General features: G+C 43.3%; 3 protein-coding genes and 2 long non-coding RNA genes across 8 annotated transcripts; 2 read left to right on the top strand and 3 right to left on the bottom strand.

Moving 5' to 3' along the window:
- Nucleotides 1–95665: 95665 nt before the first annotated feature.
- CDC42SE2 (CDC42 small effector 2) lies at nucleotides 95666–202833 on the bottom strand. 4 transcript variants are annotated; one of them, XM_082191690.1, is made up of 5 exons: nucleotides 202711–202833; nucleotides 130464–130767; nucleotides 104154–104255; nucleotides 99347–99463; nucleotides 95666–98077 (listed from the first exon to the last, which is right to left on the bottom strand). In XM_082191690.1, the coding sequence occupies exons 2-4, from the start codon at nucleotides 130515–130517 to the stop codon at nucleotides 99365–99367; spliced, it is 255 nt and encodes an 84-aa protein (XP_082047816.1). In that variant the 5' UTR covers nucleotides 130518–130767; nucleotides 202711–202833; the 3' UTR covers nucleotides 95666–98077; nucleotides 99347–99364. The 4 variants fall into 4 exon arrangements, with proteins under 4 accessions (XP_082047816.1, XP_082047817.1, XP_082047815.1 ...); XM_082191691.1 differs by lacking the exon at nucleotides 202711–202833 and adding an exon at nucleotides 166000–166091; XM_082191689.1 differs by lacking the exon at nucleotides 202711–202833 and adding an exon at nucleotides 166004–166091.
- Nucleotides 189818–192426, top strand: LOC309514507. Its single transcript, XR_014212021.1, has 2 exons — nucleotides 189818–191414; nucleotides 191972–192426. It is a non-coding gene; the product is annotated as an uncharacterized lncRNA (long non-coding RNA).
- Nucleotides 202834–232665: 29832 nt separating the features above from the next.
- LOC309514525 lies at nucleotides 232666–236395 on the bottom strand. The gene is made up of 2 exons (XR_014212044.1): nucleotides 236240–236395; nucleotides 232666–232901 (listed from the first exon to the last, which is right to left on the bottom strand). It is a non-coding gene; the product is annotated as an uncharacterized lncRNA (long non-coding RNA).
- An 11694-nt stretch (nucleotides 236396–248089) lies between these two features.
- Nucleotides 248090–262630, bottom strand: LYRM7 (LYR motif containing 7). Its single transcript, XM_082191687.1, has 5 exons — nucleotides 262476–262630; nucleotides 258746–258818; nucleotides 255322–255392; nucleotides 253735–253816; nucleotides 248090–248195 (listed from the first exon to the last, which is right to left on the bottom strand). Exons 1-5 carry the CDS (start codon nucleotides 262488–262490, stop codon nucleotides 248125–248127), a joined length of 312 nt encoding a protein of 103 aa, XP_082047813.1. The 5' UTR covers nucleotides 262491–262630; the 3' UTR covers nucleotides 248090–248124.
- A 1175-nt stretch (nucleotides 262631–263805) lies between these two features.
- Nucleotides 263806–275599, top strand: HINT1 (histidine triad nucleotide binding protein 1). Its single transcript, XM_082191526.1, has 3 exons — nucleotides 263806–263970; nucleotides 267030–267134; nucleotides 275267–275599. The coding sequence occupies exons 1-3, from the start codon at nucleotides 263860–263862 to the stop codon at nucleotides 275429–275431; spliced, it is 381 nt and encodes a 126-aa protein (XP_082047652.1). The 5' UTR covers nucleotides 263806–263859; the 3' UTR covers nucleotides 275432–275599.
- The last annotated feature ends 12759 nt before the right edge of the window (nucleotides 275600–288358 follow it).

The following is a 288358-nucleotide window of genomic DNA, read 5'->3' as shown; positions in this document are numbered from 1 at the left end:
AGCATTTGCAACGAGCTGGCACCATTTTTGAGTGAATTGCCAAAAGTCAGATTTTTGCTGAAATTGTGACCCCGGGGCTTAGGGATTTTTTCAAAAAAATATTCTCCGCCGCTTAAATTGTTGAGGGCTGATTTCTTGTCCTGTGATAAAATGCCTTCTGTTTCCTTCGCCAAACCTTTCAGGGGACCATTTGCAACCGGTTGGCACCATTTTTGAGTGAATTGCCAAAAGTCAGATTTTTGCTGAAATTGTGACCCCGGGGCTTAGGGATTTTTTCAAAAAAATATTTTCCGCCAGTTAGGTTGTTGAGGGCTGATCTCTTGTCCTGTGATAAAAAGCCTTCTGTTTCCATCGCCAAACCTTTCAGGGGAGCATTTGCAACTGGTTGGCACCATTTTTGAGTGAATTGCCAAAAGTCAGATTTTTGCTGAAATTGTGACCCCGGGGCTTAAGGATTTTTTCAAAATAATATTTTCCACAGGTTAGGTTTTCGAGGGCTGATTTTTTGTCCTGTGATAAAAAGCCTTCTGTTTCCATCGCCAAAGCTTTCAGGGGAGCCTTTGCAACCTGCTAACACCATTTTTGAGTGAATTGCCAAAAGTCAGATTATTGCTGAAATTGTGACCCCGGGGCTTAGGGATTTTTTCAAAAAAATATTTTCCGCCAGTTAGGTTGTTGAGGGCTGATCTCTTGTCCTGTGATAAAATGCCTTCTGTTTCCTTCGCCAAACCTTTCAGGGGAGCATTTGCAACCGGTTGGCACCATTTTTGAGTGAATTGCCAAAAGTCAGATTTTTGCTGAAATTGTGACTCCGGGGCTTAGGGATGTTTTCAAAAAAATATTTTCCGCCGGTTAAGTTGTTGAGGGCTGATTTCTTGTCCTGTGATAAAAAGCCTTCTGTTTCCATCGCGAAACATTTCAGGGGAGTATTTTCAACCGGTTGGCACCATTTTTGAGTGAATTGCCAAAAGTCAGATTTTTGCTGAAATTGTGACCCCGGGGCTTAGGGATTTTTTCAAATAAATTTTTTCCACCGGTTAAGTTGTTGAGGGCTGATTTCTTGTCCTGTGATAAAAAACCTTCTGTTTCGACTGGCAAACCTTTCAGGGGAGCATTTGCAACGAGCTGGCACCATTTTTGAGTGAATTGCCAAAAGTCAGATTTTTGCTGAAATTGTGACCCCGGGGCTTAGGGATTTTTTCAAAAAAATATTTTCCGCCGGTTAAGTTGTTGAGGGCTGATTTCTTGTCCTGTGATAAAAAGCCTTCTGTTTCCATCGTCAAAGCTTTCAGGGGAGCATTTGCAACCGGTTGGCACCATTTTTGAGTGAATTGCCAAAAGTCAGATTTTTGCTGAAATTGTGACCCCGGGGCTTAGGGATTTTTTCAAAAAAATATTTTCCGCCAGTTAGGTTGTTGAGGGCTGATCTCTTGTCCTGTGATAAAAAGCCTTCTGTTTCCATCGCCAAACCTTTCAGGGGAGCATTTGCAACTGGTTGGCACCATTTTTGAGTGAATTGCCAAAAGTCAGATTTTTGCTGAAATTGTGACCCCGGGGGCTTAGGGATTTTTTCAAAAAAATATTTTCCGCCGGTTAAGTTGTTGAGGGCTGATTTCTTGTCATGTGATAAAAAGCCTTCTGTTTCGACTGCCAAACCTTTCAGGGCAGCATTTGCAACCGGTTGGCACCATTTTTGAGTGAATTGCCAAAAGTCAGATTTTTGCTGAAATTGTGACCCCGGGGCTTAGGGATTTTTTTCAAAAAAATATTTTCCGCCGGTTAAGTTGTTGAGGGGTGATTTCTTGTCCTGTGATAAAAAGCCTTCTGTTTCCATCGCCAAACCTTTCAGGGGAGTATTTTTAACCGGTTGGCACCATTTTTGAGTGAATTGCCAAAAGTCAGTTTTTTGCTGAAATTGTGACCCCGGGGCTTAGGGATTTTTTCAAATAAATTTTTTCCACCGGTTAAGTTGTTGAGGGCTGATTTCTTGTCCTGTGATAAAAAGCCTTCTGTTTCGACTGGCAAACCTTTCAGGGGAGCATTTGCAACGAGCTGGCACCATTTTTGAGTGAATTGCCAAAAGTCAGATTTTTGCTGAAATTGTGACCCCGGGGCTTAGGGATTTTTTCAAAAAAATATTCTCCGCCGCTTAAATTGTTGAGGGCTGATTTCTTGTCCTGTGATAAAATGCCTTCTGTTTCCTTCGCCAAACCTTTCAGGGGACCATTTGCAACCGGTTGGCACCATTTTTGAGTGAATTGCCAAAAGTCAGATTTTTGCTGAAATTGTGACCCCGGGGCTTAGGGATTTTTTCAAAAAAATATTTTCCGCCAGTTAGGTTGTTGAGGGCTGATCTCTTGTCCTGTGATAAAAAGCCTTCTGTTTCCATCGCCAAACCTTTCAGGGGAGCATTTGCAACTGGTTGGCACCATTTTTGAGTGAATTGCCAAAAGTCAGATTTTTGCTGAAATTGTGACCCCGGGGCTTAAGGATTTTTTCAAAATAATATTTTCCACAGGTTAGGTTTTCGAGGGCTGATTTTTTGTCCTGTGATAAAAAGCCTTCTGTTTCCATCGCCAAAGCTTTCAGGGGAGCCTTTGCAACCTGCTAACACCATTTTTGAGTGAATTTCCAAAAGTCAGATTATTGCTGAAATTGTGACCCCGGGGCTTAGGGATTTTTTCAAAAAAATATTTTCCGCCAGTTAGGTTGTTGAGGGCTGATCTCTTGTCCTGTGATAAAATGCCTTCTGTTTCCTTCGCCAAACCTTTCAGGGGAGCATTTGCAACCGGTTGGCACCATTTTTGAGTGAATTGCCAAAAGTCAGATTTTTGCTGAAATTGTGACTCCGGGGCTTAGGGATGTTTTCAAAAAAATATTTTCCGCCGGTTAAGTTGTTGAGGGCTGATTTCTTGTCCTGTGATAAAAAGCCTTCTGTTTCCATCGCGAAACATTTCAGGGGAGTATTTTCAACCGGTTGGCACCATTTTTGAGTGAATTGCCAAAAGTCAGATTTTTGCTGAAATTGTGACCCCGGGGCTTAGGGATTTTTTCAAATAAATTTTTTCCACCGGTTAAGTTGTTGAGGGCTGATTTCTTGTCCTGTGATAAAAAGCCTTCTGTTTCGACTGGCAAACCTTTCAGGGGAGCATTTGCAACGAGCTGGCACCATTTTTGAGTGAATTGCCAAAAGTCAGATTTTTGCTGAAATTGTGACCCCGGGGCTTAGGGATTTTTTCAAAAAAATATTCTCCGCCGCTTAAGTTGTTGAGGGCTGATTTCTTGTCCTGTGATAAAATGCCTTCTGTTTCCTTCGCCAAACCTTTCAGGGGAGCATTTGCAACCGGTTGGCACCATTTTTGAGTGAATTGCCAAAAGTCAGATTTTTGCTGAAATTGTGACCCCGGGGCTTAGGGATTTTTTCAAAAAAATATTTTCCGCCGGTTAAGTTGTTGAGGGCTGATTTCTTGTCCTGTGATAAAAAGCCTTCTGTTTCCATCGTCAAAGCTTTCAGGGGAGCATTTGCAACCGGTTGGCACCATTTTTGAGTGAATTGCCAAAAGTCAGATTTTTGCTGAAATTGTGACCCCGGGGCTTAGGGATTTTTTCAAAAAAATATTTTCCGCCGGTTAAGTTGTTGAGGGCTGATTTCTTGTCCTGTGATAAAAAGCCTTCTGTTTCCTTCGCCAAACCTTTCAGGGGAGTATTTTCAACCGGTTGGCACCATTTTTGAGTGAATTGCCAAAAGTCAGATTTTTGCTGAAATTGTGACCCCGGGGCTTAGGGATTTTTTTTGAAAAAAATATTTTCCGCCGGTTAAGTTGTTGAGGGCTGATTTCTTGTCCTGTGATAAAAAGCCTTCTGTTTCGACTGCCAAACCTTTCAGGGGAGCATTTGCAACGTGCTGGCACCATTTTTGAGTGAATTGCCAAAAGTCAGATTTTTGCTGAAATTGTGACCCCGGGGCTTAGGGATTTTTTCAAAAAAATATTTTCCGCCGGTTAAGTTGTTGAGGGCTGATTTCTTGTCCTGTGATAAAATGCCTTCTGTTTCCTTCGCCAAACCTTTCAGGGGACCATTTGCAACCGGTTGGCACCATTTTTGAGTGAATTGCCAAAAGTCAGATTTTTGCTGAAATTGTGACCCCGGGGCTTAGGGATTTTTTCAAAAAAATATTTTCCGCCAGTTAGGTTGTTGAGGGCTGATCTCTTGTCCTGTGATAAAAAGCCTTCTGTTTCCATCGCCAAACCTTTCAGGGGAGCATTTGCAACTGGTTGGCACCATTTTTGAGTGAATTGCCAAAAGTCAGATTTTTGCTGAAATTGTGACCCCGGGGCTTAAGGATTTTTTCAAAATAATATTTTCCACAGGTTAGGTTTTCGAGGGCTGATTTTTTGTCCTGTGATAAAAAGCCTTCTGTTTCCATCGCCAAAGCTTTCAGGGGAGCCTTTGCAACCTGCTAACACCATTTTTGAGTGAATTGCCAAAAGTCAGATTATTGCTGAAATTGTGACCCCGGGGCTTAGGGATTTTTTCAAAAAAATATTTTCCGCCAGTTAGGTTGTTGAGGGCTGATCTCTTGTCCTGTGATAAAATGCCTTCTGTTTCCTTCGCCAAACCTTTCAGGGGAGCATTTGCAACCGGTTGGCACCATTTTTGAGTGAATTGCCAAAAGTCAGATTTTTGCTGAAATTGTGACTCCGGGGCTTAGGGATGTTTTCAAAAAAATATTTTCCGCCGGTTAAGTTGTTGAGGGCTGATTTCTTGTCCTGTGATAAAAAGCCTTCTGTTTCCATCGCGAAACATTTCAGGGGAGTATTTTCAACCGGTTGGCACCATTTTTGAGTGAATTGCCAAAAGTCAGATTTTTGCTGAAATTGTGACCCCGGGGCTTAGGGATTTTTTCAAATAAATTTTTTCCACCGGTTAAGTTGTTGAGGGCTGATTTCTTGTCCTGTGATAAAAAGCCTTCTGTTTCGACTGGCAAACCTTTCAGGGGAGCATTTGCAACGAGCTGGCACCATTTTTGAGTGAATTGCCAAAAGTCAGATTTTTGCTGAAATTGTGACCCCGGGGCTTAGGGATTTTTTCAAAAAAATATTCTCCGCCGCTTAAGTTGTTGAGGGCTGATTTCTTGTCCTGTGATAAAATGCCTTCTGTTTCCTTCGCCAAACCTTTCAGGGGAGCATTTGCAACCGGTTGGCACCATTTTTGAGTGAATTGCCAAAAGTCAGATTTTTGCTGAAATTGTGACCCCGGGGCTTAGGGATTTTTTCAAAAAAATATTTTCCGCCGGTTAAGTTGTTGAGGGCTGATTTCTTGTCCTGTGATAAAAAGCCTTCTGTTTCCATCGTCAAAGCTTTCAGGGGAGCATTTGCAACCGGTTGGCACCATTTTTGAGTGAATTGCCAAAAGTCAGATTTTTGCTGAAATTGTGACCCCGGGGCTTAGGGATTTTTTCAAAAAAATATTTTCCGCCGGTTAAGTTGTTGAGGGCTGATTTCTTGTCCTGTGATAAAAAGCCTTCTGTTTCCTTCGCCAAACCTTTCAGGGGAGTATTTTCAACCGGTTGGCACCATTTTTGAGTGAATTGCCAAAAGTCAGATTTTTGCTGAAATTGTGACCCCGGGGCTTAGGGATTTTTTTTGAAAAAAATATTTTCCGCCGGTTAAGTTGTTGAGGGCTGATTTCTTGTCCTGTGATAAAAAGCCTTCTGTTTCGACTGCCAAACCTTTCAGGGGAGCATTTGCAACGTGCTGGCACCATTTTTGAGTGAATTGCCAAAAGTCAGATTTTTGCTGAAATTGTGACCCCGGGGCTTAGGGATTCTTTCAAAAAAATATTTTCCGCCGGTTAAGTTGTTGACGGCTGATTTCTTGTCCTGTGATAAAAAGCCTTCTGTTTCCATCGCCAAACATTTCCGGGTAGCATTTGCAACCGGTTGGCACGATTTTTGAGTGAATTGCCAAAAGTCAGATTTTTGCTGAAATTGTGACCCCGGGGCTTAGGGATTTTTTCAAAAAAATATTTTCCGCCGGTTAAGTTGTTGAGGGCTGATTTCTTGTCCTGTGATAAAAAGCCTTCTGTTTCCATCGTCAAAGCTTTCAGGGGAGCATTTGCAACGTGCTGGCACCATTTTTGAGTGAATTGCCAAAAGTCAGATTTTTGCTGAAATTGTGACCCCGGGGCTTAGGGATTTTTTCAAAAAAATATTTTCCGCCGGTTAAGTTGTTGACGGCTGATTTCTTGTCCTGTGATAAAAAGCCTTCTGTTTCCATCGCCAAACATTTCCGGGTAGCATTTGCAACTGGTTGGCACCATTTTTGAGTGAATTGCCAAAAGTCAGATTTTTGCTGAAATTGTGACCCCGGGGCTTAGGGATTTTTTCAAATAAATTTTTTCCGCCGGTTAAGTTGTTGGGGGCTGATTTCCTGTCCTGCGATAAAAAGCCTTCTGTTTCCATCGTCAAAGCTTTCAGGGGAGCATTTGCAACCGGTTGGCACCATTTTTGAGTGAATTGCCAAAAGTCAGATTTTTGCTGAAATTGTGACCCCGGGGCTTAGGGATTTTTTCAAAAAAATATTTTCCGCCAGTTAGGTTGTTGAGGGCTGATCTCTTGTCATGTGATAAAAAGCCTTCTGTTTCGACTGCCAAACCTTTCAGGGCAGCATTTGCAACCGGTTGGCACCATTTTTGAGTGAATTGCCAAAAGTCAGATTTTTGCTGAAATTGTGACCCCGGGGCTTAGGGATTTTTTCAAAAAAATATATTCCGCCGGTTAAGTTGTTGAGGGCTGATTTCTTGTCCTGTGATAAAAAGCCTTCTGTATCCATCGTCAAAGCTTTCAGCGGAGCATTTGCCACCGGTTGGCACCATTTTTGAGTGAATTGCCAAAAGTCAGATTTTTCCTAAAATTGTGACCCCTGGGCTTAGGGATTTTTTCAAAACAATATTTTCCGCCGGTTAAGTTGTTGAGGGCTGATTTCTTGTCCTGTGATAAAAAGCCTTCTGTTTCCATCGCCATACCTTTCAGGGGAGTAATTTCAACCGGTTGGCACCATTTTTGAGTGAATTGCCAAAAGTCAGATTTTTGCTGAAATTGTGACCCCGGGGCTTAGGGATTTTTTCAAAAAAATATTTTCCGCCGGTTAAGTTGTTGAGGGCTGATTTCTTGTCCTGTGATAAAAAGCCTTCTGTTTCGACTGCCAAACCTTTCAGAGGAGCATTTGCAACCGGTTGGCACCATTTTTGAGTGAATTGCCAAAAGTCAGATTTTTGCTGAAATTGTGACCCCGGGGCTTAAGGATTTTTTCAAAATAATATTTTCCACAGGTTAGGTTTTCGAGGGCTGATTTTTTGTCCTGTGATAAAAAGCCTTCTGTTTCCATCGCCAAAGCTTTCAGGGGAGCCTTTGCAACCTGCTAGCACCATTTTTGAGTGAATTGCCAAAAGTCAGATTATTGCTGAAATTGTGACCCTTAGGGATTTTTTCAAAAAAATATTTTCCGCTGGTTAAGTTGTTGAGGGCTGATTTCTTGTCATGTGATAAAAAGCCTTCTGTTTCGACTGCCAAACCTTTCAGGCGATCATTTCCAAGCTTCTGGCACCATTTTTGAGTGAATTGCCAAAAGTCAGATTTTTGCTGAAATTGTGACCCCGGGGCTTAGGGATTTTTACAAAAAAATATTTTCCGCCGGTTAAGTTGCTGAGGGCTGATTTCTTGTCCTGTGATAAAAAGCCTTCTGTTTCGACTGCCAAACCTTTCATGGGAGCATTTGCAACCGGTTGGCACCATTTTTGAGTGAATTACCAAAAGTCAGATTTTTGCTGAAATTGTGACCCCGGGGCTTAAGGATTTTTTCAAAATAATATTTTCCACAGGTTAGGTTTTCGAGGGCTGATTTTTTGTCCTGTGATAAAAAGCCTTCTGTTTCCATCGCCAAAGCTTTCAGGGGAGCCTTTGCAACCTGCTAGCACCATTTTTGAGTGAATTGCCAAAAGTCAGATTATTGCTGAAATTGTGACCCCGGGGCTTAGGGATTTTTTCAAAAAAATATTTTCCGCCGGTTAAGTTGTTGAGGGCTGATTTCTTGTCATGTGATAAAAAGCCTTCTGTTTCGACTGCTAAACCTTTCAGGGCAGCATTTGCAACCGGTTGGCACCATTTTTGAGTGAATTGCCAAAAGTCAGATTTTTGCTGAAATTGTGACCCCGGGGCTTAGGGATTTTTTCAAAAAAATATTTTCCGCCGGTTAAGTTGTTGAGGGGTGATTTCTTGTCCTGTGATAAAAAGCCTTCTGTTTCCATCGCCAAACCTTTCAGGGGAGCATTTTCAACCGGTTGGCACCATTTTTGAGTGAATTGCCAAAAGTCAGATTTTTGCTGAAATTGTGACCCCGGGGCTTAGGGATTTTTTCAAATAAATTTTTTCCACCGGTTAAGTTGTTGAGGGCTGATTTCTTGTCCTGTGATAAAAAACCTTCTGTTTCCTTCGCCAAACCTTTCAGGGGAGTATTTTCAACCGGTTGGCACCATTTTTGAGTGAATTGCCAAAAGTCAGATTTTTGCTGAAATTGTGACCCCTGGGCTTAGGGATTTTTTCAAAAAAATATTTTCCGCCGGTTAAGTTGTTGAGGGGTGATTTCTTGTCCTGTGATAAAAAGCCTTCTGTTTCCATCGCCAAACCTTTCAGGGGAGTATTTTCAACCGGTTGGCACCATTTTTGAGTGAATTGCCAAAAGTCAGATTTTTGCTGAAATTGTGACCCCGGGGCTTAGGGATTTTTTCAAATAAATTTTTTCCACCGGTTAAGTTGTTGAGGGCTGATTTCTTGTCCTGTGATAAAAAGCCTTCTGTTTCGACTGGCAAACCTTTCAGGGGAGCATTTGCAACGAGCTGGCACCATTTTTGAGTGTATTGCCAAAAGTCAGATTTTTGCTGAAATTGTGACCCCGGGGCTTAGGGATTTTTTCAAAAAAATATTCTCCGCCGCTTAAGTTGTTGAGGGCTGATTTCTTGTCCTGTGATAAAATGCCTTCTGTTTCCTTCGCCAAACCTTTCAGGGGAGCATTTGCAACCGGTTGGCACCATTTTTGAGTGAATTGCCAAAAGTCAGATTTTTGCTGAAATTGTGACCCCGGGGCTTAGGGATTTTTTCAAAAAAATATTTTCCGCCGGTTAAGCTGTTGAGGGCTGATTTCTTGTCCTGTGATAAAAAGCCTTCTGTTTCCATCGTCAAAGCTTTCAGGGGAGCATTTGCAACCGGTTGGCACCATTTTTGAGTGAATTGCCAAAAGTCAGATTTTTGCTGAAATTGTGACCCCGGGGCTTAGGGATTTTTTCAAAAAAATATTTTCCGCCGGTTAAGTTGTTGAGGGCTGATTTCTTGTCCTGTGATAAAAAGCCTTCTGTTTCCTTCGCCAAACCTTTCAGGGGAGTATTTTCAACCGGTTGGCACCATTTTTGAGTGAATTGCCAAAAGTCAGATTTTTGCTGAAATTGTGACCCCTGGGCTTAGGGATTTTTTTTTGAAAAAAATATTTTCCGCCGGTTAAGTTGTTGAGGGCTGATTTGATGTCCTGTGATAAAAAGCCTTCTGTTTCCATCGTCAAAGCTTTCAGGGGAGCATTTGCAACCGGTTGGCACCATTTTTGAGTGAATTGCCAAAAGTCAGATTTTTGCTGAAATTGTGACCCCGGGGCTTAGGGATTTTTTCAAAAAAATATTTTCCGCCGGTTAAGTTGTTGAGGGCTGATTTCTTGTCCTGTGATAAAAAGCCTTCTGTTTCCTTCGCCAAACCTTTCAGGGGAGTATTTTCAACCGGTTGGCACCATTTTTGAGTGAATTGCCAAAAGTCAGATTTTTGCTGAAATTGTGACCCCTGGGCTTAGGGATTTTTTTTTGAAAAAAATATTTTCCGCCGGTTAAGTTGTTGAGGGCTGATTTGATGTCCTGTGATAAAAAGCCTTCTGTTTCCATCGTCAAAGCTTTCAGGGGAGCATTTGCAACCGGTTGGCACCATTTTTGAGTGAATTGCCAAAAGTCAGATTTTTGCTGAAATTGTGACCCCGGGGCTTAGGGATTTTTTCAAAAAAATATTTTCCGCCGGTTAAGTTGTTGAGGGCTGATTTCTTGTCCTGTGATAAAAAGCCTTCTGTTTCGACTGCCAAACTTTTCAGGGGAGCATTTGCAACGTGCTGGCACCATTTTTGAGTGAATTGCCAAAAGTCAGATTTTTGCTGAAATTGTGACCCCGGGGCTTAGGGATTTTTTCAAAAAAATATTTTCCGCCGGTTAAGTTGTTGACGGCTGATTTCTTGTCCTGTGATAAAAAGCCTTCTGTTTCCATCGCCAAACATTTCCGGGTAGCATTTGCAACCGGTTGGCACCATTTTTGAGTGAATTGCCAAAAGTCAGATTTTTGCTGAAATTGTGACCCCGGGGCTTAGGGATTTTTTCAAAAAAATATTTTCCGCCGGTTAAGTTGTTGAGGGCTGATTTGATGTCCTGTGATAAAAAGCCTTCTGTTTCCATCGTCAAAGCTTTCAGGGGAGCATTTGCAACCGGTTGGCACCATTTTTGAGTGAATTGCCAAAAGTCAGATTTTTGCTGAAATTGTGACCCCGGGGCTTAGGGATTTTTTCAAAAAAATATTTTCCGCCGGTTAAGTTGTTGAGGGCTGATTTCTTGTCCTGTGATAAAAAGCCTTCTGTTTCGACTGCCAAACTTTTCAGGGGAGCATTTGCAACGTGCTGGCACCATTTTTGAGTGAATTGCCAAAAGTCAGATTTTTGCTGAAATTGTGACCCCGGGGCTTAGGGATTTTTTTTGAAAAAAATATTTTCCGCCGGTTAAGTTGTTGAGGGCTGATTTCTTGTCCTGTGATAAAAAGCCTTCTGTTTCGACTGCCAAACCTTTCAGGGGAGCATTTGCAACGTGCTGGCACCATTTTTGAGTGAATTGCCAAAAGTCAGATTTTTGCTGAAATTGTGACCCCGGGGCTTAGGGATTCTTTCAAAAAAATATTTTCCGCCGGTTAAGTTGTTGACGGCTGATTTCTTGTCCTGTGATAAAAAGCCTTCTGTTTCCATCGCCAAACATTTCCGGGTAGCATTTGCAACCGGTTGGCACGATTTTTGAGTGAATTGCCAAAAGTCAGATTTTTGCTGAAATTGTGACCCCGGGGCTTAGGGATTTTTTCAAAAAAATATTTTCCGCCGGTTAAGTTGTTGAGGGCTGATTTCTTGTCCTGTGATAAAAAGCCTTCTGTTTCCATCGTCAAAGCTTTCAGGGGAGCATTTGCAACGTGCTGGCACCATTTTTGAGTGAATTGCCAAAAGTCAGATTTTTGCTGAAATTGTGACCCCGGGGCTTAGGGATTTTTTCAAAAAAATATTTTCCGCCGGTTAAGTTGTTGACGGCTGATTTCTTGTCCTGTGATAAAAAGCCTTCTGTTTCCATCGCCAAACATTTCCGGGTAGCATTTGCAACTGGTTGGCACCATTTTTGAGTGAATTGCCAAAAGTCAGATTTTTGCTGAAATTGTGACCCCGGGGCTTAGGGATTTTTTCAAATAAATTTTTTCCGCCGGTTAAGTTGTTGGGGGCTGATTTCCTGTCCTGCGATAAAAAGCCTTCTGTTTCCATCGTCAAAGCTTTCAGGGGAGCATTTGCAACCGGTTGGCACCATTTTTGAGTGAATTGCCAAAAGTCAGATTTTTGCTGAAATTGTGACCCCGGGGCTTAGGGATTTTTTCAAAAAAATATTTTCCGCCAGTTAGGTTGTTGAGGGCTGATCTCTTGTCATGTGATAAAAAGCCTTCTGTTTCGACTGCCAAACCTTTCAGGGCAGCATTTGCAACCGGTTGGCACCATTTTTGAGTGAATTGCCAAAAGTCAGATTTTTGCTGAAATTGTGACCCCGGGGCTTAGGGATTTTTTCAAAAAAATATATTCCGCCGGTTAAGTTGTTGAGGGCTGATTTCTTGTCCTGTGATAAAAAGCCTTCTGTATCCATCGTCAAAGCTTTCAGCGGAGCATTTGCCACCGGTTGGCACCATTTTTGAGTGAATTGCCAAAAGTCAGATTTTTCCTAAAATTGTGACCCCTGGGCTTAGGGATTTTTTCAAAACAATATTTTCCGCCGGTTAAGTTGTTGAGGGCTGATTTCTTGTCCTGTGATAAAAAGCCTTCTGTTTCCATCGCCATACCTTTCAGGGGAGTAATTTCAACCGGTTGGCACCATTTTTGAGTGAATTGCCAAAAGTCAGATTTTTGCTGAAATTGTGACCCCGGGGCTTAGGGATTTTTTCAAAAAAATATTTTCCGCCGGTTAAGTTGTTGAGGGCTGATTTCTTGTCCTGTGATAAAAAGCCTTCTGTTTCGACTGCCAAACCTTTCAGAGGAGCATTTGCAACCGGTTGGCACCATTTTTGAGTGAATTGCCAAAAGTCAGATTTTTGCTGAAATTGTGACCCCGGGGCTTAAGGATTTTTTCAAAATAATATTTTCCACAGGTTAGGTTTTCGAGGGCTGATTTTTTGTCCTGTGATAAAAAGCCTTCTGTTTCCATCGCCAAAGCTTTCAGGGGAGCCTTTGCAACCTGCTAGCACCATTTTTGAGTGAATTGCCAAAAGTCAGATTATTGCTGAAATTGTGACCCTTAGGGATTTTTTCAAAAAAATATTTTCCGCTGGTTAAGTTGTTGAGGGCTGATTTCTTGTCATGTGATAAAAAGCCTTCTGTTTCGACTGCCAAACCTTTCAGGCGATCATTTCCAAGCTTCTGGCACCATTTTTGAGTGAATTGCCAAAAGTCAGATTTTTGCTGAAATTGTGACCCCGGGGCTTAGGGATTTTTACAAAAAAATATTTTCCGCCGGTTAAGTTGCTGAGGGCTGATTTCTTGTCCTGTGATAAAAAGCCTTCTGTTTCGACTGCCAAACCTTTCATGGGAGCATTTGCAACCGGTTGGCACCATTTTTGAGTGAATTACCAAAAGTCAGATTTTTGCTGAAATTGTGACCCCGGGGCTTAAGGATTTTTTCAAAATAATATTTTCCACAGGTTAGGTTTTCGAGGGCTGATTTTTTGTCCTGTGATAAAAAGCCTTCTGTTTCCATCGCCAAAGCTTTCAGGGGAGCCTTTGCAACCTGCTAGCACCATTTTTGAGTGAATTGCCAAAAGTCAGATTATTGCTGAAATTGTGACCCCGGGGCTTAGGGATTTTTTCAAAAAAATATTTTCCGCCGGTTAAGTTGTTGAGGGCTGATTTCTTGTCATGTGATAAAAAGCCTTCTGTTTCGACTGCTAAACCTTTCAGGGCAGCATTTGCAACCGGTTGGCACCATTTTTGAGTGAATTGCCAAAAGTCAGATTTTTGCTGAAATTGTGACCCCGGGGCTTAGGGATTTTTTCAAAAAAATATTTTCCGCCGGTTAAGTTGTTGAGGGGTGATTTCTTGTCCTGTGATAAAAAGCCTTCTGTTTCCATCGCCAAACCTTTCAGGGGAGCATTTTCAACCGGTTGGCACCATTTTTGAGTGAATTGCCAAAAGTCAGATTTTTGCTGAAATTGTGACCCCGGGGCTTAGGGATTTTTTCAAATAAATTTTTTCCACCGGTTAAGTTGTTGAGGGCTGATTTCTTGTCCTGTGATAAAAAACCTTCTGTTTCCTTCGCCAAACCTTTCAGGGGAGTATTTTCAACCGGTTGGCACCATTTTTGAGTGAATTGCCAAAAGTCAGATTTTTGCTGAAATTGTGACCCCTGGGCTTAGGGATTTTTTCAAAAAAATATTTTCCGCCGGTTAAGTTGTTGAGGGCTGATTTGATGTCCTGTGATAAAAAGCCTTCTGTTTCCATCGTCAAAGCTTTCAGGGGAGCATTTGCAACCGGTTGGCACCATTTTTGAGTGAATTGCCAAAAGTCAGATTTTTGCTGAAATTGTGACCCCGGGGCTTAGGGATTTTTTCAAATAAATTTTTTCCACCGGTTAAGTTGTTGAGGGCTGATTTCTTGTCCTGTGATAAAAAGCCTTCTGTTTCGACTGGCAAACCTTTCAGGGGAGCATTTGCAACGAGCTGGCACCATTTTTGAGTGTATTGCCAAAAGTCAGATTTTTGCTGAAATTGTGACCCCGGGGCTTAGGGATTTTTTCAAAAAAATATTCTCCGCCGCTTAAGTTGTTGAGGGCTGATTTCTTGTCCTGTGATAAAATGCCTTCTGTTTCCTTCGCCAAACCTTTCAGGGGAGCATTTGCAACCGGTTGGCACCATTTTTGAGTGAATTGCCAAAAGTCAGATTTTTGCTGAAATTGTGACCCCGGGGCTTAGGGATTTTTTCAAAAAAATATTTTCCGCCGGTTAAGCTGTTGAGGGCTGATTTCTTGTCCTGTGATAAAAAGCCTTCTGTTTCCATCGTCAAAGCTTTCAGGGGAGCATTTGCAACCGGTTGGCACCATTTTTGAGTGAATTGCCAAAAGTCAGATTTTTGCTGAAATTGTGACCCCGGGGCTTAGGGATTTTTTCAAAAAAATATTTTCCGCCGGTTAAGTTGTTGAGGGCTGATTTCTTGTCCTGTGATAAAAAGCCTTCTGTTTCCTTCGCCAAACCTTTCAGGGGAGTATTTTCAACCGGTTGGCACCATTTTTGAGTGAATTGCCAAAAGTCAGATTTTTGCTGAAATTGTGACCCCTGGGCTTAGGGATTTTTTTTTGAAAAAAATATTTTCCGCCGGTTAAGTTGTTGAGGGCTGATTTGATGTCCTGTGATAAAAAGCCTTCTGTTTCCATCGTCAAAGCTTTCAGGGGAGCATTTGCAACCGGTTGGCACCATTTTTGAGTGAATTGCCAAAAGTCAGATTTTTGCTGAAATTGTGACCCCGGGGCTTAGGGATTTTTTCAAAAAAATATTTTCCGCCGGTTAAGTTGTTGAGGGCTGATTTCTTGTCCTGTGATAAAAAGCCTTCTGTTTCGACTGCCAAACTTTTCAGGGGAGCATTTGCAACGTGCTGGCACCATTTTTGAGTGAATTGCCAAAAGTCAGATTTTTGCTGAAATTGTGACCCCGGGGCTTAGGGATTTTTTCAAAAAAATATTTTCCGCCGGTTAAGTTGTTGACGGCTGATTTCTTGTCCTGTGATAAAAAGCCTTCTGTTTCCATCGCCAAACATTTCCGGGTAGCATTTGCAACCGGTTGGCACCATTTTTGAGTGAATTGCCAAAAGTCAGATTTTTGCTGAAATTGTGACCCCGGGGCTTAGGGATTTTTTCAAAAAAATATTTTCCGCCGGTTAAGTTGTTGAGGGCTGATTTGATGTCCTGTGATAAAAAGCCTTCTGTTTCCATCGTCAAAGCTTTCAGGGGAGCATTTGCAACCGGTTGGCACCATTTTTGAGTGAATTGCCAAAAGTCAGATTTTTGCTGAAATTGTGACCCCGGGGCTTAGGGATTTTTTCAAAAAAATATTTTCCGCCGGTTAAGTTGTTGAGGGCTGATTTCTTGTCCTGTGATAAAAAGCCTTCTGTTTCGACTGCCAAACTTTTCAGGGGAGCATTTGCAACGTGCTGGCACCATTTTTGAGTGAATTGCCAAAAGTCAGATTTTTGCTGAAATTGTGACCCCGGGGCTTAGGGATTTTTTTTGAAAAAAATATTTTCCGCCGGTTAAGTTGTAGAGGGCTGATTTCTTGTCCTGTGATAAAAAGCCTTCTGTTTCGACTGCCAAACCTTTCAGGGGAGCATTTGCAACGTGCTGGCACCATTTTTGAGTGAATTGCCAAAAGTCAGATTTTTGCTGAAATGGTGACCCCGGGGCTTAGGGATTTTTACAAAAAAATATTTTCCGCCGGTTAAGTTGTTGAGGGCTGATTTCTTGTCCTGTGATAAAAAGCCTTCTGTTTCGACTGCCAAACCTTTCATGGGAGCATTTGCAACCGGTTGGCACCATTTTTGAGTGAATTACCAAAAGTCAGATTTTTGCTGAAATTGTGACCCCGGGGCTTAAGGATTTTTTCAAAATAATATTTTCCACAGGTTAGGTTTTCGAGGGCTGATTTTTTGTCCTGTGATAAAAAGCCTTCTGTTTCCATCGCCAAAGCTTTCAGGGGAGCCTTTGCAACCTGCTAGCACCATTTTTGAGTGAATTGCCAAAAGTCAGATTATTGCTGAAATTGTGACCCCGGGGCTTAGGGATTTTTTCAAAAAAATATTTTCCGCCGGTTAAGTTGTTGAGGGCTGATTTCTTGTCATGTGATAAAAAGCCTTCTCTTTCGACTGCTAAACCTTTCAGGGCAGCATTTGCAACCGGTTGGCACCATTTTTGAGTGAATTGCCAAAAGTCAGATTTTTGCTGAAATTGTGACCCCGGGGCTTAGGGATTTTTTCAAAAAAATATTTTCCGCCGGTTAAGTTGTTGAGGGGTGATTTCTTGTCCTGTGATAAAAAGCCTTCTGTTTCCATCGCCAAACCTTTCAGGGGAGTATTTTCAACCGGTTGGCACCATTTTTGAGTGAATTGCCAAAAGTCAGATTTTTGCTGAAATTGTGACCCCGGGGCTTAGGGATTTTTTCAAATAAATTTTTTCCACCGGTTAAGTTGTTGAGGGCTGATTTCTTGTCCTGTGATAAAAAGCCTTCTGTTTCGACTGGCAAACCTTTCAGGGGAGCATTTGCAACGAGCTGGCACCATTTTTGAGTGAATTGCCAAAAGTCAGATTTTTGCTGAAATTGTGACCCCGGGGCTTAGGGATTTTTTCAAAAAAATATTCTCCGCCGCTTAAGTTGTTGAGGGCTGATTTCTTGTCCTGTGATAAAATGCCTTCTGTTTCCTTCGCCAAACCTTTCAGGGGAGCATTTGCAACCGGTTGGCACCATTTTTGAGTGAATTGCCAAAAGTCAGATTTTTGCTGAAATTGTGACCCCGGGGCTTAGGGATTTTTTCAAAAAAATATTTTCCGCCGGTTAAGTTGTTGAGGGCTGATTTCTTGTCCTGTGATAAAAAGCCTTCTGTTTCCATCGTCAAAGCTTTCAGGGGAGCATTTGCAACCGGTTGGCACCATTTTTGAGTGAATTGCCAAAAGTCAGATTTTTGCTGAAATTGTGACCCCGGGGCTTAGGGATTTTTTCAAATAAATATTTTCCTCCGGTTAAGTTGTTGAGGGCTGATTTCTTGTCCTGTGATAAAAAGCCTTCTGTTTCCTTCGCCAAACCTTTCAGGGGAGTATTTTCAACCGGTTGGCACCATTTTTGAGTGAATTGCCAAAAGTCAGATTTTTGCTGAAATTGTGACCCCTGGGCTTAGGGATTTTTTCAAAAAAATATTTTCCGCCGGTTAAGTTGTTGAGGGCTGATTTCTTGTCCTGTGATAAAAAGCCTTCTGTTTCGACTGGCAAACCTTTCAGGGGAGCATTTGCAACGAGCTGGCACCATTTTTGAGTGAATTGCCAAAAGTCAGATTTTTGCTGAAATTGTGACCCCGGGGCTTAGGGATTTTTTCAAAAAAATATTCTCCGCCGCTTAAATTGTTGAGGGCTGATTTCTTGTCCTGTGATAAAATGCCTTCTGTTTCCTTCGCCAAACCTTTCAGGGGAGCATTTGCAACCGGTTGGCACCATTTTTGAGTGAATTGCCAAAAGTCAGATTTTTGCTGAAATTGTGACTCCGGGGCTTAGGGATGTTTTCAAAAAAATATTTTACGCCGGTTAAGTTGTTGAGGGCTGATTTCTTGTCCTGTGATAAAAAGCCTTCTGTTTCCATCGCGAAACCTTTCAGGGGAGTATTTTCAACCGGTTGGCACCATTTTTGAGTGAATTGCCAAAAGTCAGATTTTTGCTGAAATTGTGACCCCGGGGCTTAGGGATTTTTTCAAAAAAATATTCTCCGCCGCTTAAGTTGTTGAGGGCTGATTTCTTGTCCTGTGATAAAATGCCTTCTGTTTCCTTCGCCAAACCTTTCAGGGGAGCATTTGCAACCGGTTGGCACCATTTTTGAGTGAATTGCCAAAAGTCAGATTTTTGCTGAAATTGTGACCCCGGGGCTTAGGGATTTTTTCAAAAAAATATTTTCCGCCGGTTAAGTTGTTGATGGCTGATTTCTTGTCCTGTGATAAAAAGCCTTCTGTTTCCATCGTCAAAGCTTTCAGGGGAGCATTTGCAACCGGTTGGCACCATTTTTGAGTGAATTGCCAAAAGTCAGATTTTTGCTGAAATTGTGACCCCGGGGCTTAGGGATTTTTTCAAAAAAATATTTTCCGCCGGTTAAGTTGTTGAGGGCTGATTTCTTGTCCTGTGATAAAAAGCCTTCTGTTTCCTTCGCCAAACCTTTCAGGGGAGTATTTTCAACCGGTTGGCACCATTTTTGAGTGAATTGCCAAAAGTCAGATTTTTGCTGAAATTGTGACCCCTGGGCTTAGGGATTTTTTTTTGAAAAAAATATTTTCCGCCGGTTAAGTTGTTGAGGGCTGATTTCTTGTCCTGTGATAAAAAGCCTTCTGTTTCGACTGCCAAACTTTTCAGGGGAGCATTTGCAACGTGCTGGCACCATTTTTGAGTGAATTGCCAAAAGTCAGATTTTTGCTGAAATTGTGACCCCGGGGCTTAGGGATTTTTTCAAAAAAATATTTTCCGCCGGTTAAGTTGTTGACGGCTGATTTCTTGTCCTGTGATAAAAAGCCTTCTGTTTCCATCGCCAAACATTTCCGGGTAGCATTTGCAACCGGTTGGCACCATTTTTGAGTGAATTGCCAAAAGTCAGATTTTTGCTGAAATTGTGACCCCGGGGCTTAGGGATTTTTTCAAAAAAATATTTTCCGCCGGTTAAGTTGTTGAGGGCTGATTTGATGTCCTGTGATAAAAAGCATTCTGTTTCCATCGTCAAAGCTTTCAGGGGAGCATTTGCAACCGGTTGGCACCATTTTTGAGTGAATTGCCAAAAGTCAGATTTTTGCTGAAATTGTGACCCCGGGGCTTAGGGATTTTTTCAAAAAAATATTTTCCGCCGGTTAAGTTGTTGAGGGCTGATTTCTTGTCCTGTGATAAAAAGCCTTCTGTTTCCTTCGCCAAACCTTTCAGGGGAGTATTTTCAACCGGTTGGCACCATTTTTGAGTGAATTGCCAAAAGTCAGATTTTTGCTGAAATTGTGACCCCGGGGCTTAGGGATTTTTTTTGAAAAAAATATTTTCCGCCGGTTAAGTTGTAGAGGGCTGATTTCTTGTCCTGTGATAAAAAGCCTTCTGTTTCGACTGCCAAACCTTTCAGGGGAGCATTTGCAACGTTCTGGCACCATTTTTGAGTGAATTGCCAAAAGTCAGATTTTTGCTGAAATTGTGACCCCGGGGCTTAGGGATTTTTTCAAAAAAATATTTTCCGCCGGTTAAGTTGTTGACGGCTGATTTCTTGTCCTGTGATAAAAAGCCTTCTGTTTCCATCGCCAAACATTTCCGGGTAGCATTTGCAACTGGTTGGCACCATTTTTGAGTGAATTGCCAAAAGTCAGATTTTTGCTGAAATTGTGACCCCGGGGCTTAGGGATTTTTTCAAATAAATTTTTTCCGCCGGTTAAGTTGTTGGGGGCTGATTTCCTGTCCTGCGATAAAAAGCCTTCTGTTTCCATCGTCAAAGCTTTCAGGGGAGCATTTGCAACCGGTTGGCACCATTTTTGAGTGAATTGCCAAAAGTCAGATTTGTGCTGAAATTGTGACCCCGGGGCTTAGGGATTTTTTCAAAAAAATATTTTCCGCCAGTTAGGTTGTTGAGGGCTGATCTCTTGTCCTGTGATAAAAAGCCTTCTGTTTCCATCGCCAAACCTTTCAGGGGAGCATTTGCAACCGGTTGGCACCATTTTTGAGTGAATTGCCAAAAGTCAGATTTTTGCTGAAATTGTGACCCCGGGGGCTTAGGGATTTTTTCAAAAAAATATTTTCCGCCGGTTAAGTTGTTGAGGGCTGATTTCTTGTCATGTGATAAAAAGCCTTCTGTTTCGACTGCCAAACCTTTCAGGGCAGCATTTGCAACCGGTTGGCACCATTTTTGAGTGAATTGCCAAAAGTCAGATTTTTGCTGAAATTGTGACCCCGGGGCTTAGGGATTTTTTCAAAAAAATATTTTCCGCCGGTTAAGTTGTTGAGGGCTGATTTCTTGTCCTGTGATAAAAAGCCTTCTGTTTCCATCGCCAAACCTTTCAGGGGAGCATTTGCAACCGGTTGGCACCATTTTTGAGTGAATTGCCAAAAGTCAGATTTTTGCTGAAATTGTGACCCCGGGGCTTAGGGATTTTTTCAAAACAATATTTTCCGCAGGTTAGGTTTTCGAGGGCTGATTTCTTGTCCTGTGATAAAAAGCCTTCTGTTTCGACTGCCAAACCTTTCAGCGGAGCCTTTGCAACCTGCTAGCACCATTTTTGAGTGAATTGCCAAAAGTCAGATTTTTGCTGAAATTGTGACCCCGGGGCTTAGGGATTTTTTCAAAAAAAAAATATTCCGCCGGTTAAGTTGTTGAGGGCTGATTTCTTGTCCTGTGATAAAAAGCTTTCTGTTTCCATCGTCAAAGCTTTCAGCGGAGCATTTGCCACCGGTTGGCACCATTTTTGAGTGAATTGCCAAAAGTCAGATTTTTCCTGAAATTGTGACCCCTGGGCTTAGGGATTTTTTCAAAACAATATTTTCCGCCGGTTAAGTTGTTGAGGGCTGATTTCTTGTCCTGTGATAAAAAGCCTTCTGTTTCCATCGCCATACCTTTCAGGGGAGTAATTTCAACCGTTTGGCACCATTTTTGAGTGAATTGCCAAAAGTCACATTTTTGCTGAAATTGTGACCCCGGGGCTTAGGGATTTTTTCAAAAAAATATTTTCCGCCGGTTAAGTTGTTGAGGGCTGATTTCTTGTCCTGTGATAAAAAGCCTTCTGTTTCGACTGCCAAACCTTTCAGAGGAGCATTTGCAACCGGTTGGCACCATTTTTGAGTGAATTGCCAAAAGTCAGATTTTTGCTGAAATTGTGACCCCGGGGCTTAGGGATTTTTACAAAAAAATATTTTCCGCCGGTTAAGTTGTTGAGGGCTAATTTCTTGTCCTGTGATAAAAAGCCTTCTGTTTCGACTGCCAAACCTTTCATGGGAGCATTTGCAACCGGTTGGCACCATTTTTGAGTGAATTGCCAAAAGTCAGATTTTTGCTGAAATTGTGACCCCGGGGCTTAAGGATTTTTTCAAAATAATATTTTCCACAGGTTAGGTTTTCGAGGGCTGATTTTTTTGTCCTGTGATAAAAAGCCTTCTGTTTCCATCGCCAAAGCTTTCAGGGGAGTATTTTCAACCGGTTGGCACCATTTTTGAGTGAATTGCCAAAAGTCAGATTTTTGCTGAAATTGTGACCCCGGGGCTTAGGGATTTTTTCAAAAAAATATTTTCCACCGGTTAAGTTGTTGAGGGCTGATTTCTTGTCCTGTGATAAAAAGCCTTCTGTTTCGACTGGCAAACCTTTCAGGGGAGCATTTGCAACGAGCTGGCACCATTTTTGAGTGAATTGCCAAAAGTCAGATTTTTGCTGAAATTGTGACCCCGGGGCTTAGGGATTTTTTCAAAAAAATATTCTCCGCCGCTTAAGTTGTTGAGGGCTGATTTCTTGTCCTGTGATAAAAAGCCTTCTGTTTCCATCGTCAAAGCTTTCAGGGGAGCATTTGCAACCGGTTGGCACCATTTTTGAGTGAATTGCCAAAAGTCAGATTTTTGCTGAAATTGTGACCCCGGGGCTTAGGGATGTTTTCAAAAAAATATTTTCCGCCGGTTAAGTTGTTGAGGGCTGATTTCTTGTCCTGTGATAAAAAGCCTTCTGTTTCCTTCGCCAAACCTTTCAGGGGAGTGTTTTCAACCGGTTGGCACCATTTTTGAGTGAATTGCCAAAAGTCAGATTTTTGCTGAAATTGTGACCCCGGGGCTTAGGGATTTTTTTTGAAAAAAATATTTTCCGCCGGTTAAGTTGTTGAGGGCTGATTTCTTGTCCTGTGATAAAAAGCCTTCTGTTTCGACTGCCAAACCTTTCAGGGGAGCATTTGCAACGTGCTGGCACCATTTTTGAGTGAATTGCCAAAAGTCAGATTTTTGCTGAAATTGTGACCCCGGGGCTTAGGGATTTTTTCAAAAAAATATTTTCCGCCGGTTAAGTTGTTGAGGGCTGATTTCTTGTCCTGTGATAAAAAGCCTTCTGTTTCCATCGCCAAACATTTCCGGGTAGCATTTGCAACCGGTTGGCACCATTTTTGAGTGAATTGCCAAAAGTCAGATTTTTGCTGAAATTGTGACCCCGGGGCTTAGGGATTTTTTCAAAAAAATATTTTCCGCCGGTTAAGTTGTTGAGGGCTGATTTCTTGTCCTGTGATAAAAAGCCTTCTGTTTCCTTCGCCAAACCTTTCAGGGGAGTATTTTCAACCGGTTGGCACCATTTTTGAGTGAATTGCCAAAAGTCAGATTTTTGCTGAAATTGTGACCCCGGGGCTTAGGGATTTTTTTTGAAAAAAATATTTTCCGCCGGTTAAGTTGTTGAGGGCTGATTTCTTGTCCTGTGATAAAAAGCCTTCTGTTTCGACTGCCAAACCTTTCAGGGGAGCATTTGCAACGTGCTGGCACCATTTTTGAGTGAATTACCAAAAGTCAGATTTTTGCTGAAATTGTGACCCCGGGGCTTAGGGATTTTTTCAAAAAAATATTTTCCGCCGGTTAAGTTGTTGAGGGCTGATTTCTTGTCCTGTGATAAAAAGCCTTCTGTTTCCATCGCCATACCTTTCAGGGGAGTAATTTCAACCGTTTGGCACCATTTTTGAGTGAATTGCCAAAAGTCAGATTTTTGCTGAAATTGTGACCCCGGGGCTTAGGGATTTTTTCAAATAAATTTTTTCCGCCGGTTAAGTTGTTGGGGGCTGATTTCCTGTCCTGCGATAAAAAGCCTTCTGTTTCCATCGTCAAAGCTTTCAGGGGAGCATTTGCAACCGGTTGGCACCATTTTTGAGTGAATTGCCAAAAGTCAGATTTTTGCTGAAATTGTGACCCCGGGGCTTAGGGATTTTTTCAAAAAAATATTTTCCGCCGGTTAAGTTGTTGAGGGCTGATTTTTTGTCCTGTGATAAAAAGCTTTCTGTTTCCATCGTCAAAGCTTTCAGCGGAGCATTTGCAACCGTTTGGCACCATTTTTGAGTGAATTGCCAAAAGTCAGATTTTTGCTGAAATTGTGACCCCGGGGCTTAGGGATTTTTTTAAAAAAATATTTTCCGCCGGTTAAGTTGTTGAGGGCTGATTTCTTGTCATGTGATAAAAAGCCTTCTGTTTCCATCGCCAAACCTTTCAGGGGAGCATTTGCAACCGGTTGGCACCATTTTTGAGTGAATTGCCAAAAGTCAGATTTTTGCTGAAATTGTGACCCCGGGGCTTAGGGATTTTTTCAAAACAATATTTTCCGCAGGTTAGGTTTTCGAGGGCTGATTTCTTGTCCTGTGATAAAAAGCCTTCTGTTTCGACTGCCAAACCTTTCAGCGGAGCCTTTGCAACCTGCTAGCACCATTTTTGAGTGAATTGCCAAAAGTCAGATTTTTGCTGAAATTGTGACCCCGGGGCTTAGGGATTTTTTCAAAAAAATTTATTCCGCCGGTTAAGTTGTTGAGGGCTGATTTCTTGTCCTGTGATAAAAAGCCTTCTGTTTCCATCGTCAAAGCTTTCAGCGGAGCATTTGCCACCGGTTGGCACCATTTTTGAGTGAATTGCCAAAAGTCAGATTTTTCCTGAAATTGTGACCCCTGGGCTTAGGGATTTTTTCAAAACAATATTTTCCGCCAGTTAAGTTGTTGAGGGCTGATTTCTTGTCCTGTGATATAAAGCCTTCTGTTTCCATCGCCATACCTTTCAGGGGAGTAATTTCAACCGGTTGGCACCATTTTTGAGTGAATTGCCAAAAGTCAGATTTTTGCTGAAATTGTGACCCCGGGGCTTAGGGATTTTTTCAAAAAAATATTTTCCGCCGGTTAAGTTGTTGAGGGCTGATTTCTTGTCCTGTGATAAAAAGCCTTCTGTTTCGACTGCCAAACCTTTCATGGGAGCATTTGCAACCGGTTGGCACCATTTTTGAGTGAATTGCCAAAAGTCAGATTTTTGCTGAAATTGTGACCCCGGGGCTTAAGGATTTTTTCAAAATAATATTTTCCACAGGTTAGGTTTTCGAGGGCTGATTTTTTGTCCTGTGATAAAAAGCCTTCTGTTTCCATCGCCAAAGCTTTCAGGGGAGCCTTTGCAACCTGCTAGCACCATTTTTGAGTGAATTGCCAAAAGTCAGATTATTGCTGAAATTGTGACCCCGGGGCTTAGGGATTTTTTCAAAAAAATATTTTCCGCCGGTTAAGTTGTTGAGGGCTGATTTCTTGTCCTATGACAAAAAGGCTTCTGTTTCGACTGCCAAACCTTTCAGGGGAGCATTTGCAACGTGCTCGCACCATTTTTGAGTGAATTGCCAAAAGTCAGATTTTTGCTGAAATTGTGACCCCGGGGCTTAGGGATTTTTTCAAAAAAATATTTTCCGCCGGTTAAGTTGTTGAGGGGTGATTTCTTGTCCTGTGATAAAAAGCCTTCTGTTTCCATCGCCAAACCTTTCAGGGGAGCATTTGCAACCGGTTGGCACCATTTTTGAGTGAATTGCCAAAAGTCGGATTTTTGCTGAAATTGTGACCCCGGGGCTTAGGGATTTTTTCAAAAAAATATTTTCCGCCGGTTAAGGTGTTGAGGGCTGATTCCTTGTCCTGTGATAAAAAGCCTTCTGTTTCCATCGCCAAAGCTTTCAGGGGAGCATTTGCAACCGGTTGGGACCATTTTTGAGTGAATTGCCAAGTCAGATTTTTGCTGAAATTGTGACCCCGGGGCTTAGGGATTTTTTCAAAACAATATTTTCCGCAGGTTAGGTTTTCGAGGGCTGATTTCTTGTCCTGTGATAAAAAGCCTTCTGTTTTGACTGCCAAACCTTTCAGGGGAGCCTTTGCAACCTGCTAGCACCATTTTTGAGTGAATTGCCAAAAGTCAGATTTTTGCTGATATTGTGACCCCGGGGCTTAGGGATTTTTTCAAAAAAATATATTCCGCCGGTTAAGTTGTTGAGGGCTGATTTCTTGTCCTGTGATAAAAAGCCTTCTGTTTCCATCATCAAAGCTTTCAGCGGAGCATTTGCCACCGATTGGCACCATTTTTGAGTGAATTGCCAAAAGTCAGATTTTTCCTGAAATTGTGACCCCTGGGCTTAGGGATTTTTTCAAAACAATATTTTCCGCCGGTTAAGTTGTTGAGGGCTGATTTCTTGTCCTGTGATAAAAAGCCTTCTGTTTCCATCGCCAAACCTTTCAGGGGAACCTTTGCAACCTGCTAGCACCATTTTTGAGTGAATTGCCAAAAGTCAGATTTTTGCTGAAATTGTGACCCCGGGGCTTAGGGATTTTTTCAAATAAATTTTTTCCGCCGGTTAAGTTGTTGAGGGCTGATTTCCTGTCCTGCGATAAAAAGCCTTCTGTTTCCATCGTCAAAGCTTTCAGGGGAGCATTTGCAACCGGTTGGCACCATATTTGAGTGAATTGCCAAAAGTCAGATTTTTGCTGAAATTGTGACCCCGGGGCTTAGGGATTTTTACAAAAAAAAATTTTCCGCCGGTTAAGTTGTTGAGGGCTGATTTCTTGTCCTGTGATAAAAAGCCTTCTGTTTCGACTGCCAAATCTTTCATGGGAGCATTTGCAACCGGTTGGCAACATTTTTGAGTGAATTGCCAAAAGTCAGATTTTTGCTGAAATTGTGACCCCGGGGCTTAAGGATTTTTTCAAAATAATATTTTCCACAGGTTAGGTTTTCGAGGGCTGATTTTTTGTCCTGTGATAAAAAGCCTTCTGTTTCCATCGCCAAAGCTTTCAGGGGAGCCTTTGCAACCTGCTAGCACCATTTTTGAGTGAATTGCCAAAAGTCAGATTATTGCTCAAATTGTGACCCCAGGGCTTAGGGATTTTTTTCAAAAAAATATTTTCCGCCGGTTAAGTTGTTGAGGGGTGATTTCTTGTCCTGTGATAAAAAGCCTTCTGTTTCGACTGCCAAATCTTTCATGGGAGCATTTGCAACCGGTTGGCACCATTTTTGAGTGAATTGCCAAAAGTCAGATTTTTGCTGAAATTGTGACCCCGGGGTTTAAGGATTTTTTCAAAATAATATTTTCCACAGGTTAGGTTTTCGAGGGCTGATTTTTTGTCCTGTGATAAAAAGCCTTCTGTTTCCATCGCCAAAGCTTTCAGGGGAGCCTTTGCAACCTGCTAACACCATTTTTGAGTGAATTGCCAAAAGTCAGATTATTGCTGAAATTGTGACCCCGGGGCTTAGGGATTTTTTCAAAAAAAATATTTTCCGCCAGTTAAGTTGTTGAGGGCTGATTTCTTGTCCTGTGATAAAAAGACTTCTGTTTCCTTCGCCAAACCTTTCAGGGGAGCATTTGCAACCGGTTGGCACCATTTTTGAGTGAATTGCCAAAAGTCAGATTTTTGCTGAAATTGTGACCCCGGGGCTTAGGGATTTTTTCAAAACAATATTTTCCGCAGGTTAGGTTTTCGAGGGCTGATTTCTTGTCCTGTGATAAAAAGCCTTCTGTTTTGACTGCCAAACCTTTCAGGGGAGCCTTTGCAACCTGCTAGCACCATTTTTGAGTGAATTGCCAAAAGTCAGATTTTTGCTGATATTGTGACCCCGGGGCTTAGGGATTTTTTCAAAAAAATATATTCCGCCGGTTAAGTTGTTGAGGGCTGATTTCTTGTCCTGTGATAAAAAGCCTTCTGTTTCCATCGTCAAAGCTTTCAGCGGAGCATTTGCCACCGGTTGGCACCATTTTTGAGTGAATTGCCAAAAGTCAGATTTTTCCTGAAATTGTGACCCCTGGGCTTAGGGATTTTTTCAAAACAATATTTTCCGCCAGTTAAGTTGTTGAGGGCTGATTTCTTGTCCTGTGATAAAAAGCCTTCTGTTTCCATCGCCATACCTTTCAGGGGAGTAATTTCAACCGGTTGGCACCATTTTTGAGTGAATTGCCAAAAGTCAGATTTTTGCTGAAATTGTGACCCCAGGGCTTAGGGATTTTTTCAAAAAAATATTTTCCGCCGGTTAAGTTGTTGAGGGCTGATTTCTTGTCCTGTGATAAAAAGCCTTCTGTTTCGACTGCCAAACCTTTCATGGGAGCATTTGCAACCGGTTGGCACCATTTTTGAGTGAATTGCCAAAAGTCAGATTTTTGCTGAAATTGTGACCCCGGGGCTTAAGGATTTTTTCAAAATAATATTTTCCACAGGTTAGGTTTTCGAGGGCTGATTTTTTGTCCTGTGATAAAAAGCCTTCTGTTTCCATCGCCAAAGCTTTCAGGGGAGCCTTTGCAACCTGCTAGCACCATTTTTGAGTGAATTGCCAAAAGTCAGATTATTGCTGAAATTGTGACCCCGGGGCTTAGGGATTTTTTCAAAAAAATATTTTCCGCCGGTTAAGTTGTTGAGGGCTGATTTCTTGTCCTATGACAAAAAGGCTTCTGTTTCGACTGCCAAACCTTTCAGGGGAGCATTTGCAACGTGCTCGCACCATATTTGAGTGAATTGCCAAAAGTCAGATTTTTGCTGAAATTGTGACCCCGGGGCTTAGGGATTTTTTCAAAAAAATATTTTCCGCCGGTTAAGTTGTTGAGGGGTGATTTCTTGTCCTGTGATAAAAAGCCTTCTGTTTCGACTGCCAAACCTTTCATGGGAACCTTTGCAACCTGCTAGCACCATTTTTGAGTGAATTGCCAAAAGTCAGATTTTTGCTGAAATTGTGACCCCGGGGCTTAGGGATTTTTTCAAATAAATTTTTTCCGCCGGTTAAGTTGTTGAGGGCTGATTTCCTGTCCTGCGATAAAAAGCCTTCTGTTTCCATCGTCAAAGCTTTCAGGGGAGCATTTGCAACCGGTTGGCACCATATTTGAGTGAATTGCCAAAAGTCAGATTTTTGCTGAAATTGTGACCCCGGGGCTTAGGGATTTTTACAAAAAAAAATTTTCCGCCGGTTAAGTTGTTGAGGGCTGATTTCTTGTCCTGTGATAAAAAGCCTTCTGTTTCGACTGCCAAATCTTTCATGGGAGCATTTGCAACCGGTTGGCAACATTTTTGAGTGAATTGCCAAAAGTCAGATTTTTGCTGAAATTGTGACCCCGGGGCTTAAGGATTTTTTCAAAATAATATTTTCCACAGGTTAGGTTTTCGAGGGCTGATTTTTTGTCCTGTGATAAAAAGCCTTCTGTTTCCATCGACAAAGCTTTCAGGGGAGCCTTTGCAACCTGCTAGCACCATTTTTGAGTGAATTGCCAAAAGTCAGATTATTGCTCAAATTGTGACCCCAGGGCTTAGGGATTTTTTCAAAAAAATATTTTCCGCCGGTTAAGTTGTTGAGGGCTGATTTCTTGTCCTGTGATAAAAAGCCTTCTGTTTCGACTGCCAAATCTTTCATGGGAGCATTTGCAACCGGTTGGCACCATTTTTGAGTGAATTGCCAAAAGTCAGATTTTTGCTGAAATTGTGACCCCGGGGTTTAAGGATTTTTTCAAAATAATATTTTCCACAGGTTAGGTTTTCGAGGGCTGATTTTTTGTCCTGTGATAAAAAGCCTTCTGTTTCCATCGCCAAAGCTTTCAGGGGAGCCTTTTCAACCTGCTAACACCATTTTTGAGTGAATTGCCAAAAGTCAGATTATTGCTGAAATTGTGACCCCGGGGTTTAGGGATTTTTTCAAAAAAAATATTTTCCGCCAGTTAAGTTGTTGAGGGCTGATTTCTTGTCCTGTGATAAAAAGACTTCTGTTTCCTTCGCCAAACCTTTCAGGGGAGCATTTGCAACCGGTTGGCACCATTTTTGAGTGAATTGCCAAAAGTCAGATTTTTGCTGAAATTGTGACCCCGGGGCTTAGGGATTTTTTCAAAAAAATATTTTCCGCCGGTTAAGTTGTTGAGGGCTGATTTCTTGTCCTATGACAAAAAGGCTTCTGTTTCGACTGCCAAACCTTTCAGGGGAGCATTTTCAACGTGCTGGCACCATTTTTGCGTGAATTGCCAAAAGTCAGATTTTTGCTGAAATTGTGACCCCGGGGCTTAGGGATTTTTTCAAAAAAATATTTTCCGCCGGTTAAGTTGTTGAGGGCTGATTCCTTGTCCTGTGATAAAAAGCCTTCTGTTTCCATCGCCAAAGCTTTCAGGGGAGCATTTGCAACCGGTTGGGACCATTTTTGAGTGAATTGCCAGAAGTCAGATTTTTGCTGAAATTGTGACCCCGGGGCTTAGGGATTTTTTCAAAAAAATATTTTCCGCAGGTTAGGTTTTCGAGGGCTGATTTCTTGTCCTGTGATAAAAAGCCTTCTGTTTCGACTGCCAAACCTTTCATGGGAGCATTTGCAACCGGTTGGCACCATTTTTGAGTGAATTGCCAAAAGTCAGATTTTTGCTGAAATTGTGACCCCGGGGGCTTAGGGATTTTTTCAAAAAAATATTTTCCGCCGGTTAAGTTGTTGAGGGCTGATTTCTTGTCATGTGATAAAAAGCCTTCTGTTTCGACTGCCAAACCTTTCAGGGGAGCCTTTGCAACCGGTTGGCACCATTTTTGAGTGAATTGCCAAAAGTCAGATTTTTGCTGAAATTGTGACCCCGGGGCTTAGGGATTTTTTCAAAAAAATATTTTCCGCCGGTTAAGTTGTTGAGGGCTGATTTCTTGTCCTGTGATAAAAAGCCTTCTGTTTCCATCGCCAAACCTTTCAGGGGAGCATTTGCAACCGGTTGGCACCATTTTTGAGTGAATTGCCAAAAGTCAGATTTTTGCTGAAATTGTGACCCCGGGGCTTAGGGATTTTTTCAAAAAAATATATTCCGCCGGTTAAGTTGTTGAGGGCTGATTTCTTGTCCTGTGATAAAAAGCCTTCTGTTTCCATCGTCAAAGCTTTCAGCGGAGCATTTGCCACCGGTTGGCACCATTTTTGAGTGAATTGCCAAAAGTCAGATTTTTCCTGAAATTGTGACCCCTGGGCTTAGGGATTTTTTCAAAACAATATTTTCCGCCGGTTAAGTTGTTGAGGGCTGATTTCTTGTCCTGTGATAAAAAGCCTTCTGTTTCCATCGCCAAACCTTTCAGGGGAGTAATTTCAACCGGTTGGGACCATTTTTGAGTGAATTGCCAAAAGTCAGATTTTTGCTGAAATTGTGACCCCGGGGCTTAGGGATTTTTTCAAAATAATATTTTCCGCCGGTTAAGTTGTTGAGGGCTGATTTCTTGTCCTGTGATAAAAAGCCTTCTGTTTCGACTGCCAAATCTTTCATGGGAGCATTTGCAACCGGTTGGCACCATTTTTGAGTGAATTGCCAAAAGTCAGATTTTTGCTGAAATTGTGACCCCGGGGTTTAAGGATTTTTTCAAAATAATATTTTCCACAGGTTAGGTTTTCGAGGGCTGATTTTTTGTCCTGTGATAAAAAGCCTTCTGTTTCCATCGCCAAAGCTTTCAGGGGAGCCTTTGCAACCTGCTAACACCATTTTTGAGTGAATTGCCAAAAGTCAGATTATTGCTGAAATTGTGACCTCGGGGCTTAGGGATTTTTTCAAAAAAAATATTTTCCGCCAGTTAAGTTGTTGAGGGCTGATTTCTTGTCCTGTGATAAAAAGACTTCTGTTTCCTTCGCCAAACCTTTCAGGGGAGCATTTGCAACCGGTTGGCACCATTTTTGAGTGAATTGCCAAAAGTCAGATTTTTACTGAAATTGTGACCCCGGGGCTTAGGGATTTTTTCAAAACAATATTTTCCGCCGGTTAAGTTGTTGAGGGCTGATTTCTTGTCCTGTGATAAAAAGCCTTCTGTTTCCATCGCCAAACATTTCAGGGGAGTAATTTCAACCGGTTGGCACCATTTTTGAGTGAATTGCCAAAAGTCAGATTTTTGCTGAAATTGTGACCCCGGGGTTTAGGGATTTTTTCAAAAAAATATTTTCCGCCGGTTAAGTTGTTGAGGGCTGATTTCTTGTCCTATGACAAAAAGGCTTCTGTTTCGACTGCCAAACCTTTCAGGGGAGCATTTTCAACGTGCTGGCACCATTTTTGAGTGAATTGCCAAAAGTCAGATTTTTGCTGAAATTGTGACTCCGGGGCTTAGGGATTTTTTCAAAAAAATATTTTCCGCCGGTTAAGTTGTTGAGGGCTGATTCCTTGTCCTGTGATAAAAAGCCTTCTGTTTCCATCGCCAAAGCTTTCAGTGGAGCATTTGCAACCGGTTGGGACCATTTTTGAGTGAATTGCCAGAAGTCAGATTTTTGCTGAAATTGTGACCCCGGGGCTTAGGGATTTTTTCAAAAAAATATTTTCCACAGGTTAGGTTTTCGAGGGCTGATTTCTTGTCCTGTGATAAAAAGCCTTCTGTTTCGACTGCCAAACCTTTCACGGGAGCCTTTGCAACCTGCTAGCACCATTTTTGAGTGAATTGCCAAATGTCAGATTTTTGCTGAAATTGTGACCCCGGGGCTTAGGGATTTTTTCAAAAAAATATTTTCCGCCGGTTAAGTTGTTGAGGGCTGATTTCTTGTCCTGTGATAAAAAGACTTCTGTTTCCTTCGCCAAACCTTTCAGGGGAGCATTTGCAACCGGTTGGCACCATTTTTGAGTGAATTGCCAAAAGTCAGATTTTTGCTGAAATTGTGACCCCTGGGCTTAGGGATTTTTTCAAAAAAATATTTTCCGCCGGTTAAGTTGTTGAGGGCTGATTTCTTGTCCTATGACAAAAAGGCTTCTGTTTCGACTGCCAAACCTTTCAGGGGAGCATTTTCAACGTGCTGGCACCATTTTTGCGTGAATTGCCAAAAGTCAGATTTTTGCTGAAATTGTGACCCCGGGGCTTAGGGATTTTTTCAAAAAAATATTTTCCGCCGGTTAAGTTGTTGAGGGCTGATTCCTTGTCCTGTGATAAAAAGCCTTCTGTTTCCATCGCCAAAGCTTTCAGGGGAGCATTTGCAACCGGTTGGGACCATTTTTGAGTGAATTGCCAGAAGTCAGATTTTTGCTGAAATTGTGACCCCGGGGCTTAGGGATTTTTTCAAAAAAATATTTTCCGCAGGTTAGGTTTTCGAGGGCTGATTTCTTGTCCTGTGATAAAAAGCCTTCTGTTTCGACTGCCAAACCTTTCATGGGAGCATTTGCAACCGGTTGGCACCATTTTTGAGTGAATTGCCAAAAGTCAGATTTTTGCTGAAATTGTGACCCCGGGGGCTTAGGGATTTTTTCAAAAAAATATTTTCCGCCGGTTAAGTTGTTGAGGGCTGATTTCTTGTCATGTGATAAAAAGCCTTCTGTTTCGACTGCCAAACCTTTCAGGGGAGCCTTTGCAACCGGTTGGCACCATTTTTGAGTGAATTGCCAAAAGTCAGATTTTTGCTGAAATTGTGACCCCGGGGCTTAGGGATTTTTTCAAAAAAATATTTTCCGCCGGTTAAGTTGTTGAGGGCTGATTTCTTGTCCTGTGATAAAAAGCCTTCTGTTTCCATCGCCAAACCTTTCAGGGGAGCATTTGCAACCGGTTGGCACCATTTTTGAGTGAATTGCCAAAAGTCAGATTTTTGCTGAAATTGTGACCCCGGGGCTTAGGGATTTTTTCAAAAAAATATATTCCGCCGGTTAAGTTGTTGAGGGCTGATTTCTTGTCCTGTGATAAAAAGCCTTCTGTTTCCATCGTCAAAGCTTTCAGCGGAGCATTTGCCACCGGTTGGCACCATTTTTGAGTGAATTGCCAAAAGTCAGATTTTTCCTGAAATTGTGACCCCTGGGCTTAGGGATTTTTTCAAAACAATATTTTCCGCCGGTTAAGTTGTTGAGGGCTGATTTCTTGTCCTGTGATAAAAAGCCTTCTGTTTCCATCGCCAAACCTTTCAGGGGAGTAATTTCAACCGGTTGGCACCATTTTTGAGTGAATTGCCAAAAGTCAGATTTTTGCTGAAATTGTGACCCCGGGGCTTAGGGATTTTTTCAAAATAATATTTTCCGCCGGTTAAGTTGTTGAGGGCTGATTTCTTGTCCTGTGATAAAAAGCCTTCTGTTTCGACTGCCAAATCTTTCATGGGAGCATTTGCAACCGGTTGGCACCATTTTTGAGTGAATTGCCAAAAGTCAGATTTTTGCTGAAATTGTGACCCCGGGGTTTAAGGATTTTTTCAAAATAATATTTTCCACAGGTTAGGTTTTCGAGGGCTGATTTTTTGTCCTGTGATAAAAAGCCTTCTGTTTCCATCGCCAAAGCTTTCAGGGGAGCCTTTGCAACCTGCTAACACCATTTTTGAGTGAATTGCCAAAAGTCAGATTATTGCTGAAATTGTGACCTCGGGGCTTAGGGATTTTTTCAAAAAAAATATTTTCCGCCAGTTAAGTTGTTGAGGGCTGATTTCTTGTCCTGTGATAAAAAGACTTCTGTTTCCTTCGCCAAACCTTTCAGGGGAGCATTTGCAACCGGTTGGCACCATTTTTGAGTGAATTGCCAAAAGTCAGATTTTTACTGAAATTGTGACCCCGGGGCTTAGGGATTTTTTCAAAACAATATTTTCCGCCGGTTAAGTTGTTGAGGGCTGATTTCTTGTCCTGTGATAAAAAGCCTTCTGTTTCCATCGCCAAACCTTTCAGGGGAGTAATTTCAACCGGTTGGCACCATTTTTGAGTGAATTGCCAAAAGTCAGATTTTTGCTGAAATTGTGACCCCGGGGTTTAGGGATTTTTTCAAAAAAATATTTTCCGCCGGTTAAGTTGTTGAGGGCTGATTTCTTGTCCTATGACAAAAAGGCTTCTGTTTCGACTGCCAAACCTTTCAGGGGAGCATTTTCAACGTGCTGGCACCATTTTTGAGTGAATTGCCAAAAGTCAGATTTTTGCTGAAATTGTGACTCCGGGGCTTAGGGATTTTTTCAAAAAAGTATTTTCCGCCGGTTAAGTTGTTGAGGGCTGATTCCTTGTCCTGTGATAAAAAGCCTTCTGTTTCCATCGCCAAAGCTTTCAGTGGAGCATTTGCAACCGGTTGGGACCATTTTTGAGTGAATTGCCAGAAGTCAGATTTTTGCTGAAATTGTGACCCCGGGGCTTAGGGATTTTTTCAAAAAAATATTTTCCACAGGTTAGGTTTTCGAGGGCTGATTTTTTGTCCTGTGATAAAAAGCCTTCTGTTTCCATCGCCAAAGCTTTCAGGGGAGCCTTTGCAACCTGCTAGCACCATTTTTGAGTGAATTGCCAAAAGTCAGATTTTTGCTGAAATTGTGACCCCGGGGCTTAGGGATTTTTTCAAAAAAATATTTTCCGCCGGTTAAGTTGTTGAGGGCTGATTTCTTGTCCTGTGATAAAAAGCCTTCTGTTTCCATCGCCAAACCTTTCAGGGGAGTAATTTCAACCGGTTGGCACCATTTTTGAGGGAATTGCCAAAAGTCAGATTTTTGCTGAAATTGTGACCCCGGGGCTTAGGGATTTTTTCAAAAAAATATTTTCCGCCGGTTAAGTTGTTGAGGGCTGATTTCTTGTCCTGTGATAAAAAGCCTTCTGTTTCGACTGCCAAATCTTTCATGGGAGCATTTGCAACCGGTTGGCACCATTTTAGAGTGAATTGCCAAAAGTCAGATTTTTGCTGAAATTGTGACCCCGGGGCTTAAGGATTGTTTCAAAAAAATATTTTCCGCCGGTTAGGTTTTCGAGGGCTGATTTTTTGTCCTGTGATAAAAAGCCTTCTGTTTCCATCGCCAAAGCTTTCAGGGGAGCCTTTGCAACCTGCTAACACCATTTTTGAGTGAATTGCCAAAAGTCAGATTATTGCTGAAATTGTGACCCCGGGGCTTAGGGATTTTTTCAAAATAATATTTTCCGCCAGTTAGGCTGTTGAGGGCTGATCTCTTGTCCTGTGATAAAAAGCCTTCTGTTTCGACTGCCAAATCTTTCATGGGAGCATTTGCAACCGGTTGGCACCATTTTAGAGTGAATTGCCAAAAGTCAGATTTTTGCTGAAATTGTGACCCCGGGGCTTAAGGATTTTTTCAAAATAATATTTTCCACAGGTTAGGTTTTCGAGGGCTGATTTTTTGTCCTGTGATAAAAAGCCTTCTGTTTCCATCGCCAAAGCTTTCAGGGGAGCCTTTGCAACCTGCTAACACCATTTTTGAGTGAATTGCCAAAAGTCAGATTATTGCTGAAATTGTGACCCCGGGGCTTAGGGATTTTTTCAAAAAAATATTTTCCGCCAGTTAGGTTGTTGAGGGCTGATCTCTTGTCCTGTGATAAAAAGCCTTCTGTTTCCATCGCCAAACCTTTCAGGGGAGCATTTGCAACCGGTTGGCACCATTTTTGAGTGAATTGCCAAAAGTCAGATTTTTGCTGAAATTGTGACCCCGGGGGCTTAGGGATTGTTTCAAAAAAATATTTTCCGCCGGTTAAGTTGTTGAGGGCTGATTTCTTGTCATGTGATAAAAAGCCTTCTGTTTCGACTGCCAAACCTTTCAGGGCAGCATTTGCAACCTGTTGGCACCATTTTTGAGTGAATTGCCAAAAGTCAGATTTTTGCTGAAATTGTGACCCCGGGGCTTAGGGATTTTTTCAAAAAAATATTTTCCGCCGGTTAAGTTGTTGAGGGGTGATTTCTTGTCCTGTGATAAAAAGCCTTCTGTTTCCATCGCCAAACCTTTCAGGGGAGCATTTGCAACCGGTTGGCACCATTTTTGAGTGAATTGCCAAAAGTCAGATTTTTGCTGAAATTGTGACCCCGGGGCTTAGGGATTTTTTCAAAACAATATTTTCCGCAGGTTAGGTTTTCGAGGGCTGATTTCTTGTCCTGTGATAAAAAGCCTTCTGTTTCCATCGCCATACCTTTCAGGGGAGTAATTTCAACCGGTTGGCACCATTTTTGAGTGAATTGCCAAAAGTCAGATTTTTGCTGAAATTGTGACCCCGTGGCTTAGGGATTTTTTCAAAAAAATATTTTCCGCCGGTTAAGTTGTTGAGGGCTGATTTCTTGTCCTGTGATAAAAAGCCTTCTGTTTCGACTGCCAAACCTTTCATGGGAGCATTTGCAACCGGTTGGCACCATTTTTGAGTGAATTGCCAAAAGTCAGATTTTTGCTGAAATTGTGACCCCGGGGCTTAAGGATTTTTTCAAAATAATATTTTCCACAGGTTAGGTTTTCGAGGGCTGATTTTTTGTCCTGTGATAAAAAGCCTTCTGTTTCCATCGCCAAAGCTTTCAGGGGAGCCTTTGCAACCTGCTAGCACCATTTTTGAGTGAATTGCCAAAAGTCAGATTATTGCTGAAATTGTGACCCCGGGGCTTAGGGATTTTTTCAAAAAAATATTTTCTGCCGGTTAAGTTTTTGAGGGCTGATTTCTTGTCCTGTGATAAAAAGCCTTCTGTTTCCATCGCCAAACCTTTCAGGGGAGCATTTGCAACCGGTTGGCACCATTTTTGAGTGAATTGCCAAAAGTCAGATTTTTGCTGAAATTGTGACCCCGGGGGCTTAGGGATTTTTTCAAAAAAATATTTTCCGCCGGTTAAGTTGTTGAGGGCTGATTTCTTGTCATGTGATAAAAAGCTTTCTGTTTCCATCGTCAAAGCTTTCAGCGGAGCATTTGCAACCGGTTGGCACCATTTTTGAGTGAATTGCCAAAAGTCAGATTTTTGCTGAAATTGTGACCCCGGGGCTTAGGGATTTTTTCAAAAAAATATTTTCCGCCGTTAAGTTGTTGAGGGCTGATTTCTTGTCCTATGACAAAAAGGCTTCTGTTTCGACTGCCAAACCTTTCAGGGGAGCATTTGCAACGTGCTCGCACCATTTTTGAGTGAATTGCCAAAAGTCAGATTTTTGCTGAAATTGTGACCCCGGGGCTTAGGGATTTTTTCAAAAAAATATTTTCCGCCGGTTAAGTTGTTGAGGGGTGATTTCTTGTCCTGTGATAAAAAGCCTTCTGTTTCCATCGCCAAACCTTTCAGGGGAGCATTTGCAACCGTTGGCACCATTTTTGAGTGAATTGCCAAAAGTCGGATTTTTGCTGAAATTGTGACCCCGGGGCTTAGGGATTTTTTCAAAAAAATATTTTCCGCCGGTTAAGGTGTTGAGGGCTGATTCCTTGTCCTCTGATAAAAAGCCTTCTGTTTCCATCGCCAAAGCTTTCAGGGGAGCATTTGCAACCGGTTGGGACCATTTTTGAGTGAATTGCCAAAAGTCAGATTTTTGCTGAAATTGTGACCCCGGGGCTTAGGGATTTTTTCAAAACAATATTTTCCGCAGGTTAGGTTTTCGAGGGCTGATTTCTTGTCCTGTGATAAAAAGCCTTCTGTTTTGACTGCCAAACCTTTCAGGGGAGCCTTTGCAACCTGCTAGCACCATTTTTGAGTGAATTGCCAAAAGTCAGATTTTTGCTGATATTGTGACCCCGGGGCTTAGGGATTTTTTCAAAAAAATATATTCCGCCGGTTAAGTTGTTGAGGGCTGATTTCTTGTCCTGTGATAAAAAGCCTTCTGTTTCAACTGCCAAACCTTTCACGGGAGCCTTTGCAACCTGCTAGCACCATTTTTGAGTGAATTGCCAAAAGTCAGATTTTTGCTGAAATTGTGACCCCGGGGCTTAGGGATTTTTTCAAAAAAATATTTTCCGCCGGTTAAGTTGTTGAGGGCTGATTTCTTGTCCTGTGATAAAAAGCCTTCTGTTTCGACTGCCAAACCTTTCACGGGAGCCTTTGCAACCTGCTAGCACCATTTTTGAGTGAATTGCCAAAAGTCAGATTTTTGCTGAAATTGTGACTCCGGGGCTTAGGGATTTTTTCAAAAAAATATTTTCCGCCGGTTAAGTTGTTGAGGGCTGATTTTTTTGTCCTGTGATAAAAAACCTTATGTTTCCATCGCCAAAGCTTTCAGGGGACCTTTGCAACCTGCTAGCACCATTTTTGAGTGAATTGCCAAAAGTCAGATTTTTGCTGAAATTGTGACCCCGGGTTAGGGATATTTCCCAAAAAATATTTTCCGCCGGTTAAGTTGTTGAGGGCTGATTTCTTGTCCTGTGATAAAAAGCCTTCTGTTTCCATCGCCAAACCTTTCAGGGGAGTAATTTCAACCGGTTGGCACCATTTTTGAGTGAATTGCCAAAAGTCAGATTTTTGCTGAAATTGTGACCCCGGGACTTAGGGATTTTTTCAAAAAAATATTTTCCGCCGGTTAAGTTGTTGAGGGCTGATTTCTTGTCCTGTGATAAAAAGCTTTCTGTTTCCATCGTCAAAGCTTTCAGCGGAGCATTTGCAGCCGGTTGGCACCATTTTTGAGTGAATTGCCAAAAGTCAGATTTTTGCTGAAATTGTGACCCCGGGGCTTAGGGATTTTTTCAAAATAATATTTTCCGCCGGTTAAGTTGTTGAGGGCTGATTTCTTGTCCTGTGATAAAAAGCCTTCTGTTTCGACTGCCAAATCTTTCATGGGAGCATTTGCAACCGGTTGGCACCATTTTTGAGTGAATTGCCAAAAGTCAGATTTTTGCTGAAATTGTGACCCCGGGGCTTAAGGATTTTTTCAAAATAATATTTTCCACAGGTTAGGTTTTCGAGGGCTGATTTTTTGTCCTGTGATAAAAAGCCTTCTGTTTCCATCGCCAAAGCTTTCAGGGGAGCCTTTGCAAGCTTCTGGCACCATTTTTGAGTGAATTGCCAAAAGTCAGATTATTGCTGAAATTGTGACCCTGGGGCTTAGGGATTTTTTCAAAAAAATATTTTCCGCCGGTTAAGTTGTTGAGGGCTGATTTCTTGTCCTATGACAAAAAGGCTTCTGTTTCGACTGCCAAACATTTCAGGGGAGCATTTTCAACGTGCTGGCACCATTTTTGAGTGAATTGCCAAAAGTCAGATTTTTGCTGAAATTGTGACCCCGGGGCTTAGGGATTTTTTCAAAAAAATATTTTCCGCCGGTTAAGTTGTTGAGGGCTGATTCCTTGTCCTGTGATAAAAAGGCTTCTGTTTCCATCGCCAAAGCTTTCAGGGGAGCATTTGCAACCGGTTGGGACCATTTTTGAGTGAATTGCCAAAAGTCAGATTTTTCCTGAAATTGTGACCCCTGGGCTTAGGGATTTTTTCAAAACAATATTTTCCGCCGGTTAAGTTGTTGAGGGCTGATTTCTTGTCCTGTGATAAAAAGCCTTCTGTTTCCATCGCCATACCTTTCAGGGGAGTAATTTCAACCGGTTGGCACCATTTTTGAGTGAATTGCCAAAAGTCAGATTTTTGCTGAAATTGTAACCCCGTGGCTTAGGGATTTTTTCAAAAAAATATTTTCCGCCGGTTAGGTTTTCGAGGGCTGATTTTTTGTCCTGTGATAAAAAGCCTTCTGTTTCGACTGCCAAACCTTTCACGGGAGCCTTTGCAACCTGCTAGCACCATTTTTGAGTGAATTGCCAAAAGTCAGATTTTTGCTGAAATTGTGACCCCGGGGCTTAGGGATTTTTTCAAAACAATATTTTCCGCAGGTTAGGTTTTCGAGGGCTGATTTCTTGTCCTGTGATAAAAAGCCTTCTGTTTTGACTGCCAAACCTTTCAGGGGAGCCTTTGCAACCTGCTAGCACCATTTTTGAGTGAATTGCCAAAAGTCAGATTTTTGCTGATATTGTGACCCCGGGGCTTAGGGATTTTTTCAAAAAAATATATTCCGCCGGTTAAGTTGTTGAGGGCTGATTTCTTGTCCTGTGATAAAAAGCCTTCTGTTTCCATCGCCATACCTTTCAGGGGAGTAATTTCAACCGGTTGGCACCATTTTTGAGTGAATTGCCAAAAGTCAGATTTTTGCTGAAATTGTGACCCCGGGGCTTAAGGATTGTTTCAAAAAAATATTTTCCGCCGGTTAGGTTTTCGAGGGCTGATTTTTTGTCCTGTGATAAAAAGCCTTCTGTTTCCATCGCCAAAGCTTTCAGGGGAGCCTTTGCAACCTGCTAACACCATTTTTGAGTGAATTGCCAAAAGTCAGATTATTGCTGAAATTGTGACCCCGGGGCTTAGGGATTTTTTCAAAATAATATTTTCCGCCAGTTAGGCTGTTGAGGGCTGATCTCTTGTCCTGTGATAAAAAGCCTTCTGTTTCGACTGCCAAATCTTTCATGGGAGCATTTGCAACCGGTTGGCACCATTTTAGAGTGAATTGCCAAAAGTCAGATTTTTGCTGAAATTGTGACCCCGGGGCTTAAGGATTTTTTCAAAATAATATTTTCCACAGGTTAGGTTTTCGAGGGCTGATTTTTTGTCCTGTGATAAAAAGCCTTCTGTTTCCATCGCCAAAGCTTTCAGGGGAGCCTTTGCAACCTGCTAACACCATTTTTGAGTGAATTGCCAAAAGTCAGATTATTGCTGAAATTGTGACCCCGGGGCTTAGGGATTTTTTCAAAAAAATATTTTCCGCCAGTTAGGTTGTTGAGGGCTGATCTCTTGTCCTGTGATAAAAAGCCTTCTGTTTCCATCGCCAAACCTTTCAGGGGAGCATTTGCAACCGGTTGGCACCATTTTTGAGTGAATTGCCAAAAGTCAGATTTTTGCTGAAATTGTGACCCCGGGGGCTTAGGGATTGTTTCAAAAAAATATTTTCCGCCGTTAAGTTGTTGAGGGCTGATTTCTTGTCATGTGATAAAAAGCCTTCTGTTTCGACTGCCAAACCTTTCAGGGCAGCATTTGCAACCTGTTGGCACCATTTTTGAGTGAATTGCCAAAAGTCAGATTTTTGCTGAAATTGTGACCCCGGGGCTTAGGGATTTTTTCAAAAAAATATTTTCCGCCGGTTAAGTTGTTGAGGGGTGATTTCTTGTCCTGTGATAAAAAGCCTTCTGTTTCCATCGCCAAACCTTTCAGGGGAGCATTTGCAACCGGTTGGCACCATTTTTGAGTGAATTGCCAAAAGTCAGATTTTTGCTGAAATTGTGACCCCGGGGCTTAGGGATTTTTTCAAAACAATATTTTCCGCAGGTTAGGTTTTCGAGGGCTGATTTCTTGTCCTGTGATAAAAAGCCTTCTGTTTCGACTGCCAAACCTTTCAGCGGAGCCTTTGCAACCTGCTAGCACCATTTTTGAGTGAATTGCCAAAAGTCAGATTTTTGCTGAAATTGTGACCCCGGGGCTTAGGGATTTTCTCAAAAAAATATATTCCGCCGGTTAAGTTGTTGAGGGCTGATTTCTTGTCCTGTGATAAAAAGCCTTCTGTTTCCATCGTCAAAGCTTTCAGCGGAGCATTTGCCACCGGGTGGCACCATTTTTGAGTGAATTGCCAAAAGTCAGATTTTTCCTGAAATTGTGACCCCTGGGCTTAGGGATTTTTTCAAAACAATATTTTCCGCCGGTTAAGTTGTTGAGGGCTGATTTCTTGTCCTGTGATAAAAAGCCTTCTGTTTCCATCGCCATACCTTTCAGGGGAGTAATTTCAACCGGTTGGCACCATTTTTGAGTGAATTGCCAAAAGTCAGATTTTTGCTGAAATTGTGACCCCGTGGCTTAGGGATTTTTTCAAAAAAATATTTTCCGCCGGTTAAGTTGTTGAGGGCTGATTTCTTGTCCTGTGATAAAAAGCCTTCTGTTTCGACTGCCAAACCTTTCATGGGAGCATTTGCAACCGGTTGGCACCATTTTTGAGTGAATTGCCAAAAGTCAGATTTTTGCTGAAATTGTGACCCCGGGGCTTAAGGATTTTTTCAAAATAATATTTTCCACAGGTTAGGTTTTCGAGGGCTGATTTTTTGTCCTGTGATAAAAAGCCTTCTGTTTCCATCGCCAAAGCTTTCAGGGGAGCCTTTGCAACCTGCTAGCACCATTTTTGAGTGAATTGCCAAAAGTCAGATTATTGCTGAAATTGTGACCCCGGGGCTTAGGGATTTTTTCAAAAAAATATTTTCTGCCGGTTAAGTTTTTGAGGGCTGATTTCTTGTCCTGTGATAAAAAGCCTTCTGTTTCCATCGCCACACCTTTCAGGGGAGCATTTGCAACCGGTTGGCACCATCTTTGAGTGAATTGCAAAAAGTCAGATTTTTGCTGAAATTGTGACCCCGGGGGCTTAGGGATTGTTTCAAAAAAATATTTTCCGCCGGTTAAGTTGTTGAGGGCTGATTTCTTGTCATGTGATAAAAAGCTTTCTGTTTCCATCGTCAAAGCTTTCAGCGGAGCATTTGCAACCGGTTGGCACCATTTTTGAGTGAATTGCCAAAAGTCAGATTTTTGCTGAAATTGTGACCCCGGGGCTTAGGGATTTTTTCAAAAAAATATTTTCCGCCGGTTAAGTTGTTGAGGGCTGATTTCTTGTCCTATGATAAAAAGCCTTCTGTTTCGACTGCCAAACCTTTCAGGGGAGCATTTGCAACGTGCTCGCACCATTTTTGAGTGAATTGCCAAAAGTCAGATTTTTGCTGAAATTGTGACCCCGGGGCTTAGGGATTTTTTCAAAAAAATATTTTCCGCCGGTTAAGTTGTTGAGGGGTGATTTCTTGTCCTGTGATAAAAAGCCTTCTGTTTCCATCGCCAAACCTTTCAGGGGAGCATTTGCAACCGTTGGCACCATTTTTGAGTGAATTGCCAAAAGTCGGATTTTTGCTGAAATGGTGACCCCGGGGCTTAGGGATTTTTTCAAAAAAATATTTTCCGCCGGTTAAGGTGTTGAGGGCTGATTCCTTGTCCTCTGATAAAAAGCCTTCTGTTTCCATCGCCAAAGCTTTCAGGGGAGCATTTGCAACCGGTTGGGACCATTTTTGAGTGAATTGCCAAAAGTCAGATTTTTGCTGAAATTGTGACCCCGGGGCTTAGGGATTTTTTCAAAACAATATTTTCCGCAGGTTAGGTTTTCGAGGGCTGATTTCTTGTCCTGTGATAAAAAGCCTTCTGTTTTGACTGCCAAACCTTTCAGGGGAGCCTTTGCAACCTGCTAGCACCATTTTTGAGTGAATTGCCAAAAGTCAGATTTTTGCTGATATTGTGACCCCGGGGCTTAGGGATTTTTTCAAAAAAATATATTCCGCCGGTTAAGTTGTTGAGGGCTGATTTCTTGTCCTGTGATAAAAAGCCTTCTGTTTCGACTGCCAAACCTTTCACGGGAGCCTTTGCAACCTGCTAGCACCATTTTTGAGTGAATTGCCAAAAGTCAGATTTTTGCTGAAATTGTGACCCCGGGGCTTAGGGATTTTTTCAAAAAAATATTTTCCGCCGGTTAAGTTGTTGAGGGCTGATTTCTTGTCCTGTGATAAAAAGCCTTCTGTTTCGACTGCCAAACCTTTCACGGGAGCCTTTGCAACCTGCTAGCACCATTTTTGAGTGAATTGCCAAAAGTCAGATTTTTGCTGAAATTGTGACTCCGGGGCTTAGGGATTTTTTCAAAAAAATATTTTCCGCCGGTTAAGTTGTTGAGGGCTGATTTTTTTGTCCTGTGATAAAAAACCTTATGTTTCCATCGCCAAAGCTTTCAGGGGACCTTTGCAACCTGCTAGCACCATTTTTGAGTGAATTGCCAAAAGTCAGATTTTTGCTGAAATTGTGACCCCGGGGTTAGGGATATTTCCCAAAAAATATTTTCCGCCGGTTAAGTTGTTGAGGGCTGATTTCTTGTCCTGTGATAAAAAGCCTTCTGTTTCCATCGCCAAACCTTTCAGGGGAGTAATTTCAACCGGTTGGCACCATTTTTGAGTGAATTGCCAAAAGTCAGATTTTTGCTGAAATTGTGACCCCGGGGCTTAGGGATTTTTTCAAAAAAATATTTTCCGCCGGTTAAGTTGTTGAGGGCTGATTTCTTGTCCTGTGATAAAAAGCTTTCTGTTTCCATCGTCAAAGCTTTCAGCGGAGCATTTGCAGCCGGTTGGCACCATTTTTGAGTGAATTGCCAAAAGTCAGATTTTTGCTGAAATTGTGACCCCGGGGCTTAGGGATTTTTTCAAAATAATATTTTCCGCCGGTTAAGTTGTTGAGGGCTGATTTCTTGTCCTGTGATAAAAAGCCTTCTGTTTCGACTGCCAAATCTTTCATGGGAGCATTTGCAACCGGTTGGCACCATTTTTGAGTGAATTGCCAAAAGTCAGATTTTTGCTGAAATTGTGACCCCGGGGCTTAAGGATTTTTTCAAAATAATATTTTCCACAGGTTAGGTTTTCGAGGGCTGATTTTTTGTCCTGTGATAAAAAGCCTTCTGTTTCCATCGCCAAAGCTTTCAGGGGAGCCTTTGCAACCTGCTAGCACCATTTTTGAGTGAATTGCCAAAAGTCAGATTTTTCCTGAAATTGTGACCCCTGGGCTTAGGGATTTTTTCAAAACAATATTTTCCGCCGGTTAAGTTGTTGAGGGCTGATTTCTTGTCCTGTGATAAAAAGCCTTCTGTTTCCATCGCCATACCTTTCAGGGGAGTAATTTCAACCGGTTGGCACCATTTTTGAGTGAATTGCCAAAAGTCAGATTTTTGCTGAAATTGTAACCCCGTGGCTTAGGGATTTTTTCAAAAAAATATTTTCCGCAGGTTAGGTTTTCGAGGGCTGATTTCTTGTCCTGTGATAAAAAGCCTTCTGTTTCGACTGCCAAACCTTTCACGGGAGCCTTTGCAACCTGCTAGCACCATTTTTGAGTGAATTGCCAAAAGTCAGATTTTTGCTGAAATTGTGACCCCGGGGCTTAGGGATTTTTTCAAAACAATATTTTCCGCAGGTTAGGTTTTCGAGGGCTGATTTCTTGTCCTGTGATAAAAAGCCTTCTGTTTTGACTGCCAAACCTTTCAGGGGAGCCTTTGCAACCTGCTAGCACCATTTTTGAGTGAATTGCCAAAAGTCAGATTTTTGCTGATATTGTGACCCCGGGGCTTAGGGATTTTTTCAAAAAAATATATTCCGCCGGTTAAGTTGTTGAGGGCTGATTTCTTGTCCTGTGATAAAAAGCCTTCTGTTTCGACTGCCAAACCTTTCACGGGAGCCTTTGCAACCTGCTAGCACCATTTTTGAGTGAATTGCCAAAAGTCAGATTTTTGCTGAAATTGTGACCCCGGGGCTTAGGGATTTTTTCAAAAAAATATTTTCCGCCGGTTAAGTTGTTGAGGGCTGATTTCTTGTCCTGTGATAAAAAGCCTTCTGTTTCGACTGCCAAACCTTTCACGGGAGCCTTTGCAACCTGCTAGCACCATTTTTGAGTGAATTGCCAAAAGTCAGATTTTTGCTGAAATTGTGACCCCGGGGCTTAGGGATTTTTTCAAAAAAATATTTTCCGCCGGTTAAGTTGTTGAGGGCTGATTTTTTTGTCCTGTGATAAAAAACCTTATGTTTCCATCGCCAAAGCTTTCAGGGGACCTTTGCAACCTGCTAGCACCATTTTTGAGTGAATTGCCAAAAGTCAGATTTTTGCTGAAATGGTGACCCCGGGGTTAGGGATATTTCCCAAAAAATATATTCCGCCGGTTAAGTTGTTGAGGGCTGATTTCTTGTCCTGTGATAAAAAGCCTTCTGTTTCCATCGCCAAACCTTTCAGGGGAGTAATCTCAACCGGTTGGCACCATTTTTGAGTGAATTGCCAAAAGTCAGATTTTTGCTGAAATTGTGACCCCGGGGCTTAGGGATTTTTTCAAAAAAATATTTTCCGCCGGTTAAGTTGTTGAGGGCTGATTTCTTGTCCTGTGATAAAAAGCTTTCTGTTTCCATCGTCAAAGCTTTCAGCGGAGCATTTGCAGCCGGTTGGCACCATTTTTGAGTGAATTGCCAAAAGTCAGATTTTTGCTGAAATTGTGACCCCGGGGCTTAGGGATTTTTTCAAAATAATATTTTCCGCCGGTTAAGTTGTTGAGGGCTGATTTCTTGTCCTGTGATAAAAAGCCTTCTGTTTCGACTGCCAAATCTTTCATGGGAGCATTTGCAACCGGTTGGCACCATTTTTGAGTGAATTGCCAAAAGTCAGATTTTTGCTGAAATTGTGACCCCGGGGCTTAAGGATTTTTTCAAAATAATATTTTCCACAGGTTAGGTTTTCGAGGGCTGATTTTTTGTCCTGTGATAAAAAGCCTTCTGTTTCCATCGCCAAAGCTTTCAGGGGAGCCTTTGCAAGCTTCTGGCACCATTTTTGAGTGAATTGCCAAAAGTCAGATTATTGCTGAAATTGTGACCCCGGGGCCTAGGGATTTTTTCAAAAAAATATTTTCCGCCGGTTAAGTTGTTGAGGGCTGATTTCTTGTCCTATGACAAAAAGGCTTCTGTTTCGACTGCCAAACATTTCAGGGGAGCATTTTCAACGTGCTGGCACCATTTTTGAGTGAATTGCCAAAAGTCAGATTTTTGCTGAAATTGTGACCCCGGGGCCTAGGGATTTTTTCAAAAAAATATTTTCCGCCGGTTAAGTTGTTGAGGGCTGATTCCTTGTCCTGTGATAAAAAGGCTTCTGTTTCCATCGCCAAAGCTTTCAGGGGAGCATTTGCAACCGGTTGGGACCATTTTTGAGTGAATTGCCAAAAGTCAGATTTTTCCTGAAATTGTGACCCCTGGGCTTAGGGATTTTTTCAAAAAAATATTTTCCGCAGGTTAGGTTTTCGAGGGCTGATTTCTTGTCCTGTGATAAAAAGCCTTCTGTTTCGACTGCCAAACCTTTCACGGGAGCCTTTGCAACCTGCTAGCACCATTTTTGAGTGAATTGCCAAAAGTCAGATTTTTGCTGAAATTGTGACCCCGGGGCTTAGGGATTTTTTCAAAACAATATTTTCCGCAGGTTAGGTTTTCGAGGGCTGATTTCTTGTCCTGTGATAAAAAGCCTTCTGTTTTGACTGCCAAACCTTTCAGGGGAGCCTTTGCAACCTGCTAGCACCATTTTTGAGTGAATTGCCAAAAGTCAGATTTTTGCTGATATTGTGACCCCGGGGCTTAGGGATTTTTTCAAAAAAAAATATTCCGCCGGTTAAGTTTTTGAGGGCTGATTTCTTGTCCTGTGATAAAAAGCCTTCTGTTTCGACTGCCAAACCTTTCACGGGAGCCTTTGCAACCTGCTAGCACCATTTTTGAGTGAATTGCCAAAAGTCAGATTTTTGCTGAAATTGTGACCCCGGGGCTTAGGGATTTTTTCAAAAAAATATTTTCCGCCGGTTAAGTTGTTGAGGGCTGATTTCTTGTCCTGTGATAAAAAGCCTTCTGTTTCGACTGCCAAACCTTTCACGGGAGCCTTTGCAACCTGCTAGCACCATTTTTGAGTGAATTGCCAAAAGTCAGATTTTTGCTGAAATTGTGACCCCGGGGCTTAGGGATTTTTTCAAAAAAATATTTTCCGCCGGTTAAGTTGTTGAGGGCTGATTTTTTTGTCCTGTGATAAAAAACCTTATGTTTCCATCGCCAAAGCTTTCAGGGGACCTTTGCAACCTGCTAGCACCATTTTTGAGTGAATTGCCAAAAGTCAGATTTTTGCTGAAATGGTGACCCCGGGGTTAGGGATATTTCCCAAAAAATATATTCCGCCGGTTAAGTTGTTGAGGGCTGATTTCTTGTCCTGTGATAAAAAGCCTTCTGTTTCCATCGCCAAACCTTTCAGGGGAGTAATTTCAACCGGTTGGCACCATTTTTGAGTGAATTGCCAAAAGTCAGATTTTTGCTGAAATTGTGACCCCGGGGCTTAGGGATTTTTTCAAAAAAATATTTTCCGCCGGTTAAGTTGTTGAGGGCTGATTTCTTGTCCTGTGATAAAAAGCTTTCTGTTTCCATCGTCAAAGCTTTCAGCGGAGCATTTGCAGCCGGTTGGCACCATTTTTGAGTGAATTGCCAAAAGTCAGATTTTTGCTGAAATTGTGACCCCGGGGCTTAGGGATTTTTTCAAAATAATATTTTCCGCCGGTTAAGTTGTTGAGGGCTGATTTCTTGTCCTGTGATAAAAAGCCTTCTGTTTCGACTGCCAAATCTTTCATGGGAGCATTTGCAACCGGTTGGCACCATTTTTGAGTGAATTGCCAAAAGTCAGATTTTTGCTGAAATTGTGACCCCGGGGCTTAAGGATTTTTTCAAAATAATATTTTCCACAGGTTAGGTTTTCGAGGGCTGATTTTTTGTCCTGTGATAAAAAGCCTTCTGTTTCCATCGCCAAAGCTTTCAGGGGAGCCTTTGCAAGCTTCTGGCACCATTTTTGAGTGAATTGCCAAAAGTCAGATTATTGCTGAAATTGTGACCCCGGGGCTTAGGGATTTTTTCAAAAAAATATTTTCCGCCGGTTAAGTTGTTGAGGGCTGATTTCTTGTCCTATGACAAAAAGGCTTCTGTTTCGACTGCCAAACATTTCAGGGGAGCATTTTCAACGTGCTGGCACCATTTTTGAGTGAATTGCCAAAAGTCAGATTTTTGCTGAAATTGTGACCCCGGGGCCTAGGGATTTTTTCAAAAAAATATTTTCCGCCGGTTAAGTTGTTGAGGGCTGATTCCTTGTCCTGTGATAAAAAGGCTTCTGTTTCCATCGCCAAAGCTTTCAGGGGAGCATTTGCAACCGGTTGGGACCATTTTTGAGTGAATTGCCAAAAGTCAGATTTTTCCTGAAATTGTGACCCCTGGGCTTAGGGATTTTTTCAAAACAATATTTTCCGCCGGTTAAGTTGTTGAGGGCTGATTTCTTGTCCTGTGATAAAAAGCCTTCTGTTTCCATCGCCATACCTTTCAGGGGAGTAATTTCAACCGGTTGGCACCATTTTTGAGTGAATTGCCAAAAGTCAGATTTTTGCTGAAATTGTAACCCCGTGGCTTAGGGATTTTTTCAAAAAAATATTTTCCGCAGGTTAGGTTTTCGAGGGCTGATTTCTTGTCCTGTGATAAAAAGCCTTCTGTTTCGACTGCCAAACCTTTCACGGGAGCCTTTGCAACCTGCTAGCACCATTTTTGAGTGAATTGCCAAAAGTCAGATTTTTGCTGAAATTGTGACCCCGGGGCTTAGGGATTTTTTCAAAACAATATTTTCCGCAGGTTAGGTTTTCGAGGGCTGATTTCTTGTCCTGTGATAAAAAGCCTTCTGTTTTGACTGCCAAACCTTTCAGGGGAGCCTTTGCAACCTGCTAGCACCATTTTTGAGTGAATTGCCAAAAGTCAGATTTTTGCTGATATTGTGACCCCGGGGCTTAGGGATTTTTTCAAAAAAATATATTCCGCCGGTTAAGTTGTTGAGGGCTGATTTCTTGTCCTGTGATAAAAAGCCTTCTGTTTCGACTGCCAAACCTTTCACGGGAGCCTTTGCAACCTGCTAGCACCATTTTTGAGTGAATTGCCAAAAGTCAGATTTTTGCTGAAATTGTGACCCCGGGGCTTAGGGATTTTTTCAAAAAAATATTTTCCACCGGTTAAGTTGTTGAGGGCTGATTTCTTGTCCTGTGATAAAAAGCCTTCTGTTTCGACTGCCAAACCTTTCACGGGAGCCTTTGCAACCTGCTAGCACCATTTTTGAGTGAATTGCCAAAAGTCAGATTTTTGCTGAAATTGTGACCCCGGGGCTTAGGGATTTTTTCAAAAATATATTTTCCGCCGGTTAAGTTGTTGAGGGCTGATTTTTTTGTCCTGTGATAAAAAACCTTATGTTTCCATCGCCAAAGCTTTCAGGGGACCTTTGCAACCTGCTAGCACCATTTTTGAGTGAATTGCCAAAAGTCAGATTTTTGCTGAAATGGTGACCCCGGGGTTAGGGATATTTCCCAAAAAATATTTTCCGCCGGTTAAGTTGTTGAGGGCTGATTTCTTGTCCTGTGATAAAAAGCCTTCTGTTTCCATCGCCAAACCTTTCAGGGGAGTAATTTCAACCGGTTGGCACCATTTTTGAGTGAATTGCCAAAAGTCAGATTTTTGCTGAAATTGTGACCCCGGGGCTTAGGGATTTTTTCAAAATAATATTTTCCGCCGGTTAAGTTGTTGAGGGCTGATTTCTTGTCCTGTGATAAAAAGCCTTCTGTTTCGACTGCCAAATCTTTCATGGGAGCATTTGCAACCGGTTGGCACCATTTTTGAGTGAATTGCCAAAAGTCAGATTTTTGCTGAAATTGTGACCCCGGGGCTTAAGGATTTTTTCAAAATAATATTTTCCACAGGTTAGGTTTTCGAGGGCTGATTTTTTGTCCTGTGATAAAAAGCCTTCTGTTTCCATCGCCAAAGCTTTCAGGGGAGCCTTTGCAAGCTTCTGGCACCATTTTTGAGTGAATTGCCAAAAGTCAGATTATTGCTGAAATTGTGACCCCGGGGCTTAGGGATTTTTTCAAAAAAATATTTTCCGCCGGTTAAGTTGTTGAGGGCTGATTTCTTGTCCTATGACAAAAAGGCTTCTGTTTCGACTGCCAAATCTTTCATGGGAGCATTTGCAACCGGTTGGCACCATTTTTGAGTGAATTGCCAAAAGTCAGATTTTTGCTGAAATTGTGACCCCGGGGCTTAGGGATTTTTTCAAAAAAATATTTTCCGCCGGTTAAGTTGTTGAGGGCTGATTTCTTGTCCTGTGATAAAAAGCCTTCTGTTTCCATCGCCATACCTTTCAGGGGAGCATTTGCAACCGGTTGGGACCATTTTTGAGTGAATTGCCAAAAGTCAGATTTTTGCTGAAATTGTAACCCCGTGGCTTAGGGATTTTTTCAAAAAAATATTTTCCGCAGGTTAGGTTTTCGAGGGCTGATTTCTTGTCCTGTGATAAAAAGCCTTCTGTTTCGACTGCCAAACCTTTCACGGGAGCCTTTTCAACCTGCTAGCACCATTTTTGAGTGAATTGCCAAAAGTCAGATTTTTGCTGAAATTGTGACCCCGGGGCTTAGGGATTTTTTCAAAAAAATATTTTCCGCAGGTTAGGTTGTTGAGGGCTGATTTCTTGTCCTGTGATAAAAAGCCTTCTGTTTCCATCGCCAAAGCTTTCAGGGGAGCATTTTCAAGCTTTTGGCACCATTCTTGAGTGAATTGCCAAAAGTCAGATTTTTGCTGAAATTGTGACCCCGGGGCTTAGGGATTTTTTCAAAAAAATATTTTCCGCCGGTTAAGTTGTTGAGGGCTGATTTCTTGTCCTGTGATAAAAAGCCTTCTGTTTCGACTGCCAAACCTTTCACGGGAGCCTTTGCAACCTGCTAGCACCATTTTTGAGTGAATTGCCAAAAGTCAGATTTTTGCTGAAATTGTGACTCCGGGGCTTAGGGATTTTTTCAAAAAAATATTTTCCGCCGGTTAAGTTGTTGAGGGCTGATTTTTTTGTCCTGTGATAAAAAACCTTATGTTTCCATCGCCAAAGCTTTCAGGGGACCTTTGCAACCTGCTAGCACCATTTTTGAGTGAATTGCCAAAAGTCAGATTTTTGCTGAAATTGTGACCCCGGGGTTAGGGATATTTCCCAAAAAATATTTTCCGCCGGTTAAGTTGTTGAGGGCTGATTTCTTGTCCTGTGATAAAAAGCCTTCTGTTTCCATCGCCAAACCTTTCAGGGGAGTAATTTCAACCGGTTGGCACCATTTTTGAGTGAATTGCCAAAAGTCAGATTTTTGCTGAAATTGTGACCCCGGGACTTAGGGATTTTTTCAAAAAAATATTTTCCGCCGGTTAAGTTGTTGAGGGCTGATTTCTTGTCCTGTGATAAAAAGCTTTCTGTTTCCATCGTCAAAGCTTTCAGCGGAGCATTTGCAGCCGGTTGGCACCATTTTTGAGTGAATTGCCAAAAGTCAGATTTTTGCTGAAATTGTGACCCCGGGGCTTAGGGATTTTTTCAAAATAATATTTTCCGCCGGTTAAGTTGTTGAGGGCTGATTTCTTGTCCTGTGATAAAAAGCCTTCTGTTTCGACTGCCAAATCTTTCATGGGAGCATTTGCAACCGGTTGGCACCATTTTTGAGTGAATTGCCAAAAGTCAGATTTTTGCTGAAATTGTGACCCCGGGGCTTAAGGATTTTTTCAAAATAATATTTTCCACAGGTTAGGTTTTCGAGGGCTGATTTTTTGTCCTGTGATAAAAAGCCTTCTGTTTCCATCGCCAAAGCTTTCAGGGGAGCCTTTGCAAGCTTCTGGCACCATTTTTGAGTGAATTGCCAAAAGTCAGATTATTGCTGAAATTGTGACCCTGGGGCTTAGGGATTTTTTCAAAAAAATATTTTCCGCCGGTTAAGTTGTTGAGGGCTGATTTCTTGTCCTATGACAAAAAGGCTTCTGTTTCGACTGCCAAACATTTCAGGGGAGCATTTTCAACGTGCTGGCACCATTTTTGAGTGAATTGCCAAAAGTCAGATTTTTGCTGAAATTGTGACCCCGGGGCTTAGGGATTTTTTCAAAAAAATATTTTCCGCCGGTTAAGTTGTTGAGGGCTGATTCCTTGTCCTGTGATAAAAAGGCTTCTGTTTCCATCGCCAAAGCTTTCAGGGGAGCATTTGCAACCGGTTGGGACCATTTTTGAGTGAATTGCCAAAAGTCAGATTTTTCCTGAAATTGTGACCCCTGGGCTTAGGGATTTTTTCAAAACAATATTTTCCGCCGGTTAAGTTGTTGAGGGCTGATTTCTTGTCCTGTGATAAAAAGCCTTCTGTTTCCATCGCCATACCTTTCAGGGGAGTAATTTCAACCGGTTGGCACCATTTTTGAGTGAATTGCCAAAAGTCAGATTTTTGCTGAAATTGTAACCCCGTGGCTTAGGGATTTTTTCAAAAAAATATTTTCCGCAGGTTAGGTTTTCGAGGGCTGATTTCTTGTCCTGTGATAAAAAGCCTTCTGTTTCGACTGCCAAACCTTTCACGGGAGCCTTTGCAACCTGCTAGCACCATTTTTGAGTGAATTGCCAAAAGTCAGATTTTTGCTGAAATTGTGACCCCGGGGCTTAGGGATTTTTTCAAAACAATATTTTCCGCAGGTTAGGTTTTCGAGGGCTGATTTCTTGTCCTGTGATAAAAAGCCTTCTGTTTTGACTGCCAAACCTTTCAGGGGAGCCTTTGCAACCTGCTAGCACCATTTTTGAGTGAATTGCCAAAAGTCAGATTTTTGCTGATATTGTGACCCCGGGGCTTAGGGATTTTTTCAAAAAAATATATTCCGCCGGTTAAGTTGTTGAGGGCTGATTTCTTGTCCTGTGATAAAAAGCCTTCTGTTTCCATCGCCATACCTTTCAGGGGAGTAATTTCAACCGGTTGGCACCATTTTTGAGTGAATTGCCAAAAGTCAGATTTTTGCTGAAATTGTGACCCCGGGGCTTAAGGATTGTTTCAAAAAAATATTTTCCGCCGGTTAGGTTTTCGAGGGCTGATTTTTTGTCCTGTGATAAAAAGCCTTCTGTTTCCATCGCCAAAGCTTTCAGGGGAGCCTTTGCAACCTGCTAACACCATTTTTGAGTGAATTGCCAAAAGTCAGATTATTGCTGAAATTGTGACCCCGGGGCTTAGGGATTTTTTCAAAATAATATTTTCCGCCAGTTAGGCTGTTGAGGGCTGATCTCTTGTCCTGTGATAAAAAGCCTTCTGTTTCGACTGCCAAATCTTTCATGGGAGCATTTGCAACCGGTTGGCACCATTTTAGAGTGAATTGCCAAAAGTCAGATTTTTGCTGAAATTGTGACCCCGGGGCTTAAGGATTTTTTCAAAATAATATTTTCCACAGGTTAGGTTTTCGAGGGCTGATTTTTTGTCCTGTGATAAAAAGCCTTCTGTTTCCATCGCCAAAGCTTTCAGGGGAGCCTTTGCAACCTGCTAACACCATTTTTGAGTGAATTGCCAAAAGTCAGATTATTGCTGAAATTGTGACCCCGGGGCTTAGGGATTTTTTCAAAAAAATATTTTCCGCCAGTTAGGTTGTTGAGGGCTGATCTCTTGTCCTTTGATAAAAAGCCTTCTGTTTCCATCGCCAAACCTTTCAGGGGAGCATTTGCAACCGGTTGGCACCATTTTTGAGTGAATTGCCAAAAGTCAGATTTTTGCTGAAATTGTGACCCCGGGGGCTTAGGGATTGTTTCAAAAAAATATTTTCCGCCGGTTAAGTTGTTGAGGGCTGATTTCTTGTCATATGATAAAAAGCCTTCTGTTTCGACTGCCAAACCTTTCAGGGCAGCATTTGCAACCTGTTGGCACCATTTTTGAGTGAATTGCCAAAAGTCAGATTTTTGCTGAAATTGTGACCCCGGGGCTTAGGGATTTTTTCAAAAAAATATTTTCCGCCGGTTAAGTTGTTGAGGGGTGATTTCTTGTCCTGTGATAAAAAGCCTTCTGTTTCCATCGCCAAACCTTTCAGGGGAGCATTTGCAACCGGTTGGCACCATTTTTGAGTGAATTGCCAAAAGTCAGATTTTTGCTGAAATTGTGACCCCGGGGGCTTAGGGATTTTTTCAAAAAAATATTTTCCGCCGGTTAAGTTGTTGAGGGGTGATTTCTTGTCCTGTGATAAAAAGCCTTCTGTTTCCATCGCCAAACCTTTCAGGGGAGCATTTGCAACCGGTTGGCACCATTTTTGAGTGAATTGCCAAAAGTCAGATTTTTGCTGAAATTGTGACCCCGTGGCTTAGGGATTTTTTCAAAAAAATATTTTCCGCCGGTTAGGTTGTTGAGGGCTGATTTCTTGTCCTGTGATAAAAAGCCTTCTGTTTCGACTGCCAAACCTTTCATGGGAGCATTTGCAACCGGTTGGCACCATTTTTGAGTGAATTGCCAAAAGTCAGATTTTTGCTGAAATTGTGACCCCGGGGCTTAAGGATTTTTTCAAAATAATATTTTCCACAGGTTAGGTTTTCGAGGGCTGATTTTTTGTCCTGTGATAAAAAGCCTTCTGTTTCCATCGCCAAAGCTTTCAGGGGAGCCTTTGCAACCTGCTAGCACCATTTTTGAGTGAATTGCCAAAAGTCAGATTATTGCTGAAATTGTGACCCCGGGGCTTAGGGATTTTTTCAAAAAAATATTTTCTGCCGGTTAAGTTTTTGAGGGCTGATTTCTTGTCCTGTGATAAAAAGCCTTCTGTTTCCATCGCCAAACCTTTCAGGGGAGCATTTGCAACCGGTTGGCACCATTTTTGAGTGAATTGCCAAAAGTCAGATTTTTGCTGAAATTGTGACCCCGGGGGCTTAGGGATTGTTTCAAAAAAATATTTTCCGCCGGTTAAGGTGTTGAGGGCTGATTCCTTGTCCTCTGATAAAAAGCCTTCTGTTTCCATCGCCAAAGCTTTCAGGGGAGCATTTGCAACCGGTTGGGACCATTTTTGAGTGAATTGCCAAAAGTCAGATTTTTGCTGAAATTGTGACCCCGGGGCTTAGGGATTTTTTCAAAACAATATTTTCCGCAGGTTAGGTTTTCGAGGGCTGATTTCTTGTCCTGTGATAAAAAGCCTTCTGTTTTGACTGCCAAACCTTTCAGGGGAGCCTTTGCAACCTGCTAGCACCATTTTTGAGTGAATTGCCAAAAGTCAGATTTTTGCTGATATTGTGACCCCGGGGCTTAGGGATTTTTTCAAAAAAATATATTCCGCCGGTTAAGTTGTTGAGGGCTGATTTCTTGTCCTGTGATAAAAAGCCTTCTGTTTCGACTGCCAAACCTTTCACGGGAGCCTTTGCAACCTGCTAGCACCATTTTTGAGTGAATTGCCAAAAGTCAGATTTTTGCTGAAATTGTGACCCCGGGGCTTAGGGATTTTTTCAAAAAAATATTTTCCGCCGGTTAAGTTGTTGAGGGCTGATTTCTTGTCCTGTGATAAAAAGCCTTCTGTTTCGACTGCCAAACCTTTCACGGGAGCCTTTGCAACCTGCTAGCACCATTTTTGAGTGAATTGCCAAAAGTCAGATTTTTGCTGAAATTGTGACTCCGGGGCTTAGGGATTTTTTCAAAAAAATATTTTCCGCCGGTTAAGTTGTTGAGGGCTGATTTCTTGTCCTGTGATAAAAAGCCTTCTGTTTCCATCGCCAAAGCTTTCAGGAGAGCATTTTCAAGCTTCTGGCACCATTTTTGAGTGAATTGCCAAAAGTCAGATTTTTGCTGAAATTTGACCCCGGGGCTTAGGGATTTTTTCAAAAAAATATTTTCTGCCGGTTAAGTTCTTGAGGGCTGATTTCTTGTCCTGTGATAAAAAGCTTTCTGTTTTCATCGCCAAAGCTTTCAGGGTCGCATTTGCAACTGGTTGGCACCATTTTTGAGTGAACTGCCAAAAGTCAGATTTTTGCTGAAATTGTGACCCCGGGGCTTAGGGATTTTTTCAAAATAATATTTTCCGCCGGTTAAGTTGTTGAGGGCTGATTTCTTGTCCTGTGATAAAAAGCCTTATGTTTCCATCGCCAAAGCTTTCGGGGGAGCATTTGCAACCTGTTGGCACCATTTTTGAGTGAATTGCCAAAAGTCAGATTTTTGCTGAAATTGTGACCCCGGGGCTTAGGGATTTTTTCAAAAAAATATTTTCTGCCGGTTAAGTTGTTGAGGGCTGATTTCTTGTCCTGTGATAAAAAGCCTTCTGTTTCCATCGCCAAAGCTTTCAGGGGAGCATTTGCAACTGGTTGGCACCATTTTTGAGTGAATTGCCAACAGTCAGATTTTTGCTGAAATTGTGACCCCGGGGGCTTAGGGATTTTTTCAAAAAAATATTTTCCGCCGGTTAAGTTGTTGAGGGTTGATTTCTTGTCCTGTGATAAAAAGCCTTCTGTTTCCATCGCCAAAGCTTTCAGGAGAGCATTTTCAAGCTTTTGGCACCATTTTTGAGTGAATTGCCAAAAGTCAGATTTTTGCTGAAATTGTGACCCCGGGGCTTAGGGATTTTTTCAAAAAAATATGTTCCGCCGGTTAAGTTGTTGAGGGCTGATTTCTTGTCCTGTGATAAAAAGCCTTCTGTTTCCATCGCCAAAGCTTTCAGGGGATCATTTGCAACTGGTTGGCACCATTTTTGAGTGAATTGCCAAAAGTCAGATTTTTGCTGAAATTGTGACCGCGGAGCTTAGGGATTTTTTGAAAAAAAATATTTTCCGCCGGTTAAGTTGTTGAGGGCTGATTTCTTGTCCTGTGATAAAAAGCCTTCTGTTTCGACTGCCAAACCTTTCACGGGAGCCTTTGCAACCTGCTAGCACCATTTTTGAGTGAATTGCCAAAAGTCAGATTTTTGCTGAAATTGTGACCCCGGGGCTTAGGGATTTTTTCAAAAAAATATTTTCCGCCGGTTAAGTTGTTGAGGGCTGATTTTTTTGTCCTGTGATAAAAAGCCTTATGTTTCCATCGCCAAAGCTTTCAGGGGAGCCTTTGCAACCTGCTAGCACCATTTTTGAGTGAATTGCCAAAAGTCAGATTTTTGCTGAAATTGTGACCCCGGGGTTAGGGATTTTTCCCAAAAAATATTTTCCGCCGGTTAAGTTGTTGAGGGCTGATTTCTTGTCCTGTGATAAAAAGCCTTCTGTTTCCATCGCCAAACCTTTCAGGGGAGTAATTTCAACCGGTTGGCACCATTTTTGAGTGAATTGCCAAAAGTCAGATTTTTGCTGAAATTGTGACCCCGGGGCTTAGGGATTTTTTCAAAAAAATATTTTCCGCCGGTTAAGTTGTTGAGGGCTGATTTCTTGTCCTGTGATAAAAAGCTTTCTGTTTCCATCGTCAAAGCTTTCAGCGGAGCATTTGCAACCGGTTGGCACCATTTTTGAGTGAATTGCCAAAAGTCAGATTTTTGCTGAAATTGTGACCCCGGGGCTTAGGGATTTTTTCAAAATAATATTTTCCGCCGGTTAAGTTGTTGAGGGCTGATTTCTTGTCCTGTGATAAAAAGCTTCTGTTTCGACTGCCAAATCTTTCATGGGAGCATTTGCAACCGGTTGGCACCATTTTTGAGTGAATTGCCAAAAGTCAGATTTTTGCTGAAATTGTGACCCCGGGGCTTAAGGATTTTTTCAAAATAATATTTTCCACAGGTTAGGTTTTCGAGGGCTGATTTTTTGTCCTGTGATAAAAAGCCTTCTGTTTCCATCGCCAAAGCTTTCAGGGGAGCCTTTGCAACCTGCTAACACCATTTTTGAGTGAATTGCCAAAAGTCAGATTATTGCTGAAATTGTGACCCCGGGGCTTAGGGATTTTTTCAAAAAAATATTTTCCGCCGGTTAAGTTGTTGAGGGCTGATTTCTTGTCCTATGACAAAAAGGCTTCTGTTTCGACTGCCAAACCTTTCAGGGGAGCATTTTCAACGTGCTGGCACCATTTTTGAGTGAATTGCCAAAAGTCAGATTTTTGCTGAAATTGTGACCCCGGGGCTTAGGGATTTTTTCAAAAAAATATTTTCCGCCGGTTAAGTTGTTGAGGGCTGATTCCTTGTCCTGTGATAAAAAGGCTTCTGTTCCATCGCCAAAGCTTTCAGGGGAGCATTTGCAACCGGTTGGGACCATTTTTGAGTGAATTGCCAGAAGTCAGATTTTTGCTGAAATTGTGACCCCGGGGCTTAGGGATTCTTTCAAAAAAATATTTTCCTCTGGTTAGGTTTTCGAGGGCTGATTTCTTGTCCTGTGATAAAAAGCCTTCTGTTTGGACTGCCAAACCTTTCACGGGAGCCTTTGCAACCTGCTAGCACCATTTTTGAGTGAATTGCAAAAAGTCAGATTTTTGCTGAAATTGTGACCCCGGGGCTTAGGGATTCTTTCAAAAAAATATTTTCCGTCGGTTAAGTTGTTGAGGGCTGATTTTTTTGTCCTGTGATAAAAAGCCTTATGTTTCCATCGCCAAAGCTTTCAGGGGAGCCTTTGCAACCTGCTAGCACCATTTTTGAGTGAATTGCCAAAAGTCAGATTTTTGCTGAAATTGTGACCCCGGGGCTTAGGGATTTTTTCAAAAAAATATTTTCCGCCGGTTAAGTTGTTGAGGGCTGATTTCTTGACCTATGACAAAAAGGCTTCTGTTTCGACTGCCAAACCTTTCAGGGGAGCATTTGCAACGTGCTGGCACCATTTTTGAGTGAATTGCCAAAAGTCAGATTTTTGCTGAAATTGTGACCCCGGGGCTTAGGGATTTTTTCAAAAAAATATTTTCCGCCGGTTAAGTTGTTGAGGGCTGATTTTTTTGTCCTGTGATAAAAAGCCTTATGTTTCCATCGCCAAAGCTTTCAGGGGAGCCTTTGCAACCTGCTAGCACCATTTTTGAGTGAATTGCCAAAAGTCAGATTTTTGCTGAAATTGTGACCCCGGGGCTTAGGGATTTTTTCAAAAAAATATTTTCCGCCGGTTAAGTTGTTGAGGGCTGATTTCTTGACCTATGACAAAAAGGCTTCAGTTTCGACTGCCAAACCTTTCAGGGGAGCATTTGCAACGTGCTGGCACCATTTTTGAGTGAATTGCCAAAAGTCAGATTTTTGCTGAAATTGTGACCCCGGGGCTTAGGGATTTTTTCAAAAAAATATTTTCCGCCGGTTAAGTTGTTGAGGGCTGATTTCTTGTCCTGTGATAAAAAGCCTTCTGTTTCGACTGCCAAACCTTTCAGGGGAGCCTTTGCAACCTGCTAGCACCATTTTTGAGTGAATTTCCAAAAGTCAGATTTTTGCTGAAATTGTGACCCCGGGGCTTAGGGATTTTTTCAAAAAAATATTTTCTTCCGGTTAAGTTGTTGAGGGCTGATTTCTTGTCCTGTGATAAAAAGCCTTCTGTTTCGAGTGCCAAACCTTTCAGGGGAGCATTTGCAACCGGTTGGCACCATTTTTGAGTGAATTGCCAAAAGTCAGATTTTTGCTGAAATTGTGACCCCGGGGCTTAGGGATTTTTTCAAAAAAATATTTTCCGCCGGTTAAGTTCTTGAGGGCTGATTTCTTGTCCTGTGATAAAAGGCTTTCTGTTTTCATCGCCAAAGCTTTCAGGGTCGCATTTGCAACTGGTTGGCACAATTTTTGAGTGAACTGCCAAAAGTCAGATTTTTGCTGAAATTGTGACCCCGGGGCTTAGGGATTTTTTCAAAAAAATATTTTCCGCCGGTTAAGTTGTTGAGGGCTGATTTCTTGTCCTGTGATAAAAAGCCTTCTGTTTCCATCGCCAAAGCTTTCGGGGGAGCATTTTCAAGCTTCTGGCACCATTTTTGAGTGAATTGCCAAAAGTCAGATTTTTGCTGAAATTGTGACCCCGGGGCTTAGGGATTTTTTCAAAAAAATATTTTCTGCCGGTTAAGTTCTTGAGGGCTGATTTCTTGTCCTGTGATAAAAAGCTTTCTGTTTTCATCGCCAAAGCTTTCAGGGTCGCATTTGCAACTGGTTGGCACCATTTTTGAGTGAACTGCCAAAAGTCAGATTTTTGCTGAAATTGTGACCCCGGGGCTTAGGGATTTTTTCAAAATAATATTTTCCGCCGGTTAAGTTGTTGAGGGCTGATTTCTTGTCCTGTGATAAAAAGCCTTATGTTTCCATCGCCAAAGCTTTCGGGGGAGCATTTGCAACCTGTTGGCACCATTTTTGAGTGAATTGCCAAAAGTCAGATTTTTGCTGAAATTGTGACCCCGGGGCTTAGGGATTTTTTCAAAAAAATATTTTCCGCCGGTTAAGTTGTTGAGGGCTGATTTCTTGTCCTGTGATAAAAAGCCTTCTGTTTCCATCGCCAAAGCTTTCAGGGGAGCATTTGCAACTGGTTGGCACCATTTTTGAGTGAATTGCCAACAGTCAGATTTTTGCTGAAATTGTGACCCCGGGGCTTAGGGATTTTTTCAAAAAAATATTTTCCGCCGGTTAAGTTGTTGAGGGCTGATTTCTTGTCCTGTGATAAAAAGCCTTCTGTTTCCATCGTCAAAGCTTTCAGGAGAGCATTTTCAAGCTTTTGGCACCATTTTTGAGTGAATTGCCAAAAGTCAGATTTTTGCTGAAATTGTGACCCCGGGGCTTAGGGATTTTTTCAAAAAAATATTTTCCGCCGGTTAAGTTGTTGAGGGCTGATTTCTTGTCCTGTGATAAAAAGCCTTCTGTTTCCATCGCCAAAGCTTTCAGGGGAGCATTTGCAACTGGTTGGCACCATTTTTGAGTGAATTGCCAAAAGTCAGATTTTTGCTGAAATTGTGACCGCGGAGCTTAGGGATTTTTTCAAAAAAATATTTTCCGCCGGTTAAGTTGTTGAGGGCTGATTTCTTGTCCTGTGATAAAAAGCCTTCTGTTTCGACTGCCAAACCTTTCAGGGGAGCATTTGCAACCGGTTGGCATCATTTTTGAGTGAATTGCCAACAGTCAGATTTTTGCTGAAATTGTGACCCCGGGGCTAAGGGATTTTTTCAAAAAAAATATTTTCCTCCGGTTAAGTTGTTGAGGGCTGATTTCTTGTCCTGTGAAAAAAGGCTTATGTTTCGAGTGCCCAACCTTTCAGGGGAGCATTTGCAACCGGTTGGCACCATTTTTGAGTGAATTGCCAAAAGTCAGATTTTTGCTAAAATTGTGACCCCGGGGCTTAGGGATTTTTTCAAAAAAATATTTTCCGCCGGTTAAGTTCTTGAGGGCTGATTTCTTGTCCTGTGATAAAAAGCCTTCTGTTTCCATCGCCAAAGCTTTCAGGGGATCATTTGCAACTGGTTGGCACCATTTTTGAGTCAATTGCCAACAGTCAGATTTTTGCTGAAATTGTGACCCCGGGGCTTAGGGATTTTTTCAAAATAATATTTTCCGCCGGTTAAGTTGTTGAGGCCTGATTTCTTGTCCTGTGATAAAAAGCCTTCTGTTTCCATCGCCAAAGCTTTCAGGGGAGCATTTGCAACGTGCTGGCACCAATTTTGAGTGAATCGCCAAAAGTCAGATTTTTCCTGAAATTGTGACCCCGGGGCTTAGGGATTTTTTCAAAAAAATATTTTCCGCCGGTTAAGTTGTTGAGGGCTGATTTCTTGTCCTGTGATAAAAAGCCTTCTGTTTCCATCGCCAAAGCTTTCAGGGGAGCATTTGCAACCGGTTGGCACCATTTATGAGTGAATTGCCAACAGTCAGATTTTTGCTGAAATTCTGACCCCGGGGCTTAGGGATTTTTTCAAAAAAATATTTTCCGCCGGTTAAGTTGTTGAGGGCTGATTTCTTGTCCTGTGATAAAAAGCCTTCTGTTTCCATCGCCAAAGCTTTCAGGAGAGCATTTTCAAGCTTCTGGCACCATTTTTGAGTGGATTGCCAAAAGTCAGATTTTTGCTGAAATTGTGACCCCGGGGCTTAGGGATTTTTTCAAAATAATATTTTCCGCCGGTTAAGTTGTTGAGGGCTGATTTCTTGTCCTGTGATAAAAAGCCTTCTGTTTCCATTGCCAAAGCTTTCAGGGGAGCATTTGCAACTGGTTGGCACCATTTTTGAGTGAATTGCCAAAAGTCAGATTTTTGCTGAAATTGTGACCGCGGAGCTTAGGGATTTTTTCAAAAAAATATTTTCCGCCGGTTAAGTTGTTGAGGGCTGATTTCTTGTCCTGTGATAAAAAGCCTTCTGTTTCGACTGCCAAACCTTTCAGGGGAGCATTTGCAACCGGTTGGCATCATTTTTGAGTGAATTGCCAACAGTCAGATTTTTGCTGAAATTGTGACCCCGGGGCTTAGGGATTTTTTCAAAAAAATATTTTCCTCCGGTTAAGTTGTTGAGGGCTGATTTCTTGTCCTGTGAAAAAAGGCTTATGTTTCGAGTGCCCAACCTTTCAGGGGAGCATTTGCAAGCGGTTGGCACCATTTTTGAGTGAATTGCCAAAAGTCAGATTTTTGCTAAAATTGTGACCCCGGGGCTTAGGGATTTTTTCAAAGAAAAATTTCCGCCGGTTAAGTTCTTGAGGGCTGATTTCTTGTCCTGTGATAAAAAGCCTTCTGTTTCCATCGCCAAAGCTTTCAGGGGATCATTTGCAACTGGTTGGCACCATTTTTGAGTGAATTGCCAACAGTCAGATTTTTGCTGAAATTGTGACCCCGGGGCTTAGGGATTTTTTCAAAAAAATATTTTCCGCCGGTTAAGTTGTTGAGGCCTGATTTCTTGTCCTGTGATAAAAAGCCTTCTGTTTCCATCGCCAAAGCTTTCAGGGGAGCATTTGTATCGTGCTGGCACCAATTTTGAGTGAATCGCCAAAAGTCAGATTTTTGCTGAAATTGTGACCCCGGGGCTTAGGGATTTTTTCAAAAAAATATTTTCCGCAGGTTAGGTTTTCGAGGGTTAATTTCTTGTCCTGTGATAAAAAGCCTTCTGTTTCCATCGCCAAAGCTTTCAGGAGAGCATTTTCAAGCTTCTGGCACCATTTTTGAGTGAATTGCCAACAGTCAGATTTTTGCTGAAATTGTGACCCCGGGGCTTAGGGATTTTTTCAAAAAAATATTTTCCTCCGGTTAAGTTGTTGAGGGCTGATTTCTTGTCCTGTGAAAAAAGGCTTATGTTTCCATTGCCAAAGCTTTCAGGGGAGCATTTGCAACCGGTTGGCACCATTTTTGAGTGAATTGCCAAAAGTCAGATATTTGCTGAAATTGTGACCCCGGGGCTTAGGGATTTTTTCAAAAAAATATTTTCTTCCGGTTAAGTTGTTGAGGGCTGATTTCTTGTCCTGTGATAAAAAGCCTTCTGTTTCGAGTGCCCAACCTTTCAGGGGAGCATTTGCAACTGGTTGGCACCATTTTTGAGTGAATTGCCAAAAGTCAGATTTTTGCTAAAATTGTGACCCCGGGGCTTAGGGATTTTTTCAAAAAAATATTTTCCGCCGGTTAAGTTCTTGAGGGCTGATTTCTTGTCCTGTGATAAAAAGCCTTCTGTTTCCATCGCCAAAGCTTTCAGGGGATCATTTGCAACTGGTTGGCACCATTTTTGAGTCAATTGCCAACAGTCAGATTTTTGCTGAAATTGTGACCCCGGGGCTTAGGGATTTTTTCAAAAAAATATTTTCCGCCGGTTAAGTTGTTGAGGGCTGATTTCTTGTCCTGTGATAAAAAGCCTTCTGTTTCCATCGCCAAAGCTTTCAGGAGAGCATTTTCAAGCTTCTGGCACCATTTTTGAGTGAATTGCCAAAAGTCAGATTTTTGCTGAAATTGTGACCCCGGGGCTTAGGGATTTTTTCAAAAAAATATTTTCCGCCGGTTAAGTTGTTGAGGGCTGATTCCTTGTCCTGTGATAAAAAGCCTTCTGTTTCCATCGCTAAAGCTTTCAGGGGAGCATTTGCAACTGGTTGGCACCATTTTTGAGTGAATTGCCAAAAGTCAGATTTTTGCTGAAATTGTGACCGCGGAGCTTAGGGATTTTTTCAAAAAAAATATTTTCCGCCAGTTAAGTTGTTGAGGGATGATTTCTTGTCCTGTGATAAAAAGCCTTCTGTTTCGACTGCCAAAGCATTCAGGGGAGCATTTGCAACCGGTTGGCACCATTTTTGAGTGAATTGCCAAAAGTCAGATTTTTGCTGAAATTGTGACCCCGGGGATTAGGGATTTTTTCAAAAAAATATTTTCCGCCGGTTAAGTTGTTGAGGGCTGATTTCTTGTCCTGTGATAAAAAGCCTTCTTTTTCCATCGCCAAAGCTTTCAGGAGAGCATTTTCAAGCTTCTGGCACCATTTTTGAGTGAATTGCCAAAAGTCAGATTTTTGCTGAAATTGTGACCCCGGGGCTTAGGGATTTTTTCAAAAAAATATTTTCCGCCGGTTAAGTTGTTGAGGGCTGATTTCTTGTCCTGTGATAAAAAGCCTTCTGTTTCCATCGCCAAAGCTTTCAGGGGAGCATTTGCAACTGGTTGGCACCATTTTTGAGTGAATTGCCAAAAGTCAGATTTTTGCTGAAATTGTGACCGCGGAGCTTAGGGATTTTTTCAAAAAAATATTTTCCGCCAGTTAAGTTGTTGAGGGATGATTTCTTGTCCTGTGATAAAAAGCCTTCTGTTTCGACTGCCAAACCTTTCAGGGGAGCATTTGCAACCGGTTGGCATCATTTTTGAGTGAATAGCCAAAAGTCAGATTTTTGCTGAAATTGTGACCCCAGGGCTTAGGGATTTTTTCAAAAAAATATTTTCCGCCGGTTAAGTTGTTGAGGGCTGATTTCTTGTCCTGTGATAAAAAGCCTTCTGTTTCCATCGTCAAAGCTTTCAGCGGAGCATTTGCAACCGGTTGGCACCATTTTTGAGTGAATTGCCAAAAGTCAGATTTTTGCTGATATTGTGATCCCGGGGCTTAGGGATTTTTTCAAAAAAATATTTTCCGCCGGTTAACTTGTTGAGGGCTGATTTCTTGTCCTGTGATAAAAAGCCTTCTGTTTCCATCGCCAAACCTTTCAGGGGAGTATTTTCAACCGGTTGGCACCATTTTTGAGTGAATTGCCAAAAGTCAGATTTTTGCTGATATTGTGACCACGGGGCTTAGGGATTTTTTCAAAAAAATATTTTCCGCCGGTTAAGTTGTTGAGGGCTGATTTCTTGTCCCGTGACAAAAAGCCTTCTGTTTCGACTGCCAAACCTTTCAGGGGAGCATTTGCAACCGGTTGGCATCATTTTTGAGTGAATAGCCAAAAGTCAGATTTTTGCTGAAATTGTGACCCCAGGGCTTAGGGATTTTTTCAAAAAAATATTTTCCGCAGGTTAGGTTGTTGAGGGCTGATTTCTTGTCCTGTGATAAAAAGCCTTCTGTTTCGATCGCCAACGCTTTCAGGGGAGCCTTTGCAACCGGTTGGCACCCTTTTTGATTGAATTGCCAAAAGTCAGATTTTTGCTGAAATTGTGACCCCGGGGCTTAGGGATTTTTTCAAAAAAATATTTTCCGCAGGTTAGGTTGTTGAGGGCTGATTTCTTGTCCTGTGATAAAAAGCCTTCTGTTTCCATCGCCAAACCTTTCAGGGGAGAATTTGCAACCGGTTGGCACCATTTTTGAGTGCATTGCCAAAAGTCAGATTTTTGCTGAAATTGTGACCCCGGGGCTTAGGGATTTTTTCAAAAATATATTTTCCGCCGGTTAAGTTGTTGAGGGCTGATTTCTTGTCCTGTGATAAAAAGCCTTCTGTTTCGACTGCCAAACCTTTCAGGGGAGCATTTGCAACCGGTTGGCATCATTTTTGAGTGAATTGCCAAAAGTCAGATTTTTGCTGAAATTGTGACCCCGGGGCTTAGGGATTTTTTCAAAAAAATATTTTCCGCAGGTTAGGTTTTCGAGGGCTAATTTCTTGTCCTGTGATAAAAAGCCTTCTGTTTCGACTGCGAAACCTTTCAGGGGAGCATTTGCAACCGGTTGGCACCATTTTTGAGTGAATTGCCAAAAGTCACATTTTTGCTGAAATTGTGACCCCGGGGCTTAGGGATTTTTTCAAAAAAATATTTTCCGCCGGTTAAGTTGTTGAGGGCTGATTTCTTGTCCTGTGATAAAAAGCCTTCTGTTTCGACTGCCAAACCTTTCAGGGGAGCATTTGCAACGTGCTGGCCTCATTTTTGAGTGAATTGACAAAAGTCAGATTTTTGCTGAAATTGTGACCCCGGGGCTTAGGGATTTTTTCAAAAAAATATTTTCCGCCGGTTAAGTTGTTGAGGGCTGATTTCTTGTCCTGTGATAAAAAGCCTTCTGTTTCCATCGCCAAAGCATTCAGGGGATCATTTGCAACTGGTTGGCACCATTTTTGAGTGAATTGCCAAAAGTCAGATTTTTGCTGAAATTGTGACCCAGGGGCTTAGGGATTTTTTCAAAAAAATATTTTCCGGAGGTTAGCTTTTCGAGGGCTTATTTCTTGTCCTGTGATAAAAAGCCTTCTGTTTCCATCGCCAAACCTTTCAGGGGAGCATTTGCAACTGGTTGGCACCATTTTTGAGTGAACTGCCAAAAGTCAGATTTTTGCTGAAATTGTGACCCCGGGGCTTAGGGATTTTTTCAAAAAAATATTTTCCGCCGGTTAAGTTGTTGAGGGCTGATTTCTTGTCCTGTGATAAAAAGCCTTCTGTTTCGACTGCCAAACCTTTCAGGGGAGCATTTGCAACGTGCTGGCCTCATTTTTGAGTGAATTGCCAAAAGTCAGATTTTTGCTGAAATTGTGACCCCGGGGCTTAGGGATTTTTTCAAAAAAATATTTTCCGCCGGTTAAGTTGTTGAGGGCTGATTTCTTGTCCTGTGATAAAAAGCCTTCTGTTTCGACTGCCAAACCTTTCAGGGGAGCATTTGCAACGTGCTGGCCTCATTTTTGAGTGAATTGCCAAAAGTCAGATTTTTGCTGAAATTGTGACCCCGGGGCTTAGGGATTTTTTTTAAAAAAAAATAAATTCCGCCGGTAAAGTAGTTGAGGGCTGATTTCTTGTCCTGTGATAAAAAGCCTTCTGTTTCCATCGCCAAAGCATTCAGGGGAACATTTGCTACTGGTTGGCACCATTTTTGAGCGAACTGCCAAAAGTCAGATTTTTGCTGAAATTGTGACCCCGGGGCTTAGGGATTTTTTCAAAATAATATTTTCCGCCGGTTAAGTTGTTGAGGGCTGATTTCTTGTCCTGTGATAAAAAGCCTTCTGTTTCGACTGCCAAACCTTTCAGGGGAGCATTTGCAACTGGTTGGCACCATTTTTGAGTGAATTGCCAAAAGTCAGATTTATGCTGAAATTGTGACCCCGGGGCTTAGGGATTTTTTCAAAAAAATATTTTCCGCAGGTTAGGTTTTCGAGGGCTGATTTCTTGTCCTGTGATAAAAAGCCTTCTGTTTCCATCGCCAAAGCTTTCAGGGGAGCATGTGCAACGTGCTGGCCTCATTTTTGAGTCAATTGCCAAAAGTCAGATTTTTGCTGAAATTGAGACCCGGGGGCTTAGGGATTTTTTCAAAAAAATATTTTCCGCCGGTTAAGTTGTTGAGGGCTGATTTCTTGTCCTGTGATAAAAAGCCTTCTGTTTCCATCGCCAAAGCATTCAGGGGATCATTTGCAACTGGTTGGCACCTTTCAGGGGAGCATTTGCAACGTGCTGGCCTCATTTTTGAGTGAATTTTCCGCCGGTTAAGTTGTTGAGGGCTGATTTCTTGTCCTGTGATAAAAAGCCTTCTGTTTCGACTGCCAAAGCTTTCAGGGGAGCATTTGCAACCGGTTGGCACCATTTTTGAGTGAATTACCAAAAGTCAGATTTTTGCTGAAATTGTGACCCCGGGGCTTAGGGATTTTTTTTTTAAAAAAATAAATTCCGCCGGTTAAGTAGTTGAGGGCTGATTTCTTGTCCTGTGATAAAAAGCCTTCTGTTTTCATCGCCAAAGCATTCAGGGGAGCATTTGCAATCGGTTGGCACCATTTTTGAGTGAATTGCCAAAAGTCAGATTTTTGCTGAAATTGTGACCCCGGGGCTTAGGGATTTTTTCAAAAAAATATTTTCCGCAGGTTAGCTTTTCGAGGGCTGATTTCTTGTCCTGTGATAAAAAGCCTTCTGTTTCCATCGCCAAACCTTTCACGGGAGCATTAGCAACCGGTTGGCACCATTTTTGAGTGAATTGCCAAAAGTCAGATTTTTGCTGAAATTGTGACCCCGGGGCTTAGGGATTTTTTCAAAAAAATATTTTCCGCAGGTTAGCTTTTCGAGGGCTTATTTCTTGTCCTGTGATAAAAAGCCTTCTGTTTCCATCGCCAAACCTTTCAGTGGAGCCTTTGCAACTGGTTGGCACCATTTTTGAGTGAACTGCCAAAAGTCAGATTTTTGCTGAAATTGTGACCCCGGGGCTTAGGGATTTTTTCAAAAAAATATTTTCCGCCGGTTAAGTTGTTGAGGGCTGATTTCTTGTCCTGTGATAAAAAGCCTTCTGTTTCCATCCTCAAAGCTTTCAGGGGAGCATTTGCAACCGCTTGGCACCATTTTTGAGTGAATTGCCAAAAGTCAGATTTTTGCTGAAATTGTGACCCCGGGGCTTAGGGATTTTTTCAAAAAAATATTTTCCGCCGGTTAAGTTGTTGAGGGCTGATTTCTTGTCCTGTGATAGAAAGCCTTCTGTTTCCATCGCCAAAGGTTTCAGGGGAGCATTTGCAACTGGTTGGCACCATTTTTGAGTGAATTGCCAAAAGTCAGATTTTTGCTGAAATTGTGACCCCGGGGCTTAGGGATTTTTTCAAAAAAATATTTTCCGCAGGTTAGGTTTTCGAGGGCTAATTTCTTGTCCTGTGATAAAAAGCCTTCTGTTTCCATCGCCAACGCTTTCAGGGGCGCCTTTGCAACCGGTTGGCACCATTTTTGATTGAATTGCCAAAAGTCAGATATTTGCTGAAATTGTGCCCCCGGTGCTTAGGGATTTTTTCAAAAAAATATTTTCCGCAGGTTAGCTTTTCGAGGGCTTATTTCTTGTCCTGTGATAAAAAGCCTTCTGTTTCCATCGCCAAACCTTTCAGGGGAGCATTTTCAACGTGCTGGCACAAATTTTGAGTGAATTGCCAAAAGTCAGATTTTTGCTGAAATTGAGACCCCAGGGCTTAGGGATTTTTTCAAAAAAATATTTTCGGCCGGTTAAGTTGTTGAGGGCTGATTTCTTGTCCTGTGATAAAAAGCCTTCTGTTTCCATCGCCAAAGCTTTCAGGGGAGCATTTGCAACCGGTTGGCACCATTTTTGAGTGAATTGCCAAAAGTCAGATTTTTGCTGAAATTGTGACACCGGGGCTTAGGGATATTTTCAAAAAAATATTATCCGCCGTTTAAGTTTTCGAGGGTTGATTTCTTTTCCTGTGATAAAAAGCCTTCTGTTTCCATTACCAAAGATTTCAGGGGAGCATTTTCAAGCTTTCGGCACCATTTTTGAGTGAACTGCCAAAAGTCAGATTTTTGCTGAAATTGTGACCCCGGGGCTTAGGGATTTTTTCAAAAAAATATTTTCCGCCGGTTAAGTGGTTGAGGGCTGATTTCTTTCCTGTGATAAAAAGCCTTCTGTTTCGACTGCCAAACCTTTCAGGGGAGCATTTGCAACCGGTTGGCACCATTTTTGAGTGAATTGCCAAAAGTCAGATTTTTGCTGAATTGTGACCCCGGGGCTTATGGATATTTTCAAAAAAATATTATCCGCCGGTTAAGTTTTCAAGGGTTGATTTCTTGTCCTGTGATAAAAAGCTTTCTGTTTCCATCCCCAAACCTTTCAGGGGAGCATTTGCAACCGGTTGGCACCATTTTTGAGTGAATTGCCAAAAGTCAGATTTTTGCTGAAATTGTGACTCCGGGGATTAGGGATGTTTTCAAAAAAATCTTTTCCGCCGGTTAAGTTTTCTAGGGCTGATTTCTTGTCCTGTGATAAAAAGCCTTCTGTTTCCATCGCCAAAGCTTTCAGGGGAGCATTTGCAACCGGTTGGCACCATTTTTTAGTGAATTGCCAAAAGTCAGATTTTTGCTGAAATTGTGACCCCGGGGCTTACTGATTTTTTCAAAAAAATATTTTTTTGCCGGTTAAGTGGTTGAGGGCTGATTTCTTGTCCTGTGATAAAAAGACTTCTGTTTCCATCGCCAAAGCTTTCAGGGGAGCATTTGCAACCGGTTGGCACCATTTTTGAATGAACTGCCGAACGTCAGATTTTTTCAGAATTTTCGGCTTATGGATTTTTTCAAAAAAATCTTTTTCTGCCAGTTAAGTTTTTGAGGGCTGGTATCTTGTCCTGTGATAAAAAGCCTTTTGTTTTGACCGCCAAACCTTTCATGGGAGCCCTGTCGATATGAACCAACTCAAGCTCCCCCTGGTGTTTCCGTCGGGGTTGTGTCAAGGCCCTAGACCCAAGCCGGACTTCAGACTAGATCTACACCCCTGGATTCCTTTAACGGAATACCCTTAAGCATGGAGGGGCAGGTGATGACCACACCTCCCCCCCACAATGTCAAACAATGCTTAACCGCAACCCTAATAAAGTTGTGACGATTGCTATGAGGTAGGCGAAAACCAAGTGGCCAGTGGCAATTTGCAAAGTGGAAAAATTCCTACCAGGCCCCTCAGACAACTAAAGCAACCAACCGAAGTCCATAGCAAGGCCATTGCCTAACCTGCAAAATAGGGAGGAGGAGGGTGATTGAGGAAGTGAGCCAAAGAGGAAGTCCTCTGGCTCACTCCTCAGTTTAAACGGCTCTGGCCACGCCTCCCTGGCAAGTGTATTGGCTGGCTGGGCTCTGACGTGGCCGGGATTTCCCAGGCAATGAGGGACAAGGTCCCCACCCCTGGTGGGGTGTGGGTGGCCACGTGGTCCACCGCAACTCCTCCCCACTGGGAAGTGGAGCAGATTTACAGGAAATATATGCTTGATAGGAAGGACCATAGTTCCATACAACAAAGGTGCAGATGACTTGAGTCATCCCAACACGTCCATCAAATAACAGGATCACTTTACTCATATTTCGTATCTTTCATTCAGAGGGACCAATATAGTAGCCACTCTTCATACCAAACTACTGATGAATGGGAAACAAGGAAGTTACAGTCCAACATTACTTAGGTTTTCCCGTATAGTAGCCTTAAGGTGTGTACACTTGGTTTGAAGTCCAGATTCCTTTTCAGAATCACAGGGACAAGGCAGTTAATATCAGAATTGAGTTTTGCCTGTTTTGTTTTTGGCACATCATGGCACTTTTAGGTTTTGGATCTGGTAGATTCAGAGAGCTGAGAGTGATGGGACAAAAGTGTTAGAGCTGGTGTTTTATCCCTGCTGCCCCTTGGACTTGGAGTCAACTGTACTTTCATCTCATCTTGATTTGCCCTTCATGCAAACCAACTTCAGAGAACAGCTTGGAACCTCTATGACCTTCCTAGAATCTGACAGAAAGGACAAGTCGAGTTTTGTGTCATCGACGTTTGGATAGCAACACATCCTGAATCTCTAGGTGACCTTCCTCCGTGGCTTCATGTTGATGTTAAGCTGCACACTAGATAAAAAAGGAGTCTTGCAGAACCCTGAATGGCAAAGGCTCCAAGGAACAGCAATGGTTTTCCTTCTGGAATCTACCTCCCAGGAAGGAGTGGAAGGAGTGGAACGACGGCAAAACTGTGCCCATAGCTGCTCCCATTCCAGCAGGATGGCCCCCCACAGCTGAAACCATGGATAGTGCTATTGAAAGTCATCTTCTCAACAATTCAGTGAGGTGCGTCAGGCTAAGAGAAAGTGACTGGCCAGAGATCACCCAGTGAGCTCCATGGCTGAGTAGAGATTTGAACTGTGGTCTCCCAGGTCTAATCACTACACCACCTTGATTGATATGTTATGAACACTTTCATTTGGAAAAAAACCAGAATCCTTTCTCCTAGGTATCATGTCAGAGGAAATAAAAAGAACGGTCTGACCAATATTTATGTATGCAACTACGGCGGCAAGGTTATTGATTGCCAAAAACTGGAAAAGCAGCGGCGTCCCAACTAAAACAGGATCGTTAGCTAAAATGATGGACTGCTTCCATATTGCCGAACTAACAGGGAGGATAAGAGGAGATATGGTACAAAAAGTGAATAAGGAGTGGGCTATCTTTAAGGAATACATCCAAATTTATGTGGAAAAAGTAGAATTTCTGACAGATATTGAGTGAATCCAGAAAATGATTAGAGTGAAAGGAGAGTAAAGTCAAGATAGAAGAAGAGATGAAAGAAATAATGAAATACGTAAAAGGCGAAAGATTTATACGATCTGAAGAGAAACCAGAGTCATGAGAAATTGAGAACTGAAGTACGAGACTGGCTCCATTATTTTCAAATAATGGAGGTTTACAAACAAGACAGGAAAATTGGCTTCCAGGTGGAGAAATCAAAATTAGAAACAGAACTGTTAGAACCCAATGCTAAGAATTTGTCAAGAATGTATAACTTGTTGCTGAAATGGAATACACAAGATGAAACAGTTAAATCAGCTATGATTAAGTGGGCACAGGACATTGGTCATAACATTATGTTTGCTGACTGGGAACAGTTGTGGACCACAGGTATAAAATTTACGGCATGTAATGCCTTAAAGGAAAATATTATGAAAATGATCTATAGGTGGTACATGACCCCAGTCAAGCTAGCAAAAATCTACCATTTGCCTGACAATAAGTGTTGGAAGTGTAAAGAAACTGAAGGTACTTTCTACCACCTTTGGTGGACATGCCCGAGGATTAAGGCTTTGTGGGAAATGATATATAATGAAATGAAAAAGGTACTTAAATGTACTTTCCCTAAGAAACCAGAGGCCTTCCTCCTGGGCATTGTCGGCCAACTGGTGTCAAGGAAAGACAGAACATTCTTTATGTATGCTACTACAGCAGCAAGAATACTCATCGCAAAGCATTGGAAGACCCAAGATTTATCCACCCTGGAAGAATGGCAGATGAAAGTGATAGACTATATGACATTGGCTGAAATGACCGGCAGAATCCGTGATCAGGGGAAAGAGACGGCAGATGAAGATTGGAAGAAATTTAAAATCTATCTTAAGAAATATTGCAAAATTGATGAATGCTAAAATGTTGAGGTTTTTAGAAAGAAAAGGAGATTACAGCGACAAAAGATTAAGTAAAAGAAAAGAATAAATAAGGAACAAAGTTGATAAAATTAAGTTTAGGATTTGCTGAAATAATTTTGGAAATTGGGATGTAGAAAGGGGAGGTTTGGGGGAGTCGGAGGAAGTGAGGTTTATGAAAAAAGGATATGAAATTATACATGTTTGTTTGTTTCTTTATTTGTTTGTATTGTTTATAAAAAATTGTAAAACCAATAAAAAAATTTTTTTTAAAAAAGAAATAATGAAATACGTTTAAGCTAGTTGGAAAAATAAAGTAGCATAACGAGAACAGCTGGAAGTCTAGTCACTTGGTGGGTGTCCATGTGATGGTAGGTGTGTAGGTATGTTGATATGTATAGTATAAGGTAAAGGGACCCCTGACCATTAGGTCCAGTCGTGGCCGACTCTGGGATTGCGGCGCTCATCTCACTTTACCGGCCGAGGGAGCCGGCGTACAGCTTCCGGGTCATGTGGCCAGCATGACTAAGCAGCTTCTGGCGAACCAGAGCAGCGCACGGAAACGCCGTTTAGCTTCCCGCCGGAGTGGTACCTATTTATCTACTTGCACTTTGATGTGCTTTCGAACTGCTAGGTTGGCAGGAGCTGGGACCGAACAACGGGAGCTCACCCTGCTGCGGGGATTCGAACCGCTGACCATGCGATCGGCAAGTCCTAGGCACTGAGGTTTTACCCACAGCGCCACCCACGTCCCTTGCATGTATAGTATAGGTAGGTATTATATAGAGTAATGTAGGTATGTTTTATGTTATGAAAATAAGGTAGTGTGTTGTGTATGTGTATAGTGTAAATGTATATGTATGTGTTTTATATGTTAATAAAATTTAAATAAATAATAATAAAAAGATATGTCATGAACGCTGGACGGAGTCCACTTCTCATAGCTGCCCCAGCTACTGGCTGCAACCTGCAACGTGATTCATTTTGAGCAGCGGTCCTCCAGCGGAATTTCCATCCATTGTCAGGAATTTCTGCTAGTGGCACATGACAGAGGACATCCCTGATGGTGAACTGGGCCACCAATTGTGACCGGTGCCAAGAACAGTACAGGCTAACTCTGAGTCAGCCATCTGCAAAGTGATCGTTGTAATGAGCAATGATATTTCACTCCCAGACAGTCTTGTCATGGGCGTGACAAAGATTTAGCGCTGCTGTTTAGTGGCACTCAGTTACGCATGCCGAAGCAAATGGACTTCAATGGGGCCAAGCATATATCTGCAAAGCTCCGTTCTGGGTTCAGTTTCTTAGTGAGAAGAAACAGAGTCTGCAGGAATGTTTGGAACTGTGAGATAGCTGCCTATATTTATTATATAAAGATCCCTTTTGATCTTTCTCTCGGGCCCCATCATATGATCCAAACCAAAACCAGGTGGATTAATTTTTCAGTGTTTTCAGTCAAAACTTCAAGCACCTACACATATTTCATGCCCCTCCCCCTCCAAGCCTGCAGAAATATAAAATAAAGCATGTTGAATGCAGCAATATAGTACTGGAATGATGGTTCATGTAGGATTCTTCTGTTGCTGGCACATAAAAAGAGGCAGTAACCCCTTTGATGAACTTGACCTATTTGGCTGAACTGGTGAAGAACAAGGGAGTGTGCTCATGTGCTATTTTCGACTGTTATATTTCATTCCTTTCCTTGCATTCTTCACGGCTAAGCTCATTTGCATGAAAAATAAAAGGATTCTGGATTTTTTAAGTTCATTAGTCCCCACTGCTTATTCCGTCTAATCCCTTGTGAATATGATGCTGATGCCATTCAGCTTGAAAGGATTAGAATAACAGTAGCAATGAATTTCTAAGGAGACCCTTCCCTCTCCCCCCTTGATTTCCATTCCGAAAGCTCCCACAAAGGATGTACACACACACACACACACACACACACACACACACACACCCTGAGGGCCTAGAAATTGATAATATAGTATGTCAGCAGAAATTACTGGCGGAGAGAGAGAGAGAGAGAGAGAGAGAGAGAGAGAGAGAGAGAGATGTTTAAAGTTTCCCACTTGTACTGAAGCAGGAAAACAGCAGCTGTGAAATGCAAATTCACAGGAATGAATCAACACTTTTATAAAACATCTGATTTTATTTTGCAGCTTTCCGCTCCCAGCCCTTCCCTGGCCAAAAAAAAGAGGAAAAGTGTAGAAGCTTCTCCTTGTTTTCTCCACGCCTCTGTATCCTCGCTTGCTAACCTCGCTGATATAATCATGTTCTATTGTGAAGACTGTCTCATACGAAAGCTCAGGTTCCACTGTTTGCTAATATCTATCCTTTCTGTACCTTCCTCAGAATCAGGGAAGTTGGGAATACAGAATGCACTGGATGGAAGGAGGCAGAAGACAGTCAGATGGCTGCTAAAATGAGACGAAAGCTAATTGGGGATAACAAATATTTCTCATAAATATTCTTAAATGTTTCTTATACATCAAGGCTGAAGATACCTTCAGAACTAACATCTGGGCAGAATCGGGGATATTGTTTAGGACCAGTTCCCGCTTGCTTGAAATCTTACAACCGGGACAACTCATGGTCATTATGGTAGATGAAAAAGGTACTGCCACAATTGTAGAAATTATGTGAAGGGGCCAAAGGCCATATTTGGGGAAAGAGGTAGTTATTATGATTCTTTATTCCTTGTACCTCGCCCATCTGACTGGGTTAGGATCCTGATCTTATTTTAGGCAGGCTGAAAATGGCCTTCATAGACTGTGTCGCTTGCAATAATCTGCGACGTGTGAAGAATTCCGCATCATAGTTGACACCTGTCTGATCTGAAGTTTAAGTCTTAACTAAGCCAGAAGACTTTCAGTCAGATCAAGGGCAAGAGCGATGGCGTTCCCAGAACATGTGCAGACCAGCTCTTTGAAGTTTTAAAAAATTATCTTAACAGCAGTGTGTGGGAATGTTGGAAAAGAAGTGTTGACGGTCTCTCAACACCACCACCTCCCCACCTCCATTTGTATTCATGGCAGACTTCTTGATCAGAGGTCTTGCCACTGAAACAGCAGCTCAGGCTCAGTTAACTGCCTGGCCCCAAGCACATCATCTTGACCTTAGCTATCAACTCTGTGCATGCTCAATGACTGAACCCATTAAGCCTTTGCACACAAGTTCAAATAAAGGCAGCTATATTGATACAGTGGTGCCCTGCAAGACGAATGCCTCGCAAGACAAAAAACTCGCTAGACGAAAGGGTTTTTTGTTTTTTGAGCTGCTTCGCAAGACGATTTTCCCTATGGGCTTGCTTCACAAGACGGAAACGTCTTGCAAGTTTGTTTCCTTTTTCTTAACACCGTTAATACAGTTGCGACTTGACTTCGAGGAGCAACTCATAGAACGCGGTGTGGTAGCCTTTTTTGAGGTTTTTAAAGACTTTGGTGATTTTTGAAGCTTTTCCAAAACTTTCCCGACACCGTGCTTCGCAAGACGAAAAAAATCGCAAGACGACAAAACTCGCGGAACGAATTAATTTCGTCTTGCGAGGCACCACTGTATCCTGTTTTGTATCACAGATTTGGAGAAGTGCTCCTCCTGCCCCACTTTGCAGCATCTGGGCGGAAAATACATTATTATTATTATTAGTAGTAGTAGTAGTAGTATTTATACCCCACCCATCTGGCTGGGTTTCCCCAGCCACTCTGGGCGGCTCCCAACAGAATAATAATAATAATAATAATAATAATAATAATAATAATAATGTGATAAAACATCAAACATTAAAAACTTCCCTAAACAGGGTTGCCCTCCAATGTCTTCTAAAAGTCAGTTTATTTCCTTGACATCTGATGGGAGGGTGTTCCACAGGGTGGGTGCCACCACTGAGAAGGCCCTACAGCAATGCGTCATATTTGAGACTGCCTTGATCCAATGGCCAAGGAATTGCAACAGGTGGTTCACAAGTAACCTTGTGGATGGATTATTAACTGCTACCCACCATGTTGATTCTGTTTCACGGGTATTGAAAGATAGCCATTGGCTTCCAGTTTGTACGTGGGTGCCATTCAAAGGGCTGATTTGGACTTATAACACCCTAATATCTCGAGAATTTAACATCTCTACTTCAGATGTCTTCTAAAAGTCAGATAGTTGTTTATTTCCTTGACATCTGATGGCAGGGCATTCCACAGGGAGGGCCCCACTGCCGAGAAAGCCCTCTGTCTGGTTCCCTGTAACCTCACTTCTCGCAGTGAGGGAACCACTAGAAGGCCCTCGGAGCTGGACCTCAGTGTCTGGGCTGAACGGTGGGGGTGGAGACACTCCTTCAGGTATACTGGGATGAAGCCGTTTAGGGCTTTAAAGGTCAGCACCAACACTTTTAATTGTGCTTGGAAACGTACTGGGAGCCAATGTAGGTCTTTCAAGACCGGTGTTATGTGGTCTCAGCGGCCACTCCCAGTCACCAGTCCAGCTGCTGCATTCTGGATTAGTTGTAGTTTCAAGGTCACCTTCAAAGGTAGCCCCACACAGAGCACATTGCAGTAGTCCAAGCGAGAGATAGCCAGAGCATGCACCACTCAGTCCCTACTAATCTTCCCCAAATCATGTGGTTTTATCTGCCTGACCAAAACATTCCATTCTATTTCTTAGCATTATTCCCTAACATTGCTAGCCTAACATTATCAATTCAAATGTAAACCTCACTGAGTTTAATGGGACTTACTCCCAGATAAGCTTGCAACCTCGGGCTTTCTGCACAATTCCCAGTGTTATGCATGGAATGACACCTTGCGCTGTCTAAAACACATAAGCTTGTACAGGGACAAATGTCCCTATTAGGACGAAATGATGTTTCTAATTTCACACAATAATCTAGATGAGGTTTATGTGGCTTCCAGTAATCAGGTGATTCAACTCAGTGCTTTCCAAGTATTACGCCCCCTTTGGTCAACCCAGTTCTTTCATATAAAAATGAGGGTAGGCATTATTACAGCAAAGGATGAAATTTAAGTAGATAGACAATGTGCAAAATATTCCAATTTTTAGACTTTCCCTGCGACAGAAATGTGCTCTTCTTGATATATATACCCACTTAAAATCAGTTACCACAGAACAATTACATAAGGTAACAGGAGACAGACTAGACTAGACCATTAAAATATACTACTGAAATATGCTTCATTTTAATTCAAGTAGCGTTGCTCGAGGCAACCAATTTTGGATGCGAACTGATATGGTGAGAACACATTCTTACTGCAGATTAAAAATGAAATAACAGAGTTGGAATTGTGGTGTGTGTTTTTTTGGGGGGGCAGGGTAGATATAAGTGCCTTAAGTAGCTTCTCTGCGTATTCTAGAAATGGTAGCAATAGTCAAATAGTCAAAGGAAAGGGACGCAGGTGGCGCTGTGGTCTAAACCACAGAGCCTAGGGCTTGCTGATCAGAAGGTCGGTGGTTCGAATCCCTGTGACGGGGTGAGCTCCCATTGTTCGGTCCCAGCTCCTTCCCACCTAGCAGTTCGAAAGCACGTCAAGTGCAAGTAGATAAATAGGTACCACTCTGGCGGGAAGGTAAACGGCTTTTCTGTGCGCTACTCTGGTTCACCAGAAGCGGCTTAGTCATGCTGGCCACATGATCCAGAAGCTGTCTGCGGACAAACGCTGGCTCCCTTGACCTATAGAGCGAGATGAGTGCACAGCCTCAGAATCGTCCATGACTGGACCTAATGGTCAGGCAGTACCTTTGCCTTTACCTTTAGTCAAAGGAAAAGTTCAGAATTAACACCAGCCACTGTCCCTTTGAGCCAGTGTTGTGTAGTGGTTAAGAGTGGTAGATTCGTAATCTGGGGAACCGGGTTCGCTTCCCTGCCCCTCCACCTGCAGCTGCTGGGTGACCTTGGGTTAGTCACACTTCTCTGAAGTCTCTCAGCCCCATTCACCTCACAGAGTGTCTGTTGTCGGGGAGGAAGGGAAAGGAGAACGTTAGCCACTTTGACACTCCTTCGGGTAGTGATAAAGCGGGATATCAAAGCCAGACTCTTCTTCCCAACATAAGAATCTCTCCCAGTTTGTACAACCATTGTTTCTATAGTTTTAGGTCCCCTGGGCCATATATGCAAAAGCACTGCTTTTTTTTCTTTAAAAATATTTAGGGGTACTCTCATTTTGACTAAAGAAAATCACCATTTTATAGTTCAAATCGGGAAAAAGAAATACAGTAAATGGACAAAAGTACAAAGATTCACAAAATGTTTAGAGGTATGCATACCCCCGCGTCTCCCCAGAAAAAAAGCACTGTGCAAAAGTAACTGAAAAAAACCTGAGCCTTCTTAATATTACAACTCGAACACCGTGACACACAGCTATGCATAATTTTTTTTTGGGGGGAAGACCACCTGGGTTAAGCTAAATTGAGAAAATGTGATAGTTTGAAATTACATGGGGAGATGGGGAGTTCTGTAACAAAGTGTGGGTGTAGACTGGTGTAGATATATATTCAATGGCAATTTCTTTGCCTGGATTTCTCAGCAGTTTTAAATCTACCACAGCAGAGCTGCTCAAAGTACCTCCTTCAGGCTGCCCAGACAAACTAGGTTTTCTCTCTCCAGTGATACCTGATAGAGGTTGTCAGAAGTAGGCCAAGATTCACGAAAAGTAGGGCAGAATTTTGCAAGAACCACAGACGCTTGCTGTGAACTCAGCCAGGCAGACGATGCTCAAATCGTTACAGCGGAAGTGACAGAACTGTTTTTCAGCTTCTCATGAGATGGCTTTTATCAGAGCACTTGAATGATGAGCTGGACAGACAGACAGACGGCTGTCACTCCACCGGCATGCCCATGTTCAGGGCCAGATTTAGGTTTGATGAGGCCCTAAGCTACTGAAGGTAAAGGGGCCCTTTATATGTCCAGCTGTCCTTTGTCAACAACAAATTGTCACTGTTTTTTGTGTTGAATATATGCTATATGGTAACTTATGGACCTAACAGGTATCTAACTAGTGATATTTTAGGGAGCAGGTTAGCAGGCGGGGCCCATTACTTACATCATAGGAGCCTACACAACACAAAACACTGTTGCTGTTTGTAGGTTTTATTTTGTTTGTTTTTTATCTCTGCCCCCCTTTAATTTTTGGGGGGCCTCCAAGAGAGTGGGGCCCTAAGCTATAGCCTGTTTAACTTATAGATATATCCGACACTGCTCATCTTAATGCATGCACTCTTCATTCCAAATGATCATTCCAATTGCTAGACAACACAGAATGACTTCATTGATTCCATGCATCACTTCTGGTTACTGAACATCATTCCATGTGGTGTAATTATTGCTCATATAACCTGGAAGCTTTCTCAACCTGTCTCTGTGTTTTAAATCAGATATAAAGTAACTTCTCTTATGTGGAGGCTGAACTCCTATATTCACCTTCTTGGGGGAAAACCCCATTGAACACAATGGAATTTACTACTTCAGCTACATATATATATATAGGACTGCACTGTTAATGATGCATTGGTACAAATGTCCACTATAAATTCAGGACAATAAGCCAGGTGGTGTGGGGTCAGTTTTGCTGTAACATTTATAATCCGTGGGGAGTGGGTGGGTGGAGTTCCTGGCAGTTCTTCCTCCGGGGAATAGCAACAGTAGAATTCAAAATCCTTTTTGTTTATACAGCATTCCGTTATTAGATTTGATGGAACATAGAAGCCTCGCAGAGGAATGGCACAGAAGTTCATGCTGATTGTTGACAACAGGAGTATATGGTAAGAATTATTCCTCAATACACCTTTGTAAATTTTCTTTTAAATTCCAGCTGAGAAGGAAGAGTAGCATCATTAGAATAACAGAATATGCTACTTTAGAATAAAAATCCACAAGTAACTGCAAGTTATACAAAAAAATTGGCCAGTGAATGCCAAGAGAAAAATGTTCGTGCATCGTGATACTTTTACCCTAGCAACTAAAATACTGAGAATCACAGCTTGTTTATTATTTATATTTGTATGAGGTGATGATGGCAATTTTCAACCTTGGCGTTTCAGAGATGGCAGGCACTGGTGTGAACTGCTGTACTACGGCAGAGAATGGCTGTTCCTTCATATCCTTGCCCTCCGTGAATTCCTGTGATCCTCTGTTGAAGCCATCCCAGTTGGTGGCTGCCCATAGGATTGTCTGATCTGCTAGGGCTCTTCTTATTCTTTCTTGCAGAAATCCCCAAATGCCTGATATGAACTTCAGGGCTTGCGATGTGTATCTGATTGGTTGTCAGGCATGTCAGCCACTGTCAGACTCGAAACGCCATCCTTCTCAGCGTTGAACTGAAGCCCTGCTCTGCTGAGAACAAGAGTTGCAGGTTCCCTGGAGGCCCAAACAGCTTTGCCACCACCTGCTTGTCTCGCTCCCTCTCTCCTTACTGTGCTTGATTGCTATCCCCTATAGAAAAAGATCTCCCTTTTTGCGTTAGTCGATGTTGGGCTGAAATAGATGCTGCATCAGAAACGGGCAACGTGTTTGTCTACATAAGCCGATGCCCATTCCCATCATGTATAAGTTTCCTTCATAGAAAAGCAGACCCATTTGCATGTAAAATTAGCACGCTTCCCATTGGTGGGTGGGTGTGATAAGAAGCCATTATTTATTTAGGTTTAAAGGGGGAACTCTTGTTATTGCTTTCATTTCATCTCTTCCACCAGGAAAGCACTCTGGGGACAAATGCCAGCTCCCTTGGCCTGAAAGTGGAGTGGAGTCCAGCACCCCATAGTCGCATTTGACCGGACTTAACCATTCAGGGGTCTTTTAACTATTTATTTCCAGGGATGCAGGTGGTGCTGTGATCTAAACCACTGAGCTTCTTGGGCTTGCCAATCAGAAGGTCGGCAGTTTGAATTCCCGCGACGGGGTGAGCTCCCATTGCTCTGTCCCAGCTCCTGCCAACCTAGCAGTTCGGAAGCACACCTGTGGGTTTGAGCCCCACATTTGGCAAAAGATTCCTGCATTGTAAGGGGCTGGGCTAGATGACCCTCAAGATCCCTCCCAAACTCAATTCCCTGATTCTCTGATTTCATGAAACCAATATTCCCCCTCCCCTGGGTTCCATCTATTCATGAATATCTACCTTGCACACATCACATTTGTGCACACGCAAACACCATTCTGCCTCAACCACATTTGAAACCTCCCATGTACTCACACAAACATATTCCAGCCGACATCCAAAAAGATGACATCCATTCATGTTCCTGCCCTGGCTGCAATCCATAAAGATCCACTGGCTTCTGTTGACTGTCTTCCAAAGGTGAACTACCATCAGCCAACATCCACAAACATCAGTCTGCTTTAGCCTTGTAGCCTCCACCAACTTCTGAATCCAAAAGCCACTGGCTTCCATCCACCAACATCTGCCAGCTTCTCTCAGGTCCATCATGAGACATCAGCCAGCTTCCAACCATGGATACCAGCAGCCCTCAAGCAAGCAAACTTGCCTTATTATTGCTCCCTAGCATCCCACTGCCAGAGGATTGCCTCCTTCCATTCATCACTTTGCCTCCTCCAAGTGGAAGAAACTTGGGCAGTGCTGAGTGTCACATCCATGGCCAGGTGTGTCCTGTTGGAAATAAAAAAAGGGCTTTCCCCTTGGCCTGCCTTTATATCCACTCAGTTGCCAAGTGCTTTTGTGACATCACAAGAAACCCACGGCCAATGGCAACAGCTGGGGAGGCATCATCTTCATTGCTTTGAGCCACACAATGGCAAGTGCACCTATCAGTGATTGTGTGCTTGTTTATTCAGGACACGGGTGGAGCTGTGGTCTAAACCACTGAGCCCCTTGGGCTTGTCAATCGGAAGGTTGGTGGTTTGAATCCCCGTGACGGGGTGAGCTCCCATTGCTCTGTCCCAGCTCCTGCCAACCTAGCAATTAGAAAGCATACTGGTGCAAGTAGATAAATAGGTACCACTGCAGCGGGAAGGTAAATGGTGTTTCCATGTGCTCTGGTTTCCGTCAGGGTGTTCCTTTGCTCCAGAAGTGGTTTAGTCCTGCTGGCCACATGACCCAGAAAGCTGTCTGTGGACCAACGCTGCCTCCCTAAGCCTGAAAACAGAGGTGAGTGCCAGACCCCATAGTCAATTTTGACTGGACTTAACCATCCAGGGGCCCTTTACCTTTTACCAAAGTGCAAAGTGGAAGAGAAGAAGCTTGGCAAGAATGTCTATTTGTGGCATCCCTGGTTCAAATAATCTGAAGGAGGCAAGCTGAGAAAGGCCTTTGCTGAAGACATTGTGATGCCGCTATCAGTCTAAGTACTGCAGAAAGTATTGAGCTAAGGCATTGCTTTTTAATGACGGTGTAGAAACCACTCCCAGCTGTTCCAAACTAGACTTTGACCTGACCCAACGATGCTGCAAAACAGGCTGTGGGTTTATGTTATTTATTCCTTGCATTTATATTCAATCTTTCTTCCAAGGAGCTCAAGACGGCATACAGAGTTCTCCTCTCCATTTTATCCTCAGAACCACCTTGTGAGATAGGTTAGGCAAAGAGTGAGAAGCTGGCCCAAGACCACCCAGTGAGCTTTATGGTTGAATGAGGATTTGAATTCTCATTTCCCAGGTCCAGCACTCTAACCAGTGCAGAAAACTGGATTTGCGCCTGCCTAGACTTTTGGAAGGAAGAACACAATTCACTGATAAGTATTTTCTATCTAGGTTTGTGATGACATAGCAGCAAAAACTGAGCTTCCGTGAAAATATATATATATATATATATGAAATACCCTGCAAAGTCTGCCCAGCCACGTACATTGGACAAACAAACAGACGAATAAATGCACGTATCGCAGAACACAAGAATGCCGTCAAAAAAGAAGAAAAAACTTCCTCCCTTTTCCAACACATGAAAGAAACAGGACACGAAATTAATTTTGCAGATTCCAAATTGCTCTTTAACATGGAACATCACCACAAGAGAATAATCATGGAAGCCATCGAGATAGAGAAACACCCTCACAACATGAACAAGCGTGACGACACGTCCCGCCTGCCAGACATCTGGAAATTAGCCCTCCCCACAAAAACCGACACCAGAACCAGAGGCACACAGAACGCCGTCACCAATCAACCACACCAGACCCAAACCCAGACCCTCTCCACAGACATATTACAGACTCCATCCAGTAACCAAACTATAGTGGCACCTCCGGATGCTGCACCCCCCTGCAATCCCTACACAGATCTGGCTGGCACAAGGCACAAAATCACAGCTCGCCCCTATACACGAAGCCAAGCCAGAGCACAACTAAATGCAGCACAGCCATCTTCTCAGAAAAACTCTTCACAAGCTCAAGAGGTCAAGACACGAAAGCTTTAGCAACTAATCTACACTTAATGACCCACCCAGTGGTATTCAGAATATCACTCATGAAATCACTCAAGATATCCCTCAAGTAATTAAAGAACAAAAGAAGAAAAGGCACACTAATCTAGGAACTTCCTCTCTGCCCAGAACGTTGGAGGCTATACACCACACCCCTCAACAGTATTTATAGGAACTCAAACACCAGATTCTGCTCTGTTCCAGTAACAAGAAGCCGAAAGCACCAGCCTGAAGATGACGAGTGAGACCTCGTCGAAACGTCGCCTAGACACCCCGACTCTTACACGGGAAGACACCCGAAGACACCAAAACCTGCATTCCTGTACCCGTGAAAATCTACGAAAGCAAATATCTCACCTCTACGGGGAGGAAACCTTCCAGCTGACAAGAACCTACGAGAAACTAGAAATCCGAAGAGCCACCATCTTATGTGATCTCCTGTTCCTACGCAACTGCCGAGACAACAACTTAACTCCCACATGCTTCCAACTTAAATTCCACTCTAAAACCCCAGCTACCGAAAGGATCCTGAAACGAACTGAACTATCCCTAATCAGAAACGAAATACATAAGAAAAGATACCTACTAAACCAAACCAACAAAGAGCTGCTCACTCTTCACCTCAAACTATGTAACAAAATCCACCCTGCACTCTGGGACAAATGCAAACAACTAGCCGTCTGGAGAGCTGAAACCGAGACCTCACATAAGACAGACAGACACACCAACAAACTCTACAAACTAGAGAAACGCCAGAAGCCCAGCCACCCTCCACAACAACCCATGAAACAAACAGTACATAACATATCAGACAGGATCCTCACCCCAACTGAAACCAAAGTACTCTCCAAAGGTTTCAACTTTGCAGTCGCCCCGAGACGCATCCCCACGGAAAACATCATATGCGGAGTCGAAGCTAGCCTGACCAAAATCGACCCAGATGAAGCCAATAAAATCAGACTTGAAGTCACCAACATCCTCTGCTCCAGCAAACCACCCAGAAGCAATTTACACAAAGAAGAACAGAAAGCACTCACCAACCTGAGGAAAGACAACAACATAATCATTCTCCCAGCAGACAAAGGCAACGCCACTGTTGTGATGAACACATCGGACTACCAAGCAAAACTATCAAATCTACTCCAAGACCCTACCTACCAACCTATAAAAACAGATCCCACCACCTATCTGGAAAAAACCACCAAATCCAAAATAAAAGCCTCTCCTATCAGTGAAGAAATCCAGCTAAGAATCATCCCCAGAGAAAAATCATCCAGATGCCCCAAACTCTACGGTCTCCCCAAGATACACAAAGAAGGAACACCACTCAGACCAATAGTCAGCTCCATAGGCTCACCTCTACAAAATCTCGCTAAATTTCTCGCTAAGCAACTTCAGCCCTATGCAGAATCCATCGCTTCACACGTTACTAACTCCTTCCAGTTCATAGAAACAATAAAGAAGCAATACCTACATCCCGATGACCTACTTGTGAGCTTCGATGTTGTATCTCTCTTCACTCAAGTGCCCATTAACGAAGCCTTGACAGCCATTCAAAACAAATACAATCCCCCCAAATACATCCTGGACCTGACCAACCACTGCCTAACCAACACGTACTTCATCCACAATGGACAAAGATACAAACAGATAGAAGGAGCACCTATGGGATCACCCCTCTCACCGGTCATCGCAAATTTGTACATGGAACACTTTGAAACCAATGCTTTAGACAAGTCAGAACACAAACCCAAACTTTGGCTCAGATATGTTGACGACACCTTTGTAATTTGGCCACACGGGAAAGAAAAACTAGATAGCTTCCTCACACATCTCAACAGCCTACACCCCAAAATACAATTCACTATGGAAATAGAAGACAACAACCAACTCCCCTTTCTTGACGTCCTAATCTACAAAAAACCTGATGGCTCCCTAGGACACACTATCTACCGGAAAAAAACACACACCAACCGCTACTTACATGCACAATCACACCACCACCCTGCACAAATAAACTCCGTAGCCAAGACTCTCATCTCCAGAACCAAACGCCTGGCTGACAAAGACCACTTGACAACTGAGTTACAGAATCTCTCAAATGTGTTAATCGCCAATGGATACCAGAAAAACAAGGTTACGAAGCTAATCCAAAAAGAAACACCCCCCAAAAACCAAGACACAGAAGAAAACAATGGCATGGCCCTCCTTCCTTATATCAAGGGCACTACAGACAAAATTAGCAAAATCCTCCATAAACACAATATCAAAACAGCCTTCTGCACCAACCAAAAAATAGCCAATATCCTCAGAAACCCAAAAGACAAAATCCAGCTGGAAAACCAAGGGGTCTATGAAATACCCTGCAAAGTCTGCCCAGCCACGTACATTGGACAAACAAACAGACGAATAAATGCACGTATCGCAGAACACAAGAATGCCGTCAAAAAAGAAGAAAAAACTTCCTCCCTTTTCCAACACATGAAAGAAACAGGACACGAAATTAATTTTGCAGATTCCAAATTGCTCTTTAACATGGAACATCACCACAAGAGAATAATCATGGAAGCCATCGAGATAGAGAAACACCCTCACAACATGAACAAGCGTGACGACACGTCCCGCCTGCCAGACATCTGGAAATTAGCCCTCCCCACAAAAACCGACACCAGAACCAGAGGCACACAGAACGCCGTCACCAATCAACCACACCAGACCCAAACCCAGACCCTCTCCACAGACATATTACAGACTCCATCCAGTAGCCAAACTATAGTGGCACCTCCGGATGCTGCACCCCCCTGCAATCCCTACACAGATCTGGCTGGCACAAGGCACAAAATCACAGCTCGCCCCTATACACGAAGCCAAGCCAGAGCACAACTAAATGCAGCACAGCCATCTTCTCAGAAAAACTCTTCACAAGCTCAAGAGGTCAAGACACGAAAGCTTTAGCAACTAATCTACACTTAATGACCCACCCAGTGGTATTCAGAATATCACTCATGAAATCACTCAAGATATCCCTCAAGTAATTAAAGAACAAAAGAAGAAAAGGCACACTAATCTAGGAACTTCCTCTCTGCCCAGAACGTTGGAGGCTATACACCACACCCCTCAACAGTATTTATAGGAACTCAAACACCAGCCTGAAGATGACGAGTGAGACCTCGTCGAAACGTCGCCTAGACACCCCGACTCTTACACGGGAAGACACCCGAAGACACCAAAACCTGCATTCCTGTACCCGTGAAAATCTACGAAAGCATATATATATATATATATATATGCTTTCGTAGATTTTCACGGGTACAGGAATGCAGGTTTTGGTGTCTTCGGGTGTCTTCCCGTGTAAGAGTCGGGGTGTCTGTGCGACGTTTCGACGAGGTCTCACTCGTCATCTTCAGGCTGGTGCTTTCGGCTTCTTGTTACTGGAACAGAGCAGAGTCTGGTGTTTGAGTTCCTATAAATACTGTTGATGGGTGTGGTGTATAGCCTCCAACGTTCTGGGCAGAGAGGAAGTTCCTAGATTAGTGTGCCTTTTCTTCTTTTGTTCCTTAATTACTTGAGGGATATCTTGGGTGATTTCATGAGTGATATTCTGAATACCACTGGGTCAAGACACGAAAGCTTTAGCAACTAATCTACACTTAATGACCCACCCAGTGGTATTCAGAATATCACTCATGAAATCACCCAAGATATCCCTCAAGTAATTAAGGAACAAAAGAAGAAAAGGCACACTAATCTAGGAACTTCCTCTCTGCCCAGAACGTTGGAGGCTATACACCACACCCATCAACAGTATTTATAGGAACTCAAACACCAGACTCTGCTCTGTTCCAGTAACAAGAAGCCGAAAGCACCAGCCTGAAGATGACGAGTGAGACCTCGTCGAAACGTCGCACAGACACCCCGACTCTTACACGGGAAGACACCCGAAGACACCAAAACCTGCATATATATATATATATATATATATATATATATATATATATATATATATATATTCTGTTTTACAATTTAGAATATTCATTTAAATATCAGTGACTTCCCTTCTTCTCTTTCCATGGTTCATTTTGCATATCATAAATCCCTGCATATTTTACATAAACTAAACCATTCAGTATTCCATTATTATATCCATCAAAACTTACTTATACTGTTGAATTTATCTTAATGCTGCCAATGTTTTCAAGTGTACACAATTTCCCCCTATATATTCAATAAATATTTTCCAATCTCCTTTAAACATATTTCTTCTTGTTCTCTTATTCTTCTTGTTCTCGGTTTAAGTTCTTTGGTTGGAACCTCGCTAGTTTTCCATTTTGGGGCTAACAAAACACAGGCCTTGGTAGTGGCATACATAAATAACCTTTTTTGACACCTGGGAATTTCAATTTGAATTATCCCCAGCAAAAAGGACTCTGGTTTTTTTTTTTTGGGGGGGGTGCTTTTAAACACTTTTTTCAATTCATTATGAATTATTTCCCCATTCTCTTTTACCCTTTTACAAGTCCACCACATATGAAAGAACCTTCCCTCAACCTCATTGCATCTCCAGCACTTATCTGATTCAATCTTACACATTTTAGCAAGCCTACTCAGAGTTAAATACTATCTGTAAACTGAGCTTTCGTTTTTTTCCAGCAGAGCAAGTTTCACAACTTGGCTGTTATTGTTTAACAAGTTTAAGTTCTTGGAGCACATTTTTGTTTGAATTAGGAATGCTCACCTCCCAAGTTTGACACTTGTGCAAAGTACAATAGAAGACAAACGTTTGAATGTCAGCAGATGGTGAAACAAGAGATTGAAACTGTCAGGTTAAGTCAGGAGACTCTTCAAACAAACAAAAAATGGGAGGAAAGGGGGAGAGGAAAAAATGCCAAGAAGCTTACAGAGATAGAGATGAATTACACATTGCATTACATAAGTCAGGCCCTCCATCATGGAGGGCACGTGTTGCAGTGAGATCACCAGAAACTGCCTCCCTGTTGTGGGGCGGGACCATTTGGATGGCCACAAACCCCCATTGGTTGCCCCTCTGTTGGTTATTGGCTGCTGAGGGGCTACTTAAGCTGCTGCACGTCACTGGAGAGTTTCACTTTCTTGTGACGTGCAGCGGATCACCTGCCCTCCTCTCCCTGTATTTAGGGTTGTTCTCATGGCCTTGAAGGCTGATTGCCGAAGAATTGATGCTTTTGAATTATGGTGCTGGAGGAGACTCTTGAGAGTCCCACGCACTGCAAGAAGATCAAACCTATCCATTCTGAAGGAAATCAGCCCTGAGTGCTCACTGGAAGGACAGATCCTGAAGCTGAGGCTCCAGTACTTTGGCCACTTCATGAGAAGAGAAGACTCCCTGGAAAAGACCCTGATGTTGGGAAAGATTGAGGGCGCAAGGAGAAGGGGACGACAGAGGATGAGATGGTTGGACAATGTTCTTGAAGCTACCAACATGAGTTTGACCAAACTGTGGGAGGCAGTGGAAGACAGGAGTGCCTGTCGTGCTCTGGTCTATGGGGTCACGAAGAGTCGGACGCGACTAAATGACTAAACAACAACAATGTCTGTCTAGGGGTCTCTATTTTGGAGCAGGGGACTGGTAGGAATTTTGCCATTTGGCTGATTGGCTGGTGCCATGTGGTTTTTGCCTACCGTGTAGGAAATCGTCACAACTTTGTAAGGTTGGTGGTTAGGCATTTGGTTCAATGTTTTGGGGAGAGGACGTGGTTGGCTGTGCCTGCCCCTCCATTGCTGCTGCTAGGAAATTCTGTTAAAGGAATCCAGGGGCTTGCCTTGCTTTTGTCCGAACCCTGTCAAGATGCCCCTGGGAGCATCTGGGGTGAGCTGTGAGATCGAAGGAGTTCTCGCTCCCCCAGGATGGTTGCCCAGTGGATGGTGGTGCCCAGTGTCAGTCGTGTTCCTGCCACCGTGCAGGTTCAGGTAGTCTGGAACCAATGCCTAAGCAACCACTCACATGCTGTAATCAATAAAGTTGTGCCCAAAATTTAATACCAAAAACCTTAAACTAAAATCTGTGTCTATTGTGTCTTCGTTTGGGGGTGGTTTTTGGGGTCTCCACACGCAACTAGGCCAAGAATGTGTTTTACGCAGTGTTAAATATATCAACAAGATCCTGGCATGGAATTATCAACAAGTATTCCAAATTAAATATTAATTTAAAAACTACTTGTGTTTTGGTTCTTTTTTTGGTTTATTTAAAAACTTTTTATTTATTCTAGCTGCTTAGCTGAGACATATCAAATAGAAGAGAGAAACAATAAAGACCATAGAAATAATGAGTTAAGCATTAAAAGCAGTGATACTGGTTAGAAGGTTGCTTGTGATGGAGAAGTTCTCCTGGGGTTGGTCTCCCCAAGCTTTGAAGAATTATTGGAAAAAGCCAAGGAAGATGCAGCCCATATTGAATCAAAAGGGGGGTGGGTTGTGCCCATCATTAATCAGCATCTTTTGCAACATTTCGAGGAACAATTTTATTTATGTATTATTTATTAGATTTATATCCTACCCATCTTCCCAACGAAGTCCATTTCTCTGAATACATGTGTCAGGGGCTCAGGAACGGAGGCACGGGGGAGAGAGGAAATGGAGAGCGAAGGGGAAGAATCTGAGGGCAGCGTAGGGGAGTATGACAGTGACCCGAGAGATTCCATGAGCTTCTCCAGCGAATCAGAAGATTCCCAGAAGGAGGCGCCGATGGTCAGGGCAAGGGGGGTCCCAGGAGGGACACACCAGAAACAAGGGGCCAGCGGGGACTCCCAAAGCAGCAGCGGGAGATCAGGACCAGCTTCCCCACCAGAGCGTAGTGGGGGGGAAGAGTCCCATGTGTCAGGGCCAGCGTCTCCTCCAGCAGGGAGAGGAGATGAGTCAGGGCTGACCACGCCTCTATCGGAGAGTGGGGGAACGGAGGGGAGGTCAGGTCCAGCTAGCCTCCCCGAAGGGGGAAGCAGTGACAGGAGCAGTGTAACGGTCAGGAGGAAGGTTGCCGGCTGGGCGCGCGCGCCAAGTTCAAATGTACAGGCGCGTGGAACAGCAGAAAACCCGGATTGGGAACCAGGTCCTAAAGCCCGCCGGAGGCAGGGGGAAGACTCAGGGGACTCAGCGTCAGAAGAGTCCAGGAAGGGCGAGACCCCAGCTGACAGGCGGAGCCAGAGGAGGAAAGAGCAAAGGAAGAGGTGGAGCAAGGCTAGAGTCTTAAACTGGTGTCTGGGGGGAGGAGATTCAGACGGAGCATCAGCGGTCTAGAGTTTCAGACGTAGAGCTGCACGCTGCGGCTGTGAAAGCGAAACTGAACTTCAATAAAGACTTTTGTATATAACAACGAACTGGCGTTGGTCCTTTGTGAGCTGGGACCTCGGGCAGCTCTGACAACATGCTAATTTATTGGTAGCCCTTGGGTTGATCTGACAGCCCTGGAGAGGATTCTATTCTTACTCCCACACTTCAAAACGACCTTGACAGATTAGAGAACTGGGCAAAAACAAACAAAATGAATTTTAAGAGGGAGAAATGTAAAGTATTGCACTTGGGCACAAAAAATGAGAGGCACAAATACAAGATGGGGGACACCTGGCTTGAGAGCAGTACATGTGAAAAGGATCTAGGAGTCTTGGTTGACCACAAACTTGACATGAGCCAACAGTGTGACGCGGCAGCTAAAAAAGCCAATGCAATTCTGGGCTGCATCAATAGGAGTATAGCATCTAGATCAAGGGAAGTAATAGTGCCACTGTATTCTGCTCTGGTCAGACCTCACCTGGAGTACTGTGTCCAGTTCTGGGCACCATAATTCAAGAAGGACACTGACAAACTGGAACGTGTCCAGAGGAGGGCAACCAAAATGGTCAAAGGCCTGGAAACGATGCCTTATGAGGAACAGCTAAGGGAGCTGGGCATGTTTAGCCTGGAGAAGAGGAGGTTAAGGGGTGATATGATAGCCATGTTCAAATATATTAAAGGATGTCATATAAAGGAGGGAGAAAGGTTGTTTTCTGCTGCTCCAGAGAAGCGGACACGGAGCAATGGATCCAAACTACAAGAAAGAAGATTCCACCTAAACATTAGGAAGAACTTCCTGACAGTAAGAGCTGTTTGACAGTGGAATTTGCTGCCAAGGAGTGTGGTGGAGTCTCCTACTTTGGAGGTCTTTAAGCAGAGGCTTGACAACCATATGTCAGGAGTGCTCTGATGGTGTTTCCTGCTTGGCAGGGGGTTGGACTCGATGGCCCTTGTGGTCTCTTCCAACTCTATGATTCTATGATTCCCCTTGCTCAGTTTTCCATTTTTAAAATTTTACAATAATTTTTATTAGTTTTCAATTACAACAGTCCAATGGTAGCCTCATTATAACAATGCTCAATTATAATACAATTACTCATCCCAATCATTCAGATGCCAAATTGTATAATTTAGGTGGCCTCCCGCGTGTTAGAATTGATGGTTTGATGGTTTCCTTTGTTTCTGCGTTCTAAAATCTTATTCAACTCAATTACATTCCAGCCAAAATAACAATCCCTTATACGACAACTGCAATATTGACGACATCCATTTGTCTTTACACATTAAATGATTTATAAAGCTATAGGTGAAGCATTCAAACTATATCCATATTCCTCCTGTGTGTGATGATTATTCTGTCCGTGGTGTTTCTTCCTGTCCTTGTAAAATGTTACGTCTCTCTTTTCCCAGTCGTTGCTGCTCTCCATTATGCTCTGGGTGGAGCTAATATCCCATTGTTGTTTCAGAAGTTCTCCATTGCTCCGCCCTGTTCATTGTTTTACAATTTCAACAGCAGCTGCAAGAACCACCCAGTTTTCCATCCCTCCACCACCAACACTCAACATCCCATGGCCACTGAGTATGCTTTGTTTGCATTGGGTTGTTTTGGGGGGCTCCTTCCCTCCTTAGATTTCCCTCCCCAGAGCCTGTAGATACCTCACTCTTCGGCAGGCATGGAGCCATTTGGACTACATAAGCAATGACACTCAGAGACTAACATAAATATATGGAACTACTCACACGCTCCCATTGGTGTATGATTCTTCCATGCCGTCCTTTAGGTGTGGGTTCCCCATCCCTATACTGACCTAAACGGTCTCGGCCCAGTAGACCTGAAGGAGCGTCTCCAACCCCATCATTCAGCTGGGACACTGAGGTCCAGCACCAAGGGCCTTCTGACAGTTCCCTCACTGCGAGAAGTGAGGTTACAGGGAACCAGGCAGAGGGCCTTCTCGGTAGTGGCACCCACCCTGTGGAACGCCCTCCATCAGATGTCAAGGAAATAAACAACTATCTGACTTTTAGAAGACATCTGAAGGCAGCCCTGTTTAGGGAAGTTTTTAATGACTGATGTTTCAATGTATTTTTAATCTTCTGTGGACGTATTCACCTGCCTTTTCTATTAGTATAAAAACTAGAAATTGTGAAGCATATTAAGGGAAATGTTGAAGGCTAAGTTTATTCAAAATCCCTAGCTGTGATTACTTGTTAATAAGAGAGATGCACTTGACACATCCTGACCAGAGGTGGTCATAGTTATGAGTTCTTCACCTGACATTTGGAAGACTGCTGCGGTTGATACCTGTGTGCATCAATTCAAAGTGTTGGTGCTGACCTTTAAAGCCCTAAATGGTCTCACCCCAGTATACCTAATGGAGCATCTCCACCCATCATTCAGCCAGACACTGAGGTCCAGCTCTGAGGGCCTTCTGGTGGTTCCCTCACTGCGAGAAGCCAAGTTACAGGGAACCAGGCAGAGGGCCTTCTCGGTAGTGGCGCATGCCCTGTGGAATGCCCTCCCAGCAGATGTCAAAGAAATAAACAACTATCTGACTATTAGAAAATATCTGAAGTAGTGATGTTAAATTCTCAAGATATCAGGGTGTTATAAGTCCAAATGAGACCTTTGAATGGCACCCACATACAAACTGGAAGCCAATGGCTATCTTTCAATACCCGTGAAACAGAATCAACATGGTGGGTAGCAGTTAATAATCTGTCCACAAGATTATTTGTGAACCACCTGTTGCAATTCCTTGGCCATTGATCAAGGCAGTCTCAAAAATGACACATTGCTGTAGGGCCTTCTCGGTAGTGGCACCTGCCCTGTGGAACGCCCTCCTATCAGATGTCAAGGAAATAAGCAACTATCTGACTTTTAGAAGACATCTGAAGGCAGCCCTGTTTAGGCAAGTTTTAAATGTTTGATGTTGCTCCTTTTTTATTATTGTTATTGGTGTTCTGTTGCGAGCCGCCCAGAAAACCAGCCAGATGGGCAGGGTGTATATATAATTATTTCTACAGAATTTGATTTGAGAGAAGTGGGTGAAATCTTCCACAGCAATGTTCTGGGCTTCAACATTTTGTTAAATACAGTGGTGCCCCGCAAGACGAATGCCTCGCAAGATGGAAAACTCGCTAGACGAAAGAGTTTTCCGTTTTGGAGGTGCTTCGCAAAACGAATCTCCTATGGGCTTGCTTCGCAAGACAACAATGTCTTGCGAGTTCCTGCTGGTTTTTTTCCCCCTCCCCCCTTTTTCTAAGCCGCTAAGCTGCTTATCAGCTGATCCGATCAGCAGATAAGCCGCTAAAAGCAGCTAAAAGCCGTTAATAGCGCTAATAGCCCTATGCCGCTTATCAGCTGATCCGATCAGCAGATAAGCCGCTAATAGCAGCTAAAAGCCGCTAATAGCGCTAAGCCGCTTATCAGCTGATCCGATCAGCAGATAAGCCGCTAATAGCACTAATGGCGCTAAGCCGCTTATCAGCTAATCCTTCAATGGGCTTGCTTCGCAAGGCGAAAAAAACCGCTAGACGAAGAGAATCACAGAACGGATTCTTTTCGTCTTGCGAGGCACCACTGTAGTGATCTAAAAGAGAATCTACAAAGCTGCTTCCATATGGTCCCCACCTTTACCTTCCAGTAAAGCACTAAAACTGAAAAGATGAAACAGTGTTTTGAAGGCCGGCAGGCTCTGATCCCTCCAAACCAATAGGTAGTGGTTATGATAAAGAAATAGGTAAACCAGCAGCTGAAAGAAAACATTTATTGAATCAAAAGTCAATATTCTCCTTTTAATATCTACAAGACAACATTGAACTTACATTATTTAAGAATGAACATAATGTACAAAAAAAAGTATGTTTGTTATAAAAATATGTCTCTCTTTTCTGGCGACTGAGCTGAAGATTATTACTTTTCCCCCCAGACAAAACAAATGCTCCAAAAAATTTATTTTCCGTCAGCAAGGACAAAAGTGAAAATAATTCTGAAATCCTATATTTTGAAGAGCATTTTTGAGAATGTACACTATTGAACTAAGATAACTATCATTAAGTTGCCATTTATTTGGCCCAAACAGCCAAAGAGAGGTGCAACCTCATAAATCAGCACCTCCAGTCAGTGAAGATTTGATGGGACATCTAAATTGGATCTTTGCCCCACAAAATCGTATTACGGTCCTATAGCCTTGCTGTCCTCAGAAAGTCTATGGGATCAATGCAACAGGAACATCTTCTGGACTTAGCTCATTGAAATGAATGCAGAGCAATATCTGGCACAGATGAGCTTAGCCACTGCTTCTACTCATTTCAGAGATGTTTAGACATATGACTTCCTTGGTAGTTTGGGACTTCAACAGTGGTCTTGGATCATTATCCAACTGATGTTGTTTTATTAGCTTTTGAAAAATATTAATACTTTCAGTAGTACCAGGATTTTTTTTAAAAAACTGTTTTTTGATTACCTTTCATTCTAGTGTCTTCCCATTACAAATTACCAATGGGAGCAGAGAGAAATATTTCGGCATTAACTACAAAGCAACGCTAGTTTCATGACGTTTCTGCATGAACCATGTGGAAATGAATGGATTTTATGCCGCAAATTCTCTTTTCTTGCTCTCTCTCTCTTTTGTCTTGTGTCTATCTGTGCTTATCACTTTCAAGAACTTTTCCAATTAGGCTCAGTAATGCCACTTGCCAGTTAAGATGTTAAAAATGTATGAGGAGCATTCTAAATGCGGTTTTAAAAAAATATTTTGCTAGTGTTTAATCAACTGACTTCAGCTTCTTATGACCAAGGGGGCATGAGGGTGGGGAAGATGAAAAAAAGAAAAGAAAAGAAAAAAGAAAAGAGGACCACTTACAGAAATATTTCAAGAACAGTGCAATATTAAAAAACACAATTTTCACACTTTGTGAAAGAGGAACATGCTTTGGAACCTGAGCAAAAGGCTTCTTGACCAATATAGCAAAAAGCCACCCTGTATGTTGTTTTTGCTGGCACCAGTTTCTGCCAGGTTACTATGTTGCTTTCAGCAACTTACATGGCCCCTAAATATTTAGTACGCAGAAACTGCCAACTACTTAGAGAGGTCAACTAAATTCCAGCTATAATATTGCAGGCAGTTCAACATGCTGCTACTGGCAATGCCGGAATGGCCTAAAATTAAGCTTTTTTTTTTTTTAAAAAAAAAAACAAAACGTGGGGGGAGAGAGAAAAGAAAAAAGCAGCCAACATAACAATGCCTCTTGAACCAGACAAAGCGCAACCACAACATTTAGTATGTACGTTACTACACTGGGTTACAATCTTGAGGTCAGCTCTTTCAAATAAATATACTGAACATTTACAACAAAATGCCTTATGAATGCAAGCTCTCTTTATTATTTCAAGATCAGCTGGATCAAAACCTAAGAACGATGTATTTCCAAAGCAGCTAAAAGATACAAGACCTTTTCCCCCAGAGAGATTAGCATGATCTGGTGCCATTGCAAAACTTTTTAATCAGCAATAATACCATCCATCTGCAAGAACAAGCATTAAAAAAAAAATGTTTTTGGCACCCAACAGGCCACCATACCAAGCAAATTCACAAAGCATGCGCTCATATACTCTGCCGATTTCTGACTGTGTGAAATGATCATTGTGCTTGCAGGTCCCAGACCTTTCCCCTAAAAAATAATAAAATTATATTAACAATGACAGGTTCAACATATTAATAGGAACTTGCTTGCTTCTAATCACAGAAAACGAAATAAGGATTAAAAAAACAAAACCCAACAACCGATGAGAATGCCGTAAACGAGGCCTTGCAGAGGGAGTAAAAATAAAGAGGTCAACCCAACACCAAACTACATGTTTAGATCGCTTTAAAATGTTGTTTTAAAATGCCGAGAATAGACTAAAAATGTCCCCCAAAGAACAACTCAACCAACCAATACATGTCCACAGATGTTTTGGGTAGCAGTGAGATGTAAGCTTGCCACTTGCAAAGCATGACAAGACCAGTCTGATAAATGTCACCCTCACAGCAGAAAAGGAATGTTTCAACGGCGTAATCACAAGGCGTGGGTGATGAACCATCAACTTCTCTCATGAGCACAGGAAGCAGTCACCAAGGCATAGAGGAACACAGAAAAGAAGGTACAGATATTCACAAGGATCTGTGGGGGAAAAACAGAGCAATGAATTAGTACGAAGACAAACAAGACGTTCTCAGAATGAGGGCAGAAATGTAGCTTGCGGAATTATGTTCACATGTGGTGGCAGTGTAAATATGTAAAAAATATATATAAGGAGATAACAGAAATCACTGGGTTAAAGTTGTCCAAAGTTCCAGAGGCAGCATTATTATCAATCTATGATGGGGTGGAAAATTCGCAGGCTATGAAGGACTTGCTCACAAACTTATTGACAGCCGCACGAATGATGATAGTCATGAAGTGGAAGGGGCAAGCAGAATATAAAATGGAAGAATGGTATAAAGAGGTGTGGGATATAGCTATTCATGCTAAATTAACATGTGCCATTAAGGTAAGACGGGGAACATGCAGGGGAAATGATTTTGAGGAGATATTGTTTGTAGAATCTGTACTGTTAAAAGGGAAAGAGGTCAAACGATCATTGCAAGAGGTGCTGAAATTTTGGGAGGTTGGATAGTTATGATGGAATGGTCTCAGTGGTGGGGTGCACATTTTTATGCTTATTTATTTATTATTACTACTTTGGAAAAAAAGAGTGTATGAAATGTAAATAAATGTATAAAATAGAAATAAAAGAATGAATAAAAAGTAGGATAAGAAAGAAATGTAGCTTGCAAGCAGCTACTACTGAACATGGCAGCCATAGGCTGTGTTCTCTCAAAATGTGACACATAGCACAAATTTCATCTCACGTTGAGACATCATTACAGTGTGTGTTTCCTAACCTCCAGCAGCAGTAGGAAACCATGTGTGGGAGCAGGAAACTAAGGAACTTAAGAGATTGTTTGATGAAACCACCTACTGCTATCAGAAATAAAAAAATGCTCGCATGCTCTATTTATGCAATCATACTTTAACTGTGATGTTACCCCTTCTCTGCAATTTAACTGTTCTCGTTTTGGTACCACTGAGGAATTCAGGGGCCAACATTTCCTACAAAGATGAACGCCAAAGGCCTAAAGCTAATTCCTGATGGACGAGTGTGCGAAATCAGTCAAACAAAATCTCTTTCTTATAATTGGTACTGGAAGTACTTGATCTTATCGCTCATTGCATAATACCTAACACACATTTGCACGCACATATTTCTTGCAGCCGGCTCCTGGGCTCGCGGCAAATATAACGAACAAGCTATTTCCAGAGAATCACTTAAAAGGAGCACAGCAGCTTCTTCTCTGTTACTAGGAGAGAAAAGTCGGCAATAGCGCTTGCAAATTCTGTAATACTCACTCAAATTATGTCCCACGGTTATCCCGCCTTTGTATCTACAAGCTGCATTTGAACATTTGCAGACATTCCTCCTCCATAGCCTCCTTTGGACTGCATTTGGTTCTGAATTGAACTCACCTAGACATACAGGGAAAGGGTAGGAAAGAAAGTGGCACGGTCAGCCTTAAACTGGTGGCCTCTCAAGTTCATTACATTGCGTGTTCAGACCCAGAAACCTCCCCCCTAAAATAAATTCACACTTGACTCAAATTTTGGCCTTTTTTTGGCAGAATTTAGGACACAACTTTATTGATTACAGAAAGTGACTATAAAAAAAATCCTTCCAGTAGCACCTTAAAGACCAACCAAGTTAGTTCTTGGTATGAGCTTTCGTGTGCATGCACACTTCTTCAGATACACTTCAGAAGAAGTGTGCATGCACACGAAAGCTCATACCAAGAACTAACTTAGTTGGTCTTTAAGGTGCTACTGGAAGGATTTTTTTTATTTTGACTATGGCAGACCAACACGGCTACCTATCTGTAACCAGAAAGTGACTAGTTGCATAGGCTTTGGTTTGACTAGCTCCCTGCCATGCAGGTAGTGCTGAATCACTTAGGTCAGCCAAGGGTGAACACCTGGATAAGCGGAAAGCTGGGAACGGGATAACTCTGCCACCCAAATGTCCCCCTGGACTCAGGCACAGGCACAACCCCCTCTCAGGGGTTGACCAAACCATCGAGTCCCTGGATTCCTTTAACGGAATAACCTTCACATAGGGATAGTGAGAGCGTTCTCCCATCCCTATCACCTGAACCAGAGCCTATCCTCAACCTTACAAGTTGTGATGATTTGCTACGCAGCAGGCGAAACCCAAATGGCAACAGCCAATCAGCCAAGTGGGGAAAATTCCTGCCGTGCCCCTGTCCCAACGACAGAGGACACATGACGGTAAAGCAAGGTCAAGCGCAACAAACCCTAAAAGTAGGGAGAGGTGGGTGGGTGTTCCAAATGCACACACTGAAAGAGGAAGCTCTGGGTCACGTGCATGGACATAAATAGGTCCCTCAAACCATTTGGACTGCATCCCATTGCCCAGATTGTACCCAGCTTTGAGGAACCTACCAATCAGGTGTTGTGGCTGACCAAATGTACCCACCAGTAGCGTAGCGTGGGTTGTCAGCACCCGGGGCAAGGCAAGTAATTTGCGCCCCCTAACCTGTGGATTTGCGCCCCCTTACCCGTGGATTTGCGCCCCCTAACCCTAACCCCCAAATGTTGCGCCCGGTGCGGCCGGCCCCCCCTGCACCCCCCACGCTACGCCACTGGTACCCACCCACAACACAGGGTGTTGGTTGTCCAGGTCTCACTGCAATACGTGCCCTCTTTAACGGAGGAACTGATTTAGCACAAGTTCATTCCTAGAAGGTAGGTTTACTGGCATATGAACACATTTGACATGGATCGCACTTTTCCTAGTTGTTTAGTTTCCATAAGGAGAATAACATCTCTTTACTAAACCAATGCTGTCCCTAAAGGACCCCTGGACAGTCAAGTCCAGTCAAAGGCGACTATGGGGTTGCGGCGCTCATCTCGCTTTCAGGCTGAGGGAGCCTGCGTTTGTCCACAGACAGTTTTCCAGGTCAAGTGGCTAGCAGGACTGAACCTCATCTGGTGCAACAGGACACCGTGACAGAAACCAGAGCGCACGGAAATGCCATTTACCTTCCTGCCGCAGTGGTACCTGTTTATCTACTTGCACTGGCATTCTTTTGAAGTGCTAGGTTGGCAGGAGCTGGGACAGAGTGACAGGAGCTCACCCTGTCGTGGGGATTTTCATGCCTAATGCCTGGACATCAGGGCCAGGGTGAGCTGTGTGATCACATGATCACAATTTTGTGGGAGTAACATACGAGGGAACCTTCAACATACGAGGGAACCTTCAGTCCCTCGTAGCTGCAGCATGGGATCAGTGTTTTGTACATCATTTGATGTTGCAGCAGATATACATGTGTGATCTTGAGTTATAAACATGGCTTAGAAACAGAAAATGTTTTTCTTTTTAGGGGAGACAAATAGAATCGTGTATATCATATAAGAGTCCAAAATTTCTTGCACAGGATGTATGCATTGCAACAGATGTCTTAAAAATAGATGTCTACATAGCTATGCAAAAGAGATCCATGTTTTCTTCCAACTGATTCATCTCTTACTCTCTTAATAGGAAATTTATTTAAGCGGAATGTTAACATATCAATTCTGTTAGATGAAATAAATTTTTCTAGGATGAAATAGACAGAGACAAAAATGTTTTGAAACGCTTATCCATAAAAATATAAGAAAATGGCATTTATTACTGTGATTTGTAAGCCATGAATCAAAACAGACTTTAGGGAGAACAAACTTATTTGGGAAAATTGGGGAAAAAGTTATGTGTGCAATAAATATGCAAAACAGCTGAGCATGAAGTCACTTTGCTACAATAATAATATTGTACATGCATAATTTATTTTAAAAATTCAAGAATGTAAAATCAGATATTAGTATGCCCCTTTTTTGTAAGGTGAAATTTAAAATTCTCTTTATTTTTGCAATTTTTAAAATTGAAATATGTATTCTGGGAGCTCAGATCCCCAAGCAGCATGAAATGAAGAGACGATAAAGAGAACACGGATTTAAAAGCATTTGGATCTGTAACTTCAATGCAGCTCATTCCCCATGCCTTCACAGAAACTCCAAATCCATATAAGGAATGGACAGGGATTTCTCCAACCTTGTAAACACCTTTAATGCATTTTAAATATAGTGCTGTGCTGGCGGAACAAAAAACACAGGGAGTTTGTTCCCTCTGTAATTGTGCAGCAAGTTAACAGCCAAACCTGCTCTCCAATATGTGCAGCCTAAACCTCAATTATTCATCTCAATTCTAGGTTTGCAAACACCATCTCTGGCCCTCTTCAGTGAAGATGTGAGTTCTTTTGATTCTTGCTTCTAGTGAACTATGCTAACATAGGAATGTGTGACTTTAGGGATTTCTACCTAGGGCTATCCAAGTTTTCTCCAGGATATTTCAAAGGTCATGCCAATCAAAGAATTCTAGAACAGCTGATTTGTTAATTTTATCAGTGGTGTGCATTATTTTCCTTCGTTAGCAGTTCCTAGGTTTATTTCTTGTATGGTTAGATAGCTAGCTGCAGGCAAACACACATTTTGGCCTTTCGAGAAACAGTTTCAGTCTTTCCTTTGAAGAAACTAGTTAGCATACATTTTTACATAGCAGATTTGAGCCTATTAAAAAAATGATAACAAGAGTTTCTTGTACAATAAAAGGGATATAGGAAAGAACATTTTGGGTTGGAAGAAGGAAGCTGAAGCTGTCTGTGTTCTAACATGCATTTTTTATTACAGACTGACATCTTCTTGGGGAGAAAGTACAACTTTTTCTGTTTACTAGACAACACTACAAATGTCCTGAAAAGAGAAGTAATACTATGCTTCTAACACTGATTACCCCCCTTACTTTGAAACAATCTATAATATGCCATTTAGGTTGTCTGTGTTACAGGCTTTCTGATATTATTCATTTGAGTGAATCAGCTACAATACTCTTATATTTGATATGCTGGTGTGTTAAAGGTATAAATGAATCCATAATTTTCTTAATAGGATACACCAAGGCTACAGTCCTATATATACACACTTACTTCCATATTGAACATAAGCACGACCACACTGTAAATATATACAGTGGTATCTCGGTTTTCAAACATCTCAGTAGTTGAACGTTTTGGTTTTCAAGCTCCAAAAACCTGGAAGTAACTGCTTCGGTTTTCGAATGCTTTTTGGAAGTTGAACGTGCCATGTGCCTTCCATATTGAGTTTTCCATAAGTAAATGCATCCAGAAATAAATGCTTCGGTTTATGAATGTTTTGGAAGTCAAACGGTCTTCCGGAACAGATTACGTTCAAAAACTGAGCTACCACCGTATTTGTTTTCTAGCTGCCCCTGAAGATGACTTCTTTAACTAATTAGAAATGATGATGCTTGAATAAGTTAACCAATTCCTTTGCATCTTTGAGTTTTCCTTTCTACTTCTTTTCCCAGTAGTGATGCAATCTCTCCTGTCCTCCTGAATATATACTGTCTCGTAAGAGCTGCAAAATGGCGTGGCCAAAAGGCATCCAACCTAGTATTGGCATTAAAATATAAGTAATTGAGCATCTGTGTCATCTTGTAAAAAAAATATGAAGCAATATTTTACGTCACATCTCTAATCTTTAGGATAGGGTGGACTACAAATCTAAATTGTTTAATGTTTTAGAAAATATACATATTCAAGGATACAGTCTAAATGCTGCAGGGATGGGGTGCAAGGTTCACAGACTATGAAGGACTTGCTCACAAATTTATTGACAGCTGCACACATTATTATAGCTAGGAAATGGAAGGGCCAAGCAGAATATAAAATGGAAGAATGGTATAAAGAGGTGTGGGATATAGCTATTAATGATAAATTAACATGCACCATTAAGGTAAGATGGGAAATATGCGGATAAATTATTTTGAGGAGATATGGAGGGTGTTTGTAGAATTTGTACTTTTAAAAGGGAAAGGGGTCAAACCACCACAAGAGGTGTTGAAATTTTGGGAGGTTGGATAGTTACAATGGAATGGTCTCAGCGGTGGGGTGCACATTTTTATTCTTTATTTATTTATGATTATTACTTTGTCAAAAAAATGTATAAATTTTAAAGAAATGTATAAAATATAAAGAAAAAAGCTGGAAAAATAAAATAAAATGTTGCAGGATTCCTGGCAAAAACTTACCGAATTCATTCCACTAAAGAGATCTCCTGATCCTACATGAGCTGTGTGAACAAAGTTTGTTGGCTCACCAATCATACTCCGATCGATTCGCCGCCGTCTTTTCTAAAAGGGGAGAAAGAAGGCACAAGTTTCATTCAAAGGGAAATAAGGTTTAAATATGAAGCATGAGCCAAATAATAAATGCAACTGGAAACTTACTTTTAACCAGTGCTTTTTTTCCTTCTAAAAAAAAAAAGTTTAGGGGTACTCTCATTTTGACTCAAGAAAACCACCATTTTAAAGTTCAAATCGGGAAAAATAAATACAGAAAATGGACAAAAGTACAAAGATTCACAAAATGTTTAGGGCTTCTTGCTTGAAAGCACAATCCATGGTGTGTTTTTAAATGGCTCACATTGCCTCTATCAGCCATCTAGGTCAATTCATATACTTTCCCAGAGATGAGGCACACTCCTGGTGTCCTCATTCTTCGTATCACATTTGGGTAGCTGACTTCTCTGTAGTCCATATTTCATAACTTAATTTCTTTGTAACTGTTTGTAAGTATAAGATGTGTGTGCAAGACAGGAGTCAGCAAAGGTATATCAAGGAGGAGTCAATTCTAACTCTGTTTATAAAGGTAAAGGGACCCCTGACCATTAGGTCCAGTTGTGGCCAACTCAGGGGTTGCGGCGCTCATCTCGCTTTATTGGCCAAGGGAGCGGGCGTACAGCTTCCAGGTCATGTGGCCAGCATGACTAAGCCACTTCTGGCGAACCAGAGCAGCGCATGGAAACGCCCTTTGCCTTCCCGCCAGAGCAGTGTCTATTTATCTACTTCAGTGTTTCCCAAACGTTTTTGGGCAACGGCACACCTGTTTACTGAAAAAAAATCTCGCGGCACACCACCATTAAAGCCCCGCCCCGTGATGTCAGCGCGCAGCGTCACGCCGGGAGGGACGCACAAAAGTGAAAGTTTTTTCCCTCCCCCTTGCCGGGGAACCTCCAAGCTTTGGGCAGGCAGGCAGGCAGAGCTGGGAAGGGGGTTTCCAGGGGACACGGCAGCTCCTCGAAAGGCTTCTCTCAGCTGCGCTCAATCCTCCTTGGAGAGGATTTCCCCTCCGGTCCCATGCCTTCGTTTGGGGCATCGCTCCGGCTGCTCCCTCTCCCGCCGCACAGGAGCGATGCCTCTCTCTGGCTCTCTCTCCGCGCAGGCTGAGGGAGGGAGGGAGGTGCGCGTGTGACCCGTCTCTGCTGGGAGACCAAACCCAGCGAGGCAGAGTCGCGCGGAGGCGCCCAGGCAGCGCTGCCGGCTGCGAGGAGGAGCGCCAGGCAGCAGCAGGAGGCGCGGCCTCTCCTCGCCGCCGCCGCCCCGCCTCTCGCCGCCCGACTCGCCTGCCTCCCTCCAGGCATCTCGCGGCACACGAGGCAACGTCTTACGGCACACTCGTGTGCCGCGGAACACCGGTTGGGAAACACTGATCTACTTACACTTTGACGTGCTTTCGAACTGCTAGGTTGGCAGGAGCAGGGACCGAGCAACGGGAGCTCACCCCGTTGTGGGGATTCAAACCACCAACCTTCTGATTGGCAAGCCCAAGAGGCTCAGTGATTTAACCCACAGTGCTACCCGCATCCCTCTGTACTCTGTTTATAATCTAGATCAAATGTTCCTCTTGTGCCTGGCTCCGTTCCTTTCTCCTTCTATACATATTCTATACAAGTCTTCAACTTGCCAAAGGGCTGACGAAAAGAGGTCCTCAACTGTTGAGCATAGAGGAGAGTTTAAAAAGAAAAACAGGAATCTTATGCTTTTTAAGATTTAATGTTTTATTATGTTTTTATGTATGTTGGAAGCCACCCAGAGTGGCTGGGGCAACCAGTCAGATGTGTGGGGTACAAATAAATCATCATCATCATCATCATCATCATCATCATCATGGGTCTGGGGAAAAACCTGTTGTATGTATGTGTTTAATCTGCTTTCACTTGATGCATGATAATTCCTTGTCTGAACTAGATATTTACTAGTACTTTTTGTGATTGCACTCACTGGTATGGAGTAGGGTTTTTTTGGGGGGGGGGATTGCTGCCATTTGTAGTCATTTTATGTTTGCACCCATGGCACTTTTATCAAGGTAAGAAGAATACTGGTACCTCATCATCATCAAGGATCACAGCTAATTTCTTTGTTTAATTACGACTTAACACACCTATTTGAACAGGTTGATCTCTTTGAGAAAGCATAGCGTATTAAACTTTAATCTCCTGTGACTTCCACTGACGTCACCCTACAGTGTCAGCACAGAATTAAGTTGTTTTCTAACAACTTAACACTGGATTTCCCCTCTAAGTTTTGTTTTTGTTTTCATTCCCTCTCTTGAAATCTGTTTAGCAAGATGGAATTGAAATCTCGGTTTAGTAATCTTCATTCCAACATCTAATACAAAATATTCTCATATCTATCAGTGAAGCAGAATCAAATAGGTAATGTCTCATCTGAACAACACAACTCTAGGCATGTATTTCTTTTTTTAAGAGCCAAAAAAATTATGCAATTGCCCTGAAGAGTTTTCTTGAGCCCTTCACTGCTGGCCCTATAAACCTGCTCTCCATCACATATTTAAAGGGGTCAGTATCCTCCTACTCTTGGTATGTGATGAGATGGCAAGACCACCTAGAGCTCTGGGTGGGAGTTTACATGTCTCATCAGCAGGATTTTTTTGCTGTCCAAACACTGCCCCAGTTGAGTCACTGCAAATCAAAGCCACAGCTGAGAATACATCATGGGCCATAGCCCATAAAAGCAAAATATGTTTGGAATGAACTCGAGCCCACAACACGCATGCCCTTCTCCCAGGCCCCCCACTTATTCTGGATAACTAACACACCAGGATTTCTGGACTCCTTAACATGAATGTTAAGCATCTCAAAGCATGCCAGAGCTACAAAAAAAAACAACAAAATGCTAGTCCTATAATCCTAAACACATGAACTTGTATGCAGACCCCATCAATGTCAATGAAATTTACTTTTTTGGGGGCTTAAGATTGCACCACCATCCTATTCTCCATTTTAGCCACTTCAAGAGAAAGTTATCGAGAAACCTGTCAAATGGGAGAGGACAAAGGAGAGCAGCTTAAAAAATAACAATCCACACAATATTATGCTATTGAAGCTAATGCCAAGTAGGGTTGGGTGATATATCAATATATAATCCGAAACCGTTTAAAAGCCCCTATCGTGCTATCAGTTTCATAATTTTGACCTGGCAATATATTGTGAATCACTATTTTGTGTGCATGTGCAAAAATTGCAACGCGGGGGAAACTATGCAGCCAGCCAATGCCTCTACATAGCTCCATCCTTAATTCAGACCTCGTGATATATCAGTATATCACCATGTTTAGCTGCTAATATATCACAATGCTGAAAACCAGATATTGCCCAGCTCTAATGTCAAGGGAGTACTTCTAGCACACAGCTAGAGGAGTCTTCCAGACATTTCCCCTTGCTGACCCAGAGGAAAATCAGCCTAAAGATAAAGGTAAAGGTACCCCTGACCGTTAGGTCCAGTCGTGGATGACTCTGGGGTTACGGTGCTCAGCTCGTTTTACTGGCCGAGGGAGCCGGCGTTTGTCCATAGACAGCTTCCAGGTCATGTGGCCAGCATGACTAAGCCGCTTCTGGTGAACCAGGGCAGCGCACAGAAACGCCGTTTACCTTCCCGCCAGAGCGGTACCTATTTATCTACTTGCACTTTGACATACTTTCAAACTGCTACGTGGGTGGGAGCTGGGACCGAACAACGGGAGCTCACCCCGTCGTGGGAATTCAAACTGCCAACCTTCTGATCGGCAAGCCCAAGAGGCTCAGATAGCCAAAGGACCCTCCTGGATTAGGCCAAAGCCCAATTAGTCCAGCATCCTGTTGCTACACTGACGAATCAGATGCCCACAGGAAGCCCAGAAGCAGAACAGGAAGCCCAAGAACACTCTGCTCACCTGTGACTGACTGGTGGCCATCACTATCTCATGGGGGCGAATTTCAGAAACACAATTATCTTGCTAGCGTAGCATGTATACTTATGCTCTAGATAGGACAGTCATAATTCCCTGGGTCACCATGGAAGGACGTGTGGATCCAGAATTGCCTTCACAGTCACTTACAACCCCCTCTCCCTTCTGCCCTCAGTCTGCACTGATGAGTCAGACTCAAGAGACTTCCCCTACATAGCCTGACAGTAGGATTGTTATCAAAGCTGCATATGTTTCTCACCATTAAAGGCATTTAAGCATCCACATGGATCTATCATTCACAGGTTTTTGTGTGGTTTTGGCTAAGATTCTCATGAACAATGAGATCACAAAAGCAGGCAGTTCTCTGAACTGAAGTTTGGTCTGTGCCATAGATACTAAAGAAGCAGAGATCGCCAGTGTCGAAGCAATGATTCTTCAACATCAACTTCATTGGACTGGTCATGTTGTGTGGATGCCTGATTATCGTCTTCCAAAGCAACTATGGTACTCTATTCAAAACTTAAAAATGGAAAGCTGGAGGTCAACAAGAGAGGTTTATAGACTCTCTTAAGGCAAATCTTAAAAAATGTAGTATAAACACAGACAACTGGGAAACACTGGCCTGCGAGCGCTCCAGTTGAAGAACAGCCTTAACCAAAGGTGTCATGGGCTTTGAAGATGCTCCAACTCAGGAGGAGAAACGTGCTAAGAGGAAGGCATGTTTGGCAAACCGTCACCGCGATCAACTCCCGCCTGGAAACCTATGTCCCCACTGTAGAAGGGCTTGTGGATCCAGAATTGGCCTCCACAGTCATTTACGGACTCACTGTTAAGATTGTGTTCATGGAAGACAATCTTACTCGGCTAAGAGTTATTGCCAAAGAAGAATCATCATCCCCTGGGCATTCCACTGCCAACAATCATCTTGGAAATAAGGGTTTCATAACCTGTCCCCCCCATTGGCTATATTATGAAAACAGGAAGCTGCTTAAATCAAGTCAGACCATCTAGTTCAGTATTGTACACTGACTGGCAGTGGTTCTTGGGGGTTTCAGCAGCAGTCTTTTCCAGCTCTACTTGAAGACATCAAGGGCTTAACCTGGGCCACTGAGCTATGGTCTTCAACCGGGTTCTGAGTCTAGATGCTACAGAACCTAGTAGGCTTAATGTGAGAACCTATTCCTGTTATTACCTCTACATGATCCTGTGGTTTATAGCTACTCCCACTTGCAAAAACAAATCGGTGTTCTCTTTGATTCCCTTTTATGTATGTGTGTGATTCATGTCCTCTTTTTTGGGGGTGGGGCAACTGGCCATGCTGTGTAACCCCAACCTGCATGATCCCGTGCAAAAACTGTTAATTCAGACACTTGTTTGGGATCAAAATTGGGGGTGGGAGGTGAGATGTCTTCCCAGTGAAATTTCTTTTCAAAACATGGAGTCATGCCATATTGCAAGTCATCGACTTCTCTTTTTTTTTACAATTTCTCTACCCATACATGGGGTGAACCTTTGAAACTACAGGCCCCAGTTACTATGGCAACCGAGGCACTAGCTGAAGTTGTTCCATTTTAAAGCTGTTAAACACAAATGTCACCCCCCCACAAAGCACTGCTAGAATATGCAGAGGATCTAGTCTCTCTCTCTCTCTCTCTCTCTCTCTCTCTCTTTCTCTCTCTCTCTCTGTGTACACACACACACACACACACACACACACACATATATATCTCAAATGTGCTTCTGTATCCTTCTCACTCCCACTCTTTCCCTTTCTTTCAGCATCACTTAAAACAAGACGGTTATCCTCTGTGGGAAGTTACAAGGGCAATACATATACAGCATCACATTTTCTACCCACAAGCAATACCTGTGCAGGGAATTCAATATGTGAGGAGCCGTTCTTAATGTAATTACTTACCTACTTACCTGCCTAACCCCGCCCCCTTTATAGATTTTAACATTTCAAATACCTGGATTAAGTCAGTCTGAGAAAGTTTGCAGGGAAACCCCACCGCTAAGCCATCTACTTGCCAATTTGCAGCTTTGACGAAAAATAAAATGTCCATGGCTTGGGCCAAGACACTGTCCTGTCAAAGGTACATGTCTCTCACCCCACCCTTTCTTCCAAACATCCCGTGGGGAAAAGAGTCATGAAGGATTCGAAAGCTTGTTTTCAGCATTTTAATCACTGACTGCTGCAAATACAGACATGGTTCAATTATAGATGCATCTAACTTTCAAAGGATTATGATGGGCGGCTGGATTATTTATCTAATTAGCAGTATCAAATCTTCTGTATAACCTCAGCATGAACTTTTCTTCATGCTTTTACTTGCCTCACTCATTTTCATCAACCCTTTTTCAATTTCTCAGTTATTTCTGCGTCTTTCAGCAGACAACTCTTCTTATTACATTTCTAGTTTACCTCCCTTATCTCCTGCCAAAGGATAAAGCGCAGGAGCATCAAGAGTGTAATCGCTACCTAGAAAACTGATGCCAATGACCCACTAGGTGAAACACATTAAGCAGAGGTATTCAGGTGGAAAATAACTTCTGCAGAGAACACATGCACTGCACTCATCCTTTCTATACCATGCTTAGAGCATTTTATGCTACAGACAAACTAACAGCCATTCCTGCTTCCATGGGGAACCCTGGGAGCTGTAGGCTGGAGAGTTAGGAAATCTAACTGAGGTCACCAAACTATGTTTCTGGATTCTTTGGAGAAAGCCATAATAATCAATAATAAACAGGAATAGGAGTGGGATGCATAAACCATGTCACCTTCTGTTTCAATATTCACTGACACATTGATGGTCCACTGCAGTTGATCGCAGTTCATTTTCATGTCCACTGATGCGAAGATATACTTTACACAGCACACAAAAGATGTGCATATCTCAGCCATCAACAGATATTTAGAAATCTATTACATTCCCTGCATGTTCCATTTCAAAGTTAATGAATTTACAGAGGGGAAGTCTTTTGCAATCAAGAGTCTTGCAAAACCTCCAAAGTCAGTGAAGTGACTAAGTAAAAAGTAAGGGTAAAGGACCCCTGGACGGTTATGTCCAGTCAAAGGAGACTATGGCTTTACGGGGCTCATCTTGTTTTCAGGCCAAGAGAGCTGGCATTTGTCCACAGACAGCTTTCCGGGTCATGTGGCCAACATGACTAAACCGCTTCTGGCGCAACGGGACACTGTGACAGAAACCAGAGCGCATGGAAACGCCATTTACCTTCCCGCCAGAGTGTTACCCATTTCAAAGTGCTAGGTTAGCAGGAGCTGGGACAGAGCAACAGGAGCTCACCCCATCACAGGGATTCGAATTGCTGACCTTCTGATCGGCAAGCCCAAGAGATTCAGTGGTTTAGACCACAGCACCACTCACATCCCAAATAAACAATCACTGATAGGTCCACCAGCCATTGTGAGGCTCAAAGCAATGAAGATGATGCTTCCCCACCTGTTGCCATTGGCTGTGGGTTTCTTGTGATGTCACAAAAGCACTTGGCAACTGAGTGGATATAAAGGCAGGCCAAGGGGGAAACACTTTTTTGTTTCCAGCAGGACACACCTGGCAATGGATGTGATATTCAGCACTACCCAGGTTTATCCCACTTGGAGGAGGCAAAGTGGTGAATGGAAGGAGGCAATCCTCTGGCAGTGGGATGCTAGGGAGTGATAATATGGCAAGTTTGCTTGCTTGAAGGCTGCTGGTATCCATGGCTGGAAGCTGGTGGACATCTCATGATGGACCTAAGAGAAGCTGGCAGATATTGGTGGATGGAAGCCAGTGGCATTTGGATTTGGAAGTCAGTGGAGGCTACAAGGCTAAAGCAGACTGATGTTTCTGGATGTCGGCTGATGGAAGTTCACCTTTGGAAGACAGTCAACAGATGCCAGTGGATATTTGTGGATTGAAGGCAGGGCAGGAACGTGATTGGATGTCATCTTTTTGGATGTCAGCTGGTATATGTTTGTGTGAGTACATGGGAGGTTTCAAATGTGGTTTAGGCAGAATGGTGTCTGCATGTTCACGAATGTGATGTGTGGAAGGTAGATATTCATGAATAGATGGAGCCCATGGGAGGGGGGGGATATTAGTTTCATGGAATCAGATAATCAGGGAATCGAGTTTGGGAGGGACCATGAGGGTCATCTAGCCCAACCCCTTACAATGCAGGAATCTTTTGCCAAATGTGGGGCTCAAACCCACTGGTGTGCTTTTGAACTGCTAGCTTGGCAGGAGCCGGGACACAGCAATGGGAGCTCACTCCGTCACAGGGATTCAAACCGCTGACTTTCTGATCGGCAAGCCCAAGGGTCTCAGTGGTTTAGACCACACCGCTACCTGCATCCCTTTTAAATTGTAAACGGTGTTTCAGTGCACTCTGGTTTCCATCACGGTGTTCCGTTGCGCCAGAAGCGGTTCAGTCCTGCTGGCCACATGACCTGGGAAACTGTCTTTGGACAAACGCCAGCTCCCTTGGCCTGAAAGCGAAATGAGCGCCGCAACCCCATAGTCACCTTTGACTGGACTTAACCGTCCAGGGGTCCCTTACCTAAGTTAGGACCCACCACAAAGCCATGTATGTCTTTAAACCTAAGCATGTAAGTTCTCTTGAATTCAGTGGGGATCACTCCCAGGTAAGATGGCAGCTACGTTGATTTCATACTTCAGTTTAAATTTGTCATCCTATATAATTTCACTCACACAGGCAGTGGGTGGAGGAAGTTTAGTTATGTCAGGAAAACTTTGGGCAAGGATAAAGAAAATCACTTTTTAAAAAACAACTTACAAAAAAATTACAAAACTAACCCATAGCCCATCTCTATGCCCTTATAAAAGAGGCAGAAAAACCAAGAAGCAGCCAGTAGTCGAAAGAAAATGGAAGGAAAAAAGGAAGAGAAGTTAGAAACAGAGGAACCTGAGTAATATGACAATGAATGCAGAAGATCCAGCACAGTTAAAAATGCACATATAAAGGGAAGTGAGGTTTTGAGGAGTATCATTTTTATTACTAGCATTATATTTTTAAGCATCAAAGATCAAACATGTCACTGACCCACTAGTTTAAAGGTGAGGCGAAAATCTGTTGTGCTTCTCTTGTCAATCTACAAATATTGTCAATCTGCAGTCTAGTCTTTTACAGCCAAATGTCTGGGTTGTTGTTGGGGATTTTGTTGTCATTCTTTAAACAGATCCTGATTTTGTACAAAACTAATCATCATACTTTGGAAGCAAAGACCTCACACACTGATGTTGCTCTGCTGAATCACAAAGTTCCTTTTCTTTTTAGCTGGCTCAGCACACCGTCACCTTAGCAATCTTTTAAAGTGAAGAATGCAGCCTCTAAACTGTTTACCCACTATGCCATTATGTTGTGGTGGTCTTAGTCATCACATGATAAACTAGCAATTTTGGGGCATGCTTCTTAAACAAACAGAAACATTTGTCAGATGATTCCTGAAAAATAATAGTTATTTCAAGAAGCATGTTTAGACTGGATGGCAGGGGGAAAGAATTCATCTGTCATTCTAAAGCTCTGCTCAAGTATATCTGCTCCATTAAGTATATTTGGTAAATAATGTCCTTTAATACAAGTCTTTTACTTCTAATAAAATGAACATCGATAAAAGTGCTTTGCAAAAGGAAGACAAACTAGAACTTCAATTTATCAGATCCTCATGCAACAAAAAGTTACTGTTAATAACTCAGTTCCATTAAAAAAAAACAACTAATGGTTTTCTGCAGTTCTAAGGGCCTAAGTATACATTACATTAAATGTGTGGCGTGCAATGTTGTCTGCTTTTTTGGGGGGGAGGGAGAGTCAATACTGAAACCCAGTTTTTCACCAGGACCTAAGTAGTCCTGAGAATGGGGTTTTAACCTTTCTGTAATTAGCTGTGATTTGCACAAAACTTAGCTTCTGTATGCAGCAATTGCCCTTCTGAAAAGAAGTTCCTGTGTACTTTCTACACTTAATGTTGAATTGATTTCTTATAAAATGGGGAAGCAGATTTTTTAAAGATCTCTTTGCCCAAGGTCACCTGTACGTTCAATAATCTATGTAATTTGTAAAAACATGAATCTATGGGCAATTGTTTAATCAAATGAAAATAGGCATTTCTTTAAATCGTAAATATAAATAAACTATGTCGAACTAATTTTGGTTTATGAACACAGAGTTTAATCAAATGAAAATAGGCATTTCTTTAAATCGTAAATATAAATAAACTATGTCGAACTAATTTTGGTTTATGAACACAGAGTTCAGAGGAGGCACCTATTTTTATTTCTGAAAGCAACCATCATAAAGCTTTTAAGGCTGCAATTCCACTACACATACAAAGTCTCTGGCTTTGAGGGGAAAGCTGCCTTTCAGACTAGCGCTAAATGGTTGCCATCCTGAAAACACTGGCCAGCTGAAGAAGGAATTAAAAGGGCTCAATGATATTTGTGTTGCAGATTTCCTTCCAAACTGATTGTTCTACTAGACCAGGGGTAGGCAAACTAAGGCCCGGGGGCCAGATCACCTTCTAAATCTGGCCCACGGATGGTCCGGGAATCAGCGTGTTTTTACATGAGTAGAATGTGCCCTTTTATTTAAAAGGCACCTCTGGGTTATTTGTGGGGCATAGGAATTTATTCATTTCCTCCCCCAAAAATATAGACTGGCCCCCCACAAGGTCTGAGGGCAGTGGACCAGCCCCCTGCTGAAAAAGTTTGCTGACCCCTGTACTAGACCATAACCTGGAAACTGTTTCCAGTGGGGGGTTTATGCTAATCTTTCTGAATACTTTCGGGTCCCTTGCAATTTATCATGGCAAAAATAGAAGCTGTTCTCTGAAGGCCGGCTTTATTTGTTTATTTATTTTTAAAACTTCTCTTAGCACATGGCAGTTTTTCTATAGCCTCTCCCTGGGATAAAAATACATGTAATATGATAATGCAGAACGGAGTTAATTGAATGAGGGCCCCTTCAGTTGTTACCGGGCCCAAGTTCACTCCTCCCTTCCATCACCAAAGGAAGAGTCTACAGTAGTACCTTGGAAGTCAAACAGAATCTGTTCTGTAAGTCCGTTCGACTTCTAAAATGTTCAGGAACCAAGGCGCAGCTTCCAATTGGCTGCTGGAAGCTCCTGCAGCCAACCAAAAGCCGCCGAAGTCGCGTCAGATGTTCAGGTTCCAAATAAAGTTCGAAAACTGGAACTATCACTTCCGGTTTTTGATCGTTCAGGAGCCAAAATGTTTGACTTCCAATGTGTTTGAAAACCAAGGTATGACTCTATCGGCAAAACTTAACAATTCCAAAATACAGACACGCATTCACTGTCACAGGATAGAATATACTGCCTTTGGCTGTACTTGAGGGTCGAGTTCAAAAAATCTGCTGGAAAAACGGTTATGTCCCTGTGAAGATGGCAGTATTGAGTTAGTAGCTCATGTGCTTCTGGCTTGCACTCTTTATAAAGATTTGAGAAGTGAGGTTATTACTCCTCTATTATTGTCCATCCCGGGTCACTCAGCCATTGCTACTGTATCCTTTCTTTTGCAGATCAAGATGATCAGGTGACAGCAAAAACTGCAAGGTTTTTAGTAGGAGCAATTAGAATAAGATCTATTATTTGATTATTGATGTAAACCCGCAAAATGTATTTTCTATCGCTGTTTTTACCTCTATCTTCAGTACATTTCATTTTATTTTATTGCTATGGCTTGTGGCTGATGCAAATGAAGATTCTTTTGATTCTGTAAAGAAGGATCTAACAGCTGAATTTCAAGATCCTGTGTTTATTTGAATGTTGGATCTTGCAAGAACCTGGCAGAAAAAGCCTTAGGTCTGCCCTCAACCCAAGTAGGCTCTCAAGAGCGAAGTAATAAATGAACAAGGGCAGAAGTCACTGTGGCTAAAAGAACATTCCTAATATCTACTTTTAAAAAAGAAATCTGAAAATTAAATATAATACGTAAAGAGTACACTGGCAGTTATTAAAGTGATTGCTGCTTATAAACGAAGAGTAGTAACAAGGGAGGGGGGAGTTTAATTTTCACTTGCTGAGTCTCTTGAAACTTGCACAGGAAATATTTAGAGAGAGGTCAACCTACATGATGAAACGCTACAGCTCCACGACAGGATGTGTGTCAGTAGTTACAACATGAAAACCCTTCCTATTCAACCAAATAAATGTCACTTCCAATTGAGAAGGAAAAAAGCAGAGAGTTGGTGTTCAGAAAAAACATTATAGAGAACAAGTATCTCTGCAGGAACCCACAGCCTACTAAAGAGAATAAACTTCTAGTTTTTCATGTCATTTTGTAGTTCAGTTGATTTATAGACAACTCAGGTGCTCCTTAGCGTAAGAATAATTCAGCCATCAAATGCAGATGTGCAGAATATGGGGACGTACCCTTTAGCAGGCAAGTACTCAAAATGTAATCAAATATATTTTGTATTGTACTTCTTAAAAAAGAAAACAGACATTTTAGGGACACACTAGATGTGGTGCTCAGGCCCAATGGATTTTATTCATGCATGTGTCCTATTTATATATAATACAGTTGGGGTGGAAGGTCTGTTTTTACATGAAGTGAATCCTTGGGAAGTGAAATTAGCATGGCAATGTGACTGGGAGAAACCTGTTTTCCCAGAGCCCTCCAAATGGGGAGGTGGGTTGTAACCAGGATTGGTACTTACATTGAACCCCTAGGCTGTTAGACACATGCAGGGGTAGCCAATGGGGTGCTCTCCAGATACTGCAAATGACATTACAGTCGTACCTTGGAAGTCAAACGGAATCCGTTCCAGAAGTCTGTTTGACTTCCAAAACGTTCGGAAACCGAAGTACGGCTTCAGATTGGCTGCAGGAAACTCCTGCAGCCAATCAGAAGCTGTGGAAGCTGCATCAGACATTCAGCTTCCAAAAAAAAAGTTCAAAAACTGGAACATTCACTTCCGGGTTTCAATCGTTCCGGAGCCGAAACGTACAAGTACCAAGACGTCTGACAACCAAGGTACAACTGTATTGCCTATGTTGGTAGAGCTGGTGGGAGTTGTCCAAAATATCTCAAAGGCACCAACCTGACTATCTCTGTCAAGACTTCCCTTTTCTCCTTGTGAACTTGCCGGCTCGTACTTTAAGCCCTTCTCTTAAGAACGGTGCTTGTTTAATCTTCTCACCAGACAGAACAGTAATACCTTTATGCCTATTCTAAACAACAAAACAGCGGTCATATTTCACAGGAAGATACTAGGCAACAGATTTACTAGGGAAAACGGACGGTTCCCTAATAGCCTCACGTAATAGCTATGAAACACAGGTGTGTTTCTCCTTCAAACAATCAAAATAAATTGTTTTTTTCAGACAGACAACCACAGTCATTCTTTACTGTGATCTGAGACTTCACAAGTTATTGTGGCTGTTTCATCTGATTGAAGCACTGGGAAAAAAGAAACAAGTTACAGTACTTAAAAGTGGGAAACTGTTTTTTTTAGAAAGAGCTGCTTTTCCTGGACCACAACAAAGCTTCTACAAGGGGCAGACAGGTTTCCCCTGTCTTCCCCTGCCCACCCCACCCCCAGCTTTGAAGCACTCTAGTATCCACAAAATTCCCTGGAAAAATATATGTGACTTTAAGTATGAACGCCACAGAAGAAGAAAGAAGTCCGTAAGACTGATATCTGCAACCAGTAGCTTCTCGAGAAATATTCCTGTTTGCTGAGCTTTCCCCTCAAACCAGCTTATTTCCAATCAGAAGAAGCTAAGGTGTGTAAACTTCAGGCAAACATTGCCCATGCGCATGTGCAGATGACACCATCGGCAAATTGGAGTTCAGCATGAAGAAACAAATCAGGTGTTGGGCACTGGGTGAAGACATGTCCCTTCCTTTGTCTGGAGTAAAGGACCTCTGGAAGGTTAAGCCAGTCAAAATTGACTATGGGGTTGTGGCGCTCATCTTGCTTTCAGGCCGAGGCAGCTGGCGTTTGTCCACAGACAGCTTTCTGGGTCATGTAGCCCGCATGACTAAACCACTTCTGGCACGGAAATGCAGTTTACCTTCCCACTGCAGCGGTACCTGTTTATCTACTTGCACTGGCGTGCTTTTGAAGTGCTAGGTTGGCAGGAGCTGGGACAGAGCAACATGAGCTCACCCTGTCACAGGGATTTGAACCATTGACCTTCTGACTGGCAAGCCCAAGAGGCTCAGTGGTTTAGACCACAGCTCCACCCGTGTCCTGAATAAACAAGCATACAATCACTGATAGGTCCACCAGCCATTGTGAGGCTCAAAGCAATGAAGATGATGCCTCCCCAGCTGTTGTCATTGGCTGTGGGTTTCTTGTGATGTCACAAAAGCACTTAGCAACTGAGTGGATATAAAGGCAGGCCAAAGGGAAAGCCCTTTTTTTATTTCCAACAGTACACACCTGGCAATGGATGTGACCTTCAGCACTGTCCAGGTTTCTTCCACTTGGAGGAGGCAAAGTGGTGAATGGAAGGAGGCAATCCTTTGGCAGTGGGATGCTAGGGAGTGATAATAAGGCAAGTTTGCTTGCTTGAAGGCTGCTGCTATCTGTGGTTGGAAGCTGGCGGATGTCTCATGATGGACCTAGCAGTAGCTTCTGGCATAAAGGGATACCGTGATCGAAACCAGAGCGCACGGAAACGCCGTTTACCTTCCCGGCGGAGCGGTACCTATTTATCTACTTGCACTGGTGTGCTTTCGAACTGCTAGGTTGGCAGGAGCTGGGACAAAGCAGTGGGAGCTCACCCCGCCATGCAGATTCGAACCGCCGACCTTCTGATCAGCAAGCCCACGAGGCTCGGTGGACAGCAATGTAAGATAGTGAATTGAAAGGGGAGTGGAGGGAAACAACCTCAATGTGTTTGAAGCTACTAATTTTTACATAGCTCTGTTATCCAGAACACAATGTTAAACAGGCAAGCTATATATATATTTACACTCATTTGAGTCACTTATGACCCAAGATAAGTGAAGTGGAAGCAGCTGTTTGTAAGCTGTATTCAGTCTTGTATCCAGCAGCAAAGCAAACCAAGAAAAATTAAGGGTTCATGACTGTGATGATCTCATAAAATGATGGGCGCTTCCAACAGTAATAGGTTAATTGGTTGGAAATTTCCTGTGTAATGAGTTACACACACATTTGTACCTGGACATATAATTTAGTTTCCTATATCTGTTTTATAAGTTTTTTTATATTTTATGGGGATAGTTTTATGTATATTTGTTTTCTACTGGTTTGTGGATTTTAGCTGTGTTTATATCTATATGTGCATACAAAGCTTGGAGAGGGTTTTTTGTGGTTTAACATGATTTCAGATTCCTTTTCAAACTCTTAAACACTTCTCTCTTAAAGCTCAATTCATGACCCCCTAAATTGCAGGCCTCTTGGTTTCAGTCACTTGAACTTCAGCTGTTGAACTTCTGCCAAGTTGCAGACTGAATAAAGGTGAATCAGATCTGAACCATTGTTGATCCATTTGACAGTTTCCTTCTGGGTGGCTCTCTCTGTCCTGGGCTCCTTTCAATTTATCTGTCAGTTTTTCCTTATGTAACAGTTCCCCGGAGAGTGTTCTCTCTCAAGCCTTAACACTCCATTGCAGTAAGAGACACATCTCTTTCTCCTCAGCAGGGTCAGCTCAAGGGAATTTACTGCCAGGCACAATAGTCCACAGGGCTGGCAGCTGAACCTTATTTCAACGCTGGTGACAGGACAACATATTCCATAGTTCCACCACACTTGAGGGCAGCAGGCTTTGGAGGCAAAGGGCAAGCCGGGTGGTACCCACAGCTCTGTCCTCCAACTCCTTGCCAACATTTCCTACTCCGCAGCATCTGCTGCCTTAGCTAGACAACTCACTCTGCCCATCAGTCAGGCTAGTCTTGCTCCTCGGCAACTTGGCATGGCTTGAAGAAATGGACTTGTATCCAATCTCTGATAATCCTGAAATTGGTCTGCAGGTGAAGGCATACAAGTGGACTAGAAATTTCCCAGGAAACTAACTTTGTGACAACACCTTTCCCCTCTGTCCAGCCCACTATTTCTACCACTCATTTCGTTTTCCCCGCAATACCCATGCATGCACAAAGCTTCAAACATCTGCCCAACGAAGGCAAAATAACTTATTCAGATATTGTTGTTCACTTTTCATCTTGGATTCACTTTTCATCTGGAGGAGGCGGCCATTTTGCAATCTTGCGATTATTCAGCAGCTGTAGGCAGGTTATGAAATTCAGATGCATATGTGGAGCACACCACTTTAAGCATCTATCCCATTTCAAAATCAGCGAAATACTTTCAAAAAAATGCAGCATGCTCTTTAGAGCAGTGTTTCCCAACCGGTGTTCCGCGGCACACTAGTGTGCCGTGAGACACCGGCTGGTGTGCCGTGGGAGGGAGGCGGGCGAGTCGGGCGGCAACTGAGGCGGCGGCGAGGATCCGCGTCGAGCCGGGGGCGGCTCCGCGGTGGTGGTGCCGAGCGGCGGGGCAGCGCGCGCAAAAGGGAGGAGCGCGAGACAGCGGAGGAGGAGGAGGCCGGCATGTCCGGGCAGCAGCAGCAACAGCAGCAGCAACTCCCGGCGACGGCTCCTCCTCCGCCCGCTATCGCCGCCACCACCACAACAGCCGCCGCCGCCTCAGTCCCTCAGTCCCTCGCTCTGCTGCCTCCTCCCACCCCGGCAAGGGGAAGGGAAAAAACGTTCACTTTTGTGCGTCCCTCCCGGCGTGACGCTGCGCGCTGACGTCACGGGGCGGGGCTTTAATGGTGGTGTGCCGCAAGATTTTTTTCCGGTAAACAGGTGTGCCGTTGCCCAAAAACGTTTGGGAAACACTGCTTTAGAGGAAGGATGTCAGGATGTACACACAAACCATACAACTCTCCCCCTGCAATACCTCATTTAAGGGTTTTTGCAGGCAGCGGTGGCTGTTGGAAAGCCTGCCCGGGGTACTTCCACCCGTCTGCCCTTTTGCTGAGCAGACAGGGCTCACCAGTAGAATGATGTAGCAGAGGCTGTTGGAGCTGTTCTAGGCTGGGTGCAGGGAGACCTCTGCCTCATCTACCCTGCCCAGCACAGAGTATCGGTGATTTGGATTGTGCTGTAATTCAGGCCAAGCAGAGACATTTTGAAGTGACTCTGAAATCTTCATAGCTATCGCTTTGGAAGACCCACACTTGGATCTAGAAGCATCATTCTAGTACTCTAGAGCCTCTTTCACTCATGGAAAGTCTAAACCCTGCCTAGCAGAAAAGGAATAAAAGTCCCAAATCCAGGGAAATCTGTCATTTTCTGCACATTATCTTTTTTTAAAGACTCTTTCATAGTCTACAAGAGCTTTTACGAGGTGTGACCAAAAAGTTCGGTGAATGGTCACGGAAATCGGACAGCGAGACATATTTGACCATACATACCTTACAGGCTTTCAAAGTAGGCCACCTCTGATACAATGCACCATTGACAATGTTCGTAGAACTGTTGGAAACTTCTGGAGAAGTCGTCTTTTTGTACTGCTTTCAGTTCCCTCATCACAGCAGCTTGGACATGTGAAATGTTGGAAAATCTGTGCCATTTCAGTTTTGGAAAAAGAAAGAAATCTGGTGGAGCCAGATCGGGAGAATATGGAGGGTGGGATAACTCAGTAACCTCAGTAACGATTTCACACAGATTATGCAATTCTTCCACCATCATTCAGATGGACAAACGCCAATCCTGCATCAATAAGTCACCAACTCTGCCGCCATTTGCCACTGTACTGCTCATCAACGGTCTTCCAGACCATGGGTCATCTTCGACGGTTTGCCACCCTTCACAGAGAGGCTCAAACCACTCATACACTGTCTTTCATGTTACAGCTTCATCTCAGTACACAATTTGTGAGCATTTCGTGGGTTTCCGATGCCGATTGTATGTTCGAATATTTCTTGCTGTCCGATTTCTGTGACCATTCATCAAACTTTCCGGTCACACCTTGTATTATAAAGCTTGCATCTTACTTATTCACCAGGTTTCTCATACTGTAATACACGGTGACATTGCAAGGCAATAAGTGTTGCACTAGCTTGCCCATGAGTTTGTGGAACAGCTCAAATAGATCTTTTAAATTCTGCTCATGGTTCTTTGGAGTGAAAGGCATCATGTAAGATCTGATTCAAGCTGTGGATGTCCAGTTCAAACATTGAGGTGTTCCAGCACAAATGCATTCTAACACTGACAGGAACATGACTCATTTTAGATGTACATCCCCTGGGGGCATGCAACTAGATGAATATATGAAAAAGATATACAGCAGATAAACATATATTTATTGAATGCTAGGAAAATGCCCATATACTGGTGTCAGCAGCTCAGTAAGACTCAGAAAGTGTAGCATATCTAGAGCACTCTTACAGATTTGTTTTGCTGTGTGTGCCTAAAGGGAATTTAATGCCCTACTTTAGAACTGGTTGATCACTCATTTCATTTTAGCAGACAAGGAATTGAATTGCTTTAATTCACTACGAAGGGGTGCAACACGTTCAGAACAAGATTTGTTCAGAGCGACTAGCTGGATGACATCTACTTGTCCATTTCAATTTTACAGAAGGGATATGAAAACATTGTTCACTTTGCAGAAGTATCTCCCCGCACCAGTCCCAGGGGAAGGCTGCAAGTCAGAAAGAACAGCTTTGTAAGACGTGGTGCAGCAACAATCACATCTGTGCAGTGGTTTTCCTTGCACAAAGTCACATTGCTCTAGTCTCTGCAGCAATTGAGTCTGTTGTGAGTTTGTCTTTTAAACATTGGGGGCAACAGACTCTAAACAGATACAATGTGCAGATACAATGAGAGCCAAGAGAGTCTTTGACCTACATGTTGCTCTCAAGCTTTCAAACATCTGCAGTCCTTGAAGAACCTATCTAGAGGTCTTAAAGTGCTAGTGCCATCACTGGTACATATTACTGTCTAACGAACACCAAGAAATCTGAAGTGTAGCATCTGAGTTTAAGGTGGGGAAGTGCTGTTGCTTTTCCCAACCACAGCAAGGTGTATACAAAACAGCAATTCTAGTTGCAACTGGAAACTTGTACAGGGCAAGAGATTGCCATTCCATACTGTTGATATGCAGACAAATTCTAATTGATGCCCCTCACAACATTTTGTACTACCTAAGTAGACACACCCTGAAAATGGTCCTCACCCATTTAAGCAACTGGTGCTTTTAAGCAACCGCAGGCTTTCCCTGATGGTCATTTCTGCAGAAGCAACACTTCGAATAGAGCATGCTGAATTCAGAACTAATATGTGGCCTTTTATCAGTTCTCTTGTTTTGCTCTCAAGTGAAATATTTTTGGCCAAGCAAAAAACTCAGCATGGTAATCCTGTTTCATCTCTTACCATCCTGATTACCACTGATTTAACAGAGACGGCAAAGATGCTATCTATAATGATCATACTATAATACACTGCTTATCTCCAGTGTAATCAGAGTCCAATTAAAATCCTTGTATTACTCCATTATTTTTGTGAATGGTCCCCCCCCCAGTTTGTTGGATGGTGTCGAACTAATAAGAAAATGAAGTGCTCTTATCTTAGGGTGAGCAGAAAATATAGCCAAGATGATCAGAGGCTGGAAGTGCATGATGGAAATGTATAAAAGGACATGTGGAGAAATTGGAAAGAGTCTCCCACACCCCGGCTGTCTTAATAATAGAATTTGGGGCATTCCCCATTCCCAGCTGCTCCTATGGAAACCGGATATCCTGCTAGCAAGTGGTTGGGGTTGCACTGGCTTGTTGCTAATATTGCCCAGATCTGCCAGCGCCCCTTCTTCCTTTGGGTTCTCGCCCAGTTTTAGTAGTATTACAAGTGCTGCCAAAGTGAGCAGAGGTTCTCTCCCTGCTGAGTCCTGGGGCAGCCTTTGCAGTCTCAGAGGATGTGTATCAAGATGTTCTTAAGTTGGCATCAGTGGCACCAAATCACTATGCCATGGCATTTTTTACTCTGGGATTGGTGGGACCAGGTCTTTAGCAGATGCGGCACCAGGGTGCAAATATCCACCCAGCTCCCCCAAATTACCACGGATAGTGTTGGGGAGGCCATAGCTGTGCACTGCCAGCCATCGGGGGGGGGGGCGCAACTCTCCCCCATGCCGCTGTGGGAGAGCGATCCCCGCAGAGGCTTGGGAGGGAAGCTGTGTGCCCGCCAGCCATATGGTTGGCGGGACGCGGCTGGCGGGCATCCAGGAAAAAGGGAGGCCACTGGCAAAGCCACGCAGCTCCCCCACTTGCTGGGGTGCCCCTGAGAGGCCAGCACCCTGGTGCGACGCACCACTAAGCCCTATGGGAAAGATGGCTCTGGGTGGGACGTACCATGTAGCCTTTGGGGAGATCCTATTGGTATGACACCTAGAAATACTTCGGGTAATTAGAGACTGGTTAAGTGGAGTTGTTGTTGTTTTTTAAAAAAAATAGCAAGTCCCCCTTGTTTGCAAGCACTTATTTTAAGAAGCCAGAAATCCTGAATTGTGGAGATTTTGAAGACTGCAAAAACAGTGTACTGAAATATTTATTTTAGACCATGCATTTAAAAATAATTTTATACGCACAACATTTTAATAGTTAAATTAAAACCAAGACAAACTTGCTTTGTTTCAACAGCAGAGTGGGGGGAGGAGGGAACCCACAGATTCCATCTGTACAGTGGTACCTCGGGTTACATTCGCTTCAGGTTACAGACTCCACTAACCCAGAAATAGTACCTCGGGTTAAGAACTTTGCTTCAGGATGAGAACACAAATCGCGCTCTGGCGGTGTGGCAGCAGTGGGAGGCCCCATTAGCTAAAGTGGTGCTTCAGGTTAAGAACAGTTTCAGGTTAAGAACGGACCTCCGGAACAAATTAAGTATGTAACCAGAGGTACCACTGTATTTACATGCTGGTCAGCATTCATCCATTAATAATTTGCTAGAATGTAGGATATTTGAGCAATCAAACACCTTTAATCAGTTGGCAGTCCCACCAATGGCATCTAATGTCAGCTGTGTTTATACCAATACCAAGCTGAATAAGATCACAGTTCAAAAGGAGTGACGCTACATGCACAAACATGCCCTTTTGGTGATCTCGCTGAACAGCCAAGTTTGAATCACTGGAAGTGGAGCTTTTACTGGCTGAAGTAATCTCAGAGCATTCAAAAAAAAGTACCGTATTTTTCGCTCTATAAGACGCACCAGACCACAAGACGCACCTAGTTTTTGGAGGAGGAAAACAAGGGAAAAAATATTCTGAATCCCAGAAGCCAGAACAGCAAGAGGGATCGCTGTGCAGTGAAAGCAGCAATCCCTCTTGCTGTTCTGGCTTCTGGGATAGCTGCGCAGCCTGCATTCGCTCCATAAGACGCACACACATTTCCCCTTACTTTTTAGGAGGGGAAAAGTGAGTCTTATAGAGCAAAAAATACGGTATGCGGTCCTTTAAATCAGTGTTTCCCAAACATGGGTCTCTAGATGTTTTTTTGGACTACAATTCCCATCATCCCTGACCACTGGTTCTGCTAGATAGGGATGATGGGAGTTGTAGTCCAAAAACTGTTAGAAACCCAAGTTTGGGAAACATTGCTTTAAAGAGAGAAAATATAGCAGAATTCATGTGGGGAGATTAGCAAGGAGACCCTAGCCTAATAAAGCACATCTGAGTTTTGAAATAAATTAACAGTCAATGCCCTTAACTGTAATTGACACATCCAGTTTTAAATTCTAATTAGAACGGCAGGAGAGGTGGGGGAAACCAGGATCCACACCAATGCAAATTTCTGTCCCTAGGTGAATATCAGTTTTGGGACAGGCCTGATTTTCAATGGGACTATGGTTGCGGAGATTAAGCCATATTCCCAATCCCAATCTCCTACCTGCAGCTACTATTCCCATTTAAAAATAAATAGACAGACTCGTTAATAACGAGCATATAGTTAACATCATATCCAGTTTGGTCCTAAATGCTGGACTGCAGTACAGTCGTACCTCGGAAGTCAAACAGAATCCGTTCCGGAAGTCCGTTCGACTTCCAAAACGTTCGACTTTCAAAGCGCAGCTTCTGATGGGTTGCAGGAAGCCGCGGAAGCCCCATTAGACATTTGGCTTCCAAAAGAACGTTCAAAAACCGGAACAGCCACTTCCTGTTTTCTATTGTTCGGAAGCCAAAACGTTCAACTCCCAATGCATTTGGGAGCCAAGGTACAAGTGTACTGACATTATAGTTTTCTGAATTATGGAGAATGCTTCGAAACTTGTAAATAAATACCAGGGAGAGAATGCTGCAAGAATAGTTTTGTCCTATTCATTTGAGTAGGGAGCCACTTCCATCTGAGCTCTGTGTATACTAAATTCCAGTGCCTACACATGGTCACAGAGTACATGCTTTCAAATGTTTTAAAAGTTAGAAACAAAATAAATCATTAGCTAAACTGAAATACCACTAACTTTGGACAGGAAAAAGTTCTATAAACCACCTGAGAAATATGTCTGGCTGAGAAAACTATTCAATATTATTTGCAAATATTTTTATATTCCTCACCTTTCAATTAAAGTACGCGTTTGCAGAGTAAAAGTAAAAAAAATCCAAAATATAGTACTGACAAATTCAGAGTTTTATGCTACATTTGACCACTGTGCAAGATATAGCTACCAATCAAATTGGTTATTCTTCATTGCAAGTGGAATTTACTTGTTTTCAGGGGCAGCAGTTGCTTCACCTATTTTCTACAAAAAAAAAAATTAGAATTGAAGCACGGTACCGACAACAGATAACATTCTGCAGTATTCATTTTACAAGTGTATAAAGTATATCCTAAGTCCAAGCAAATCACTTAGAAATAAATCACAGTAGCCCACTTTTTGAGAGAGAGCTTGAATTGCTATAGAAATCTCAAGCTCTGGAAGTGTATCCAAAAGGGAACAATGGCCAATTGTGCTACAGATGTATTGCATACATTAAAATATTCCATGAATATTTTTTTTTTCCTAAGTAGAAGCCCAATCCTCTTCCTCAAAGTTTCCATTTATCACAAAAACCCAGCGGTCAATATATGATCTTAATGTCATTTCATTAACTGCCAATGCAATTTTAAGTAAAAAGACTGAGAATATGTATGTGTCTCTCTGTGTATGCATACATACAAACACCCACACACCCACTAGATGTTTCTAAAATAAATGTGAGGCATTTTAACTTTAGTGTGTCCAAGCCGCTTAAACTGAATTGAATTATTTTACTGGCTAGTGTCAAATATTCTATAGCAGGCTTCTTCAACCTCGGCCCTCCAGATGTTTTGAGACTACAATTCCCATCATCCGTGACCACTGGTCCTGCTAGCTAGGAATCATGGGAGTTGTAGGCCACAAACATCTGGAGGGCCGAGGTTGAGGAAGCCTGTTCTATAGGTATAGTCATACCTTGGTTCTCAAACATAATTGGGTATTTGATTGATTGATATTGGAATTGATATTATAATTTGGTATTGATACAATGAGGCATATACTGGATTGTTGTTATTGAAAACTAATAAAAATATTTTTTTTTAAAAAAAGAAGGGAAATGACTTTCAATGTTTTTGTAGCTCCTACAATTAAAAAATGTGGAAATGATTTTGGATTTTATCTCAGAAAGCTTTCATAAATTACTCATATTCAATCACTCTGTTTTGAAACTTTAGATGTTAATAAAAGACAATGTGCCTAAGAGTTAATCTGCACTTTCCTGAAACAAGCAAGGAAAGAAGTAGTTTGCACAGCTCTTCTGGAAAGCAACACCTCCAGAATTCAATAGAAGATTTTATGTTGGGAATCTGTTTGTGTTCAGTTACGTGGCTGTCCAATAGCATTATCAAGTAATACAGCCCTAGAAGGACAACACATTTAAATCAGCCCAAAGAGTTCAAAATTGTCACTTTACTTTTAAAGATCTAGTAACTCCCCATTCTGGCATCTAAGGCATGAAGTCCTCCCAAAATTCTGTTCATTAAATATGGCATTTGGTCATTTTTATAGTGTGAACTGTGGAGGAGTAACTTGCTCACAGTCAAATATTAGCATCATTTTTCAGAATATTCCTTTGTCAGGATCTTCAAAATTGCATTCTCTGACACTCGCAGCAGCAGTGCAGCTGAGGTTTCTGTTTTTGCAAAGGTCTGAAATTTTCAAAAAAACCTGAAATCCGTCTAGATAGTGTCTGAATGTAACCATTCACATTATGATTTCAAGTACTTTACGGTCCCTATTTTGCCTTCTGTACGTTTTCATCCAAGGCATAGTAACCCCCACACACCTAAGTTTCCTGAAGGAGCGTCTCCACCCCCATTGTTCAGCCCAGCCACTGAGATCCAGCTCCAAGGGCCTTCTGGTGGTTCCCTCCCTGCAAGAAGGAAGGTTACAAGGGAACCAGGCAGAGGGCCTTCTTGGTGGTGGTGCCCACCGTGTGGAATGCCCTCTCATTTTGACTCAAGAAAATCACCATTTTATAGTTCAAATTGGGAAAAATAAATACAGTAAATGGACAAAAGTACAAAGATTCACAAAATGTTTAGGGGTATGCGTACCCCTGTGTGCCCCCAGAAAAGCACTGATTATTTTATATATATTTTTTTTAAAAAAACCTTTTAAATCAGTTGATTTTAACTCTGCTCCTTGCTGATAAGTGTTCTTTGCTGCATTTTTCATTCATGTTTATTATTATTTTATTGCCTGATTGTCATGGGGTTTTAATTCAACTAAATCACTGTGCAAGCAGAACAAATTCCCCATGCGCAACAGAACTGCTGTCCCCCAGTCTGTTGCAAAGAGTTGGGGGGAAAGATATTCCACTGTGCTCACAGAAGTTGTTCTGTCTACATAACAGTTGCACACAGCCCATGTATTTTAACTTTCTTCCAAGCGAACTCTGTGTGTCTTTTAAAGAGCAAAGTATAAATATTAGAAATAACATTTAGTTTGTGAATCACATAGCAACCACCTCTGTTCTGGCATTGAGATATGTAAGCCTGCATGTTTCTCTCCCCCCCCCCCCCCGTTGCTATGCCAGATGAGTATACAGCCACTGTCAAGCTTGTTATGGACTAGTTTAATAGCACAATATGCACTATACAAATCTGGTATATGTAATATAATAGTATTTAGAACTTTATATCTGGCATTGAGCAAGAGATGAAACATGCCTTTGCCTGAGAGGCATATTTGTAATATGTACTCCTTTTCTTAGGTACAAATTATTACAAGCCAGCATCTAGGAGGCATAAAGGGAAAATAGGTAAAGTCGAGGGGTACTTGTTTATACAGTGGTGCCCCGCAAGACGAAGGCCTCGTAAGACGGAAAACCCGCTAGACGAAAGAGTTTTCCGTTTTGGAGGTGCTTCACAAAACGAATCTCCTATGGGCTTGCTTCGCAAGATGAAAATGTATTGCGAGTTCCTGTGGTTCCCCCCCTTTTTTCTAAGCCACTAAGCCGCTTATCAGCTGATCCGATAAGCCGATAAGCCGCTAAAAGCCACTAATAGCGCTAATCCGTCAATGGGCTTGCTTCGCAAGACGAAAAATCCGCTAGACGAAGAGAATCACAGAACGGATTCTTTTCGTCTTGCGAGGCACCACTGTATATCACATTCAGATTATATATGGGGTGTGTGTGTGTGTGTTTCTATCTTCATGCACTAAACAATATTTTCAAATCAGAACTACAGTATGAATGGAAAGAGGTGCGGCTGCTGTAAGTTTGTCACTTGTGACATCAGAGGACTGATTTGCAGGGCTGTCTTAAGAATATATGGCGCCTGTGTGCAAAGATTCGCTTGGCGTGCCCCCCCCCCCGGCGCACAGGAGAGCGGAGCCAGCCGGCCACCTCAGTGTCTCGCTGACTTGGTCACCCCCAAACTCGTGGCTCAGATCCGCCTGCAGAAGAGCCCACCATGGCGCTCTGACCGACGGGTGGCTCTTCCCCGGACTCAACTCTCGGCCCCGGACTATTGGCCTGGCGCCCCTGAGAGCCCAGTGCCCAGGTGCCCCACACCCCTAGCGCCTATGTTTAAGACGGCCTTGCTGATTGGAGTCCAACCAGATGCATCAAAAAGGACTTGTTCCACAGCACTAATGGAATTTAGGAATAGCCGTTGTCAACGCTATATTGGACAAAAGCCAGCAAGTTTGACTGCTTCTACAATGCAGCAGAGACATCCCGATAGCCCACGTACAAAAATGCACAAGAAAAAGTGAATGGAACCAACATTACCGAACAATGGAAAGCAAAGCAAAATTCATACTTACGGGCTGAGGCTGTTCTGCAATACAGCAGTTGAAACACAACCAGAACTCGCTCATTTTTGCTTCCAGTTCAAAGTGCAAATACAGAGGTTAGGAGCGAGAGATAAAGCTCCAAATCTGTGAGATAGTATCTCCTCTTAGTCAATGTGCACAGGTCCCACAGAGGGTAAATAAAATCCGTCTTTTAAACTTTCCCCTGCAGTTTGAGTTGGCACCAGAGTAGCTGCTTTCTCCTTCTCTTCCCTCTCAAGATATCGGGCCCCGCATTACAGAAAACAATGTTCTACTCCAGCTTCCAAATAGTAACCTGGGAAAAGAAAAAGTAAAAATAAAATTCACAATGCTTGTTACATGGTTTCTAAAGCAACTGGTTTAAAATCTGTTGCTTGGCACTTAGAACCTACTAGGTTTGAGAACATTCTAGGTTCTACAACATTATGCACCAGACATCATTCAATTAAAAAAAAATCCATTTTTACTCAGTAGAAAATAAATCTCAAAATACAGCGAATCAGAGCACAAACACTATATTACCTTTCTTCCTCACTCATGAGTATTAAGGGCTTAATAGTATCCCCATCAAACCCACGCAAATAGTCTATATCAACACTTTCTACATTGTATTGCAATGTGACAAGGGCAATGAAGTCCTCCTCCAGCTTTAAAAATATTCTTTTTTTCTTAACACAATTAAGGCGCTGACAGAGTGCCCCCTCCACACCACCACTGTTTGTTCATACCACAAGCTCATTAAATAACCCAGCCTCGTTTAAGTGTGTTTCAACAACCCGGTTGGTGTCCGCATGCTGCCAGACGGGCATAATTTACTACTGCTATCCCGCTGCTTCAAGTAATAGTGTTTTTCAAAATGGAAAATAATATTTGAAGTATGAGCTGTTACCTTAAAAGGTTTTAAGCTCCTGGAGCGGAAAAACTGAGACGCACAAAATTCCACCCATTCTTTTGTGGAATTGAAGGGCTAGTTAATCTCTAACCTGAAACTATATAGCTGTTACACTTTGAAAGGGCAATGAAGCGTTGCTTTGGTCATTTGGCATATTACCTATTTTCCCAGCCTTGCCTTGTAAATCAAGGTCAAAATATATTACGCAGAAGACAGAGAATGCCGAATGCACCATTGTGAGCCCTTTGTGAAATTCATATAATCGCGTGCTTCCTCTTAATGCTGATTTTGGGTGGTCCTATACTTATCAGTTTGGAACGAAATGGGCCATTAAAAAACAGAGATAACCCATTCTGCATACAAAGTGAGCTCCCCAGGTATGCAGAAGTATAATACTTTGCAAATTAAAAATGAAAGAAATGGGGGTGGGATACCCTGATCAAGACCTATGTTCCTTGCCTTCCAGCACCTGCTGAGAACAGCTGAGCTATGAAATTTTGTGGCTATTAGTCCTTTAGCATCATATAGCACAGTGGTGGAAAGTTTCAGGATGGTGGGAAAGAACGAAAAAAGTATTCTCCCCCCCCACTTCCAAAACCTCTCCCCCCCCCCAAGCATCTAAATAGTGCTGCAAGGCTCCTATTAGAAATTGGGATAAACATCATTTTGTTGGGGGGGGGGCTGCTCTTGAATTCTGGTGTTAAAAGTAAGGACAAGTGTAATATCTCTTGTGGGCGAGTTCATTATGACAAGCTGTAAACCATGGATAAACTAAGGCCTGGGGGCCGGATCCGGCCCAATCGCCTTCTAAATCCAGCCCGCAGGTGGTCCAGGTATCAGCGTGTTTTTACATGAGTAGAATGTGTGCTTTTATTTAAAATGCATCTCTGGGTTATTTGTGGGGCATAAGACTTTGTTCAAATTTTTTTTTTCAAAATATAGTCCGGCCCCCCACAAGGCCTAAGGGAGAGTGATAATCAATGTACCATTGATATTTGAAGCATAAAAATGAAAGTCTTTTACAAAAATATATACAAATAAACACCACAAGGACGTCAGTAGCTGCCCATGACATTTAACAAAGTGGACTCTTTTGTAGAAGATTGTGTTTTAATAGTATTAATTGTCTGCTGACAGGATAACAAACAGAAGTTATTTTAAGCAATGTTGCAACATAATAACTCAACTGTGTGACTGGATAATACATGCCTAAAAAAACAAGGTACGTTATTGGTGACCACTGGACTCAGAACTAGTCCATGACCTGGATCTGGATTTTGATCTAGATCTAGAATGCGATCTCAATTGAGATTTTGGATCTAGCTGGTTCTTTTCACATTGATTCTTGTAGCAGGAGACAAGCATTTCTGAAGGCAGGGGGCAATTTGTGGTTAAACCACTGTGCCGCTTGGGCTTGAAGATCGAAAGGTTGGTGTTTCGAATCCCTACAACGGGGTGAGCTCCCGTTGCTCAGTCCCAGCTCCTGCCAACCTAGCAGTTCGAAAGCACACAGTGCAAGTAGATAAATAGGTACTGCTCTGGCGGGAAGGTAAGCGGTGTTTCCGTGCGCTGCTCTAGTTTAGTCATGCTGGCTTAGTGTGATGGCCTGGGATTCGGACTCGGAGGCTGAACCTGAGGAATCCCAGCCTGCACAGGAGTCCCCGCCTCCAGAACCAGCTGAGCCGGGGCTGGGGCTGGGGCTTGAGCCTGAAGGGTCCTCACCTGTGCTGGATCTTCAGGTGCAGGCATCAGCTGAGTCTGCTCTGGCTCCTGAGGTGATGGAGGACCCATTGCCTGCAGGTGCTCCACTCTCAGCCGCGTCAGAGGAAGCTGAGGTGGCCTCTGGGTCCGGGAACCCTCCAGCCTCTCCTGAGCTGCAGAGGCTCAGGGCAGAGAGGTGGAGGGAACTAAGTTCCTGCAGGAGGAGTGCTCGCCTCCAGGCCAGGAGAGGTGAGTCACCTGTGGCCCAGGGCCGCCCTATGCCTTGGGGCTGATAAAAGCCAGCCAGCCCCAGTCCCAGGTTGCGGGAGCAACATTGTTGGTAGCCTGTCCCTGCCTGCTCCCTGTCCTGCTCTTCTGCCAGAGTTCCTGACCTCACCCGACTCCCTGCCTTGGACCCAGCTACAGCTTTGACGGACAGCCTCCATACCGCACCCTCAACCTCGGACTGGACTCGGACCTTGCCGCACGGTTAACCCTTCGGACCAGCACACTTAGTCATGCTGGCCACATGACCCGGAAAAACTGTCTGCGGACAAACGTCGGCTCCCTCGGCCAGTAAAGCGAGATGAGTGCCGCAACCCCAGAGTCATTTGTGGCTGGACTTAACTGTCAGGGGTCCTTTACCTTTTTAAGAAAAGACTGTGCTTCTTTCTTTCCTCCACGACTGCAAGAACCAGGCCCAGTCTGTTGACACCGGATGCTATAGAGAAAGTCTGAGCCTGTCTGCCAGTCACAGTTTGGGAGGCTGAGGGCCAACGCACACAACTGCCGAATGTGTGGCCAGCAACTTTTCCTTCTTGGCCCAGATTGCATGTTGCTTCTGGTGAATGGATCAAAGCTTTCGACGACTCATATGAGAGACGGAAAATCTACCTCTAAATGTGTGTTTCCATCTGCCGGTTCCAACACCTGCAGATCAGGCAATCCAATTAATTCCTAGAACTTCCTGTATAAATACTGCCATGAAAGCACAGGTTTATTACGTGAAGTATAATTAAGCTAAGTCGGGCGTATAATGATTACTGGATTTTTAAGCAAGGAATTTTGCGACAGTACAACTAGTTCCTCTAGGTAAAAATTAATCTTTATTGTTTTTCGGAAATGGAGTTATTAAGCTGTTCGTGGGGAGAAAAAGTAGTTTGAAACATTCTGGTTCTGAGCAAGTGAAGTGATGGTGGCTACACTCTTGGTGGGGTATGGGGAAGTAGGGGCTTCAAATATTCGGGAAAAACTTTGCATTGCTCAAAAACATAGTGGGGAAGACAGTGTGCTAACTATTATCCAGGTGCTAACTATTTATGAGCATCAAGAGAACAGGCCTTTTCTGTGGTGGTTCCGGGATTATTTTACTTTTTAACATTGAGCACAATAATTTATTTTGAGTACCAGAGCTGAATCGAGTTCACAGCCTTTCTATTCTTCTTTTCTCTCTCTCCTTTTAATTTTTTATTTCATTTTGACAAAGTAATATCCGTAAATAAATAAGGATAAAAATTGTGCACCCCACCACTGAGACAATTCCACTGTAACTATCCAACTTCCCAAAATTTCAGCACCTCTTGCGATGGTTTGACCCTGTTCCGTTTCAACAGTACAAATTCTACAAACACCTTCCGTACGTCCACAAAATAATTTCTCCTGCATATTCCCCATCTTACCTTAATGGCACATGTTAATTTATCATTAATAACTATATCCTGCACCTCTTTATACCATTCTTCCATTTTATATTCTGCCCCTTCCACTTCCTAGCTATAATAATGCATGCAGCTGTCAAAAAAATTGTGAACAAGTCCTTCATAGCCTGTGAACCTTCCACCTCACTGTAAATTGATAATAATGCTCCCCAATTGTGGAATTCTCTCCCCAGAGAGGCTTGCCTGGAGCCATCACTAAATGCCTTTAGTCACCAGGCAAAAACATTCCTCTTTACACAGGCCTATGGCTATTAAATAATCTATGGCCTGGGAAAGTATGAGGGAAAGGACTGTTATTATGATGACTATTTTATTATTAGGCTGCCTGTCAGTATGCTTTTTATTAAGTTTTTATTTCATTTTTATCATTGATGTTCTGAAATGTTGTACACCGCCCTGGGATTTTCTGATAAAGGGTGGTACAGTGGTACCTCCGTATAAGTCTGCCCCATCCAGCATCCATTTCGGCAGACGTCTCTGGCAGGTGCAGAAAAGCTAAATTGCGCTTCACGCATGCGCAGCGGTGCTTTGTCGAGCACCCTTTTCGTCAAGCGTCCGGGGCTCCGGAACAGATCCTGGACTCAAAACAAGGTACCACTGTATATATATAAATAATAATAATAATGACTTCAAGGGGCCTGCAACTCTCCCTTCTTCCTGATGTTCATTATCTTTTAAACAACACTTGGACCAGAAAGCCCTTCAAACAGAGGACTGTCCTCTGTAAAACAGGACATGTGGCCATCCCCAGGGATTATATGACATTTTAAAAATACATTTATCTGTGCATAAGTATAATAAGATACCAAGCATTCTAAATATATTTTTTTATTAACACTGATCTTTGGGAAACGCAGCGTAATGTGAGGAAAGTTCAGGACCTAAATGCTGCACTCTGAGAGACAAACCAAATTATTATATGTAGTACAGTTCTTGCCTGTCTAGGTTTCTCAGATTAATGAAGGCCCATGAGATTATCCCCTTAAACAAGATTGAAGTATAGTTGCAGACAACCAATATTTTAAATTGGCTAAAATTGTAGCGTTGCATAATTCAGCAACGGCATTCTAGATAAGGAGACTCCTGCAATGCACTCCTAATCACTTTATATCCCTAATCTTATTAGCTAGAGTGATGAATTTATTAAGAACTTAGATTTACAGCTAGCACTAAAGCTCAGAATTGGAGAAACTTCCCTATCTTCTTCACCTACAACTATATTTGTGGTGTGAGAAACAGGACCATTATTCTCATTTCATAGATGACTAACCAAGGCTGAAGAGCTTGCTGTTTTCCCCACTGAAACTGTGCTACTGCCTTCCTTTAACAACATGACGTTATCGATAAGGCTAAGAACACCGTGAAAGAATATTTTGATCAAAATCTGAACAAAGGAACAAAAATTGATGTGGTCTGGGATGCAAGTAAAGCAGTACTCAGAGGCTTCTTGATCCAACAGAATAAATATAGAAAGAACTTGAGAGAGGCCAAAAAGGACGAAATAGTTAAACAACTAAAAGAAGTAGAGAGAAAATTAACAAAAAACCCTGGAGATGAGAAGGCTAAACAACTCGGCAAATTATTACAAACCCAATACTCAACACTGATAAATCAAGAAATAGAATGGGGAATAAAAATGATGAAACAGAAATATTTCGAATCGGCAAATAAAACAGGTAAATTACTAGCGTGGCAATTGAGGAAAAGGAAAAAACAGAGAGTGATCAATAAAATTAAATCGGAAACTCAAACAATAGATGACCCTAATGAGATAAAGGAAAAGTTCCTCCAGTATTACGAAACCCTGTATAAAAAGAAGGAAGATGAAGATCTAAATGAGATAGGAAGGTATTTGGAAAGTAGTAGAGGCGAACAACTATTAGAAGAAGAAAAGGCACTTTTAAACGAACCAATAACGGTGGAAGAGGTCAGGATTACAATTAAGAAAATGAAACCGGGGAAGGCTCCAGGCCCGGATGGCCTGTCTCAAAAATATTATAAAATTCTAGAGGAACATCTGGCCCCGGTCCTGTGTAATGTAATGAACAATATTCTACAGGGGGGGGGGAATACCTGATTCATGGAGAGAGGCATATATTACGGTAATTCCGAAAACAGACTCAGATACGCTCGATATAAAGAACTATAGACCAATATCACTGCTCAATGTTGACTATAAGATCTTTGCAGGAATAATGGCGAGCAGATTAAAAAAATACTTGAATAGAGCGATCCACAGAGATCAAGCCGGATTTCTGCCCGGCAGGCAGATTAAAGATAATGTAAGGCATATAATTAATATAATTGAATACTTGGATATCAGAATCGATATCCCCGCAGCCTTAGTCTTTATAGATGCCGAGAAGGCCTTCGATAATGTATCCTGGCACTTCATCATAAAGTGTATGGAGAAGGTAGGAATAAGAGGGCCATTCCTAAGAGGTAAATAATCGATTTACTCAGATCAGAGAGCGAAACTAATTATTAATAGTAACCTGACTAACTCATTTAAGATTACCAAAGGTACAAGACAGGGGTGCCCTTTATCACCCCTGCTATTTATCTTGGTTTTGGAAGTTATACTAAACAAGATAAGAGAAACATCGGAAATAAGAGGGATTAGAATAGGCACAAAAGAGTACAAAGTTAAGGCTTATGCCGACGACTTAGTAGTTTCATTAGAAGACCCCGCAAAAGGGATTAACACAGTGATTGAGTTAATGGAAGCGTTTGGTAGACTATCTGGTTTTAGATTGAACAGAACTAAAACGAAGATGTTGGTAAAAAACGTAGATGAACAAGTAAAAAATAAAATCGAGTTGGAATCCGGGATAACGGTATCAAAAAAGGTTAAATACCTGGGTATCTGGATCACCCCAAAAAATATAAATCTGGTGGAAGATAACTACAATAGAACTTGGAGAGAGTGTAAAAGAGACTTGGAAAGCTGGAGCAGATTAAAACTCTCTTGGGAGGGGAGAATGGCTGCCATTAAAATGAGTATCCTTCCAAAAATGATATTCCTATTCCAAAATATCCCAGTAGTCAGGGGCACAACAATGTTCAAAGACTGGCAGAGGACCCTTTCCAGATTTATCTGGCAGGGTAAAAGGGCCAGAATTAAGTATAAGTTGCTCACCGACAGGAGGGACAGAGGAGGGTTTGCGGTCCCTAACCTGCAACTATATTACGAGGCTTCGTGCCTTTGCTGGACCAAGGAATGGATAGTTTTGGACAATACCGACCTATTGGATTTGGAGGGTTTTGATGTTAGACATGGGTGGCATGCGTACCTGTGGCAGGATAAGGGGAAAATACACAAAGGATTTTCTAACCACATTATAAGAGGAGCGCTGCTGGAGGCGTGGAATAGGTGTAAAAGACTAGTAGAAAAAGATACCCCATGGTGGCTGTCACCCGTTGATATTTTAGTAACTAAGAAACTAAATATGGAAGGTAAAAGGTGGACATATGCTGACCTCCTAAGAAGATCGGATAAAGGATGGGAAATTAGACCCTACGAAGAATTAAAAGATAAATTAACGGGATGGATACAATACCACCAAATCAATGCTGTTTGGAGGGAACATAAAAAAGCCGGAATGAGTAAGAACAAATCTAAATTCCAACTAGAAATAATAGAAGGAAAGTCTAAACTCCTATCTAAAATGTACGACCAGCTATTAGAGTGGGATACAATGGATGAGGAAATTAAAGACGTTATGATTAAATGGGCCATAGATTTAGGACACCCCATAGAATATGAAAGATGGACAAAACTCTGGACTAAAGACATGAAATTTTCAGCTTGCGTCAGAATCCGAGAAAATATGGGGAAGATGATGTACAGGTGGTACATCACCCCAGTAAAATTAGCCAAAACGTATAAAACCGGGGAAAAGACGTGCTGGAAGTGTAAGAAGAAAGAGGGAGACTTCTTTCATATGTGGTGGTCCTGTGAAGAAGTAAAAAGGTTTTGGGGGCTGGTTTACGATGAGTTAAAAAAGGTCCTAAAATACACATTCCCTAAAAAGGCTGAGGCATTCCTTTTAGGAATAGTGGGAGAAGAAATTAAAAAAGACGACCAAACCCTCTTCCAATACGCAACAGTATCCGCAAGGATACTGTTAGCTCAGAGTTGGAAAACACCTAACATTCCAACGATTAGTGATTGGCAGAATAAATTAATTGAATACATGGACATAGCAATGATGACTCAGAAGATCAGGCAACAAAGAAACAATAAATTTATTAATGATTGGAATAAATTTCTCTCATACATGGAATCGATTTTAGGAAATGTTAAAGTCTCAGTCGGTATGATATAAAAACCGCGAGGTAGCAATAACGATTGGATGAAGACACTGCTGAATATATTGTTGAGTTATGGCTCTCAACGTGGTGGTGGGAAGTCAAATAATGTAATGGATTTGTATAAGGTTTGCGTATTTAAGCTGCAAGGAACTTAAATCTGGTTTGTATATTCTTATTTTTGCTTTTTGTTTTTGTTTTTTATGGAAGATGTATATATGTTTTTTAACTGTTGGAATATAATAAAGGTTTTTTAAAATTAAAAAAAAAAAACAACATCACCTGGTTCCTGTAATCTTACAGGTGAAAGAGGAGAGAGGTTTTTCAGAAGGGAACTTCCAAAACCTTTTCATCTGTAAGGCAGTATGTAAGGACCTAGCCCCATGGGTACCTTAGCCAAATATGCCTATGCTTTCAGACTGAGGCTTTCGACACCCATTACTTGCATATTTCTTCACACAACCCTCCAGAATTCACTACCACAAGATGTAGTGACAGCTAGGGCCGGGCTATATATCAATATATTGTCCAAAATTGGTGCTATCGGTTTCATAATTTTTGACCTGGAACTATATAGCGAATCATGAAATTTGTTAGAGCTGGGCAATATATTGTCCAAAACTGGTTTGAAGTCCATATTGTGGTATCAGTTTCATAAATTTTAACCTGGCAGTATATCGCAAATTGTATGTGTGTGTGTGTGTGTGTGTGTGTGCGCGCGCGTGCGTGCAAAAATCACAATGTGGGGGGAAACGTGAGGCCATCCAGTGCCTCTACATAGCTCCATCCATATTTCAGACATCATGATATATCAGTACAGTGGTATCTCGATATATGAACTTTATGATCTGTTCCGAAAGTCTGTTCTTAAACTGAAACCATGCGTAAACTGAGGCACACTTTCCCTAATGAGGCCTCCCGCCACCGGTGCCCTTCCACCATTTGGCTTCTGTTCGTAGACTGAGGTAAAGTTTGCAAACCGGGACACTACTTCTGGTTTTGTGGAGTTTGTAAACCGAATAGTTCGTAAACAGGGCTGTTCTTAAACCAAGGTACCACTGTATATCATGATGTTGAGCTGGTGCTATATCATGATGTTGAAAACCAGATATCACCCAGCCCTACCTTTCGCCTCTACATAGTTCCAACCTTATTTCAGACATTGTGATATATCAATATATCGTGATGTTTAGCTGGTGATATATCGTGATGTTGAAAACCAGATATCGCCCAGCCCTATTGATGGCCACCAACTGAAAGTGATTTTGACAAATTGTTGGAGGATAAGGCTATCAATGGCTAAGAATGGCTACTAGTCATTACGGCTGTATTCTAGCTTCAGGAACACAGGTAGCACATCTCTGAATACCACTTGATGAACAACAGTAGGGGAGGGCCACTGCCCTTATGTTTGTAGCTTCCCAAAGGAATCTAGTTGTTGAGTATGGGAAACAAGGCATGGAACTACAGGCAATAGTTCTTACGTTAAGGAAACTAATAATATTACTAGTACACATAATAAAACCACAACCAAAGTAACAGGTATGCTAGCTGTACTTAGGTCCCATCAAGTTACTGACTTACTTCTCATTTATTTCAATGAAAATAAGCACAACTAACTTTTCCAAGCACAATTCAAAGTGTTGGCGCTGACCCTTCAGGCCCTAAATGGCCTTGGCCCAGTATACCTGAAGGAGCATCTCCACCCCCATCGTTCCACCCAGACACTGAGGTCCAGCTCTGAGGGCCTTCTGGTGGTTCCCTCACTGCGAGAAGTGAGGTTACAGGGAACCAGGCAGAGGGCCTTTTCGGTGGTGGTGACCGCCCTGTGGAACGCCCTCCCATCAGATGTCAAGGAGATAAGTAACTATCTGACTTTTAGAAGACATGTGAAGGCAGCCCTGTTTAGGGAAGTTTTTTATGTTTGATGTTTTATCGTGTGTTTTTAATATTCTGTTGGGTGCCGCCCAGAGTGGCTGGGCAAACCCAGCTAGATGGGTGGGGTATAGATAGATAGATAGATAGATAGATAGATAGATAGATAGATAGATCCAAGGCAACCTTATAGAAATGAAAAAGAAACCAACCAACCTTAAACCAACAACGCCACTAGGGCAGCAAATAAAGACCTCCATCAGAAATGATAGGGAGCATGTGCCATGAACAACTCGGCAACGGACACATATGAGGGAGCAGATACATATCAACTAATTGAGCTTAGATGCCTCTCCAGCCCCTTTCAATTCATGGGCAGGGTTATGGTATTAGCTGGGGACTAGAATGTATAAAAGTGCCAATTCATGCTTGCAGTCCATAGGGGAGCGCATCAGGGCACAAAGGGTCACTGTCCAATTTGTGACACGCCCTTGTTTCTTTGAAATGGTGCTCCCTTATGGTGGCTACCTTCGTGGCCATTGCAATTTCTGCAGTCGTGATGGCTTTGCAAAGCGCTGCCATGAGCATGCAAATCCCACTCGCTGCATATATGCAGGGCTGGATTTAGGTATGATGAGGCCCTAAGACAGGCACTCCCAAACTCGGCCCTCCAGACGTTTTGGGACTACAACTCCCATCATCCCTAGCTAACAGGACCAGTGGTCAGGGATGATGGGAATTGTAGTCCCAAAACAGATGGAGGGCCAAGTTTGGGGATGCCTGCCCTAAGCTACTGAAGGTAATGGGGCCCTTTATATGTCCAGCTGTCCTTTGTCAACAACAAATTGTTGCTGTTTTTTGTGTTGAATATATGCTATATGGTAATTTATGGACCTTATAGGTCCATACACAACACAAAACACTGTTGCTGTATGTAGGTTTTATTTTATTTCTTTTTTATCTTATATTTTGGAAATGTACATCCAGTTTTTTTCTTTAATTTTTTTTTTTGGGGGGGGGCAAGATTGTTGTTGTTGTTTAGTCATTTAGTCATGTCCGACTCTTCGTGTCTCCATGGACCAGAGCACGCCAGGCACTCCTGTCTTCCACTGCCTCCCACAGTTTGATCAAACTCATGCTGGTAGCTTCAAGAATACTATCCAACCATCTCATCCTCTGCCGTCCCCTTCTCCTTGTGCCCTCCCCCAAGATAGTGGGGCCCTAAGCTATAGCTTGTTTAGCTTATATGTAAATCCGGCACTGCATATACAGCCCCAAAGACTAACAGCATCTCTATACAGTCCCTACTTGGCTGCATTTCAACGCCTGCCAAGGAGCTGGCAACAAATATGCGTAATAATTCCAAAAACACTTTCAAGCTGCATGTACCCTTCTCGTTCTAATGAACGAGAGGGATCTTCTCTCTCTCAAAAGCAGCATTTTTTCAGTCCTTAATCAAACCTCTTAATGAGTAACAACGGAGAACATGAAGTTACTAACTGAGAGCGGGGAGGTTACATAGTTGTAACTCTGAAGCAGGGTAAAGTAAAAGCGTTGCTCAGAGTGAACAGACTGGAACCAGGATGATTTCAGAGCGGCAGCAGAAGTTTAATGTTAATAAACTCTCACAAGGCGACGTAAGAAAAAACATGGCTTTTGTCCGGCTGCAGACCCCCCGCCCTCTATCTGAATATAAAGGCAACATCCAAATGAAATTGCTAAGTTATTACCATTCAAGAGCAGAAACCCACTCGCACAATTTTTAAATAGTTAAGAGGCTCACTTTTAAGGATCAACCCTTCTTTTCTTGCTTTCTGGCCGCCTTGCTTCTTTGCTGCTACTTCAGACAGGAAATGTGGTAATGCAGCTGCTTCAGTATTGGGAGGAAGAGATAAAGAGTACAGAAAACCAGAGGAAGAAGGACGACTGCAGGTGTTAACACATCATGAGGGTTTTGTCTACTGAGTATCACTTGTCTGGGCTTCAAATACACTTGGTGTGTGTGTGTGTGTGTGTGTGTGTGTGTGTGTGAGAGAGAGAGAGAGAGAGAGAGAGAGAGAGAGAGAGAGAGGAGGCAGTATGTGCAACATTGCCAACCGGGTTATGGTCGATTCTGACCAAACTAAGACTCCTAGGCTTAGTTTACATAAGTGTATACAGTGTACCTCAGGTTACAGACGCTTCAGGTTACAGATGCTTCAGTTTACAGGCTCTGTTAACCCAGAAATAGTACCTCGGGTTAAGAACTTTGCTTCAGGATGAGAAGAGAAATCATGCAGCGGCGGCAGGAGGCCCCATTAGCTAAAGTGGTACCTCAGGTTAAGAACAGTTTCAGGTTAAGAACAGACCTCCGGAACGAATTAAGTTCTTCACCCGAGGTACCACTGTACTGAGTTCTTCCTAGACCTTTGCTCTAAGTGGCTTCCTTTGGTCAGCATCAAGTAACACTCCCAGAGTTACGCTAAATATGTTACTTCCGGCAAATGAGCCACCATAGCCATTAGAGGGCCTTGAAAATTTGTCTCCCTGGCTTCTTAGACTCGTCTACGCATCTACTATCTGAAACCCAAGGGGTGCATTGGTTGCCAGATCCGATTCTTTTTCAGCTTTCCTACCCCACTAGGGTGGAGGCCGAGCTGTTGGGGCACAATTATTAGTTCAGGGTCTGTTAGCTAGCGAAACCCTGCGCCTGCCTTGATGCCATGCTCTGGTAGTAATGGAAATAACAAGTCACAGTCCAGGGCCATCATTGTCTTGAGTTGTGCGTACAATGGACTATTACTGTTTCTTGTCTGCCAGTGAATGCATGACTATTTCTACTTCTTGTATTGGAATGGACGGGTGTATGAACATTATGTGTCTGATGTCAAAAACAGGCAAATGGGACTTCAAATGTTTCCTATGTGCTTAACTCTTCTGATCATATGGGGCATGTGTGCCCCCTTACTGGGAGGTCTGCAACTCGGTGGACTTCCTTTAGCTACCTGCTTTGCAAGGAAGGTGGTTTTTTGTTTTTGTTTTGCTTTCCGACCATGGCGCACTTGTAGCCTGGACTGAGTTCCAAGATCATGTACAGACATTACGCAGTGGGGCAGGAATAGTAAGAATGGAAGGAAATAGCTTTTGTACTGGACCCTTGCTTTTGGACCTCATGGGGCCTGAGAGCTCCATCAGAAAACTCTAACGTCAAAAAATCTCTTCTACAACAGTATTATTTTCCCAAGGGGCCAAAAGATGCTAGTGTGGGAGTCATGTAATTCACTCCAGCCATTTCTAGATGAAATAAAGCAGGTGATGCTTCACTGAGCCTCTTGGGCTTGCCGATCAGAAGGTTGGCGGTTCGAATCCCCGCAACAGAGTGAGCTCCCTTTGCTCAGTCCCTGCTCCTGCCAACCTAGCAGTTCGAAAGCACACCAGTGCAAGTAGATAAATAGGTACCGCTGCGGCGGGAAGGTAAACGGTGTTTCCGTTTGCACTGGTTTCCATTGTGCCAGAAGGAAGGCCCAGGCTAAATATAAGAATATCACAAACATTATGGAGTTCTGTGGTATCTTCTCAATGTTGCTGTGATAACATTTAGAAATGGCTGAAGTGAATTACATGACTCCCACAGCAAAGGACCCAAGTTACATCATTTCCATAGGTCAGTTTCATCTGTTGAGACATTAGAGTTAGAAAATGGGGGGAAGAGGTGGAGGGGGGAGAGGCGAGTAGGGGTGGGGTTGGGAGGCGATGTTTCTTATTTGCTTAATGTATATGTGGGGTTTTGTGTCTGCGTTGTTTGTGCGGGTTCTCTTTGCTATTCGCTTGTGCTCCTTTGGTGGTGAGAGAAATTGGGGTTGGCCTAGGGTGCAGTTGCTTCTTTGTGACTGGCTGTGGTGAACTTCGTTTTCGTGTGTGAGTGGGGTGGGTGGGTGTTTTTGAATCAGGTTAGCCATATTGATTCGTATGCTGTTGGTGGATTCTTGTCGTTGTCTTGTTGGGCTGTGTATGTGATAAAGGGGAGCCATACCGGGGTGAAGGTAAAGGTAAAGGGACCCCTGACCATTAGGTCCGGTCGTGGAAGACTCTGGGGTTGCGGCGCTCATCTCGCTTTATTGGCCAAGGGAGCCAGCGTGTAGCTTCTGGGTCATGTGGCCAGCATGACAAAGCAGCTTCTGGCGAACCAGAGCAGTGCACGGAAACACCGTTTACCTTCCCGCCGGAGTGGTACCTATTTATCTACTTGCACTTTGACGTGCTTTTGAACTGCTAGGTTGGCAGGAGCTGGGACCAAGCAACAGGAGCTCACCCCGTCGCGGGGATTTGAACCGCCAACCTTCTGATCAGCAAGTCCTAGGCTCTGTGGTATCTTCTTCTATTTGTCCCCATGTCAGTTTCAGTTTATTGGTTATTTTTTCTAGTAGGGCTGTTTCCCATACTATTTGGTACCATTGGTCCATGCTTACTCCTGACAGGTCTCTCCACCCACAACATTCTTTAGTATAAAACAGGTTATAAATAGTTCTGTGCACAGTCAGTTATTAAAATTATATTGCACTGAATTAGATATTAAAACTAATGCCTGAATTAGATTGGCCCCTGCACTCGAAAGCAAAATGAATGCATGTCTTCCCCACATTAATCATAATCTAAAAGTTTGTGTATTTTAAAGTTACGCATTACCATTCTCTTTCACACAGTACATCATGTTGCAGTTACTCCCACACCACTTCCTCTTTCAGCTAACGGGGCCTATGACTATTTAAGGTCTTGTAAGTAATGTGGTTATTTTTGGATTTTCGCTGCTTTGTGAGCGTTACAGTACTAGACAAAGCTTGACTAGAAGGAGATTTTTGCTGGATCTGCAGAACCTGAAAAAGGTTTTAAGTCCTCTCCATCCTCCAGGCCTTTGCCCAGCTTTAAAATGAGGCAAACCATTTATGTCTCAACACAACAGATAGCATCAGTGAAGTAATTAAAGAAAATGTGAATGCTTTGGAAACAGACATTCGTTAATGCAGCCTCTGAGCTGAATTTATAACTCTGAATTTTTCATCTCTACCCTATAATTTTCTAAAAATAAGTTTCCCTCATTGGTTATTATGCATAGCTTACTTGGATTAAAGATAATACACGTCAGTGCCACCTCCTGAACTTTGTTTATCCAAGCAGTCCAACACATGAAACACCTACACCTGGCTTGCCAAATAATAACCACAATATTCATTTTAAAATGAAGTTAACACTTAGGTGAGAGGCAAGATGTCAACTATACGATCAAATTTGTATTGTTTGAGGAGTAGGACAATCATTTAAGAGACCAGGAAAGCCAATTTTATATCCCTCCCCATATGCTCTGATCACCATAAATAAAATGTGCTTTATTTACTTATTCTCATGGTCTCTAATCTCATCCATCAGCCTCTCATCAGATGAAGGGCATCTAAGTCAGACAGCATGATTTCCAGGTAGGGATGAAACCCAGCCCCTCTCAGTTAAGCACTGCTCCAAAGAAAAGCTGAGAGAAAGAGAGCAGAACACACCAGCAATATGTCTGGCTTCCCCCCATTTTGCAAAGCTTTTTGCTCCACTTCTCCTATCACAACAGACAGTCTGCTAAGGGAACAATACCCAAAATTCTAACACACAAAATTGCTGCAATCTAGCGAAGAGGTGAATGCACAGCTCCCATTTTCAAGCACAGCACTGTTGACAAAACTCAGTCATTTGACCTCATCATGGACACAAAAATTCAGTTCCCAAGAAACATAATCTGATTTACAAAACAAGAAAAAAAATTAGCAGATGAGAGTGGTAGACCTAAACTGAGCGCTGGTTTGCCTACGAGTAATACAATCAAGCCACATTTCCATCTATTGTAAAGTATTTATCCAGCGATGACAGGCACCAAGTATCATAATGAAATATTTATCTTTTAAATGCATACCGCCTAGCTTGCACAAGTAAGGTTTCAAAAAGTCTCAATTAAAATATCCTCACAGCTCTAAGCAAACTGCCACATTTTTTGTGAAAATCTGATTTAGCCCTTTGGTTTTTGTGTATAATTTTGTCATTTAAAAGATTGCTGGGTTTCAAACAATATCCATAGCTACAGTTTCTGCTTTAGCTTTCATTTCATAAATCTGAAAAACAATTAAACAGATTGCCTTCCGATTATGGAACAGCAATACAACATGAATAGATTATCCTCAATTTGGCTTTCAACCCACCAAATTACCTAACTTTTTCTTCCCCTGCTTCTTCAATCAGTTTTGCTTCAAGTTTGTTTTGATCAACTGGGGGAAAAACATAAACCTAATAAAGTTGTATGTAAAATGAATCTAAAGCTGCAGTTTTAGTTCTGCTATGACTGAAATATGTCAGGAGTTATCTACTTATGGTCTCAATTCAACCTTTGAACAATAGGTTATATACGATTTTATTTTACCTGACGTCGGTACTAAGGAGAACATTTCAGAGATGGGAAAAACTGCAGTGGTTATTTTTGCACCTTTAGGCCTGCTGCCCTGAGTCAATCTCAAATATATCACACAGTATGCACATATACAATGATATTAAGAGAACAGCTGCTTCAATCTCATTATAAAAGTTAGTACAGCTAAGAGAAAATACAATGCTAATTAACTGTGGTCCTATCTTGTCTGCTACACCTAATTTGCTGGAACATAGAACATAGGACCCAGTCAAAGACTGCAAACTCCTGAAAGAGTGAAAGGATGTAACAGACTATTTTGTGATGGATGCAGATTCATTGTATAGGTCCTGGGTGGGTCTGGGAAGAGTTTGGGGTTGTTTCTGATGTTTGCAATGGAACACACTTGTTTTTTTATTTCCAATCTGATTTCTAAATCCATACAGAACTTTTACAGTTCAGTTTGTTTGGCCTTTTGACCATAAACATCCAATAGTCACCTTAGGAGTTTTCACATCTATATCAGTCCTCATAGTAGTACTAATCAGATTTTATTTTTTCCCCTGACAAGGGTAAATCACATTAACAAAGGAGAAGGAACTGAGATGCATGGAATTGAAGCATGAGGCCATGTAGATATAGATATATTGATACGTAGATATATAGCCTGGAGTGTCTGGGAGATTGCTAATATCTTGTAAACAGCTGATGTAAATAGGGGGAAAGGTGGGGTATAAATAAATATGATGATGATGATGATGTGGAACTGCTTTATTAGCTTTTTTAAACATCTGAATACTGCATATGTTTATGTTCAGCTTGCAATCCTTTTCACATGTGCTGCTACCAAACCAGATAACCAGGGCTGTCTTAAGCATATGCGGCACGGGGTGCAAAGATCCACCCAGCGCCCCCCCCCGGTTGCCCAGTCCCAGGTGTGTAGGAGGGTGGAGCCAGCCGGCCACCTCAGCGTCTCACTGGCTTAGTCGCCCCCGAACTCGTGGCGCAGAGCCGCCCACGGCAGAAGAGCCCGCAGCCACGCTCCGACTGATGGGTGGGCTCTTCCCCGGACTCAAATCTCAGGCCCCGGACTCTTGGCCTGGCGCCCCTGAGAGCCCAGCGCCCGGGTGCCCCACACCCCTAGCGCCTATGGGTAAGGCGGCCCTGCGGATAACCCTCATTCTGTATGTGTGTTTGCTTTTTTTGCACCCATGCAGGGTTTTATCATTTATCTCTCTTGAATACCATCCTATTGGTTTTGGCCCAGTGTTCCAAATCTGTCTAGATCAGGGTTTCCCAAACTTGGGTCTCCAGCTGTTTTTGGACTACAATTCCCATCATCCCTGACCACTGCTCCTTCCAGCTAGAGATGATGGAAGTTGTAGTCCAAAAACAGCTGGAAACTCAAGTTTGGGAAACCCTGGTGTAGATCAATTGAATCTTGAGTCTTCCATAGTGTTAGCTATCCCTCTAAGCTTCATGTCATCTGCAAATTTGTTTTTAAGGCTTGCGTGTTATTTGTAACCAAAAGAACAGTCTTAGTAAACTGCAGAAATAGCACAGGAAGTTCAGAATGCATATCAAAGCTGGACAATAGCACAACTAAATCCAGCCTGCAATACGCTTCAAAACAAACAATAACTGGGAGGCTTAAGCTTTTGATTCTTGTCTAATTGGGGGGGGAGGTGTTTACAACTAGATCTACATCTAAGGAAAATAACACTTCATTCGCTTACCTCATGTTGAAAACAAAGGTAGTATCTTACCATGCTGTGGACCTGGGTAGCAGACCCAACAATGTTTCTACTGTTTCCCAGTTCTGGAGGACATGAGATAAGTATTGCTTTGAGAATTGGCTGACATTACATATAAGAATTCAGCACCATACACCACAAGCCATTCTCCGGCGGGGAAGGGCACAGTACGATTGTAAATCTGCTGTGTGTGCATGTATGAGGGCAGTAAAGAAGATTTAAACATGACATTTTTATTGCCTCTACTGTAACGCCACAATTTGCTTGTTAACCAAGCAGCTCGTATTATAACTTTCATCCTGTGCCTCAAGTTGAGCTAATATATTAAATATAACATTCCAAGTATAGGTCCTGGTGCTTTGTCAGCATATATATATCTGGGTACCAATCACTCAATACATCCATTAGGGCTATAATGCCCCTGATTATAGCTGAACAGATATAAAGTAATCTGATATCAGTGAGATCAGCACCTGTTAGCATGGCTTCCGGCAAAATTATTCCTGGCCTACACGAAGCAGCAGCAGCATGCAGGTGTTTTAGTAAAATGCTACAATGATGTCAACAATTTTATAAATAAAAGGAGAGAAAAAAATCCTCTTAGCCAGGCACTCAGACAACCTTCAAAAAGAGTGGTCAGCTGAAGTTTAAGCTTTTCAGTTCGAGCTGTCCATAATATGTATTCAGATATATGGGCAGCATCACTCTGAAGAGGTCCATTTATGGACCTTAAGGTCCATAAATAACAACACTTTGGAGGTCCCGAACCTTGAGGAGGTTAGATTGGTCTCAACTAGGGCCAGGGCCTTTTCAGCACTGGCCCCGATTTGGTGGAATACTCTGTCACAAGAGACCAGGGCCCTGCGGAATTTGACATCTTTCCACAGGGCCTGCAAGATGGAGCTGTTCTGCCCGGTCTTTGGCTTAGAATCACTCTGACCCCTTATATGAGATTTGGTATATAAATTTTCCTTGACTTTTTTTGCTGGCCCATGTAGGACGAGCATGGATAGCTGGCCCAGGTGAATATCTGATGTTTCCTCCCTTTATGGTCTTGATCTATGGGCTACTACTAAAATGAGGCTATATTTTAAGCTGTATTTTAAGCCGCATTTTAATTAACTGCTGTGGTTTTTTTGGGGGGGGTTCCCTATTACGTTTTATTGTAATTTATATTTGGTGTTAGCTGCCCTGAGCCCAGCCCTGCCTGGGGAGGGGGGGTCTAAATAAATTATTATTATTATTATTATTATTATTATTATTATTATTATTATTATTCCAGGTCATAAAGAAAACAAAGGACAGTGGGTGTCTACAGTGTGGAATCCCAGTGGCTAAAAGCTTGCTAGGATCAAATAAAAGCCCACGACACACTCCCCAGCTCAATCTGCTCTCAACCCAGTGCTTTTTTTTAATAGAAAAAGAAGGGCCAGAACTCACCATGAATGCCTCCTGTGCAGTGGCGTAGCGTGGGGGGGTGCAGGGGGGCCCGGCCGCACCAGGCGCAACATCTGGGGGGTAGGGTTAGGGGGTGCAAATCCACGGGTTAGGGGGTGCAAATTACTTGCCTTGCCCCGGGTGCTGACAACCCACGCTACGCCACTGCTCCTGTGTTCTCTTATAATGGCAACGGCGCCCACCTGAGAGGTGTCGAAACAGAGTTCCAGTGAACTCCAGCTGGGAGAAAATCCCTGCTCTCACCTATATATGGTTTCAGAGTTACCATAGCAGAACTGTTCAGGGATTTGCTGCTATAGCGAAGCAAACAACAGCAGCTAAATGAGATCCATAATAACGGGATGTTAAATGTATATGATTTCAAGGCTAAAGCGTCAAACCACGGATAAGTATTTGACTCAATGACACTGCATGCAACTTTTAAATATGTATCTGGATAGCCCAGTTGGTTAGAGGATGGTGATGATAGTGCCAAGTTTGCAGGTTCGATCCCTGAATAGGACAGCTGCATATTCTTCCTATTGCAGAGGGTTGGACCCTTAGTGTCCCTTCCAACTGTACAATTCTATGATTCTATGGCATTACACTTTTTCTAGGGAGAACTGTTCTCAGGACCGCAATACCTCAAGGACCGCCTCTTTCCATATGAACCTACCCAGTCCCTGAGATCATCTTCTGAGGCCCTCCTTCGTGTGCCTCCTCCTCGAGAGGTCTGGAGGGTGGCAACATGAGAACAGGGCCTTCTCTGCAGTGGCTCCCCATCTGTGGAATACTCTCCCCAGAGAAGTTCGCCTGGCACCTTTATGATACACCTTTAGCCGCGAGGCAAAGACGTTCCTTTTTAAGCAGGCGAAATCAACCAGGTTGATTTGATTGACATTCTATGCCCTTTAAAAATGTGTGGGGGGGTTTGTGGCAGGGAGTTATTGGGTTGTCGGTTTTATTTTTATTATGTATTTTTCGGTTTTATGTCTTGATTTTATTCTGTGAACTGCCCTGAGACCTCCGGGTATAGGGCAGTAAAAAAGGTAAAGGACCCCTGACTCTGGGGTTGCGGCGCTCATCTCACTTTACCGGCCGAGGAAGCCGGCATTTGTCCGAAGAGAAGTTTTTCCGGGTCATGTGGCCAGCATGACTAAGCCGCTTCTGGCGAAACCAGAGCAGCACACGGAAACACCATTTACCTTCCTGCCAGAGCGGTACCTATTTATCTACTTGCACTTTGACGTGCTTTTGAACTGCTAGGTTGGCAGGAGCTGGGACCAAGCAACGGAGCCCTGTTGCGGGGATTCGAACCACCGACCTTCCAATCAGCAAGCCCTAGGTTCAGTGGTTTAGACCACAGCGCCACCTGCGTCCCATATAGGGTGGTATATAAATTCAATAAGTAACAACAACTATTACTACTACTACTGTTAGCTCACTTACAGCAGCTCTGTCCAATCTGCATTAAAGCACACATTTTAATCAGGTTTTACACAGTGTGAACAGCAACAGTAGCACAACTATACCCTTGTGGGAAGGCTGTGTCTTACATGTGAAATCACATTACAGCTGCTGAAAGGGGAGTTGTACTAGCTAGAATGCTATGCATATGGAAGGCTGCAGGAGCGTGTTCAGATAACAGCTTCTTTAAGATAAAGAGATCTGTAAAGGAAGCTGAATAGATGCCATTCAAAGGCAGGTCTCTTATCGTGGACTCAAAGCACACATTCCCTTTTGCAGACTGTACAGTTCAAGTGGGCTTCTGCAAGAGCCCCGGCCTGGTGTGGGTTGACAAGAGATAAAAGGGAAACGGGATGACGTTGTAGGCAGACATTGGCTGAAGGGGCCCTGTCAAAAAACTCCAAGAATCAGACTTCGCACATCTGCAAGTGACGTTTAAAGGACATGGGCTGCTATTTATCAGCACTGCACACAGGTACACCAACTAAGCTAAAGGAAAGAGAAATGCTGTCTTATACAGTGGTACCTCGGGTTACATACGCTTCAGGTTACAGACTCTGCTAACCCAGAAATAGTGCTTCAGGTTAAGCACGTTGCTGCAGGATGAGAACAGAAATTGTGCTCTGGCGGCGTGGCAGCAGCAGGAGGCCCCATTAGCTAAAGTGGTGTTTCAGGTTAAGAACAGTTTCAGGTAAGTACGGACCTCTGGAATGAATTAAGAACTTAACCAGAGGTACCACTGTACAAGATCAGATCAACGGTCCATCAAGCACAGGGCTGTTGAAACTGACCGACAATAACTGAACAAGGTTTTAGGCAGGAGTCTTTCTATGAGCAAAGGCAGGTTCCAAACTCTGTTGCTTGCAGGGAGGAAATTAAGCTGCATCTCAACAAGCTCATTTGCTGACCGAAGCCTCAGTCAATCATACACATAGGTTGCACAAGGCTATGTTTATATCTGCATGAGTGGTATTTTTGCTTCTCGTGGCTGCCCTATGGATCATGGCCTTATATAATAACCATCTAGCTCAGTGGTTCCCAACCATTTTTTGGCCATGCCCCACCTTGTTGTTGTTTAGTCGTGTCCGACTCTTTGTGACCCCCTGGACCAGAGCACGCCAGGCACTTCTGACTTCCACTGCCTCCCGCAGTTGGGTCAAACTCATGCTGGTAGCTTCGAGAACACTGTCCAACCATCTCGTCCTCTGTCATCCCCTTCTCCTTGTGCCCTCCATCTTTCCCAACATCAGGGTCTTTTCCAGGGAGTCTTCTCTTCTCATGAGGTGGCCAAAGTATTGGAGCCTCAGCTTCAGGATCTGTCCTTCCAGTGAGCACTCAGGGCTGATTTCCTTCAGAATGGAGAGGTTTGATCTTCTTGCAGTCCATGGGACTCTCAAGAGTCTCCTCTAACACCATAATTCAAAAGCATCAATTCTTGGCATATAATTCTTATTATTCAAAAAGTGAACTCCCATTCACATGGAGGAGGCCCAAAAGGCCATTCACTGTTTATAACTCATTCTCGAATTGCCCCCCCTTAAAAATCAGATTGCCCCCTCTGTGTGTCTCACGTTGGGAACGATGGCTCTAGACAGTATCATGATGATCATTTAAGCCTGGCAATTGCATCTTGGAGCATTAAATTGCTTTTGCACTCCCTAGTTTTGCATTAAAATCCATTTCTTTTCTTTTCTTTTTGTATAATTTTTTATTAATTTTCCAATACCATTATACATTTTCATCCAAATTTTAACAAATTATCTCTTTTTGAACTTCCTTCAGCTTCTCTGGCAATCATCCATATTTATCTCTTCAGTACACATTCCCTTCATTTGTATTGCCATTTGTCTTCTCTCTTCCCTCCCCCTTCTATTTTTTTTTTAACAATACATCTCAGCCTTTACAGTGCTTCTTGAAACCCCGCTAGCGTTGTTTGCACATCACATACATTTTTCAGATATTCTACAAACTTTCCCCAGTCTTCGATAAATTTTTGGTCTTTCACGTATCTTATTTTCCCGGTTAGTTTGTCCAATTCCGCATAGCCTGTCAATTTCATTCTCCATTCTTCTATCGTCGGTATTTCCTCTTGTTTCCATTTCTGGGCCAATAGAATTCTTGCTGCTGTAACTGCATACTGGAAAAGTTTACAGTCCTTTCTTCTTATGTCCTTTCCTGTAATCCCTAAAAAAAAGCTTCTGGTTTCTTTACAAAAGTATATTTTAACATCTTTTTCAATTCATTATATATCACTTCCCAGAAACTTTTCACTTTCTTACATTCCCACCACATATGATAAAACGTTCCTTCTTTTTCTTTACATTTCCAACACTTGTTACATGTCTTATACATTTTTGCTAGTTTTACCGGTGTGATGTACCATCTATAAAACATTTTCATGACATTTTCCTTCAACACCGTACATGCAGTAAATTCTAAATTTTCTTTCCACAGTTTTTCCCAATCATCAAATTGAATATTATACCCAAAGTCTTTGGCCCATTGTATCATTACCGATTTAACCTCTTCATCTTTCGTATACCGTTCCAACAATATCTTATACATTTTTGACAAAATTTTGCATTCATTATTTATTATATCTGTTTGAAACTTTGAATCTTTTTCTGCATAACCACTTTCTTTTATATCTTTTTTAAACATTTCATTAACCTGGAAATAGCATTAAAATCCATTTCTAGACCTGAACAGAGGAAACCTACCCCAATCCTATTCGTTCCACGAGGTCTTGCAAAAATGCCCTGATTGCACAGTACACAAGAAGATAGATAGCTTGCACTGAGTCTGATCATTGGTCCATCCACCCTAGTACTGTTGACCCAGACTAGTAGCAGCCCTACAAGCTTTCGGGCAAGGGCCTGTCTTCCCAGTCCTACCTGCAGATACCAGGAATTGAGTTTTGGACCTTTGCAGCGTGTGCTCTGCCTCTAAGCCAGGCCCTCTGCCCCTTCCCCACAGCCTTGCTGCCTTCTGTGTGGATGTGCATGAAAGCATTCCTATTAAAAGCATGGAGAAGAACAAGAGGACTGACAAAACAAAACAAATAATAATAATAATAATAATTCCTTCCAGTAGCACATTAGAGACCAACTAAGTTAGTTATCGGTATGAGATTTCATGTGCATGCACACTTCTGATTCCAGTATGGAATATGAAGATACAGTGGTACCTCGGGTTAAGTACTTAATTCGTTCCAGAGGTCTGTTCTTAACCTGAAACTGTTCTTAACCTGAAGCACCACTTTAGCTAATGGGACCTCCTGCTGCCGCCACGCCGCCAAAGCATGATTTCTGTTCTCATCCTAAAGCAAGTTCTTAACCTGAAGCACTATTTCTGGGTTAGCAGAGTCCGTAACCTGAAGCGTATGTAACCCGAGGTACCACTGTATTCAGAAAAAGACAGACCTCCACTGATGTTCACTACTGGTTTTGCCAGGAACGACGACAAGAGAAACCAAAAAGGTAATTTGCATCAACCCAAATTTCTGAAAGATCTTCACAGTTTAATATATAGAGGTGAAGTATGCTTTCAACATTGCTTTGCAATGCATAGCCAGATTCATAACTCCCTGTTTGTCACTAGGATGGGTAATGTCATTTTCTTGTGCTCTAGAGATTCATTCTACCCTTTCATGAACAACCAGGGGCTAGTTCACCCAAACTCTTGTTTGTGTGCTGCTCAGACTCAGATCATTTGGCACAAAGTAGCACTATTTGACTTGCTTTCGGGGGGAAGTCGCACTCCCATCTCCTGCCAAGCCAGTAGTGCAACTCTGCTCATGGAATCACATTAAACAGCTGGGTAATTAATGAAGCCTATTGTATTCACATCAGCACTGTTATCCTTATTAAACCCGTGCTTACGCAAACAGCAAATCACACGGCTGAAGACACACATATCTTATTCCCAATGAAAGATTTTGAGTTAATGCCGTCAAAGGATTATGCTACAATAGGTACTGCTCACCAGCAAGAGTTTACACCCATCTACCCCTAACTTTCTAAAAGTTGCATCAACAGACAGATGGGATAGAAAGAGAAATTAAAAGTATTACATTGAGGTTTTAAAGTATCAAGAAAGAAGGTTGTTGTGTTTTTTAATCAGTGCATGTTTCTCTCTCTCTCTCTCTCTCTCTCTCACACACACACACACACACACCAGTGCCAGATTTATGTATAAGCTGAACAAGCTATAGCTTTGGGGCCCCCATAAAATTAAAGGAAAAAAACCTGGATGTACACTTCCAAAATATAAGATAAAAAACAAATAAAATAAAACCTACATATAGCAACTGTGTTTTGTAGGCTCCTATGATGTAAGGGACACGGGTGGCGCTGTGGGTGAAACCACAGAACCTAGGACTTGCTGGTTGGCGGTTCGAATCCCCGGGATGGGATGAGTTCCCATTGCTCAGTCCCAGCTCCTGCCAACCTAGCAGTTCAAAAACATGTCAAAGTGCAAGTAGATAAATAGGTACCTCTCTGGTGGGAAGGTAAATGGCGTTTCCGTGTGCTACTCTGGTTCGCCAGAAGCGGCTTAGTCATGCTGGCCACATGACCCGGAAGCTGTACGCCGGCTCCCTCGGCCAATAAAGCGAGATGAGCGCCGCAACCCCAGAGTCGGCCATGACTGGACCTAATGGTCAGGGGTCCCTTTACCTTTATGATGTAAGTAATGGGCCCCGCCTGCTAGCCTGGTCCCTAAAATATCACTGGTTTGCTCATTTCTATATATAGGGTGCCTACATTCTGCACGTGCAAATGGCTTTAGATACCTATTAGGTCCATAAATTACCATATAGCATATATTCAACACACAAAAAACAGTGACAATTTGTTGACAAAGTACAGCTGGACATATAAAGGGCCCCATTACCTTCAGTAGCTTAGGGCCACATCAAACCTAAATCCAGCCCTGACACACACACACACACACACACACACTCAAAACAATATATGGATGTTTTAGGCTACCTAGTGAAATGGAGGGTGAGAAAGGGGGAATCTGAAACTGGCTTAGGTTTTTAAAAGTTTTGCATGCATGCAAATCCTCTTCATGCAGTCGTACAGGTTCTGAGGCTCCAGCTCACCATATATAATAAGTAGATTACACACATAACAGCAGCAGTCTGGAAGCTGCTATTTAGCTGTTTCAAAACAAACAAAGAAAACAAAAATCTACCCTTATGCCTCAGGAAGGTGCTTCTCTTGCATATCCAGAAGCTTGGCATTTCATGCATCTCCAAATCTCTCTCTCTCTCTGCCTTGCATTTTGGAAGGCTGCCCTAATTCTTTTCTGCCTGGTCTTGTTGCCAGGGTTGCAGCTGCACAGCCAATTCCTGCTGAAATGCAGGTCTTTGGAGGGGGTACAAAGGCCTTCATTATCTTTTTTTCAGTGCACAAACACAGAGAGAATAGAGCCCTTGCTGTCCCCTCCCACTTGAACAATCCCAGCCACTCAATCATGACTATTTACATATGAAGAGTCATGCAAGGAATACGGCCCAAGTTTCACAAGTCACATGTGTCTGCCAGAAGTTGTTCCAAGAAAGCAAAACGCTCTTCAAGACCATTTATTTGGAATACAGTGGCTTTACTCTAAATAATCAAATTAGGCATATGATTATTATTTTTATTTTAAAAAAAACACACTAACTTTTAAAGCCACATCTTGGAATTTGGAGGCCCGAAGACTGCAGTGTTCTTCACCCAACAAGGCAAAATAGCTGGCAAAATGGTATACAAGTGAAAACACTGCGTCTGAAAAAGTCATTCGTGGAATGTAACAGGAGACAATGAAATGGAATGAACTGGGAATTCAGTCCGGGGTAACAAAATCACAGACTTTCACAAGAGTACTGGTTGGTTTAATTGAATCCCCTGCAAAATTTTGCCTTGAAAATTTTGCAATCAAAAGGAAGCAGAATCATGTTTTCTACCAGGAACTGAACATTTGAACTAGTCTACAGTAGCGCCAGCAAACTTTCAAATGTAGTAACAATATCAGAGGCAAATCAGATGGTGCAAATTTTGAGAAAGCAGGCAGAAGCAGTGTAGGAAAAACAGGGTGATGGCAAAGCAGCATAGACTGGTAGAATACTCAACTGTGAAAACATAGATCTCATATTAATTCATTTAGTACCGTGTAACAATGGTTCATTGTCGTGCTGATATAATCTTAAATGCTTGACGGGACTATATTTTTTTACTGGAACAAATGACTGCATCTTGCAGCTGTATTAACCCAGAACTGTTACAGACAATAAGAGAGTCACCTTTGGCTATAGTTGGTTCAAAGCAAGTATCCAGTTAGGTGTGACAACTTCTAAACCTTTCAAATATTATTATCTGAAGTGTCAATATAAAAGCTAACTGAAACTAAGGAAATGACCCTTAGAAGATTAGAAGACAATTTTCTCACCTCTTAATTAGAGAAAAACACCGATGATGGAAGTTTCTCTGTCATTTTAAACCAGAATTTCAACAAAGACCACGTCTACTGTTAAAATTCAGCTCACTTAAACAATTGTGTTGGATTTAAGCTACTAGTTTTTAAACATGTTGCGATTTGGCATTGTAGAAGCACTAACAAGATGAACTTAAATGCTGCAGCAGCAAATGACAAGCCACGGTCCACAGTGCCTTCTTTCAAAGGTGACCTGTAGCAGCAATCCCAGCAGATGTGAAAGAGAACAACAACTACCAGACTTTTAGAAGACATCTGAAGGCAGCCCTGTTTAGGGAAGCTTTTAATGTTTTATGGATTACTGTATTTTAATATTTTGTTGAAAGCTGCCCAGAGTGGCTGGGGAAGCCCTGCAAGATGGGCAGGGTATTAATAATAATAATAATTATTATTATTATTATTATTATTATTATTATTATTATTATTCTATCATTACTGGTTTTCAGAACAGCTATCTGCATAAAGATCTGTGCTTCTACCATACATAAGTATTTAATATTTGGCTCTGTCAATAACAAAAACAAACTTTGGTTGGAAGAAGAGGGACACAGAGATGTGCCTGAGTGACCAATGATTATTTAGCAGCACACCAAAACCAGAAAGCCTCTGAGAAATTTCTGTTTCATTACGAGCACCATTTACGACACACCCAAGGGAATCAAGATACTGTACTATGACAAAGTTCTTCTACCTACTTGCAGGAAGAGTAGGAAGAAACCTAACAGCAAAGTTTGACATGCTTCCAATAATTATAAAAAGAATGTGCTACAATATGTTTTAACAGAATTACAGTTTAAAAATAAAAGCCACCTTGTTATATATGCATAGGGTACTAAATGTAGGTAACTGTGCAGACAATTTATTCTATCGCTTTCTTTTGGCACGAAAGGTAAAATATTGAACCCTATAAATAATGAATGAATGATTGATTAGTAGGTGCAACAGTCCTGTGCGAAGATGGCTATAAATAAACATCCCTGTGGATTGTGTTACAGATGTTGCAAATTATTAGCAATCTAATCAATTAGCTGACCAAACAACTATCATTAAACAGAGTTGAAATAAATGGACTTTCTACATTAACAAATCTAATTGCATGCACATCTCTGAAACTCTCTGAAAACTTAATTTTTTTGCTTTAAACCTTACCCCTTAATAGTGTTACTTATTTTTCCTGGCCCCTTGGACAACTGTGTGTCCTTACACTGAACCAATTTACGCGAAAGTTAAGTCCCACTGTGTGTCAAACTATGTGGCAAAGTACAAAGCCTTAGGGAAGTGCTGTATATCCCAGCATTACACCAGCGTATAAAAGTATGCAGCTAAAACCCAATGGTGTTTGTAAACACTATTGTATTTGCATCTTGGACTTCGACACATGAACACAGATAATGAAAGATGAAGTTACATGCAAATTTTATTTCAACCCTTAGGTGGAATTAGGGTCTACTTCATACATTCATACAGTGGTACCTCAGGTTACATACGCTTCAGGTTACATACGCTTCAGGTTACATACGCTTCAGTTACATACGATTCCGGTTACAGACTCCTCTAACCCAGAAATAGTGCTTCAGGTTAAGAACTTTGCTTCAGGATGAGAACAGAAATTGTGTTCTGGCGGCGCTGCAGCAGCAAGAGACCCCATTAGCTAAAGTGGTGCTTCAGGTTAAGAACAGTTTCAGGTTAAGTATAGACCTCCGGAACGAATTAAGTACTTAACCTAAGGTACCACTGTATTAGGAAATGTGCTCACATAAAGGTAAAGGTAAAGGGACCCCTGACCATTAGGCCCAGTCGTGGCCGACTCTGGGGTTGCGGCGCTCATCTCACTTTATTGGCCAAGGGAGCCGGCGTACAGCTTCCGGGTCATGTGGCCAGCATGACTAAGCCGCTTCTGGTGAACCAGAGCAGCGCAGGAAACGCCGTTTACCTTCCCGCCAGAGCGATACCTATTTATCTACTTGCACTGGTGTGCTTTCAAACTGCTAGGTTGGCAAGAGCAGGGACCGAGCAACGGGAGCTCACCCCGTCGCGGGGATTCGAACCGCCAACCTTCTGATCGGCAAGCCCTAGGCTCTGTGGTTTAACCCACAGTGCCACCCACATTTCCTCTCATATTGCCTAACAATGAGGGCTAGAGACTTTAAGAAAGCTAAGAAATTCAGTGGGTGAATGGCAGCACCTCTGGCTATTTGGGCTGTAGGGAAAATCTAACCAAAATCTATAGCCTTATATATAAAGTCATGTTTCGGGGGTGGGGGGATTCTGGATTGATTGAAAATAGTACTCTTAGTTGTCTTAATTGAATTTAAAACATGGGCATAATTCCTCAGCCACCACCTCCTTGAAGTTCAAGCAAACTATACATATTCAATTTAATCTTAGTGTGCCACATTAAAAGCTAGGGGAAACAAATGCTCAAACAGTATTCATAAAAAAGACTCAAACATAATTGCCAATCACAGGTGCCTGTTGTTAAAAAGAAGCTTACATAAAGGGTTGCAATCCCCGCCCCCAAGATGGTACTCAGAAATGACAGAAATGTAGCATATTGCAGGAATAAAAAATATTCTAGAAGATCATGTTCTATGATACAATAAAAGTTCTAATCTAGAATAACCTAGACATTTTGTCCATTGCAAACATCTAACTTGTTTCAACACGTAAGTATTTTTCCAATGGAACAATTCCCCTTTAAATTTTGATGAGAACAATGGCCTTCATCCTCATATTGACTAGTGAATTGTTCCTCCCATGCCAGAAAAGCAAGAAGCAGAAAATTAGTCTACTTCTAAATTAAAGGTAGACTGGATGCCATAAACACTACTAATTCCAGCAGGGGAAACAGGAGAAATAATTACTGTCAAAAATAATTCACTCAATTAACCTTTTGTCAAAGTTAGTTTGTATTATATATGAATATTAATAAGTCTGTTTCTATTGTGGAAACAAAAGATATTTGCATATCATAATTCCAATGTACTGCTCTTCAGAGGCTCGTTACCAGAGAGGTACTTCAAATGCTGTTTAGAAATTCATGAAAGAACGCCATGAAACCAGATCAAATCTATTTAAGGTTAAATGCCCTGTCATGCTTTGCTGAGCACAGTACCATGATGAATTTGCTTCCCCATCTGTTCTTGCTATTTAGCCTAAGCATTTGGAGGGTTAAAAGCAAACAGATAGATTTCTGATTGCCTGGCTTCATAATCAGGCTCTCTTGCACCTCCAAACACCCAGTACAGGCAGCAATGTTTAGTAAATGGAAATTATTATTCTTCGTTGCAGAGGCTACTCTGAAGTGCTGCAGAAAAACAAGACGCTAGCATAATGAATCAGCACTAGAAAGACCACAGCTGTAGCTACAAGAGGAGAGATACGGTGGGAAATGCGGTTGGAAACTTCAGCACAGGATTGAAGTCCCAATGGCTTCACCCAAATACAGGGCTGAGCTTGTGTCATGCTCAGTTGCAAGTTAAAGAGATGCAGAATGGCATACAGAAAGCGCTACTGTACTTTGTTGACCAGGCAAGATTAGGAGGGTATTCCTGTTCACACTAGGTCTGCCAAACATAAGGTAACAGGTAAAGGTAAAGGATCCCTGGATGGTTAAGTTCAGTTAAAGGAGACTATTGGGTTGTGGCACTTATCTCGCTTTCAGGCCGAGGGAGCCAGCATTTGTCCACAGACAGTTTTCCAGGTCATGTGGCCAGCATGACTAAACTGCTACTGGCGCACAGAGGACCTCGACGAGTGCCAGAGCCCACGGAAATGCCGTTTACCTTCCCACTGCAGCGGTACCTATTTATCTGCTTGCACTGGTGTGCTTTTGAAGTGCCAGGTTAGCAGGAGCTGGGACAGAGCAACATGAGCTCACCCCGTCGCAGGAATTTGAACCATTGACCTTTTGATCGGCAAGTCCAAGAGGCTCAGTGCTTTAGACCACAGTGCCACCCGCGTCCCGAATAAACAAGCACACAATCGCTGATAGGTCCACCTGCCATTGTGAGGCTCAAAGCAATGAAGATGATGCCTCCTCAGCTGTTGCCATTGGCTGTAGGTTTCTTATGATGTCACAAAAGCACTTGGCAACTGAGTGGATATAAAGGCAGGCCAAGGGGAAAGCCCTTTTCTATTTCCAGCAGGACACACCTGGCAATGGATGTGACATTCAGCACTGCCCAGGTTTCTTCCACTTGGAGGAGGCAAAGTGGTGAATGGAAGGAGGCCATCCTCTGGCAGTGGGATGCTAGGGAGCGATAAGGGAGCCCAAGAGGCTTGGTGGTTTAGACCACAGTGCCACCCATGCCAAACATAAGTTGCTATTCTTTCACATCTCTATTCTGACCTGTCCCTAAGAAGGCACCAAATCCTGAGCATGCTCAAAGCCAAGAAGTTCACTAGGTTAAGTTCCAGCCTCAAACCATATGGCTCCCAGTTCACACATACATTTAGTTAATGTATTTCCAAATTTTTTTCAAATACTTAAAAAGGGTAATAGAGGCAAGGATATTGGATGCCTATACTCCTATATCCCCAGAGAATAGGACAAAATCAACAAACACCAGGGCTAGGTTTGAAAAAACATAATGTTCTGAGGAACTACCGAAAGAAAATTAAAGACTGATCATGTATGCAACGACGGCAGTGAGAATGCTTCTAGCCCAGAGATGGAAGGAAGGAGAAGTGCGGACCAGAGAGGAATGGCAGACCAAACTGATGGAATATAGTGAGGCTGACGGGAAAGATCAGAAACCAGGAAGATCAAGTATTCCTAAAATATCGGAATAACTTTTTAACATACTTAAAAGGCCACCTTAGACAGTTAAAATCATTGGCAGGGAGACAATGACACTTGTAATGTGAAATGAATTTTTGTTACTATGATTATGTAACAGATAGATAACGGTAAAAGATGCAGGAAAAAAAGAAAAAATATTTGTAAATGTAACCCATGGAGGGAGGGGAGGAGGTCTGTAGATTCGAAAGAACCTTTTTATTTTTAATGTTTTGGAATGGTTACAGTTATTGTGTAAAAATTTATGTAAAATCAATAAAAAATTATAAAAAAGAAAGAAAAAACATAATGTTCAAGTGACGATAACTATCAATTGTACAGACAGAGAAAATGTGAGCAAATCTTAAGTTTTTTAGACATGAAGTCACCAGCTCAGATGACATATATGTAGATTGCTTTTTATACAGAGCTTTTTCTGGTGGGCAAAATACTAAAAGTGAAAACTAAAATCCTAATTTTCACATTACAATGCTCTCTATTTCTGCCACAGAAGTTTTCATGGCTGAACTGGCATTTGCTGAGAGTGCCTTTAGGTACAGAACGTATCATCTTCCATGCAGAGAGTTGGGCTAAGTTGCACACTGGCTAGATCCTTTCCAACTCTAATGCATGTTTGTCTCAGCACTAAATTGTCTCAGCACTAAATTGATTTATGGAGATTTGCCTCAAGGTCTTTAATGGCAGGGACAGCAGAAAGGAAAAGGGGAGGGGCATGCAAATGAGATGCTGTAAATAAAAATGAAGGCTGAATTCTGGTAGCTCACAACTACATTCACTGCAAAACAAGTACAGATTTTTTTAAATTTTATTTTAAATCATGCTGTGTTGTACACTCAGTTAAATTATGGGCTGTCAGTATGGCTTTATTTTACCTTTCTATATCAGCAGGATGGGGATCCTGCAGTATCAAAGATCAAGATCATGCAGTATCAAGATCATGCAGTATCAAAACAAGAATTAGATATGAGTTAAGTGTTTAAACATAATTTCGGCAAATTGTGAACGTCAGCAAACACCTGCAAGGCTACCTGCCTCTCTTAATTTGTGAACCCCTCAGTCGCTAGGCGTGTCTTTTACCATTTTCGGTTGGTAAGACTATGGGCCATTGCTGCATTGGGTAGATTGACAGCTGGAATTGTGCATGCATTGCCAGCCTCACAGCTGGATTACTGTGATGTAAACTGAATCCGAGCCAGCTGTCTAGCATAGTACTGCGCTGGTAAACCCCTGAAGGGGTAAGATCTCAGGCAAAAAGCAAATCCAGAAAGAGAAATTGCATGCATACAAACCTTCTGAATCTGAAATGGAAGGCAGAATTTGCACCAGTTACACGGAAAAGACAACCGTGCATATATGTAACATGCACAATAATTTGAAAATATTTTTTAAACAAATTAAAATTTCAGTGCATTACTGAGCTTGATGGCAAATAAAGGTTGTCCAGAGTCTCCAAGGCTACAGCTGGCACAGGAGAAAATGTGCTCATTTCAGAAACATTGCCCTTTAGGTTGACATCTGTAGCATGCAGAAATAAGGAGACATAATGTATTCATAGTTGCTTTGACTCTTTGTGAGCACATACAAGGGGGAAATCAAAACAGACTACAGAGATGCAGATGAACATCTAGTTTTCATCCCTAATTAGAATCACTCTACAGTTGTTCAAAGAGAGCAGTTACTCAACGGGCCTAAGAAAATCAACACACACACACACACACACACACACACAATTATTAAGTAGCACATTGTTAAAAACACAGTCTTTGGTTATTTGGTTCTTGCAGTTGTCTGGCCATTACACCCAGAAATATGCAAAAGGAGGAAAAACCCCTATGCCAAGCAGTTTAGTCTGAAAGTGTTTGAAACACAGATCCTTGGCCAGTTCTGATACAACATGCATGAAACAGGAATAGCTTGGTTCTGTGGCTTACCGGAATCACACAAACAACAGAAACTATGGCTTAAGGGGGTCACATGTACATGTGGGTTGCTGGAGAGGTGCACATTGACCCTCCCCGGTCCTTTTTGTTTCCACCTTGAGCTAAGCAAAGGTTTGACTAAACTGGGACTCATGGTGAAGAACAAACCTTGCCTACAAATAATAATAATAATAAATTCTATTTATACCCCACCCTCCCCAGCCAAGACAGGGCTCAGGGCAGCTAACACCCGATATAACAACAAATTGATTGAAATACAACTTAAAAACAAGATTAAAATACAGTGGTGCCCCGCAAGACGAATGCCTCGCAAGACGAAAAACTCGCTAGACGAAAGGGTTTTTCGGTTTTGCGTTGCTTCACTAGACGAATTTCCCTATGGGCTTGCTTCGCAAGACGAAAACGTCTTGCGCTTTTTTAAAAAAGCCGCTTGAAGAGGCGCAGTTGCGACGGACCGTGCTTCACAAGATGAAAAACATCGCAAGATGAAAAGACTCGCGGAACGAATTCTTTTCGTCTTGCGAGGCACCACTGTACAACATTAAAATACAGCCTCATTTCAATGGAAACTCAAATCAAAAACTTTTGGGGGGATGAAAACATCAAGTCTTCACCAAGGCTAACTTTCCAGACTGGTCCTACATGGGACAAGAAAAAGCCAGGGAAGTCCCCAAATAGGAGTTCCATCACAGGAGGAGAAAGGTAAAAAGAAGAGGGGGAGGGAATCTCTTACTCACAGGCTGAAGATATTCTAGGATGTGTCCAACATCAGAGTAACCAGGCCACAGAATCTTGCATAAACCTCTTGTGGAGTACCCCCTTTGTAGAACACACACACACACACACACACACAGAGAGAGAGAGAGAGAGAGAGAGAGAGAGAGAGAGAGAGATCACTAGGTTTAGTGCTAATGGTTTAGTGCAATATGAGCAATTTCTGAGCAGGGGTGGTTATCATCTGTCAGTGGCTAACAAATTAGCACCCTGAGTACCTTCTTACACAAATCATGGACAATGTTTGATTAGTTGTTCACCCTGCATGTTAGCGATTTCACATTGCTTGTGACAAATGGCAATTTTATAGCCATTTCGACTATATGCATGGCCTTGTTTTACTACTGCATAATCCACTTTGGGATGCTCTGGTGAAGGATATTACCCAACAAATAAAGTGAAAGCTACTGAATACACAACAATATCCGCAAATGACACCTGGCACTTATTTGTGTGGGTGTGGGTGTAATTTGAAGGAGAAAAAAACCCTCTGGCAAATGGAAAGTAAAAAAAAAAATAACCAAAATAAGCAGCACAGACTGCTCTTTCCAATTGCCAGGTCTGCATGAGCCCATGTAAAAGGAAAGGTAAAGGGACCCCTGACTATGAGGTCCAGTCGTGATCGACTCTGGGGTTGCGGTGCTCATCTCGCTTTATTGGCTGGGGTACTGGCGTACAGCTTCCGGGTCATGTGGCCAGCATGACTAAGCTGCTTCTGGCGAACTAGAGCAGTGCACGGAAACGCCGTTTACCTTCTCGCCGGAGCGGTACCTATTTATCTACTTGCACTTCGTGCTTTCGAACTGCTAGGTTGGCAGGAGCAGGGACCGAGCAACGGGAGCTCACCCCATTGCGGGGATTCGAACCGCTGACCTTCTGATCTGTTTAACCCAGTGTTTCCCAACCTTTTTTGGGCAAAGGCACACTTGTTTCATGAAAAAAATCTCGAGGCACACCACAGCCCCGTGACGTCAGCGCGCAGCGTCACGCCGGGAGGGACGCACGAAAGTGTAAGTTTCAATTTTTTCCCCTCCCCCTTGCCTTCCTTCTGTGCCAACCGCCAAAAAGCCAAGAATCGCGGGACCGCCGGCGGAGGGGGGGAGGGCGAGCGGAGGCAGCGGCGAGCCCCGTTCCTCCCCATCCGCCCCATTCCGTGCAAGGAGCGCGAACAGGTGTGAGAAGGGGGTCAAACCTGCAGGCCGGCGCCGGGGAACCTCCAAGCTTTGGGGGTGGGGGGGAGGAGGCAGCAAAGCGAGGCAGGAAGGAGAGCGCGGCTTGGCTGGGTGAGCTTTGGCAGGGGCAGGGAATGAGAGCCGCAAGGCGGGCGCTGCGGACGGAGGCGCTGCCCGCCGAGCTCGCAGGCAGCCAGGCAGGCGGACGGCGAGAGCCCCGCGCTGGGCGGCCTCTCCTGGGAAGTTTCAAAGCTGTAGTTAACTTTTTTAGATTATTATAAAAAAAAAATTGAATGCACTGTTCTGCTTAAAATCAAAATGTTAAATTTTCTATGCTTCATTTCCTTAACATTCATTCCATGTATGGTATTCTCATCTTAAAATATAAGTATTAAATAAATACAACTGTACTTTACTAAATTGGTTTTTAATAAAATATTTCAGTTTACATGGCGTACCAGAATATTAATATACAGTAGTGAACTTTTCCTAGTTCTACCACCTAAGGGGCTCACCCTACTTCAAGTTAAGTTGCTCAGAGGCAATTATAACATTACCATTAACACAGAAGGTGACCAGAAGAAACCCCCACAAACAGGGAGGGGAGGAAAACCAGAGCTTCTGTATCTTTTTAAGGGGTACAGAATACTCTGCTTTTTAAGGGAGCCCATGCCCTACTGCATTCCAGGCCAGAATAATGTCACAGTTCACTTGGGTGAACCACCAGCCTTGGGGCCAAGGGACAACAGAGGTTTGTGCCTGGAAGAACTTCACAGCAGGGGAAGGACCAGCAGCCCCAGGTTGAGGGTGATGGGCGCTTTGGTCCAGCAAACACCAGAAATATTCATGTAGTAGTGGGGTGAAGTGAGATTTGAAGCAGCTCACACTCACGCAGCCCAATCCCACTCACATTCCCTAAGAAACAAAGGTTACAAATACAGTGGTACCTCGGGTTAAGAACTTAATTCCTTCTGGAGGTCTGTTCTTAACCTGAAAATCTTCTTAACACCACTTTAGCTAATGGGGCCTCCCACTGCTGCTGGAGCACGATTTCTGTTCTCATCCTGAAACAAAGTTCTTAACCCAAGGTAATATTTCTGGGTTAGTGGAGTCTGTAACCTGAAGCCTCAGTTACCCGAGGTACCACTGTCCCATGTAATGTAGTTTTGTGTTTTTGTGTTGTGAGCCTTGGATGTTAAACAGCCACCACCACCGCAGGCCCTTAAAAACAAGGTACTTTCATATTCATCTTTACTTGGAGGCAAGCCTCCCTCTTCCCAAGGGGGCCACTTCCCAATTCAGAGTGCTTGGCATCCTAAGGAGGGGAGCAGCGCTGGATTTGGGACGCTGCTGGCGGCAGAGGGGCGCAAATAACAACACTGAACAGATCCGTTGGAAAAAGCAGCTGTACCAAAATGAATTATTGCGAAAATGAGGGATATTTGAGGGTTGTTGTTGTTTAGTCGTTTAGTCGTGTCCGACTCTTCGTGACCCCATGGACCAGAGCACGCCAGGCACTTCTGTCCTCCACTGCCTCCCGCAGTTTGATCAAACTCATGCTGGTAGCTTCAAGAACACCATCCAACCATCTCATTCTCTGTCGTCCCCTTCTCCTTGTGCCCTCCATCTTTCCCAACATCAGGGTCTTTTCCAGGGAGTCTTCTCTTCTCATGAGGTGGCCAACGTATTGGAGCCTCAGCTTCACGATCTGTCCTTCCAGTGAGCGCTCAGGGCTGATTTCCTTCAGAATGGAGAGGTTTGATCTTCTTGCAGTCCATGGGACTCTCAAGAGTCTCCTCCAGCACCATAATTCAAAAGCATCAATTCTTCGGCGATCAGCCTTCTTTATGGTCCAGCTCTCACTTCCATACATCACTACTGGGAAAACCATGGCTTTTACTATACGGACCTTTGTTGGCAAGGTGATGTCTCTGCTTTTTAAGATGTTGTCTAGGTTTGCCATCGCCTTTCTCCCAAGGAGCAGGCGTCTTTTAATTTCGTGACTGCTGTCACCATCTGCACTGATCATGGAGCCCAAGAAAGTAAAATCTCTCACTGCCTCCATTTCTTCCCCTTCTATTTGCCAGGAGGTGATGGGCCCAGTGGCCATGATCTTCGTTTTTTTTGATGTTGAGCTTCAGACCATATTTTGCGCTCTCCTCTTTCACCCTCATTAAAAGGTTCTTTAATTCCTCTTCACTTTCTGCCATCAAGGTTGTGTCATCTGCATATCTGAGGTTGTTGATATTTCTTCCGGCAATCTTAATTCCGGCTAGGGATTCATCCAGCCCAGCCTTTCGCATGATGAATTCATCATTTTTGAGACTGCATCCCAGTACAGCTTTTGCCACTCTTTTGTTGACTATGAGGGCCACTCCATTTCTTTTACGGGTTTCTTGCCCACAGTAGTAGATATGATAGTCATCCGAACTGAATTCGCCCATTCCCGTCCATTTTAGCTCACTGATGCCCAGAATGTCAATATTTATTCTCGCCATCTCATTTTTGACCACATCCAACTTACCCAGGTTCATGGTTCTTACATTCCAGGTTCCTATGCAATATTTTTCTTTACAGCATTGGACTTTCCTTTCGCTTCCATGCATATCCGCAACTGAGCGTCCTTTCGGCTTTGGCCCAGCCGCTTCATCAGCTCTGGATCTACTTGTACTTGTCCTCCGCTCTTCCCCAGTAGCATGTTGGACACCTTCCAACCTGAGGGGCTCATCTTCCAGCGTCATAACTTTTATATGCCTGTTGTCTTTGTCCATGGAGTTTTCTTGGCAGGGATACTGGAGTGGCTTGCCGGTTCCTACTCCAGGTGGATCACGTTTGGTCAAAACTCTCCACTATGACCTGTTCATCTTGGGTGCCCTGCTCGGCGTAGTTCATAGCTTTTCTGAGTTCTTCAAGCCCCTTCACCACGGCAAGGCAGTGATCCATGAAGGGGGATATTTGAGGGAGGGGCCGTCAAATGCTGTCCTCGCCCAGGACGCCACTTGAAGGAAGCAGCGGGGGCGGACGCGGGTTGGAATCCTCTCAGCCCGGCCTCCCTCACAGGGTTGTTGTGGGGGGTAAATGGCGGGGAGCCCCACCCGCCCGCCCCACCGGAGCTCCTGGGAGGGAGAAAAAGGAATGCGAAAGCGCTAATAATAAAAGCCAACCTATATATGTGGAGAGAGGGAGGGAACCCTGAGGCCGTGTCAGGCCCACAAAGGCGGGAAGGGGCCCGTCAGTCGCGCAGGAGGCGCCTGTCCCGCAAGAGGCCGGCAAAGGTCACCTCTGACGCCCTTGCGCCTCCCTCCCTCCCTCCATTGCGCGCGCAGCGGGGGGCGCCGCTCACCATCCTCCGTGGCTGCGCGTGGCGGCTGCAGGTCAGCGGGCCCCTCTGGCGCGCGTGGACGGCGGCGCCCCTGACGCAACTCAGGCGCTGGAGGGAGCAGAGCGAGCGGTACATGGCGGAGGCTGAGGAGCGAGGCGCCGCGGGCGGGCGAGGGGTAGGAGGACGGAGTGGGCGGAGTCGCAGCCAATGGGGTGGAAGAAACCCACGTTTCCTTTTTGAAAGAGAAACTTTTAAACGAGCGCGTGGTTGAAGAAGGCGCTTGCCCAGCTCCCCTCTGCGCCTCGGAGGGCGGGTTTGAGCACGCGCAATGCGCCGCCGCCGTCTCGCGCTCCTCCCTTTTGCGCGCGCTGCCCCGCCGCCGCCCCATTGGCCGGGTCCTGTCAGCTGATCCTGTGTTATTTCCTGTGTGTGTGTGTGTGAGGGGAGAATGGAGAGAGAAACCTCGGCACCACCACCGCGGAGCCGCCCCCGGCTCGACGCGGATCCTCGCCGCCGCCGCCCCGCCTCTCGCCGCCCGACTCGCCCGCCTCCCTCCCACGGCACACCGGGCAACGTCTCGCGGCACACTAGTGTGCCGCGGAACACCGGTTGGGAAACACTGGTTTAACCCACAGCGCCACCCGCGTCCCTATGAGCCCATGTAGAAGGCCTTATATTCCATCCCATTTGGGGAAGAGATTTCTGCCTGTTGCAGATGCAGCACCGCACTTAGCAACATAAAACATATAAAGGGTCTTCTGGGAAGCCTGAGGCTGGATGGTAGCAAACATCCCTCCATGGCAGCAGGAAGCAGCCATTTGGCAGCACCCTTGGAGTGCATATTTGAGACCACTCAAAGTGGATTATGTTAATCAGATGCCTACTTTCCTGACAGCCCTGGTTCAGTTTCATTCCGACCATTCCATTCCAGGAAGCTTTGGTACTCACAGTAGTGAAAATACTGGTATCTGCACCTTGTGCGCACAGAGACCCTGATTCCACTCACATCTTGCATGATAAACTGAATGTCATACCTTTCTGCCTCTCATCCCCTGGCTGCAGTTCTCAGTCTACCCCTTTGTCACTCTAACCACCCTGAAAGAGATTAAGATAAAGTGGCTAAGCTTTTCTCAGTCTAGATTAATTTAACTACCTTCTTTTAATCCAATCACAGTTCTTTAAAGGAGTGGTAAAGGGATGGGTTTTCACATTCTCTGTTATTGACAAAAGTGACTCTCAGTGAGAGAATATGAGTAGGAGACCTAGGAATTGTTATACTAAAGAAGAATGGCAACCTAAACAGACGGAATACATGCAGCTTGACAACTTAACATATAGAATAAGAGAACAAGAAGAACATAGGTTTAAAGAAGATTGAAAAAATGCTTATTGGAAATATGGGGGGATTGTGTACATGTGGAAACGTTGGCAGCATTAAGATAAATTCAACAGTGTAAATAGGTTTTGATGGATGTAGTAATGGAATACTGAATAGTTTAGTTTATGTAAAATATGCAGGGATTTATGTTATGCAAAATGAACCATGGAAAGAGAAGAAGGGAAGTCACTGATATTTTAAGGTTGTTTAAATTAATATTCTACAAGGTAAAACAGAAAAACGTAATAAAAATGATACCAAAAACGGGAAGGAATTGTTGTCATAAGGTTGTCATCTTCACTGAAACAGCATTACTTGGAAGAAAAGTTCCTCTATGTTACTTTACAGCAAGTCCAAGTACTTATATCTGACATATCAGCAAAATATACTCAAGTCAGCTGTCTAGCTCAGTCCTGGAGCCAGCATGACATAGTGGATTGTGAATGGTCTTAAGAGACCACAGAGAAACCCCGCTTGGCTACAAAACTCTGTGGGTAACTTTCAATCTACCGTAATTTGCCGCACAGGAATGTGAGGATTAAAGCTGGGGAGAGGGAGAGGGGGAACCTTGAACTGCTGGCAGCTTTCTTCTGAGCACAGTGGTTTCAGGAAATGGGAATACTGTTCAGGACCACAGTGTAGGAGGGGAGGAGTTTCAGGATGCCTCCTCCACCAATCATAGCACTCCCAGTCATAGGAATATAGGAAAGTGCCCTACTCTTGCCTAAGTCATAGAATTTTAGAGTTGGAATGGACTCTGAGGGTAATCTAGTCCAACCATACTCATACCATTGGTCCATCTAGGACATGGGAGGCGGGTGGCACTGTGGTCTAAACCACTGAGCTTCTTGGGCTTGCTGATCAGAAGGTCGGCAGTTCAAATCCCCGTGATGGGGTGAGCTCCCGTTGCTCTGTCCCAGCTCCTGCCAACCTAGCAGTTCAAAAGCACACCAGTGCAAGTAGATAAATAGGTACCGCTGCGGCGGGAAGGTAAACAGCATTTCCGTGCGCTCTGATTTTCATCACGGTGTCCTGTTGTGCCAGAAGCGGTTTAGTCCTGCTGGCCACATGACTGGGAAACCTGTCTGCGGACAAACGCCAGCTCCCTCGGCCTAAAAGCAAGATGAGCACTGCAACCCCACAATCACCTTTGGCTGGACTTTACCACCCAGGGGTCCATTACCTTTACCATCTAGCTCATGGGTAGGCAAACTAAGGCCCGGAGGCCAGATCCGGCCCAATTGCCTTCTAAATCCCTCACACGGATGGTCCGGGAATCAGCATGCTTTCACATGAGTAGAATCATAGAATCATAGAATCATAGAATCCTAGAGTTGGAAGAGACCACAAGGGCCATCGAATCCAACCCCCTGCCAAGCAGGAAACACCATCAGAGCACTCCTGACATATGGTTGTCAAGCCTCTGCTTAAAGACCTCCAAAGTAGGAGACTCCACCACACTCCTTGGCAGCAAATTCCACTGTCAGGAAGTTCTTCCTAATGTTTAGGTGGAATCTTCTTTCTTGTAGTTTGGATCCATTGCTCCGTGTCCGCTTCTCCGGAGCAGCAGAAAACAACCTTTCTCCCTCCTCTATGTGACATCCTTTTATATATTTGAACATGGCTATCATATCACCCCTTAACCTCCTCTTCTCCAGGCTAAACATGCCCAGCTCCCTTAGCCGTTCCTCATAAGGCATCGTTTCCAGGCCTTTGACCATTTTGGTTGCCCTCCTCTGGACACGTTCCAGTTTGTCAGTGTCCTTCTTGAATTGTGGTGCCCAGAACTGGACACAGTACTCCAGGTGTGGTCTGACCAGAGCAGAATACAGTGGCACTATTACTTCCCTTGATCTAGATGCTATACTCCTATTGATGCAGCCCAGAATTGCATTGGCTTTTTTAGCTGCCGCATCACACTGTTGGCTCATGTCAAGTTTGTGGTCAACCAAGACTCCTAGATCCTTTTCACATGTACTGCTCTCAAGCCAGGTGTCACCCATCTTGTATTTGTGCCTCTCATTTTTTTTGCCCAAGTGCAATACTTTACATTTCTCCCTGTTAAAATTCATCTTGTTTATTTTTGCCCAGTTCTCTAATCTGTCTAGGTCGTTTTGAAGTGTGATCCTGTCCTCTGGGGTGTTAGCCACCCCTCCCAGTTTGGTGTCATCTGCAAATTTGATCAGGATGCCCTTGAGTCCATCATCCAAGTCGTTGATAAAGATGTTGAATAAGACCGGGCCCAAGACAGAACCCTGTGGCACCCCACTAGTCACTCTTCTCCAGGATGAAGAGGAACCATTGATGAGCACCCTTTGGGTTCGGTCAGTCAGCCAGTTACAAATCCACTGAGTGGTAGCATAGTCAAGACCGCATTTTACCAGCTTCTTTACAAGAATATCATGGGGCACCTTGTCAAATGCCTTGCTGAAATCAAGGTAGGCTACATCCACTGCGTTCCCTTCATCTACCAGGCTTGTAATTCTGTCAAAAAACAAGATCAGGTTAGTCTGACATGACTTATTTTTCAGAAATCCATGCTGACTATTGGTGATCACAGCATTCCTTTCTAGGTGCTCACAGACTGTTTGCTTAATGATCTGCTCCAGAATCTTCCCTGCTATTGATGTCAGACTGACTGGGCGGTAATTATTTGGGTCCTCTCTTTCCCCCTTTTTGAAAATAGGGACAACATTTGCCCTCCTCCAGTCTGCCGGGACTTCGCCTGTTCTCCAGGAATTCTCAAAGATGACTGCCAGTGGTTCTGAGATCACATCTGCCAGTTCTTTTAATACTCTTGGATGCAGTTCATCTGGCCCTGGAGACTTGAATACATCTAAACTAGCCAAATATTCTTGTACTATCTCCTTAGTTATTCTGGGCTGTGTTTCCTTTGCTGAATCATTTGCTCCAAATTCTTCAGGTCGGGCATTGTTTTCTTTATCGGAGAAGACTGAGGCAAAGAAGGCATTGAGTAGTTCAGCCCTTTCTGTGTCCCCTGTTTGCATTTCACCATCTTCTCCTCTGAGTGACCACACAGTTTCTTTGTTCTTCCTTTTGCTACGAACATACCCATAAAAGCCTTTTTTGTTGCTTTTAACCTCTCTAGCAAGCCTGAGTTCATTCTGTGCTTTAGCTTTTCTGACTTTGTGTCTGCATGTGCTGGCTATTTGTTTGAATTCCTCTTTGGTGGTTTCCCCCCTTTTCCATTTTTTGTACACATCCTTTTTTAATCTTAATTCAGTTAAAAGTTCTTTAGATAGCCACCCTGGCTTCTTTAGGCACCTTCCATGTTTCCGTCTCATTGGTATTGCCTGACGTTGTGCTTTTAGTATCTCCCTCTTAACAAACTCCCAGCCATCATGAACTCCCTTTCCTTTTAGTATTGTTGTCCATGGGATCTCACCCAGCACTTCCCTAAGTTTTATGAAGTCGGCTTTCTTAAAGTCAAGAAATTGAGTCCTAGTATGCTTGGCTGCTCCTTTCCGCTGTATAGTAAACTTCAGAAGAGCATGATCACTCGCGCCTAATGATCCTTCCACTTCTACCCCACTAACCAGGTCATCAACATTGGTTAGGACCAGATCTAAAATGGCTGTTCCTCTTGTTGCTTCTCCCACTTTCTGGACAATGAAGTTGTCTGCAAGGCCAGTGAGGAATCTGTTTGACCTTATGCTCTTGGCTGAGTTTGACGTCCAACAAATATCCGGGTAATTGAAGTCCCCCATTACTACTATCTCCCTTCCTTTTGCATGCTTGGCCATCTGTTCCAGGAAGGCATCATCTATGTCCTCCGTTTGGCTTGGGGATCTATAGTAAACTCCCACAATGAGGTCTCTGTTATTCTTCTCTCCCTTAATTTTGACCCAAATGCTCTCACTTTGGCTTTGAGGATCTAAATCTTGGATCTCTTCACAGGTATACACATCCCTGACATATAACGCCACTCCTCCTCCTTTCTTGTCTGGTCTGTTTCTCTGAAATAGATTGTATCCCCCCATTATTACATTCCAATCGTGGGACTTATCCCACCAGGTTTCAGTGATGCCTATCATGTCATATTTAGTTTGCTGTACCAAGAGCTCAAGCTCATCTTGTTTATTTCCCATGCTTTGCGCATTAGTGTACAGACATTGAAGTCCATTAATCATTCCCCCGTGTCTCTTATTTAAGGATTTTTTCCTCCCACCACTAGGTCCGTGTGCTGTTTTCTCCATTTGGTCTATGACATTTGGATGATCATCTTCATTAATTGATAGGCTCCTACCTTCAGGAGCACTGTCTCCCCCCCCACATTAGTCAGTTTAAAGCCCTCCTGATGAGGTTTCTGAGATTTTTGGCAAAAACATTTCTCCCAACCGTTGTGAGGTGCAGCCCATCACTTGCCAGAAGTCCATCTTCAAGAAACTGCAGTCCGTTATCTAAGAATCCAAACCGTTCCTGTTTACACCATTTGCGAAGCCAGCTGTTCACTTCCACTATTTCCCCCTCTCTCCCTGGGCCACGTCGTTCAACTGGGAGGACAGATGAGATGACAATTTGTGCATTTAGTTGCTTCAATTTCCTGCCGAGAGCCTCGTAGTCTCTTTTGATCTTCTGGAGGCTATTGCTTGCAGTGTCATTGGTTCCCACATGAACCAAGAGGAAGGGGTATTTGTCAGTGGGTTTTATGATTCCTTGCAGTCGTTCAGTTACATCTTGGATCTTAGCCCCGGGGAGACAGCACACTTCCCGAGACATCTTGTCAGGCCCACAGATCACTGCTTCTGTTCCCCTCAGTAGGGAATCCCCTATCACCACTACACGCCTCCTCTTGGGTTTGGTCGGGGTTCTTCCGTGAGCTGTCCGTTCCAAGGTCGCCTGCACATTCCCTGAGGACTGACTTTGCTGCTCGTCTTCATATACCTGATCGACTGTAATGAGGGAGAGATCCTCAAATGGAGTCTGCTCTTCGTCTTCCATGCTAGGGGAGAGGACCTCAAAGCGATTGTGTATTTCTAAGCAATCAGAGTGAACCCTGGGCCTCCTACTTCTTTGAGTCACGTTTCTCCATATATCTGGCTCCTGTGTTGGTGAACTAGACTCCTTCTCAGGGGAGTCCCCTGTCTCCTCCTTGGTGGAGACGGTGTGCTCTGTTGCTTCCAAGAAGAGCTCCAGCTCTCTAATTCTTTGGAGCGTAGCTACACGTTCCTCCAGTTGCTGGACTTTGTCTTTTAAGAGAGCAATCAACATGCAATTGCTGCAGGTAAAGCTGCCTGCAACCTTTGGCAAGATGGCAAACATTGCGCAGGAATCGCAGGCGACTGCAGCTGTTCCCTCCCCTTCCATCTTGAGATCGTGTCGTTGGGGTTGCCTACAGAGGTCCTCCATCATAAAAGCTTGAAGACAGGACAAATAACTTCCCCCACACAAAAAAACACCTAGATCTCCCCCCACAAACGTTTGAGACTAGCTCCCCTAAATCTAAAAGATGGATCTAACTGTGCGCGCCTTTACACAGGGAAAACAGCTAATGAGCCACAAAGAAACACACACACACAAGAAAACCCCTTTTGCTCCTTCTTCAACTGATGCCCTGCGAAGAATGTATGCTTTTATTTAAAATGCATCTCTGGGTTATTTGTGGGGCATAGGAATTTGTTCTTTTGGTTTTTTTCCAAAATATAGTCTGTCCCCTCCAGGTCTGAGGGACAGTGGACTGGCCCCCTGCTGAAAAGGTTTGCTGACCCCTGATCTCGCTCATTATTGTTTACACAGACAGACATCAGCTCTCCAGGTTTCAGGCAGGAATCTTTTACCAGACCTACTTGCTGGATGCTAGAGATTGAACCAGGCATTTTTATTTTTGCATACAAAACATATGCTCTACCACTGAGCAACTCCAGGAGTCCCCTGTGATGCTTTTCAAAAACACACATGCAAATGCACAACATATTAAAAATGGCATGTAGCTTGAGCTTTGTTCTTTCTGCAGTTAAACAACCTGCTTAATCCTGTGGTTACTCTTGAACCCCCAGCTCTTGTGCCCTTTCCACAAAAAGGACTCTTTGGGTAATGGTCCTTCCTTATCTTCCTAACTGCAGTATTTCCTTGTTCCTTCAAAAGTGAAAGCAACTTAAGCTTCCAGAAGCAACATAGTTCCTAAGCTCAGTGGAGTTGTATCTGTATTGGCAATGACAGCTGTTTACAACATTTCACTCAAGTCACCCCTAAGCCCCACCTCCAAAAATGTTGGTGTGTATAATGGAGGATAAACACTAAGATCCAGATTATAAACACGTAAAATAAACACTACTTTATAAATATGCAATAAATGCACCATTTAATATGCCAGCAAGGGTGTTATGCTCCAGAGGTGGTAGAAACTATGTGGGAAGTCACAGATTCCCTTGGGTTGCAACAATTTGCCAGTTTGTGGTATGCTGCAGCAGCAGAAAGTGATTTAGAGAACTGTAAATAGGAACTTTGCACTGACACACTGTAATCTCTGCAAAACTACCCATATGAGCAGTTCTGTCAGTGATTTCAGTATTTAAATTCAGGAAACACCGTTTGCTACTTGAAGAGAACATCCTAAAAGACAGGCTGACGAGTTCTAAGCAGGCTTCTCTTTTTACCTAAATCATTTGTATCAAAGTAGTGCTCCTGTTGCGACCCACCTTGGGTTAGGCCAGGCTTCCTCAAACTTGGCCCTCCAGATGTTTCTGGCCTACAACTTCCATGATCCCTAGCGAGCAGGACCAGTGGTCAGGGATGAGAACTGTAGTCTCAAAACATCTGGAGGGCCGAGTTTGAGGAAGCCTGGATTAGGCTGTGACCAAGTGGGTCTTGACCCACCGCTCGACAACCAATGCCATAGTGTGTATATACAGAATCAGAAGATACCTTCCCTGTCATCTTACACAACTTGTGCATCTGGTGAGACAGAAAAGAAGGAGGTTGTGACTTACAAAATATTTTGCCAAAATAATCTACATAGCAGAGCGTTTGGGTTTGGGTGTATGTACCATGGAAGTTGGGGACGTGGGTGGCGCTGTGGGTTAAATCACAGAGCCTAGGACTTCCTGATCAGAAGATCGGCGGTTTGAATCCCCGCGACAGGGTGAGCTCCTGTTGCTCGGTCCCTGCTCCTGCCAACCTAGCAGTTAGAAAGCATGCCAAAGTGCAAGTAGATAAATAGGCACCGCTCCGGCGGGAAGGTAAACGGCATTTCCGTGCACTGCTCTGGTTTTGCCAGAAGCGGCTTAGTCATGCTGGCCACATAACCCGGACGCTGTACGCCGGCTCCCTCGGCCAATAAAGCGAGATGAGCGCCGCAACCTCAGAGTCGGCCACAACTGGACCTAATGGTCAGGGGTCCCTTTACCTTTACCATGGGACTTCAGTCAAACTCACTGCATAAAACAGCCATTAAGCAGAGTTGTCTTTACTAGGCAGACACCAACAAACACCACTATGCATACACACACTATTTACAGATGCTACAAGTAGTCTTCTCTCTCTGACCCCAGAGAGGGTTCCTTGCTTCAAAGTCCTTGCTGCCAAGTCCTAAATTCAGCTGCTTTCAAAATCTTGCAACTTTTCAGTCTTGTCCAGAATCCCAATTCTTCCTCTTCCTTTTTCTGTTCCACACAGTCTCACACAGATTCTCCCAACGTCCTACCACAATAAATGCCGTAGCCTGAGTGCCTTATCTACCAAGCCTCATGCGCCAATTCAGGCCAGCAATACCGATAAGGTAGTTACAAGACGTCTGCAGCTGCCTTGTGGGGAATGAGTCGTCTCTGCTGACTCATGGAGAATTAACCAATTTATCACTTTCCTTCAACAGGCTTAATTTATGGCCTGGTGATTTTGATAGGAGCTAAGCACAACTAACTTAGCCAGAACCCAACCCAGCACCACTGAACATAGACAGAGTGGATCCTTCTTCCTTATCCAGTGCTGGCCCAACTGTGCATGAAACCTAGTTGCTTTAAGACAGCAACTTTTAGGACATGAGTGAAGGAGCGCGCAGTCGGAGAGGTCCACCTACAGGTCCTGTTTAGTGTCACAAAGGATGCTGAGTCAGAAATGCTGCATTGTGGGTAAGTGAGCATGATGAGAGATTTTCATCTCAGCATCCCCTACAACACTAAAAGAAATCCTGAGTGACCCTCTTGGTTTATGCAGTGCAGCAACTCACAGCTGGTAGATACTCTCAGCCTGATCCTGGACACAAGGAGCAATTCATAAAAGACAGTTTATCAAGGCTTGTGGGGAAAAGCTTTAGTGTTAGGTGCTGTCATGAGTAGGAGCACTTCTTCTCAAAACAAGGCTCTCTGCTCAGTTCCTATCACAGATTCTGTACATGTTCGAACTGGAGTGGCGTAGTTGGGGCAAGCATTCCCCACATATTTGGGGCAAGTGAGAGCCTTGACTTAGCAGAGTGTCCTATTCTTCAAAGCTGACACCACAAAAGCTTTGAAATTTTACATGTCCTTTAAAAAGCCTTGGCAAACATTTCAAATGTTAGCAAAGCAGTCTCATACCTCAACAAGTCGACTGCGGAGTGTTTAATGAATCAGGACCTTACAAAGGTTCCCACTGTCGCCACCTTTCTAGGGACAACAACCTGGTTGCATGAGATAAGCCCACCCATAGCTGTTTCCTATCAAATTTATTCTCCGGGAAGAAATAACGGCTATATTAGCTCAGCTAGAGCTTAGATAAATGGGCTGTATCTTTTAACAAAGGGGTCTATTTGTTAAAGGAGATGATCTGTATGCAAGGACAAATGGGTGTTTTCATCCAAGTTATGTGTGATTAAGGAAGTTTTTCAAACAGTGGTATGAGTAATTCTGAAAATGTCAGAATTAAAGACGAACTTGGATGGATACTAACAATGGTAGAATAAGGCTTGTGGTTCTGCAAAAATGAAGCTTTATTTCAGACACAGGAGCAAGTCTTCTCCGATGATGTATGGCAATTCTTCAATTATAAATAATTGTATTATCATTTAATGTTTCATAATAGTTGTTTCAACTGTTCCTTTACCAATAATTTGATTGTTTTGCTCTTTTGGTGAACTGCTTTGGTGCTTTATGACAGTCAAATGGTGTGTAAATGTTGTGAAGGAAAGAGAGGTGATTTTTTGTTTTGTTTTGTTTCCAAAGATGGCAGTTAATTAACAAGAGAGGTAACTGATCCTTGGTAAATCCACCACTCTCATTTACAGCCATTGAACACAAAGTATGGATTTGTTTTTATCATTCACACTATGTCAAGATTCTGTTATCTCACACATACTCTAACAACCCCCCAAACATTCCTAGGCAGGACTCCCTCATACCTTGCAATACCTAGGACTCTCCCCCCCCCCAATTAACTCCTGATTTCTCTCCCTTAAAACATTTTTTCTCTAATTAAACTAAACACTTACCTAACCTACATTTGCTGTAATACATGAACTCTGTTTCATCTGTAATGAGCAATTTAGCTCACCTCTTTTATTAACACTCCAGTTAACCGGTTTCTGACTGAAGGTATACAATTTTTTAATAGCAATTCTTAGGCAATCTCTGCACTTCAGCTGACTTTTATTTTGATGTTTGAAGTGTTTAAACTGCATTTATACTTTATCACGTACTCCTTCCAAGAACTCCACATTGATAAAGGCATCCCTATGTTTGGTTAGACCGAATGAGTGATTCTCTTCATATTTTCATCTCCTTGAAATGAACGAAAGAAAGAAAGGAAGGAAGAACTGCAATTCTTTGCAGAGTCGCCTACTCACAAATAAAACAGGATTATTAGGCATAGTACCCTCCAGTCACTATTGGACTACAACTCTCATCATCTTTGACCATTGGCCATGCTAGCTGAAGCTGATAGGAGCTGTAGGCTAAATCACCTGGAGGGCTTAAGGAAGGTAAACAGAACCTGTTTTGCAAACAGAACTGTTCAACAGCAATGGCAAATACTTCCAGACAGCATAATATGCATTTTTCAAGCCACTACATAGTTATTACTAAGACAACTCTTCCTTCAACACTGGTAAAAATGTAAAGGTAAAGGACCCCTGGACAGTTAAGTCCAGTCAAAGGCGACTATGGGGTTGCAACACTCTTCTCGCTTTCAGGCTGAGGGAGCCGGCGTTTGTCCACAGACAGCTTTCTGGGTTATTTGGCCAGCAGGACTAAACCGCTTCAGGCACAACTGGACACCGTGATGGAAACCAGAGCACATGGAAACACTGTTTACCTTCCTGCCACAGCTATACCTATTTATCTACTTGCGCTGGTGTGCTTTCGAACTGCTAGTTTGGCAGGAGCTGGGACAGAGCAACGGGAGCTCACTCTCTTGCGGGGATTCAAACTGCTGACCTTCTGATCGGCAAGCCCAAGAGGCTCAGTGGTTTAGACCACAGCGCCACCACTACCAAGAGATGTCAACAATTTCAGCACAGCCCACACAAGCAGTAGCTGTCTCCACAGCTGGCTCCCCCAATTCACCGCGGAGGGCCTCAGAAACAGTGTTTCCCAAACTTGGATCTCCAGTTGTTTTTGGACTACGACTCCCATCATTCCTAGCTAGCAAGACCAGCGGCTAGGATTGATGGGAATTGTAGTCCAAAAGCAGCTGGAGACCCAAATTTGGAAAGCACTGCCTTATAGGGAAAGATGCTTGGTTTTTTTCCTCGAAGACACTTTCCAGTCACAAAGAGAAGCCTCGATAAAACTTACATTGCTTGCCATATGCGAGTATTGGCTAGGCATATCTAATCTGTCACATTGTTCAATTTTTATTTTTATTTTTGGAGTAGGGGGGAATAGATGAGAGGTCAATTGAGGTGAGCGTACGTGAGGCCTGTGGCACCTAAAGACAAACGCAGTAACGTCCCCCAAGGAATCCTCATAATGCATAACTGTGTTTGTGGGTACAAAAATGCACGAAGCTGACCTTTGCTTTCCAAAGTCAGTGTAAGCATAATTTGCGAGTGATGAATTGCAGGTTTTAAACTAAACTTTGCCAGAACCTCTATTATGAGAAGTGCTATTAAACTTGAGTGTCCCACATGGACTCGGGCTCAGAAGTGCTTTGACAAGAAGTGCCAAATTAAATAAAAAACCTAACAGCACATTATCTAAATGAAAGTGACTTCCACAAATTCCACGGGCTGAGATAACTATTCTGACTAGCTCTGAGCGTTATGAAAGCAGGCAGGAGTGAGAATTATAAAGGTAAAGGTAAAGGTACCCCTGCCCGAACGGGCCAGTCTTGACAGACTCTGGGGTTTGTGCGCCCATCTCACATCTATTGGCCGGGGGCCAGCGCTGTCCGCAGACACTTCCGGGTCACGTGGCCAGCGTGACAACGCTGCTCTGGCGAGCCAGAGCTGCACACGGAACGCCGTTTACCTTCCCGCTGGTAAGCGGTACCTATTTATCTACTTGCCCCCGGGGGTGCTTTCGAACTGCTAGGTGGGCAGGCGCTGGGACCGAGCAGCGGGAGCGCACCCCGCCGCGGGGATTCGAACCGCCGACCTTTCGATCGGCAAGCCCTAGGCGTTGAGGCTTTAGCCCACAGCGCCACCCGCGTCCCATCAGTGAGAATTATAGAAGTCCCTTAAAAGTTATGCCTCTCCCCATGGCATGAATGAAACTCAGTGAATTCACATTACAACTAAAAGAGGACAACCAATATCTTCCCGGTGCTATGTTTAAGTTTCACACGTACACACAAAAGTCAGATACATCTGGTATCAGATACATTGAAGTAAATATGAAGTGGCATTCACAAACAAACACTTTTCTTATCGATGAGAAAAGCTGCAGCTGCTTTTCAATCACAAAATTAAGTGCCTTATTGTATAAAATGAGATTTTTAAAACACACCCACAAACCTAGTCCATATCTGAGACACTGAAGAGCTATGCTATCCAAATGCAATTTATAAAACATCCTGAAGGTCCCAGGCCACAGAGAGGTTAGGCTGGCCTCAACTAGAGCCAGGGCTTTCTCGGCTGCGGCTCCAATTTGGTGGAACGCTCTGTCACAAGAGACTAGGGCCCTGCGGGACTTGACATCTTTCCACAGGGCCTGCAAGACAGAGCTGTTCCATCAGGCCTTTGGTCAGGGCGCAGCCTGACTCCCTCCTCTGGCAATCGGCACAGAATTTTGCTTAACTGTTGCCATCAATTTGATTTTAATTAATTTTTATAATGAAATGTTTATAGAATGTGGGATTATTTGATTGTTGTTAGCCGCCCTGAGCCCGGCTTCGGCTGGGGAGGACGAGATATAAATAAAATTTATTATTATTATAACACTTTGTATTTATTATTGTAATTGGCTTGCAATTTAGCCCTCTACCTGCGTAATCAGACAGTTGTAAACACAGCTGCTTTTTGCATGCGTAGATAACTTTGTGACTGTCACTGTAGGTCTCACTTCTTCTCCCCAGAAGCTGGTTCAGGAATAGAAATGACCGCGTGCTTGCTGAGCACTGCAATTTTGGCTATTATGAAATAGGCCATGTTCCAAATCTCAAGCAACAGGTGTAAAATGCTTGTAGCTTCCTGCTAGAGAGACTTGATTCATTTTAGCACTGGCCATATAGTTTCAGTGCTGTCTGCTGTGTCTGCTCTGGTCCTGGGATATTTTACTGTCCAAACTGCACCCCAAAACTGCTTCTTGTGACCCGTGTTCACAAGAAGACTGTCTTTGCTTCCACGTGAATTTCTGTGGCTGACTTCTAAAGAGAGTCACAATTATTACTGAGAGGAGTCAAAGCACCTGCTATCAAAGACAATTGAAAGCCACTATATCTTTTTTGGCAGCCATCAATGACTGCCAACTGGAGCTGTTTTTTTCTTCCATGCGGCAGCTGAGATCACCTTCTGAGGCCCTTCTTTGCATGCCTCCTCCTCAAGAGGTTCGGAAGATGACAACATGAAAACGGGGACTTTTCTGCAGTGGCCCCCTGTCTGTGGAATTCTCTCCCCTGGAAGGTTGACCTGGCACCTTCATTATACACCTTTAGGCGCCAAGCAAAAACATTCCTTTTTAACCAGGTCTTTGGTTGATCTGATTGACATCCTATGCTTTTTTAAAATGTGGGGTTTTGGGGGGAGTGGGTTATTGGGTTGTTATTATTATTTTGATTATGGATTTTGCAGTCTTATATTATGATTTTATTCTGTAAACTACCCTGAGACCTGCAGGTATAGGGCAGTAAATAAATTCAATTAATAACGATGATAATGGTCCCAGCAGGACCCTAGAGAGCAAATCTGCTGTGCTTTTCCTCTGCATGGCGCTGTTGGGGTAGGGGGAGATAGCGTGCTTGCTGAGAGTGTTCATGCATGCTACCGAGTCTCTCTGTTCCGTCCACTGTGTGCGTGTGCTGTGTCAGTTTGCACATGTATGACAGGCATGCACAAATGATGGCATGCAGTCCTCAGAGGGGTAATCAACCCTCAATGTGGCTGGGCCAAAAAAAAGGCTAGCCACCCCTGCTCAAGACCCATGGGCACAATAAATAAAAAATTGAAATTTGAAAAATAAGCTAGTAATGTTCCAAAAAACAAACAAACCCAACAAACACCCTCTCTCACTTACCTACATGGACTTACTGGGAGCCATAGAACCTGAACAATGGGCCTAGCAAGCTACAAGCTACTTATTGCCATCACCTCTGTGGAATTTATCATATACATGGCAAAGGTAAAGGGATGCAGATGGTGCTGTGGCCTAAACCACTGAGCCTCTTTGGCTTGCCAATTGGAAGGTTGGCAGTTCAAATCCGCGCGATGGGGTGAGCTCCCGTTGCTCTGTCCCAGCTCCTGCCAACCCAGCAGTTCAAAAGCACATCAGTGCAAGTAGATAGATACCTCTGCAACGGAAAGGGAAACTGTGTTTCCATGTGCTCTGGTTTCTGTCATGGTGTTCCATTGTGCCAGAAGCTACTGTTAGGTCCATCATGAGACGTCTGCCAACTTCTAATCAGAGATACCAGCAGCCTTCAAGCAAGGAAACTTGCCTTATTATCGCTCCCTAGCATCCCACTGCCAGAGGATTGCCTCCTTCCATTCACCAATTTGCCTCCTCCAAGTGGAAGAAGCCTGGGCAGTGCTGAATGTCACATCCATTGCCAGGTGTGTCCTGCTGGAAATAATACAGTGGTGCCCCGCAAGACGAATGCCTCACAAGACGGAAAACTCGCTAGACGAAAGAGTTTTCCGTTTTGGAGGTGCTTCGCAAAACGAATCTCCTATGGGCTTGCTTCGCAAGACTACAATGTCTTGCGAGTTCCTGCTGGTTTTTTTTCCTCCCCCCCTTTTTCTAAGCCGCTAAGCCGCTTATCAGCTGATCCGATCAGCAGATAAGCCGCTAAAAGCAGCTAAAAGCCGCTAATAGCGCTAAAAGTGCTAAGCCGCTTATCAGCTGATCGGATCAGCAGATAAGCCGCTAAAAACCGCTAATAGCACTAATAGCGCTAAGCCGCTTATCAGCTGATCCGATCAGCAGATAAGCCTCTAAAAGCTGCTAATAGCGCTAATCCGCTAATCCGGCTTGCTTCGCAAGACGAAAAAAACCGCTAGATGAAGAGAATCACAGAACGGATTCTTTTCGTCTTGCGAGGCACCACTGTAAAGCGCTCTAAAAGCTGCTAATAGCGCTAATCCGCTAATCCGGCTTGCTTCGCAAGACGAAAAAAACCGCTAGATGAAGAGAATCACAGAACGGATTCTTTTCGTCTTGCGAGGCACCACTGTAAAGCGCTTTCCCGTTGGCCTGCCTTTATATCCACTCAGTTGCCAAGTGCTTTAGTGACATCACAAGAAACCTACAGCCAATGGCAACAGCTGGGGTGGCATCATCTTCATTGCTTTGAGCCTCACAATGTCAGGTGGACCTATCAGTGATTGTGTGCTTGTTTATTTGGGATGCGGGTAGCGCTGTGGTCTAAACCACTGAGCCACTTGGGCTTGCCAATCAGAAAGAAGGTTGGCGGATCAAATCCCCGCAACAGGGTGAGCTCCCGATGTTGTGTCCCAGCTCCTGCCAACCAAGCACTTTGAAAGCACACTAGTGCGAGTAGATAAATAGGTACCGCTGTGGCAGGAAGGTAAATGGTGTTTCCGTGTGCCCTGGTTTCTGTCACGGTGTCCCGTCATGCCAGAAGCAGTTTAGTCCTGCTGGCCACATAACCCGGAAAGCTGCCTGTGAACAAACACTAGCTTTCTCGGCCTGAAAGCAGAGATGAGTGCCACACCCCATAGTCAATTTCAACTGCACTTAACCATCCAGGGGTCCTTTAACTTTATCTTTGGCCAAAGCACAAACAGCAGGAGAAGCAGGAGAAGCTTAGCAAGAATGTCCATTTATGGCAGTCAGTGTCAGTACTGCAGAAAGTATTGAGCTAGGCCATGGTTTTTTAATAACTTAACCGTCCAGGGGTCCTTTACCTCTTTTCTTTCTTTTTAAACATATACAGGGGCGCCGACGTATAAAAAATATTGGGGGGGCCCATACCGGGGTCCTGCCGCTGGTTCGCTCGGGTAGCCGGGAGAACGCAGTTCGAGGTGGCGGTGTTGGGGAGAGACCCTCGCTCAGGGCGCCACGAGACTTGGCGGCCGGCGGCCTATCTGGGGGGTTTTGGAGCGTATTTCGGCGGAGCGATTGGGGAGGAGGGGGCTTGTTGCCGGATTCTTCAGCTGGGCCGGAGATCCGCTGCTGGGGGGGTCCCTGGGCCGAGTTGTGAGCCCGGCCTGCTGAAGGGAGATCCAGCCGATTGCGCGACGGGGATGGCCGGGGCTCTCCGGCTAGGGCACGCGGCTGGCTGGCTGGCTGGCTGGCTGGCGAGGGAGCAGGTGGGGAGGAGGCGGGGGTCCTCACTCTCTTAGGAAACGCACCCGCGCGCCCGATTGCCACGAAGTCCGAAGGGTGCGTGTGTGGAATTAAAAAGCAAAAACGAGATACGGGCAGGGCAGGCAAAGAGTTTTCCGCAAGAGGATGGAGGGCAGGTTGAAGAGAAAATCACTCAGGATGAGACAGTCAAATCAGCCATGATAAAATGGGCTCAGGATATTGGGTATAACATCATGTTTGAGGACTGGGAAAGGTTATGGACCACCGGAATGAAATTCACGGCATGTAATGCCTTGAAGGAAAATATGATGAAAATGATTTATAGGTGGTACATGACCCCAGTCAAGCTTGCAAAAATATATCACCTGTCTGATAATAAATGTTGGAAATGTAAGGAGGCTGAAGGGACATTCTTTCACCTCCGGTGGACTTGTCCAAAAGTGAAGGCCTTCTGGGAAATGATCTATAATGAGTTAAAAAATGTATTTAAGTATACCTTTCCCAAGAAACCAGAGGCCTTCCTCTTGGGCATTGTTGGCCAGAAAGGGTTAAAGAAGGATAGAACTTTCTTTATGTATGCAACTACAGCAGCAAGAATACTTATCGCAAAATATTGGAAGACACAAGATTTGCCCACACTGGAAGAGTGGCAGACGCAATTGATGGACTACATGGAACTGGCTGAAATGACTGGCAGAATCCGAGATTTGGGAGAAGAAACAACGGAAGAGGACTGGAAAAAAATTAAGGACTATTTACAAAAACAATATAAGTTGTATGAATGTTAAAAATTTACACGATTCGGAAACTATAGCTTCAGCAATTAGATTTGGGAAACAGGAAATTATATTTTAAGTAAGAAAAGGTCAAAATCTAAGGTAATACTATGTTTAATTTAAGATATAAGTAACTGATGAAAAGTATGTTAAATTTAGAGGTATAGTATTTGAAAAGTACAAAATAAGGTACGAAACAAGGTAATAATTTGCTGATATCTTTATTATAAAGAATGCAGGGTAAGGGAGATGCGAGGAAGTCCAGTTAGTTATATAAAAAATGTGTTGAATGGTTGGTTTTCTTTTCTTCTTTTTCTTTTTTTTCTTTTTCTTGTTCTTTTACTTTTTTCTTCAGTGTATGTTTCTAACTTTGTATTTGAAAACTTAATAAAATATTTATAAAAAAAAAGAGAGAGATAAAATCCTTTCGCTTTTCTGGGGCGCAGGGAAGTCTCAGAGCCGGAGGTTGGGGAAGGGACCCCCTTTGCTCTGCCCTCTTCTCCCGTCTTAGATTCGCATGGGGGTCCCCGCCCGAGCTTGCCACCGGGCCACACAAGGGCCGCGCTCTACGCGGCGCACCTTGCTAGCCGCGCAGCTGTCCTCCGCGGCTGCAGAGCGGCCCTGCGCCGGTGCCCAGCCCCTCTGGGCGCCCGCTGCGCTGCCAATGACAAGTGGGCGACGTCACGGGCGGGGAAGGCGTCGCTTTCTTTCCCAATCCTTCATCCTCCGATTCTTCCAGCCCTTTTTTGGGTTGGAAGCTCGTCTCGTTCGCCCTTCTCCTTTCTTCACCCTGCGCGCAATTTTCCTCCCTCGTCTCCCTCCCCCTTCCTTCCTCCCTCCCTCCCTTCCTTCCTTCCTTCCTTCCTTCCTTCCTTCCTTCTTGACTGACTGACTGACTGGCTTGGGCTCGGGCTTTGGCTCGGGCTCGGGCTCCGGCTCGGGCAGCCACAGCGTCGGCGGTGTTGGCGATCGGCGGCGCGGGGGGATGGCCCTCCCGGGGGAGCCGGCGCAGCTCAATGGGGTTGCCAAGGAGACAGGCCGGCCGCCCCCCGCCCGGCGCCCCCCGCCGCGCCGGTGCCCGTTATCGAGCTGGTGCGCGCCGGGCGCCCTATAAAAGCCGCGGACGCGCCAAGCGTCGACAGACAGAGCCAGCGCGGCGGCGGCGCTCTGCTGGAGGGGCGCCCGAGATTATTGGGGGGGCTCCGCCCCCCCAATAAAATTTTTGAGGGGGCTCGGGCCCCCTCAAGCCCCATGGAGTCGGCGCCTATGAACATATACATGGAACTTTTCTTTTTGCAAAGAACCTCACAGGCTTTATTGTACTTAGCCCTCGCAACATCCCAATGAGGACATGGTTTTGTTTGTGGGGAACTGAAACTCAGAGAGAGCGACTTGCCCATACAGTGAATTAATAACGCAAGTGGAACTTGAATCCAGTCCTTCTAAAAACTCTCTTTTCCAATAGACCTCTCTCCCTGGCACACACACCCTAACTTGAGAGCAGGAGCAAGGGGGAGGAAATGCTAGAAAAATAAGTTGCAGCGCCCTTCCACAGAAGGCACTGCCCACAATACCACCCTTACCTTGAATTATGGTAAGGAAAAGGCATACAAGGGAGTTGGGAAAAGGTCTGTTATTTCAGACAGGACAAGAGGCATATTTGTTATTTTAAAAACCCACAGCTTGTTAAAATAACATACAACAGACACAACAAAGTATTCCAGACCAGATCAGGTGTGCATCCCCTGAACTTTTGCACTAACAAATAATTATTTTTGATACTAATGGAGATGTTTCCCTAGAAGTTACAACATTCCAGTACATGTGGTTAAAAAGGTCCTTTGCCCAGCAACTTTATATTTTGGGTGTAGGAGACTTAATGTCTTCTCTATAGAGATCTTTAATTTCAAAGTGCTGTACTGGGCAGAGAGAATAATGAATGCTTTGAGTAACGCAACTAGTAGTTTTCCAAACATTATACCTACATGCAATTACATAACTTACATTAGGCAACCTAAACAAATAATTATGTTTAAACTTTCCATTCTAGTCTTAAATGTCAATGTCTCTACTGTTCTGTCCTCAAGCGTTCCCACAGGATCTACTAAGCGTAACACCTGAGTCCCCTACTGGGACAAATCTCTTATTCACCAGAGAAAAAGAAATCTGCAGATGGTTTTTGAAGGTTAGTTGTATCTTTACAAAGTTGCCTTACTATATTTTTGAATGACCAGATGGTAAACTGGTTCTGCAAACAATTTGTAAAGGCAAAGAATCATCATTTGAACCACAGTGGCTTCATGCAATTGCATGAGGATGAAGAGGGGCACACAAAAGATTGCAAAGGAATTAGGAGGGAATCATAACTTGATATGATTAATGCACAGTACTTAATGCATTGCCAAGCATAAGGCATGGAAGCAAATGAAAGTCTCTGACCACTGTGTTTTGCATAAGCATCTACAACCACAGTGGTTAGACAAATTGCCACTGTTGTACCAAAATTCCTTCTGGCATCATGGATCATGAAATCTCCTTAGACACGAAAAGGGGAATGTGAACTACACAATTCTCACGAACGTACCTTGTAAACAACTTAATATCAAGTTCCTTTCAGAGAGTTAGTAACTGCATTCTAACTTCTGGGAATCCAAATTCAGTGATGGAATAAACTTTTAAAAACGAGACAAAATAAAGCACTCTTAAGATTTGGTCATTTTAGCTTCAAGTCTACAGTACTGTAAATATATTTTGGAGGGAAAGTAGCAAAGTGTTTATTTAGTCAACAGTTTTCCTTATCTAAGTAAAAGGCATCAGACTAATACTATTTTAGGTGAGGAACGTGAAAGCTGACAGAAGTGATTAGCAGAAGGCAAGTCTACCCAGAGGTTTATTTTCTTTTAAAGTTCACTTAGCACCGGTTAAGAATCAGAGGACAGAAGCCTTTGCAGCAGATCTCAATCTATCTGGTTGTCACTAATGTAAAGGTTACGGTATATATAAATCAATCAATCAATCAATCATGATTTTGTAAGGTAATACAGGGGACAAAGGCTTATGGGTCAGATAATGTCTCCCCTTCCGTAAAACAAAAAGTAAAACGTTCTACAACTAATGAAGATAGACAATATCAACATTCTTATGAACAAGCTAGTTTTCAAAGCTGTCTAAACAAGTACAAAAGATTATTGTGCTCGACTGAAAGAAAGAAAGAAAAAAACCAAAACACACATGCAATAGTTTGTTTTTATACAACAGTTTTCTAAACATCGGTGGAAGGGTTTTGCTAAATATTTTCTTATTTCTTATTTCATTCAATATATACATATGCCACGGCATATACCTATATTAAAATGGATGCAGAAGAATACGAAATACTACCTGCCTAACACCACAATCTCCCTATCTGAAGAATTGTGTACTTCACAGATTTGAGTTGCTATGAAAACTGAACCTGAGAGGAAGAGTGGAAGAGAGAAATTCATCTGCAAGCAAGAATTACACAATTAATTATAACCTTATAATACATTAGTATGTTTAGAAGCCACGTGTGACCTCTAGTTATTCTGCAAACAAATGGCTTGCTGTCTCTGGATCCTGTTTTATACAGAGAGAGAACAAATGGCTCATTGTTCTGCCCGAAAATAGTTGCAGAGAATTAAATATTTTATCCCTACTTGTGTCATAAAGTACTACTATTGTACAAGTACTCTACTGTGAAGATACATTAGATAAGATTTGGAGCAAGCAAAAATCAATCATCTTGACATCTAAGGAACCACTTAAGCTAACTGTTCAAGAAAAAGAGCCACATTAAGTCTGTAGCAGCCAGATGACAAATATATAATTAAAATGTTGTGGCACCTTTGAGGCTAACTGGTTTATATGTGGGCTGAGTTTTTGCTGGTCAATAGCTTACTTCATCAGATGCATTAAGCAGACAGACAAGATCATAGGCATAAAAGTAAAAGGTAAAGGACGCCTGGATGGTTAAGTCCAGTCAAAGATGACCACAGCGGGTTGTGGCACTCATCCTGCTTTCAGGTCAAGGGAGCCAGCGTTTGTCCACAGACAGCTTTGTCCACTGACACACCATGAGGCCAGCAGGACTAAACCACTTCTGGCGCAACAGGACACTGTGATGGAAACCAGAGCACATGGAACCACTGTTTACCTTCCCACTACAGTGGTACTTATTTATCTACTTGCACTGGTATGCTTTCGAACTGCTAGATGGCAGGAGCTGGGACAGAGCAACGGGAGCTCACTCCGTTGTGGGGATTCAAACCGCCGAACTTCTGATCAGCAAGCCCAAGAGCATGGGTAGGCAAACTTAGGCCCAGGGGCCTGATCCGGCCCAATCGGCTTCTAAATCCGACCCGCGGATGATCTGGGAATCAGTGTGTTTTTATATGAGTAGAATGTGTCCTTTTATTTAAAATGCATCTCTGGGTTATTTGTGGGGCATAGGAATTCGTTCATTTCCCCCCAAAAAATATAGTCGGGCCCCACACAAGGTCTGAGGGACAGTGGACCGGCCCCCTGCTGAAAAAGTTTGCTGACCCCTGCCCAAGAGGCTCAGTGGTTTAGACCACAGCGCCACCCACGTCAACCTGGATAGCCTATGACAAATCAAGTTTTAAAAGCGGAAGTTTAAGATAACATAACCCACTTGCCAGAGCACAGAGTGTCAGTTGGATGCAGTAGCTACGTATACACAATGTAAAGTTGACCAGCATGATGCAATTAATGAATTCATATTCTAAATCCCCCTATATCATCAACTACCCTTCTAAGTTTTCACTTAACTAGCATGATGCTAGTTTGAAAGTCTGTCTGCATGGAGCAGCTTGAGGAAGCAGCTGCATGGGAGAAACACAAGCTGTCCCAAGTACATTCACAATTACTTGGTGGCAGGCAGCACATTTTCCAGTGAACAGCAGAAGTAAGCAGGGATGTGGCCACTTATCCAAAGCCCTGAACAAGCCCTGTCAGGAAAGTTTTCCTACTGATACAAAGATTCAGCATGAAACTGGGAACCAACTTCAGAAGTGGTCCAGACATTGTAAGTTTTTATATCTGGCAAACAGCCAATATTCAATTTGTATATATTCTCTCTATCGCAAGCCACTTTGGTTGAGTGGCTGGGGCAACACAGTCAGATGGGGGGCATATAAATTTATTATTATTATTATTATTATTATTAGCCACCATGGTGGTCCCAAATCCATCTCAAAATAAATATGGCACAAATTGAAGTTGTAAGCTACCATTAAACATCCAAAACTAATTTTAGGCCACACCAACATCCAAGAGATCATTTTATTTAAGGTGTATCAGTAATGCATCAACCTCATACTTCATTTCTAACCCTGGTGTGTTAATCACCTCTAAAGAAAGGAGACCAGAACCGCTTAAAATGTCAATGCAAATCTCATTTAAAATTCTAATACAAATAAGCTTAATAGAGTAGTAAAGATGCCACATTATTGATCCAGCTTCCAAACAATTAAATAAAGTCATTCTTGATTTGGGATTCGAACAAGAGCAAACCAAGGAAGGGAAGGATGAAGCAGGTGGAAATCATATATTTTAAAAAATAAAGCCGAACACTATCAACAAGAGTGACAACCAGTAGCCTTGGTCACAATTAGTGGTTTATTTACAAGGCAGAGGTTAATTGATTTTATGTCCGCAATCCATTTTCCATTACATGCTTCTAGGGGACAATATGGCATTCACTCATGAAAATGCTAATTATACCGATTTGTACCACGTCAACATGTTATTTTTCTTACACTTTACTGCAAAACCATTTCTCTTTTTAAAAAATTGTGCCATAAGAAAGAATGCGTGCCACCCTGAAGAGATACAACAGGGAAATAGACATCATTGATTTTAATAGGTCTACTCTGATTGCAACACTGGGTTGCTTTTGGCCATGCCCAACTCAAAGCAGACCCACTGAAATGAATGAATCTGAATTAATGCTACTCTGAGCAGGCCTCTGAGTCTGAACACTGTTGCTGCTTTTTGGTTACAGACTGCCCTTCCCTCTCTGCTGAATTCAGTCAAATTTTCTCCCCCTTGTTATAGGCAAGGAATACCATGACAAGATGTTGAAAAAACTCTTGCTGTCTTTCTGTCCTGACAAGCCATGAGGAGCCTTTGCTCATATAATGGCAGTTCAAGTGAAGCAAGCTGCAGGAGAGCAATATGGGGGTCAGTGTTACTGAAAGGCCACTAGGCAGATTGCTTTATCTTGCTGCAGGGATTTGGTATGGAACTGCTTATAAGTCTTTGTACCAAAGCAAAGTTGCTTGCACTGGATTTCAGACATCTGATACAGATGTGCAGTGACCCAAGAACCCCCGTTCTCTTTGTTCTCCTTTTAAAGGCAGAAATCCTGTGCCGAGCTACTCAAGCTTATTAAATCTACCAAAATAGACAACTGTTGCCATACCCTAAGTTTCTAGACCACCTTGGCTGTGAAGAGACGTTTGGGGGTATGTAGACAATATCAACAGAAGCCTCAAAAAGAAAGTTTGACCCAAGTTTTTAAAGGGAGGGGGAGCTAGATTTCCTGGACAAGCACATATTTCTGTCCCCACAAGTCGTTGCGACAGAATTCAATATTGGTATTGTGTTGCAAACAGCTCAGGCAAACTAAGAAGCTATGGAAAATGCATTTGGGTTTTCTTGCCACACAAATAGGATTCACACACACATTTGGCGTAAGCAGTGTTTCTTTTCTGGGGGGGGGGGGACACATAGGTACACATACCCCTAAACCAGGCATAGGCAAACTCAGCCCACCAGATGTTTTGGGACTACAATTCCCATCAACCCTGACCACTGGTCCTGTTAGCTAGGGATCATGGGAGTTGTAGTCCCAAAACATCTGGAGGGCCAAGTTTGCCTATGCCTGCCCTAAACGTTTTGTGAATCTTTGTACTTTTGTCCATTTACTGTATTTATTTTTCCAAATTGGAACTATAAAATGGTGGTTTTCTTGAGTCAAAATGAGAGTACCCCTACACATTTTTTTTAGAAAGCAAGCATTAGGCGTAAGAGATTGCCAGCACTGGTTGCAACAAGAACCTTGTGAAGCTGACGAAGTTATTCCTTAGCTGAAGGCCAGGATTTCAGAAGGTGCATTCACATTTAGTATTGTTTTGGGAGCAGACAGATTCTCTTCCCACAGGTAACTAGTATCTTCTATACTTTTCCAGATGAAATTATTATCTGTTTACTACGATTTCTCTCTTTCTACGCTAAGAACTGGCTGTTCTCTACTCCCTTTCAATAACAATATGGAAGTTGCTGCATTCTGTAAAGGCAATGCAAATTACCACCATGGAACTACTATTGGGAATTTCTGAAACCAGAATTAGTAGCAGTTCAAGCTGCAAGCCAGTTATGAAGCGGGCAGAGTTGTCTAACTGCAAAAGGGCTTAAAGGCTGCAATCCTAAGCATATCCACTTGGAAGTAAGCCTCACTGAACCCGGCAGGGCCCACCTCTGAGCAAACATGCATAGGATTATGCTATAATAATAATAATAATAATAATAATAATAATAATAATAATTTATACCCCGCCCATCTGGCTGGGTTTCCCCAGCCACTCTGGGTGGCTTCCAAGAAAACACTAAAATACAATAACCTATTAAACATTAAAAGCTTCCCTAAACAGGGCTGCCTTTAGATGTCTTCTAAAAGTTTGGTGGTTATTTTTCTCTTTTACATCTGGTGGGAGGGCGTTCCACAGGGTGGGTGCCACTACTGAGAAGGCCCTCTGCCTGGTTCCCTGTAACTTGGCTTCTCACAGCGAGGGAAGTGCCAGAAGGCCCTCGGAGCTGGACCTCAGTGTCCGGGCAGAACGATGGGGGTGGAGACGCTCCTTCAGGTATACAGGACTGAGGCCATTTAGGGCATAAGAAAGTTTTATGAGGGCAAAGAAAGAGTAGGGGATCCATGGGCCTCAAAAGTGGGGAGCCCAGTGCTACTGGACTCTAACTCCCATCAGTCCAAGTTTGCATGGGCAATGGTCAGAGATTACTGGAGTTTTAGTTTAGCACTATCTGGAGGACTATGGTCTCCCTGCTCTGGCAGTGAAGTCAACACAGATAATTGCTACCAGCAGAGAATCTAATGCTTGTCAATTAAGTAGACAACCTACTGATATATATAAGGACCCAATCCCAAAAGTATTTATTTACCTACTTTAAATTGTAGTGAAAAAATATTATTATTATTAAGGTAAAGGTAAAGGGACCCCTGACCATTAGGTCGAGTAGTGACTGACTCTGAGGTTGCGGGGCTCATCTCACTTTATTGGCCAAGGGAGCCAGTGTACAGCTTCCGGGTCATGTGGCCAGCATGACTAAGCCACTTCTGGCAAACCAGAGCAGTGCACGGAAACACTGTTTACCTTCCCACAGGAGCGGTTCCTATTTATCTACTCGCACTTTGACGTGCTTTCGAACAGCTAGGTTGGCAGGAAAAGGGACTGAGCTCACCCCGTCGCGGGGATTTGAACTGTCAACCTTCTGATCGGCAAGTTCTAGGCTCTGTGGTTTAACCCACAGCGCCACCCGCGTACCTATTATTATTATTTATTAATTAAATTTATATACCACTCTGCATCCAAGGAACACATAAAATGACTTAAATGACTAGGAAATTGATAAGACTCCTCAGTTGTGGAAGCATTTAATGACTTAAGGCCTTATCACCCTCCCAATACTTATCTCTAACACAGCATGCATGGGCAAAGAAGGAAGTGTCAGTGTAAACCCAAGAAACAAGAAGACACAGAGCAAAACACAATAATTGAGACATGGGGAAAATACAGTATGAGAGGGGCTTTCAATAATAGCTAAGGCCACAATCCTAAACCCACTTACCGGAGTCAGTTCTAACAAAGTCAATAAAGTTTACTTTTGAGAAGGCTTACTTTAGGACTGCACTGAAGAGAGCAGCTGAAAATAAGGTGACTCAAACAAGCCAAAAGGGTTTACATAATAAAAAATTAAACAAGACATTATGGATATATGGGCAGGTATCAAATATTGATCGGCCTACATAACTCCATTAGGTGAATGGAAATTGAATGGGGGAAATTGTCCAAGAATAAACTTTATGGCCTCATCCTGTTAACAGTATTAGTATGCCATGCCAACAATGTGCACGGCACTTTGCAGAACAAGAGCCAAAAGAAAGGTCCCTGACCCAAGGAGCTTCCAATCTAAGATTTGCTACAGGTGAGTAATGGAGGGAATGGAAAGTAAGCAATGAATGGAAATGAAAAATGCATTTTTAGTTACATGTGAAGAAATGGGGCGGGGGGAGGAGAATCTGAACCTACCAAATAATTAATTAATTTGTTTGTTTGTTTATTATGTAGATTTCAGGGCAGTTCAAAGCATAAAATGTGCACTTTCCAAAGCAATACACAACCATTCCTTGAAATGCACACTTTCAATTTTTCAGTGTAGTTATCCAGCCATGTAATGTGTACAAAAAAATGCACATATTAGGGCAAGGTGGGCATAGAAGGAATATATGAATGAAAACAATACACAAAATGCATTGTGCTAAGGGACACTGCCTTTGCAAAAACATGCACATTAGGGAAACTACACACAAAAACGTGTGTATTAGGAGAAATTCACAGTAAGATGCTGGTTGATTTTTATGAGGATTTTTTAAAAAAGAACTGTAAACAGATATAGAAATGTGGAGAACTGATTTAAGATTGGAAAAACGAAACAAGAAACGAAATTGCCACATTTCCCCATTTCTAGTACATGTATTTATGTTTACTTTCACTAGGAGATGACTAAGAGGTCGTGCCAAAGGCTTCACAGAAAAGGTAGCTTTAAGGAGAGGTGTACCATAAGTGCTCTGCAAGAGGGGTTCACATTTAAGTGGGAAGTGGTGAGGAAAGGTCAAAAAATATTTAAGGGAGCTGGAGATCTTTGGGCAGATGAGGGTGGTGGATCTGGAATAGTGAAAGCCACAGAGCATGAATATTTTGGGATATGAGCAGAGTGCTAAGAGGCGCAAGGCAAGAAAAGGGTTTAAGGGTTAGGAGGAAGAGTTTATGGCATAAACTTTATGCTGCATCCAGGAACAAGGGCATTCCCAGGAATTTTTCTACGAAGCAGTATCTCACGCACAAAAGTGAGAAAAACAGTACCTGTACATTTAACCCATACTCAGGCTCTTCAAATCTACAGATTCCACAAATCCTTAAAAACATACTCTTTTTTAAAAGGCGAAAGCTGGCAATCTGGGGGTTATGGCTCATTCAGGGGGGCTATGGATGCCCATAGATAGCAAACCAGTGTAGGGATTTAAGGATAGCCTGGGATTTTAATGTGGCCTGAATGACTAGAGAGGTGAATTATTAGGAGCTGGGATAGCTCAATCAGTAGAGCATGGGACTCCTAAACTCAGGATTGTGGGTTTGGGCAAAAGTTTCCTGCATTGCAGGGGGTTGGCCTAGATCATAGCTGTCAACTTTTCCCTTTTCTTGCGAGGAATCCTATTCGGAATAAGGGAATTTCCTTTTTAAAAAGGGAAATGTTGACAGCTATCGCCTAGATGACTGTCAAGGTCCCTTCCAACTCTCCAGTTCTATGATTCTATTTTGTTGGGAAAGCTCTGGCTAGAGGTGAGAGGGCTGTGTGAAAACAGGAGGATAAAACATCTCGTTTTCTGAGCTGAAACCAAACCAGAACCGATGGTTAGTGATTAACATTCTACCCTATATCAGCTGAGTTACTGAAAGAGCACGTTGACAAAACAGACATTTAGGATGGGGGCATGACTCCTAAATCAACGCAGCCTTATAGCTAGGGTGGGGGACAGATTTGCCCTTTCATGAGGGAAACCAGGATGTAACACCACCAGAAAAAGGGCAGGTTTATATTTCCATGTCAGCAATAGATGCAGCGTAGCAGTTTTATACAAAGCATGGGGCCAGAGAGGTGAAAAGAGGACACAACTGGAAATGACTCACCAAAAATGGCAAGCTGAAGACCTGACAGAGTCACTTGCATAAGAACAACAACAAATACATAATAGTTAAAATCAAGTTTTTTAAAAATAAATTACATTAGACAGGGAAGGTCTTTCTGCCTCTATTGTGTCCTTCCTTTCTCTGCCTCTGTCTCACCACAGGCAAGAGTAAACTTTAACAGCCATCACATTGTAGCTGTAGGAAACTTTAAAGCGCCTTGTTACAGCTCCAACATAACATTGTTGCCAGCCAATGAGTTACCACAAACCGAAGTGATTCCCAGGTTTTCTTTTTGCCCAGGCAAAATATAATAATAATAATAATAATAATAATAATAATAATAATAATAATAATAATTTATTTATATCCCGTCCATCTGGCTGGGTCCCCCCAGCCACTCTGGGCGGCTTCCAACAAAACACTAAAATACAATAACCTATTAAACATTATAGAATCATAGAATCATAGAGTTGGAAGAGACCACAAGGGCCATCGAGTCCAACCCCCTGCCAAGCAGGAAACACCATCAGAGCACTCCTGACATATGGTTGTCAAGCCTCTGCTTAAAGACCTCCAAAAAAGGAGACTCCACCACACTCCTTGGCAGCAAATTCCACTGTCGAAAAGCTTCCCTAAACAGGGCTGCCTTCAGATGTCTTCTAAAAGTTTGGTAGTTATTTTTCTTTGACATCTGGTGGGCGGGCGTTCCACAGGGCAGGAGCCACTACCGAGAAGGCCCTCTGCCTGCTTCCCTGTAACCTCACTTCTTGCAGTGAGGGAACCGCCAGAAGGCCCTCGGCACTAGACCTCAGTGTCCAGGCAGAACATGAGAATGGCCACACCAGCGTATTCCCTTCATTCTGCCCAATAAAAGTGCTGGAAATGTCTACCCAATGGGAACCAATGTGGTATAATGGTTAGCCTGTCAGACTAGGATATGTGGGTTCAAATCCTTGCTCAGACATGACGCTCACTGGGTAAACTTGGGTCATTAACTGCTGCTCATCCTAACTAATCTAATAGGGTTGTTACACCTGGGGATTGAATGAGAAAGGAGAGAACCATGTCTGCTGCCTTGAATTCCTTGGTGGAGGTCAAGAATGGGGCTTAAGCACAATAAATAATAAATAATGAGTATACTGGTCAAAGAGAGAAAGAAGAACACACACTTGCACAGTCATGTTCATGTCCAAATATACTTGTGTCATAAACAATATGAATCCATATATAAACATGATCTGGGAATAAATCTTGAAAATGAATATAATCAAAATATTCCAAACTACTTAGTTTCCTTCATTATTATTTTTTTAAGTATCCTTAAAACATGAACTCATTTAGAAAGATCTAGCTTAGCATTATCACAGTCACTGCTTCTAGGTTAGGTTTCAGTTCAGAGTAACAGGTACATTTCCATTATATGTAGATATGCCTATGCCATTATATTTAAACCACATCTCTTTAAGAAAAGGCAGGATTTGATTTGAAAGCATATTCACTTCAAAGCATGCACCACCCTTTAATTTACATCAGACTGGCCACTCTGGATCTAGGATCCATGCATTTTGCAGCAGCTTGGAGAAATCATCTGTGAATGGGGAAATTCATCACACAAAAGGAGTCTCAATAAATTCAGGCCAAAATCCTAAAGACACCTCTGTGTCTACTGAAAAGCAAGCCCCAGTGGAGATTACTTTCAGGTAAATGGATATATGACTTACAGCCTTATCTGGAATGAAGCCTCATGAATCTCAGACAGTGATATCTTCCGAGTAAATATGAATGGGACTGAGCTGTTGCTGAATGTTGAGAGTTTTAAGCTAACTGGTAAAAATGCTCATAGAAATTAATGAAAATGGCTAACTTAGGTTAATTAATTTCAGTGGGTAAAACTTAGTTGAATATCACTGAATATATATTCACTGGAATATATATATTATAATATAATCAAATCTATTTTTATGGGGAGGTTTAGCACATACTGTTAGCTAGCTTCCTCTCTTCTAAGCATTTATTTTAGTATATTGTTTTGACAGTGGGAGCTTCGGAAATTAAGCCTAAGGTAACATCTCTTCCCTCCGCCCTGCAAGATCTGTTTCTACTCCACATGCACAAGCAGCAGCCTCCTGCTTCCACGCAATGCTTAGCAGTGCTGCATCACAGAGGCATAACGACCACACCCTCTCTCCCAAGGAAAAACACACACCAAACAAACTACAGAAGTAAAGAAGCCTCCATTCGTCCTTGAGTCCAGGAAATACTGCTGCTGAACAACCTGTACACACCACCTTCTCCCTCGTGACTATTGCCTTCACCCAGAACCAGCAATTAAAAAATTTGCAACTGTTGATGTTGTCCACTTCCGTCAAGTGCACGCTGGCTACTAAAAGATCACACGCTCCCGATTTCCCAGGCAGCAATTATTGCAAGAACGAACCTGGCATCTTGAGACATTGTAAATAAATGGGAGGGTGGGTGCACCTTCTATCGCTTTAACCCCATAAGGAAAATGCAACACATAAATGCTGTCCATATTTTTCTCTGCTATTTGAGTTGGAGAGGAATGAGCGAAGACTCTCGTCCCTTTACTTACTGAGCCCATCAATGGCAGGATTCAGAGAAAACAGAAAACCATCGTTTTCTTTCCAACCTCTGCATATACGAAGAAGACTCGATAGGGTATCATTTCCTGAAAATGGCAGAGGTGCCGATTGGTATGGCACCGCGAGACCTACCCAGCTCCTGCCAGCATGGCTGGCTAGCTCCATCCCCAGAAAGCACACAAAAACCAGCCAACGCTTTCCCTTTTTTCTGACGCTTCCCCCTATTGCCTCTGTCGGGGTGTGCGCGTGTTTGGTATTTGAGACTTCACCTTCTTGCCATGTTATTTCCCATTCGGCACCCCTCCTTTCCCTTGGAAGGAAAGGGCAGCGCCGTGGAGCCGAGGACGGATTAGGAGAAAAAACAAAACACCCAGACTTTCACCCCCACCCAGCCCCCAGTACGGATCATAGGGCTGCAGCCCAGGGTGCCAGGGTATGGGGAGGCCTCGGACTCCACACCGCTGGGGAGACGCAAAGGTGGAAGGGGGGAAAAACCCCACCCACCCCCGTCCCTCTCCCAGCTTCCCAAGAAGAGCACCTTATATCGCCAAGGGCTGAGCATTCTTGCAGCCACGATCCTTGCCCTGCGCCCCCGCCACCTTTACGCAGCCCGAGCGCGCCGCTCCATCAGTGCCTTCTCGCCGCCGCAGGCTGGATAGGCGGGATGCGATTGCGGGGGAGGGGAGGGGAAGGCGGGGGGGGGGCTTACCTGGTCTCTCCGACACCACCCTCCTAAGCAATGCGGGGGAGGAAGGGGGGGGAAGCGTCCCTAACCAGGCGTCTCGCTCTCTCCGCCCGCCACTCACCTCTCCAGACTCTCCGGCAGCCTCCTTTGTCTCGCTCCCTTTCTGCACCGGCGTCCTGTCGCGTTTGGTCTCGGCTCCCCTCCCCGCAGCTCCGGGGATGGCGGAGAGGAAGCTGCGCTGAAGCCGAAGAGGCAGGCGGCCGGGGGAAAGGAGGCGTCGCCGTCTCCGCTCGCTTCCTTTCGCTTTGCGCCCTCGGCTCGGCCTCGGTCTGCCTGGAGGGGCGAAGCCCGCGCAGACGGAGCAGCAGCAGCAGCCCGGGTGGCGGAGGGATGAGGCGGCGGCGGCGGCTCCGGCTCACTCTCCCCCAGCCCCGGCAAGCGGGAGGGCAGATGGGTAGGACCTCCTCCTCCTCCTCCTCCTCCTCCTCCCCAGCCCGCTGACACGGAGCGAGTGCCGGTCGAGAGACGCGTCTCGGAGGGGCTGCGAAGGCGCTTCGGCGGACTGCGAGGAGAACCGCGCATGAGCGGCCTGGGGGGACCCGAGGCGGGGAAGAGGCGCGCCAAAGCAGGGGCAAGACGGGGGAAGACCGGCAGGCTGGCTGGCTGGCTGGCTACGGGGGGGGGGGAGGCGGGGTGTTGTCCAGCGACCAGCAAGAGGCGTCTGCACCACAAATTGAAACGGCTTTATGCTTGTCGTAACCTCGCCTTTCCCCCTCACACACAGACACACACGCACACCAAAGGACTCTGGGAATTGTAGTTTGGGGGGAAAGGGTTCTCTCAGGAAACGCAATCTAGCAGCTGGGGTGGGTGGGTGGGTGCGCTTTCAGATAGGGCCAAACTGGTTTCTTGGGGTGCCAGTCACAACCTACCCTCTGCCCTTTCGGATATATCACTCAAGCTGGTGCTTTAGTTTAAATCAATAGGTGAAGGTAAAGGATCCCCGGACGGTTAGGTCCAGTCAAAGGCGACTATGGGGTTGTGGCGCTCATCTCGCCTTTTCTGGCCAGCATAACTAAACCGCTTCTGGCACAACAGAACACTGTGGCGGAAACCAGAGCGCACGGAAACACCGTTTACTTTCCTGCCGCAGCGGTACCTATTTATCTACTTGCGCTGGTGTGCTTCCAAACTGCTAGGTTGGCAGGAGCAGGGACTGAGCAATGGGAGCTCACCCTGTTGTGGGGATTCGAACTGCCAGCCTTCTGATCGGCAAGCCCAAGAGGCTCAGTGGTTTAGACCACAGCACCACCTGCATCACTTTAAATCAATAGATGAAATTCAGCCTGTATGGCCCTGGTTCTCTCTTTACTTAGTGCCTTCTGGGTTGTCAGCTAAAGATGCCACAGTGATAGCAGAGCCGCAACCGGCAACATTTCCGCCATCAGGTCTCCTGTTGATCCGTCTCCCTGGCATGCCTTTCACCTCTACCCTCCATTAGGGCTGGGTGATATCAGGTTTCGACGTTGTGATATATCACCAGCTCAGCATCTCAATATACCAATATATCACGATGTCTGGGGGGGAAATGGATGGAGCTATGAAGAGGCATTGAGTGGCTTCACGGTTTTTCCCACATTCTGTTTTTGCATCACACATGCACATTGTGACTCATGATATATTGCCAGGTCAAAAATGATGAAATCGGTATTATGATATGGACTTCAAAGTGGTTGTGGATGTAATAATAATAATAATAATAATAATAATAATAATAATAATAATACATTTTATTTATACCCTGCCCTCCCCGGCCAAAGCCGGGCTCAGGGTGACTAGCACCAGTAAAATTACAATGGAAACGTAATTCGGGGGGGGGGGCAATTTAAAATGCAGGTTAAAATGCAATTTAAAAAGCAGCCTCATTTTAAAAGTAGCCCATAAATCAAAACCATAAGGGAAGGGAAGACATAAGGGTCAGACTGAGTCCAAACCAAAGGCGAGGCGGAATATACAGTTGTACCTCTACTTATGTATCCCTCCGGATTCGGGTTGCGAACAAGGCAAACCCAGAAGTTTATATTTCTGGGTTGCACCTGCGCGCATGCGCAGAAGTGCTCTATTGTGCCGCGTGCGTGCACAGAAGTGGCGCCTCTGGATATGGACTTTTCAGGTTGTGGACGGACCCTCAGAATGAATTAAGTTTGTATCCGGAGGGTCCACTGTATTGATATATTGCCCAGCCCTACACTCCATACCATACATTGGCCCTTGATAGCTAGAATAGTTCCCCCTTGCATCCCACCTCACAATTCTCTCTCTGCTTACATCCCTGTCCCATCTGCCTCAAGCAACTTACCCTTCCTTCAGATTTCTTTTTTTTTAATCTGGCTCCCCACTCAGCCATGCTAGGATATCTCCCTAGTCCTCCGTCTGCCTGCCCCCATTTGAGATTTGGATACCAACCAGTCAGCTTTTCCTTTTCGCACAGAAGTTGAGCTGAAGACATTTTAAGGATTCTCCTTCCTTGGAGGTTTTTAAGCAGAGGTTGGATGGCCATCTGTCATGGATGCTTTAGCTGAGATTCCTGCATTTCAGGGGGTTGGACTAGATGACCCCTGGGGTCCCTTCCAGCTCTAAGATTCTATGATTCTATGAACATTCTGTCCCACCACACAGACCAGCCAGTTGGTGTCTTATTACAAAGACTGTGCTTTGGTCAGCGTGCACTGATCTACACACATAAAACAAATTCACACACAGGCGTCTTCCAAAAACCCATCCCAAACCCAACCCCCCCTAAAAGTTGCATGCAAATTGGCAAATGGTAATGGGGGCAGGACCATGAAAACTCCCACCCAGAAACCTATGTCCCCACTGTGGAAGGGCGTGTGGATCCAGAATTGACCTCCACAGTCACTTACAGACTCACTGTTAAGACCATGTTCATGGAAGACAATCTTACTCGGCTACAAGTGATCACCAAAGAAGAAGAAGAAGAAGGTGTTTGAGACTTCACTTCCACAAATACAATGCTATATTTATAAGGTATCTGAAGAAGTGTGCATGCACACAAAATCTCATACCAATAACTTATTTAGTTGGTCTGTAAGGTGCTACTGGAAGGAATTTAATTTTTTTATTTTTTATTTTATTTATTTGTTTTGTTTTGTTTCGACTATGGCAGACCAACACAGCTACCTACCTGCAACTAATGCTATATAGCTATCCATGTGAGTTAAAATAGGTGCTACATGGAGGTCAAATAGAAATATGTCAAAGGATAGTTTTCCTGGGAGTTGGTGGAATGAGCAAAGCAAAGGCTAGAAAGGAAGAAGTGCCTGAAAATTGACTGCAGATCAAACCAATCAATGCAATTGACTATAATATTCACATGCCCACTTTGAAAACACAGCAATGGGTGACATTGTGCATAGAACCACAGAGAAGGCCCCTAGATGAACCTTCTGTAGTGGACTTCCTTTGTTCATCTAACCTCTTGGCTCTGAATGTGGCGCTCCTACTTCAGACGATATAAACTCTTAGGCAGAAGTTTCACAAATTGTAAATATTTCTGGAAAACGCACAGAGGAAAAAATGGATGTCAAGAAAAGTGAAAGAACTATTAAGTCTGCAGAAGAAGAGACTGCTTCAGTGGCAAGTGGTAAACTCAGTTTGTCAAAGCTCAAACTTATAAAAACTTACATACGCTCAACAATGTTGCAAAAGAGACTAGTTCGCTTGGCAGATATATCAGCTGAACATGCCCCAAGCATCAGCACTTGAACTGCGGGAGTTGGTGACAACATTTGAAAGCAAAAGGCATGCAACGTGAGATTTTGATGTGCCTGAAGTTGAAACGTAAGAGACTTAAATTTTAACACCACAATTCACAATATTATTCGAAATGATTTGTTTGCGAAAACATGTTCTTTTGTATTTGAGAAACATAATCAAAAATTCTTGTGTTACTTATTCTTGCAATTTAAAATAAATCTAGCAAGTTTCAACTTTGGGGCATTTCATTATAATTTTTTTTAATGAAATGACAGTTGTGGACAATTGAAGTTAGCCATTTAGGATGGGGTGCAAGTAGTTAGTCTTGCCTATGGCACAAAATAATCTGACACTGGTACTGCCTCCAAGTGCCCCCCTGTGGCACATTGAAGTGCAAACTTCCCAGAGTGGGCACTCCTCTCTCCAGCTCTTTCTCAAATGGTTTGAACTGCACTTTCTCTTTTGCACAGAGCTGGGCATAGGCATCATGCGAAGGGGTCTGAAGAGGTGTTTCGGTCAGCAGACCCATAGGGAGTCTGTTACCTTGGCAGCCTGGGGTTCTTCCGCAAGGGCATGGTGAGGTGATGGGACGTGCTTCTTCCATGCTGTTTCCGGCCAGGTTTATGGCTCTCAGTCTAGCAGCCCAAAAGGCTTGTGTTTTATTTTCCTGATTGTGTTTTTGAGTTTTGTGTGGAAGGGTCATTTCAGCAACATTTAGAACAGCTTGCAGATGCTCGGGAAAGTGGTGGTCCTTTGAACCCTTGAAAGCCTATGCTACAAATAATGACATTGAGGAGAAGATTGTGTTGTGCAGACCCAGTCATTACGATTTGATGTATGCCTCCTCCCACTACAGTGGTACCTTGGGTTAAGAACTTAATTCATTCTGGAGGTCCGTTCTTAACCTGAAACTGTTCTTAACCTGAGACACCACTTTAGCTAATGGGGCTTCTTGCTGCCACCACGCCTCCACCGCGCGATTTCATCCTGAAGGAAAGTTCTTAAGCCGACGTACTATTTCTGGGTTAGTGGAGTCTGTAACCTGAAGCGTCTGTATCCTGAGGTACCACTGTATTGGCCTCTTCCCGATGCAACAGGCACCCCTGTGATGTCACACACATGCAACGCCCCCCCCCCAATGTTGGGCGCAACTCAGCGCCTCTGATTGTAAGCCGCTTTGGGTTTCCTTTTGAATGGAAAGCAGTATAAAAATACATTACATCCAATCAAGTGCATCTGAAAGAAGCAGGCTGCTTTATGAGGTGTCTGAGAGGTCTGGAGCACACATAGCTCTGTGCTCCAACCCAAGGAAATAGCTTGGGAAGAATGGCTGGGGTAGATAATTTCCTCACTCTGCCTAATGGCAGAGCTGGCCCTAGCCTGTTGAGACTTAGGTTCTCTATCATCACAGAGGTGTAGAGCAGGGGTCAACAAGCTTTTTCAGCTGTGGGCCAATCCACTGTCCCTCTGACCATGTGGTGGGCTGGACTATATTTTTTTTGGGGGGGATGAACTAATTCCTATGCCCCACAAATAACCCAGAGATGCATTTTAAATAAAAGGGCACATTCTACTCATGTAAAAACACACTGATTCCAGGACTGTCTGCGGGTCGGATTGAGAAGGCGATTGGGCTGCATCTGGCCCCCGGACCTTAGATTGCCTACCCCTGGTGTAGAGCAAGTAAGAGTTAAAGGTAAAGGTAAAGGGACCCCTGACCATTAGGTCCAGTCATGGCCGACTCGGGGGTTGCGGCGCTCATCTCGCTTTATTGGCCGAAGGAGCTGGCGTACAGCTTCTGGGTCATGTGGCCAACATGACTAAGCTGCTTCTGGCGAACCAGAGCAGCGCACAGAAATGCCATTTACCTTCCCGCCAGAGTGGTACCTATTTATCTACTTGCTCTTTGACGTGCTTTCGAACTGCTAGGTTGGCAGGAGCAGGCACCGAGCAACGGGAGCTCACCCCGTCGCGGGGATTCGAACCGCTGACCTTCTGATTGGCAAGTCCTAGGCTCTGTGGTTTAACCCACAGCGCCACCTGTGTCCCTTGTTGAAAGCTGAGGTGTGTATTAATTAGAAGTTGGAAGCAAGGTTGCAGGCTGAAGCCTGTGAGACAGGGCCATGCATGATTTCTGCTGGAATCCAAGGCTGTGGTTATGGTTTAACCCACAGCACCACCCGCGTCCCTTATAAGTAAGAGTTAGGAAGCTACTAACCATGTAGAGAGATGGACTTGAGACCTTGAAAAGTTAATCTCCATCAGCAACCTTCATTAAGTTCAATGGAATAAATATTGCCATGGGTTTTAAACTCGACACTTCGTTGGTGTTGCAAATCATTTGAGTGGTTTCAGAGAATTTCAGTGAGCAGGCACTAAAGACAGAAAAGAACTTGTTGTTTATGAATGGGATTCCCATCTACCACCCAAAACAGCAAATTGTGGTTTAAAGGCACATGAAACCACACCACCTTACAGAAATAAAGCAAGTTTGCATCTGGTAAGTGACTGGGTAGGAGACCTCTTGGGAACTGCATGAATGCCTGCTGGATTTCATGGGAGAAGGAAAATGCGGGATATAAAAGTGAGAAAATGAATAATATAGCAGAACCATCTAGCTCTGTGCTAACAATCACTGATGCATTTTGCTCCCCCTGCTGCAAACATAAACTATTAGAATAAAATAAATAATGCGAAAATGGTAGTTTAAAGTGGGTAGAAAAACTACAAATAATAAAGCAGTTCTATCTATGTCTTCTCAGAAGTACATACTATTGAAGTTCAATGGAACTGCCACATTTATCTCTGAGTAAACCTCACTGAACATAATGGGACTTGCTTCTGAAGAGACATGCAGTGTATAGCACAGTAAGTTATTTTGAATCGGGGCCAAATTAGTGACTCCACAGAAATCTGTGTTTTACCTATGCAACTTCCCCAAACCTTCCTCCTCAGGGATATGGTCTAGAAATAGTACTTCTTATTCTGGGTAAATTAATATAAAAATATATAATTGTTTGATATTCTTGACCTCCAAAGCAGAATTAACCCTCGAAGATAAGAAACAGCCATCAAGTTGGTTGATGTTTAACGTATTTATAATACTTCCGGCATCTACTCAAATGAAAACCCAATCCTAGTTTTATAATGCAATGTTCCTGGGTATATTTTCACAACCTTTTGAGCCTCTGTAGCCCAAGACATTCTCAAATCCCTGGTGGGAATAAACTAAGATCTTTGCGTCCACTTCTTAGGTGTCATCGACTATTACGAACAGACAAATATATTTAAAAAATCACTGCATTCTGTTTCTTGAGCTCTTCTAGTTCCACTAGATAGTATAAAATCAACAGTGATTAATATTTTGGGAAAGCGGGGGGGGGGGGGATTGCCTGTTAACACCCATTATATACAAACAAAATGGACCATCCACTTTATTAAAGCCTGGTAAATGTTTACCCAATCTTTCATCTGATTTTACTACCTGTATAAATTTGCCTTAGTACAGTGGTACCTTGGTTTTCAAACAGCTTAGTTCCCGAACAACTCGGAACCCAAACATTGCAAACCCAGAAGTAGGTGTTCCAGTTTTCGAACTTTGCCCCGGAAACTGAATGTTATCCTGAGCTTCTGTTTTTACTGTTGTACAGCAAATTTGAGTACCCCGCATAGTAATTAAGGTTTATTTGCTCTTGTTTTTACCCTTAAGCAGCAAATTAAAGACCCCTTCATCCTAATTAAGGCTTATTTGCTCCTGTTTTACCCTTAAGCAGCAAATTAAAGCACCCCCCACCCTAATTAAAGCCTTCCATTTCTGATTGCAGTGTTCTGAGGTGATATTTGGTGCTTTTGTTTTTGCTATTTTTTGCATTTTTGTTTGTGTGGCTTTTTCATTTTTGTGTCTGTGGCTTGCTTTTCATTTTATGATTGATTATGTGGCTGTGGAAATGGATAAAAGTCCCCCATCCAAACAATGACCATCATCAGTGCAGTTAAAAAAGAAATAATAATTTTAATCTTCTACAATACTGTCTTATAATAATAATAATAATAATAATAAATTTTATTTATATCCCGCCCTCCCCAGCCGAAGCCGGGCTCAGGGCGGCTAACAACAATAAAAATAGTTCAACATTCTAAAACATTCATTATAACATTAATTAAATCAAATTAAAATCAAATTAATGGCAACCATCAAGCAAATTTTTGTGCAGATTGCCAGAGGAGGGGGTCAGGCTGCGCCCTGACAAAAGGCCTGGTGGAACAGCTCTGTCTTGCAGGCCCTGCGGAAGGATGCCAGGTCCTGCAGGGCTCTAGTCTCTTGTGACAGAGCGTTCCACCAGATTGGAGCCGCGGCCGAGAAGGCCCTGGCTCTAGTTGAGGCCAGCCTAACCTCTCTGAGGCCTGGGATCTTTAGGGTGTTTTTATTTGCAGACCGTAAATTTCTCTGTGGGACATACCAGGAGAGGCGGTCCCGTAGGTACGAGGGTCCTAGGCCGTATAGGGCTTTAAAGGTTAAAACCAGCACCTTAAACCTGATCCTGTACTCCACCGGGAGCCAGTGCAGCTGGTACAGCACCGGATGGATATGATCTCGCAGCGAAGACCCCGTAAGGAGTCTCGCTGCGGCATTCTGCACCCGCTGGAGTTTCTGGGTCAGTCTCAAGGGCAGCCCCACGTAGAGCGAGTTACAATAATCCAGTCTGGAGGTGACCGTCGCATGGATCACAGTGGCTAGGTCAGGGCGAGAGAGATAAGGAGCCAACTGCTTAGCCTGGCGGAGATGAAAAAATGCCGCCTTTGTTATAGCTGTAATCTGCGCCTCCATAGAGAGGGAGGTATCGAAGATTACACCCAAGCTCTTCACGGATGATGCTGGCACTAATTGCACCCCCGCAAGAGACGGGAGTTGCCCCCTCAATCCCATATCGCTCCGTCCCAGCCAGAGGACCTCTGTCTTCGAAGGATTTAACTTCAACCGGCTCCCACGTAACCATCCAGCCACAGCTTCCAGACATCTGGTCAGTGTATCTGGGGCCGAGTCAGGATGGCCATCCATCAACAGATAGAGTTGGGTGTCATCGGCATACTGATGGCAGCCCAGCCCAAAACTCCGGACAAGCTGGGCGAGGGGGCGCATAAAGATGTTAAAAAGCATCGGGGAGAGAATCGCACCCTGAGGCACTCCACACACCAAGGAGTGGCGCGATGACAATTCCCCCCCAAGCGCCACCCTCTGTCCCCGACCGGAGAGAAACGAGCGCAGCCATTGAAGGACTGTGCCCTGGATCCCCACGTCGGCGAGGCGGCGGTCCAGGAGTTCGTGATCGACCATGTCAAAGGCTGCTGACAGGTCTAGAAGAATCAGCAGCCCCGACCCGCCTCGATCCAGCTGCCTGCGGAGATCATCTGTTAGGGCGACCAGAGCCGTCTCGGTCCCATGACCAGCGCGGAAGCCGGACTGGAATGGGTCGAGAGCAGATGTTTCATCCAGAAACCTACCAAGCTGTTCAGCAACCGCTCTCTCAATCACCTTACCCAGGAATGGAAGATTCGAAACCGGGCGGTAATTGGATAGATCTAAAGGATCTAATGATGTTTTCTTTAAGAGCGGACGCACCACTGCCTCCTTCAGTTCCCCTGGGAATATCCCAGTGCCAAGGGACAAATTGATGATATCACCCAGGGGGGCCCGCACCTCATCTGGACACGCTCTAATCAGCCAGGACGGGCACGGGTCAAGAGGACAAGTGGTGGGCTTTCCAGCTTGGAGGAGTCTGTCCACATCAGCTGGGGATATCCGGTCAAAGTGGTCCAATACTGGACCCGAGGACAGTCGAGGGGCCTCCAGTTCCTTCATTGTATCCAAATTGGCAGGGAGGTCATGGCGGAGCAACAGGACCTTCTCCGCAAAAGAGCTCGCAAATGCCTCGCAGCTGTGTGCCGAATTGTTATTTAAATTTGGCTGTCCTTCGAGGGACGTTAAAGACCTAATTATACTAAATAATTGCGCCGGGCGAGAGCTAGCGGAGGCAATGGAGGCCGAGAAGTAGGACTTCTTAGCGGCCTTCACTGCCATCTCGTAGGTTTTCATAAAAACCCTATAAGATGTTCTTGAAGCTCCGTCACGGGCACCCCGCCATACTCGCTCTAGCCGTCTGAGGTCCCGCTTCATTTTCCGAAGCTCCTCGGTAAACCAGGGAGCCCGGTTTCTGCGGGGTCGCAGAGGGCGCTTAGGTGCGATCTCATCGATGGCTGCCAGGAGCTGGATATTCCAGCCCTCAACAAGCTCAGTCAATGAGTCGCCAGGGGGAGCAAGGTCCCGCAAGGCCTGACGGAATCTATCAGGGTCCATCAGCCTCCGCGGGCGAGCCCAAATTGGCTCGCCACCTAAGCAGGGTGGGGGTGGAAAATCAATCCTGGCTTTCAGTGCATAGTGATCAGACCATGGCACCTTCATCGAGGGAGACATGATCACATCTATACCGGCGCCAAAGATCAAATCCAGCGTGTGGCCTGCTTGATGTGTGGGGCCCGAAACAAACTGGGAGAGCCCTAGTGTCGCCATGGAAGACACCAGGTCCAGAGCCTGTGAGGAGGGAGTGGCATCAGCATGGATGTTAAAGTCCCCCAGTACCAATAGGTTGGGGAACTCCAAGGCCCAGCCGGCCACCGCCTCCAGCAGGCCTGACAGGGTGGCTGCTGGTGCGCTAGGTGGCCGGTACACCAGCCAGACAGCCAAGCTCTCCTCGGAGCCCCACACTAGGCCAACACATTCAATGCCGGGGATCAATGGCGATGGTAGAGCCCTGAAAGAACAGTCTTCTTTATTTTATAGCGCAGAACATTGATTACTGCTTTCATTTTATGGATCGATGGTCTCGTTAGATAGAAAAATTCATGTTAAATTGTTGTTTTAGGGGTTGTTTTTAGAAGCCTGGAACGGATTCATCCGTTTTGCATTACTTTCTAAGGGAAAGTGCGCCTTGGTTTTGGAATGCTTTGGTTTTGGAACGGACTTCCGGACTGGATTAAGTTTGAGACCCAAGGTACCACTGTAAGCTTAACAACCTGTTTGATCCAGAGACCAGCACTTTCTGATACGTGGATAGTTTTCACAGGGGATGGTAAATAAAGTGTATCTGGCAGCACAAACTTGTGCACATCTACTTAAAACTAAATCCCATTATCTTCAGTGGGGCTTACCCCTGGGTAAGCAGGTAAGGAGGAAGGTGAGAGATTGGCCCAAGTTCACCCAGAGAGCTTTATGGCCAGCAAAATGTGAGCCCCCATCCAGCCCTACACTCCAACCCTTACACAGGACTGGCTTTCTCCATTCTTCCGCTCACCCTTGGAGCTGTACTTTATCCACCTGATTCAACTAGATATTTAATTTATAGACCCGCAAACAAAACTAAATTTACCTAATGGATATGTGGCACTGCAAGCCGGCTGGGAAATATATTTTGGCCCTGGAGAAGGCAATCTGTTACCCCATTCCTTAATTATTGGACTGCCAGTTGAGTTGACAATTTATGGTGACTCAGGCATTGTTGACATTTTTGACTTGCAGCCAATTTTCTGGCTAATTTTGATACTTTCCCCCCAGTTACCAAATGTGATGGTTTCCCTTCTGAACAAACAAAATTAAAAAAGGAGACAGAGACATATATGCAGTGCCAGATTTACGTATAAGCTAAACAAGCTATAGCTCAGGGCCCCACTCTCTTGGGGGGCCCCAATTTTTTTTAAAGGAAAAGAAATGGATGTACATTTACAAAATATAAGATAAAAAACAAATAAAATAAAACCCACATACAGCAACAGTGTTTTGTGTTGTGTAGGCTCCTATGATGCGAGTAATGGGCCCTGCCTGCTAGCCTGCTCCCTAAAATATCACTGGTTTGCTCATTTCTATATATAGGGTGCCTACATTCTGCATGTGCAAATGGCTTTAGATATCTATTAGGTCCATAAATTACCATATAGCATATATTCAACACAAAAAACAGCGACAATTTGTTGTTGACAAAGGACAGCTGGACATAGAAAGGGCCCCATTACCTTCAGTAGTTTAGGTCCTCATCAAACCTAAATCCGGCCCTGCATATATTGGAAAATAACTGTTGATGTGCTTTATGAGCAATATCAGTATCACTCAAGGCAAATGGTGCGTCAGGCTGCCATATTGCATATGTACCCACAATGCTTTGGCTATCAGTTGAAACAATATATTCTGGATGTTCAACAGATGGCATGTGGCGGTCGTGGGAAACACCTTTCCTTATTTGTAGCAGCAGGGGTGTTACATTGCTGCGAAGGCTCAGAGGGAGATGGTATCAGAAAATTCAGTGGCCATGCCAGAGACTGAAGTGGCAGATTCACATGTGTGCACGGCATGGGCGTATCTTACCTTTGACTTTCAGGTGTATCTTGAAGAGTTTTTTTTAAATACCCACAGGCCTTTGCAGTAGTTTGAAATGTCATTGAGTTGCCAGTCATGTTAATTATTGTTTTGCACTGGGGGTTTTTAATATATGGTTGCAGGCCAGTTTGGTATTTTATGAGAGGGTGATATATTAGCCCTTTCCAAAACAAATAACATATTCTAGAATTTAGAATATATTTATCTTATTGTTTATCTGTGCCTTTCAGCCAAAAAAAGTAAAAAGGGCACCCAAGGTGGTTCTTGCAGAATAATGCGCAAATGCAAAATTCAAATGCACCCATACGACTTAGAAAAAATCAAGATAGCAAAATATTAACTTAAAACAACAACAACCAACCAAACGCACGCATTGATGTTCCTGCCAAGAAAGGCAAAGGGCAGCCCCTGCAAAAATGGAAGAGAAAGCAAGAGTAAATATATAGGAAACAGCTCTTCCTTACATGGGACACAGGTGGAAGAGCTTGCCTCTCCCTCCGCCCCCTTTAATAGTGCCTCCCAGGTAACAGATCCTTCTTACAACCCAACCAATGGGGCAAGGCAGGGCTCTCTATCAGCTATTACTTTTCTAGGCCAGATTAATTGAACTCCTATTTGTTTTTTTGTTTTTGTTTTTTACAGCTGCTCCAAAATAGCAGAGCCTGCATCCTTTGCAAACTCTCTTTCTGCTTAGGGAACTAATAAGTCCAGAGCTTGAACTATACATTGCTTTTGTTTACAGGAACACTGGGTTGAGAACACGGTGAATCATTTCAGCCAACAAGCGATAAACACATTTTATACGGCAGCTGCTTTGACACGGGGCAAAGTTCCTTCTAGGGTGTAACTTGATAACTTGCGGCAATATTCACAAGTCAGTAGTAGCCTCTCCCCTAAAATAATATATCACTGTATAGAAATGCAGTTTCAAAACACCAATGCTGTCTGGTCTGAAAAGGGGATGGCTTTTGGAAGCGCGCAATCTTATTACCTGAAAATGTGTCTGGGTGAACTTTCTATATTCTTTCCCCCAAGCAATGCTTACCAGTGATGCTTAGACCTCAGATGCCCACAGCCCAGTCACTGCAATACAGGTGAAGCCTCTCATACAAGTTTCAATCTATGGAACTACAGCTTTAAAGTTTATTACATGTTTTAAACATTCAAGCAAGAAGAGTTCAATCTGAAATGAAAATCACCTTTGGATTGATTGAAACAATGTACAAATTTTTAAATAATATTTTTCTCAATACCTGAAAATCATCTTGTAATCACATATATGCTCTGTGCTTCAGTGATGGTTTATTTATAAAGTGCCTCTCATTGTCTAGGTGCAGTCAAGGACATTAAAATAAAAAAAACAAATAACAGGTCCTAGGCTTTCTTCTGTCTTATTATCTGTTAAGACGTTATTCAAATGGAAAATGGGAGAAGGAAAGAGGAAGACAAGCAAACCTTTCCAGTTATGTAATAATGACACACACACACATTTCCAGTTAAGTCAGATGGAACGAAACAACTACATTCAGCCTTATGCAAAAAGTTGCCATATACTTTGGAAAGACTTGTGCATCAAACCACAATTGCTTGCAACTGAACAACATGTTTGGTAGCCTGATATGGAGAGTTGCTAAACACTCTACAAAGACCATGTCTCAAACAACATGCTTCCTTTTGGTGGAACAAGACATTTGGTAGAAATCATGGGATTGCCAACCAAATAGTCTCAAGGTAGAGAGGGCTAGGAAACTGCTTTATTTTGAGTTAGCCCATTGGTCCACCTAGTTTTGATATTATCTACACTACCTTTTAATGAGGGTGAAAGAGGAGAGCGCAAAATATGGTTTGAAGCTCAACATCAAAAAAACGAAGATCATGGCCACTGGTCCCATCACCTCCTGGCAAATAGAAGGGGAAGAAATGGAGGCAGTGAGAGATTTTACTTTCTTGGGCTGACAAAGGTCCGTATAGTTAAAGCTATGGTTTCCCCAGTAGTGATGTATGGAAGTGAGAGCTGGATCATAAAGAAGGCTAATCGCCGAAGAATTGATGCTTTTGAATTATGGTGCTGGAGAAGACTCTTGAGAGTCCCATAGACTGCAAGAAGATCAAACCAATCCATTCTGAAGGAAATCAGCCCTGAGTGCTCACTGGAAGGACAGATCCTGAAGCTGAGGCTCCAATACTTTGGCCACCTCATGAGAAGACTCCCTGGAAAAGACCCTGATGTTGGGAAAGATGGAGGGCACAAGGAGAAGGGGACGACAGAGGACGAGATGGTTGGACAGTGTTCTCGAAGCTACCAGCATGAGCTTGACCAAACTGCAGGAGGCAGTGGAAGACAGGAGTGCCTGGCGTGCTCTGGTCCATGGGGTCACGAAGAGTCGGACACAACTAAACAACAACAACACCACACTGGCTGGCTGTGTCTCTCCGGTTTCAGATGGGGGGCATTCCTAGCCTACCTTGAGATGCTGGGGAATGGACCTTGAAACATCTGCATGCAAGGGCGACGCTCTACCACAGAGCTTCCCTTGAATTTGTAGGAGGGAAGTGAGAGAGAGTATAATTTTTTTGCATTAGTTGCTTTTCTTCTGTAACTCTTCCTTTTCAACCAGCAAATGCCAGCATTTATTTTCTGGTCAAGCAAAGAAATGTAACCAGGGGAAAGTTTGTGGAAGATGGAAGGGGAAAGTAGCACGCAGGGAGGAAGTTAAAACATCCCCTTCTGCCCACTGCTTCCTACATGCAAATGCTTCCCAACCATTACTATGCAAAGTTGACTTTGAGAATGAGTGCAGTTCTGCCCTTAAAAGAAAGTTCTGTTGAAAGCATCTTTGCTTCCATTTTTTGAGTAAACATGCATATGATTGGGATGCTATATTCTGATTGAGAGATGCAATCCTAGGTTCATCAGAAGTATTATGGACAGAATAATTGCCTCACACAGGAAGAACAAGGATATAGTTTGGATACTTCACCCGTAGAATCGTTTAATGTGTCAATACGAATGGAAGTCATTAAAACTGCAGTTGCAATATAAGGGATTGTTATTTTGACTGGAGTGTACAGTGGTGCCCCGCAAGACGAATGCCTCGCAAGACGGAAAACTCACTAGACGAAAGAGTTTTCCGTTTTGGAGGTGCTTCGCAAAACGAATCTCCTATGGGCTTGCTTCGCAAGATGACAATGTCTTGCCAGTTCCTGCTGGTTTTTTTCCCCTTCCCCCCCTTTTTCTAAACTGCTAAGCTGCTTATCAGCTGATCCGATCAACAGATAAGCCGCTAAAAGCAGCTAAAAGCCGCTAATAGCGCTAAGCCGCTTATCAGCTGATCCGATCAGCAGATAAGCCGTTAAAAGCCTCTAAAAGCCTCTAATAGCGCTAATAGCGCTAATCCGCTAATCCTTCAATGGGCTTGCTTTGCAAGACGAAAAAAACCGCTAGACGACGAGAATCACAGAACGGATTATTTTCGTCTTGCGAGGCACCACTGTAATTGAAATTTATAAGATTTTGGAATGCAGAAATAAAGTAAATCATCAAGCCATCAATTCTAGCACATGGGGGCCCCACCTAAATTGAATAATTTGGCATCTCAGCGACTGGTATTATTAATTGTATTAGAATTCGGCATTGCTATAATGAGGCTTTTATTGGATCGTTGTAATTGAAAACGAATAAAAATTATCATCAAAGAAGAAGGTTGTATGGATTTCAGTTACTCCCAGATAAGTGTGTATAGAATTGCAGCCTGACACACTTTTATTTTAAATCAGGGGTCAGCAACCTTTTAAAGCCATGAGCTAGTCCACCGTCCCTCAGACCACGTGGTGGGCCTGAGGACGGTGGACTGGACTATATTTATTGGGGGGGGGGAGTGAACGAATTCTTATGCCCCACAAATAACCCAGAGAAGCATTTTAAATAAAAGCACACATTCTACTCATGGAAAAACATGCTGATTCCCGGACCGTCCAGGGGCCGGATTGAGAAGGCGGTTGGGCCGCATCCGGCCACCGGGCCTTAGGTTGTCTGCCCCTGTTTTAAATCATAGAATCTAGTCCAACCAATGCAGGAATATGCAGCTGTCCTATACAGGGATCAAACCTTCAACCTTGGTGTTATCAACACCACGTTCTAACCAACCTTGATGCTTATTTGCGTCCACTTAAGTGGGTTTAGGACGGAAGCCTTTCGCAAGACTGGGTTTGGGGTGCATATGGTAAAAAAGAAGTGGGGGGGGGGAGGAAGAGTTTTTAATTAGCTACATATAGAATATGAAATAAATGACTGTAACTCCCACAGCTTCCAGGTTATGTGAGCACGGCTGCAAATTTAATTTTGAAAATTCACTTTTGTTTTTACTGCACTCCCTTTATTGTATCAGCGAGCAAGCTGCAAATCCTGGTATAGACTTGATTTACAGCCAATATTGCTATCAAGAGAGAAATAACTAAGAGGGTGTTAGCGAGATCGCCGTCTTTATAAGGCCACAAGCTGCTGGTGGTTTAAGGCCGTGCATTCCAAAAGCCTGCTTTCATTTCAGGCCTCCTTTGCCCAAGGAAAAAATAAATTGCAGAATCCTAGACACCCTTATCTTGACAAGGAGACTGACAAGGAGGAAGAAGCAACTGTGCTACATCCTTCCTGTTTCTTGCTAGTGCTTACCTGCAGCTGGTAGTCAGGTGTGCAGGGAGACAGCTGACAAATAGTTTTCTTTTTTAACAACAAAAGTGGTGCCTCTTTTTAAGGTACAGTCATGCTCACACAGCATAAAAGATGTCCAAAAATGTCAGAGACATCAAAGGTAATGAGTATGGAGTGAAAAGGGGATTGTTCTTTCAATAGAATGCCTGAACTGAACAGGACTACATAGACAGATGGGAAGTTCATATCAGGTGTCTTATTAGAGATTCCTCCCTCTAACTGGCCCATATTTCATGCACCCTTTGGGAGTGCCATTTCAGATTCAACGCCCACCTCTCTGGTATTGAAAGAACTGGGATATTTGCCTTCCTCCCCCATCTGCTAATATTGGAATTTGCTCTGGCTGCAAACACAAAACTGAAACTTGCAAATGCAAGTGACCCATACTCAGTGCTGGACTTACGTATAAGCTAAACAAGCTAACAAGGTATCTGAAGGTATCTGAAGAAGTGTGCATGCACACGAAAGCTCATACCAAGAACTAACTTAGTTGGTCTTTAAGGTGCTACTGGAAGGAATTTTTTTATTTTGACTATGGCAGACCAACACGGCTACCTATCTGTAACTAAACAAGCTATAGCTTAGGGCCCCACTCTCTTGGGGGCCCCCCCAAAAATTAAAGGAATGATGGACACTTCCAAAATATAAGATAAAAAACAAATAAAATAAAACCTACATACAGCAACAGTGTTTTGTGTTGTGTGGGATCCTATGATGGAAGTAATGGGCCCCACCTGCTAGCCTGCTCCCTAAAATATCACTGGTTTGCTAATTTCTATATATAGGGTGTCTACATTCTGCATGGGAGACGCGGGTGGTGCTGTGGGTTAAACCACAGAGCCTAGGACTTGCCGATCAGAAGGTCAGCAGTTCGAATCCCCGTGATGGGGTGAGTTCCCGTTGCTCGGTTCCTGCTCCTGCCACCTAGCAGTTCGAAAGCACATCAAAGTGCAAGTAGATAAATAGGTACTGCTCCGGCAGGAAGGTAAACGGCATTTCCGTGCGCTGCTCTGGTTTGCCAGAAGCGGCTTAGTCATGCTGGCCACCTGACCCAGAAGCTGTACGCCGGCTCACTCGGCCAATAAAGCGAGATGAGCGCTGCAACCCCAGAGTCGGTCACGACTGGACCTAATGGTCAGGGGTCCCTTTACCTTTTACATTCTGCATGGACTGTTTGCATGGCAACATGTAGCATGCAGCTGCTGACTGCAGTGCAGCACAGTTGAATGTAGGCCAAGCTGTTGTACCTGTTATCTAATATTAAAGAGTGCTTGTAGACTGGTGATCAGGCAGCATAGGCTAAGGGTATGAGTCTTATGCCTACTGATTGATTTCATGTAATACATAAGTTATTTATTTGGATCCCATTATGGCGTTAGATACCTGTTAGGTCCATAAATTACCATATAGCATATATTCAACACAAAAACAGCGACAATTTGTTGTTGACAAAGGACAGCTGGACATAGAAAGGGCCCTATTACGTTCAGTAGCTTAGGGCCTCATAAAACCTAAATCCGGCCCTGCACATACCCTTCCCAGTCTGCTGGCTTCTAGATTTTTAGGACCAGATAATGGGAGGAGGAAGAGACCAAGGCATCTAGAGGGCATCAGGTTAGAGAGGGCTGGTTTCCAAGCAAAGAATCTTGCCAGTCTGATGCAGTTAGAAGCAAGGACAGGCAAGACTTTCCCCATAAATGTTGTATGCTGGAGTAGTCACGTGAAGCAACCCTTGGCCTTAATTGAGGAGGACAATACAAAACGGAGAACCCCAACTTTTGTGGGGTGGTGGTATTGAAAAATTGCAGGCCAAATGGGAGCAGATTCATCAACATCTGGATGATCAGCCATCAATGAGGTGGTTACTCGGGAATATACTACAAACCCTCACACACGGATTCATGGCGTTGGCTTCAAGAAACGGGCTCTTCGTGCTCTCAGGGAGATATGTAAATTTGCAATGAATGAGATGGGGGACTCCTGATGTACGCATTGACACCAGCTTGAACAAGGCTGTCTGGGCAAAAGGAATAAGAAATGTTCCCCACCATATCCATATGCGTTTATCCAGAAAACGCAATGAAGATGAGGATTCGCCTAATAAACTGTGTATACACTGGTCCCATATGGGCCAGTTACCACTTTCAATAGCCTACAGACTGTTAATGTGAATGAAAACTAATCTCTAATTACAATTAAAATGTTATGACATTAAAAAAAAAATATCAATCTGGAGAACACCATCAGAGCTGTAGCTAGGTGATCCTGCGCTCCTGGTAGAACCATCCAGATAGCGCCCCCTAGCCACAGACAAATTAGCTCTTCTTTCTGCCTCTCCTCCAAACCCCCCCCCCTTTCAATTCACCCTCTATTAAATACAATTTCTTATGAGGCAACAATCAATATTTATATTTATGGACATATTTTTAGCCGATTTTGTACCCCTCAAAAAACACCTGCGCCCCTGGCGGGGGCCCACCTCACCACCCCAGCTATGGCCCTGAACACCACATTAGCTACCCCAATAGAGAGTCTTGCTTGCTTATGCAATGACCAAGAATAGTTTGTGCCTCCAAGTTTCCCCGAAGCGATGGCAACAAGTCAATTGTTTCATCCTTCTTGTCCAATGACCCCGGGGCTCTCCCACTTCCCAAACCGTGGAAGAGAGGGCTTTGAAAGGAAATTAAGCATCCACTTGGAATAAACATGGACCGCTTTCGGCTATCATGTGCAACTGATCAACAACTGAGGCACATCTCCTCTTCGTTGCAACAGAAGCATATGACTGCCATAATAGGACCAGCACAAAGTTTGTTTGCCTTCTATTTTTGTGGGTGAGTTTAATCACAACAAGGATTTCATATGGTGAGTTTGCCAAAGAACACGCAAACCTGTTTTAATGAAAGAAAGCACTTAAGCATACTGTTAGGAGTTTGGGGTGGGGTAGGCTATATGTCCGAGCCCCTTTCTAATTCCTGGATTCTAATTCCATGGATTCAGTTCCTAGAATAGCCAGGTTGGCTTCCTGGTGAAGTAATGGCCCTCTAAGTATTGGCAGTTAAGGTAGGAAAGGAAGTGGCTCTGTGACAGATGAGAAATGGATGGGCTTCCCTCCTTCAACTTGCTAGTAAAGGTAAAGGTAAAGGGACCCCTGACCATTAGGTCCAGTCGTGGCCGACTCTGGGGTTGTGGTGCTCATCTCACTTTATTGGCCGAGGGAGCCGGCGTACAGTTTCCGGGTCATGTGGCCAGCATGACTAAGCCACTTCTGGCAAACCAGAGCAGTGCACGGAAACACCGTTTACGTTCCCGCCGGAGCGGTACCTATTTATCTACTTGCACTTTGACGTGCTTTTGAACTGTTAGGTTGGCAGGAGCAGGGACTGAGCAACTGGCGCTCACCCCGTCACGGGGATTCAAACCACCGACCTTCTGATCAGCAAGTCCTAGCTCTGTGGTTTAACCCACAGCACCACCCGTGTCCCTCGTTGAAAGCTGAGGTGCGTATAAATTAGAAGTTGGAAGCAAGGTTGCAGGCTGAAGCCTGTGAGACAGGGCCATGCATGATTTCTGCTGGAATCCAAGGCTGTGGTTATGGGAGAAGCAAGACCCTCATGGGGTGTTAATGCTGTGAGCCCCTCTGTTGTAAACTCGGGCCATATATGTGTAAATAAACCATATATCATAAAGAAACCAGTGTCTCCACTATCCCTCATTCCAAGGAAACTGAACCCTGGGTAAGCACCTGGAACCCTGCGAATTTTGCACTGCTTGGGGGTGGTGTGTAACAATTTTTTTATACTGCATATACTTGAACGTACACGACACCAACCTGTATATCTCCTTCCAAGCGAGAAAGAGCAACCTGAGGGTAAGGGGAGTGATTCAAATCAGAAAAAATGGTCAAGTCTCCCTGCCACCAATAAATAAATAAATTAATAAGTCTCCCTGCCACCAATAAATAAAATCCTAACCTACTTTAGGTCTATTTGTAACTAAGGCTGGGCGATATCTGGTTTTCAGCATCCCAATATATCACCAGCTAAACATCACAATATACCAATAGATCACAATGTCTGAATTAAGGATGGAGCTATGTGGAGGTATTGACTGGCTTCACGGTTTCCCACACATTGGGATTTTTGCATAGTACACACACATATCATAATATATTTCCAGGTCCAAAATTATGAAAACGATATCACGATACGGACTTCAAAGCAGTTTTGGATGATATATTGATATATATATTTGAAAATTTTGATCATGGGTCTTGCAGGTCCCATCTGGTTGCGTCCAGCCATTTTGTCTCTCGTTCCAGTAGTAAGCTTCTTGTATTTCCTATTAAAAAATGCTTCCTTTACTGAAAATGGAATTTATGCAATTACAGATCTGTCCCAACAAACGAAATCTAATATGCCAACAACGACAAAAAGTGTCTCCCAAATGGGGTGGGGCCGAAATGGGTCTGTGAAGTAGATAGTTCGCAGGATGGTGATGTAGCCTAGTTTGGCTTCTGCTTAAAACATGAATGGAGACTGTGACCCTCCAAATATGGCTGGAGCATGAATGGAGACTATGACTGCCATTATCTCCAGCCATTGACCATGCTCACTGGGCCTGATAGAAGTCTGCATCTGGGCAACCACAAGTTCCCCACTCCTAGCTTGAAAAAAGGAACAAAAATTAGCTGAAGAAACTAACGGGTATCTTGGTGAATGGGCCACTTTTGCAATACAGCTCAAGAAATAAATTAAAAAGCAGCAAAGGAGGGAGGGCTAGGATAATGGATGAAAGTGCAGGACTTTGGCCCAGAACAATCACAGGAAATTATGCTCTACTTTAAGGAGTTAAGGACTGAGAGCACTAAATAGGAACAATAGGTGACATTATGTCATGGGATGGATATGGATTGCACCTCCTGTTCAATGCAATTTTTAGTAAGAGATTGTGCAGAAAATTGCCAAGGCTATTATTATTATTTCAAAACATATATTTATACTGGGTGGACATGGCTAGTAAGAAAGACTATTCCTTCTACTATCAACTTTACACCAGCTTACACATTTCCATTCAGCAGGTATGGGGAACCTTAGGCCCTTCAAGGGCTGCCGAACTACAACTCCCATCAACCCCAGCAAACAGGGCCAATGGCCAGGGATGATGGGAGCTGTAGTTCAGCAATATATGGAGGGCCAAAGGTTTCATATGCCTGGTGGACCACAAATCTAACGTCAAACCTATTTTTCTCACTTTTGATTTCGTCACACTTCTGAAAGGAAAAACACATGTGACATCATGTGCACACGACAAGCCCCTGCCCAAAGTTGCGTGGCTCTTGGTGCCTCTGCCCATAAACAATATTGCTGTTGCTGTAGAACTGTGAAAGATAGATGATAGATAGATAGATGATAGATAGAGACAGATAGACAGACAGAGACAGAGAAGTACAGTGGTACCTTTGGTTACGAACTTAATTTGTTCTGGAGGTCCGTTCTTAACCTGAAATTGTTCTTAACCTGAGGTACCACTTTAGCTAAAGGGGCCTCCTGCTGTCACCGTGCCACCACTGCGTGATTTCTGTTCTCATCCTGAGGTTAAAGTTCTTAACCCGAGGTACTATTTCTGGGTTAGCGGAGTCTGTAACCTGAAGTGTTTGTAACCCGAGGTGTTTGTAACTCGAGGTACCACTGTAGTCTGACACTGAAGGAGGCCACTACAGTGGTACCTCGGATTAAGAACTTTCTGTTCTCATCCTGAAGCAAAGTTCTTAAACCAAGGTACTATTTCTAGGTTAGCGGAGTCTGTAACCTGAAGTGTCTGTAACCTGAAGCATCTGTAACCTGAAGCGTCTATAACCCAAGGTACCACTGTACTTGGATGTTAACATGACAAATGTAGCCTTAAGACAACATTTGCTGAGATAATAGGGAATGCAGGTGAAGGAGGCAGCAGCTTACAAATAGGAGTGTAAGGCAGCACTGATTTCTGTTCTGACCTATATTCATCACAATCAGCCCTGTTTCCATTCTGCTGCAGTTTGGTTTCCCCTGAGTACTATATTATTCGTTTCACTGTCTGCTCTTCAACATAGGTTTTGCAACTCACTCAACTTACGTAACTATTTACATAGCTCACTTTCATTTCAATGGAAAGGAAATGCCAAACGATGAGGAGAAGGTTTATATACTCTGTCCCACTGATTCTCCCCTACAGATGCCAACCAACCCTGTGCAAGAGGGAAATAGTGGTGGCATGTTCCCCATATAATGTCTAAGTCTAGGACTGACACTTCCTGAGGAAGAAAGTAAGAAGCAAATAAATAAATCCATGTCAGAGCCTCTGTGGAGCAAGTCAGACGAGAGTCAAAAGAATAAGCTATGCTTCACATCTCGCCATTTGCCAGAAACGTTTATTATGTAAAAATACCTTCTCCACCACATATAATCTGAAATAGTTAAATAAAAAGCTAACAAAGCAAATCTTAATGTTACAGCCGTAAGGTTTGATCATATGAATGCATTCAGGGCTGCCTTAGGGGAAATAAACCCATATCCGGAAACACGGTGGCTAATCATTTGTGCCAGTTGCTGACTGAGCAAACTTGGCTTGGAAGAGTCGGAGCTAATCAGCTAATCACATACATGCCTAAAGCTTTCCAACATTTGTATCATAGGACTAAAGCATATTCACTATTCTATATCATTACACTGAAGAGTGAATATTAATTGTGGCATTCCTCTGGGGAAATCCTTTGTTGCAGTAACATGAAAATCCATTCTTAATGTTGGGTCTTGGCATAAACTCTTGGCATGAGCCAGTGTGGTGTACTGGTTAAGAGTCTCGTAATCTGGTGAACCGGGTTTGATTCCCCGCTCCTATACATGCAGCTGCTGGGTGACCTTGGGCTAGTCACACTTCTCTGAAGTCTCTCAGCCCCACTCACCTCACAGAGTGTTTGTTGTGGGGGAGGAAGGGAAAGGAGAATGTTAGCCACTTTGAGACTCTTTAGGTTAGTGATAAAAAAAAGGGATGCGGGTGGCCCTGTGGGTTAAACCACAGAGCCTAGGACTTGCCGATCAGAAGGTCAGTGGTTTGATTCCCCATGACGGGGTGAGCTCCCGTTGCTTGGTCCCTGCTCCTGCCATCCTAGCAGTTTGAAAGCACATCAAAGTGCAAGTAGATAAATAGGTACCGCTGCGGCAGGAAGGTATACGGCGTTTCTGTGGGCTGCTCTGGTTCGCCAGAAGCGGCTTAGTCATGCTGGCCACATGACCCGGAAGCTGTACACCGACTCCCTCAGCCAATAAAAGTGAGATGAGCGCCGCAACCCCAGAGTCGGTCACGACTGGAACTAATGGTCAGGGGTCCCTTTACCTTTACCTTTAGGGTAGTGATAAAGCGGGATATCAAATCCAAACTCATCTTCTCCTCCTTCTCCTTCTTGTGAGTTACTGTTCAATCCTTTGGGCAAGCTATACAATTCTTATTATTTATTAAATTTCACCCAAGGATCATAGGGAGGGCGATTTACAACCACTTCCTGTTTTGTTATCCCATTGATCAAATAACTCCGGTGAGAGCGTAAACCTTTCTCTCCAGCATCAGATGTTGCTTGTAGCCTGCAGCTTTAAAAGACTGAGCTCCTGTCTCCCACTGTGAAGCCACAGGGAGGGTTTGTTGCTTACAAACCAAGGGCAGCTGATAGGAACAGAGGAAGCTGCCTTGTATGGAGTCAGAACATTGGTCCATCTCCATATTCCATCTCCATATCTGGGGATACATCCATAAATGGATATGGATATGGATATAAAATTTACAGCATATTATGGTTTAGGACTTGCCGATCAGAAGGTCGGCGGTTCGAATCCCCGTGAAGGAATGAGCTCCCATTGCTCAGTCCCTGCTCCTGCCAACTTAGCAGTTCGAAAGCACGTCAAAGTGCAAGTAGATAAATAGGTACTGCTCCAGCAGGAAGGTAAACAGTGTTTCTGTGCACTGCTCTGGTTTGCCAGAAGCAGCTTAGTCATGCTGGCCACATGACCCAGAAGCTGTACACTGGCTACCTCGGCCAATAAAGCGAGATGAGCGTGGTCCAGAGTTGGCCACGACTGGACCTAATGGTCAGGGGTCCCTTTACCTTATGGTTTAAGAGGAAATTATATGAAAATGATATATCGTTGGTATCTAATACTGAGTAAACCTGCTCTATAAGACGCACCAGACCATAAGACGCACCTAGGTTTTGGAGTAGGAAAACAAGAAAAGAAATATTCTGAATCTCAGAAGACAGAACAACAAGAGGGATCGCTGCGCAGTGAAAGCAGCGATCCCTCTTGCTGTTCTGGCTTTTGGGATAGCTGTGCAGCCTGCATTCGCTCCTTAAGATGCACAGACATTTCCCCTTACTTTTTAGGAGGGAAAAAGTGAGTCTTATAGAGCAAAAAATACGGTATATACATCTAACAAGTATTGGAAATGTAAAGAGAAAGAAGGTTCTTTTTATCGTACATGGTGGTCTTGTAGTAAGGTTAAAGCTTACTGGGAAATGATATACAATGAATTGAAAAGGATGTTCAAAATAACTTGGAAAAGGAGATTGGAAAAGGAATCTAAATAGGACCAAACTCTTAAGAAATTCCTCTTCTCACCTGGTTTTCATAAGATAACATTCTCAAAGAGACATGTCCCAGATTTTGTTCATAGGCTGCATTGCATTTCCTTTTAAACTATTGTTATTTGCAGATATTCACCAGAATAAGCAAATCTGATCCTAAGCTGCAACTTCTTCTTCTCTTTTTTTGGAGCAATCTGTTTGGTAGCCTTGAATAGCTACACCCCTGCTGACACAGGGGCAAATACCTGTGGATCCTGCCTGTTCGTACCCCCAACTGCCTTTGTCTTCATAGCATCCTGCAGGAATCAGCCTGCCAACTCTGCCTACATCAGCGGCTGTATTGTAACAAAGCCCTCAATCTCTTAATAACAAAGTCTGTGAAAACACACACTTAAAAAATTACAACTTTACATGAAATACTCACCCACACACCCGACGAGGAGCCTTTCATGGGTACATGAAAGCTGTATTCAGAGCTCTCATCTTTGCAAAAATGAGTCATAATCAATACTGCAAAGAAAAATCCCTCGATGCAAGTAGAATGTGTGGGCGCAACTTTAACGAGCATGTTAAAAAAAATGAGGCAACGATGCCCACATAGAGGGGCTACCAAGCAATATTTTTTCATAATGCCAATAGACATGCTTCGACATGGCCGCTTAGATATTTTTATTTACTGCTGTGAACTGAGAGCAAAGATGGGGGACTTGCATCCCTCCAGATGTTGTTGGACTTCAGCTTCCATCTTCCTCAGTCAGGGATGATGGGAGATGGTCTGGAGGATCTTTGAAAAACCCATCTTAGAGGTAAGGAAGGAAAGCAAAACAAGAACGATGGTTTCAGATCTCTAGGTGACTTTGCTGGGGAAATGAGGAAGTATGGACCACAGCAGCAAACAGAGTTATCTGAGGAATTTTGCAGGGTGCTGCTAGGAGGGATAACCGACATGGTTCCTTCCAGGTGTTTTTGGATTTCGACTTCCATCAGCCTCAACCAGCTACAGATGCAGCACGTTGGCTAGATATGTTGTACACAAAGACGTATGAGGTGTGATGTTTGCCTGGTGAGCATTGGGGTTTGGGGACAGTCTGGATGCATTGCTGATTCTCACAGTCACAGTTAGCCTGAGATGGTTGCTCACATTGAGGAAGCCACAAGGAGATCAGCAGCACACACAGAGCTTGGCTCATTTTAATTTCTGACATGCCACACTGAGCAAGGGATCTGAAAGCCAATGAGAGAAACAGGACCAAGCCAAGGCTTTTCTTGTTGTCATCCATCGGTGGATTAAAACTGACCTCCTCCAGAATCTGTTAATGTATGCTGAGCAAGGTAGCAATGGCACAGCAAATGATAGAGAGCCAACGGCAATACTATTTTATTTTCATTTTTAACTTGATTATTGTACCACTGTGCTCTACGTTAATCAATCCGGGGTCAAAACCATCTGTGCATACCTTAGAACTACCCTTAAAAATATACCTGATGCACTATTCTACCCAAGATTATTGAGTTGTTTTATTATGTCTTTTCTGTTTTTTTATATTGTGGTTTTAGGTTGTGAACTGCCCTGAGCTCTATGGGTATAGGGCGGTATGCAAATTTAATAAATAATAATAACGGACCACATTCTCTTAGAGTGCCCTTTACACAGCAGACCTCGCCAACTGATGCTGAGCAAAATGTTGGCTCTCCGGCCCATAACTCCGAGAAGAAGCCAAATAAGGTTTCTCCTGGCAGATTAGGACAGAGATATTACTGCTTTAGTAGCTTCCTTTTTAGCTACAATTTTACCCGAAAGGGTTCCCAATGAACTATCCTTTCGGGAAACAGACAGGGCGTAGCAGAACATCCAAATGCACACAACCATAGCGTGACCTTATAACCCTTGATAGCTTCACCCTTGTCTTTTTAATTATTCCAATTACCCGAAACGTTTTATACTGTGATGCCAATAAAGGTATTCAATTTAATAATAATAATAATAATAATAATAATAATAATAATAATAATAATAAGCAGCACACACTGGAAAAAGATACAATCAAATATTTATCATAAATTAAAATAAATGTATACTCCAAGATTAATTCCTAACACAAGACTGATAGCATCTCTACGCAATTCACTCTCTCTCTCTGTTTATGAATGCTTTTGCTGTGCATCTGATTGCAGCAGCTTTTAGCAAGCAATTTATAGATCTGAAGTTCCTGCTGTGGACCGCAAAGAGATTAGAGCAGTGTGCTGTCCCCATGGGCAAATTCCTCCCCAGCAATATGTCTAAGCATTAAACATGCTGCTGCGTGTCTACGGAGGGCTTTGTGAAATGACCGTGGCAGCTCTTGTTAAAGTGTGACAAGAGGAGCACCCCCACAAAGCATCTATTTCTAAATGTTTCTGTCCAGCAGTCAGGCCTTTTTGTGAAAGAGTGGTGGTGTCACAGGAAGGAGCAACAACAAAAATGAGGGAAATAACAGCCACTTGATGCACATAATACTAAATAAGGGATTGAGTCCCCCATGCTATTATTAAGCAATTTTTGTGAGATAGCATTGGGTGGGATTTTTACCTCAAGATGAACTGAGTTCATTCAACGCTTCCCTCCCTCAGCCGTCTGTGAGAACAAAGACTTGCCATTAATAGTGAAGACAAAGGAGTGCTTTATAGCCAAATAAATTGTATCAGGGGAAATTTGAATTTATCCACCCTCCTACCCAAGGATCAAATAGATTTTAAGAAATGCAATGCAAAATATTGCTAAGATTTAACAGGGCAACAATAACAATCTCCTTCGCTTTTGCAAGGCTCAGATACACAGAGGGACCGTACTTCCAATCTGTGGGCAAGGTCTTACAAATTGGTATTAATCAATCAGTTCTCTTGCCTTTTTTGTTTTGGCTTCAGTGGTCATAGATGGATTTGATTTTGCAGTAAATTGTTTGTTGCCCTTGAAGCTGTTTGCAAAAAGCTCTGGCAACAATCTCCTGCTGCCACATAAAATACAGACACCTTTAAATTTGTTCATATAAGATAAACAGAGCATGGCAAACACCTTTTGAAATTCAGAACATTAAGCAGCAGAAGAGAAGCGCCAGCCTGAATGTTTATTCTGAAGACACATTACTTTCCCTCTTGGACATTGGTGGCGCTGTGGTATAAACTACTGAGCCCCTTGAGCCTGCTGATTGGAAGGTTCACGGTTCGAATCCCCACAACAGGGTGAGCTCCCGTTGCTCTGTCCCAGCTCCTGCCAACCTAGCAGTTTGAAAGCATGCCAGTGCAAGTAGATAAATAGGTACCGCTGCAGCAGGAAGGTAAACGGCATTTCTGTGCTCTCTGGCTTTTGTCATGGTGTCCCTTTGCACCAGAAGCAGCTAAGTCATGCTGGCCACATGACACAGAAAGCTGACTGTGGACAAACGCTGGCTGCCTCAGCCTGAAAGCAAGATGAGCGCCACACCCCCATGGTCGCCTTTGACTGGACTTAATCATTTAGTGGTCCTTTACCTTTTTACCTTTTTTTACTTTCCCTCTGGCTCAACTCTAACAAAATCTCTCTCTTAACTTGAGCAATGTAGATTTCTCCATTTCTGAGGACAGAACTATTGATGACAATTAAGGGCTACAACTTCAAAAGTAGCTTGCCACTGAACAGCTAAGAACCAGAGCAGCGCACGGAAATGCCATTTACCTTCCTGCCGGAGTGGTACCTATTTATCTACTTGCTCTGGTGTGCTTTCAAACCGCTAGGTTGGCAGGAGCTGGGACAGAGCAACAGGAGCTCACCCCATCATGGGGATTCAAACTGCTGACCTTCCGCTCAGCAAGCCCAAGAAGTTCAGTGGTTTAGACCACAGCGCCACCACCCGTGTCCCAAATAAACAAGCACACAACCACTGATAGGTCCACCCACCATTGTGAGGCTCAAAGCAATGAAGATGATGCCTCCCCAGCTGTTGCCATTGGCTGTGGGTTTCTTGTGATGTCACAAAAGCACCTATTTATCTACTTGCTCTGCTGTGCTTTTGAACTGCTAGGTTGGCAGGAGCGGGGACAGAGCAACAGGAGCTCACCCCGTTGCGGGGATTCGAACTGCCAACCTTCTGATCAGTAAGCCCAAGAGGCTCAGTGGTTTAGACCACAGCGCCACTCGCATCCCTACCAGATGTACACATTGGTTTTGAGGAGGTATGCGGCAGGAAAAGTTCTATGGAACTGGATTTGGGGGGTGCTGCTTTTAGACACTATTATTCTTTCCCATGACACTTGTTGTAGGGAATGTAGCTTCGCCAGATTGAGTTTATTATTGGAAAAAAGCCAAAAACACCAAGCTAAATATTGAGCAAAGCTGATTCACTGAGAAACAAAAGGTGGGTGCATTCTCTTGGTCCAGGAAGCAATTATAACCTCCTCCATTTCCTCTAGTTGTTTTTCTCTCTCAGCTGATCTTGCGTCAGTCTTATCCAGGCTAAGCAGCAGCCAAATAGGCTAGAAACCAACTTTACCTCAGACAGACCCTGGGAAAAGTATGGAAAAGGAAATTGCTGAGGGGGAGTGGGGCAGACAAGGAAAGGGACTGCATGCACACTGAGTGCATATAGAAAACTTAGTCACACTCGCAAAAAGGAATATATATATATGAGGTTGTACCTTTAGAAAACAGGGAGCAGAGATCACTCTTAAACCTTGTCGTGAGGAGACCCTCGGTGTGTCTCCTCTAGAGGTGCAGGGAGCACCAGAAAGTAAATATGTAAGGATGTTTTCCTGAAGTGGGAGCTCCTGGGATTATGGCACATCAGGCAGTCTCCTAGGCCTATAGGCTAATAGTGAACTAGTTCTGTCAGTGCAGATCCTTACATAGCCAATAGCACAGTCGGAAACTCAAGAGGGAAACAGAAGCAGGCTTGGAGGCTTGCAGGGGTACATTTAATAAAAGTAAGTTTGTAGAAGTACAATTTTTAAAAAGACTCCCCCCTCTAAAATGGAGGGGCGTTAAATATTGACTGTCAGAAAAATGGGCAGAGAACTCTGATGGATTATGCTGGATGAGGGTGGGCTTGGCTGGAGCGCTAACCAGGGAGAGCTCATTGTTCCGACATTTTGTCGCAGGTCTCACTTGTTTGCTTCTGTGGCTAGGAAATGCTCTGCTGTTGCTCTTCAGAATATTGAAAGAAATCATTCCCACCTCTCTCACTTCTACTTATTAAAGAGGCCAAGTACAAAAAACTTGCAGGATAAATATGGGGAGTGTTGGAATATTTCCCACCATTTCTAGCAGATAGGAAAGGTTCAAAGGACTTGGTGGCTCCTGCCTAGATCAGTCTCTGAAGTGTGGTGCACATTTTAAGAATGTGCAGCGCAAATTTGCTGATGGTTTTCAAATACCACAGTAATATCTGGAGGCATGTGCTACATAACTGTGAATCCCTTACCCTGGTGCTTCCAAATTTACATATTGTGCACCTATTTTGAGAGCTTAGTCTTGGGCAAAGATTATTTGGGGGTAGTTTTAATAATAATACTTTATCTTTGAATTGTTTTCTGCAGCTAAAAAAAATCACGATTAAAAAATATGTCATGCACCCTTTGAAACCCAGGGGAATGTGCAATACTTTGGGGAAAAATGACTTTACCCTATTACTACTTGGTGGTGCTATCGCTACCTGACCATCCATGAAAGGGAGTGTTTGTGTGGCAAAACACACTTGCAACCCTTAGATCATTATGTGAAAAACGGAGTAGTCCCTGGAAACACATGCTGATTTATGTTGCAAACTGTAGAGATCTCCAGGGAGTAACAGGAGAACCATTTTTACTGCAATCTGGTTGTAAAATGCTTCTTGCTGCCTAAAATGCTACCAATAAAGTGAAATTACATTATTGCGGCATCCTGCTCCCCCAGATGCATGAAGTCGCCTAAGAATGTAAGATGATTGATTGATTGATTGATTGATTGATTTATACATACATTCATACATACATACCCCACCCATCCAGCTGGGATTCGTCAGCCACTCTGAGCAGCTCCCAACAGAATATTAATAATAACTTTTTTACAAGCGACAAAACATCAAACATTTAAAACTTCCCTACACAGGGCTTGACATCTGATGGGAAGGTGTTCCTCAGGGTGGGCACAACCACCGAGAAGGCCCTCTGCCTGAATCTCTGGAACTTCACTTCTCACAGTGAGGAAACTGCCAGAAGGCCCTCGGAGCTGGACCTCAGTGTCTGGGCTGAATGATGGGGGTGGAGATGCTCCTTCAGGTATACTGAGCCGAGGCTGTTTAGGGTTTTAAAGGTCAGCACCAACACTTTGAATTGTGCTCGGAAATGTACTGGGAGCCAATGTAGGTCTTTCAGGACCGCTGTTATGTGGTCTCGGTGGCCACTACCAGTCACCAGTCTAGCTGCCGCGTTCTGGATGAGTTGTAAGAGGCATGTATACATACCTAAGTGTGCATATTTTATACACATTGCAGTATATGCCCTGTTAACTGGGTGTGAAGTAGAGATAACTGGAATACAGAATACTCCCAGACTGAATTTATCACGAGTACAGTCTGTAAGCAAATGGGAAACCATTAATGTTTTGTAACGAGACCCACCGATACTCACTAATTCTTGTTAAATATAATCACATTTGCTTATCAACTCCCAACTCTGTGGGTCCTTACTTACCAATAGTGTTTGATATTTATCTGCTTCTTTTATAAAGGTAAAGGGACCCCTGACCATTAGGTCCAGTCGTGGCCGACTCTGGAGTTGTGACGCTCATCTTGCTTTATTGGCCGAGGGAGCTGGCGTACAGCTTTCGGGTCATGTGGCTAGCATGACTAAGCCGCTTCTGGCGAACCAGAGCAGTGCACAGAAACGCCGTTTACCTTCCCGCCAGAGTGGTACCTATTTATCTACTTGTACTTTGACATGCTTTCAAACTGCTAGGTGGGCAGGAGCTGGGACCGAGCAACGGGAGCTCACACCGTCACGGGGATTCGAACCGCTGAACCTCTGATCTGCAAGTCCTAGGCTCTGTGGTTTAACCCACAGTGCCACCCACGTCCCAATCTGCTTCTTTTAAGAACCATTAAATCAGAATCTGAACAATTATTTTTTTTATTATCAGCTTTTGATCGCCAGTTGGCAGGCAATTCTAAATAAAAATTCTTTATCATTATCGGGCCAGGAAGGCATGCATTTATCACTTGCTGAAGGCGATAAAAGTACTATCCAGGAGTCAATCTTATGATTTGTTGCAGTGCTATCAAATATTGCTTAAATGACTCAGGAAGGAACTTGCTCCTGGCTGTGTGATTTTGAAGCTTGTCAGAGACTACAGATGAACATTCATCAATGGTCTACTAAAGGCTAAAACCACATAAGTAATCTTTATTCTAATTTTTGTCCTGCTGCATCAGTAGTTTGAGTTCAGCCATTTAGTGCTACTAACAATAAACATTTTTGTAGCAGCGTGAACAAGGTACTTGAGAGAATGTGGCTGCTGGATATTTGTAGCTCTGCTTAGCTATAGCAAAGCCATTAACTATTGTAACCACAGGATCTCTTTGACCTCTCTCATGCAAATTACAATGGCTGTTTTCTGGATCAAAACCTCAAGACTAAACCTATTCAACATTGTTTGTAACCAATGACCCATTTACTCCTTTTTTGTCCTGGTCCTGGTAGCTACATTTCTCCTGATAAGATACATTGGACATTCTAGTTTAGCTTATGCAAAGTCTATTATCCTTTCTTGGGAAGGGTTCCAGCCCTTACTCTAAGATAGATTCCCAAACTTTTGGTACCCAAAGAACAGTCCCCCGCACCTTGAATCAAAGGTGGAAGGAAACCTCACCTTTACAAGATACATGCAGTCCTCTTCTTTGCAGCTGTGGGGCAGCTTGTTAATAGTACAGTGGTACCTTGGGTTACAGACGCTTCAGGTTACAGACTCCGCTAACCCAGAAATAGTACCTCGGGTTAAGAACTTTGCTTCAGGATGAGAACAGAAATCGTGGGGTGGCGACGCGCCGGCAGTGGGAGGACCCATTAGCTAAAGTGGTACCTCAAGTTAAGAACAGTTTCAGGTTAAGAACGGACCTCCAGAACGAATTAAGTACTTAACCTGAAGTACCACTGTAACCAGATTTTAGGTGACAAATACAGTGCAGGCATGTGGCGTGGGCAGCAGGCATATAACAAGCCCCTCCCCCCAACTTACATTGGCTTATGCTACAACTATTCCAAACTCCATTCATGGGGTATATGGATAATTTTGAATTCTTCCTTTCTGCTGGCTAAGATTTACCAGGTTGTTAGATCATCTGACAAAGTCCAAAGGGGGTTGGAATAGGTGCTAAGTCTCTCCTTGCCCTTTCCTAACCCCATCCTTAAAACACCCACTTTGAGGGGTGGAACTTATGCCAGTGCAAATTCTTCTGGCTGGTTGACTTAGGCCCAGACTGAGCTGGGACAGTCCAACAATTTGTTGTATCATCCTAGCAGATTGTTGATTTGGACTGCACTGCTGGACATATAAAGGTAAAGGTAAAGGGACCCCTGACCTTCTGATCGGCAAATCCTAGGCTCTGTGGTTTAACCCACAGCACCACCTGCGTCCCTGGACATATACTAGTGGCCAGAATTGTGGAAACCTTTAGGTAAAAGTGTATTTCTGAGGTGTGATGGCGCTTAACACCATTATAATTTTTTTAGTAATACCATAAAATTACAGTGGTGCCCCGCAAGACGAATGCCTCGCAAGACAAAAAAACTCACTAGACGAAAGGGTTTTTCAGTTTTGCGTTGCTTCGCTAGACGAATTTCCCTATGGGCTTACTTCGCAAGACGAAAACGTCTTGCACTTTTTTTTAAAGCCACTTGAAGAGGTGCAGTTGCGACGGACTGTGCTTCGCAAGACAAAAAACATCGCAAGATGAAAAGACTCGCGGAACGAATTCTTTTCGTCTTGCGAGGCACCTCTGTATAAATCAATGGAAAGATAATTTAATGAAGAATGTAATGCAACAAAGTTTGTTCAATTATCTGTATTCTATCAAAAGTTATAGCAAGTAACCAGAAAAAGGAAGCATAACCTGCTTAGGTTGATACGCAGTAGCTTTCCTTCATTTGAATGTAGCCAATGAGCATGAGTGTTTAGAGAGCCAATCAGGTGTTATGAGCCATCAAACCTTGGAAATACACCTTTTCCAAAAGGTTTCCACAGTTTTGGCTGCTAGTGTATTTAAGCCCAGTTAAATCTATGGGTTTAACCATACTGTGTTTGATACAGTAATCTGCCCATCCCTTTTGTCCAGTGCATCAGGGTTGAGGGATAAGAAGAGGAAAAACCATGCTTCCTGGGTAGCAGTGATCCTACTGACATTTCTCTACATCTCTCATTGTAGCATACACTTCGTAAGGAAATCCTGTGTTTCATTACTCTAGCCTTTGGGATGATGCCACTGCCCATATATTGGCAAATATGCATGGAGCGTCCCAACTTTAAGGGGCATAGAGTGATCATGAAAACCATAAGAAGAGATCTGCTGGATTATCTGTTCCAACATGTTTCCACAGTGGCCAACTAGAAGCCTCTGGAAAACTCTCAGCCCTCTCTAGCTGTTGTTCCCCAGGAAGTGGCACTGTGGTATAAACCAGTGAGCATCTTGGGCTTGACGATCAGAAGGTTGGCGGTTTGAATCCCCGTGACTGGGTGTGCTCCCGTTGCTCTGCCCCAGCTCCTGCCAACCTAGCAGTTCAGAAACACACCTGTGGGTTTGAGCCCCATCTTTGGCAAAAGATTCCTGCATTGTAAGGGGTTGGGCTAGATGACCCTCATGGTCCCTCTCAAACTCGATTCCCTGATTATCTGATTCCTTGAAACCAATATCCCCCCCCCTCCCATGGGTTCCATCTATTCATAAATATCTACCTTTCACATATCACATTTGTGCACATGCAGACACCATTCTTCCACAACCACATTTGAAACCTCCCATGTACTCACACAAACATATACCAGCCGACATCCATTCCTGTTTGTGCTCTGGCTTCAATCCACAAATATCCACTGGCTTCTGTGCTTCCATCCACTAACATCTGCCCGCTTCTATTAGGTCCAGCATGAGATGTCCACCAGCTTCCAACCACAGATACTAGCAGCCTTCAAGCAAGCAAACTTGCCTTATTATCACTCCCTAGCATCCACTGCCAGAGGATTGCCTCCTTCCATTCACCACTTTGCCTCCTCCAAGTGGAAGAAACCTGGGCAGTGCTGAATGTCACATCCATTTCCAGGTGTGTCCTGCTGGAAACAGAAAAGGGCTTTCCCCTTGGCCTGCCTTTCTATCCACTCTGTTGCCAAGTGCTTTTGTGACATCACAAGGAACCCACAACCAATGGCAACAGCTGGGGAGGCATCATCTTCATTGCTTTGAGCCTCACAATGGCAGGTGGAGCTATCAGTGACTGTGTGCTTGTTTATTCGGGACACAGGTGGTGCTGTGGTCTAAACCACTGAGCCTTTTGGGCTTCCCAATAAGAAGGTTGGTGGTTCGAATCCCTGCGACGAGGTGAGCTCCCGTTGCTGTATCCCAGCTCTTGCCAACCTAGCAGTTTGAAAGCATGCCATTGCAAGGAGATAAATCGGTACTGCTGCAGCGGGAAGGTAAACCACGTTTCTGTGCGCTCTGCCTTCCATCATGGTGTCCTGTTTTGCTGGAAGCGGTTTAGTCCTGCTGGCCACATGACCCGTAAAGCTGCGTGCCAACAAACACCTACTCCCTTGGCCTGAAGCAAGATGAGTGCCACAACCCCATAGTTTCCTTTGACTAGACCTAACCATCCAGGGGTCCTTTATTCTTTTTTTTTTAACCCCAGGAAGTGGTATTCACATTTCACCATCATGAGTAGCTGCTATCCTAGTATCCATTTTTGTAGCCCCCCATTTCAAGACTCAGGAACTTAAGACCCTGTCTTCTGCTATTTCAGACCAATGGTTCATCTAGTTCAGAATTGTCTGTAGTGAATAGCAGGGGCATGGCAGGATTTCAGAGAAGGCTTTGGTAGGGATTGAACCTGCAGAACAGATGCTCTACCACTGGGCTTTGGCATACTTCAGGTCTCTTGGGGCATATTAATATGCCATGGGCCACAGTTTGGAATTGCTGCTCTTGCGATTCCATCCTTTAGGGCCTATGAGTCATCTACCATGTCTGGGCTCCCCGCTGTTACAAGTACAGGGACACATAACAAAGTAAACACCCCAATAAACTACTCTTGACACCAAAAAGGAAAATAAGAGGATGATTTTCAGCCTCAACTTCCACAGAATCCACTTTCCACACTGTTAGGAAGTAAAGAGACGAGGCAGCCTCTGAAAATAAAAGCAGCACGATGACAATGCTTTATTTTGTGTTCTTTGGTCTGTTCTTGTTTTCCTGTTCTCCGAATGTTAATGTCCTCATCCTCATTCATGTTCTCATTTGTTTTGCATTACTGTTCATGCCACAGCTCTGTTTTCTTTGGTGAGCTGCCTGTTTTGAAGGAATGACTACCATTCTCTTTTCAACAGGAGATTGCTACAGACTTGCACTGGACCATAGCGCTAGTTTCTGAAGCACACCTCTTCCCATCTCCAAAATCAAGACTGAAATAATCATGAAGAACCGTAGAGAAAACTCCATACTGGAACTAAAGGCTTGACTATTTATGTCAATAAAAAGGAAACCATTGCAACTTTCCTTTCCAGATGCACAGTAAAACTATTTTTCTTCTCCCAATATGAATCTTTATCAGGACATAACTTTGTCATTGTTTTCAGTCAGATGATAGGTCAGTTGCTATTGGCAGCAAATTACGCCAAAATTTGAAAGGAGCAGGGGGAAGCTGCATCCTGATGACTTTTTTGGTTTGTCTCAGAGATCCTCTGAAATGCAGAAAGATGCTACTCCTCCTCTTTTCACCCTCCCTAATGCACTGAATTTCATGCACTGCATCGGAACCACAAGAATTGACCTCAGGCTTCATATGGGCCCGAGACACCATGTAGGCAATAACATAGGAACCATCCATGTAGACAGCAATCAAACCAGCTGTGCTGTCTTGTCAGGGGATACACCAGTTAAAAAGCAATTGATCTCTCTTTTTTTGGTGTTAAAAACTGCAGTCTCACTTTAGAATGTCATATTTGGTTATCGTGTATATTTTAGTACCCTGTTATTATGCCTGCTAAAATGAATAAAAACCTCTTAACCGCTAATGCAGATTATGTAGATGAAGGATCCATAAGAGAAGGTTGATAAGCCACTATTTTTGGGAAGTCTTCACGGTACAGCCATATTTACTTGCAGCTATATTTACTTACTTACAGCCATATTTACTTACAGCTCCTTCCTGGCCAAGTTCAATGTTCTATTTCCCAACTTAGGGTTTGAAAAAGCATTTAGGGAAACAGAAAACAGATGCATGGCTTTGTATTATCAGATCATACGTGATCAGTGGTGCCTATTTATCTACTTGCACTGGCGTGCTTTCAAACTGCTAGGTTGGCAAGAGCTGGGACAGAGCAACGGGAGCTTGCCCCATTGCTGGGATTCGAACCACCAACCTGCTTATTGGGAAGCCCAAAAGGCTCGGTGGTTTAGACCACAGCTCCACCCATGCCCTGAATAAACAAGCACACATTCACTGATAGCTCCACCCACCACTGTGAGGCTCAAAGCAATGAAGACAATGCCTCCCCAGCTGTTGCCATTGGCTGTGGGTTTCTTGTGATGTCACAAAAGAACTTGGCAACTGAGTGGATATAAAGGCAGGCCAAGGGGAAAGCCCCTTTTTATTTCCAACAGGACACACCTGGCAATGGATGTGACATTCAGCACTGCCCAGGTTTCTTCCACTTGGAGGAGGCAAAGTGGAGAATGGAAGGAGGCAATCCTCTGGCAGTGGGATGCTAGGGAGTGATAATAAGGCAAGTTTGCTTGCTTGAAGGCTGCTGGTATCTGTGTTTGGAAGCTGGTGGACGTCTCATGATGGACCTTAGAGAAGCTGGCAGATGTTGGTGGATGGAAGCCAGTGGCTTTTGGATTCGGAAGTTGGTGGAGGGTACAAGGCTAAAGCAGACTGATGTTTGTGGATGTTGGCTGATGGAAGTTCACCTTTGGAAGACAGTCAACAGAAGCCAGTGGATATTTGTGGATGGAAGCCAGGGCACAAACATGAATGGGTGTCATGTTTTTGGATGTCGGCTGGTATATGTTTGTGTGAGTACATGGGAAGTTTCAAATGTGGTTGAGGCCGAATGGTGTTTGCATGTGCACAAATGTGATGTGTGGAAGGTAGATAGATGGAACCCATGGGAGGGGGGGGGATATTGGTTTCATGGAATCAGAGAATCAGGGAATCGAGTTTGAGAGGGACCATGAGGGTCATCTAGCCCAACCCCTTACAATGCAGGAATCTTTTGCCAAATGTGGGGCTCAAACACACAGGTGTGCTTCTGGACTGCTAGCTTGGCAGGAGCCGGGACACAGCAATGGGAGCTCACTCCATCGCGGAGATTTGAACCGCCGACCTTCTGACTGGCAAGCCCAAGAGGCTCAGTCGTTTAAACCACAGCACCACCCATTCCCTGGACAAGTGGACAAGAGAAGACTGATTTGCAGTGAAAATCTCAGGAGCTTTGGAACACAAAGCTTAAACTGGCTATTTTTTCAAGCAGCGCCTACAGTGATCCTTTACATAGGAGTGCATTTGCCGCCTTAGGTGCTTTTACTGAAGAATGTGGTGGTGGAAATAATCCTGAAAACAGTGATGTTTCCCTGTTCTGTTCCAAATGAGTGTTAGAAATTGAACAAGTGTACTCTATATAGAGGAATGAAGTGGATGAAAATTGGAACATAACAACAACAACAACGACAACAGCAACAACAATTTATACCTACCCCGCCCATTTGGCTGAGTTTCCCCAGCCACTCTGGGTGGCTCCCAACAGAATATTAAAAACAATAAAACATCAAACATTAAAAATTTCCCTAAAGAGGGCTGCCTTCAGATGTCTTCTCAAAGTCAGATAGTTGCTTATTTCCTTGACAACTGATGGGAGGGTGTTCCACAGGGCGGGTGCTACTACTGAGAAGGCCCTCTGCCTAGTTCCCTGTAACCTCACTTTTTGCCGTGAGGGAACCGCCAGACGGCTCTTGGAGGTGGACCTCATTGTCTGGGCTGAATGGTGGGGGTGGAGATGCTTCATCAGGTATACTGGGCCGAGGCCGTTTAGGGTTTTAAAGGTCAGCACCAACACTTTGAATTGTGCTTGGAAACGTACTGGGAACCAATGTAGGTCCTTCAGGACCGGTGTTATATGGTCTTGGCGGCCGCTCCCAGTCACCAGTCTAGCTGCTGCATTCTGCATTAGTTGTAGTTTCTGGGTCACCTTCAAAGGTAGCCCCATGTAGAGCGCATTGCAGTAGTCCAAGCAGGAGAGAACTAGAAACATGCACCACTCTGGCAAGACAGTCTGCAAGCAGGCAGGGTCTCAGCCTGCATACCAGATGGAGCTGGTAGACATATTTCACAATGGAGCCAAGCAGGTAATATTCAATACCTGGATAATATGGAAATGTCTGAAGAACCCACAGATGTAATTAAGTGCTGAACCTAATGCATTCTCAGCTGTCATGTCTAGATTGTGACAATGTGGCATGCCCAAAAAGATTTGTTGGCTCTTGTGAGCTTGCCAAGCTGCAAAGGGTCCCATTGCAGAAAAGGGTGGATATCATTGGAGGTTGCCCATTAATTTCCGTTTATCTGCAATAAGGTTACACAGATGCGTAATTGCATTCATGACTATGCATTTCCCATTCATCATAACAGAGTGAATTGCTTTTATGCTAAGAAATAGGAAATCTTTCGGAAAGAGTCATCCCATGTAGTGAAAGATAAAAGTTCCTGCTCTTCCTGCAAAGGTTGATTGGCCTTATTTTTAGTTTTCCAGTGCCAATACCTTCCCCCTATTTACAAAGGAAGTGTAAGGAACTGCCAGTACTAGAAATTAAATTGCCTTATTTACAACTCTAATACAATGCAAACCGTTGCACTTTGGCTTCATACGGTTGACAGCAATCCAGCATTTTTCAGAGGGGGAAAAATTGCAGGATTGAAAGCTCATGCATATTGAAGTGATATTTTAAAAGGTGCTGTGGTATTTGTCCTCAGAGCCAAGACCAAGGGAAGCTGAATTAAATTGTTCATTAAATCAGTACTAGGTAACTCACAGTTTATAGTTTTATTAATTTTTTTTTTTTAAAAAACACATTGTGAATTTTCATTGGTCTCTCAGTAGACACGCCAAGAGCAAGAACACTATGTATTTTTGGCAGTTGCTATCAAAAGATACAACTGCTCAAATTTGATTGAAGAATAAGCAATAGCATAGATTGTTCTAACCAATCATTTAATGAATACATCGGAAAAATGATGCTATTAACTAGTCTCTTCCGATGACTGAATTGCTCTCTGCTGCTCTCCTAGACAACACTGGTGATTTTATATGGATAGATATAGACTGTGCTATATAGAGCACTATGCAAACAAGCAAGCAAGACCAAAGTCAGAAAACATAAAAAGGTGCATTGTGGGTCAGATCCATGGGAATAATAATAATAATAATAATAATTGGGTTTTGCCTCCCAGCTAGAAGAGCAAACTGTACACCATGAAATCAAAGTTCTCCTTAACATGATTAGAGGAGCCCAATAAGATTCACTGATAAGGATGGCACACTTTTAATAATTTAGAATCCAGCATTTTTTATGTGTGTTTTAAATTAGATTTTATGACACTTCCATTTTTACTTCAAAAACTTGATTTTGGATGAAATGTGACACATCTCCTTAACAGGGGAAATTCTTCAGAGAGGGAGTTTGATAAAATTTCATACTTGATCTTTGGGGTGAAAATATAGATTTATGAGGTAAAGTTCTGAAAGAGGATGGTCTAATAGCCAGATATGGTATCTTTAAAGTCTGGAGATCAGGTTTATAAGCATATGCAACAGTGGCTGTCCCCGTTGCCCCCAGGGCAAAGCTAAAAACAATGGCTGGGGTTAAGACAAGTTGACCGAAGAATGCGCACGATGGCCTGTTATTGTGCACATTCACCAGAAAGGAAGAATAATGAGCACGTATACGAAGCAAAAATAGGGAATTGGACACATCAACATGCATAACTTCCAATTAATATTGAAAATACGTGAGTGTTTCACACCTCAGTAAGTAAAGGTATACATTGCCCAAGAAAATAATAGACTGAAAAATCAAGCAATGTATGAAATGCCCCACATGAAATACCCAACATTTTAAGCTTGGCTAAAATGGGAAATCAAAATTTATGCTGTTCTTTTGTGCACATTCTCCAGTCCAATGATTCAGCACAATGGTTGGTTTTATGCACATTCTTCAAGGCAAATCACATTAACCACAAGTGAGTGTGTGTTTGTGTGTGTAGCAAGCACATATCGACATATCAGCCTTTTTTCTTTTTTGCCTCCACAGGGCTATTAAATTATACACCGTTTTTAAGAAGATGAGGTGATGACAGAATAGTAGACGTTAAATGCAGTAAGAAAGCCACAGGCTAAAATATCTTAATCTTATTTTCGATTAGTCCACTGCAAGCTCCTGCACAGAGCTCTTCTCCTATAGCACATATTTCAGCAAACTGAATTGCTGACAGATGTCAGTACAAAAAACCCACGCAAGAAACCCAGATATAAAAGATACTTATGGAAATTCAGGCCTTGACATATGAAAAATATGGAACATAATGAATTTCTATGCTGAAGCTTCCTTGGGATATTTTCTCTCCTTACAGCCATGAAGTATCTTTCAAATTAAGGTCTTATGCCCAAGCTTCTTTTGCAAACAAGAGTTAGGCTAGGGGTGAGGAACCGCCAGCCCAAGGGCCAAATTTGGCCTGCCGGGCCTCCCCATTGTGCCCATGAGTTGTTTCAGGGGAGCCATGACCACCTCTGGGCCACGTAAAAGTGGGCCTTGGCTCAAAGGAGTTGCGTAGGCACTGCAAAACCTCTTGAACAGCTTCCCAAATGGCCAACCATCAGCTAGTACTTTGACACCATTGACCATAACATCCTTCTGGACCATCTAAAGGGGCTGGGAGCTGGGGGCACTGTTGTACGGTGGTTCCGCTCCTTTCTCCTGGGCCGTGTCCAGAAAGTGGTGTTGGGGGATGAGTGTTCAGACTCCTGGGCTCTCACTTGTGGGGTGCCTCAGGGTTCCGTCCTCTCCCCCATGCTTTTTAATATCTATATGAAGCCGCTGGGAGAGATCATCAGGGGGTTTGGGCTGGGTGTTCATCAGTATGCAGATGACACCCAGCTCTACTTCTCCTTTAAATCAGAACCAGCGAAGGCGGTGAAGGTCCTGTGTGAGTGTCTGGAGGCGGTTGGAGGATGGATGGCGGCTAACAGATTGAGGTTGAATCCTGACAAGACAGAAGTACTGTTTTTGGGGGACAGGGGGCGGGCAGGTGTGGGAGATTCCCTGGTCCTGAAAGGAGTAACTGTGCCCCTAAAGGACCAGGTGTGCAGCCTGGGAGTCACAGCTGTCCATGGAGGCGCAAGTCAATTCTGTGTCCAGGGCGGCTGTCTACCAGCTCCATCTGATGCGCAGGCTAAGACCCTACCTGCCCGTGGACTGGCCTGCCAGAGTGGTGCATGCTCTAGTTATCTCCTGCTTGGACTACTGCAATGCGCTCTACGTGGGGCTACCTTTGAAGGTGACCCGGAAACTGCAATTAATCTAGAATGCGGCAGCTAGACTGGTGACTGGGAGTGGCCGCCGGGACCACATAACACCGGTTCTGAGATATCTGCATTGGCTCCCAGTACGTTTCCCAGCACAATTCAAAGTGTTGGTGCTGACCTTTAAAGCCCTAAACGGCCTCGGTCCAGTATACCTGAAGGAGCGTCTCCACCCCCATCGTTCAGCCCGGACACTGAGATCCAGCGCTGAGGGCCTTCTGGCGGTTCTCTCATTGCAAGAAGTGAGGTTACAGGGAACCAGACAGAGGGCCTTCTCAGTAGTGGCGCCCGCCCTGTGGAACACCCTCCCTTCAGATGTGAAGGAAATAAGCAGCTATCCTATCTTTAGAAGACATCTGAAGGCAGCCCTGTTCAGGGAAGTTTTTAATATTTAATGCTGTTTTTAACACTTGATTGGGAGCTGCCCAGAGTGACTGGGGAAACTCAGCCAGATGGGCGGGGTATAAATAATAAATTATTATTATTATTAGTAGTAGTAGTTGTTGTTGGGAAGCACTGGGCAAAAAGGCTGTGCAAGTCAACCCATGCTATATATTCTATATAGGGTTGAGGAAAAGAGAGTGTCTGTTGCTGGGATCCTGCAAAATCAAGCATGGAGAACCTGTGGCCCTCTGGGATGTTGCTGGACCATTCTTGGCCACTGGTCAGGATGACTGGGACTGCCACATCTGGAGAGTTACAGGTTCCCCATTCATGGGGACAGAATCCTCTATCACTTCCCCAGCAAATACTTCTTGATGCTCAAAGACACAAGCGACAAAAATAATAGTCTATGGGGCTTCAGTTACGCTGTTAATTATAGCTAGAGATTAAGGAGCTAAAAACAAAAAGGGCACCAAATGCCTGCAAAGGAATGAAGAGGGCTTAAAAATAATTTATAAGTTGTGTGTCCTTGTTTCTCAATTTGATGCTTTCACATGGTTTTGTATGTTCTGTGATATTTTGTGCCGTTATTCTTATTGATGATAGTTTACACTTATCAGTTACAATAAAGAGTTACTAAACAGTTCAATTATTATTTGCTCATAGTTGATTTTACTGTTTACTATTATATTCTAATGGATTACTGAATATTGCTTTATTTGATATAAGTTGTTTATTTTAAAGTTACTGTGACTTTTTTTCTGCATTGGATCAGATTGTTATTATGTGTTTGACCGTAGCTGTTTATTTTGTGTTTCTTCAGCTTGCAAACTGCCTTGTGTATACAAATTAAAAGTGAAATGAAATGAAATTTAAGCCTGTGGCCCTCTGAGATGTTGCTGGACTAGAACTTCCACCATTCCTGGCCATTGGACTGAAATTTAAATCTTATTTACCCTTTCTTGGAAGTAAGCTTCCGTGAACACAGATGGACCAGCTTGTTTAATCAAATATTCCCAAACTCACCTTTTGAATTAAAGGCAGCTACTTACTACTAGGTGTAAATATGCAGAGGAAGCAGTTATGAATTCATTTCAGAATTCATTCTCTGAATATAAATATCGAAGAGCACCACCTGCTGTAGAAATTGAGAAGATTTTAGAACAAGACTTTCTCAACCATCTGTTCACACAGATACTAGAAATTAAATTGAAATGTCATTTGGAGGGGGTACAGTGTTAGGGAGGGTTCTTTGTAAGCCCCTTCAGTGATTGGCTGGCTGCACAGTTCCCCTGCATAGAGAATCTTAGCTGACTTGTTCTCACAGCCAATCACAAGAGAGCAAGCCTCTCCTGCCAGTTTTGTCACCTCTGCCTCTTACCTGATGTCACATAGGATGTCACCTATGGGGACACAGGCTGGACCTGATTAGGCCCGTGGGCTGAAGGTTCCCCAGGAAAGAAATCTCAATATGCAAGGAAAGAAGTCACACTGCAGTTAATAATGACCAAAAAACCTTTATTCTCCCCAATTCATGATTTTTGCTTCGGTGTGTCGCTAAAAGGCACGTTGTCCAGCAGCAGTTCTTTTCTTGGTACAAGCACTAGAAGAGAAAAGGGTTACTTGTAAGAGTTCATATGATCTTTACAAAGGGAGATAAGCCGTTTGTCAAACTATAGCAACTTTCTTTTTCTTAAAGGCATTTGCAGAGTGGATATATACCTATATCTTGTGTGTTAGAAGCATCCATATGTTTGTGCCACAGCAATAAGTATAATTAGGACTTGACCGACTTGTTGCTCTGGTAGCGTGCCAATTAACTGTGCCCAAAGAAAAACAAATTTTAGCATTACTGAACAAGTGCCTTGCATTTAAATCAGGCATAGGCAAACTCCGGCCCTCCAGATGTTGGGCATGACAATTACCATCATCCCTAGCTAACAAGACCAGCGGTCAGGGATGATAGGAATTGTAGTCCCAAACATTTGGAGGGCCGGAATTTGCCTATGCCTGATTTAATTCAAGTGCTCGATTGTATAGGGAGGTTTGCTGCCAACTTATCTGCAGTTTTATTAAAGGTGGGAGGGTAGGAGGAGGGCAAGAGAAAAAGGCAGCCAGTTTATTTTGCTTGACTGCGTTGTCCTTTATCTGCCCTTGTCTCTACTGTAGTTCTGACCATCTGGCACCTTAAGCACCCGCTCAAGAGCTGGTCTCTAGGCTATTTAACCTAATCTGACAAAGGCTGCTACCCTAATATACACCTCCTTTGTACCAGCATTTAGTCTAAGGGTAGTATGCACAAATCAAAAGGCCGAGATATCCCTGTTAGGACCAAGGGAATAGGGAAGGGGATACAGTTCAGTACCAAAGTCCATCATTTGCACACACAAGATCCCAGCTTCGTTTTTTGGAATCACCAGCAAAAGGAAAGGGTCTGTTATCATCATCATCAAACCTTTTATTGGCATCACATACAAACATCCAAAACAAATCAATACAGAATTACCACTTCCCCAGTGGCACAAAACATTTGCTAAAAGAAAGGAGTCAGAACAATCTATCGTCACATCTCTAGGTCTCCAGGGAGACCTAGACGTCTGCAGTGTATTTTGACGACAAACAACCAAATAGAGAAATTTAGCCACTAACTTGGTGAGCTCCTGATCATTCCCCAGTAATAGAAAATGTATGACCTCCAACTATGGTTTCCATTTGGGGATACAGAGTTGATCTAGAAATTGTTGGCGGAGATCAGCATATAGTTTACAAATAAGAACCATATGTGTAAGGGTTTCCACCAGGTGGTCTTCACCTGGGCAAGTTCTTTCTCCTTCCACCCTGCCTGGGAACCTTCCCCAAAGGAGGTTTGATGGATTTGAGTCAAAATTGGGCACACTTGCAAACTGGAGAAACTGTTCTGGATGCCCACACACCCTGCAACCAAGCACACATCATAGTCTATTACGTTAACTGCAATATACTGCTTCTTTCAAAACTAATTTCAATGTAGGGAGGGGATCTGAGTGCCAGGAAAGGCCTATGTGGGTGCACGTGGACCTGTATGGGCCATATTGATAGCTCCTGGAGTAAAAAAAGGTAAAGGTAAAGGACCCATGGACAGTTAAGTCTAGGCAAAGGCGACTACAGGGTTGCGGCGCTCATCTCGCTTTCAGGCTGAGGGAGCCGGTGTTTGTCCACAGACAGCAATCCGGGTCATGTGTCCAGCATGACTAAACCACTTCTGGCGCAACGGAGCACTGTGATGGAAACCAGAGCACGCAGGCACATGGTTTACCTTCCTGCTGCAGCGGTACCTATTTATCTACTTGAGTTGGTATGCTTCCAAACTGCTAGGTTGGCAGGAGCTGGGACAGAGCAATGGGAGCTTACCCCATCGCAGGGATTCGAAACCTGAACCTTCTGATCGACGAGCCCAAAAGGCTCCATGTTTTAGACCACAGCGCCACCCGCATCCTAATAGTTCCTGGAGCAGACACTATGAGACTAGGTGGACCTGACCCTGCAGAAGACAGTTTATGAAGTTTTATGTTCCACATGGGCCATGACAGACATCCATAGCTAGACCGGTCGCGATAGATTCCCGCTTTTGTAGGAACGCAAGAGCCCTTTCTGAAGTCCAGCTTACATGGAGGAGAGAATATGTTCAGGAAGGAAACTGCATGCAGCCAAATGGTGAATCAGATGGATTTCAGGATACTTAATCATTTCAGCATGGGGGGGGGGATCATAATCCAGCACCACCACTGTATATTCGGTCCCCCAAACAGGACCATCAGCAAGAACACTTTTAAAGGTATAGATGTCACGATGCGAGAAGGAAGATTTGCTATGGTTGTGGGCCTAGAGGTGCAGCATTGCTTTTTTACGCAATGAACAAATGTATCCCATACGTGAAAATAAAAGGCATAAGGCCTATGCTCTGATATTAAAGGTTCCGGTTCTATATGGAAGACTCTTGGCGTTCATGCAGCGTGGCATGACTCATTTGTCGAGCTGAGTTGCAACCTCCCTGCATCTTCAGTCCAGGTTTTTGTCTTGCTTTTTAAAGGGATGTGGGGGAAGCCCAGGATGGACAAGAGGAATAATGGGTTGTAGCGAGCCTTATATGGGAGTAGGCAGTTGGGAGGGGTGTAGAAATGAAGGGAACGTCGCCGGTTGCCAAGGAGATGGGAGAGAAGGCAGGGAAGAGGGAAAAATGTCAGAGCAGGGAGTTATGAAAGGCGGGTGGGAAGCAATGAGAGGTTTGGAGAAACGCGACTTCTTCAAGTGATTCTTGCTTACTCTTGTTATACAGGGCTCTTTTCTTCTCCCTTGCTGATCCAAAATACTCTGATCCCATTTTCAGCAAAGGAAATCCTATTCCTGTTTTTGAGAAAAGGCCAGTTTGTGTACTGTTTTTTTTTAAGGGTGTTGATCTGAATCCCACTCTCTCTTCAAGAATCCCAGAACAGTCTTTTATCCTTGCCACTGCCCAGTGAGTTAAGCTCAGGTTGTGATCAGCGGCAGAGGCTTCTAAAACATTTCAGGGAGTTTCAGGACTGAACAGAGTCCTGGACTTTCTCCACATTTATGTCCAATATGCTAAATGGCTGCTGACTGACATATCCATTTAGTTGATATTGTGAAGAACCGGGCAAGTAGGGCCACTTAGAAAGCCACAATCAAAAACCAAGAGACAAAAAGCTTGCTAGCAGAGTGAATACCATGAGTGTTGACTTATTTCATACATTTATATCCATGACAAAATTCAAGACTGGGTGCGCAGGGGTCCTGAGCAGTCTCCCATCCCCAACACAGACCAGCCCTAGTTCACTGAGCTTCTGTGAGGCTGCCACGCTGCCACAATTGCACAGCATACATGTCCCTACACATGTGTGCAAGCTATTTCTCAGTGGTCAGGGAATAAACTCTTTTGAAACATAAATGGCTTAGGGGTGAGGAATTTAGCTTAAAGGTGCCTGGTGGGAAACTCTTCTCCACTATCATTCTGGTTCTAGGAGGGTAGGGCTGATGATGGTCAAAGTAGAGAGGGGCTGGAAACAAATCCCCAAATACAGAAAAGCATGACTAATTTTGAGTTAATCTGGATAGCAGCATGCCCTAGGGCGACACCAACTGATAATGTATACTTTCTCTTTCTCTCTCCCAAACCAGAGCGCTGTGGTCTAAACCACTGAGCCTCTTGGGCTTGCCGATCAGAAGGTTGGCGGTTTGAATCCCCGCAACGGGGTGAGCTCCGGTTGCTCTGTCCCTGCTCCTGCCAACCTAGAGGTTTGAAAGCACACCAGTGCAAGTGGATAAATAGGTACCACTGCGGCGGGAAGGTAAACGACGTTTCCTTGCGCCCTGGTTTATGTCACGGTGTCCCATTGCTCCAGAAGCAGTTTAGTCATGCTGGCCACATGACATGGAAAGCTGTCTGTGGACAAACACCGACTCCCTCGGCCTGAAAGCGAGACGAGTGCCGCAACCCTATAGTTGCCTTTGACTGGACTTAACCATCCAGGGGTCCTTTCTCTTTTCCCTTTATACTGGTGTGACAGTGAGCTGACTTGCATCTACTCAGTAAGACTTGCAATTACAAAGTGGGAGTTTGAAGCATGATGAGCGGCTCAGTTTTGCTCTCTTGGCCTCTATTAGTTCGAAGCGCTATTACCTGCCGGTGCAAAGGTGTTGTTGAAAGTCTGCAGGTGAAGAACTGAAAACCGAATTTGTGTCGATTTGGCTTTAAGTTGATAGGGCTGTTTCCTTGCAAACATGATAATTTCTGTTTTGAAATGCAATGTGTATTTATATATCTCATGTTCACTGTAAAGCAGAGGTTGGAAATCTACAGCAAATACATGCACTCTTCTTTTATATACGAGTTTTTGATATGTTGTTCAAATGAATGTAACATATTGGGTAGCATCCTATGTTGTCCACCCACCTGTGCAATTGGAACACCAGTTTCTTTTCATCCCCGAGTGCCCTGCACACTCCTCAGATCTGTTCCAGAGGATCCTCCAATCCTCTAGAGCAGATTTTGGGGTAAAATAGGGCAAGGAGGTCAAACCTTGTTGTGTGAGTGAAGACCTGCTTGAGCTACCTTGGTTCTGATCCACTGTTAGATTAAGATATTAGTGGGAAAAGTATAACAGCTGTCAATATCAAGGAAATCAGCAATGCCCTACCCCAGATAACAAAATAGATAAATTGAAAAATACATATATACAGTGGTACCTTGGTTCTCAAATGCCTTGGTACTCAAACAACTTGGAACCCAAACACTGCAAACCCAGAAGTAAGTTTTCCAGTTTCTTTACTTTTTTCGGAAGTTGAATGTGCTCCATTTTGAGTGCCACACGCCTGTTTTGAGTGTTACGCTGAGATCTGTCTGTTTTTGCTATTTATTTTGAGGTCTGTTTTTGTTTTTGCGGTTCATTGTTTTTGTTTTTGTGACTGTGTGGAACCCAGTTCAGCTACTGATTGATTGATTGATTGTGTGATTGCAGTACATTATTTATTGCTTTCATTTTATGGATCAATGGTCTCGTTAGATAATAAAATTCATGTTAAATTGCTGTTTTAGGGGTGTTTTTAAAAGTCTGGAATGGATTAATCCATTTTGCATTACTTTCTATGGGAAAGCGCGCCTTGCTTTTAGAACGCTTTGGTTTTGGAACGGACTTCCAAAATGGATTAAGTTTGAGAACCAAGATTGTACCACTGTACAAACTACGCAAAGAAGAGCAATTACAGACAGAACCAAGAAAACCCAAGTGCTCTTCCTGTGGAAGTAGAAGATAATTTCAAAGTTATTTTGGTAGTTCTCCCAAGATCTACTGCTTCTTTTAAACGTTATTTAGAATCTCACTAAATTTCATAACCAACATTGTTTTTCTGAGCATTTAATGGTACCGCTTGCTCATTCCAAACAAACCAGGCACAAATGCTGAAGATAATCTTATAATAGAAGTAAACAACAGTTAATCCTGAAACCTGGTTTCATCATTTGAAAGGTTAGCAAAATTCTGAATGCATTTAGTGTGCTATGTACCCAGAAGGAAGTAGGAGTGTTTGGTGTTAAAGCAGACATGAAGCATTTACAACTTTCCAACTTAAAAATATTATTTACTTACATACTTGGTTGGAATCCACATGAACACCTTGAAGGACAGATGTTCGGAGTATAAATTCTACATCTGAACCTATTTTCACAAGCTGTTCATAAAAGGGGAGGGGGAAAAGAGAATTGTTTGAACACCTCAGCATTATTTTTGGAAGACATCATCTATGCTTGTTGAGAACAAAGTACCAAATCACTTATAATTCTACAGCACCTTTCATCTCTTAAACTTTCAAAAGAGGACTAACGAAAGGACTATTGACTATTTCAAATGTCAATAAAAGGAATACTGATTTTCCAGAGTTGGCAACAGACTTCCAGGCAGCTCCACATTTGGGAACAATAAATTGAGCATGTGGCCAGCATGACTAAATCGCTTCTGGCAAACCAGAGCAGCACACAGAAACGCCGTTTACCTTCCTGCTGGAGCGGTACCTATTTATCTACTTGCACTTTGACGGGCTTTTGAACTGGTAGGTTGGCAGGAGCAGGGACCGAGCAACGGGAGCTCACCCCGTCGCGGGGATTCGAACCGCCAACCTTCTGATCAGCAAGTCCTAGGCTCTGTGGTTTAACCCACAGCACCACCAGCGTCCCTTAAGTGGGTCCCTAAAAGGACCTTTATATACTGATTGAAAGAATCGCGCTAGGAAATTCAAGCACAGGTTATCCTTGCTCTTCTGCTCCCAACCTTAACATTTTAGTGATCACCCCACCCAACCCCCCAACCCCCCCGATATGGTCTCAACATTATCGGATTAAAAAACAACAAAACCATGGGATTTTAAGACTAACAAATGCATCCTCAAGGGCTGGTTTTGAGCTGCCTTGGTCACCTCTGGTTAGGAAGCACAAACATCTATGATGAATTGGTTCAAACACAGCTGTTACTGGGTGGGGAGGGGAACTTACAAAAAGTGATCTCTTCCATTGCTCCAGAGTCTGCAAGTGGACTCATGAACATTTGGTCAGTGCAAGGTATCATTTTACCCATCTTGTGTCTGTATGAGAGTACCTGTCCTAGTTTTGAATGCAAATTACTACAGAGGCTGATTTAGGTTTATTTTACCACCCCTCAAAAAAAGAACCTTCAGGAATGCCACTCTTAAGAGCTCTTCTTTACGAATTCCCACAATTGGTGTACATTTATAAATGGAAGCCTTTGTAAAGAAATAATTCAGTGAATGGAAAAACTTTCCTGAAGGGGAACCACAAAGACTTATTCACTCGCCCTCTACAGGTGGCAAAACAGAACACCTATGGTTAATTTTTCAATATAATTCAGCTCATAATTGAAGTAGTAAGTTATTTAGAAATGTGTTCCGTGACCCAAAGGAGAGTTTGTAAGCGATTTAGCTTTGTTTTTTGGTTCAGTTGTCCCTTGCTCCCGTAGCAAGGAGCAAGACACACAGGCTTCAACAGTGGCAGGGGAAAAAAAGGAAGAGTTCCAACATACTAGTGTATCCCCTAGTGGTGGCAAAAATAAAGTTTTATGAAGTCACTGAGAATTATCTGCTAGAAATCCCCCAAATTTGTGCATTAAAGAGCTTGGAAATGGAGAGGTGGTACCTGTGACAGTTAAGGATTTCTATTAAAGTACCTCAGCTATTTTTTCAGAAGAAGTCTCATCTTTATTATTTTTGAATTCTTCATTTATCTTAAGTCTTGCAGCTGGATAAAGGGGGGGAAAGGGAAACGTTAATTTCTCTACATTTTGTCCTTTACGGATTCTACTTTTATATGCTAACAATATGCAAACCTGTAACATACCATTGCAGTCGCAGACTTGATTCCACAAAACCCTCATGCAAAAATCTGTAATTCTGTACTGTTTTGGGGGGACAGGAGGCGGGCAGGTGTGGAGGATTCCCTGGTCCTGAATGGGGTAACTGTGCCCCTGAAGGACCAGGTGCGCAGCCTGGGAGTCATTTTGGACTCACAGCTGTCCATGGAGGCACAGGTCAAATCTGTATCCAGGGCAGCTGTTTACCAGCTCCATCTGGTACGCAGGCTGAGACCCTATCTGCCTGCGGACTGCCTCGCCAGAGTGGTGCATGCTCTGGTTATCTCCACTTGGACTACTGCAATGCACTCTACGTAGGGCTACCTTTGAAGGTGACCCAGAAACTACAACTAATCCAGAACGCGGCATCTAGACTGGTGACTGGGAGCGGCCGCAGAGACCACATAGCACCGGTCTTGAAAGACCTACATTGGCTCCCAGTACGTTTCCGAGCACAATTCAAAGTGTTGGTGCTGACCTTTAAAGCCCTAAACGGCCTTGGTCCAGTATATCTGAAGGAGCGTCTCCACCCCCATCGTTCTACCCAGACACTGAGGTCCAGCACCGAGGGCCTTCTGGCAGTTCCCTCACTGTGAGAAGCCAAGTTACAGGGAACCAGGCAGAGGGCCTTCTCGGTAGTGGCGCCTTCCCTGTGGAACACCCTCCCACCAGATGTCAAAGAGAACAACAACTACCAGGCTTTTAGAAGACATCTGAAGGCAGCTCTGTTTCGGGAAGCTTTTAATGTTTGATGTATTATAGTATTTTAATATTCTTTTGGAAGCCACCCAGATTATTATTATTATTATTATTATTATTACCAGAGTCATATTTGCATGCAGTAGGACTGGGGTAAAAATCTAGTTCATTTCCCCAACAGACAAATGATAATACAGGATACCATGATGTGTTTCGAGAAACTCAAATGCTGCTCTTCAGTGTACAGGTTTAAATCTAGCTACAAATTCCACTACATGACGCAATTCACACAACCAACCAAATTTAATCAGTCTTTGTAGAATCCACCGGTTTAAGAAGAATATGCTATTTTGGTTCTATCTCGCATCATTTTAAATGTGTAATAAAATTGCTAGTGATAAGAACTGTGTATTAATTGTCAGTCAAACATCATCATGCAAATATAGAGCAGTATGCTAATACAGGTGAAACTCGGAAAATTAGAATATTGTGGAAAAGTTCATTTATTTCAGTAATTCAACTTAAAAGGTGAAACTAATATATGAGATAGACTCATGACATGCAAAGCGAGATATGTCAAGCCTTTATTTGTTATAATTGTGATGTTTATGGCGTACAGCTGATGAAAACCCCAAATTAACAATCTCAGAAAATTAGAGTATTAAATGAAATCAGCAAAACAAGGACTGCAAATAGAGCAATATTGGACCTCTGAGAAGTAGAAGCATGCACATGTACTCAGTACTTGGTTTGGGCCCCTTTTGCATCAATTACTGCCTCAATGCGGCGTGGCATGGATGCTATCAGCCTGTGGCACTGCTGAGGTGTTATCAACACAGACTGTGGAAACTTCACATTGGACTTCAAGCATCTGGCATTGTGTGCCTCCCCATTCTTCCTCCAGACTCTGGGTCCTTGGTTTCCAAATGAGATGCAAAAGCTGCTCTCATCAGAAAAGAGATTTGGGGTTTTCATCAGTTTCATCTGTATACCACTATCTCTTATGGTATTGTTGTCAGCTGAAAAAAAAGAATGTTTTGCAACAATACTGCAAGATGCTTTTGGTAGGCAAGGCTTCAGAAGAAAACAGTCCTGCATATATGTTAGAGTCAGTCACATTGCTTCATTACATGCCGGTACATGCTATATTAAAATCATGCTATAGTAATAACCTGACCATCAGTTATTCTAGTTCAGTGTTTTCTTCATTAACTGGAAGGGGCTCCCTAGGGTTTCAGAAGGGACATTTCCAGTCCTACCAGGATATGTTGGGGATTGAACTTGAACCCTTCTGCATGCAAAGCAGTTGGTCTACCCCAGAGCTCTAGCCCAGTATAAGAAAGTTTGTGTCTCACATGTCCCTAGTTCCTCAGCCAGGTAAATAGTTTGGTGTATGTATAGCTGGCCTAAATTATTCCATTAATACTGTAGCAACTTATATTCCATGCTTTTGAATTATGGTGCTGGAGGAGACTCTTGAGAGTCCCGTGGACTGCAAGAAGATCAAACCTCTCCATTCTGAAGGAAATCAGCCCTGAGTGCTCACTGGAAGGACAGATCCTGAAGCTGAGACTCCAATACTTTGGCCACCTCATGAGAAGAAAAGACTCCCTGGAAAGATGGAACGATGGAGGGCACAAGGAGAAGGGGACGACAGAGGACGAGATGGTTGGACAGTGTTCTCGAAGCTATTAACATGAGTTTGACCAAACTGTGGGAGGCAGTGGAAGACAGGAGTGCCTGGTGTGCTCTGGTCCATGGGGTCACGAAGAGTCGGACACGACTAAACAACTTATATTCCCATGTATTTAAATGTATTTCATTCAAATAAGCTTCCCTCCTGTTATTCACACCATGTATCAGCTACATGGAAGTCCAAAGGGAAGGAATACTGCGGCTAACCTCAAGCTGCATCAGACAGTTTGTCACAGAAGAAATGGCCTTAACACCAGTCTTGTAATTCTACTTGCCAATGGCGGTAATAAATTGCATGTTGACAAGTGGGTTGTTGAGGAGAGTGACACAGCACTCAGTCCCTCCCCTGAATCTAGCATGGAACCAGGCAGAGGGCCTTCTCAGTAGTGGCGCCTGCCCTGTGGAACACCCTGCCATCAGATGTCAAGGAAATAAGCAACTATCTGACTTGAAGGCAGCCCTGTTTAGGGAAGTTTTTAATGTTTGATGTATTTATTGTGTTTTTAATATTCTATTCGGAGCTGCCCAGAGTGGTTGGGGAAACCCGGCCAGATGGGCGGGGTATATATAATAAATTATTATTATTATTATTATTATTTAGAAATCGAAAAAGGTGCCCGACAATGGAAGCCCCCTCCTCCAGCCTCTAACAAACTATTATAAATTTTGACAGGCCAATGACTTTTGCAGGGTTAGTTACAAATCTATTAGTCTGGCAAACACCCCAAGAAAGCAAACTTCTAGAGAGTAGTCATGTAGTAAACCCTGCAAAAGCATATACCACAATGATGTTAATAAGGTGCCCAAAGACAGCTCTTAGTGCCAAGATAACAAAGATTTTATTTACCTTCTAGGGCTCTAGTATCATTTTTGAAAACGTGTTGTCTCGTTCTGTGCAAAGTTTTGAAAAGCTTCAAGACCTGAAAATGCAACAGAATATTGTGGGTTTTTTGTTTGTTTTTGCATTGTCATAAGCAGGAGACTATTCACTTTACATTGCTAAATAAGCACCATAAACCTTTGTCAAGTATGGAGACAGGTAGATGTGTGTGTGTGTTTGCAGGAGGTAGGCAGCTAAAGAAGAAAAATAACAACTTCCACTTTTTTCAAATATGCAAGATCAGTGATGGTGCTGTTTCTTGCCACTCTTCCTCATAGTAACAACATGGACACCTAACAGTGCAGTACAATATGCACTACTTGGTTGATAAACGCCCACAGGCAGTACAGTGGTGCCCCGCAAGACGAATGCCTTGCAAGACGGAAAACTCGCTAGACGAAAGAGTTTTCCGTTTTGGAGGTGCTTCACAAAACGAATCTCCTATGGGCTTGCTTCGCAAGACGAAAATGTCTTGCGAGTTCCTGCGGGGGTTTTTTCCTTCCCCCCCTTTTCTAAGCCGCTAAGCCGCTTATCAGCTGATCCGCTAAGCCGCTAATAGCGCTAATCCGTCAATGGGCTTGCTTCGCAAGACGAAAAAACCGCTAGACGAAGAGAATCACAGAACGGATTCTTTTCGTCTTGCGAGGCACCACTGTACGATGGTGAGTACTTCTCCACTTCTGCACAGTAAAAATGCATTTCCATCTAAGAGGCCATCAGCAGAAAGTACGTTTCCGGGCACAATTCAAAGTGCTTGGTGCTGACCTTTAAAGCCCTAAACGGCCTCGGTCCTGTATACCTGAAGGAGCGTCTCCACCCCCATCATTCAGTCCAGACACTGAGGTCCAGCACCGAGGGCCCTCTGGCGGTTCCCTTGCTGCGAGAAGTGAGGTTACAGGGAACCAGGCAGAGCGCCTTCTTGGCAGTGGCACCCGCCCTGTGAAACGCCCTCCCATCAGATGTCAAGGAAATAAACAACTATTTGACTTTTAAAAGACAACTGAAGGTGGCCTGTTTAGGGAAGTTTTTAAGCAAGCAAATAAAATACAAATTCTTAACTAACGGTAGAAATTGTGGAAAGATTTTGACAGATTTTTCTGAGCACTTGGGGTCAAAAGAAAGTAATTAATTTTTTTATACTTTTCAAGTTTATACATTTCACTAATTTTCAAGTTTATACATTTCACTAATTTTACAATCATTTTGACATTTCAAAGCTTGACTTCCTTCTCCCTCTTTCTGTAGTTCCAAGCTGCAGGTTATTACAATAATAAAAAAAGAAAGTAATTTAAAACCACCGATCGTTGAGACATTTCATTCCGAATCTGCAGGACAGAGGCAGGTAGAGGTGGGGGTCCCCAACATAAATCCTGGCTACACCCATGTCCATTGCTAGGGATGCCAACTTGAATAAAAAAAATATTTTTGGGGGAAGGTAAGCCCCGCCCCACATAATCAATCACATGGCACACCCTTTGGGAATTCCCATCAACTATTTTTTTTGGGGGGATAGCCCCCTCATATATATTTATATATATATATATATATATATATATATATATATATATATGCTTTCGTAGATTTTCACGGGTACAGGAATGCAGGTTTTGGTGTCTTCGGGTGTCTTCCCGTGTAAGAGTCAGGGTGTCTGGGCGACGTTTCGACGAGGTCTCACTCGTCATCTTCAGGCTGGTGCTTTCGGCTTCTTGTTACTGGAACAGAGCAGAATCTGGTGTTTGAGTTCCTATAAATACTGTTGAGGGGTGTGGTGTATAGCCTACAACGTTCTGGGCAGAGAGGAAGTTCCTAGATTAGTGTGCCTTTTCTTCTTTTGTTCCTTAATTACTTGAGGGATATCTTGAGTGATTTCATGAGTGATATTCTGAATACCACTGGGTGGGTCATTAAGTGTAGATTAGTTGCTAAAGCTTTCGTGTCTTGACCTCTTGAGCTTGTGAAGAGTTTTTCTGAGAAGATGGCTGTGCTGCATTTAGTTGTGCTCTGGCTTGGCTTCGTGTATAGGGGCGAGCTGTAATTTTGTGCCTTGTGCCAGCCAGATCTGTGTAGGGATTGCAGGGGGGTGCAGCATCCGGAGGTGCCACTATAGTTTGGCTACTGGATGGAGTCTGTAATATGTCTGTGGAGAGGGTCTGGGTTTGGGTCTGGTGTGGTTGATTGGTGACGGCGTTCTGTGTGCCTCTGGTAGCCAAGACTCTCATCTCCAGAACCAAACGCCTGGCTGACAAAGACCACTTGACAACTGAGTTACAGAATCTCTCAAATGTGTTAATCGCCAATGGATACCAGAAAAACAAGGTTACGAAGCTAATCCAAAAAGAAACACCCCCCAAAAACCAAGACACAGAAGAAAACAATGGCATGGCCCTCCTTCCTTATATCAAGGGCACTACAGACAAAATTAGCAAAATCCTCCATAAACACAATATCAAAACAGCCTTCTGCACCAACCAAAAAATAGCCAATATCCTCAGAAACCCAAAAGACAAAATCCAGCTCGAAAACCAAGGGGTCTATGAAATACCCTGCAAAGTCTGCCCAGCCACGTACATTGGACAAACAAACAGACGAATAAATGCACGTATCGCAGAACACAAGAATGCCGTCAAAAAAGAAGAAAAAACTTCCTCTCTTTTCCAACACATGAAAGAAACAGGACACGAAATTAATTTTGCAGATTCCAAATTGCTCTTTAACATGGAACATCACCACAAGAGAATAATCATGGAAGCCATCGAGATAGAGAAACACCCTCACAACATGAACAAGCGTGACGACACGTCCCGCCTGCCTGACATCTGGAAATTAGCCCTCCCCACAAAAACCGACACCAGAACCAGAGGCACACAGAACGCCGTCACCAATCAACCACACCAGACCCAAACCCAGACCCTCTCCACAGACATATTACAGACTCCATCCAGTAGCCAAACTATAGTGGCACCTCCGGATGCTGCACCCCCCTGCAATCCCTACACAGATCTGGCTGGCACAAGGCACAAAATTACAGCTCGCCCCTATACACGAAGCCAAGCCAGAGCACAACTAAATGCAGCACAGCCATCTTCTCAGAAAAACTCTTCACAAGCTCAAGAGGTCAAGACACGAAAGCTTTAGCAACTAATCTACACTTAATGACCCACCCAGTGGTATTCAGAATATCACTCATGAAATCACTCAAGATATCCCTCAAGTAATTAAGGAACAAAAGAAGAAAAGGCACACTAATCTAGGAACTTCCTCTCTGCCCAGAACGTTGGAGGCTATACACCACACCCCTCAACAGTATTTATAGGAACTCAAACACCAGACTCTGCTCTGTTCCAGTAACAAGAAGCCGAAAGCACCAGCCTGAAGATGACGAGTGAGACCTCGTCGAAACGTCGCCCAGACACCCCGACTCTTACACGGGAAGACACCCGAAGACACCAAAACCTGCATATATATATATATATATATATATATATATATATATATATATATATATATATATATATATGGGGTGGTGAGACCTCTGCCCCCCAGCTCCCAATGGGACTCCCACTCCGAAGCCCAGCTCTGCAAGGCTCTCAAACCAGCCCCCCCACCTCACTCTAAGCAATGCAATTGGGTGAGTGGGGTACCAAGTTGGGGAGGGGTCATGTCACAGGTCACGTGATCGCAGAGGGGGCCTATTTACCTCCCGGCTTCTCATCGCAAGAGCAGCAGCAGCAGCAAACAGGCGCAGCAGCCAACGCTTTAAAGGCAGAGGCGAAGCCACGCCCACTCACGCACGCTGCGGCTTCCCCGCCAGCCAATAGGAAGCGCCTCCTCTTGAGGACGGCCCCTACCCTCCGATCCGCTTTCAAGCGGCTGCGCGCGGCGCAGGAGCCATAGAGCTAGAAAATTAGACTGACCGACGCTGCCTCGAATTGCGGGAATCCCAGGAGACTTAGGGTGGGGTTGGTTTGCTTTTTTATTTTTGAAACCGCGTTTGGTTGATGTACTGTACAAGGTAGACGTTGTTGCCAGCGGCCTTGTGGTGCTTAGGAGGATCAGACCTCCGGAAACAGCAGCATGGCTCTAGGTCCTGCTTTCCAGAGGGCATCGGTCCTCTGCTTTAAGGTGACTTCTATTTGCAGAGCTTTCCGACCGTAGCCTAAAGTTAAAGCACCGTCAGAAGGGAGAGCAGGGGCCTCGGAGTTGCCGGTCAGCACCTGGACAGCAGCCCGAGAGCGAGTCACACTGTCATAACCTTTCCCTCCCGAAGGAGATGTGTTGCATTTAAAAATAATTATTATTTCTACACTTACATATGTGCTAGCTTATGCAGACTTTACTGTCTTCCTTTTTTGTGATGCTCACCCCAAGGGAGACGCAGCCTGCAACCAAAGATAAGCCCTGTCTTTAGCTAACTGCTTCTGGCTTGTGCACACATTATTGGCTTTAAAATGCAGGCTGGAGGAGCTCGTTGCTTTTTCTCAACTTGCCTTGAAGATGATTTGAATGAAGCAAAAAGCAGTGGGGTCCCTTTTCCATAGATAAGCATTACTCCCTATTGGAGGAATAGCCAGGCCCCTTTCCCTAGTCCCAAAATCAGAATCGGGGGTAGATATTTCATGGGGACCACGACGTAGGGCAACATACATTTGCCTCCCATAAGCCGTCGTCTCCGTTTCGACTGAGGCGCCTTTGCAAAGTGGCAACATCTATTTAGAAACAGTCCTATTTGGAAAGCGAAGGGTTAAAGCCATAGAGCTGGGCGCTAGAAGGGGGGAGAACGAACCACGGAGAAGAAAAGGATTACTAGAGCGACCAATGCGGACGGCTCCTTTCTCCCTTATCCCCGCCCCTTTCCCGCGAGCGGGCGTCCTGATTGACGCGTAGTTAGAAAACGGCGCGAAAGCCGGGGAGAAAGTTGACGGGCGGGAAGGCGAGCCAATAAGACGCCGGCGTGACTCTTAGCGAGTGGGCGGCTAACCTCGTGAAGATCTATCATTGGTTGGATGGAACCGAGGGGGTAGGACCGGGATACGGAAGGCGGGGCGAGCGAGCGAGAGGGTCGCGTGAGGCGGCGGTTCGCGATGGCTGACGAGATCAGCAAAGCGCAGGTGGCGCAGCCGGGAGGGGACACCATCTTCGGGAAGATCATCCGCAAAGAGATCCCGGCGAAGATCATCTTCGAGGACGAGAAGGTGAGGAGGAGGGCGGCGGGCTGAGCGGAGACCCCGGCGGGGCCTGGCAGCACCGCGAACGGCCAGCGGCTGAGGGAGACCAAAGGCCCGCCCTCGAAGCTGGGGGACGGCGGCTCCGGCCGCAGGGGACGAAACTCAGCTATATAAGCTGGGCGCCAAAAGGCTCCTTCAGATTTAATGGAATGGTTAGGAGAAAAATGAGGTGCTACAGTGGTACCTCGGGTTACAGACGCTTCAGGTTACAGACTCCGCTAACCCAGAAATAGTACCTCAGGTTAAGAACTTTGCTTCAGGATGAGAACAGAAATCGTTCTCCGGCGGTGCAGCAGCAGCAGGAGGCCCCATTAGCTAAAGTGGTGCTTCAGGTTAAGAACAGTTTCATGTCAAGAACGGACCTCCGGAACGAATTAAGTACTTAACCCGAGGTACCGCTGTATTAAAATGTGCAATTAAGAAAGTTTTCCTGTTTTTATAAAGGTAAAGGGACCCCTGACCACTAGGTCCAGTTGTGGACGACTCTGGGGTTGCGGCGCTCATCTCGCTTTATTGGACGAGGGAGCCAGCGTACAGCTTCCGGGTCATGTGCCCAGCATGACTAAGCCGCTTCTGGCGAACCAGAGCAGTGCACAGAAACGCCATTTACCTTCCCACCGCAGCGGTACCTGCTTATCTACTTGCAGTTTGATGTGCTTTCGAACTGCTAGATTGGCAGGAGCAGGGACCGAGCAACGGGAGCTCACCCCGTCGCAGGGATTCGAACCGCTGACCTTTGATCAGCAAGTCCTAGGCGCTGTGGTTTAACCCACAGTGCCACCCATGTTCCTTTATGTTTTTATATATGCTGGGGAGGGACACGGGTGGCGCCAACCGAAAGCACATCAAGCACAAGTAGATAAATAGGTACTGTTCTGGCCGTAAGGTAAACGCTGTTTTGGTGTGCTGCTCTGGTTCGCCAGAAGCGGCTCAGTCATGCTGGCCACATGACCCGGAAGCTGTCTGCGGACAAACACCAGCTCCCTCGGCCTATAGAGAGAGATGAGCGCGCAACCCCAGAGTTGGTCACGACTGGACCTAATGGTCAGGGGTCCCTTTACCTTTTCCTTTATTTATATCCCGCCTATCTGGTTGGGCTTCCCCAGCCACTCTGGGCAGCTTCCAACAAAATATTAAAATACACTAATGCATCAAACATCGAAAGCTTCCTTAAACAGGGCTGCCTTCAGATGTCTTCTAAAAAGTCTGGTAGTTGTTCTCTTTGACATCTGGTGTGAGGGCGTTCCACAGGGCAGGTGCCAGTACTAAGAAGGCCCTCTGCCTGGTTCCCTGTAACTTCTCACAGTGAGGGAACCGCTATGTGGTAATTTATGGACCTAATAGTTATCTAAAGCTATTTGCACATAACAAAATAAAGGCCACACAACACAAAACACTGTTACTTTATGTAGGTTTTATTTCTTTTTTATCATATTTTTGAAATGTACATCCAGGTTTTTTTCTTTTAATTTTTTTTGGGGGTCCCAAGAGAGTGGGGCCCTAAGCTACAGCTTGTTTAGCTTATACGTAAATCTGGCACTGAATAAACCACAGCAACAATAATAATTGCATGCCAGAAAAGAGGAGAGTTGTGAATCTTAAAATTTATGCAGTTGACCCAGAGTGGTTGGAGCAGCCCAGTCGGATGAGCGATGTACAAATGAACAACAACAATAATAATTGCATGCAGGAAGAGAGGAGAGTTAAATAAAACTCACTTTCAACAACAACAGCAATAATAATTGCAAGCCAGAAAAGGAGTGTTACATAAAATTCTCTTTCATCTGCTGAGATGGGACAATTCATCTCTGCAATCTGAGTCATGTTACAATTGATGCAGTTGTCATAGCTACATGAAATTGATTTGAAATGATTAATAGCGAGATGGTATTAAAATGTGTATTATGTGGCTCAGAATGGTGGACTGCATGATGTTTTATTACCCTTGTGCAAAGTTAACATGGGATGGGAGATGAATACGTTGATATTAAAATCTCCCTGGCAGTGGTGTGAAAGGTTTGAACAACGCCAACATTCCAGCAAGAATAATAAAATAGGGAAATGTCTACTACACATTTCTTCAGTGCTTAGGTTAACATTTTGAAGCATATTCTCCTCTTTGAATCTTTTGCATCATAAACTAACAGCAAATAATGTGATGCTTGAAAAAGGAAAATAAGTGTTGATGTAACTGTTTTTGAATCCACAGTATCTTAAATTATTAGTTTGACTAGGAGGACACATGGCAGTTACATAGCTACCCTGAAATCTGAAAACGCAACTAGATGAGTCTGAAAAAAATCTGCCCCGGAAATGTGTGTCAGCCTTGGGCAGATATTGCCCAGCCCTCGCTGATACCACGAAGTTGTTACAGTAAGTGCCACACTTTTAACAATTGGAAAAAGTGCCAGTTCTGAGTACCCTTGGGTACCCCCAGAAAAAGCACTGAGAGTTAGGATCTCCATCCTTGCCAGCTGTAATAGTAATAAATAATGGTGTGAAACTAGAAACCAGAGCTACATTTAGCCTACAGTATTTCTGGAGATCAACTGCTTATGTCATCATTTAAGATGCCAAGTCTGTTCTGCCTTGCAAAGAGACTCCAGTCCCATATTCAGTGGTACCTTGGTTTACAACCATAATCTATTCCGGAGGTCCGTTTGTAAACCAAAACAGGTTGTAACCCAAGGTGCGCTTTTGCCAATGGGGCTTCCCAAAAAAATGTGTTCGTAATCCACAAAAAATGGGTTGCAATCCAAAAAAATTGCAAGCTGAGACATGCACTTCCGGGTTTGACGTATTTGTAATCCAAAACGTATGCAAACCAAGACGTAGGCAAACCGAGGTACCACTGTAATGAGCTTGAGAGACTCCGTAAAACTGTGTTCTAGTAAAAAATTAGTTTCTAGTTATGGGAAGAATTAAAATTGCTTGAAAATAATTCTTGCATGTGTCTTATCCTTGGCTTTTAAAAGAATGGTGTCTAAAAAAATTGATCCTCTCTTTCTCTTCCCTCTCCCCTGCAGTGCCTTGCATTCCACGACGTTTCCCCACAAGCTCCAACCCATTTCCTAGTAGTTCCGAAGAAGCCTATTGCTCAGATATCTCAAGCGCAAGATTCTGATGAAGCTGTAAGTATCGCACAAAGGCTTTTAAGTGGTGTTCTGCTTTTTGACTTTTCAGTAAAGCTAAGAATAAATGCTGCTCTTATCTCGCTTCCCATTACAAGCTTTCCAAACAAATCCTAAAACCATTCTGTTGCATGCCTCAAACCTTTTTTGCTCTTGTGTTGCGTATAAGAACCACAACAGAGGTTGCATCTTCCTGGTGCTCTGTGGACTATAGTTTGCTCTATTTTTTATTATTTTTATTTGCTTGCATTTCTATTCTACCGTGCTTCCATTGCAGAAATTAGGTAGTGGATTAACTTCTGGTGTTACCATCAGAATTACCATATATCCTTGCTCATGGGACAACTTTATTGCATCAGAAATTATCCTCGGATGTACCTTGAAATTCCTGAAATTGGGAATAGGTAGATACAGAACCTGTGCTCCTTGAGGTGTTGGACTTACACCTCCCATCATTCCTGACAATTGTCCATGCTGAAAGAAGTTCCCCGTCTCTGCCTTGAACCCATTCTGAGAAAGTGTAGTGTAGTGCTTGGGGGTGTCTGGGTTCAAATGTTCATTCAGACATGAAGCTCACTAAGTTTCCTAGGCCAGTCGCCAATTCTCAGCCTAACCTACTTCACAGCCTGTTGTGAGGATATTATGGTGGAAGAAGGCACATATATGCCATCTTGAGCTCCATGAAGGAAAGGTGGAATATAAACGCAAAAATAAAATCTTACTGTCTGTTTTTAGTTATATAATTATGAATTTTAAAACGATCCGATTATGTCCTCGTGGTCAAGCTTAAAAGTGTACAATCCATTTATATTGGACAAGCTTGCATCACTACTTTAATAAACAAAAGTCAGGAGACATGAAATATCAATTGCTCTGATATGAGGCACTATAATGTAAATAGTTTTAATGTAAATATATTTTGCAAGTATAGTTGGTTGGCACTATACAACTATTCAGTGCATGCCAGGAAAGAGGAGACTTAAATAAAACTCACTTTCATATGCTGAAATGTGAGAACTCATCTCTGCAACCCGAGTCATGAATTGATGCAGTTGTGAAATTGATTTGAAATGGTTAACAGAAAACAAAATGGTATTAAAATGTGTATTATGTGGCTCAGAATGGTGGAATGCACAGTGTTTTATTACCCTTTTGCAAAGTTAACATGGGATGGGAAATGAATAGGTTGATATTAAAATCTCCCTGGCAATGACATGAAAGGTTTGGAAACTAACGCCAAAATTCCAGCAAGAATAATAAAATAGGGAAACGGGTACTACACATTTCTTCAGTGCTTAGGCTAACATTTTTTTTTTTTTTTAATAATAATTTTTATTACATTTTTTCCAAATTACAGAGAAAACAAAAAGAAAGACAGAGCTAAAGACAAAAAGGAAGAAAAAACAGAAAATCTCAACCATTTCAACAACTTATTTCAAATTTCCTTTGGACTTCCCCACATCTCCCACATGAGTGCATTCTTGATAATAAAATTTGCCAGCAAGTTATACCCTTATTTCATGTGTTTCTTTACATTTTCAGTTGCAATTTAAGTTTAAATCTCTTATTCTCCAATTACTCTAAAAATATAACATAATATCCTTTTTACCCGTTTAAACTTTGATTCTTTCATGAATATTGTCAATTTCATAGATAATAAAATTTCATTGCTGGGGCTAACGTTCCCAATCATACGACGTCTTATGTTTCATACAACTTATAATACTTCTGCAAATAGTCTTTAAATTTTTTCCAATCCTCCTCCATTGCCTCTTCTCCCATGTCTCGGATCCTTGCAGTCATCTCGGCCAGTTCCATGTAGTTCATCAATTGCGTCTGCCAGTCCTCCAGTGTGGGCAAATCTTGGGTCTTCCAATGCTTAGCAATAAGGATTCTTGCTGCTGTTGTAGCATACATAAAAAAAGTTCTATCCTTTTTTAACACCTTCTGGCCGACAATGCCCAGAAGGAAGGCCTCTGGTTTCTTGGGAAAGGTGTACTTAAACACCTTTTTTAACTCATTATAAATCATTTCCCAAAAGGCCTTCAATCTTGGACAAGTCCACCAGAGGTGAAAGAATGTCCCTTCAGCCTCCTTACATTTCCAACATTTATTGTCAGACAAATGGTATATCTTAGCAAGTTTGACTGGGGTCATGTACCACCGGTATACCATTTTCATAATGTTTTCTTTCAAGGCACTACATGCCGTAAATTTCATACCGGTGGTCCATAACCTTTCCCAGTCTTCAGACATAATATTGTAACCAATGTCTTGAGCCCATTTTATCATGGCTGACTTGACTGTCTCATCCTGAGTGTTCCATTTAAGCAGCAAGTTGTACATTCTCGATAATACCTTGGTCTTTGGTTCTAGCAACTCCGTCTCAAGTTTCGATTTTTCCACCTGGAATCCTACCTTTTTATCTAGCTTAAAAACCTCATTAATTTGGGCATAGTGTAGCCAATTTTGCACCTTATCCTTTAGTTTTTCAAAGCTCTGCAACTTCCAATTACCTCCAATGTTTTCTATTATTTCCCAATATTTTGGCCAGTGTGCCTCCATATTGGCTGTTTTCCGAGCTTTGGCCTCTATTGGTGAGATCCACCTCGGAGTTTTACTTTCCAATAAGTCTTTGTATTTTTTCCAGACCATATATATTGCTTTCCTGACAATATGGTTTTTGAACATTCCATATGTTTTCCCCTTGTCATACCACAAATACGCATGCCAACCTAACGAATTGTTAAAGCCTTCCAGATCTAGGACATCAGTGTTTTCCAATAAGATCCAATCCTTCATCCAGCAGAAGGCCGCAGCTTCATAATATAACCTTAAGTCCGGCAGGGCAAACCCCCCTCTCTCCTTTGCATCAGTTAGTATTTTAAACTTTATTCGGGGCTTTTTGCCCTGCCAGACGAACCTAGAGATATCCCTCTGCCACTTTCCAAAACATTCCACTCTGTCCACGACCTGCAAGGCTTGAAACAGAAACAACATTTTTGGCAAAACGTTCATTTTTATAACTGCAATTCGGCCTAACAAGGATAGTTTCAGTCTTGACCAAATTTCAAAGTCTTTTTTAACCTCTGACCAACATTTTTCATAATTATCTTTGAATAGATTCAAATTCTTAGAAGACAGATTGACCCCCAGGTATTTCACTTTTTTAACAATGTTTAGTTCCGTTTCCCTCTGGAACCCCTCTGTTTCAATAGCCGTCAAATTTTTCCCTAACACCTTGGTTTTTTGTTTGTTCAACTTAAAACCCGCCACCCGACCAAATTTCTGAATCAATTCCAAAACTCTTTTTGTACTAGGTTCTGGCTCCTGTAATGTTAAAACCAAGTCATCTGCAAATGCTTTCAGTTTATATTGTTTCGCTCCGACCCGTATTCCTTGTACCTGCCGATCCTCCCTTATCATATTCAGCAAAACCTCCAGAACCGAAATAAACAACAGAGGGGATAGGGGGCACCCCTGGCGTGTTCCTTTTTCAATATGAAGTTCTTCTGTCACCACATTGTTCACTATCAACTTAGCTTTTTGTTCAGAATAGATTGCCTCTATTCCATTCTCAAACCCCCTTCCCACTCCCATCCCTTCCAAGTTTTTCTTCATAAATTTCCAAGAAATGTTGTCAAAGGCCTTCTCCGCATCAATAAAAATTAACACTGCTTTGGTATTAATATTTGTTTGTAAAAGTTCCAAAATATCGATAATGTTCCTAGTGTTGTCAAACAAATGTCTGCCTGGGAGAAAGCCTGCTTGGTCCTTATGAATTACTTCATTTAATACTTTTTTAAATCTATTTGCTAAAACATCCGCAAATATTTTATAATCCACATTTAGGAGTGAGATGGGTCGGTAGTTCTTAAGTTGAGTCTTTTCAGTTTCCACTTTAGGTATCAGTGTGATGAATGCTTCTTTCCACGTATCTGGTGCCCTCCCTCCCCCCATAATCTGGTTACAAACCTCCATTAATGGTTGTATCAAGTAATCTTTTAAAGTCTTATAATATTTGGAGGTGAGTCCATCAGGGCCTGGAGATTTGCCTAGCTGCATATTCTGAATGGCATCCTCAATTTCCTGTTGTGTTATTTTACAGTTCAAGATTGATCTCTTTTCTTGTGATAATTCTGGAAGGCCGTTTTCTTTCAAGAATTGTTCTATCTCAGTCGCATCCTCGGATCCTTGTGTATACAATTTTTTAAAATATTTCTGGAAACACTTTCTAATTTCTCCCGGTTTCTGAATGTTCTTTCCTTCAACTTCTAGATTGGTAACGTAATTTAATTTTTGTCTCTTTTTCAACTGCCAAGCTAGCAGTTTCCCACATTTATTCGCCGACTCAAAGGATCTTTGTTTCATTTGTTTAATCTTCCATTCCACTTCTTGATTAATCAGTTTCGCATATTGTGACTGGTGGAATTTAATTTCTCTTAGAGTCTCCTTTGATTTTGGGTTTAATCTTAATTTTTTCTCACCATCCCTTATCTTCTCCAATATCTTATCCTTTTTACCATTCCAGAACTTTTTCTTGATCGTATTCTGTTGTATCAGAAACCCTCTCATGACAGCTTTACTCGCGTCCCAGATTATTCTTTTTTCCACCGAGGTATTCAAATTAATTTCAAAATAGTCCTTTAAAGCTTTTTGGGCCTTCTTTACAATCTCTTGATCTCTTAATAAGTTGTCATTCATTTTCCATCTGAAGGAATCGGCAGTGGTTAGTCTCATTTCCATTTTCAAAGCGTTATGGTCGGAGCATGTCTTTGGGCAGATTTCTATTTTTGTAGTCTTAGGTGCCAGCCCTCTAGTTGTCCAAATTTGGTCGATTCTTGTCCATGACAGATGGGCCTCAGAAAAGAAAGTTCCTTCTTTACCAAGGGGGTTTCTCGTCCTCCATAAATCAATTAAATCCATATTGTCAGTTAATTCGAAAAAGGTTTTTGGTAGTCTTCCATCTTTGGTCAAATTCTGGTTCTGTGACTTATCCATGAAAGTAGAGACAACCCCATTCATATCTCCCATCATAATGATGTTAGAGTAGTCCAGATAGTCCAGTAATGTCTCATGCAGCTTCTTGTAAAATTCTGATTTCCCCTCATTTGGTGCGTAGATTCCTAATATCAATATTTTCTCTCCTTGGGTCGATATTTCGATAGCCAGGATTCTTCCTTGTTCATCTTTGAATAAGAATTTTGGTGAAAGGTTCTCCTTGGCGTAGATCACCACGCCTCTCTTTTTAACTCTGTCTGATGAAATAAATTCTTGGCCTAGTCTTTTATTTATTAACACCTTCTTGTGTAACCTGGTCACATGAGTTTCTTGCAAACAGATTATATCCAAATTTTCTTTCTTTAGAATATGGAAGATCCTTTTGCGTTTTTCTGGGGAATTCGCACCATTAATGTTCCAACTATACAGCTGTAGAGACATCCTGTATCGATCTGTTGTCACTCTTTATTGGGTGTCTTCTTTTTTGTCCGGGTCCGAAGGTGGTGGCTCTTTCCCAAACTCTGGTGGTGGCCAAATAGCTGCTGCTCCTTTCTGCAAGTCTTCTCCGTTGTCGTGTAGGAACTTCTGGCTATCCTCTTTCGTTTTGATTTTTATCTTCTTTCCTTTGTATTTGAATGAAAGGCCTTGTGGAAACTCCCACCTGTATGATATTCCGTTACCTCTCAAAAGTCCAGCTAGGTCAGTATAGTTAGATCTGAGATCCAATAATTGCTTAGGGATGTCCTTGTAGATTTGTGCTCTTCTGTCCTGTATCACGAGTGCTTTGTTAAAATGTAGGTCAAGTAGCTTGTCTCTCTCCTGTTTAGTCCTTAAGATGATCAAACAGTCTCTAGGCCTGTCCTTTCCAACAACTCTTCCCAATCTAAATGCCGTTGTTATTTTAAAGTCTGTATCTTCATTAATACCCCAGAATTTAGAGAATTCTGCTGTTAGAAAACCTATCAAGTCCTCTTTCTCAATCTCTGGGATAGAGCGTAATCTCAGATTATTTTCCTTGTTTCGCAGTTCCACCAAAGACAGGTAGGCCTGCTGGTCTGTAATATGTTTGTGGAGGGGTCTTACCTCTCCTTTCAGTTCCTCCACTCCTTTTGCTGCGGCCTCTGCTTTTTGGTTCGCAGCCTCCGCCAGTTTTCGATTTTCAGATGTTGCGTCGTTTAGATTTCCAATGTCTTGTGAATGCTTAGCTACCTGTTCTGAAAGTTTGGTAATTGAGGATGTGGCTAAATCAATTTTTGCAGTTTGGTCATCCACTTTTTTGTTCAAAATTGCGAATTGTTGTAACATTTCCTCTAACAAAGTGTTAGACCCTCCAGATGCCATATCCTCATCTGTTAATTGTTCAGCTTCTTCAGCTAGAGTTGTTGGCGAGGGTGCAGTCTGCAAAACGGCAGGGACTGAAGATCTACGTCCCTGAGAAAATAGGGTTGTTTGTGTCAGTTTGCCTTTCCCTGCCTTCGACGCAGCTCTTGTTTTTACTCTGTCGCTCATTCCCCACCTGTCTTTGGATTCAAGGTCAGGCTGTCAAAAATTTCCTGGGAAAGGCAGGCCTTGGAGTAAACAACCAAACCACAGAGAGACAAAGCAAAGTTGGTTCCCAGGAAATTGTAAATCCCAAACTCCACTAGAGGGAGTACTGTTGCAGTTCAGGAAGGAAGAAACAAAATTTCAGTCGCCATTAAAGTTCCTGCAATTAAGTAAATTAACAATAGTCTTTGGGGAAGACCTTTTCCCTCAAGCAGAGCTCTCACAATGTTGCCACAAGTCTCTTAAAAGGTGCAAAGTACAGTTGTTAAATTGTATCCAACAGTGATGCCTCTAAATACCCATTTCAAATTTGTAAGTGTATCTGCAAAACAGCCTTTTGTCCCGCTGCAAGTCCGGGGCTTGGGTTTTTAAAGCCTTTAGAATTTTTTAATAAGTTTAGCAGAGGAGGAAGTCCCCATAAAGAAAGATAGAATCAGTCCCAAAGAAATAAAGGTAACTTGCCTTTCAATTTCCAGCTTCTCTAAGCGTATGATTTCTCTTGGTTTAAAGCCCTTCTGTGCTGCTTCCAGCCTGTCAAATCCTTTGCCTTTGATCACTAAGCACCATCGGGAGACGGACTTCCTTTTTCTCGTCTCCCGCTTTCAGCCAAATTCTTAAATTTTGTAATCCAATCTCAGGTAGATCTTACTCACGAGTAGTTGGTCTGTAATCCAATGTAGAAGGAAGAAAGGTCGGCGCTCATCCGTAACAGCCGCGCGGCTTCACTCCCGCAGAAAGAGCGATGAATCCACAGCACCGCTTCCCCTCCGCGCTTCCGGAGCCCCTTACGGGGTCCCTTCTTCGTTTTGGGGGTTGCTCTTGGTGCCCGCCGGATCCCACGGCCACGAGCTCACTCTGCTCGTGGTTTTTCTTAGTGGGTCGTCGCTTTGCCGCAGCGAACGACCCTTTTCTGCGGAGCCCCTCTTCGCAGCGCGAAGAGGACCGCCATTACTTGTTTCGCGCCGCCTCCGGAAGTGTGCTTAGGCTAACATTTTGAAGTGCATCCTCCTCTCTGGCTCCTTTGCATCATAAACTAACAGCAAAGAATGTGATACTTGAAAAAGGAAAATAAGTGTTGGTGTAAATTTGCTTTTGCATCCACAGTATCTTAGATTATTAGCTTGACTAGGAGGACATATGGCAGTTAGATAGTTACCCTTAAATCTTTGAAAACTCAACTAGATGTCTCTGAAATATTTGCTCCTGAAATGTGTATTTATTGATATATGTATACACAAAGTCTTGGCTCAAGTTCTTTTTTCATTATTTTGAACAATGAATGAACCCCAGGAGTGATTCAGGAACTTCTCAAGAAGGGTGTGGAAAACCACAAAACATTAGGGACTGTTAGATCAACCTGTGTGTGAACTTTAAAGATTATGTTTCTAGCTAGAGGCAAGATCTGTGAGTCCCACTTTAGGCAGCGCCTGAAAAGGTGTGAATTGACGTCCATTGAGGGATGTTGAATATCTGAAACTCCTGGTGATGGTGTATGTGTGCACTTTTCCAACTGAACTCTTACTTTAGCTGCTCCATAAAATCTGAATGTTTGCATTATTGGTGTGTTTTTCTTTTCCTTTCCCCAGCTTCTCGGACACTTAATGATTGTGGGCAAGAAATGTGCAGCTGAATTAGGCTTGACGAGGGGATACCGAATGGTGGTGAACGAAGGGCCAGATGGTGGTCAGTCTGTCTACCATGTGCATCTCCATGTCCTCGGTGGCCGTCAGATGGGTTGGCCTCCAGGTTAAGAAGGTGGGAATAAAGGATATTGCCCCCCAACTATCTCTTGAACACCCTCAACAAATAATTTCAAAATCCAACTGTGATCAATACCTTCAGCCACTTAACCTTTCCTGTGAAGTACAGTAGAAGTTTGCACAATCATTGTTCAATAAAGTTACAAGCATGTCGGCTCATCTTTTTTGTGTTCTTCTTCCACATTGTCTAACACAGGCTTCCCCAACTTGGTGACCTCCAGCAGTTTTCAACCATTGGCCATGCTCACTGAGGCTGATGGGAGTTGTAGTCTATCCCTTCAATATGTTAATGTCCTCCCATAGAAGTCAAGGTGGTATAAGGAGATTCCTGGATCATCTCTCATATAGGTACTGACTACAGTGGTACCTCTGGATATGAACGGGATCCGTTCTGGAGCTCCATTCGCATCCTGAAGCGAACACAACCTGCGTCTGCGCATGTGCGCGGGTCACGATTCGCCACTTCTGTGCATGCGCACGACATCATTTTGACCGTCTGCGCGAGCAGCGAAACCCGGAAGTAACGCGTTCCGTTACTTCCGGGTCGCCACGGAGTGCAACCCGAAAGCGCTCAAGCTGAAGCAACTTCAACCCAAAGTAAGACTGTATGCTTTTGGTATAGCATTACTGCAGCTGAAGCCTTTAGCCTTTCCACCTTTACCATGTGCCGCAATGTCTTTCCTCGCAGCAACCTTCTGTAATGAGTTGTTGCTATTTTACAAACGAGTTACGAAATCTCGGGGGTAGTGCCTTGCTCCAGGTCATTCCCTAAATGCAATGGTCAGGGATTTGAACTCTGCCCCTGAACTGAAGCTGTAGGCTTTCCTGAATCCTTTGGAGCATCATTAAGAAGAAGAAAAAATAGGCGCAAGCTAGGTATTCAATTCAGTATAAGGTTATTTTTTCCCCTGATTAAGGAAAAAATTCTACTTGCCCACATCCAGAGAAAAAAAAGCGACTGAATATTAACTGAATATTACTTTGTTAATGGTTGGAGTGTTGCAGAGTTCATATAGAAATATATATATATATATATATATATATATATATATATATATATATATATATGCTTTCGTAGATTTTCACGGGTACAGGAATGTAGGTTTTGGTGTCTTCGGGTGTCTTCCCGTGTAAGAGTCGGGGTGTCTGGGCGACGTTTCGACGAGGTCTCACTCGTCATCTTCAGCCGAAAGCACCAGCCTGAAGATGATGAGTGAGACCTCGTCGAAACGTCGCCCAGACACCCCGACTCTTACACGGGAAGACACCCGAAGACACCAAAACCTACATATATATATATATATATATATATATATATATATATCCCATATCACCTAAAGGCCTTTGCGTGATCTGCCAAGCAGGTGGGAAAGTATTTTATATAATGTATTCATATGCCACCTTTCCTCCAAATTGAGATTCAGGGAAGCCAATAGAGTGAGGATTGTGATGCTAACAGCCTTAAACAAAGTGTGTTCATGGGCATCTTGGGTAGGGTGGGAGGTGGGCCATTCATTATATGACAAAGGTTGGAAGGGAGTATGGAGATTGTCCAGAAGTTGATTGAATGTTCTGCGCCAGTGCAGAAAATGCTGGATCAATAATGACGCCTGAACTGCTTTCTTCAGAAGGAGGTGAAGTTCTGGGGTTAATTAACAAATGAAAAACACACTTCGTGTCTAAAGATCACACACCTGAGTTCTTAATGTTCTAATGAAAATATGCATTTACAAAAATAGCTTACTGGATAACTGCAAACCAGCCAGTGTAATAATTTGCCCGCATGCGGAAAAGAACCCAGAGATATTACTTGGTAGGTAAATTACCTCAGTACAAATCAAAAAGTTGAAATTATTAAGCATATCAAAACTTGTTGAATAAGAATCTGCATAGCTTCTGCAAAGATAAATTATTATTTATTAAATTTATCAGTTTTATCTTGTCCTGGGCATCCCAAAGCAACTTACAACCAAACAAATAGACACACCTAAACCACATAGATGCATTAAAATCAAGAGAAAAACAAAATTGCCATGGCGGTGGAGAATTTTCAAGAAGGGCTTGACCCCCTCAAAATTCCCCTGGCAAGATACCAGATAGTGGAGCAATATTTCAGCTCTAGCCAATTTATTCTACAAAATTTATATACTGCTTGATTGTTGTTTTTAAATGCAGTTTGACTTTTTAATACTGATGCAAACCCCCTTACTAGTCTGTTGTACCGGCGAACTCTGATAATCCTTAGCGCTTACCTAACTTTTGGCCTTGCCAGACATACTGTTTTTAGCACTTATTTCAGTGTTTTTTATTTGTTTTTTATTCTATATGTTTCCACAAGATGCTGTCGTCATTCCATTGCTATGCCTGAATATCACAGTCATGAAACCACCTGGCATTTTTGAAAGGTCTGGACTGGTTCTGCGATATTTTCAAGGCGTAGAAGGTTTTTTGCACAATACTATGCATTTTGCCTTGAGTAACTTTCATTTCACAACACCCCTCCACCAGCTTTTCTTTGACAGGAGGTTAGTCATAGCCAGTGTTAGAAACTGAGACATGAAAGCTAGGAGCTAAATGACACCTTAAATCTAGGTTATGGGCGCAACAACGGAATGTCTAGGCACACTTTTTTTTTAATAACGAGTACAAAGCTGAAAATGAATGAACTGCAGTTAAAATATTGTCTTCATTTTTCACATGGTCTTGTCCTTCCCCTGCCCACTCCCCTAATATTCTTTGATAATACTTTTTATTAATTTTCAATTACCATCCAGCAATAGCCTCAATACCAAATTATAATACAGTTATTAATGCCAATCATTCAAATACCAAATTATATAATTTAGGTGCCCCCCCAGCATGCTAGAATTGATGATTTTCTTTATTTCTGCGTTCCAAAATCTTACTAATCTCAATTACATTCCGGTCAAAATAATAATCACTTATACAACAACTGCAATATTAATACCTTCTATTTGTGTTGACACATTAAATGATTTATAGAACTACAAGTGAGGCACTCAGACTATATCCTTGTTCTTCCTGTATGTGGCAATTATTAGGCAACCCCCTAATATTCTTAAAAGGGTCTCTTCTCCCGCCTTCAGAGAGTAGCTGGAAGTGGGGAGGCAGAAAAAGCTCCTCCTTTCCTTCCACTCTGCAGTTTTAATCTGAAATTTTAGGTGCAGTGCTGCTCCCAGAAACCACTCTCGCTGATGAAATTCCCAGTCACAAATCGTCCCTAGAACAATGGGAGCTGGTCATAGCTCTGGTCAAAAGAGTCAATGTCCTGCTTTCTAATTTTTGTCACAAACAGAATTTCAGGATAGCAGCTAGTTAAATGCCAAACAAGAAGAAGAACAACTAGCAACCCTGTGAAAGGACCGTTGATATCCGGTGCACATGCTCATAATGCTGGCATTTGCTGGTTGGAGGAAGCAGGGATTGGAACTGAGTGTGAAGACAACCACAGAACTTTTCTCGGTCTGAACACATTCCATCATTGCTGTGGACACAGGAAACTGCAATGATACTCTAAAGAATAGAAACACAGTACAGTGGTGCCCCGCAAGACGAATGCCTCGCAAGACGGAAAACTCGCTAGACGAAGAGTTTTCTGTTTTGGAGGTGCTTCGCAAAACGAATCTCCTATGGGCTTGCTTCGCAAGACGAAAATGTCTTGTGAGTTCCTGCGGGTTTTTTCCCCTCCCCCCTTTTTCTAAGCCGCTTATCCGCTTATCTGCTAAGCCGATGAGCCGCTAAAAGCCGCTAATAGCGCTAATAGCGCTAATCTGCTAATCCGTCAATGGGCTTGCTTCGCAAGACGAAAAAACCGCTAGACGAAGAGACTCACAGAACGGATTCTTTTCGTCTTGCGAGGCACCACTGTACAGTGGTACCTCTGGTTAAGTACTTAATTCATTCCGGAGGTCCGTTCTTAACCTAAAACTGTTCTTAACCTGAAGCACCACTTTAATGCGACCTCCCGCTGCCGCCGCACCACCGGAGCCCAATTTCTGTTCTCATCCTGAAGCAAAGTTCTTAACCCGAGGAACTATTTATGGGTTAGTGGAGTCTATAACCTAAAGCGTCTGTAACCTGAAGCATATATAACCTGAGGTACCACCGTAGTATAGATGACCCACTCCAAGATTTGCGACAGAAAACATCAGGGCAAACAGCAATTAAGGTAAAGGGACCCGTGACTGTTAAGTCCAGTCATGGATGACTCGGGGGTTGCGGCGCTCATCTCGCTTTACTGGCTGAGGGAGCCGGCGTTAGTCTGCAGACAGCTTCCGGGTCATATGGCCAGCATGACTAAGCCACTTCTGGTGAACCAGAGCAGCGCACAGAAATGCCGTTTACCTTCCTGCTAGAGTGGTACCTATTTATCTACATGCACTTTGACGTGCTTTTGAACTGCTAGGTTGGCAGGAGCAGGGACCGAACAACGGGAGCGGAGCTCACTCTGTTGCGGGGATTCGAACCACTGACCTCCTGATCAGCAAGCCCAAGGCTCAGTGGTTTAGACCACAGCACCACACTACTACAGTGTGACAAATGGTATACAGTGGTACCTTGGTTTAAGAACTGCTTAGTTTATGAACTATTGGATTAAGAATGCTGCAAACCCGAAGTAGGTGTTTTGGTTTGTGGACTTTGCCTTGGAAGCAGAACATGTTCCACTTTCTGTTGAGTGTGTTCCATTTGTAAATTGGGAAAGCACACCTTGATTTAAGAACGCTTTGGTTTAAGAATGGACTTCTGGAACGGATTAAGTTCGTAAACCAAGGTACCACTGTATTAGAAAGCACCCCTTATATTTCATTTCTATACAAGGTAAAGTTTATTGTTTTGCCTTATCGTTGGTTTGCCCTAATTTACAGTGGTGCCTCACAAGACGAAATTAATTCGTTCCGCGAGTTTTTTCGTCTAGCAAATTTTTCGTCTTGCGAAGCACGGTGTCGGAAAAGTTTTGGAAAAGCTTCAAAAATCACCAAAAACCTCAAAAAAGGCTACCACACCGCGTTCTGTGAGTTGCTCCTTGAAGTCAAATCGCAACTGTATTAACGGTGTTAAGAAAAAGGAAACAAACTTGCAAGACATTTTCGTCTTGCGAAGCAAGCCCATAGGGTAATTCGTCTTGCGAAGCAGCTAAAAAACCGCAAAACCCTTTCGTCTAGCGAGTTTTTCGTCTTGCGAGGCATTCGTCTTGCGGGGCACCACTGTATTTGGATGTGTTATTACAGACTTGTTATGTGATTGTTGCATTTGTTGAATTGGCCACACGAGGGCAGAGCAAGACTATTGCTGGTAACTCTTGGATGGTTTGGATTTCCTTGCCTCTCGAAAGCAGCATGGAAATATTCACCTGACTGGCGGGAGGCTTGAAAAGGGATTATAACTAAAGGTGGGGCAGGAATAAGTCTTCTCACTGAAGGAAACAGGGCACGTTACAGGGAAAGACAGATCACTGTGTCTTCTCTGGGAGCAGATCCATATGAGCAGTGCCAGTCACCCGAAATTCATGTCCGACCAAAGTATGAAATGTGAACAGGAGCTTGTGCTAGCTCTGTAAAGGGAACCCAAAGATCTCACTGGTATAGAAAATATCAAGTCAAAAGCACGGCAAGTTAAAAGCAATTTATACCACTTGGTTTGCTTCTTCAAAAAAGCAAGCAGATCTTGGTTACACAAATCCCAGCAAATATAATTATCTATGTGAGGCTTCTGGTACTGCCACTTTAATGGGCATCAATTCTTCCCCACTGTTTCAACGGCTTTCAAAGCAGCTTCTGAGCCGTGGCTGAAAAACTCATGGGAGGAGACCTTGAATGAATGAATTTACTTTATTCGGACACAGACCAGCATAAGCAAAACATCTAAATAAATAACGGTATGAATCTAAGCGAATAATTATTAAATAAATGAGAGCAAAAACCAACCGTAGATTAAAACATTTACACAGAATACTTGATTAAGCATAAATAATGGATGAATAAAAACTAATAATAAGAATTTAAAAAGATCAGTTAAAACAGCTATATGAGGTGGGGCTTCAGTGATACAGATCTAACAATATGGGCCTTTATTTTAGGACTGATTTGTGGCATAGACCATCCTTCGACGAGTATCTGTCATGGCAGTTCAGAATCTGGTGACTGAATATGTGACTTCTGGGCTTTCGTCCTGTAGGGAGATGTTGTGTTGTTCTGAATGCCCTGGGAATTTATATAGGATGGGCTGGATAAACCTGGCTCGAATGTCTATTTAATACTGGCAGTGAAGAAGGGTATGCTCTGTTGTTTCCTGCTGCCCAGAGCCTCATGGGCATGTCCTCTCCTCGTATGGTATGGAAGAGACCTTACAATCCGGCCTCCAAAGGCTCAGCCAGTCCAGACCACATACCAGGACCCTCCCTCCTCAATTTCTGTGACTTCCACATTGCAAAAAGCATGCACTTGTGGCAATCACTGTTTACAATATCCATATCACTTGGTTGTGATTCGAGGACCCGATCCCCGCTTGGGGAATAAAGACACGTGGACACAGAATGTAAAGGTAATGGGTAAGGTAAAGGCCACAACTTTATTGATTACAGAATGTGAGAAGGTATTGGCTTAGGCATTGGACCACGGAACATTAGACTCCACCTACTCGTAGAGGGGTGAGTCTGAGGAGGGGTTAACCACCAGTAGGGAGAGCCTGTTGATGCTAATCCAACTATAGGCTCTCTTCCTGATGTCACCGAGGGTCGTGCCATGGCCCCCCAGCCACACAGGGCATCGGACAGGATCCACGACCGCCGGATTCCTTTAGCAGAATACCCAAAATTGTCGGGGAAGGCGATGGCCACACCTTGCCCTTCCACACACCAACAACACATTCCAATGCCTAACCGCCAAATACCACGAAAGTTGTGATGGTTGCTACGAGGTAGGCGAAAAAAAACCAAGAGGCCGGGCCAATTTAGCCAATTGGGGAAAAAACTCCTACCAGGCCCCCTGGTTAAACAGGGCGACCAACCAGAGGTCCATAGCAAAGTCTCAGGAACAGCTAATCTAAAGGGAGTGGAGGGTGGGTGACTCGAAGAAAATGTGTGTGCAATGGTGGGGATGGGCTGGCGCGGCTGTGTTTGAGCAGCAAGCCACGCCCCCACCGAGCTTCCCTATTGGGTGCCCAACCGGGGAGGGGCGTGGCGCCAGCCCTGGAGTTGAAGCAGGGGGCGGAGCGCCCCCTGCATGATGCAGGAATCATCTCCCGCTCACAATCCCTTCCCTCCTGGGAGTAGGAAAGGCTTTAGCATGATATTTGCCCATGTCAGCATGCAACCAGGGATTTCCTGCATTTAAGATGTGTTTTGCGAATTGCTTTGTAATTTGCTTGCTGGGACTTTCTAAGTTAGTGCCCAAGATCTGTTGTAGCTTTCTAGAGGACCTTGTCCTGTCCTTGAGGGATCTGGCACGAAACCCTTCGAGATGCATTTATTTAATTGGATCATTCAGAACGACTTTCCCCACCAACCATCATTTTGATGTTGACAATATTGGGTGAAGGCCAGTACACAATTTAGTGTCTTTCGTGGCATATACACGTAGATTCAGGCTAAATAGGTCTGTAGTAAAGAGGGGAGAGTTAACTGGATGCCACATGACCCCAGCCAGAACTTTACTGGGATTCTAAAATTGTATATATAGTGGTACCTCGGTTTACGAACTTAAGGTAATTCATTCCAGAAGTCCATTCTTAAACCAAAGCATTCTTAAACCAAGACGCGCTTTCCCTACTGAGGCCTCCAGCCGCCGGTGCCCTTCCACTATTCAGCTTCCGTTCGGCTTCTGAGGCAAAGTTCGCTAACCAGAACACCTGTGGAGTTCGTATACCGAATAATTTGTTAATAGGGCTGTTTGTAGACTGAGGTACCACTGTATAGAAAACATAATAAAACATTAAACATTAAAAAACTTTCCTGTACTTCAGATATCTTGGGGGTGGATAACTCCATACCCTCCAAAATTTCTCCAATGAAAATAGAGACGTCCTACCATTCCCTCCTAGCAGTTCGAAGCACGTCAAAGTGCAAGTAGATCAATAGGTACCGCTCTGGCGGGAAGGTAAACGGCGTTTCCATGTGCTGCTCTGGTTCTCCAGAATCAGCTTAGTCATGCTGGCCACATGACCCGGAAGCTGTCTGCGGACAAACGCTGGCTCCCTCGGCCTATAGAGCGAGATGAGCGTGCAACCCCAGAGTCAGTCACGACTGGACCTAGTGGTCAGGGGTCCCTTTACCTTTACCATTCCCTCCAACATTTTTCTGATGGAAACAGGGGCATCCTATTTTTAACAAAAACAATAATAATATTTGTATTCTGCCCATCTGACTGGGCTGCCCCAGCCACACTGGCCAGCTTCCAACATATATAGACACATACTAAAACAAACTTCCTTATCCAGGGCTGCCTTCAGATGTCTTCCAAAAGTTGTCTACTTAGTTATCTCCTTGGCTCGGGGGTTGCATAACTCCATACACTCCAGCATTTCTCCAGTGAAAATAGGGACGTCCTAAGGCAAAATGGGACGTTCTGGGTTCAAATCAGAAACCGGAACGGCTTTGTAAATCCGGGACTGTCCCTGGAAAATGTCCTGTGCACATCAGGGCCCTTTTCATGCATTCAGCTGAAGGTATGTCGGTCAGTTTCCCAGTAGTGATGTATGGGAGAGCTGGACCATAAAGAAGGCTGATCGCCAAAGAATTGATGCTTTTGAATTATGGTGCTGGAGGAGACCCTTGAGAGTCCCATGGACTGCAAGAAGATCAAACCTCTCCATTCTGAAGGAAATCAGCCCTGAGTGCTCACTGGAAGGACAGATCCTGAAGCTGAGGCTCCAATACTTTGGCCACCTCATGAGAAGAGAAGACTCCCTAAGGAAAAGACCCTGATGCTGGGAAAGATTGAGGGCACTAGTAGAAGGGGACAACAGAAGATGAGATGGTTGGACAGTGTTCTCGAAGCTACGAACATGAGTTTGACCAAACTGCAGGAGGCAGTGGAAGACAGGAATGCCTGGCGTGCTCTGGTTCATGGGGGTCACGAAGAGTCGGACATGACTAAACGACTAAACAACAACAACATGTCGGCCAGGAATAGAGTCCTGCCCCCTGCCTCAAACTCTAACATGTTCAGTGAACATGCGAGGAAACGCCTGAACAGGACTAAGAACTCATCTTTGGGATCATTTGGCAGCAATGTGTTCTGATTCTTCTCAATTCAGGTTTTATCTTCTTTCTTGTCACGTTTACATCCTTTGTTCTAGTACAAAAGAAGAAAAGACTGCTGAGATTTAAAGACAGATCCAGAGGGGCAATGATTGCCTCTTTCGCATTTCTTTTTTTTGCGTACAGGTTCAAGGTGGTTAAATGATGCGATGCGGGGAAGAGAATTCAGTTATCTTGTGTGACGCGCCATTGACATCTTCATCTGGGTTCAGTTCTTGACTCTCATTGTTTTTGTGTATGATGTGCATAGAGACCGTTAATCTAGCAAATAAGAATGTATGGATGGTGTCGGTATTATTTTAAGCACTCCACAGTTTAAGAACAGGTGTGAGAAAACAGAGCTCCTTTTAATAAGTGGAAGTGACTAGAACTTTACTGACAGTGCTTCTTTCCCTGACAGTGAAATGAACAGAAAGAAACACCTTCTGAGATCCAGAAAGGAGACAGGTAATTATCTCGGAGTTAGATGTCTCCGCACTGTTTCTAAAGTAGGAGTTAAAGCACTTGCTGTAAAGAGCATTGTTGAAAGGCTACCATGACTTTTAGTTCTACAGTTTTTGTTGCATATTCCAGGAAAATATCAGGTTGATGTTGCAAATGAGTCTCTTTTGTTCAGATGCAAAGAGGAGAGTTTTACACATGAAGGCTACATTCCTTAGTCTGCCTACTCCGTAGTAGTCAGGCTACAGTAAATGGGACAATTTGTGAGGAAAGGGGTTGGAGATTTTGCCACATTTCTGCACACTGCGATCTTCTCTGACACCGTGGAAAGCTGGGTTGTTACTAGGGCTGGCCCATGTCTGGTTTTCAACATCACGATATATCACCAGCTAAACATCGCGATACACTGATATATCACAAGGTCTGAAATAAGGTGTGGATCTAGACACGGGAAAAACCTGCTATTAATAAGTCAGAAATTAGATCGTTATAACAAAAGAAAAAAAATCTCTATGGAAAATCGTGTTTTGAAATTTCCTGCTCTTTGGCACCATCTGGTGTTGCATGCTTATACTGCATTCAAATCGCTGTTTCTTTACTAATGTAGCTGGATCCAAAGATGGAGCTATGTAGAGGCATTGGCTGGCTTCACGGTTTTTCTCTCATTGTTATTTATGAATAGCTCTCTCTCTCACACACACCATGATTTGCAATATATTGTCAGGTCAAAAATTATGAAACCAATATCACGATATGGACTCGAAACCAGTTTTGAACAATATATCTTGCAGCCTTAGCACACATTATGATTCATGATACATTGCCAGGTCAAAAACTATGAAACTGGTATCATGATGTAGACTTTAACCTAGTTTGGGACGATATATTGCCCAGCCCTAGTCATTACTAACATAATGGGGACTCTGGAATCTGTTAGCCTCCTTCCAAAACACTGAACAAGGTTGGAGACAAGTGATCTGACTTTGGAAGTGTGTGCTCTGCAATTTCAGTGTGCACATATTCTCCAACCGGATTTGCATAGCACTGATTACCTGGCCCTTATCTCAGTTATAAAGAACCTCTTGCCATTTCTTGGAACAGGGCATTGCACAGTACTAATTGGCTGGCCGTTCTGTCAGTCAGGAAACTATCTCCCGACTGAGACACAATTCTGCAGTTGACATATTTTGAGTATAAGGTTGTGCTCTGAACGATATGCCTGTGCGCTGAGAATTTGTGCTAGGCCTGCATGCCAAATCCCTTTCCTCAAGAAAAGGTGATCATTTGACTTGTGTTGGTCGCATTGCTATAGTTACTGTGTGATATAAAAAGAGTAAGCATAGCAAATGCTCTTAAAATACACCCATTTCCCTCCCTCCATCCCTCCCAATTTACTCTTCAGTATAGCAAAGAGCAGACGTAGAAATGTTGCTGAGAATCTTCCTCCATAAACCCTGAAATCTGAAATGGAGTGTTTGCCTTTCAAGAGGTGGATTAAATTCAGAAGAGCACCGAGGATACTAATCCTGGAGGACTGCCTGCTCTTTGGGGAACCCATAATTATGCCTTAAAATGATGGATAGTTGGGATTTTTGTGTGGAAGGCGTCTGTGTGAAATTCTCCTTTACATGCCTGTCTCTGGGTTCTGCTTCCTTCACCTTTGAAAAAGCACCTGGCAACTAACTAAATAAATAAAGCCCTAGATGCTTTTTTGAAGAACCACTGTCAGTTCTTTTCTCTTATCCTATCGTTGCTCCCCTTTGAAAAACAGTTGACAAATACTGCTTTAATGTCGTCTTATTTTATCTTTCCCTTCCTGTGTGACACAAGCTGAACTTGCCTCCTCTACATAGCCGACATTAAAGGCACAGGGACTCACCTTCCTTTGCCAGTTTCTCCAACAAGCACAGTGAAAGGTGGAGCCCGTTCCATATTGAAATACAGCTGCATTCAACTGCATTCAGATGAGGCTGAACAGTTAAATCTTAACTGTTAAATCTCAATTAAACAATTAAATCTCAACTGCATTCAGATGAGGCTGAACAGTTAAATCTTCAGGATACAGAAGAGCAATCTAATTGGATGAAAAACAGAATCCGAGGTGGATTTGGCCAAGCATGGTTTAAGAGAGTATTCCATTTACAGGACATCAGTAAATCAAGGCTGCACGGAAAACCTGTATTGATTCTTACACAACGAAATCAGAGCTATCATATACTGTAAATAGTAGAAATGTTTGCCTCAGAGCGTTAATGAAACAGCTTGTTTATAGCTTCTGTGCATGCTGGGCAAAATATCAGACCAGGAAAAATCTTTGGAACAAGTTTCTCATTGGTTTTTTTATCATTATTTTTATTTATTTAGACAAAGTAATAGCACTGTTATGAGTGCTCTTCCCAATCCAGCGAAGGGTACGTGTGCAGATAGGGCTCTAACTTGATCAGCTTGCTTCTTCTTCTTCTTCTTCTTCTTCTTCTTCTTCTTCTTCTTCTTCTTCATCTGTGATTACTCTTAGCCGAGTAAGATTGTTTTCCATGAACATGGTTTTAACACTGTAAGTGACTGTGGAGGCCAGTTCTGGATCCACACGTCCTTCCACAGTGGGGACATAGGTGTCCAGGCAGGAGTTGATCATGGGGAAGGTTTGCCAAGCGTGCCTTCCTCTTAGGACATTTCTCCCTTTCGTCCTGAGTTTGAGCGTCTTCAAAGTCTATGACACCTTTGGTCAAGGCTGTTCTCCAACTGGAGCACTTGCAGGCCAGTGTTTCCCAGTTGTCGGTGTTTATACTACATTCTTTAAAGATTTGCCTTTAGAGACTCTTTGAATCTCTTTTGTTGACCACCAGCATCATGCTTTCCATTTTTAAGTTAGGAATAGAGGAGTTGCTTTGGAAGATGATAACCAGGCATCCGAACAACATGGCCAATCCAACAAAGTTAATGTTGAAGAATTGTCGCTTCGACAGTGGTGATTTTTGCTTCTTCCAGTACACTGGCATTAGTTTGCCTGTCTTCCCAAGTGCTGTGTAAAATTTTTCGGAGACACCATTGATGGAATCTTTTGAGGAGTTGGAGATGGCATTTATAAGTGGTCCACGTTTCACAAGCATACAGTAAGGTTGGTAGTACAACCATGAGGAAGTAAGCCCAACTGAAATATGAGGATTATTTCTACTTCTTGGGCTCCATGATCACTGCAG

Source organism: Podarcis vaucheri (assembly GCF_965113315.1).
Source record: "Podarcis vaucheri genome assembly, chromosome: 11".
In the NCBI taxonomy this organism is placed as follows: Eukaryota; Metazoa; Chordata; class Lepidosauria; order Squamata; family Lacertidae; genus Podarcis; species Podarcis vaucheri.
The sequence above is the reverse complement of the archived record's forward strand: the minus strand, read 5'-3'. Positions and strand labels throughout refer to the sequence as shown.

Excerpts from the sequence above, each read along its gene's own strand:
- CDC42SE2 (XM_082191690.1), bottom strand. The coding sequence starts at position 130,517 with ATGAGCGAGTTCTGGTTGTGTTTCAACTGCTGTATTGCAGAACAGCCT. Across the intron at positions 104,256-130,463 it reads TTGCAGAACAGCCTCAGCCC|AAAAGACGGCGGCGAATCGA; the intron begins GTAAGTATGAAT and ends CTCCCCTTTTAG. Across the intron at positions 99,464-104,153 it reads TCTTTAGTGGAATGAATTCG|GTGAGTTCAATTCAGAACCA; the intron begins GTAAGTTTTTGC and ends CTGTATGTCTAG.
- LYRM7 (XM_082191687.1), bottom strand. Across the intron at positions 255,393-258,745 it reads TGATACTAGAGCCCTAGAAG|CTGCAAGACTTAAGATAAAT; the intron begins GTAAATAAAATC and ends CCCTTTATCCAG. Across the intron at positions 248,196-253,734 it reads TGTGGATTCCAACCAAGTAT|TGCTTGTACCAAGAAAAGAA; the intron begins GTAAGTAAATAA and ends TTTCTCTTCTAG.
- HINT1 (XM_082191526.1), top strand. The coding sequence starts at position 263,860 with ATGGCTGACGAGATCAGCAAAGCGCAGGTGGCGCAGCCGGGAGGGGAC. Across the intron at positions 263,971-267,029 it reads TCATCTTCGAGGACGAGAAG|TGCCTTGCATTCCACGACGT; the intron begins GTGAGGAGGAGG and ends TCTCCCCTGCAG. Across the intron at positions 267,135-275,266 it reads CGCAAGATTCTGATGAAGCT|CTTCTCGGACACTTAATGAT; the intron begins GTAAGTATCGCA and ends TCCTTTCCCCAG.